General features: G+C 39.1%; 17 protein-coding genes and 1 long non-coding RNA gene across 46 annotated transcripts in view; 12 read left to right on the top strand and 6 right to left on the bottom strand.

Annotated features, from left to right (window-relative positions):
* LOC121651757 (protein-serine O-palmitoleoyltransferase porcupine-like) overlaps positions 1-6826 on the top strand; it is a 7510-nt gene extending 684 nt beyond the window's left edge. Inside the window, exons 1-15 of one of the 2 annotated variants that reach the window (XM_042004166.1) lie at positions 1-112; positions 876-1018; positions 1115-1307; positions 1450-1493; positions 1594-1775; positions 1872-2002; positions 2102-2122; positions 2450-2464; positions 2572-2697; positions 2788-2888; positions 2987-3063; positions 3145-3208; positions 3414-3499; positions 4627-4737; positions 5213-6826. The exon at positions 1-112 is cut by the window's left edge and continues 684 nt beyond it. In XM_042004166.1, the coding sequence (XP_041860100.1) occupies positions 883-1018; positions 1115-1307; positions 1450-1493; positions 1594-1775; positions 1872-2002; positions 2102-2122; positions 2450-2464; positions 2572-2697; positions 2788-2888; positions 2987-3063; positions 3145-3208; positions 3414-3499; positions 4627-4737; positions 5213-5314 (1389 nt within the window). In that variant the 5' untranslated portion in view covers positions 1-112; positions 876-882 and the 3' untranslated portion in view covers positions 5315-6826. Of the gene's footprint in view, positions 113-875; positions 1019-1114; positions 1308-1449; positions 1494-1593; positions 1776-1871; positions 2003-2101; positions 2123-2449; positions 2465-2571; positions 2698-2787; positions 2889-2986; positions 3209-3413; positions 3500-4626; positions 4738-5212 lie in introns of both variants that reach the window. The other variant, XM_042004165.1, reaches the window with a different exon arrangement.
* A 2246-nt stretch (positions 6827-9072) lies between these two features.
* wdr13 (WD repeat domain 13) lies at positions 9073-15405 on the top strand. Its single transcript, XM_042004562.1, has 10 exons — positions 9073-9154; positions 9676-9763; positions 9891-10122; positions 10481-10590; positions 10829-10959; positions 11060-11367; positions 13132-13312; positions 13446-13587; positions 13729-13847; positions 14560-15405. Exons 2-10 carry the CDS (start codon positions 9723-9725, stop codon positions 14742-14744), a joined length of 1449 nt encoding a protein of 482 aa, XP_041860496.1. The 5' UTR covers positions 9073-9154; positions 9676-9722; the 3' UTR covers positions 14745-15405.
* Positions 15406-18854: 3449 nt separating this feature from the next.
* On the bottom strand, positions 18855-24316 carry LOC121652330 (probable G-protein coupled receptor 173). The gene is made up of 2 exons (XM_042005059.1): positions 22999-24316; positions 18855-21998 (listed from the first exon to the last, which is right to left on the bottom strand). The coding sequence occupies exon 2, from the start codon at positions 21830-21832 to the stop codon at positions 20630-20632; it is 1203 nt and encodes a 400-aa protein (XP_041860993.1). The 5' UTR covers positions 21833-21998; positions 22999-24316; the 3' UTR covers positions 18855-20629.
* Positions 24317-27250: 2934 nt separating this feature from the next.
* On the bottom strand, positions 27251-38462 carry si:ch211-167b20.8 (protein phosphatase 1 regulatory subunit 3A). Of its 5 annotated transcripts, none has more exons than XM_042003460.1 (5): positions 36824-38462; positions 33488-33534; positions 33000-33082; positions 30701-30806; positions 30356-30585 (listed from the first exon to the last, which is right to left on the bottom strand). In XM_042003460.1, exons 1-5 carry the CDS (start codon positions 37678-37680, stop codon positions 30503-30505), a joined length of 1176 nt encoding a protein of 391 aa, XP_041859394.1. In that variant the 5' UTR covers positions 37681-38462; the 3' UTR covers positions 30356-30502. The 5 variants fall into 5 exon arrangements, with proteins under 5 accessions (XP_041859393.1, XP_041859397.1, XP_041859394.1 ...); XM_042003462.1 differs by lacking the exon at positions 30356-30585 and adding an exon at positions 32652-32678 and having other exon boundaries at positions 30724-30806; XM_042003461.1 differs by lacking the exon at positions 30356-30585 and adding an exon at positions 31668-31727 and having other exon boundaries at positions 30735-30806.
* Positions 38463-38602: 140 nt separating this feature from the next.
* tspy (testis specific protein Y-linked) lies at positions 38603-47460 on the top strand. Of its 2 annotated transcripts, none has more exons than XM_042003467.1 (8): positions 38603-39975; positions 40081-40158; positions 40247-40358; positions 40598-40752; positions 43373-43449; positions 43713-43885; positions 45569-45631; positions 45827-47460. In XM_042003467.1, the coding sequence occupies exons 1-8, from the start codon at positions 39022-39024 to the stop codon at positions 45871-45873; spliced, it is 1659 nt and encodes a 552-aa protein (XP_041859401.1). In that variant the 5' UTR covers positions 38603-39021; the 3' UTR covers positions 45874-47460. The 2 variants fall into 2 exon arrangements, with proteins under 2 accessions (XP_041859401.1, XP_041859398.1); XM_042003464.1 differs by having other exon boundaries at positions 38604-39975; positions 43710-43885.
* Positions 47461-53782: 6322 nt separating this feature from the next.
* On the top strand, positions 53783-64228 carry sema3ga (sema domain, immunoglobulin domain (Ig), short basic domain, secreted, (semaphorin) 3Ga). Its single transcript, XM_042004258.1, has 18 exons — positions 53783-54276; positions 55956-56092; positions 58857-59017; positions 59134-59196; positions 59295-59414; positions 59622-59715; positions 59839-59958; positions 60078-60223; positions 60318-60432; positions 60518-60587; positions 60736-60880; positions 60983-61205; positions 61288-61376; positions 61463-61504; positions 61620-61777; positions 61877-61944; positions 62041-62168; positions 63328-64228. Exons 2-18 carry the CDS (start codon positions 55981-55983, stop codon positions 63703-63705), a joined length of 2232 nt encoding a protein of 743 aa, XP_041860192.1. The 5' UTR covers positions 53783-54276; positions 55956-55980; the 3' UTR covers positions 63706-64228.
* Positions 64229-64692: 464 nt separating this feature from the next.
* wasb (WASP actin nucleation promoting factor b) lies at positions 64693-68682 on the bottom strand. Of its 5 annotated transcripts, none has more exons than XM_042004262.1 (12): positions 68468-68682; positions 67573-67713; positions 67318-67404; positions 67075-67171; positions 66655-66684; positions 66530-66565; positions 66217-66415; positions 65919-66091; positions 65468-65830; positions 65220-65416; positions 65005-65116; positions 64694-64931 (listed from the first exon to the last, which is right to left on the bottom strand). In XM_042004262.1, exons 1-12 carry the CDS (start codon positions 68567-68569, stop codon positions 64873-64875), a joined length of 1596 nt encoding a protein of 531 aa, XP_041860196.1. In that variant the 5' UTR covers positions 68570-68682; the 3' UTR covers positions 64694-64872. The 5 variants fall into 5 exon arrangements, with proteins under 5 accessions (XP_041860193.1, XP_041860197.1, XP_041860196.1 ...); XM_042004261.1 differs by having other exon boundaries at positions 65220-65419; XM_042004260.1 differs by having other exon boundaries at positions 65462-65830.
* Positions 68683-68891: 209 nt separating this feature from the next.
* Positions 68892-82170, bottom strand: LOC121652041 (sodium-coupled neutral amino acid transporter 3-like). 2 transcript variants are annotated; one of them, XM_042004573.1, is made up of 17 exons: positions 81982-82170; positions 80435-80550; positions 78240-78344; positions 78021-78105; positions 77800-77915; positions 76835-76908; positions 76665-76757; positions 76462-76543; positions 76265-76347; positions 76045-76103; positions 75847-75957; positions 75696-75775; positions 75496-75596; positions 75230-75354; positions 71581-71725; positions 71340-71443; positions 68892-70214 (listed from the first exon to the last, which is right to left on the bottom strand). In XM_042004573.1, the coding sequence occupies exons 3-17, from the start codon at positions 78278-78280 to the stop codon at positions 70110-70112; spliced, it is 1404 nt and encodes a 467-aa protein (XP_041860507.1). In that variant the 5' UTR covers positions 78281-78344; positions 80435-80550; positions 81982-82170; the 3' UTR covers positions 68892-70109. The 2 variants fall into 2 exon arrangements, with proteins under 2 accessions (XP_041860507.1, XP_041860508.1); XM_042004574.1 differs by lacking the exon at positions 80435-80550.
* LOC121652042 lies at positions 77456-104811 on the top strand. The gene is made up of 3 exons (XR_006012553.1): positions 77456-77466; positions 83772-83779; positions 103917-104811. It is a non-coding gene; the product is annotated as an uncharacterized LOC121652042 (long non-coding RNA).
* On the bottom strand, positions 82940-86156 carry apex2 (APEX nuclease (apurinic/apyrimidinic endonuclease) 2). Its single transcript, XM_042004572.1, has 6 exons — positions 85970-86156; positions 85783-85866; positions 85377-85557; positions 85092-85235; positions 84706-84775; positions 82940-84176 (listed from the first exon to the last, which is right to left on the bottom strand). The coding sequence occupies exons 1-6, from the start codon at positions 86082-86084 to the stop codon at positions 83067-83069; spliced, it is 1704 nt and encodes a 567-aa protein (XP_041860506.1). The 5' UTR covers positions 86085-86156; the 3' UTR covers positions 82940-83066.
* Positions 86388-104811, top strand: zgc:162200 (uncharacterized protein LOC558638 homolog). 2 transcript variants are annotated; one of them, XM_042004569.1, is made up of 10 exons: positions 86388-86597; positions 87668-87997; positions 90074-90286; positions 90472-90624; positions 92255-92758; positions 93738-94607; positions 95715-95894; positions 97725-97876; positions 100909-101269; positions 102290-104811. In XM_042004569.1, the coding sequence occupies exons 2-10, from the start codon at positions 87746-87748 to the stop codon at positions 102293-102295; spliced, it is 2691 nt and encodes an 896-aa protein (XP_041860503.1). In that variant the 5' UTR covers positions 86388-86597; positions 87668-87745; the 3' UTR covers positions 102296-104811. The 2 variants fall into 2 exon arrangements, with proteins under 2 accessions (XP_041860503.1, XP_041860504.1); XM_042004570.1 differs by lacking the exon at positions 86388-86597 and adding an exon at positions 87010-87115.
* A 6293-nt stretch (positions 104812-111104) lies between these two features.
* nt5dc2 (5'-nucleotidase domain containing 2) lies at positions 111105-121633 on the top strand. Its single transcript, XM_042004571.1, has 14 exons — positions 111105-111560; positions 113417-113601; positions 113694-113768; positions 113863-113918; positions 115742-115835; positions 116393-116521; positions 116915-116975; positions 117084-117186; positions 117299-117400; positions 117479-117560; positions 117679-117765; positions 118693-118833; positions 119587-119651; positions 120437-121633. Exons 1-14 carry the CDS (start codon positions 111113-111115, stop codon positions 120696-120698), a joined length of 1890 nt encoding a protein of 629 aa, XP_041860505.1. The 5' UTR covers positions 111105-111112; the 3' UTR covers positions 120699-121633.
* A 12220-nt stretch (positions 121634-133853) lies between these two features.
* Positions 133854-181505, top strand: rap1gapa (RAP1 GTPase activating protein a). Of its 13 annotated transcripts, none has more exons than XM_042003752.1 (26): positions 133854-133999; positions 147020-147055; positions 158507-158591; positions 163479-163514; positions 164586-164633; positions 165034-165072; positions 165179-165370; positions 167305-167408; positions 167867-167945; positions 168045-168098; positions 169167-169250; positions 170205-170305; positions 170465-170594; positions 171761-171916; positions 172008-172079; positions 172168-172254; positions 172384-172524; positions 173719-173850; positions 176977-177054; positions 178004-178113; positions 178186-178332; positions 178519-178654; positions 178769-178877; positions 179573-179652; positions 179756-179803; positions 179906-181505. In XM_042003752.1, the coding sequence occupies exons 1-25, from the start codon at positions 133956-133958 to the stop codon at positions 179762-179764; spliced, it is 2289 nt and encodes a 762-aa protein (XP_041859686.1). In that variant the 5' UTR covers positions 133854-133955; the 3' UTR covers positions 179765-179803; positions 179906-181505. The 13 variants fall into 13 exon arrangements, with proteins under 13 accessions (XP_041859686.1, XP_041859689.1, XP_041859687.1 ...); XM_042003753.1 differs by having other exon boundaries at positions 133855-133999; positions 178531-178654; XM_042003754.1 differs by having other exon boundaries at positions 133855-133999; positions 178213-178332.
* Positions 181506-182344: 839 nt separating this feature from the next.
* Positions 182345-185188, top strand: aurkaip1 (aurora kinase A interacting protein 1). Its single transcript, XM_042003771.1, has 4 exons — positions 182345-182428; positions 183825-183930; positions 184352-184815; positions 184938-185188. Exons 2-4 carry the CDS (start codon positions 183879-183881, stop codon positions 185052-185054), a joined length of 633 nt encoding a protein of 210 aa, XP_041859705.1. The 5' UTR covers positions 182345-182428; positions 183825-183878; the 3' UTR covers positions 185055-185188.
* A 698-nt stretch (positions 185189-185886) lies between these two features.
* mxra8b (matrix-remodelling associated 8b) lies at positions 185887-195034 on the top strand. Its single transcript, XM_042003768.1, has 10 exons — positions 185887-186039; positions 189967-189993; positions 190103-190408; positions 190510-190611; positions 190692-191153; positions 193190-193357; positions 193511-193541; positions 193621-193700; positions 193787-193840; positions 193963-195034. Exons 1-10 carry the CDS (start codon positions 186012-186014, stop codon positions 193986-193988), a joined length of 1284 nt encoding a protein of 427 aa, XP_041859702.1. The 5' UTR covers positions 185887-186011; the 3' UTR covers positions 193989-195034.
* A 401-nt stretch (positions 195035-195435) lies between these two features.
* Positions 195436-221663, top strand: dvl1a (dishevelled segment polarity protein 1a). 2 transcript variants are annotated; one of them, XM_042003766.1, is made up of 15 exons: positions 195436-195865; positions 201575-201644; positions 204983-205104; positions 207516-207634; positions 210907-211045; positions 211724-211817; positions 211966-212035; positions 212137-212276; positions 212748-212824; positions 213434-213501; positions 214883-214960; positions 215062-215196; positions 215405-215572; positions 215683-215898; positions 217801-221663. In XM_042003766.1, exons 1-15 carry the CDS (start codon positions 195696-195698, stop codon positions 218319-218321), a joined length of 2187 nt encoding a protein of 728 aa, XP_041859700.1. In that variant the 5' UTR covers positions 195436-195695; the 3' UTR covers positions 218322-221663. The 2 variants fall into 2 exon arrangements, with proteins under 2 accessions (XP_041859700.1, XP_041859701.1); XM_042003767.1 differs by lacking the exons at positions 195436-195865; positions 201575-201644; positions 204983-205104; positions 207516-207634 and adding an exon at positions 210060-210497.
* Positions 221664-222065: 402 nt separating this feature from the next.
* Positions 222066-225847, top strand: tnfrsf9a (tumor necrosis factor receptor superfamily, member 9a). Its single transcript, XM_042003769.1, has 7 exons — positions 222066-222438; positions 222873-222992; positions 223095-223232; positions 223316-223388; positions 223498-223595; positions 223684-223848; positions 223957-225847. Exons 1-7 carry the CDS (start codon positions 222303-222305, stop codon positions 224070-224072), a joined length of 846 nt encoding a protein of 281 aa, XP_041859703.1. The 5' UTR covers positions 222066-222302; the 3' UTR covers positions 224073-225847.
* A 240-nt stretch (positions 225848-226087) lies between these two features.
* Positions 226088-243563, bottom strand: ccdc187 (coiled-coil domain containing 187). Of its 4 annotated transcripts, none has more exons than XM_042003750.1 (13): positions 243312-243563; positions 242663-242746; positions 236907-236969; positions 236517-236655; positions 236226-236316; positions 230561-230639; positions 228731-230098; positions 228160-228275; positions 227981-228052; positions 227745-227879; positions 227569-227663; positions 227393-227475; positions 226088-227312 (listed from the first exon to the last, which is right to left on the bottom strand). In XM_042003750.1, the coding sequence occupies exons 2-13, from the start codon at positions 242709-242711 to the stop codon at positions 227164-227166; spliced, it is 2439 nt and encodes an 812-aa protein (XP_041859684.1). In that variant the 5' UTR covers positions 242712-242746; positions 243312-243563; the 3' UTR covers positions 226088-227163. The 4 variants fall into 4 exon arrangements, with proteins under 4 accessions (XP_041859684.1, XP_041859682.1, XP_041859683.1 ...); XM_042003748.1 differs by having other exon boundaries at positions 242663-242755; positions 243312-243562; XM_042003749.1 differs by lacking the exon at positions 243312-243563 and adding an exon at positions 243039-243296 and having other exon boundaries at positions 242663-242755.
* Positions 243564-243793: the final 230 nt, after the last annotated feature.

Raw genomic sequence — 243793 nt, forward strand, 5'->3', positions numbered from 1 at the left:
CATCTGGACCGAGTGTGCTTAAGCGGAAACATACACACTTGAGAAATTGTTAAGGGACAGAAAAGCAGCTGGATAAACACCAGGAGGAGCCTCCCGCTCCTGCTCGGAAAGGGTAAGTCTTATCCCAGAAAAACAAACTGACATGCTCCGGGCATCCAGCTTAGCTGTTTCTTATGCGGGGGGCTGGGGGATGTCTTCAAGTACGTTGCTAGCGAGGCTGTAAATCCTACCAGTTCAGTGAAGCAAGGCTAGCAATTCCTGACAGCTTTCATACATTTAAGACGCATTTGCTTTCAAGTTTTCTAGTCACACACACAACACTGAATACACGGTACCGTTAATGCAGTGGTTGAAGGCAGCTGTGAGTCAACTCACCCCCTTGCTGGACTGCATTGCGGAGAAAGCATGCCTTGAAGAAAAGCATCTAATACTCTTTATTCACTACGCTTTGTGCAGCGGTCTAATGACACAATTCTTCATGTTAGTGGGCTGTAGCTTTCCCGTTTTCTCACTGAGGTTTAGTTATACAGAAATAATCATATAGATCCAGTTTGAGATTAGAACAGAAGCGAGAATTATATATTATAAATATATATTTGACTTATAAAAAATGAAATATCTCTTCAGAAATATTGAAACTCTTGCAGCTAATTGCATGGATCTTCATAGATTTGTAGTGAGTCGCTTTGCATGCTGGGACTTGAAGTTTGAAGAATGTGGGGAGCAGCTTGTGTTTTCCTGCTTGTGTGTGAGTTAATGCAGAAAGCAAAGCACGTTTTACTGTGGTAACATTAAATATGCTAACAGTAGCAACATGGGTATATTTTTTGTTGCTGTAAAAATGCAACAAAAATGGCTTCCCTCTGGTTTTTAAGCTTAGTGATGGGAGTGTTCAGCCGACAGAAGTTCTTCCAGGAGCTTGCTCATGGCTGCCTGCTGCCTACTGCTCAGCAGGGCCTGGAGCAGGTATGGCAGCTGCTGGTTATCTGCCTGCTGTGTCGGCTGCTCTGGATGTTGGGTGAGAGTTCAGATATTTTGATGTCATTCACCCATCATGTTGCTTGCATCATTTTAATAACCAGCATTGTATATTTGAACTATCTTCCTCCACCAGGTCTCCCCTCTTTTGTGAAACACCTGGGCACAGTGGCTGGAGGCTTCTACACCCTCTACCTGTTTTTTGAGCTACATATGATCTGGGTGGTCCTTCTCAGTCTTCTCTGCTACCTCTTCCTCTTCCTGTGCCGCCATTCCACCATCCGAGGCACCTTCCTCTCCATCACTGTGCTCATCTACTTGCTCCTGGGGTAAGAGGGACCTCCTCTGATACCTGGCTTGTCAGCACCACCCACCAAATGTGCATTTTAAGTGAACTATCCAAAGACTGTGATGCAGAAGTTGAGCCTTGTAGCGAGATCTAAGAAAATGTATTTTATCTGATTTTATTAGAGAGCTGCATATGATGGATACCACCAACTGGCACAAGATGAGAGGTAGGCCAGTAATCCCCTGCAATATTTGCTTTGTTTTATTATTTATTATCTTGATGGAAAGTTATTATTTTAGTTTTATTAAGGAATCTCTCTCAACAAGGTTCACAGATGGTGGTTGCCATGAAAGCCATCTCTCTGGCCTTTGATTTGGACAGAGGTGTTGTGACCAGTGTCCCCTCACCCATTGAGTTCATGGGCTATATTTACTTTGTGGGTACCGTCATTTTTGGTCCCTGGATCAGCTTTAACAGCTACAAAGAAGCCCTGGAAGGGCGCAAGCTGGTAGGTGTGATGCTCTATCTCATAAGGATGGAAAGGGTGGGGTGAGTTTATCCTGAAACTATCTGCTAACTGTGCATTTCTTGTTTTTCTGCTTAGAGTTTAGCTTGGCTTTTTAAAGTGTCTCTTAGCTGGGTGAAGAGCCAGATCTGCCTTGTTATTTCCAACTGTGTGGCGCCCTATCTCTTCCCTTATTTCATACCTGTTTTTGGAGACAAGCTATTACGGAGGTAGGCAGAACACGATTCCGCTAAATAAATCAAAGTCCCTGTTTATTCTCTTAAATCTTCCCGGTAAGGTAATGGATTTGTTATGCGCTTTGTTTGCAGCAAGAAAAGAAGGAAAATCAGGTATATAAGGCTGTGCTTTGCTTTGCTTCACTGAGCATACCATACGCTGTTGGCATCTCCACACAATATGCACTCTTTTTTTCTGCATGCAGATCCTTTGTTTACCAATGCAAAAGGTTTTACCTACAAGCATGTACCTTCATCGTCATCATCACTCCCCATCTATGTGCAGCTACATATTTACCAGGACACCCTTTTCACCCACTCTTTTACTATTTCATTACCTTGAAAAACTTGGTGAGAAGTAAATCATCACAAGTCAGTAAAGCAGATGTGGAAACATAATGTGTCACTAACGTTGCTCTCTTTGTCCCCTTTGCTCTTTAGAGGTTCGGCGGCAAAGTATGTTCTTCAGTTTTTTTCATAAAACTTAATACAGTTAGATTTTAGCTGAAATGGGATTATCAGAGCCATCTGTCTCCCTTACTGTTCCGATGTTCTTGCATTAGGTGGCTGCTGGCGTATGAGAACACAATGTCTTTCCACTTCAGCAATTATTTTGTCGGCTACTTGAGCGAGACTACTGCTACTCTTGCTGGGGCAGGCTTCACAGAGGAGAAAGAAAACCTCAAATGGTCAGAACTGCATGCAGCAATCAGCATAAAGCATCCCTCACTTGATTCAGGTTTCTAACAGCTTTCCACCCCTTTGCTTTTTATTTTTAGGGATATGAGCGTATCCAAGCCGCTTAATATAGAATTTCCCCGGTCAATGGTGGAGGTGGTAACGTCATGGAATCTGCCCATGTCTCGCTTTCTGCACACCTGTGAGTTCTGATGCTGGGAGGGATGACAGCAGCTGATTTATGATGCCTTCTATAAGCAGACTGTAATTCTTATGGAAGCTGATAATCTCATCTCACAGATGTTTTTAAGAGTGCGCTCAGATTTGGAACGTTCTCGGCCATCATGGTGACCTACACAGCCAGTGCCCTCCTGCACGTGAGCACTTATATTTCTAATACTGCTTTCATGTCAACAAGTGTTTTGTTTAGTTTTGATTCGAATTCTTGCGGATTTCAGGGTTTGAGTTTTCATTTGGGTGCAGTACTCATATCTCTGGGGTTCATTACATACATCGAGCACGGTAAGAGTCTTCCTAATGCTTTTCTTGTTTCCACATTACACACTTTCCATTTAGAGAAAATGCTTAGCTCTGCAGAAATGGTTAATTGCACCCCCTATGACACACTATTTCTGTTCACTGCAGTGCTTGTAATTTTCCCCTCATGTTTGCAAAGGAACTCTTTCTCTGGTCTCTTGTAATGTTTTAGTCTTGCTTTGTGTTTCAGTATTGAGGAAGAGGCTTGCAGTAATTTTTAATGCCTGTATACTGTCAAAAAAGTGTCAGCCAAACTGCAGTCACCAGAACAAAAAGGTAATATTCACCTGTCTCTTCTCTCTTTTTCAAATCTTTGCCACACGTAGTGATGATTAGCAGTTAGCTTTTGATATTTGCATAATGCTAAAAGAAAAGTTCAACAAGGACTAAAGATGAGAAATGTTGAATTTCTCATCTGTGTGCTAAATATTAGCCACGTGCAGGAGATGTTGGCATACCTAAACAGAAAGATTTAAAGCAGCCAGGGTTGTTTTAGCACCTGCAAAGCACTCTCAATTAACACCTTGCACCCTGTTTGTTTAATCAACAAAAAGTTAATTCGTTTGCAAAAATGAATGTGTGGAAACTGTACATTTTTGTTTTAGGGTGAGATTATTTGCTGAAATATACCTCAGCTGGTTATCAGAACTCTCTGGAGTGTTTCTCTTTGGTACAAGTTACTTCTTCAATCAAATTCATCTTTTCATCCAACTCAACTTGAAGTTTGAGCCATAAAAAAAACTCTCATAGGCTTAAAAATATCTTTTTTTTTCAGCCGATTTCATGCAGAGATAGAAATTAATTCCCAAAATACCCCTGTCTTCTTTTTTTTTTTTTTTTTTTTTTTTTACTTTTTTTAACTTTATTTTCTTCTACCAGCTTTATTTGTGCAAATGGTTGCTAGAAATTCCTCTCAGATCATGATCTGCTCAAACTGACACCACTTTTGGTGTCAGAAACTATTCCGACAACTATTGTTTTCATCTGCATGAACAAAATTATGAAAATCAAATCTCTGTTTTATTATAACAACATACAAGGTAACATTGGGAACCAGAAAGCTGTGTATTTATTGGGGTGCTAAAGAGGATCAGACACCACCTTTTTAATGTCAACACAGGTGCTGCAGTTAAAATACAGCAGCATCATTCGTCTGCCTTACATTGACTGCTGATATATTCGCTGAAAAGAAGCCCAAGGAAGAAAAGACAATTCTCTTTCACAGATCAGAATATCAGGAAGAGAAAAATAATGATTTATCCCAACAACAAGCAGTCTGCATAAAGCAGAATACATCACTGTTCTTATCAGGGTTCAGGCATTGATAAACTGGTACTTCGTAGTTCAGCCACGACTTGGTATGAAACCGACTTCCCTAACATAATGCTGTTTCTACTCTGCAGGGGTTATGTGTGTATATGATTAACATAGCATTCAGTGCTTTGGCAATACTTCACTTGGCATACCTGGGCTCTGTGTTCAACTCCAGCGTGGACTACATGGAAGACGATGAGGTAAGATGAGAGTATATTTATCCACAGAGGAAATCCGTTCTTTGCAGCAGAACCACAAAGTCTGCAAGGAGGGAATCAGATAAAAGCATTGCAAAATAACAGAAAGAGCAAAATCACAGGTGAAATTTCACTTTCAGAATCTATAGGTTTTATTTAACTACCACACCGATGCCATATTTAGGAATTTTTAAGGAAGGTGTGCAAATGTAAAAAGTTCAGTGGTGTTTTTTGGAGCAGGATCGGATTCATTGAGTTACTCTTTTGTATCAGTTCCCATGTTTAGAAGCTCCTTGGTGTCTATTTTCATACAATTGTGCATAAAGCGTACAACTCTTTATGTGATTTAGGAATATATGAAATACCTTCTAGCAATGCCATCTTTCCTTTGGTATTTATAGTTAACTGATTTGTTGGTTTGTGTGATGGGTGTTTTTTTCTTCAGAGTGTAGCATGTTATGCATACTGTCCCCTACAGGATGATATTACCCATCATACCATTCAGAAGTGGTCAGAACTGAGCTGGACCAGCCACTGGGTCACGTTTGGATGCTGGATATTGTACCGCCTCATTCTCTAAAAACAAGAGATGAAGAAGTAAAGGAAGCAATACTGAGATGTGAAGTAGGTTTTTTCACTTCTACACTGTGACATTATCCTGCATCAGACCGAAAAGAAGATTTTCAACCTGCGTACAACAATAAACCAGCATGCGGTGCTCAGGGTGCACCACGTGCTGGCTGGGTAATCTGTGATTCTAACCTGCTGGGAACTAGTTTTCATATCTGTAGAAAGATAGTTTCTTTTTCTCCGTATCGCATCCTTTTTATCTGAGCCACAGTTGTCGAGCACTCCTGCCGTGACGGCGTCTTACTGTGGGACACAATCAATAACTGTCAGCACGGTGGAGATTGGCTGCTCCTTTTTGCAGACGTTTGATAGAACTCAGGAGGCAGGTGTCCTCCAGATGTTATATCCCTTCGCCTTAACTGCTCTATAGTCAAACTTTAAGGTTTGAGGGATAAGGCTGGTGACATTCTGTAATCTTATAGCCAGCAAATTCACTTTATCAACCAAGATCAATGATGCAGCTGTTTGTTTCTTATTAATGTGGGATTTCCCTGACCTGTCACTTTCTTTCAAACTGAATAACAGGAAATTGACCTCGATAGTTACTTTGCCCTCTTCTTCAGCGTGCTTTAATTTCTTCAGAAGGCCAAAATTAGTTCTTAAAACAGAGGCTGGGATTCTTAGCAGAATGCGACTTGGACTTTTCTTCACACTAGTTTGTTCATTTGGAGCTATTTTTTTTTAATAAGGACATGCTTCTTTTTAACCGAATTTGCTGGCAATAAAATTTATATAGACATTTGTAAGACTTGTCCTGGAACAGTGCTTGTCTCTTGAGCATGTGGATGATAAAGATTTTTCCTTATGAATGAAAAGAGCACAGGGTATGGTTATGAGGCAGCAATTTTAGCGTTATCAGTCATTATTTCTTCCTTTAGTGAGTTTTAGATGATATTTTTTTTATGTGGAATATCCTGATGGTGTTTGAATTTTTGTTTTGTGGCAATGTTGACAATTTCCTTATAATTAAAATATCTAATTTGTATTCCAAACACTTTTCCTCTCCAACACTGAAATTAAAAATAGTAGAATCAGGGTATTTGACATGTATTACTGTATAGCAAAGATATTTAAATTCCTCTTTCAATTTTGTACACAGCTTTAAAAAGTAAAAACATCCAACATGCTACATGAACTATTTCTCTTCTAGATTTTTACTACGCAGATGTGATTTTTGACAACCTGATGCAAGGATATGAGCACCTGCGTGAGATTTCGATTGCGCTCTTTAAGAGCAGAACATCAAACGATTTGCTTCTTGACCAAGATGTGGTGTTAGAATAGAGCTTCAGCATCAGTTCATGTGCTTGGTCTGTGCAGACGTGCAGTAATACCACTAAATCCAACAAAAATTGTAAATACCTTTCAGATGTTTGCTTTAGGTCAAAATTTTGTCCCTGTAAATGTGAAGGCATCGATACACCTGTGATATTTTTTATAAAATTTTACATGAAAGCTTGAATTGTGTTTTTGTCTGATTCACTGGGTGTTATTTTGAGGTAGTGGGAGAAGTGAGAAAATCAAGGAAAAATCCACATTCAGATTGCTGTAATAAATAGTTCTTTATTTGAATCATTATTTACAAAAAGAATATATGCACTGTCTGACAGTGATGGTATGAGGGCGGGTTTGGGAGGAGTTGCTAGAGTTTGATTGTTTGTTGCTCAGAGCAGTAGTCTGGTCTAGCTTAGATCCTTTTTTCTAAGCATCCATTAAGCCAGAGTGGACAGTGCGGGCCAGATAGAAAAGGGTAGAGAAGAACATCATAACAACAGATGGTGATGGATGAAGATCAGCTTTGTTTTCTACCTCTGTAAGAGGTGAGCAGATGATGTATCGCAGGGCCACAAAGCAGCAAGTTCTAGAGGAAAAGTGCGGAGGGGGGACATTCAGCCGTATCTTCCCCGAGGACCTCCATTTTTACGACGGCAGGACCCCAGCAGTGTCTCCAAAGCCATCTTCACGAATGCCTGGAAGTTATTGCTTCTCTCCCTTCGGCTGTCCTGCGAGAGGATAAAACACACCTTTGACACCTTTACTGGGGACAGCAATCCCAGCACTTCATTTCCATGTCGGGGACTTCTGGAAGATATATTCAGCTGATATAAATGCTTACCTCCTTGCTTTTTGCTGTCATCTCCTTTCTGATCACCTTTCTTCGGCTGCTCTTTAGGACTCTGAGGTTGCTATGAAAAAAAGACAAACATAAATAAAGCAAAATTTGGAAAACACAACTTACTGAAAGATGAAAATTATTAATGGTACAGTTCTAACATTCCTACCTTGGTAGCTGACTTCTTGTCCGATTTATTACCTGAAAATGTAATCACATGTAGGTCAAACATTTTTCATCTTAACATCTATCTTATTTGTCTTCATTAATCATGTATTTATTTTTATATTTTTAACTTAACTTATTTCTAACAACTACTTTGTTGTAATGAATTTGTGCTGCATGTTACTTACCTTTCGTTCCTGGCATTTTGGCTGTGCTCCAGAGTCAATACTCTTTTTTTTGGGAAAGTACAGTGCTTAATGTGCCGTTCAACTCGACATTTATGGCCAGTGCTGGTGAATGGTTCTGTCACTGGGGCCCCTTCGAGAAAGAGCACCATGAACAAGCAAAGAGCCCAGTCAGCTGAGCAGGTCTCTGCTGAGCAAGGCGAAACCTCAAAGCTGACCTTGTAATACTGCCATTGTGAACTCACTGGAACTGTGCATTCAACTATTGGACATGACAAGAAAGCGATTTCATCATTATACAGAAGAAGTGGCTGTGTGATATGTTTGTTTTACTTAATGCCATCTCGGTCCTGGATCACACTTTCTCACATTGATCTGGATAAAAAGAAGATTTTGCCCTTAGAAAAACATAAATAAGAAATAATATGACTACACAGTATAGGACCTTGCACTGGAATAGTGGAGGGATTTAGCACGTATTATAAGGGGATAGATATCCCTGTCTTTGTTGTGGTAAAATAAAAAACTATTTCTGATAATGACTATATATATATATATATATATATATATATATATATATATATATATATATATATATATATATATATATATATATGTATATATGTAAGTAGCCTGAAGTCCCAATGACATAATAATAATAATAATAATAATAATAATAATAATAATGATAATAATAATAATAATAATAATAATAATAATAATAATAATAATAAGGATACACACCATGCACCTAAATTGTGAGTGACTACAAAACTGCTGAACTTAAAAAAAATCCTTTAATTCTCTGCATTAAAATTGTCACAACATTATAAGAGAGATTTTAAGAGAACGTTTGTGGGACTATTTTTGCGTTTTGTACCTTGATCTGTCTGCTAATATAAGGTACATTGCTTTAAGAGGACTGAGTTTGTAATAATTCCATAATAATAATAGTAATAATAATAATAATAATAATAATAAAATCACATTAGGTTTCTTTTCTTGTAAAACTGCAGGTAAGATTAGTACTAAATTATTAGTAATGACTGGCTGCATTTCAGTGTAATCAGACACGAGCCTAATAATTTGAATATAAACAAAGGTAATGGTATGATCCATTAATGGTGTAACTTTTTATTAAGGCACTGTATCCCCAAAAAGTGTTTGTACTGTAATGTAATTTAATGGGATCTGACTGTGGTCATAATTTATTAACTGTAAACGCTTCCCCGAGGTTCACGCAACCCAGCAGCACGCAGTGAGAGGGTGGGTCACGCGAGTCATGTGACATGACAGGAAACGCAAGGATGGAGAAAAGCTAAGGAAGGCAAGTGTTTTTTAAACCTTTTACTCCGTGTTGTTTCGATATATTACCACAGTTTGTGAATCATACGCATCTAATTCAATTTTTTAAATGTTATACTATCAATTGATATCCAGTAATAGGTGGGATACTGTGTTGTGTTGTTTTGTTTTTAGCGAGGAAGGATGTTGTGGCTAACTTGCTAGCTAATGCTAGTCAGCTTTGCGACTGTCAAGTAGATTCGTCTGCTCTGGGTGTTGCTGGAAAAATACCATCGCCAGTCATTTTGTCGCATTTTTAAAACTTTTTTTAAAGGTTTAGTTGTAGTATTATTTACTGATAGGAAATATGAACATAAAAACCTTGCCTAATAACAATGCCCAGTGGTCCTTTAGATTGTTCATCATCACCTGATTCAGTGCTAAAGATGGAGGGTGGGATGATATCTGTTTTATTAATGTGACATCTACGTTTGCCCAGGTGTATACTCATACTGAGCATAAAGAGATAATTTAATGAGTGGTGGATGTCTTGCATTTTGCTAGGACGTTGCCTTGGAAGTGGCTTCCTCTTTACCCAGAGTGCTTGTGGTATGGCAGCAGTTTGGCAGCAGGTTTTGGCAGTGGATGCAAGGTGAGACCCAGTCACACTGCTGGCTTTTATAGTCAAAACTGATGAAGAAGCTATTCAGATGTGTAATTGATTGTATGGATTGTTTGTGAATTATTGTGTGTGCTGTGTCACTTCTTTCCTTCTGCAGGTACAATGCTTACCGCACGCCTACCTTCCCACAGTTCCGAACTCAATACATCCGTCGACGCAGCCAGCTGCTCAGAGAGAACGCCAAGTGTGGCTTTGAACCAGGGCTGCGCAGGCAGTACCTGAGGCTGCGCAGTCAGCTGTTGGCCCTGCGCTACGGGCCCCTGTCTGAGCAGAGCAGCTTCAGGGCCAGCAGTGTGCGCAGCTCCCGCACCACACTGGACCGCATGGAGGTCAGACTCAAAGAAACAGAAAGGATAGGGAAAGTAGAAAAGGGAGAGTAGGCAGAGGTGTCTGTACTGATTTGGATTATTTGAAATGTCTCAAAGCTGGAGAGAATGACGAGGCAAATAGGAGCCCAGCAACATTTTGGTTGCCCTTCTTATTAAACTGAGCAGCTTGGTTGAAATGGCTGGCATTGCCCACATAAGTGGACAGTATCATTAACTTAAAAATGCATGGCAAATTTAATAAGTTTAAAATATAGATAAATGGCTGTTGGAAGCTTATTTGACGGCCCATTTCTGCTTCACCTTTAATCACGCCTTTGAGGTTTTTTTTTTCTCTTTTGTGGTTTCTCTCATCTGTCAGGACTTTGAGGAGGACCCTCGTGCTCAAGGAGCTCGTGGCCACCGTCGGTCTGTTAGCAGAGGCTCCTACCAACTACAGGCCCAGATGAACAGAGCTGTCTATGATGAGAGGTAAAAGGAAGAGCACAAAACTCCTCTTTTTTCATCTAGCGTCTTATCTTATTGCCTGAATTCTTATTGATGAATTTTGCCAATGTGGTGCAGTGCTTTGCAAGATATACTGACTGTAATTCTGGTATGAATGCATCCAGTAAGGATCAGATCTCTTATATTGAGTTTTCAGCTGCAGAAGAAGGTTGTGAAATATTCATTTTATGTTCATGTGGTGGTTTTTTTTTCTTACTTACAGGCCTCCGGGCAGTTTGGTGCCCACCTCTGTGGCAGAGGCCAGTCGTGCTATGGCAGGGGACACAACCCTGAGTGAAAATTATGCTTTTGCTGGCATGCACCACATTTTCGACCAGCACGTTGACTCTGCTGGTATGTAATTGAATTTGTACTATATTTGTTATAATCATTTATGTAAATTTCACACTGAACATAAACATAATTTAGTCTTCTTCCTATTGTTTTTTTTAAGTTCCACGGTTACAGTTTGCCAATGATGACAAGCACCTCCTTGCTTGCTGCTCTTTGGATGGCACCCTGTCCATTATGACGTTGTCCCCACCTCCTCCGAGTGTGAAGGTGACTCTGAAAGGGCATGGCGGTCCCGTCACAGACTTTGCCTGGTCTCTGAGCAATGACATAATTGTGTCAACATCATTAGATGGGACTCTGCGCATTTGGAACACCGAGGATGGTCGGTGCATCCGAGAAGTCAGAGACCCAGAATCTAGTGAACTGCTCTGCTGCACCTTCCAGCCCATGAATAATAACCTTACTGTGGTGCGTCCCTTTTAAATCATTTATCATGTTTGTAGTACTGATTTTTGTTCTACCACAAAAAGCAAGAGTGGTAACAGCTTAGACCTTAATGTAAGACTAGAACAATATAGAGGTATTTCTGTCTGATTGCCTCTTGTATTTATCAGATTTTTCATAAAGTTATTTGCCTGTTCATCTTAATTGCACGATTCATGAGTGAGGCTGTCAGCTTTGGTCTCTCTGAAATGATCTCAAACAACAATAGATATGTTTGAGCAAAAGTCTTCAGTTGGATGTCGACTGTAATACTCTCAGTAATGCTGAGATTATTGTAGTCGGCAGTTATTGATCATTTGAATCTTTTTCTAAACATACAAATCTTCAACAAACATGTTTCATAGCTGTATGCATTACTCTCATCATTGATATGAGTCTATTTACAGTTGTGTCAATATCTCTCAGTCACTAAACATTTAAATATTCTAGTTTCAGAAAGGCCTGTGATGATATTTATGTTATTTATTCATTGGACACTAACAAAATCCTCCGTGATGTTATACAATACTGTGTCCTGCACTGTACCTCTTGTCCAGTCTATAGTCCGGATAGGCCAAACCACCCCATCTAACACCCCTTCTTTGAAATGAGCGTGTATAGATAATCCATGGTTTGATGTTTTGTTGTCACCGCTGCTCTCATTTTACCTGGCTATTTTGAACTAATGGAAAAAAAGTGCCACTTTGCATGTGAAAGATGGAGTGTTGTGGCATTGCTGTGTCAGCATTTTAAAATTGGCAGCCCTCCTCTTGTTGTTGTTTTGTTTAATCTAGAAGTGACCATATTCACAGAAGAGGGTAGAGCTGTAGTGGGATACTTGATCCAGACTGAACAGAAATATTTATCTGAGATGAGTAATATTTACATGAATATAAAATTTATTTTCATAATGACCCCACTGCACAGATCATGGTGACTGAATTTGATGTAAGTCACTTTAATGGCTTTTGTTATGATGTAGTAAACCTTTTTGAATGGCGATCTTTTGGGGTCATGGATATTTCTTAACCAGCACACTGTTACACTCATTAAAATATTCTTTAAGGTTCTTCTGCATTGGCTTTACTTTTAAAAAGTTGATGGCTGCATCCATTGTAAACAGTAAACTCTGGAAAATGCAAATTATTTTAAAATCTCTTAGTTCATCGTCATGTGATCAGTAACATAAAATAGTCTTAAAATGACTTTTTTTTTTCCTTACTGTGATAAACAGTTGTAGACTCTTTTTCTCAAGTTATCAACGTTTACTTTGTGTCAAGTATGAGGGGCATTTCAAATAAAAATAAATAACTGTCCCGTCATGTATCTGTTACCAGACCGCTGATTGTTTTTAAAGCAACACTTTCACTATTTTGCTCAGACTTAAATTCAAAGATGATTTTCTAACGATTGTCAGAGGATGTAGAACCTTGTCTTGCTTTAACCCAGAAACCTCAAATGAACTGCAGGTTCTATCATCTCTTGTGTTTGTAACACACTATAAAAGTGATCATAACTGTTTGATCCTATTCCAAATGTTTTCTTCTTTTTGTGAGCGACATGTACCAACAGAACGGCGCATGTCAAGGAACTAATCTCCAGTTAGAAGCCTTTTACTCTGAATAATGCATGAATGTATACACGGTGCAGATGCTGATTAAAATTTCAGAGTTAAATGTCAGCTTTTGTAACCAAAACTGCTGCCCTGTGGAAATGATGAAGGTCTTCACTCCTGATCCTGTGTTCCAGGTGGGAAACAGCAAGCACCACCTGCAGGTGGTTAACATCTCCACTGGGAAGAAGGTGAAGGGGGGCTCCAGTAAGCTGACAGGCCGCGTGCTGTCTCTCTCCTTTGATGCTCCGGGGAGGATCCTTTGGGCTGGTGATGACAGGGGGAGTATTTTCTCCTTCCTCTTTGACATGGCAACAGGTACAGTCAGGGCAGAATGCCCACTGACTACATTGCAAATTATTATCAGTTTGTCACTGTATAATGAGAGAGGACACAGTTAATGTGTGTCTCTGGTGGTTCTGCTTCACCACTCCCGCCCCCATCCCCACAGGGAAGCTAACCAAAGCCAAGCGCCTGGTGGTGAGTGAAGGCAGCTCCATCTGCAGCATATCTGCTCGGTCCTGGATTAGCCGGGAGGCCAGAGACCCCTCCCTTTTGGTCAATGCCTGTGTTAATAAGCTGCTGCTGTACAGGTCAGTATCTTGTGTATTAATAGACTGTTTAGTCTCCTCTGTCCATCTAAACATTCAAGCCTGTAAAATCTTCATTTAATGTGTTTATGATAATTTGTTGTTGCATTAAATTAATCAGTTATACCACCGTCCCATTGGCAGGGTGGTAGATAATGAAGGTACACTACAGCTGAAGAGAAGCTTCCCCATCCAGCATGGATCTCAACACGTTCATAGCATCTTCTGCCCCCTCATGTCTTTCAGACAGGGGGCTTGTGTTGGTAAGAAATCTTAGCATTTTTACTATGGTCGCTTTGTGTTCCTGCTGTGATATCTGAATAGAAAATTAGACCACAGTGTATTGCTTGCTGCAGGCTATACAATGTGGGGAAAGAAACGTAGGCAAAAATAACCTACTGCTGCTTCTGGATTGGGGCAGGGGGGTTCTAATTAACAATCTTTCAGCAACAAAGCAACCTATTTTCTTTACAGTAAATTGGTAACAACAGACAAGTAAACAATTGAACTTCTGTACCTCAGAGCTACTTCTCATTTGACTTTCATCACTTTTAATTATTCCTCTGAGTTAACAGTTTTTTAATGGAGGCTTGTCAGTGTTTGAATATAGTTTGTCTCCAAATTGACTGAAAAATCTTGTCCTTGACAGTCCTTTAAATAAAAAACTCCAATGCGTGGCTGTGTGAATAGTCAGGGATCGGTTTTTTCAGTCCAAAATAGCAGTCTTTGATGTTAGCGTGAATCCACTAATGGACTATTTGGTGTCTTGTGCCCTAAAAAGAGACATTTAAAATAAAAAATTGCCTCATATTTTTATTGAATCTCTCTCTTGTTCCAATAATCATTATGTTCTTTGAGACGTTTTGGAGGAAGCATGAACTGCTGACACTGATTTTCTTTAATGAACCCTCAATTATTTCTCTAGTTGTTTTCACCTTTTAACATCTTTTTGGGGTTTCCTCCATATCGTCTCAGTAACTGGCAGCGAGGATGCCTGTGTCTACTTCTTCGACGTTGAGCGCAACACCAAGGCCATTGTGAACAAGCTACAGGGTCACGGGGGACCAGTTTTGGATGTGAGCTTCAACTGTGACGAGAGTTTGCTGGCATCTGCGGATTCCACCGGCATGGTCATCATCTGGAGGCGTGAGCAGAAGTGACTGATCCGTCAACAGAGAGCTTCCATCCACTGTGTATAAAAGGCCTGCTGCTTTTTAACCGTCCAATAACAAGCTGTAGATTTTCACTGGAATGTAAGGGGCTGCATCAGATGTTTAATGTAATAATACTAAAGTGCAATCAAACAGAACAGCATCCTGTGCAGGTGAAAGGGATGTCTAAGAAATTCATTGGGTGGGAGGTGGGCCGGTATATGTGTCAGTACTCCTACACCTGCTGCTGAGAAATGGTTTATTGGTAAAGAAAGAGCACTACTACCATGCATGTGTCATGGCTCACCTCCAGCTTGTGTGGATGTGACTGAATTCATGTGAAGAGGATGCAGCATAATCTTACTGAAAAAAAAACAACACTTGTATCACACTGATGTTCCCTCTGGCATAGATCTAGTTCACTATTTATGTAACTGTTATTCAAGCAGTGTGATCAAACGTATTAAAACAGCCTTGTTTGCTCTCAGTTGCCTGTTTGCATATTGACATGTGCATGAAACTGAAATCAGAATCAGTCAGTAGGAATATCAAACCAATCTACACAAAAAGTGTGTTTATAAGTATGTGTTTGTACTTATTTGTATGTGTGTACTCAGTTAATGCTGGTTGCTTATAAGTTATTTAACACACAATAAACTAGTGTTGTTGTCATTTTTCTTTGTTTGCTTTGTAACTAAATTGATTTGAAGATGCTGGTTTCAGAAGTTTAGGTAGTCGGTTGCTGTGTGGGTTTTAAATATATCCTTCTTGTTCCCACTGCATCACTTGTCCACTGTCACATTTGGTGTTGGACAGTACATCTAACATTGTTAAATTATGTTTTGAATTACTTTTTCTGACATTGCAGAGCTTATTCTATTTGCAATCTTAATGAATTAAGGGTTCATTAATATATTATCATTTTATTGCACTCTAGTCCCTTCCTTCCTTCCTTGGTACCATGGTCCTCAAAAGATGATTACTGACTTCTATGATCCCATTTTATTCCACCATATGTTACCAAAGTGTGACACTAGATTTGACCGAAGCATTTAGACTGATATCTTGGAGAGAAATTTGCTGTAATTATTTAATACAGTGGATAGCTTTCATCACTTTGGTGATCCTGCTCATCCTTGCCATCTCAATCTAATGAGACCCAGTTGAGCCTCTTTTTCATTTATAAAACTTGAATTACTAAAGGCATAATAAAATATTTATCTAACTTCACAGTTATTTTCATTCCTTTTTCTGATTAGAAAAGAATAAATGACAGAGAAATCTCAAATATTAGAGCTATGAGGGAATTATTTATCAAGTTACAGTTGCTTTACAACATATGGGTCAAATGTAATTTTCTATGTTATTACTTAACAATTTTATGGTGTTTGTAGTATTTTGCTCCTGAGGAAAGATTGACAAGGCTGTCTGATTAGTGTGGCATATTTCTTTAGTTAAATATGCTCACAGGTTAAAATTTTCTGATTATTTACAATCATGAATGACAACTTTTAAAAAAACATAAGCCTGAAACATTCTAAATGTTCAATTTACACTGAAATACATTAATAAACCTTGTAGGTGATCATCATTCTAAACATTTGTAGTTTTATAAATCCACATAAATTTGATTATTATTATGACTCAAAGTTTTTTTTATTTAATTTTCAAGGCTAGTGAGGGATTTTATTTTTTACCTCTTTGTGGAAGGAAAAGTACGATGAATGGGCATTGTATGGGGAGGTTGGAACATGACAGTTTGGAATGGGCAGGACACCTGCTTATTAAAGCAGAAATGCATAAAGCTCATAGGAAATGTTTACCATCACTATCCAAAAAGATCTGAAAATAGACAAATCCATTATCATTTAAAAGGATGTCAGATATTTATAAAACCAAGATTCAGAACAAAAGTGTTAGAGAAAATGTGTTTCTCTGTCAGTTTATGGAACAGTCTGGATAAAGAAAATAATGCAGTAAAAATCAAATATGTTTAAAAAATATTAAAGATGGAATGATGAAAGAATATAATGTAAATGGTGAAGCTGTTTTGCTCTGTGGTGACGTGAATGTAGTAAACGAAGTGTAAACATTGAAAGTAGCTGGTAATCAGGGATATGTTGGCCTGCAGCTGTTTTTTTTTTATATTAGGCATAAGATTTGACTTCTTTCTGCTTCTTTTCATTCGAGTGTTTTAGATTTATTTATTATATTGAATGTTTTGTTTGGTAAAGAATTAAATTAATTTGTAGATAAAACAAATGAAAAACAAAAGATATATTGTGCATTGTGCACATTCAAAAAGTACAGTGGGCAATGGGACGTTGTCACTTGGAGTAAGAAATGGAAAGGAAGCTAACAGATCTGAGGACACAGAGAGACAATACAACCTGTTAAACCTGGAACATCTGGAGGATGCGCACACAGTTGATGCTGCTTACAATGGGGACATTTTTTCCAGCAGATGTGGTCTGAGCACACTGATAAAGACCCTCAAAAATGAAACCTCATTCATTTTCAAAGCTGATTTTCTTTTCTTTTTTTTTAAAATGGAGAGATTAAACTGTCGTCCAGTGGTCTGATTTCAATCAGACCTTGATTAGAGCAGAAATATCAAAACATAGCACAGCATAATTATTCGGTGTGTCTGGTTAAACATGGAACCTGTATGATTTTTTTTTTCCTTAATCACAAATTTGAGCTATTCAGTACATTGTATTGTACTGTATGAAGCGTTTATGTTACTTATACTGAAGGAAGGTTGATGTTCAAATGCTGTCTTTGTTCAACAGTGTTATTAAGGTTTCACGTTTCTTGAAATAATAGTCTTGATACTTGAAGAATGATCCCTTTTTATTCCAAATGTTGATGAGAAACACGCAGGGCTATTCATTTCAGTCCCATGAGGACCACTGTCCTGCAGGTTTTCAAAGTTTCCTTGCTCCAACATACCTGACTCAAATGAAATGAATCCAACAGCCTATGAAGTGCTGCACAATGACTCATTAATTTGAGTCAGATGCGTTGGAGCAGGTTTTTGAAACATCAAAAACCTCCAGGACTGCGGCCACTTATCCTGTTGCTTCTTAGTAATGTAAGGTTTTAACCAGAATCCTACACTCATGTAACTCTATACCCCACTGCTCACTGTCCTGTCCCTTTTGGTTGTCTATATACAGTAAAGGCTATAGTCTTAGAATGCTCTGGGTTGGCTTACCTTCTCAGACGGTCCCTGTAACTGTACACAATGTTCTGGCATGTAGCAGCCCAAACAGGACTTATTTTGTAAATGATACCTCAGAGAAGACATGTAGTTTATCAGGTTTACAAGCTTTACAATGCTTTTGTGTGTGTGTGTGGTGGTGGTGGTGGCTGCAGCCTTCTGTTTGCACAGAAACATCCCTATCTAGTAGAAATAAGCAGCTAATTTTATATACACCATTTCCATAGTCATTTTTCAAATTTGTCCTTGATTAAATGGTAATAATGATAAAAAAAAAAACATGTCAGATGTCCTAAAGCCTGAGCATCATTATTAAATTTAAATTCCAGATGTAATAAAAGAAGAAACATCTTTGGATTTTCCTCACTACTGTTTCCTCTTTATTATATATTCCTTGTCTGGTTAACTTTCCTCACAATATTTGTTTTTACTTTAGCTCATGAGGCAAAGCTGTTTGAGACGTAAAAAAGATCAACAGAGTTAAATTTATAAGTAAAATGTAAGTAATATTAAGCATACAGCATCACTTACTTTGCTTTATTTCTCAGTCTTTTGACTTCATGACTCTTCTCAAATTGCACTGGGGTGACATTTTCAGAAACAATGAAACTGCTGTGGAGCATCACCTTAAGATGGTTAGTTTAAATTTTATAGAGACATCATAAGTGGAAGATATTCTCTGTCTGTCTTTACACCTGTCTGAGCTCAGTAGAAATATCATAAGATGACTCCTTCAATTCACGCAGTGAAGTGTGCAAGATGAACTGATGAGTCATAAAGCTTTCAGCTCTTTTGTATGTGTTGAGAAATGAAAATACAAACAGAATGCAATCGGAGATCAAATGGTCTAATTTCTGTGAAACCACGTCTCTGTACAGGCAGGTCATAACTCATAATGCATCAAAAGTAGATTCTTTATTGATGAGTGGGCAAAAGAACCACCTCAGTTAAACTGTACAGTTACAGAATATCATCTCGCGAAGGAATGCCAGACGTAAAAATTATGAACCTCTGTTCACTTTTCACTTCGTCTTTCCATATACATCTGTACAAGTTGTAATACCCAGTCTTGAATCTATGAAACGCAGTGGAATGCATGCTAGTACAGTATGCTGTGCAAGTGTCCACATTTAGCAAATTGACTGCACATATATATCTATGTCTAACGTACGGTAGGTCAGACATTTGCATTACATGAATCTTAAATTTGGAGGAACAATTCAGTGTAGTCTAAGCCAGTTTCCATCCACCAGCCTGAAGTTGTTTGATTTTAAAATGTACCGTGATCCAGACAATCAAAATGGTGACATTTATGTTGAGCGTAAATATATAAGAGGGTCGGTTAACATTCGATTTTCCCTTTTCAGTAAGGGCCACCTCTTTTCCACTTTTTGCTGAAGAGAGCATTTCAGTGACAGTCCAGCACTTTAAAACATTCCCAAGACCATCATTTTCAAATAAATGTACATTTGTTCATGATTTTCTTAGATGATGTAAAAGACGTACATCATCATTCAAGTCATTAAATCCTGTGGCCTGTTTGCAATATACAACCGTTACATTTTCATTTAATTAACCATCTGTATTTCACATTTAGTTGCACATAAGCATAAAAAAAACACACTACATTTCCAGTTGCAGAAATCCATTCAAAGGATAAATTTCCATATGATGATTGCTCAATTTTGCATGATTTTGAGACCACAAAATGAGGCTGCATTCATATTGACTCAGTATTACTGGAACCCATTCTATCGTCATTACTTCTGTCAGTCTCTTTCTGCCTCCCTCCCCTCCTGTCTCTCTACCTTTCCTCTCGCGCACACATACGCAGAAATCCTATATAAAAACACACAAGCAGGAATAAACATTCCTGTACCGTCTATACAATATGAAATCAAGTCATATTTCAAAATAGTGTCATCTGCTTAACATGTATTGTTTACAAACAAAGCAAAACAGGCAATTTTTTCCTCTTTTTATGATACAAAGAAATCTGACACGCCCTAAACCAAGTCTGAAAAAAATCAAGCATTTTGGGGGCTTCTGGGTTCACAACAGCTATTTAAATGTATCCAAGGTTATTGGGTCCGTTTAATATTCTGCAGTCTCCTTTGAATTACATGAAAAGGCGTCCAGGGTGGTCTCTCGCTCCATTCAGACCCTTTGAGTTCTTTGATGTGTTTCAGAGTTTGAAACGCTCTGATCAACACTTTCTATTCACAGTCCGCGGCACATTTCTTCAAGGGTTTGTATCTGTTTAGCGCCTCATGTGACAAAATAGTTCTCAGTTGAAAGCTCTGGGGCGTGTCCGTCTGAATAAGGCAACATTATTTCAAAATGGCATCTGTCACACGTAATTGGAGTGGTGATTGTTGTGATCTTACCAATCAGTTAATCATACAGTACAAGATCTGGAATACAAACCATCCCAAGTGTTTCCAGGGTTTGTCTATTGCCCTGGCCGAACCTTTGCAACTCACACATTAATTCAAAATATCTGCATTCTTCATACATTGGCACTGTGTCTGCATTTGTTAGTGAAAATTTGATTTTTGTTGTGCAAAACAACAAAACAGACACTAATATTTAAACCAAAGTGCATCACACTTCTGTTCTCTAAATTTCCCTTTAAAATTTGAGAAAGTTCCTTTGTTAATCTCACATCTCCTCACATGATGCAGTAGGCCTCATCCTGGGGCAGGTGTTGTTTAGTCCTCCAGTAAGTGGGCAGGTGAGCTCTCAGAACTTTCCTCAGGTCATCGTTAAGCAGGAGACAGAAGATAGGGTTGACTCCGGCCTGGGCGAAGCTCATCCACACTGTGATGGAAAGGTACCTGTGAGGGATGGTGCAGGACTTGACAAAAACCCTCCAGAAGCATGCCACAATGTAGGGCGCCCAGAGAACCAGGAAAAGTAAGGTGATGGTGTAGAACATCCTGCCCAGCCTCCTCTCTGACCTCACCTCCTCCATCCCGAGCAGCCGCCGGTGCTGATTGTGTAAATTCTGCCTGATGCCCAGCAGAGTTGGTGGCATGGGGCCGCGACCAAACCCTGCAATCCAGTTGGCTGCAGCTTGACCTGTGGCCCCAGGACCATGAAAGGTCCAATTCTGGCTGATAGCTGGTACAAGCTGGACAGGTTTCATCTTGCGGTGTCTGTACTCAAACAGCAGCAGCTTGGCATAGAAGCCATGAGTGGCCAGGACCACCACGGCCAGCATGAGCATGAAACCCAGTGTGTCATTGGTCTTCAGGTAGCGATGTTCAAAAATGCACTGATCTTCATCACGGATGAACTTGTAAGTCCCCACATCAAAGACAGGTGGGAACGCCATGGCAACTGCCAGAGTCCACACCATGCAAATGATGGCGGCACAGGTCCAGATGGTCATACGTTTGGCGTAGAAACGGTGGTGGGCAATGGCAAGGTAGCGTGTAACAGCCACACAAAACAGCATGAAGGCAGCGTGAAAACAAAACAGCACAGCCATGAATGCCACAACTTTGCAACTCAAGGCACTGTAAGTCCAGGCCGAGCTGTTGTGGACAGAAACCAGCACAAAGGGAAAGCAGGCAGCGGAGCGAACTGCATCGGCCAGGCACAGGTCCAAAAGGAAGAAATAGGGAGCCTTGTGAAGTGTCCTGTCTCGCAACACCAGCATGGAGACCAAGAGGTTGCCTACAAGGCTGACACAGATGATCAAGCCCAAGAAGACTAGCTTAAAGTAGGCAGACACATCTGTGGCGGAGATTCCTCCACTGTTGCTGCTGCTATCACTGCTGCTGCTGCCACCTCTTGCCAGTCCACTCTGGGAAGCCAGCACAGCCAGCAAACTGCCAGGGCCATCGATGGCAAAGCTCTGGTTAGCCATTCTATCACCTTCCGCAAGGGCCTGCCTGATTCGGGCCCTTTATAAACAGTAACAATCCTCCCACAGCCGTCGTCTTCCACGGCTCTCTCGTCTTTAAAAGGAGAGGCCGTAAGGATCTTTTCTACACGATACAATCATCTTTCCTCTTTGTCCACAGCCTCACCACCTGTGAACAGAGACACACAAATTTTTTGGGGGGGAGAATGAAAAACAAGATGTCTGACCTGCTCATTAAAGCTGTCTGAATAGAAGTTAAACTTAAATCAAGATGATATGGATGAAGAGGTGTTGTGTTGAGCAACATAGTTGAAATATCTGTCTTCCTGTATTTCTCCAACACTGGGATCAGATCAGCAGCTCTACAGCATGCCAGCTCCTTGGCTCTCTCTGTAATTACCTTGCCCGTTGCTAAGATACTACAGCTCACATACTTTGTGCAAGTGTGGGTGTTTGAGTGAATGCATGGGGGTGTACAAGGGGATGGAGCAGACACAGCATAACCAACACTGGGCATGTCCAACAAACAGAGACGTTGTAAATGAGCAAAGAACATTTAATGCCTTCCCTCTGCTCCTCTTTGTTTGTGTGTGTGTGTGTGTGTGACTGCCAGTTAAAGAGCAGAGGGTGTAATCTGTACCATTCATAGCACAGAACAAATATGGGGAATATAACAGCAGAGCAGGCGGCCATTTGGTTTTTTACTGTGCGTCTGTATGTGAAATGTGTTGAACTCAACAGGAGGACCAATAATGGCAGACAGGCTCAGTTTTAAAGCAAAAACATTAAATAAGCAATTAAATTTGATCACAAACCAAATTTAACAGCTGCAAACTTATTTATGGGTTTGAGATGTTAACAATACACATTGATGCTGATTTGGGTGGGCCTTGTCTATGTAGGCCATGAGCACAATATGATTTCCTACAACTGTTGGCTTCTTTTTTTATACATAACACCCATTTTCCACCTTGACAGATATCATTTCACCTGATTAAATGGCTGCCATCTCAGTATAGGCCTGAAACACAGGGTGGAGTGAAAAACAGATGAACAGGTGTCAAAATCACCACTGCTGTTTTTTTTTCTTTTTTTTTTTCTTTTTTGCTGTGTGTATGTGCGTGAGAGAAAGACATGAAGAAAGAAAGAGGATGGTTATGATAACCTACCTTTCATTTCCTCATTTTTTTTCTTCTTTTTTGGCTCTGTTCTTTTCTCACGGTAAAAACAAAAAAATGATCCAAGCCGCTTTGTTTCACTGTTCGTCAAATCGAGGGAAACACACATAATAAAGCCTCATGCTCTTGATGTGCTGTCGGGCTCAAACAACACCTGTTATGCATAAATCCATCGCAAAGGCAATCGAAATGAGGAACATATAACAAACACGAGACGGCGAAGGCTATCAAATAATCAACAGCTGATCAAACAATCCAGGATGAGGGGGCACTGATGCTGAGCCACATTTAAGAGATGTGCGTTGGGGGAGAAAAAAGGAAAAAAAAATCCACCGCCACCCTTTTACAGCTTCACAGAGAGGGATGTGTTCATTTGAATATCATCCGAGAAAACACATTTTATGTTGCATCACGTCGAAGATGAGTCTCCAGAGGGCTAGAAAGACACGCGATAAAAAAACCCCAACATATCTTATTCTCTGATTATATATCCAAATGATGTCAGAATTTCAATGCTTACAATAACCCACCCACAATCGTTAGAGAGGGAAAAAAGATCGCGCATCCCCTAAATGAACCGTCTTGGCGTGTATATTGGCTGTAGGCACCAGGACAATTAGTCCACACAGACAACAGCCTCGACACGTCTCTGTTTCCCATCTTTCTTTCATTTAAGAAGAAAAAACAAACAAACAAACGTGATGCATTTACCCTGAACTGTCAATATGCAGTCTTTGTTGTGCTGTCCTGCGAAGCGAAGGTGGACTACATCTTAATGGTCCACAATATAAGCCTCCATGACAGACCGAATACAAAAAAAACAAAACAAAAAGAAGGAAAATCCAGCGATGAAGCGGAGGACTACACCTCGCAGAAGCCGTCGAAACCCCGATTTAACGCAAGAATAATGAAAACAAAAACAAAAACATCACAGCAGGATCAAGCGAATTATTCCTGAATAATCCCAATTATGGCTGCTTGCGAGGAGGCTGCTCGCTCATTCGCGGAAACCCTCGGTTTTATTCGGAGAGAGAGACAGAGAGGAGGAGGGGTGGGGGATGTAAGCTGGGGGGAGAGAGCAGAAAGAGGCGGACGTGCTGTGCAGTATTGTGGGCCACGACTTGAAAGCGATGTTTTATTCTAAACGTCTCTCCGGCATCCTGGACGTCGCGCCTGTGTTCTCGTGTATGGGCGCAGTGTGGAGCTCCAGCTGTCAACGGACTGTCCTCTTTTCATTGGTCTGCTGTCCTCGGAGACAAACTGGGCTGACTGGACCTGAAATGACACGCACAGGCCTGACAGGGCCGCAGCAAGGAATGCTGGGTCCCGAGGAAGGATGATAGGCCTCCATTTTGGGGAGGGAAGGAAGGAAGGAAGGAAGGAAGAAAGAAAGAAAGAAAAAAAAGAAAATTATTTAAACTATCTCAGAAAACTTATGCACTCATTCATGCACCACTATTATAAGTGACTAACAAAAGTAAACTAAACTAAAATACAATAAAATTCCATTAACTAGGATCTGTTCTGCCCCACTTCTGTTTCCTCTACAGGAACCAGGGCCAAAACTGACTTTTAGGAGAGAAATTTCAGCACTAAACAGGTCAAGGCAAAATAGAATAGAATAGAATAGAAGTCATGGGGTTGCACCAGCATATGGATGAGGAATACAATCCCTGTGCAAGTTAGAAAATACTTTAGTTTTAGTTTAGATAATTAGTAACAGGGAGTCACAAAAAATTCTTTTATCCGACTTAACTCCAGATTTGTCTATCTGGTCTCCAAACTATGTGTGATCACAAATGCCAACATTAAACTGAACAGGAAAATTATGCATGTCAACACACTGTGTTTTAACGCAGTGGATCTTTGGCATGTACAAACCTCCCAACTTGTTATTATTAATTGCTATGAAAAGCTGTTTTGATCTGCTCCATCTTGTTCTGAATTCTATTATGATTTTATTTCCCACACAGCTTACAGTGTCAAATGAATCAGTATAGTAAAGTGGGCTCATCTGGTGTGTTACGGTCTTTCAGCATCATGCACCTTCATCCAAGTGACCCAGCCAGGGGTGATCAGCTCCTGATTTGTGCAGATGTAGTTTGTGCATCCACAGATCCACAGTCATTGTCTCCAGATTCTTCTCTGCAGAATCTGTGGTGTTCTTGGAGAATCTCTTGCTATGCAGACCCCAGCAGCTTGAGAGCCCTGCAGAACAACTGGCCAGCAAATTCTCAGCAGCTGATCTCAGTGGCATAGCAGCAGGTTTTATATCCTCTGCCTTTGCCAGGCTCCTTGTTCTTGGGCTTCTATTTCATCTGCCTTTTTAGTTTGGTTAGGTCACATACTTCAGTATGTGTTTTTAATGTGCAAAAACTGTTGTTTTTATTATGTAAAGAACGTTGTGCTGCTTTTCTTTGTATAAAAGGTGCTCTATAAATTAAATTAGTTTGTTTGATTCCTAAGATACACCCAATTTCTGACACAGGAACCATGTCAGCCCTGGGTGTGGTCACAGCTATGGTGTCTGGGAAATTCACGTCTTCTCAGGTTGACTTACATGGAAACACCAAAGAGGTGTAGGTCTTCTGCCAAATTCTGCTCAGTCCAAGCAGAGTTTGCAATGTTTTCTACCATGTTTGTCACGTTTTTAAAAATTAATTAATCTATTTTTTCTACGTCTTCCAGATTTCCCCTTCTTGTTTGCTCTAATTGTATCTCTTGAGCTGTGATTGGATGCAGCTTCACAATGACACCTGACTCAACAACTCCTCATACAGCGGATTTCTCCAAATATCTGTTATGCTAGACCAGTAGTCTGTAATTTTTACTATTCAAAGAGCCATTTTTCCCTCAGCCCAGCTAAATAAAACTCGTTTGAAACCACAAATGTTACAAGACCTTTTAAAAAAAAAGACAACTTATAATTTTTGAGAAATATGTACTGTAGGAAATTTGTTGTCATTTTTGAAAAACTACATTTTATTTCTATTTTTAGGTTTTAAAATAAAGAAAAACATAAAGCTTTTACAAAAAGAGGATACACAGATTTTTTCTATTGAATGTACATATTTGTGGAAAATTATGTTTAAAAAAAAAAGCCAATAGTTTCCAACATAATGACAAGAAAAATAGATTAAAAAATATTACTGGTACCTCTAGTGTCATTATGTTGTGGAAATTCAAATAAATTATTACATGAAAAAAGCTGAAAAATTGCTAAAAACTTGCATTTGTTCAGGCCATGGCATATTTTTTTCTTTTTCTTTTAGCCATTTTACCCATTTAATTTTAAATAGTGGTGAGGGGGTAGGAAATGGACAATGCAACCATGTTTTTAACAGTATTAAGGAAATGTGTAACCATATATTTTTACAATATTGCTGTACAACTAAAGCCCATAAATATTTTAAGTAGCAATAAGCTACACTTATCAATTAAAATCATGTTATATTTATGGGCATACAGCTCAAAAACAGTTTTATATTAGCAAATGTTTGTGAATAGTTATGCTGCTCTCTTTATGTCAATGATCATTTATTCTTCTTCAATTAGATGAATATGCATTTTCTTATCTTTTTTTTCTTTTTTATCAACATTGACATAAGGTGGGTAGAACTTTGCAGACAGAAAATGGAGATGTCAGCCTGGCTGAAACAAACACATTCTCAAGTGTGAGTGAAATGACACCTGTGTTGGAATAAAGACTATAAAAATCCATGGACCATGGGAGTGAATTCTTTTACAGTACAATGAAATATTAAAGCAACAGCAATACAGAAAACAAACTTTATTTTGTCAAAGGTGGCACTCCTGCTGTTTTCCTAATGATAAAACATCTCTGGACAAACAAGCCACCTGGCCCCCTCAGAATGATGCCATACTGTGTGAGACCGAGAGACAGTACCTCTTTTAAATGCTGTTAGGACAATATCACATCACTTACTGAACCCCTTTCATAATAACTGCTTGACACAGATTTCAGTAGTTTAGATTGTTCCTTCTTAAAAAAAAAAAAAAAAAGATTATTTCAAAGTGAGCATCAGTTACAAAATTCATGATGGGTCAGTTTTAAGTCTACTTAAACTTTTAATACTTTCCTCACTGAAGCTATGTGATCACCACACAAATTAAGCACTCCTATACTCCACGCAGAAGTCTGTGAAATGCAAGTGTGCTCTGATTAATTATTTTGTTTCAAGGCCAAATATGTAATCCACATGTAATCCAAAAGACACATAAAAGCCGAGGACTGACAGGAACAAATATGAGTTTTAAGTTTCTAAGGCGACTCATTACTCATAAAATTAAGCAAGAAAAGATTTAAGTAAGTCCCCGACATTAAAGATCAAAAATGAAGATGTCTTTGAAATATCAGCCCATAATAACTGCACAGTCTCTAACTTCTCATCCAGGTAGATTTAGTGAGAATTTACAGCTTTCAGCAACTGATCTCAGCTTACAATGGCCAATGTGTGCTGCAAGACACTATGACTTCAATGCAATGCATGACCTTTGGCTTCTTTCTGCAGCTCATGTTGCCATCTGTGTGTTTCTACTTCAAGCAAAGCTCTACGGGCTCCAGTCATGGAGGCGCTGAAGGGTCTGATGTTATTTTAAAATTGTGTCAGTGACTACAAAATGTTCCGCTCTGCACTGTAATGTCATCACTGTGCTTAAAATTGCAGTGAATGTGTTTCTTTTTTAGAATACTGTAGAGGAAAAAAATAAATGAAAACACAAAGTATTGGTGGTATGAGACCCTGTTTAATGATTATACACGGCAAAAAAACGTTCACCACTTCAAACATGTTATTCTGTTCTATTCAAGTCTTTCTGTGAGAATCAAAATACAGGGTCATAAAATTTTTTGCTGTGCCACAACAACAGTATGGGTTTACTGGCATGAATCAACAAAAACACACGTCTGACACAATCAGTGTGGTGGCCAATGTTCTCAAATGGTCAATACCATCTCTACAGGCCACAGAGGATGGTCTTCCACTTGTATCTGCATCCATTTCTATCTTACATTTGTATTTTACTTAATGTGTATTTGGTAAACAAAATGCTTTTGTGCAACAAGTCTTTTTTAGTTAAATGTTTTTGTGCCTCATTAAAGACATAACACATGGAATTAATAAAAGTTAAGCTTATAGCAGTATAGTGATCTTAGACTCAATCTAAAAACTGGAATTAGCCATTGTGATGTAGCCCTGCTAATTCTGAGAATTGTTTTGAAGCATAACGTTTTGCATTTGGTCATTGGTATGGACACGTTAACTTAGCTAGCTAATGCTACTAGCATTAGCTGACATAAGCTAAACTAAACTTGTGCAATGTATCTTTGCCCTGATTTACTGTCTATTTTTTGTGAATAGGTTTATAACTCACACAATGTATAAAATATTTTGTTATACAGCATGTGAATTAAGACAAAAAAAAACAAACAAAAAAAAAAAACATTTTAAAAGGCTTACTGATGTCGCAAATCATTTGTGATGGAGAGTTTATTATGCCTTTTACAAAGTGACTTTGCAATCGCAGGATGCTCACCACCGTTGGCCATTTTAGCTAGATTACAACTCTATAGCAGATTGCTCTGGCATTTTTTATATCGTGTGTGATTTCACATTAACTGTGATAATGACCAAGCAGCTGTCTTTCTTTTCCTGGACTAATCCACCAGTTTTGTAGCACTCTTAGTGCACACCTTCCAAAGCATAACGTGCAATAAAAATGGAAACCAAAGAGGAAATTGGCATTTTATTTTAAGAAAAGATATAAGAATCCTTTGATAGTTTGTAAGTTAAATTTAACTTATACCCAGACCATAATTTCTATTATCATAAAATATTTTTAAACAAACAAGCAAGTTAGCAAAAAATAGCAGAAATGGAAGCATGACTGTCACACTGTCCACTATACTGTCCACTGTGTAGTATAAAATAAATATTTAAACAACTTTTAATTTACAGTGAACAACAAACTCATTTTGTCGTACACCAAAAATGGTGTCCAGTATTTTGCACACTACATTGGTTTATATGGACAATCATGCATTCATTTCAGTCTGAAGTCAGCTTCTAAGGAGCTAGCAAGTCTGCTAAGGCTAGCTCTGGCTAGCTTTTGCTAACGTCACAGCTCGTTATTGTGACTTACTTATTGAAAATGCCGGGTGAGCATATATGCTCATTTGATGTCTCAGCCGTTAATTGGCTAGTCTCCTTTTCTGTCTGAGACACAGGATTCGAGAAATTTTAAATAAGTTAACCAAACCTATATTTCACACTTAAATTGTTCAGTCTAAACAGAAAACTTGTTAGTGATATTTTATGTTGCTCACTACTATGATGTGACCACAGCAACGCTAAAAACAGCTCTTTACCAACAGTTGTTTTATTACAATGGATTTAGGATTGGTAGCACTCCAGTACTCCAGTGGTACTGCAGTTTAAGGCACTTTCTTATTGGCTTTACTTTTCAACCCAGTGGCTACTTCCATGTTTTTTTTACTTGTCTATGGGCTAAACAACACCCTCAAGTACACTGACCACAGCAGTCAAGGAAAAAGTGCATTGTAGTAATGATTGTTTGATACCACATACACTTCACATGACAAAGAAAAAGTGATTATGCAATATCTACACAACAGTTCTGATTGTATAGTGTGCTTTGATTTTAGAAAATGGGAAATTAATATTGTATTGAGTTTTCTAAAATATTACAAGAATTTTGTCCTTGGATTTCATATGGCATAAAAGTAACCACATCCTCAGCAGGGACTTGTTCAACTTGTTTGCTTATTTTGGAATCATTAAAAGGCACTTCACAATAAATCTGAATAAATCTTTGGGGCAGAATCACAAACGGTGCAAAACAAAAAGCAGTCCAATGAGGAAAAGCGCACTGGGTTCTTGCATCACTATTGACAGGGACACAACTCCACTCAAAAAGTAAACACAGGGCATCAGATTCCTGTTGATGTCATGCTCAGAATGGGGCTCAGAAACCTCTGACAACACAGTTGGTTCATTCTCTAACATGTCAGGGGAAATACAGAGAACATCTTTACTCTCTTCCCAGACTGAGGCAGATTGAAGAGCTGAGAATTGGCTCTCTTTGGTGAGACCTGTGTTTACTGAGGTGCTTTCTGTGAGCTCCTGTGATGGTGGAGCTCTATCTTCAGCTCCCACAGATGCCTGAGTCTCTACTACAGGAAACAAAGGCGTAGGCGTGCTGTCAACACAATGCGCTGTGAACCTTGTGGAACTTTCTGATAATCTTTCAGCAAGTTCAGTCAATCCCTCTGCAACTTCTCGCTCAAAGCCCTGAGTCACACTAAGATAGGAGACACCCTCAGCAAGCAGTTCAGGTTCAGTCAATCCATCCTCTAATGTTGTTGATGACAGATTTGTTTCTGTGGCTGGAGGACGTGTAGGAGAGGTTTCTGAAGCAGGGGTTTCCTCTCCTTCAGCCTGGGAGTAGTCTGATCTCAGTTTGGACTCTTGAAGAGAAGGAGCAGAGGCCGGCAGCAATGCAGAGGAACTACTGGATATGGGCTGCTCTGATATGTGGCTGTGTAATTCACATTGGGGTTTGGGTAAAGACTCTGACTTATTTGGCTGGACTAATTTGCTGGCACAGAGTACAAAGGCTGAATTAGTTTGAAGGGTAGTTTCGGAAGACGTACAAGGAAATTGTTCACCTGGGAATACAGTGTGAGCGGACGGTGTGCCATCGACAGATGGAGGCTCATAGTTGGGTGGGACAGAGGAACCAGACGGGCAAACTGCAGTCTGTTAAAGTGAGAAAACAGTGACAGTTTGGTGAGAGTAAAGACAACGGGGTACAATTAGTTGTTCACATTTGCATAGCACACTGAGGGAAGAAAAGCATTTTAGAAGATAACAATGCTTTTCTGTGTAATGGACTTCATGCTGACATTCTGACTTTGAAGAAATGCAGACATAACATGAACAATATCAAAACAGAAACTGACATCTTTTCTAAAATTACTGTAAAAAGATGCTTTGAACCCAAAATATTGAAGCAACGGTTCAACATTTTTTAAAATTAAGACAAAAGCCATTTTTCATACATTTATTAACTAGAAATTTACCAAATTCTAGTATTTGCACACACTGATTTTCTGATTAGTGATTAGTTTCTAAACCCATCCCTGAAATAATTTTCATTTCGATTTTCACTTGATTTACTAACTAATGAATTTCTGTTTCTACTAACAAATGCATTGCTTAAGTGTGGTGGTGATTTGTTGTCCTTCATTGTTGTAAGTGGCGTTAGAATAATTTAATGAAGCAGGACTCACGACTGCATTTTAATATATTTTTTAGAAAAGGAATTCCAAGTTTCTGATCAGACTATTCAGATGGGGAACAGAAATGTAATGGTAAAACAGTAGAAGGCTCAGTCGGGGAGATTTGTGATAAACACTGGAGAACCAGACTGGGGAAATTTGTTGACGGGATGGAAATAGGATCTTTTTTTATTTTATTTTATTTTTTAATTAAAATGTTCTCTTTGCAATTTTCCTATTTTCAGTGTTTCTTTTGCACTTTGTTGTAATACTTTTAATGTTTTATGTAAATCACTTTGAGTTGTCTGGTACATGAAATATGCTCTACAAATAAACTTGCCTTGCCTTATTTTATCCAACATGGAAGGTCATACTGAGATGGTATCACTACAATGCAGAACTAAAAGCAGATAAGAAGAGCAGCACACAAGATTAGGACACATAAAATAAAAATAACACAACTAAGATAGAGATTGTTAGGTGCTAGGCAGTAGAAGACAAGTAGACAAAGATTCATATAATGCATTGATGTTTCCAGATGACTCAGGTTATCAGAGAGAAATAAAACATTTGCAAAGGTTATATGTGGGACACGTGTTTATAACAAATAACCGCTGCATTGTTTATTTTGGATGCTGCCATTTTTGTTTTTGGAATTCTATGCTTCATAAATTTGCACCAAATACATTTTCTGAGAAGCCCATTTTCAGTTTGACTCAAGAGAGCTTTTCAGTAAAACTCACAGCCAAATTAATTAATGTCTTTATTGGATTTGCCTAAAAACTTTAGGAAAACTAAACTTTTGTGCTCGGCTGAATGCTCACTAACTGAACCGCTGGGACGGTGGATAGCGACAGTTGTACTTCCAACACCCAAGTGCCAACAATTTATTAAAAAACTTTAAAACAAGAAAATGGAAACGGATGTTCATATACTGGCTGCCTGGTTTCTCTTTAACTGCAACAGTCTGCTGAAAAGAAAAAAAGACATGCATGTGAATACGGAGGTGCAACAAATACAAGAACAAGATAGGTAAGTGCATGTAGATCCATGATATCATCGGTAAGATGATTAATATAAGATATTATCAGATTATTCTGTGCTTATATATGTGTATATATATATATATATATATATATATACACATATATATATATATACATATATGTGTGTGTGTGTGTGTGTGTGTGAATGAGATTGAAAGTAAACAAATCAAAAGGTGCAAAAACCTAAAGAGCATGCATCATGATATGAGTACAACAAGAAGGAGACATGGAAAATTACAAGAGTGCACGTGCTGCAGCGGTGAGAAGCGAGACGTTACCTAAGTTGTTGCTGAAGCTTCAATGAGCTGTGAACAATATAAACAACCAAGCCCATGGTGATAAGCTTTTAAAGTTGAACAGAAATGTTTGTTATGATTTATTAGACCTTTGACCTGTATAAATGGATAAAGCACTTAGTCTGCTTACCTGTTAAAAATGAATGCGTTAACAACTGCATGCAGACCAAAATAATTTGGACCTAATCCATCCAGTGATTAGCTGAATGTGTAACCTCTCTTGGCTTTGTATCTCTAATGACTAGCAAAATAATCACAATTAACCCTTGTGGTGGTTTAGAATTTTATTGAGTGGAAATCTGCTCCCTGCTTTCCTCACATCACTCTTACCTCTATATCGATCTCTGGCTGCACGATGACTGGACACATAGGTGTAGGCCTGACAAGCCCTGACTTGGAGCTCGCTGGTTCTTCTGATGATATAAAACAAATAAAAAGGCTGTGAGGCTGTGATTAATTTGAAAAGAGGAAAAGTAATATCCATATTTAATAAAAAGCTACATTTACACACTAAAAATATTCCAATAATACAAATGAAAACGGGATAGGGATTAATTCATTTGAATAATATGATAATAATGGAAGTTTTCATTAAGTTGAGTACATGACATAAAAAAGTGTTTCACAAGTTTCAACCAGCCTGATTTTAATCAAATGTTTTTAATGTACAGAAACTTAACAGAAGCACAACATTAAATCTTAGTATTGCATCTAATGAAATAGCACTGCATATGCATATTTCAGTTGTGTTGACTCTTTATCAGATAGGGAAGTGATGTGGCATGACACATTTTGTACTAAAATAAACTATTTAATACCTTTTCCCTTTTCCTGTTCATCCTCTGAAGCTGAATCACTGTTCACACTAAAAGAAAAGAGACATTTAGAATATAATACAAAGACAACAACAATAGATACTTCTAAAGCTAGTCAAACTCCTCCCACAGACTGTATAGTTTAACTTTTTGATAAGGCTATGAAGAGATTCATTAGGTAACCTGTTAAAGAAAGCTGTCAAAGACAGTTCATTAATACCATTATCAACACTGGTTTTTAATAATTACACTTTATTAATTGCTAATGCAGTTAAGGCGCTGAATAATCCATTTTGGTTGAACATATATGGGTATCTCTTTTGCACTTTGTTGTTTATTTTCTATTTCTGACCTGGAGCACAGCTGAGCCGAAAGCCTCGGCAGTGACCCGTCTCATCGGCCTATTTGTTAGTAGATGGAGAGATGGAAAATAACTGAGAGAGATTTTGTTTACTAAGGTTAAACGCGAGCATGATGAAAGCCAGTAGAAGTCATAATTCAAAGTACAAGTTTATGTATCAAATGTAACATTGGAAACTGTTATTAACAGAAAATAAATGGAGCTAAATTAAGTAAATGGTGTTCACCGTGAATGGGCACGTCTTTTGAAATAGGGGGGATGTAACATTGCAAAGAGTCCAGTAAATCATGCCAAAAGGTTAAGAAGTGTGACGAGCATGTGACATGAGCTACAGAAGCTGCACGTATTCGGTTGCTTAATGCATGTTGGATTTAATGGACAAAAGTCTCCAGCCACCCCTTATTTATTTCAATTTTGTTTCCAGGGAGGCAGACTTTATTTTAATCTTTATAAATTATCCTAAGCACCAGTCTCAGGCTTTTTGAAGGTCTTTCATATATTTTCTTTGGCTGTTTTGTCTGCTCATTTTTAGACCAGTCCTTGCATCTGGCCATTTTCAGAGGAATGTGGGTTTTGTTTGTTAAGCCACTTAACACTGACCTATGAATCATTCAAGTATAAAGAAGCTCCCAACTCAACCAGTGTTGTGTCTATACATAACAAACAACTTGGGTTAGAACCAAATATAAATTCTATCTTTAGGCACTTTCTTCCCAGCATCTGGTTGCAGAAACATAATTTGTTCCCATTTCCTCTGCTGCATCTACAAAAAATGGTAAAAAAAAAAAAAAAGATAATTCAGTCTGAAAGGCATAAAACAGCATTTTTCCACCAACCAGGTGATTTCCAAAGAGTTATAAGAAGAATACTTGGCACACTTCAGCAATGTGTGCAGTGTATAAAAAATAGAAAATAAAAGAAGAAACTTGACAAGAGAAGGAGAAAAGGAGAAAGGAAGTGACAGGTCTAAAATGATCTACAGCAGTATCTGAAAGTGATGTCCTTAAGAAACATGGAAAAATTCAGGCAAACAGGACCTAAAAGATGCATCTGGACCTTCAGCTGATCCATCATTGAAGTCTATTGGAAATGGTCTCCATAGAAGTTGGCAAGATTCTTAAGAGGTAAACAGGGAGAAGAGGTTGGAGTATGCCAAATGACATAAGAAATGGACTGACAATCAATGAAAATAGGCCTAAAGTGATGAGTCCTCTCCAGAGACCTCAACATTATCAAAGTAGCGTGGGATTGTTTTGATATAGAATTGATTAAAAGGCAGCCAGCTTCCAAAGAAGAGCTTTGGAAAGTCTTTCAAGAAGTCTGGAAAACCATTTTTTGATCTTTATATAGTTCAAGCCCCTTCATAGCAACCAAACAATCTTAAACAATAGTTAGAATATCAAACAGATTCTTAAAGATCAGTCTTGATTTCCAAAAGAAGTTGATAATAAATCTTTTGAGATGTCAGGTGACCTTGACCTATGCACTCAGGCCCATGTCTGAGCCAGACGTTGACCTCAATGTGACGTTGTAGAAAAATTAGTTTTGTGTGATCATATGGGCAGATGTGTGCGTGGAGATTTAGCTGCTGTTAGCATAACCAATTCTGCTAGCTTTACCCAACCCTTATATGTGGCCCTGTTTGACCCAGTGAGCAATGAAAAATAGACTAATGAATATAAAATAGGCAACTCATGGTGAAAAAGTGCTCAACTTTTACTAGAATCTTCTTGGGTTAAAAGTGTCCTATCTACGATTATTTAAGGTGGATGTGTTTTGGTGAAATATAATTCAGTTCAACACACAGTATGAAATACATGGTAATGTCTCAGTTTTTTTCCCCTTGGCTGCCTTGTTTCAATATACAGTCATCAGCCAACTTCAAATCAATAAGTATTGGGGTTGATGTTACAGATTCTGCTCCTCAAACTTCTCATTTTCAATAAGCAAGTCATCCATCCTTAATGAGCCATCTGGCCCCCTCCTACTTCCAAACAGCTGCTGCACTGGACCTACATGACAACTACATCAGTTTATGTGCTGTTTGCTTCCTTTATACGCCCTCACAAACCCAGGGAGCATTGCTGCTACCTCCGCCTCCGTGACTGAGCATTGCTCAAGATCGATCACATACTTTCATGTTGATGTTACAATAAATAAGGGGATTAGCTGGCTTTAATGGAGTGCAGAAGGAAGCAAAGTAGTCCGTGTGCCAGCCTCTTAATTACATGTGGGAGAGAAGCCAATCTCCTCCTTTGAAATTGCTTTGCTCCCCTATGACTCTGATCGAAAAGGTCAGAGGTAAATTTTAGTTCAGGGAAACGCCAGGGCTGAAAACGACACCTGCCCTTTGCCTATTTTGATCGCCTCACACACCACTGGGTGTTTGGCATTCGAAGCAGGGTGTGTGCTCTCTAAAAAAAAAAAAGAAAAAAAAAAAAGAAAGACTTCTATGTCTCACTGCAGCAGAAAGTAAAGAGCAAAGCAAGTCACAAAAATGCTTTGTAAACTATGCAGCTTCTCTGATGTCCTTGTGCCTTCAATATGCCACAGATAGTGTAACTTAGTAACACTGCTTTAGACTTGAATTCTCACTCTGCTGAGTGCAGTGGCAAGGCAGAACCAGTGAATGAAGCTGGAAACTGATTTCAGCTACCCAACCTCAAAGGGAATTAGTGAGCAGGTGCAGCTCTATACTTGTTGCCCCTGTGGCTTTGTGCACTTTATCTGATGGCTAATATGGAACATGCCCTAAAAAAACCCCATCTCTTTTCTATGCAAGTCTGTTTTATTATGTTAGTTAGCATCACTGGGCTTTTGAGTAGCCTACCTTAATCTCTTCAGTGATTAAAAGGATGGACAGCTTACAGGACCCTGACTTATCTGAGGATGTCTGTGGTCTGATGAATTACAGGCAGAAAAGTGCCCAAAAACAGTGCACAAACTGTTGTGCTTGATCAATATTACAGGACATGTACCTGTATACTTTTGGAGGTTTCAGGATACTTCTTATTTCTTGTACATCGATGTTTGTCTGACCTGGGTCATCTTCATAGGACAGGAGCAGTGTTACCACATAATTCATAGAGGAGTTATTGGCCCAGTAATCACCATCAGAGGTTTCATAGCGAACCACAAACTCCATGCGAGAGCCGTGTATGATGTAAGGTGGTGCAAACGAGAGCTTGAAGGAGAACTGATCAGTGTCCCCATCATTAGATCCATGGACATACTCTGCTGGGTAATCAAAATAAGTGCCCCAGTTGTCCATGGTAGATCTAATATAAACTGCTTTGTGGAAAGAGATGTTCAGGACTCGTATTAACCCACTAAAGGCAAGTGGCTCATCCTCTACTGGGGATATCTTCTCAACTTCCACTTTATTAGTGCGCACAGCCTTCAGCAGGACACTGTCGATGGGAGCATGAAACTCTGGGTGGATGGTATAGGTCGGCTCCCGCTGTGGTTTTCGGTATTTTGCCTCTTCTTCCTCCCACCTTGTGCTAGTCTCTTCGTCGTCAGAATCGAAGGCAATAAATTCCCGCACATCCACCAGATCCCCACCTGTTGTATCGGCGAATGACACCCTTTTCCCGGCAGCTAACGCCAAGTGGATCCGCATATACTCAGCGGTCTCATCGAAGATGGACGCGCCTCGCTTCCTAGGCACCGGGGAGCACCGTGGGATGAATCGGACGTCCTCGCTGTCATCATCTTCATCATCATCACAGTCATCGGCGTCCGTGCGTGACTGAGCCTCTGCTCCCTCGGCTGACTTGCCTGTTTTCACCGTGGTAAAAAGGCCCTTTTGACTTGGTATGGTTAAAAAAGACATGTTTGTAGAGGTGTGTAAGAGTATACGGTGATTTAAAAAAACTCTAAATAATCATGGTTCACGCAGCAGTGATCGGTGTTGATCCAGCGGTGTGCCTTGCGTTACGCACGGAGCCTCTTCGGTCAACGTGTGGCATTAAATGACACCCACGGAAAACATGTCTTTACTGGCAGCTCTTGTGATAATGGATCCCCTGGTTTACATGACTTTATGCAGCGCAGTCTGGCTGCTGTGGCTAAAGAAGCAGACTCTAATTTTAGCACTGACCTACCGGGTTCTGTGTGACCCAAATATGTTTTTAAATTGGTATAATCCTAGGACTACCCTCCGTTAGGTTTGGTTCGAGCTACTTAAACGCCCACTACTAATCTAATATAATTAAGCAGTTTACATGTGTTCACATACTGCAAGCCAAAATTAAATAAATGTCTTTAGTTTTGATATATCTTCTTCCCCATTGGATGCTCAGTTGGACATTAATTCTGTTGTCATTGTGTTTGTCAAAAATATTTTTATGTATCCCGCCGTAAAAGTTACCCCCATAATAATATAAAATGTCCATTAATTTTACAATCCGCGTTTAATCTGAATACAACTAAAGTTTTTGCCATCAAGGTTTTTAGAACTACAGATATGTTTGTCCGTTCACATCTACATTTGACATTTAACTATAAAATCAGGTCACAGCTTACGACTACTGCTTCCAAAGAATGAGCAAATGAAAACAACTTCAATTCATAAAGGACGATTTCCTTAAGTATATCTAGAAATACATTTCACAACGCTCTAATTTTCTAACGATACCTCCGCTGCGCAGTACATCCGCCAGTACAGACAGATTACCGTGTAAACACACCCTTATAAATGATTGGTCGACAGGTTTTAGCGCGGCGTGCGGCGGCCAATCAGGGGATTGTTTTTCTGTCACGTCGTTGAACGCATAGTAAGCTAACGGACAATGCAAATATAAACTAATATAAAGAACGCGCGTTTTCGCTAATAGCAATCTTTTGTTAGTGGCTTTAATTACCTGGATCGAGTCTTTTTTGTGGGAATATTATTCGCGGAAATGTGGTGCAATCGTCAGTGGAAGGACACGAAAATTGGCTAACGCAAGCTAACTAAGTTAGCTATAGCGTGCTAATTGTTAACCGTCTACAAGGCCGCGGAGAAATACTAGAACTGCTTCCTGTTGTGGCTTAGCTGAGAATGTAGCTTGCATCACACCCAAGCATCAAACTCACAACGGCTAGATCAGTGCTGCAGTCGATTGAGCTCAGGGGTATTTTGTAGTAGTTTGCGGGCTTCCTGGCTTGTTAGCTCTGTAGCTAGCTAGCTAGCATGAGTGAAGTGACGGACTGCAAACAGTCCGCTGACTCCGCATCGAAGAAACGGTGTGCATCACCCCAACGGGATGAAGGCGACACAATTCCCAAAAAGTCCACTAAAGTAAGTGACGATGCAAAAGAAACAGGGGCTGCTTTAGAAAGTTCCGAAAACAGAGAAACTGGAAGTAAAGAAGCAGATGAGACAAAGTCAAAAGGTTGCGGGAATGAGCCATCTGCTTTGAAGACTAATCACGGTTCCGATCGCACTGATGGCAACAGTGTGCAGTCTGTCAACAGCTCCAGCGCTGACGGCCACGATGCCAACTCCACCGAGAAACCACAGTCCCCAGGTCCACAAGCATCTGCCGATTTGAAAGAAGTTGAGAAGACAAGATCAGAGCAGCATTCTTCAACTCCTGTTGATCAGTCTGACTCTGCTGCCATAGCTGCTGCCGAGGCACTTGCCAGTCTCACTGGAGGAGATGGAGAGGACAGTCAAGAGACTCCTTGTTCATCCGAAAAGGCTAAACAAGTGAAACATGGGAGTAAGTTCAAACAACGTGGAGGCCATCAGTCATCAAAAGGTGTCTTGAAAACCCAGGCAGCAGCAGCAGACAGCTCCACATCAGTGCACAGCACTGACAGAGAAGGTGGAGATGATGTACCTGAGGCAGATGAAGGTGATGAATCTGTATCTGGGTCCTCCTCCACACCAAGCTCCTCTTTTCCATCAGACAATGAGGACAATGATGATGGGGAGTGTGCCATTGTGTCAGTTAAAATGGCCCCAGAGATAAGACAGTCAGTGGCTCTGCTGGCACAAGTACAGATGAGACTGGAAGCCCTTGAGAAGAAAAGCGCTCGTCTTCACCAACGCCTGGAGCTCAAAGTTAGTCGTCAGAGGCGCCCACATCTAGATCAGAGAAGTGCCATCACAAAAACCATCCCTGGCTTTTGGGTGACGGCTGTATCCTTTAAAATGAAAATTGTCACACATTCTTCATTCCTGCTTTGTTTTGGAGTTTTTGAAATGAGCATATGTTTGGTTTTTAGCTTAACTTTGATGTCCCAGCTGTTGAACCATCCTCATCTCTCAGCTCACATTGATGAGACAGATGAAGACGCTTTAAGTTACATGACTGATCTTGAGGTAAAACCTGTTGATGTAGTATTATTACACATCTATTATAAATGGTGTACCACAACATTTAGGATTTTTTTTTGGGTGTTTTTCTCAGATTGAGTCTTTCAAGAACAACAAACTGGGCTACAGGATTCGCTTTCACTTCAGACGGAACCCGTATTTCCAGAACAACATCATCATGAAAGAGCTGCACCTTGGGATGGGAGGTAAAAATAAACAAGATCATGTCTTGTCATAAACAAGCATCATAGATGCTTTATAAACTGATGTAATTCAAGGAGCTGAACTTTTTTTTTTTAAACCTTGACAATAAATGTAATTTATGTTGAGAATAAGAATAAAAACCTTTTTCTTTCTGTCAGACAGCTGTGCTCTGATTGCATTTTGACCAAAATATATATGGCTGTTTGAATTCCGAATCAACCTTTGGTCCATATGTTTTCAGGATCACCCATGTCATTTTCCAACCCCATCCTGTGGCACCGTGGACACAACCTAACGGCTCACAGTGAACCCAGGAAATCATCACGGGGAGTTTACGAGACCTTTTTCAGCTGGTTCAGTGATCATAGTAACCCAGGACAAGATGATGTAGCACAGGTACAGATTACTTCTCCCTCATGAAAATGTTGGTAAATGATTGTAATATATTCAAATATTCAATATTCAAAGCCTTTATTGGCCTTTGTATAAAAATTACTCAAAGAATTTGGTACAGCAACCCCAAACAGTGCACTTTGAAGACAAGATAATGATTTTAGAATAAATAATAAACGAGTGCAAAAAGTATATAAAATAAAATTTGATTTAAAAAAAAAAAAAAAAAAAATATATATATATATATATATATATATATATATATATATATATATATATATATATATATATATATATATATAAGTCATCTAAAATACAAAGATAAAATTATTCAATAAGACAAAGCTTCAGGAGCAAATATTCCCACGCAGTATTGCACAGTGATGTAAGTCCGAGGACCCATGGGTGGAAACTTGTCTTCAAGCAGTTTGTCCTTATACTCCTGAACCTTCTGCCTGAAGGTAAGAGGTTAAACAGTCTCTGCTTGGGGTGTGAGAGGTCCTGCAGGATTTTCCTTGCTCTAAAGAAGAGAGAGCTTGTGATGTCCTCCATGGCCGGCAGGACGCAGCCAATGATTTTCTGAGCTGTCTTTATTACCCCTTGCAAGGCTTCCCTGTCTACTGCTGAGCAGCCAGCACATCACAAAGATGTGCAGTAAGTTGGCACACTTTGTATGGTGGTGCAATAGAAAGCCGTCAGCAGTCGGACGTCCAGTTGGTTCTTTCTCAGCGGTCTAAGGAAATGAAGCCTCTGTTGCTCCTTTTTAACCACTGCTGTCACGTTCATAGTCCACATCAAGTTATTCGCAATGTGCACTCCGGAGAGCCTGAAAGAGGAAATTCTCCAAACAGACCTTTATCTGGGGTGGATCAGATTCTCCTCTCCGTCCCTTGAAGTCCAGTATCATCTCTAAGTCTTGCTGGTGTTCAGCAAAAGAATGTTTGGTGAGCACCAAGCTAGCGATTCTAATAGGTGGACAGCTTTATGCCAAGTCATATGCCTCATTAGGATATGCGTTTCAGTTGACCACTCACGATCGGATCTCTCTTCCATGCTTTATATGCAAACAAGTGGTTTTTTAATCCTTTTTTCTAAATTCCTTTTACCCAATTTTTATTTACACATTGCTAAACGGTGCCAGAAGAAATATGAAATCAGACAGTAGAATTCATACAGACATAATCTAATAGTTCCTGTGTGTACATTTCTTCTGGAAGTGTCGTGCTTGTCTGTTCCTCTGTGTTTGACAACTACATGCTGTGCTGCACTTGACAACAACTCCCTTTTATTGTTGCCAACTTCAAGGCTTTGTTTTTTTTAAAAAGCAATCACCCTCACATTTGGCAACATCTTGGTACAAATGGTAACTAAATTCTGTGGAAGGGCTTCACCAGAACCTGAGCACGGAACAGCCCTGCGAGTGTGCACGTGCTTTTCCCTCCCTATGCTGCAGCTCTGCAGAAAACCGACTCATTTAGAATATTAAAAAAATTAATCATCTACACGTGTGGGTAAACATTAACCAATATAAATCAGAGCCTTCTTTTAACAATAAAGATGTAATTATATTGCTGCACAAAGTGGCTCAAAAAGTTTGGGAACCACTGCTCTAGAGTATTGATTAAATATAGTAGCAAAACTCTGCACACTGGTACTAATAGCACACACAAGAACAGCGACTCCAACACACGAGAGAGACTTTTTCCAAGCAAAACTTTAATTTTTGATTTGTAAAAGTTATAGCCTCTGTTTCTCAATTTATTGGTAAACATTTATGACTTTGTAGTATGGTGAAGAGTGGTACCTTCAACTAGATATATTTAATAAAAGATGAGGAAATCCCAAGTATTTTTGGCACTTCTTAGCACAGGAAACAATGCAATTGGAAGTTACTGTTTTACTTTGTTCTTCAATACAAGTTAATCAGTCACACATAGTTGGAAAAAAGTGTTTTCTTATTTACACTGGAAAATAAATTAGTTAAAGAAATGTATCAGACTAAATCAAAAGTAGTTCAGCTTAAATATTGACAGTCCTTGTATTTTACACCTTGTACCTACATATGTGTCAAAATACCTTTAAAAGGAAGATTTACACACCGCTGTATACATTACATGTATCTGCAGTACTGATGAAAGGGTTTGGATTCAAATGCAAATAAGCAGAAAAGTCACAAATATAAGCATACTGACTCACTCTCCTTAAATTCTTTGGAGAATTACCTGATCTGTTCAAACATGGGCTTAAGCAAACATAACGAAGACTTTATATTTAGGAACTGGCTGGTTAAATTGCAAAAGTTTGCTTTAACTTGTGACAACATTTCTGGTGTCATATATTCAAAGTAATCAAGTAGATAAAACATGAATTATATTTAGGCAGTGAAAACTGCTATGATGTGTTTGTGTGTTTAGAAAAAGGGTTCACTTGGGTATTTTCACAGTTTCCATTGGAAAATAGAAGTGCATATAACAAGAAATTTTGCAAATGATCCAATAAAACCTTTTTTTTTAAATTGGATTATTGTGTATTAGTAGCCTGAAATTTAAAGTGGTCTGACAACAAATGTCGTCGCTCTGTTTGAGATGCATTTAGATGACATTTTGTATTGTTGTTTGTTTAGATACTTAAGGACGACCTCTACAGAGACCCCCTGAGATACTACCTCACTCCTCTCTGGGAACCTCGGGAAAACGGCAGGTAAAACAGTTAGTTTTAACTCATGTTAGAGCTGTTGACACAGTGCAGAGTCAGTAGACAAACCACTCATTAAGCTGTAAATCCTACAAATATTCTCAGCTGCTGTACCTTCAAATTATAGTTCATGTGTTCACTAACAGTTTCCTGGTTTTTATTTTTATTCATTGTTTCCTGCCGGTAAGACCAGGTGCAATGCATACCAAAGTAATGAGCGTACACTCTGCTAACATGACCAAATGTGTGTGAAACTTTCTTCCCAGTAGTGGCACCGAGGCCAGGGCAGCCAACAACGGTAATGGGGATGAGTGTGTGGTGATTTCTGACTCGGATGATGAACCCGGGGAGGAGACGAATGCTCCTGAACATGGCCACAGCAAAGAGGAGGAAGAGGAGGATGAAGAAGAAGAAGAAGAGGAGGAAAGGGGAGCAAGTGCAGGTCGGTGCAAAAGCAGAACTGGTGAAAACATTTAAAACCCTCAAATTATTAGAAATGCATATTTTTGGCTCATTTTTCATTGTCATTGATTGGATCTATCGGTTTCCTCAGCTAGGCTGATTTTCTGTGAACTGGCTTGTATGAGCACTGATTGGATCACAATGAATTGGCTCAAATTGATTTTTGTCTGTAAAGTGCCCTGAGATGACTTTTACTTGCACACCAAAAATCTGATCATTACCTGATTTCTGGAGTTATCAGATAATTTAAATGGTCATGTAGACAGCGAAATCTGATATCCGCTAACAGATAACTGCCATTATCACATTATGAGAAATCGGATTAACACATGTAGCTTTCTTCCCAATACCCTAATGTCTTCATGCATTCAGACCATATATCTAAAGTAAAAAATTCACTTGTAAATTATTTAGCAGCTTATTACCCCTCACATTAGCAACCAACGCTAAGACCGCAGGCGTCGCCATGTTAAACACAGACAGGATGTTTTTCAAATAAAAGGAAATGACATCACCAGGTACGTATGTACTACAAAATAAATCCGATAATGGACTGGTAAAAGTAGACACAGATTTTTCATGAATCTGATTGAATGGTCACGTAGACGAGTTCTTTGTTGTGAACTGTCACTATACAAATAAAGCTGAATAGAACTGTACAGCAAAAGGGGAAAAAAAGTAAATGGTCATTAAGTTCATTAAGACAGTGATGAATCATCTGGTCTTTATCAAAGCTTAAAATGAAATAAGTAAAACCTCAGAACAACAGTAAAAGACATATTTCACTGAGTCTTGTATTTTTTTAGCCAAAACTAAACCAAAATGCAGAAACAGTGAAAAACTAAGGGCATCTCACGATTCAGTAACTTGGAGAACCAGTTTTACCAGCAATGACTTACTCATTTTCTGTGTGATGTCATCAGTCTCTGACCCCGTTGTGGACGAGCTTCTGCCCTTTCTTTATTACTATGTTGCTTCAAGCGTTTGTTTATGTGTGACTCTTTTTATGCTGCTGTAGAAATTCAGCCGAGTTGAGGTCTGGACTTCGGGTCATTGCAACACCTTGATTTTTTTTTTTTTTTTTTTTTTTTTTTTTTTTTTTTTTCAGCCATTTTGTTGTAGATTTGCTGCCTTGTGTGGTATCATTGTCCTGTTGTTTGAGCCAGTTTTAGCCAAGCTGAAGACAGATGCTCATATTTACACTTTGGTATATAGAGGCGATCATCGTCCACTCAACGGTGCTCACACTTCCTGATAAGTTAATAAAGTTTGTTTAGCAGCAGCTGGCTACTATTTACCCTCTGAAATCGTCTTGTATTTTGACTGCTGTACTTAGACTTTGTGTTAAAGAGAAACCCTGTAATGTGTTATTTGTCTGAGGTTGTATTACCTAATTTTAAGACCTGATAAAGGACCTTATGGTTTATTTTTAGATATCCTGTAAAACCTCACAACACATACTTAAATTTGCACGACTGTACAATATTTTGAAGAAAAAGATGTCTGCAGATTGCTTTTACATAAAAGCAGGCGTCAAAATCCAGCGCTGTGACTAGGAGGCTGAAGCTCAAAAGATTTGAGTTCACTGAGTTGTGTTGTACCTGAAATATAAATGTCTGTACTATCAGCTATACTTAATATGAAAGATGGATTTCCTCTGCAGATGAGAGCCCAGAGGAAGAAGAGGGGGAGGAGGAGGATGGTGGTGGAGAAATTGTGATTGATGGTAAGATATCAGTCTTGACAGCAGTGTTAGAGACTTCAGCATCATAGATAACCAGCAGGAGGTTGGGGGACCCGAGGGATGGCAGTTCATCTTATTTTTCATATTTTCTGCCAATTTATTAGAGTAGAACTTGTTTTTTAAACAGAGTTTGGACTCAGAACAACCAAAGCTTCCCATGTTATTTTTGTCTTTCAGGTTCTGATGATAGTGACCAGGAGGAGGAGGAGGAGGAGGAGGCCTGAAGGAAAAAAAGTGGAGTTGAAGAGGAGTTGCACATCAGTTAGCCACAACATTAAAACCAACTCCCTAGTGTTGTTTAGATTACCCTTACATATCCAAAACTGCTCTGACCCGTTAGGGCATGGACACAGGACCTCTGGGAAAGGTCTTGTGATGCCTGATGGCAGTATGTTGGCATCCGATCCTTTCAGTCCCATGGGTTTGGGTCCGCTGGGATCAGGCAGCTAACTTGGATCAGGGGTGGGGTGGTTTAAAGGCTAAGTTAACAAGTCAAGCTATTTGTCATGTCTCTATGTTCTTGGTCTGCAGCAGTGTTTACGTAGGTGGGACGTGAAAAACAACATCCACTTGAATGCCAGGACCAAAAGTTTCCCACCAGAACATTTGACAAAAATAGATTTTCTCTCTCTCTCTTTATCCTTTGAGTGGTTTTAATGTTGTGACTGATGGTGAATTTCTAAGAGAGCAAGCCACCATAGGGACCAGAGACTTGAAAGATGAAAAGTAGGATCTTGTGAGATTTTGGTTGCAACAGCTCATTTTTGCGTCCCAAATTCTCCTAATACAAGTGAGATCCTCTGAGGCATTATTAGTGGACGTTTTAAGCTAAAGTTTAGGCTTTTTTTTTTTTTCTTTTCTTTGTTTTTTTTCCCCCCTTTTTTAAATAACTGACGCATGACAAAGCAAATATGTCAGGAGTTGAAATTCATATAATGTCAGTACATTTCAGATACACTAGTACTGAAACAAAATGTGCTCTCAGGGATGATCCATGGTGGTAATTGTGTTGAAAGAACCATACTAATTTTGAACACTTATGCACTCCTTATCGTTAGTTGTGTATAAAGAAATGTACTCTACTGTAGTAAATAGGAATAATAATTATTTTAATAGAGTACCAGTGTTGTTTCCCATTCTACATGTTCTGTCCTCTTTAAAAAGCCATCCTCCACCCTGTAATCCACCTCTAATGTTTTATACTCACTGCAGAATTTGACCAATGTTTCCTCTGGACTCCTGCATTCACATCACACACCTACAACATGTAGAGCTTTGCAGTTTCATTTTAGATTCATTTAAATTTGCAAACCTAAGCTTCTCATGTTTATTTTCACGTGACGTGTTTTCTGATTTGTTTTCATAAAACTTTGATATTTATTGTGTTTTTTTTTACCCATCCACATTATCGCATGCCTGTTAGCACGAAATGTTAGACAGGATAATTATAGAACTTGCAAGACTGCAAAGAAAATCTGGTGTGCACGGTGAGAACGTCACAGAGTGCACAGTAACAAACTTTGTATTTGCTTACTTTCTTAGCAATGAACCTGTAAATAGGATTTTGGCATTGTCTCTTTGGATTACACAGTAGATGTTTAATCCATCAATAGATTTATCAAACCATCTAGGGTTTTGTTTTGGCTTTTTTTTTTTTCACAGAATTGATTAAAAAGTTATATTTTCTGTGCTGTTTTCTAGACTGGTGTAGTTTAAAATGCCTACATGTTTGTTGCTTTGGTTGATTTTCTTTGCTTAAAATGTAAATGTCCACCTTTTGGCTCAGATCTAATAAAATACAGTTTGAAGTTGCTGTTCGTGTGCTTTACATTTACAAATGAACTATAGCAAAAATCCGTTTTAAATTTTTTCTGCATGTGCTTCTTGAGCTGACCACAAGGTGGCAGTGTTGTTAAGCTTAGCATGTAGTCTGAAAATAAGCTTAGCTATGAGTCTTATACAGGGGTGGCCAACGTCGGTCCTCAAGAGGCACAAACCTGCAGGTTTTCCATGCATCCCTGCAACAACACACCTGACTCAAGTTAAATGGATCCAACAGCCTATAAGGATCTGCACAATGACTCATTAGTTTAAGTCAAGTGTGTCGGTGCAGGGATGCATGGAAAACCTGCAGGATTGTGGCTCTCGAGGACCGACGTTGGCCACCCCTGGTCTAGTATATCATTAAAGTTTGATATCACCGTTTAAGTAATCAGGTGCGCATTAATCAGTTATGCTTAACTGTCAAACACAAAGGAGTCCTGTTAAAGCAAAGATGTGTGACTTTTTGAAGTTCTCTGGTATGTTTGACTAAAGTGAATTTCTCTAGAAGGGGGGAAAGAAATCAAAAGATACAGCCTCTCTTTAATGTAGCCCATCTTTGATATGACGGCAGTTGTGTGATATCACTGACAGTTTGAATGCAGCTCTGCAAATAGCCCCGGGAAAGACATTTTTGGACAGGCCCAGACAAAGGAACGGCAGCTCTGTTGCAATGGTACACTTAAACCCTTGATTCTGCTTTTAATGCACAGCTATAAATATTCCACCGGCAAAAACCTGTCCTGTTGTAGGCCCAGCAGCACCCAGAGTATGCAGTCCAGGATAGACATATACTATTAATACTGATGACGAAATGCATTATGCCCCATGAAGTGATCCCATGTTAAACACAGTGTTTGTGTCTCTTTGACAGAAGCTTTATTCAGCCCACCTCAAAGCATGTTTTCTTGAATATGAATTAATAATAGGGTTGGTTCCTACAATATTGATTGTGACAAACTAAGTACAGATTGCCGGGACAGCAAAACGATCCTCAGGCTGCTTTGTGGTCTGGGGGTTTGTGGGAAGCCTTTGTTATATGCCAGGTGGCAAAATCCTAAATGGATTCTCCAGTGTACACAACACTCCCCTGGGCTAAGCGCATGTTGTTACTGTACACAAATTATCTTGTCGTGCTGCTTCATGCTCTCAAATTTCAGTAGTTCTTCGACTTTCTAGCTGTTTTAAGGTAGGAAAAAAAAAAAGAATAAAAGGATAACACACAAAAAGATAGTCCCTCATTAGTGTGATTGATGTTGAGAGGGATATTCTCTCCAGGAAAAAGTACAAGACAAGCTTGTGCTGCTCTTTGAGGCTCATCTATAGGCCTAGCAGACGATCTGAGAGGCTGAGGTGGGCCCCTGAATACCAACTACCTGTGAGTGTATGTGTGTGTATTTGCACGTGTACATGCTTTAGTCTTGTTTGTCAAGGCTTGCATTCTTTCATGCATGCATGCATATTTGCAGAAGCTGTACACCACATACAAATTGGCAGGTTTTTTAACACCATGGTGGGCACTCATCTTCAAATCAAGATGAAGCGCAGCATTTGATCTGCATAGAAGGCAAAAACAGCGGAGAATGAGAAAAGAGAACAGAGAGCGTATGATTGAGGGAAATGGGTGAGTGCTGTGATAAGAGGAGCTGCCCGGGCCCTGACAGATACACACAGCAGATGGATGACTCTTATCTGGGAGATCACAGAGTGCGTGCTCACGCCTGGGCCCAGTTACAGAGAGCCATGATCACACCAGACAGATGAATAGGCCTAACCCCCCAGCAATCACACTGCACATACTGTAGACACATGCACACCAACACATACACACCCGTACACCTACTTGACAGAGTGAACAGATTGTAGCGCCTGCATTACCTTTGTGTCTTTGACATTGAAATTCGCCTGGAGTCTGGTGTCTCAAGGATGTGTGCAAAGACAGCAGAGAGCAAGGGTGTGAGCAGAGATAAGAGAATTCAATTTAAATTCAAGCAGCAGAGCAATTGCATGTGTGCTTTCGCTTCTGTCTGCATGCACACACTGTGTACATACATGCATGCATGCAAATTTGTCTGCCCCCAAGTTTCACTTTTCCCAACATTGCAGATTTTTCTCTCTTGTTCTCTAAGTACAAATTATGTCTGTCTTGGGGTTTAAAATGGATCAGCAGTTATACATACAGGAAGAAATACCACTTTGGACTGTGATTGTGTGGCAGCACTTAACCATTAACTAGCAATTACCAAAGCCCTTTTAGAGAGTGCTGACAGATTTACCTGTTAAGATACAAGGACTGTACTCTCACTCATCCTCACTTGCTTCTTTTTACATACAGTAAGCCCTCCTCCCCAAAACACACACTCCTTGTTATTTTGCAAGAGCCCTACTTCAACAGCTGTTGAATCTCCCAGCTGCATTTTATAGTGAGGGAAAGTGCCAGTCTTGTCTTCTAGGCAGATGGTGGCTGGCTGGCCCTGCGGACACGTGGCGTGTTGGACGAATACAGACGCTGCTCTGGCTCTGGAAAGCTGCAGCTCTAAAATGTGCCTGTACAGTGTTCTCTGTCGAAGCCTGCAGTCACCTCACTTGCAATTCAGTGTGAGGTGAGCAGGCTGTGACTGGAATGTGTGCCACGTATGCGCCCTTCATGTCGAAAATGTTTTTCATAGTTTCTCTCCTTTGATAATCAGTGGTGTGTGAAGTTCATAGATGTCACACAGCACCTGTTCCCCTTCTTAAATTTTGATGTTTATGTCTACCTGTAGGATAATAATTAGAAGACTTTAAATTGGAGCAAGTGTAGTTGAATATAAAACAAATGATTGAGCTTACAGTTCAGATTTTTTTTCTCACTCTCTACCCTATAATTCCTTTTAGGGCATTGTTTTGAACCCTATCCACTAGTAATAACCTGGATGTGCCTCTAAGTTGCAGGCATGTTCAGACACTCTTCATTTCATCAATATACTGCAGGAAAGACCATCAGTGGGTCAAATAATAGGTTGTTTTTCCTCAAGGGGACAATGCTCTGCCCCTAGAATTCTCATGATTGATGTGTCTGTAGAAATACGATTTATCCGGGGCTTTTGGTTGGCCTACAGGGATAAATATCTACCTCACATTTCACATTACCTATCCATTAGAGAAGAAGATCCTCCTGACAGAGCTTTTTGTGGACCAGAAAACCAGCCAGTGTAGTTTTCTAATCCATGCTGTCTGTCTCCATGATACAAAATCCATCCGTCATGTTGGAGACAACAGGCCTCTCCTGCTACCATTTCCCTCCCCTTACAGTCATGTACACAGAGCAAAAATACCCATCCCAATGCTGAAAGAGAGGTTGTTACTATCGCTTCTGCAAGTTGAGGCAGCAATGTGTGTGCATGCTGGTGAGATAAGGATAGGCGGTGATGCAGTGAAAGATATAGATGACGTTAACGGGCACTCATGAAGTGGTGGGAGTTGGTCAATTTTTGAATGTCCAGGGCCAAAGTTGAGAGCACACGGAAACCTGAACCTGACACACACTCATGACTCACTTCCCTTGCTGGAAACAGAAAGATACCTCCTGTGGGTTAGGAAACAAAGACTCCCTCCTGGAAACACTTTGACACACAACTGTTGGTACGTCACATCTGGCAGAAACCCAACTTTAGATCTGGCTCTCCAACCCCCAGTGTTGCTGTAAAAATGTCTGAATTCTGACTTTAAAGTCCCACCAACTGTTATCGATGTTCCTTAAAATTATATAAACATGAAAAAACAACTGTCATGTAAATGTGACTGCCAGTTCTTAATCATTCAGTGAATGAAACTATAACCGTGACTATGCTAATATTGCTCCGCCCACATATCCACTTGACAGTTGTGCAGTTCTGGAAAAAAAAAAAAACATAAAACTCCTCCCATTATGCAAAACAAGGTGAGTTACCTCCCTGGCTTGCTCAGTCACAAAGGCGTATCAGCGACACATCGACTTCAACCCTGTGGTCCAAGTTTTCACACAACACAACCAAGGCCCACCAGTCCCAGAGATGTGCAATATCACTGCATTCTGATCCCATATCAAGTCAAATGATATTGACAATACTGATCTGATATTAATACTTTGTACAAAAACTTAATCCTCTCCTCCTCGGATCACCTTGTCACAACCTATTAAAAAAAAAAAAAAAAAATCAGAAACCATCTATTTCCGTGTCAGAATTATTGTAGTGCATAAGGTATCCACCAGGGGGGCGAAAACAAGCGTCAGATTGTGTACAACAGGGTTTTGAGCAAAATTTTTACCACAAAGAGATGCAATAGGTCCCAGAAACAATACGTATTAAATATGACACATTAGGCCAGGGGTGTCCACTGTCAGTACTCAAGGGCTGCTGTCCTCCATATTTTCTATGTTTCCCTGCTCCAACACACCTGACTGAAATGAAATGGATTCAATGACCTATGAAGTTTTGCATAATGACTCATTAATTTGAGTCAAAACATCAAAAACCTGCAGAATTTCAGCCCTCGAGGACAGGGGCTGGACACCCCTGCATTAGGCACTAAAGGGTTAGTAAGATTTGTTTTGGTGCTAAAGTACCTCACTGTTTTCCCACACACATCACATACCACTTTGTTGCTGTTTAGGGACATAAAATAGTGCCACGCTTGACTGTGTTTGCATTCAGCCATCAGTGTCAAATGGCTCAACTAGACTGAAGGAACACTGAGAAATCGGGTGAGCAACGCGCTGCTGCAACGCTTATGCTGAGTCAAATTTAGCATGTGAATATGTGATTGTATAGTTACTTTCCACCATCCTCCTACTAATGACAAACTACATATTTACCCAATATTACTAAAGAAAATTTAAAAATCCGTTTCGATCTCGATTTGATAATCAAAACTAATCCTAATGATTCTCAACTGGGTTTAGGTCTAGACTATGTAGTGGTCAATCCATGCGTGACAATAATGTCTTATGCTCCCTGAACCACTCTTTCAGAATTTGAGCCCAATGAATCCTGTCATCTTGGAATATGTCTGTGTCATCAAGAAAGAAAAAAAATCTTTGTGCACATAATGTTGCTGAACCTAGACCTGACCAACTGCAGCAACCCCAGATCATAGACTGTCCCCACAGGCTTGTTCAGTAGGCATTAGGTATGATAGGTGCACCACTTCATCTGTTTCTCTTGTACTGTACTGTATGAGCAAGTAATTATCCAGCAATTATTCATTTACTGTGACAAATATAATGTTTTAATGGGATTATAATGGGACTACAATAAATTGGATGTAATTGGACTGTATCTTTAAAAGTGCCTTGAGATGACTTTGTCCTGAAATAACTATATACAAATTAAGCTAAACTGAATTAAATGAAAATTTCCTCATTGCTTGTTAGCATCTCATTTCGTCGGTTCTTCACACCACATGCAAATAAGCTGTACAGAACCATTGCGAATAGCCTGGATTAGTTCCCACAGTGTTCTGTGTAGAAAATATGGGTGGTCTATCCTCACCTTTCTGCTGCTTTGCAGGTTCAGAGAAGTAATTCTCAGTCATAATTGTAATTGAACTTGATTATCAGTGAAGGGTGACCTGAAAGATCAGTTCAAAAAGTAAAAAAACAAACAACAATAACCAAAAAAAAAAAAAAAAAAAAAGAAAGAAAAAAGCTTTTTGTCGTTTTCCAGCAGTGGCCTTCCCCTATGAACTTCACACACTCACACACATCTCCTCCTGTGTTTATTTTCTTTTACTTTCTTGCAGGGCTGTTGCTCAGAATACATTCACCCTCAGCTTTTGTGTCTTCAGGGCACCATACTGCGTCACAGCTTTCTACAAAGCCTGTAATGATGAGAGCCACTCAAAAAAGCAGTTTTAATTTTAAGCTCAAGGCTCTGTTAACAGGATGGATGTCCTTTACATCCAGTTGCCCTCCCCCTCCCCTCTTTTGGTTGCTTTGTCACTGTTGTCATGAGAGCTCGAGCCAGCCAAAGAGGAATCCCTGGAATCTTTTTCGGCTGACCTGGCTCTCATGTAGAACTGAGAAGTAATGGTGACATAGTCCTAGTAGCAGACCCTCTTTATCTTTAATAGTGAATCTCTTTAATTGTGTCCTGTATAATAATACTCTCTAGTCTCTGAGAAAAACATTTATATATATTAAAAAGTGTCTGTAACGCCCACCACAGTTCAGCTAAATAATGCAGCTCAAGCTTAGGCAGAAATGCCTGTTAACAGTGGAGTAGAGGAGTGTATTAAAGTCGCCAGCACTGACAGGGTTAATCATACCCATATGGTGTACCAAGAGGTTTGGTCCAATGCTGCTGTGGGCCAACAGGAGAAGGAAGGCTGGGTGGGGGCAGAACAGAAGGGAGAGGACAGCAGGGCAGATCACTCTCCCAACACCTGCACCTGGTCATTTGGTTTCCATTCAGTAACAAAGAAAGTCATTTTTGACGGATCAGGGGACCAACGTCTTGATCCCACCTCGGTGATGGTTGCAGCCATCCGGACTCAAACTTTTGGCCTGAAAAGAGGGAGAAATCTGGTGTAATTTTTTGTTGCTTTTATTTGCAATGTTGCGCAGAGGAATGTCATAAGCGACTGAAAAGGTGTCGTTTTTCTTTATAAAGAGGACATTTGTAAAGCTGTCGGATTTTTTTATACCTGCGCAGACCTGCTGAGAGAGATTTTCCAGTCCGGCGGCTCCGAGGCGCAAAACGCGGGGAATGCAGCGGTAACATCCCGCAAGTTTTGTGGGATCTGAGAGGCTTAGTTGCTATAGAAAAAAAAGCTCGAAATCAAAGGTAGGACATTAAACCTATCTTTGGTTTAACTTTTAACTCACGTTTGGTTACTCTGTAGCGTAGTCTGAATGGTAGATGACTCAAGTGTGCGCATTTGTTCAGTTCCTATTTCGGGATGTTGAGTTCACAGGTAAGGGCGCACTGCTCCGCTTAAAAAAAGGCTGAAAGAAATCCTGTAATTATTTAAAGGGAAACCATATATTATTACAGCAGAACTTCAATTTATGTAGCTCCCACCCACCACAGAAAAACCAGCAGAACTGCTGAACAAACACCACGAAGTCAGGTTATCATATATTAGTACCCCAAGGCTCAATACAATTTTAGGCACTGAGTGAAATGTTTTGATATTTTAAGCTGTTTTAGCTGTAATGTTTAAATTTTGTTTTGTTAAATATGAATATAAAGGGGAATTTTAGTCTGCAGACTTATGGTGACATTAATATTAACCAAGCTATGAACAATTCAGGAACTTCAAATATGTGGTCATGTGGTCAGATTTCTTTTTAAATTATGCCTAGAATAGTTAAATTTCTTATTCTTTTTGAGCTGTAAAAAAAGTATTTATCTAATTTACCTCCTATGACTATGTATTATTTGGAGTTATTATACAATGTTTGATAGAGGAGACAGGAATCAACATCCCCTCTGGTGAACAGATCTGGCTCCTGTGTGATAATACCAGAAAGGCTGTAAAAGGTGTTGCCAGCATTTCCTCTGTTTTCAATTTTTTAAATATTCCCCATGCCTTGCCATTTCAGTTTCATCAGAATGTTCAGATTTATCATGGAAACACATTTTTCTTTATTGTGTCACACCCAAATTTTTGCTTTTTTTTCACCATGAACATCTCTCCCTAAAAGCCCCCCCACATTTCCAGGCGTGTGCCATACATGTGCACTGCAGGCTGCGGCTACATGGCTGTCATGAGGAAAAAGAAAAGCCCACGGGATAGCTTATAGCCCAAGCAAAGCACACCTTCAGGGAGACAATTTAATGGATGTTATGGACTCAGCTTTTAGTATTCATTATTTATATGGGATCCTCTCCAGCAAAGTGCAGATGCATAATGAATGCTTGAGTTAAGGTCTAACAGTTAGGCTACGTTTCAACACCCCTAAACTGTCAGAAATTGTTTTAGCGAAGGGCTACCTGTTTCTTTGAACTGTCATTTATTTCACTCGTCAACTTCTGAGAGTGCGCTGATGTGCTTTGTTGAAAGAGTGAGGGAGAGCCAGAGGGATTCACTGATTGGCATCCTTGTTGTTTTTTTTAAAAACGTGCTTCTATGAAAAACGTGGCTAAAATATATGCATAAGAAAGCTGAATATATTTAACAAACTATCCCAGATAAAGGCAAGATACTCATCTCCATTTTCAGACATTTTCCAATAGACCGTTCCTGCAAGTACCATTATACAGTCCTAACACATAACTCGCTACATTTACTCTCTAAATAAATAATAGGCCTGTCATATTTTCCAAAGCAGGTGTGAAGATTTGGACCTTGTTCTCTGCTGCCAAACTATACGTCTCGCCTTGGAAGGCTGCAGGCCAAACGTCTGATCAGAGAGATCAGAGAGAGTCTCTTGCCTGCCCTGCCTTCTTTTTTTTTTGTCTCATATTTCTCATGGGGCACTCTGTAATAATGTTCATTCCCCTTTCTTCTTTTTGTCCAGATTTAGATCTCTGTGGGCTACCTGCATGACTGTTACCATGACAGCATCTGGAGCCCAGCTCCTTCTGTTAACCTTATGTGTTTACAGAAGCTCAGGCCTGCAGCAGTTGGCTCCGCGGGTTCGCCTCTCCTTCAAAGGTGAGTTTACACACAAAGTAAAACTCTCTCTTCAGCAGGGATCATCATAATTGTTAATTTGTTTGGCTTGTCCTGCTACTGTAAGTCACACAAACTCACATACACACACCCTCACCCATGCCAGCAGTTTGGTTTCCTTTTTATACATATGTAAAGAACGTATTTCCTGCCACATGTCAAACAGCGCAACACCAGAAACAAAAGGTGGATGTTACGTGTGACTGGTTACTTGCAGTGCCCTTCAACAAAGTTTCTCCCCACACCCTTCACCTCACACGCACAATCATCTGACCTGTCACTTCTTTGTTTTGATGTCTGACATTACAACACAAGAAGGAAACACCTGAAATTTGATCACAGAAGTAAAATGATCCTTTAGAGCAGTAAGGATCCAAGATTTTTAACACAGCTTTTTTGTGGGAATGTGGGATTTTCCCACGTTGTCTTCTCCCTGTCCTTATTCACTCCAGTGGCAGAGATTTTCCTCACAAATATGAGGATGCCACCTTTGATCTATTCAGCGCAGGATGATTACAGTAATTTCTGCGTCCTTATCATGGTGTCCCTCCAACCTGAGGACTGGCATGCTTGCAAGAACCCACTCGTCACACCTTACTAAGTACATGGATGTGAAAATTAGAGGTGTGGATCAGATTTATAACATTCTTGAGTGCTTTCATGTGCAGCTGAGTCAAGCCGCTGTTGTTGCAGGTCAGGTCCAGGCAGCGTTCGGTCTCTTATCTTGTTTCAGTGATACACTTTTATGATTTTGTACATGTGAAAAGCCATCTGAAGCAGATTAGAGCTACTCCTGAGATTTGTGGTTGATAACCATTGGCTGTCTACGTGCAATGCTGTTTTGAATTCACAGTTTTGTAAGACTGACAACAGCTGCCTGCATGCTGCTGATGGTTTGTTGTATGTGCAGCCAGTTCTGTTTGAGTCTTGAGAAAGTAATTGCAGTGCATTTTTATATGACCTTTAACTCTAATCCCCCTCTCAGTAAATAGCTTACCAATGTGTTTTTGGAGCATGCTGATCGAAGTAGTCGTCTGACCAATTAAGCAAGTTTGGTCTTGAACTTGTTCCTCTCAGATTGAGGCTTTCACATCTGTGTAGAGCTCTCTTAAACAATTTCATACACAGTGATTTGTTGGGGGGGCAGCTGAGAGGTCTCACCAATAATAAGTCACACACACAGAATTCAGCCACCCTTCCCCCCCTAAGTCCTAAACAAAAAGGAGAGAAGTTGGATTTACTCCCCAACTGTTTTCTGCCACTCCAAGGATTTATTGTTCATTGTTTGTGACAGCGAGTCTCTTTGTTCCCTGAGGCGCCTGTGGAGGAGGTTTTTGGGGCGGCTGGAGGACATGTGACTCTTCTGAACGAATGAGCCAGGCTAAGTGACACTCTGGGGTACATGAGGCCTGCAGAGGACTGAGATTTTACTTTGTTTCATAGGAAGTTATATCAGTTATATACACTTCAAAGGGAGTGACTGGGACTTATTTGAAAGAATTACTCACCATTGTTAGAAGGCAAAATGTGCCGTGTAACTGAAGCCATGTTTTAGAATCTCATGCCCTCGGAGGGCTGTCACCAGTTTGTTGTACTCGAGATGGGTCTGGTACTAAGTGGCAGTAGTCATAACAATATGCTGTCAAGTTGTAACATGAGAGCTTGTAGTGGCCCTGCTGAAGCTTCATACTGGAGTTGTATGTCCTTCCCAGTGTTTCCCTATCGGTGTCAGAATGTAGTCAGAGGATAAGTGTTTGCTGAATGTTTACTGGATGATGGCAGTACATTGTTTGCTATTTTTGGAGAACGGAGACATGTATAGGGGTGTGGTGTTGCTACATTTAGCCTCTTCAGTGAGTCCACTATGGCCCAGTTGATCTTGGCCGGGGAGAGGGGGCTTGTTATCCTGTGTTTACCTCCTGGGAACAGAACCGGACCTTGTCCCACCTCGGAGACTCCATCCCATGTCGTCCGGAGATCCGATTGCATTGCTTATTTTAGTGGCACCTTGACTGCATCCTGTTAGCGCTGGCCTCAAAAGGAAGATGGCAGTCACTTTGATGTAAATAAAGATTGCGCTTCCTCTTGAATCCATGTAAGCCTGCTTCTGAGGGTGACTGCGAACATTTGTCATTATTTAAGCCTGCTGTCTTTACCATGCCTCCGCTGTGTCCCAGTGTGCACATATGGCAGTCAATATTTCGTGCATGCTGCAGATGTGTATGGTGGAGGTGTGTGTCTTTTTATGTGCAGTGGAACGAATAGTTAAATTGTTAGAGTTCTGCATGAGGCCATTTGTCTTGCTGCAGATGAAAATGGCTCAATCAAAGCTTTTAAGAGGACAAAAAAAAGAAACATTTTCCACTGCAGCATGTCTTAACAGGTCACGCTCTGCTGAACACAAACCTGATCTTAAGAATTAGCTGTGAGTTCCACTGACCGTGTTTCCTAAGGGACCTGCTTTTTCGTTCAACTCCACAGGGCATGGAGTGCCTTAAACTCAATCAGACAGTCAGGACGCATTAAATATTAAGATCTTAAAAGCGAATATGTTTCTTAAAATGTTCCATGTTGAGTTATATTTAATCAGTGACACATTTTCCAAAAGGCAAGTGAGAAGTGTGTTGTTTCCAGGACAGTAAGTTTATTCATGTCAGCAATGAAACATGTTAAAGGCCTAAATCGTAATAATAGCAGGAAGTTTTTGAAAGTTGGCTTTTGTTCTCCTTTAACATTTTCATCGCAGAACTTATGGACACAAGAGCTGCGCGGCCCTTCAGCTTCTCCTTCAACACCAGCGACTACCGCATCCTCCTAATGGATCAGGATCAGGGCCGTCTGTACCTGGGCAGCCGGGAGTACCTGGTGGCTCTGGATATGCACAATGTCAACAAGGAGCCCCTCATAGTACGTCCAAATTCCAGCAGCTTGCTTCTTAAATCCAGTCTGCTATTTGGCATGTGGTGTTAAATCTCTCCTTAACAATTTACTGTTTTGGGCTGTTTGTGCTTTATACAACACAGATCCACTGGCCAGCTTCGGCTAAGAGAAAGGGAGAATGTCAGATGACAGGAAAGGGTAGGCAGGTGGGATCATGTACTTCCATCCTGCTCTTTCAATAAATGAGCTTTCAAGATGGGACAGCCCTGTTTGAATTCCATTTGTCTTACTGTCTTTTGTCCAGGGTGAATGTGCCAACTTTGTGCGCTTGATTGAGCCGTGGAACCGCACCCACCTCTACACCTGTGGAACTGGGGCGTACCAGCCCATCTGCACATTCATCAACAGAGGCTGGAGGGCAGAGGTGAACAAGACATTTACAGTTTCTTGAGTGGGATTTACAACATAAAAAAAAAATCTTCCAGTAGTATAGATCTGGAAAGCTTTGCTCTGCTAAATATTTTAGGAGTACAAAGTGGGACACTGATTTGTTTATGATTTTCCTATCCTCCCTTGTCACATCTTGGCAGTCTATTTTTACACATACTCCCTACTGAATTTGTCTCTGCAGGATTACCTGTTCAGGCTGGTCCCTGGGTATGTGGATTCAGGGAAAGGAAAATGTTCCTATGATCCCAAACAGGAGAATGTTGCTGTTCTGATCAGTAAGACATGCTTCATCTATACATATTTTTAAGCAGAAACTTCCTCAATCACTCCTTTAAAATTCCCTAAGCCAAAAAGACAAGCAAAGTTTCACCAACTGTTTTTTTCCCTCACATTTGCAGATGGTAACCTTTATGCTGGTGTACATATTGACTTCATGAGCACAGATGCTGCTTTGTTTAGGACTATGGGAGGGAGAACAGCAATCAGGACAGAGCAGTATGACTCCAGGTGGCTCAACGGTGAGTAAGTGTGGGTGTAAGGAGGTAAATACTGATGATTACAGGTTATGGTTCCTCTCATTTTATTTGACAACCACTTGTCTCAATCCTCTCTCTGCTTATCTATTTTTATCCTCTAGAGCCTGTGTTTATTCAGATTCAACAGATCCCTGACAGTGCAGAAAAGAACGATGACAAACTTTACTTCTTTTTCCGTGAGAAGAGTCTGGACTCCAGCGGTGGGGCGAGCCCCACTGTTTTAGCCAGAGTGGGGAGAGTGTGTCTGGTGAGCCGAACAGTTCTGTTTATGAAAGTGCTTGTAGTCTACACAGAAATGTGGCACACGTTGCACATTTTCCTATTCAATTTATTTCTTGTAGAACGATGAAGGAGGGCAGAAGTCCTTAGTGAACCGCTGGACAACGTTCCTGAAGGCTCGTCTTATCTGTTCGGTGATCGGAGACGATGGGGTCGAGACACGATTTGATGAACTAAGTAAAGTTATAAGAAGTTAAAATTTATTGCATTTTTAATTTGATTATATTTTTACTAATTTGCATATTATTCCTTTTTTTTCAAGGGGATGTGTTTATCCAGCCAACACAGGATGAGCGAAACCCCATGGTGTATGCTCTCTTCACCACAGCAGGGTGAGTCATTATTCATACCTCACCAAACCTCAATCACTCAGTTTAATTTCTCCCAAACATTTTTGTGGCCAATTTATAATTTAATGCCATGGGTTGAGTACAAGATGTTTTCTACTTCTGTCTCTTATCTTATTTGTTTCTGCTCCAGTTCTGTGTTTAAGGGCTCAGCAGTCTGCGTGTACTCAATGGCTGATATCCGCAATGTCTTCAATGGGCCGTTTGCACACAAGCATGGCCATAACTACCAATGGACAGAGTATACTGGCAAGATTCCCTACCCAAGGCCTGGAACAGTAGGTTTTAATCATTTTATGTTTATAATAATACAGTCAGTTCATCTTCATCTACATGGCTTCTTTTTTTTCTTTTCTTTTTTTTTTTGTCTCATCATCCAGTGTCCAGGAGGAACCTTCACTCCTGGCATCCGCTCCTCCAAGAACTTCTCAGATGAAGCTGTGAATTTCATAAGAGCTCATCCCCTCATGTTTCATCCAGTTTATCCTATCCATCGTCGCCCTCTGGTGGTGAGAACTGGTGTGGACTACCGTTACACTGCGTTGGTGGTGGATCAGGTGGATGCTGTGGATGGGCGCTATGAGGTGCTCTTTTTGGGCACAGGTGAGAAAGCTTCAGAGCTGATGGAGCCATTTCTTTTAATCAGAGACATATTGGTCTTACATATCTTTCATCTGACTTATAGATCAAGGAACTGTGCAAAAAGTTATTGTTTTGCCTAAGGACCCAACAAGCATGGAAGAGCTAACACTAGAGGAAGTCGAAGTGTTTCGGGTATGTCTACATATGTGCTAGAAAACACCAGAGTGTCAGGATGTCAAAGATGAGAGCTCAACTTTTTACTGTTTGTTGATTTGCAGACCAGAGCACCGGTCAAAACAATGAAGTTATCTTCTAAGAGAGTGAGCATGTTTTCCTTAAAAACAAATCTTCCAGAGGAATGCACATTTCACTGCATGTACTGAAGCCAGTTCACAACCTTTTTGACTGCAGTTTGTTTTGCTTGTGTCGCCACAGCAACAGCTGTACGTGTCATCGGACGCGGGGTTGACGCAGGTGTCGCTTCACCGCTGTGGGGTGTACGGCAGGGCCTGCTCCGACTGCTGTCTGGCACGGGACCCCTACTGTGCTTGGGATGGAGAGAGCTGCTCTGCCTTCACCCCGTCGACCAAAAGGTGAGGGGCTCCTCAGACCCTCACAGCGCATTACCCTGTAGACGTACATTTAAGGAGGCGCATTCTACAAAATATTTTGAACTCTGTATTGTGTTTCAGGAGGAGCAGAAGACAGGATGTTAAACATGGTGATCCACTCAGACAGTGCAGAGGCTTTAATGCCAAAGGTGTAGTGATTTTTTTTAATGTCACACACACTTCATAATTCCATTAAATTTTTTAAGATCAGTTTTTAACCATGTATTCTCTGTCCACATTTGCAGTAGAGAAACGGCTGAGAGAGACCGTGCAGTTTGGGGTGGAGGGCAGCAGCACCTTCTTGGAGTGTCAGCCTCGCTCCCCTCAGGCCACCGTGAAGTGGCTTTTCCAGAGTGAGGGAAAGAGGAAAGTGGTGAGGAAAACCAGTATTTATTTTCAAAAGAATTGTCTGAAATCTTTATTGATGCCGTCTTTTTTTGCTGACTGATATCATCATGTCTGTGCAATAAGAACAAAGCAGTCAGTCTCTGTTTCCAGATGACACTCCTCTCAATCCTCTAAACAAGTGGATTGTTTTTTAAATATAGATTACTCATCTATTATCTATTAAAGATCAGGTTTTATTACTTTATATTTACAGTGTGTTTTCTTACATTTGATTTGCTTTTATTACATTTCTGAAAGACGTTTTAACTGGGCAACAATGGTGAGAAGTCCTGCTGACTCAGATGTAAACACTATTCAGTGATTTCAGAGGGAAATGATTCTTGGAATTTCTTTTACTGAAAGGTGCTCTTGTCTGGGCAGCTGGTCACTATCATGATGTTACTGGCAGACAATGACTAAAATGAAAATGAAAATAGAGACAAACAACAGAAAATAGCGTACAGAATTTTAGTGCATATTGAGTGCATACCTGTATGGTCATGCAAAGTACTTTGCATGACCATACCATTAAGCCACCCCTTATTTCTTCATATAATGCCAGGAAAACATGGTTCTTGACTAAGATGTCTGTCATGTACAGACACAATTCTAGTTCATCCCTTGAGGTATGTACATCGTTATAGTTGAATGAGTCAGTCAGTTTTAAGTGGTTTAACAACCAACAACAACAAAAAATAATCACCTGAAGACTTCTACTTGAAACTAAGGAAAAAGCAGCCAATGTCCACAGAAAACTAAAAGTTAGAGAACTGTTGATCAAGAGACTGAATCGTTGGAAGCAAAATATAAAGAAAGGGGAGTGGACAAAGACTTTTGCACATGCCTGAAACTAGTTAGACTTTATTTACTTTATTTCCTTTTCTATTTCCCCTTTCTGTCCTTTAGTGTTTACCTTTTTGGTCTAAATGCAACTAATTTTTTGTGGTAGTTTCTGACTTTCCAGACTGGCGTGTCATTTATGTTTTCTAATAGAATTAGATAAGTATCATATGTAAGCACAATGTTTTGGTCCAGTAGCTTTATCTGAAATATTTGTTTTGCAAGAAATCCGATAGATGTCCACAATTAAACTATTTTATATCAAATATGAATACAAGTTTCATCTGCTGCTGTTTTACCTGCAGCTCAACCGTGTTGGGGGAGTTCTAAAGACCAATCATGGCATCCTTCTGAAGTCACTCAACCAATCAGACGCAGGGCTCTACCACTGCCTCGCCACCGAAAACAACTTTAAGCACACAGTGGCCCGTGTGGCATTGCGCATCCTTGATCGAGACATTGTTTTGGCACTCACTGCTCAAGATGAGGATGAGGAGCCCAAAACTCACCAAGCAGAGCCTTACCCACAGTCATCCCTCACTTCCACACCCTTCCCACCAGAGATTAGACTGATTAACCAGTACTGCCAGTCCTACTGGGAACAGCTCAACCCCAAACAGCAACAGCAGCGCAAGCGCACCAACCGCAGGCACACAGAAAGCCAGGACCAAGGCCTCGGATAGAAGTTCGGGACAGATGGCATCTAAGACTGGCCTGTCTGGACTTTATGCTGGACTTTTTTGTTAGACACGTATCTGGTGTCACTTCCATTTATTCAGCAGGTGATGCTGTCTTTTTGTTGTTAAAATATTGGTGATTTTGCAAGTATCAGTCCAATAAATCCATATTAATTAGAGTTAACGCTACTGATGACCACATCTCTAAAAATAACGAGTATTTCTAGTTACCAAAACACAGCTTTATAATCATGTAATGTTACTGTGGGAAAGAATATAAAGGCTGCTCAGTGGTGAGGTTTCACATAACCTTGGTTGTCTTTGGAAAACAGCTGACTGCAATTTGAATGGTATGTTTTCTATAGTTAATGAGCTACAACTTGCAAAAACACAGGTATACTTTCTTTTAACTATCTTGAACCAGAAATGTAATATATTAATTGTGAATATAATATATATGGTCATGTTCTTTGGATTACCCTTATTGTATGAAGCTGATATGAGGACATAAATGCATACTTTGCATGTGTATTGTTGTTGTTTGTGGCAAGTTGTACATTTTCCTGTTGCTCTGTTTTCAGACTTGGTGTGTTATGATGTTTGTAAGGTGTAATGTATTCTGTTAAGCTAATTCCATTGGATGTTGAACAATGACTCCTTTACTGTCCTGTGCTTTAGTGACCTACAGTGTGTTAAGTATTGATGATATGTGTAGCGTACAGTGTTTTTCCAGTTATGCACTTTGTCAGTGGTGGTATTTGAGGGATTTGGGGATCTTTGCACAGAGAAAATCTTTGTTTTTTATGTACAATATGCTGTAAAAATGGGAATGAATCTGGCTCCGATGTAGAATTGCTTGTTGGTGGTTTGTCTCATGCATTATTTGCAGATTTTCTTCTACAGGAAGTGCTGGGCAACCTTAACTTTCCAGCCAACATCACAGATACATTAAGTGTTGTTATGTAGATGAGACCTACACAATATCATTTCCATTTTTTATTGGACCATTTCTTTGTTTTTTACACAGTTGTTTCTTATATGTACAAGTTGTACTCAAGTTTGCATTATTATCTGCAATTTAATAGTAAAATTGCTAAAAGTAAAAAAAAAAAAAAAAAAAAAAAAAACACAACTGCACCAAGTTGAGATATTATACAATCCAGAGCTGCTGCATTAGTCGTCCCATTCATCATCTTCATCATCTTCATCTCCACCCTCGTCTTCACTTTCATCTGAAAGAGTAAAGAGATATGAATATATGCATGTTCATGCATCATGTGCATAAACAAATTTTTGAATATTTACCAGAGGAGTGGATGACTTTGCTCCTCTTCTGCATCACCATCATGAGAGCTCCTACGATGCCCTCGCCTGATTCTTGTGCTGCGGGTGGAGGTGGATCAGAGCTCTCTGTAACCTGTAATGAACAGCAGGATGAATTTTAAATGTGCACATCTTCTGCAAACTTGATTTTTCTGACCATCAGTTTTTCAAACTTATTTTGAGAAATGAAGCTTTACTTTTCGGAGACTCTTCCCGAGTCGAATCTGATCAAGCAGAGCGCCTCTGCTGTCTCCTCCCCCGGAGGATGGGGGAGGTGGTGCTGGGCCACCAGAGGGGGGTGGAGGAGGTGGGAAATCTGAAGAAAAAGAGGTTTGGGGAGGTGGAGGAGGTGGGAAATCTGAAGAAATAGACATTTGGGGAGGTGGAGGAGGTGGTGGAGGCGGGGGTGGAGCTCCACCCCCGCCTCCACCACCTCTGCTGGGTGTAGGTGGGACAGGAGGAGGTGGGGCTCCCATGAAGCGCGGTTGGCTTGATGGTGGCGGTGGAGGTGGCAGGCTGTGGGACATTGATGGCTTTGAAGAGGGGGGCATCTGAGGAGGTGCATTGTGTGCTGGTGGTGGCGGTGGCGGTGGACCCCCTCGGCTTGTTGGAGGTGGAGGTGGCAGGCCTCCACGAGATGGAGGTGGCTGGGGGGATGCTACTCCACGCTGTGGTTGGCCCGGGATGGGAGGCAGGGGGCCAGAGCGACCTCGTGGGGGTGGAGGGGTTGGTGCTGAGGGACTGGAGCCTGGTAGAGGAGGGAGAGGCCCCTGTCTGCCAGGTGGAGGTGGTGGTGGATGTTCAGCAGCTGTAACGCAACAAGATTTCAATTCAGCACATCTTATATCAGCCTAAAGGGAGCAGTGGGACTGATAAGCAGGAAGAACAAGTCTAACCTCTTGCCTCCCTTTTGACTGCCTCCATGCCTCCTGACTTCTCTATAATATTATAGATGAGCTGGGAGGTCTGTTCATCTCTGAGCTCAGCTTCACCAATGCCTGCTTGGGAGAGCAGTTTTGACAGATCAGGGTCGAGGTTGTTTGGGTCCCATCCCACATGTGATACATGCCTGATGGGAAGGAGAGAAGAAAGGAATAACATCATTCCCTTAAAGTTGCAAAATATGGTCAGCTGCATCAGTAAGTGATAAAATTCACTGCCTGACATCAGACATTCAGTTAATCAAATCCTTACTTAAATCCACTGGGTGCTCCTATGTCTGCTTTGGAGATTTTTGGTCCTTTTTTCTTGTCCTTCTTTTTCTTCTTGTCTTTGCCACTTACAGCTAAAGGAGGAGTGGGTGCAGGCATCGAGCGGTAGCGTGACGACTGGATGTCTGGGTTTTGGATATCCACTGTGGCCATTTGAAAAGAACTAGGGCTACTAGGTGGTGCTTTTTGGAAAAATAGAAAAGTACGTTTAGGTTGATATGTTCTAAATCTTTTATTTGTTACAAAAATGCAGAACAACTACAGCAGAGACATGTTGAGGTGAAGGAATTACAAACCTTTTTCAGGTGGTATTGGAGGCAGAAGTCCTCGATCTACATCAACAGAAAAAGGGAAAAGGTTTATATTTACTGTGGCACATGTTCAAAAGGCTTTTTGGCGTTACAGAACTTATCTATCTTACCACTTGTCGGCAGGGGGCGCTGTTTCTTATCTGTTAATAAAGAGGAGAAACATTTCGCTTCAACCAATCATGCAAGGCAAATTTTATTTGTATATCACATGGCAGTTTAAAGTGTTTTACATAAAACATTAAAAGCATTAGACGCATTAAGAAGTAAAATAAAAGTAAAAGAAATTAAATATAAACAGAAAAAGATAAAACAAAATAAGATAAAATGCTGGATTAAAAAAAATGTAATTTATATTATATATTATATTATATACATTAAAAGTATTTTTCTCTACACATTGTTTCCTCATCAGGAAAAAGCAGAAACGGTATAGAGTCTATAAAACTAACTTAATGTAAATGCAAATATGACAATGCAGCTTTAAATATCTATTTGAAAAAGTCTGGAGTGGAAGCCATGAACTCACTGACCGTGACGGTTGTTTCTTTGGCTGATTTTCTCCATCACAGCATTTTTGAAGGCGTCTGCCTCCTGTTGGTCAGTGAAGTTCAGTCCCACTTCGCATCCCTACATTATACAGTGAATAACATGACATCATAAGCACACATTTGTTAAGGAATACTTGAAAATCTGCGAATGATTTGTGACTTTTAACTTTGACAGAGATAATTGCATTTCATTTTCAGGAGGAGGTCAGATTAGTGAGCTCTTACATCTGCAGTAAACGTATGAAAGTACTGTAGGGGTGAGCGGTAAACAAGCTGGTTGTAGAGCTCCTGTTCCCAAACCACATTCCCACCCTGTGGAATAAAATAATGCGTCAGTGTTTCTGCAATTCTCTTGTAACATTTAAATCATTTTATGTTGTAGCTGAGCAACTTTTTGAAATAGAGAAGTTAGTCATAGTAATGAAGTCAACAGTCAAAAAAATATTTTTAGACTGCTGACTATTTTCAGAATTATCTGACCTTCAAATCAAACATCCGTATGAAGTAGGAGCGCTGAGGGTTGTCTTTGACAAAGCAGACCACTCCAGTGTGCTGCAAGCTCCACGTGGCTGGACTGTGAGGTAGTGCCATGAACAACTGTGCAACTGCAGTAGCCATAGACTGGACGCACAAACAAGACAGACATTGACAACAGATATGAACTGATAGGACTCTTGGTAACATTTTATTTGCGTTTACATGTAAATTTATATGTGGTGATGATAAACTTCCTGCTTGGCTTGCATTTACTCAGATGAGTTCAAAGTGTTGCCCCTTATTTTCCACTGCAACTGTCAAAAGCATCTAAACCCACCCAGTTGCTTTTGGTATTCTTATGTTATACAACATAACCACACTGATAGGCAGAATATACCTCAGTGGGCAAAAGAAAGTCAAGAACAAAGCAACTTCTGCTCAACTGAAAGACTAAACCCAGCCATTATGTCTAATTCTGACAGCAGAGGAAGAAAAGTTTCAGCTACCATTTCCTGTTACAGCTTGGTGACCTAATGTCAGCCAATGACTATGAACAGCAGAAACCAACATACAGTAGACTGGTTTAAACAAAATAAAAATAAAATTGACAGGCAAAATAATATTAATAAAAAGATAGAATTACAACTAGTAAGTTAAATGCATAATGTACCAGACCTCAACTATCAACTGAGATAATTCAAATTAAGGATGTGACGTTTAACCAACCTTTAAAATAGGAAAGCCGTATAGGCTGAAACTGAACATATATGTAGCCTGTAATGTCTGGAATACAGTCATCCTTCATTTTTGTACTAAAACCTATCATCAGAAGTCAGGACAGATGAAGCAGAATATATCAAACAGTGACAAATCCTCCCCAGCTCAGTTCAAAACTTACAGCACACCTTCTGCCCAGCATCTCCTCCACCTTCTCATTCTCCTGTTGGCTCAGCAGAAAGCTTTGAACACTTTCCGTTTTATTCTTAGATCCACGGCTCATGATCTGTCTTAGTAATGTTCCAGTTTATCTGAATTCAGTATGTATCTCATCTGAAAAAGCCTCGCTACGCAGTGCCACAATGCTATCTGCTGTCAGCTCTACAGTCAAGGAAGTTTCTCTTCTCTGTTCTGTGCTCACATCAACTCAAAGCAGGAAACGGACAACCACACTTCTCTAACCCCCACTTTTCTTCTTTCACTCAGACGCAAAGCACAAATGAATGTGTTACTTCCATTTTCAGAGAGAGACTGTGCACTGCTGTCTCCTGCTGTGAGTATATTCATTTTACAGCCACACAAAAAGAAGCAACAACAGCCATATGTACAACAAAAGTAACATTTTATTGACAGATAAAATTCAAATTAATTTAAAAATGTACAGACTGAATAACAAAGAACTGAGATATTTTCTTAAAATTTGGTAGGCAAAAACAAAGAAAGGAAGTTGCATTGATGTGACTTTATGGATGGATTATTCTTCAACATGCTGAATATTTTCTGGATCTGCACAAACAGCATCTGTAATACCGGATGTTTTAAATTCTCGATTTATCTGGCTTTGCCGAACATGATAAAACAACATTTTGTTATATTCTCTCTTAATGTAAACAACAAAATATACTCTTTGATTTGCATCTAGGCTAATATAAAAACTTTGTTTTTCCTGTGCAAACCACCTCTCTGTGCCCACTCACATGATTGTCAGTAACTGTCTGTAACCTTCATGAACAGCAGCAAAAACACCCAAGTAATTGCATTTTTGGGCACCTCAGACTCAGCTTTGAAGATGAACACTTTTACATTAAATCATATTAAGTTACAGAAAAGATTAAAAAGAAATAAAAATCTGAATAACTGAATTCCATTAAAATGACAATTGTATTTTGATCAAACAAAAAAGGTTTGTGTGGAGCTGAAGATCAACCCTTTCCTTATTATATTTAGCTGAGCCAATAAAGTTTAGGAAAATGTGACCAACACTTCAGTGACATTCTTACATGAACAATGAAACTGCAACAGAACTCACAAACTGACATGTCTGTTTTGTTTGATTAGAAAAAAACAAACAAACAAACAAAAAAAAAATTGCCTTACAAAACAACCAAATGCATGTCTGGTAGAATCTGGGAAGTAGATTGGAGGGATGTTGGCAGTGACTGAGCTATTCCACGGGAACTGTACACATCCTTACTCAAAAATAGGATTTCCATTTTAGTCATGCTGTTGCCATTCATCCTTTTTCTGACATTCTACACATGACCACTAACAGCATCTTTACGCTGAGCTGCAGGAGGTTCATTCATTCGGTGATCTCTCCACCATTGCAGGACTTCTTATCTGCCCCATCACCTGTCAAAACATTTTCCTTGTTTCGATGTGTGCGAAGGTTCTTCACATTTATCCTTTGTCTCAGGTCACCAAACCTTTTTGTTTGGGTTTGGACGAGAACTCAGCAGATTGGGGTAATTTAATTAAAGGGAGAGATTTGGTTAACATCTTGTTTGTAATACCACTGTTCAGTCACTGCATCTAGTGCCCTGCTAGTGTCCACCTCCACTTCGAACCTCTCCAGTGGCCCAGTCAGTGATAATAAATGATAAACTCATTATCATAAAGACGAATCCCAAAGCAGCAAAGCATGTGGCCTGCAAGAGCAAAATGAGAAAGTATTGTATCATCTCTACATGAAATACACAGAAATTTACATGACCAAATACATACAGTATCTCACAAAAGTGAGTACACCCTTCCCATTTTAAACCTGTGGAAATTACATTTGTATATAACTTATAGTCAGTCTACAACTTGTACAGTAGTGTAGATTTTTTGTTCTCTAAAAATTACTCATCACACAGTTATTTTTATACAATAGTTGGCAACACAAGTGTGTACACCTCACAGTGAACTGTCCACATTATGCCCAGTGTCTCAAAATTTTGTGTAGACACCAATGTTATCAGGCACAGCCTTCATCCTCATGGACATGGAGTTCTCCAGAGCTGCAGACCCAGTTATCTTCCTACTCCTCACCAGAGTGTCACCACACATACCGCACATCATGTGAGCTAAACAAGTAAAAATCAGTCTAGGCAGACTACAGGACATGATTATCGTCATTCATGCTCGTGGACTAGGGGTCTTCAGCAAACTGTTTGGAGCCTTTCTTTTGATCCAGCTTCAGAAGAGGCATCCTTCTGGGATGAGCATATAGCGTATAGTCGGATCACTGACAGACTCACTTCCTGCTTCTTCAACCTCTGCAGCAATTTTTAAAGTCAACTTCTGGATATGACGCAGAGCATGAGGACTCAGCTTCTTTAGTTGACCCTGAAGAGGCCAGTTCTGTGTGGAACCTGCCTTGAAAAACTGCTGTATGAATTTTACCACCGTGCTGTAGATCAGTTGCAGGATGTTTACCAATAAACTAGGCCACCTTTGTGGAAAGCCACACTTCTATTTCTTAAATCTACAGAGAGAGGTGTCATATCAGACATCCAGTGGTCAGTATGAGGGAATACCCAAGGCACCAAATTTAACAGATCTAATCATAAAAAACATGTTTGTGTGGTCCAGGCAAGCAGGTAAAAATATTAACATGATAAATAAACAGGTGGCTCGGCATATTTAAACAACATGTACAGGTATCACCAGTTATCCAAGTTTAATTTCCACAGGATTATCCTTTGAGAAGATATGATAAAATGTTGCTGAAATGTGAATGGTGTAATCATCTTTGTGAGATGCTGTATGTAATATCTTTAGGACTGTACCTGAATCTTAGGTCTTGACTTCCAAGGCTCCTGGTCTTCAGGAACAATTCGGATGTAGAAGATTCCAGGAAGGATAAAAATGAGACTGGGGGCAGATGTGGCTCCTGTGCAAGACAGCAGAGACAAAAGAAGTGAGTTTATCTAAGGTTGTATGTCAATACACAGTTTAGAGATGATATCTTGAAGTGCACGCTGCAGAATCAGCAGTGAGGCCCAGGACATTCTTAAAGTGTAAACGTACCAATAAGGCCAAAGATGTCACGGATGGAGGGCACAAATATAACAAGCAGATTGACCAAGAAGATGAGACAAAGTGCAATGGCAAAGTGTTTGGCCCAACTGAAAGGTTTGTCAGGGAACAGAATCTGAAGCAAGGCTCTGCGAATCTGCACATATATGGGAAACAAGAAAAAACAAGAAATGTCATGTGAACAAAAAAAGATAACAGGCATTAAGCATGATTAGCAAAACTTGTTTTATTACTTAGCTCCATGCCAGCTAGTTGTTATTTTAGAAGGTGTTTGATGTTGCTACTTGGTTTGAGATGTGCTGTGTAAGACCTTAAGAACTAAAGAGTTATATGCCATAAAGATATATTTAAAGGCAGCTTTCCCCTTTCTGAATAATTTTGCAAAATAAGTAAAAGGGTTCAAAATCAAGCTTAGCTTAGCTTAACAACGGGGAACAGGTTTAGCCCCTTTGATCCTGTGTTTTTATTGCACTTGCATAATAGTGCAATTTAGTTAGTGCTTTTTTACTTTTATGAAACAAAGATATTTCAGTGAGTAAAATGGGCATGTAGATGGGTTTCTTAACCTTTGGAAACACCTAGAATGCCTGTTGCTCTCTTGACTCTCTTGAGTCAAGCTAAGCTAAGCAAAGCTAATTGTTTCCATGCTTCAGGTTCACTTAAACATGTGTGGAGACAAGCATAATAACCTTCCCATCTAACTTTCTGCAAGAATGTTTGATTAACTTGCGGGAAAATTTTTAAATATTAAAATTTAGTCTGCAACATGTTAATGCCTGTGTATGGAATCAAACACAGACTGATACTTCCATAAAGTTGTCCACCCCAAACATCACTGTAAACACAAACAACTATTTTAAAAATAATATAGTCATGTTCACTATAACACAACACATGCGGTGCAATTTATAAACGTAAAACAATGTTATTCATTTATTTTTTTATAATTTTTTTTATTGTTGAAGGATTATGAACCCCATATTCCTCAAAGTGGTTTAGCCCACTTGGCGTTTTCCAACGGTCGGGGCTACAGGTGTTGTGCCAAGGCAGGTATCCCCGCCAGAAATTGTATCCCCTGACGCGGGAGCGCGCACTCGTTGTGTCACAGACTGAGTAATTGTGCCTGCCAGAATTGGTATCCCCTGTCTAACTTTTGTAAATAAAGGCCAAGCTTCCTCACGTTTACTGCAGATATTAGGTATGATCTAAAGTGTCAATAGTTAAAATCACCTGGTGAATAAATATGCAATATCCTAATAAGGTGGGGGATACCGATTTTGGCAGGCTGAGTAATGGTGCCTGCCAGAATTTGTATCCCCTGTCTAACTTTTGTAATTGCAAACATAAATTCCTCATGTTTGCTGCATTAATCAGGCTTTATATAAGGAATATAAAGATGCAAACACGTACACGTAGGATATAGGTGCTACTGGCTGGGGACACAGATCCTAGCGGACTGCGGAAAAGACGGATTAATCTTCAACAGATTTTACAGTGTTGGAAAATCACGTGACACATGTAAATAAATTCAACACAAATTGTTTTCCAAATACAAAGTGGTGTTAATAGAACCTGGATTTTATTTTTTCAGCAGTAAAAACATACAACAAATTGCCCTTTTATGTTTTATAAAAAGAAAACATAGAAGATAAATTAATAACAAAAGAACCAAGACCCTATCTATATATATGCTGAATAAAAATGTGAAACTACACATTTATTGAATGTTATGGATTGGAAAAAAGTTCTGATTTCATTGTCAACCCTGGATGCAGAATAAAACCCCCAAAGTTTGAGCTTTAAATAGAAAAGAAATGGCAGACTGTCCTTTCATTAAGATGCAGGCCACTTCCTGGTACCTTATATGTACAATTAATGGAAGGGCTTTTCAATATTAGCCAAACATTGTACAGTGGGATGTTGGGAAGGCTTTAGGTTACAAGCCTATTGTTTTAGTGCTTTATGTGGGTGTTGACAAGTCTTTAAAATGAATATTGCGACGCGAAACGTAAAAAACAAAATCAAAAACAAAAAAATATATCGCGCTAAAAGCTAAGAAAAACTCAGCGGAACCTCGCTGCCAGAACAACGACCCTCACAATAACTTAAGCAACAAGCACGCTGTTCATTTTAAGTTTACATGGTGAAATCCAGCACAATGAAGAAACTAACGCGCACTCCCGCGGAAGGATATACAATTTCTGGCGGGGATAACTGTCTTGGTACGACACCGGCAGCTTCTAAAGTCTAACAACATGAGGTAACTACAAAAATGTGTAAAAACCAGTAAGTCATTTAGCACACCACAAACACGAAGTTGTAACATGAAAAGTGACATTATCTTGCTTTATCCATATCAGCTTATTTTTGTATTTTAATTGAGACGCGGGTAAACCTACAGATAGCTATGTGCCAGTGGCACGTTGCGGTACCGTAATGTACAGTATACCAGCGCAAAGCTGCGCTTCTCAGCTTTTAGAATCTGTTTGAATTACGTCGATAGCGTAAAAGGTCAAAGAGTTACGGTATTTCAACGAACAAAACATTGCTAGAGAGACATCCATATTTAGAAATGTACATTAGTATTTTTAAATTGAGTTTAATGCCATATTTTTTATTATTATTTTGTAGGCTAGGATTTATCACCATGACTTAGATGTTCAAACTAACAAATATCTCATTTCTATTAGAGTCAATGATTGTTCAGGTTTTGCGCTTCAAAACACAAAGTCAGTAGAAAGAGCCCAGAAAAATCAAGGCATTGTGATCAAGATGTCTATAAGAAAGGAATTAAATTCTTATGAAAATGTTTCATAATGGTTTCATTTGGCAAAGTCAAGTCAACTGAGCACAGTAACCTACTTTAGTTTTTCACAGATGGACAGATAACATAGCATGCTGTAGATAAATTTAAATGGATGGTCAAAACATTTTATTTATAGACATATCGTTAAAAGTTATCAGTGAAACGTATAAGGACTGTGCATTTTTAAGTTGCCATGTTTTGTCGCATAGATTTTCACCCTTGCTCAGACTAAACACATAAATGAAACAGAGAATGTGCACACAGTCGGATGGTTTCAGTACCTTTACGTATAACTATTTTTTTTCTCTGAAATGTACAGACATTCGCTGGACAGTTTTGTTGTGTTTTGTTGTAAAGAGACTTATATATATATATATATATATATTTCCTTACTAATGTGTGGCCTGTCCAACGTTTCAAACATTTTATAATATGAGGAACAACCTTATTAGAAACAGTCAAAGTTCCATTTTTTGTCAAATACCACTGTGGCCTCACTTGTGTTACTTTTCATGATGCCAAATTTAGTGTTACTCACACTGTATTTTATCTTTTAATTATTTGTATTTGTGTAAGAAGAAGCTGACTTTAGAGAAGTTTGTCATTGCATTTGTTAGGTTTCACTTAAATGGTTTTACAGTAAAAAAAAAAAAGAAAAAAGAAAAATTAGATATATTTCTGCAGCATCAGTATTTTAGTAGTTTGTATGGCTTCAACAATCTGTTAGAGCCCAAAGTCATGTACATCTTTAATAATCAACTGATTACTGATAGAGCTGTTGATTCATATATATATATATATATATATATATATTTTTTTTTTAGGCCTTCTTACCGGGAAAAGAACCACAGGGACTGTGAGAGTGACAGCTACCAGCACAGCCAGACGCACACAGAGAACCAGGACATCCAGGGGGTCCACTAGGCTGTAGGTGTGTAACAGCTCTGACTCCACAGCAGCTACACACAGGGAAGCCCAACGTTGTTAACATATTTAACACCGTAAAATTCATATGGGTGTTGGGAACGAGTGGGTAATTTATTTAAAGGCTAATAAAATCAGAACAAAGTGACCACTGAATCAAACAAAGAGCATCTTACTGTAAAAGGTGAGGTAACCGAAAAGTGCTGTCAGCAGGTACATGATAAACATGGCCAGGATGGAGATGTTGGCAACAGTCTGCATGCGCTTCTTGGTGGCTCTGGGTCACATCAATGCAATTAAAAACAAAAAGAATAATAATAATTTAGTAAAGAGTGTTTTTGTCAAGTATAAGACAGATTATGACTCTTTGACTTACTGTCGTAGCTCAGTGTAGATTGGTAGCACCTCTGGATGGCAGACAAAAGCAAAAGCCAGGATTGGGATGGTGTATGCTGTCTATGAACAAAAAAAGCATTAAAGGGCAGTAAAGTAACATGTAGTAACAATTAATTTATTTATCTACTGACCTGAGAATTGATGGTAAATAGTTTAGCCTCACAGTCTTGATGAGTATGGTTTGTATTATTATGCAGTTGGTCTTGGAGTGGACATAGAATGTTGAATTTCTTATATATAACCTGCAGAGACACATCCAGAGTTTAATCAAAGGTAAATATTGAATGAAAGAGCTGCTGCTCATATTGTGTTTACTTTTTCTGACTCACTGAAATAAGGAAAAACACCATGCAGGAAAGGGAGAAACCACTTGTATAGCCAAGGTAACCTGGATTTCAAGAAGAAAAACATGTTATTCATGAGCACAGTGTCATTTCAGGGCCAGACATTGAAATAAACACAACAAAAAATGGCTAGTGGAGACATGATGTACATGGGAGAGTATGAGGATTTATTAAAAGAAAAATGTTAACAGAATGACAAACATACCAAGCTGTTTCATGAGTGCTAGAGGAAGAATGATGCAACCACTAACAATGATGATCAAGTAGTTTCCATTTAAGAACCACTCTCTATGAGACAGTCACACAAACAAATTAAAAGAAAAATATATCAGTATATCACCAAACAAAAAAACGGATGGTGCTGTTGTGTGAATTTATACAGAAAATCCCATCAATACTCACCCTGTGTTTTCAGATTTACCAAGGAAAGCTTGAATAACCAGTGGCAGCTCAGACTTTACGATGAAGAGATAGCTTGACATCGCTAAAAAAAAAAAATGAAAAGATAAGCTTATCCCATGCCATTTATTTGATAGCATAATATTCTCTTATTAAGTTATTTGATAGATAAATAAATCAAATGGAAGCAAACATCATGACAATACCTCCAATGTTGTGTACTGTTATGACAGAAGCAGCAAGAATTTTTCCTGGATGGCCAAAAGCCCGATTCCCAAGCTGCTCATATGCCCGGATGCCTAAAAAACAATAAAAATTCTGCAATAAATGTATGTAAATAAATGATGAGTACACATGTGATAAACATGTGCCTTACCGACAACTCCAGCACTTTTTAGCAGCAGGTGAATGGAATATGCAGACAGAATGGCAATGGACACTAACAGGATTCTGAAACAAACAAAAAGGAGAACTGTTGTGGAAACTGCAATCATTCATCAAAACTATGTAACAGGGAATTTCTTAAGAAAGTATTTCTATATTTCTTGTCGTTATTGTCATGATTGTCTTTCCCACGCACATAAGAGGCCTTGAGAAAGTGGCTCTGCAGCCACCCCACACCTCCCTTTCTGCATAGCAAGTCTGATCCAACCAGGCGTGTCTTGGATCTCATCACAGGGGTCTATATTTAACCACTCAAATCTGATTTAGAGGAGCTGCGCGTGCATGAGCTCTAGTGTACATTCTGACAGATCAGGGTTCGGACAGTAGCAGCCGTGTGTAGCTGTACGTCTAACACGCACTGTTTGTGTGTCACCTGCAGCTTAAACTGGTACACAGATAGAAACACTGCCACCACAAAAACAGCTTAAATACACACATGATACATTCTTACATAGGCTTACTTCTGGCTTTAAAAAGACCCTCTTTTGGTTTATAAATCAGCCTCCACTAACTTAAAGAGAAACCTAATTCTGATTGTTGTACTGACCTAGTTAACCTTAAGTTGTGACAATATTTATTTACAATGTTTAATAAAAAAAAAAAAAAAGGGGGGGGGGTACAAAAACCTACAGGGCATAAAGTAATTGAACCATATACCATAGTACTTATGCTTTACTATACCTTATGTATCTTGCCTACTTTCATATGACAAACAGCCCTATTCTAATTGTATAGCTTCTGGGAGCAAAAGACTGAGAGCAAAATAAACAAAACACTGCTGTGCAGTTTGCATTAGACCTGTGATGTGAGTAAATACGTTCGCCTACAAACACTCGCTGACGGGAAACCAAATGGTTTGCCATAATTGGAATTATTGTGCTTGGCTCGCATACTCACAGGAAAAGGATGATTCCGGTGTTGGACATCGCAAACGCCAATCCCAGAATTCCACTGCCCATAATGGCATTGCTGAGGTTAAAGATGGACATGCCGAATGAAGTCTTTCCCTCAAACTGGAAGAAGACAACAGATGATGTTGTTTATAAACATAGTTTTTACGGTTTTTTTTTTTTTTTATTGGACTTCAGCAAATATCAAAGAAAAAAAGAGACACTCACATCTGTGAAGTGGACTTCTTTCTTTGCACCAGTTTTATGTGGAAGAAACTCTTCATGCTCTGCCAAAGCATCAACCCCATCAAACCTATAAAGAGAGAATGATCAGTAAAGGAGAATAAACCTTAAATGAAAGTTTTTTTAATTAATTTAACTTAAACTTTGTCAACACTGTTGAAACTGATGCACTGAAATGTCTTTATTGCTCCTGTTGAGTCTTACCCATCATCTCTGCTGTGTCCATTCATCTTCTGAAGTTCCATTGTGGTTGCAGGGGTTGATCTACCTTTTCTAGATGGAAAAACACCTCTTCGAGCCTTGAAATGTCTGAAATGAGGGACAACGGATGTCTCATTTACAATACATTCACCAAAATCTTCAACAAAATTAAGTGAGGGATAATACCCGATGAAATGTCCATTATCATGTCCTGCTTATACCATGGTCATTTACGAAAGAAATAAATATTAAATAAATTATTAATGCGTTAATGTTTTTCTTTTTACCGGTAAAATCGTAAGTTTTTCACAAGAAGCAGCTGAGTGGATGCGCTATCACAGATATAATCTGGCGTGTTTCCAGCCTGGTGTCTGAGTTTCTGTTGCCATGGTTACCAACTACCGTTTAGTCAGCGCAATAATTTACACAATAAGGCTATTTGGCCAGAACTTCTTTCATAGGTGTCCATTATCACTTTTTAATGGACACCCTACAGCCAATCAGAATCGAGTATTCACCCAGACCATGGTATAACAAATGTTAAGGCACAGAGAAGGTGTGACCAGAGCTGGGATGGTTTTTATATTTTACAAACACATTGATCTTGACAACTTTCCTTATTTATTTATTTTGGAAAAGCAATAAACTGACTATATATTAAACCTCAGCTAGTTTTATTTTATGTCATGTCTGTGTGGATCATTTTTCTTTGATCCATCTTAACTTGTTAAGATTGACACAATATCTTAGAATGAGTCTTCCAGGAAGCTGATGGGTAATGTGTTTATGTTATAAGGTGCTGGCTGTGGTTTAAGAATAACAGTGTCAGACTTGGGAAGATGTTTAAATCCCTTCAACTGCTTAAAGATAAACTTGTTATTTGTACCCAACATGGGGCCACAGCCTTCCAGAAACCCAGAGTAATGTGATGCAAACATTAATAGCCTCCTGGCTGTAAAAGGGCAGAATAATTTATTAAGTTCGCTGACATTTTTCCCATTTACCAAAGTCAACAAGATTCTTATTTATTTATCTATTTTTAGCTCTCCTCTTTTCTCATTAATACAAAAAAATTTCGGATCACTATTCTGGGCCATGACATAAAGCTCCTCTACAAGTGACACTTTAACTTGGGGTCAAATTAAAGATTGTGTGACCGGAAAAGCTTAAGGTAACAAATGTTGTCCAAAGACTTATCTTTCTTTAATCTGCTGCAGGGCCACACAAAGCTGGCATGGACACACTTGAGGAATGAGTGTAGCTTTGTGCTCCAGCCACATGGGTCATGGGATACTTCCCTTATCTGAGGGTCAAGCTGCCCTCAGGATTTTCACATCTGACCTCTAAGGACTCTGTTGCACTAGAATTTGCCATTCCTTAAGAGTTTCACACAAAACTGGAATACTCAGTAGGCCCACAGACATACAATAATCCATACGACTTGGCACACATAGAGTGGGCAACAGGGATAAACAAAGGGCTCCTGTGTAAATGGGGCTATTTAGTCTAAATACAGAGTAGACCTTTCCCGACATACTGGCCTCAGGCCAAGTTTGGTTAGAGTAACTTTCTTTAGCTGCATACCCGACAACTTTCCCATGGCATACAACCAACAAATACAACCAACAAAGCACGGACTTAATGTCAGGAGTCATTTATAATCAAAGTTTTTCCAAAAAGAATAATTTTTCATGGAGTTCCTCTACTCAAACTGTATACGGCTCATGTGATCTACAACCAAAGTTCCCATTTCTAAGAATGGATGAGTTTAGAAACAAGATAAACCTGAATGGAATGAAACTGGTTTCTTGTTAGATATTTCATTGCCCATGAGGACAACTCTTGTACAATAGAAGAGAAAGGAATAGTACAATAAAAGAAAAAAAAGTAGTTCTGCTCTGTCCATCAGTTTATACATCCAAGCTGTCCCTACATAAACCCTCTCAAGCATTCAGCGTGTCACCAAAACATACTTGAATAACACATTAAATACCCAGCATCGCAATCTTTTAAGTGAACACAGCATTTGAAGTAAAACAGAGTAAATAATACTGTTCCTTACTATCCGGCAGTGCTCGCCACATGGCTTTTGTCTGACGCAAGACCAACACACTATTGACAGATAGCCCTTCCCTTCCCTTCCTTTCCATCTATGAGAAAGACTCGTCTAAAAGACACACAATTTATCATCAACTTACCCTGATGGTTAAGAAGGAAGCCAAATTACTTTTACGAAGAATGACAATAAATCCTTGAATTTTCAGACCCTGCCAGTGTTTGTATAGTCTTGTTCTTGGGAGTCTCTCCAAAGCTCCTTGGTAAAGAAGAGAGGAGAGAGTGAGAGGGATTAGAGACTGGGAGGGAGAGCAAGCAGGAAATGGGAACACCCATAGTTAACCCTTTGTTAAAGCAGCCACAGGTAGACTTGCTGTTGGGATTTTCTCACCAGGTATCTGCACTGAAATTATGCAAACACTAGTACCTATACAGAGGTAATGAACTTCCTGTAGTGTTCAAAGACAGTCTGTACTTCCTTCTTCAGATAATCCCAGAAGCCCATAAATGAAAAAGGGCTCCAGGTTTTCATATAAAAGAATAAAGATGTCAGTATGGAGTATGCAAGCAGAAAGGAGGGGAGAAGTGTATGTCGTCTGAGGTGGGCAGTTTACATCCTGCTGGTAGTCATGGTGATGGTAATTAGATTAGGAGATAAGTGCTTTTTCAGGATTGCTCACACGTGATTGTGCTTAAAGAGTTGTGTGTGGTTAATTCAAAATAAACAATAAGAACTGAATAACAGCACAGATAAGTCATACAGGAATGTTCTCATTTATAAGATTTATTCAATGACAGAAGACAATTCCTTATTTTTACATTAGATATAAAGACATGAAACTTCAATAAAAGTAATTAAAATATTTTGTGTGTGTTGCTGACTAGTATGAAAACCAAAAGTAAAAATGTTTAGAGTTAATATGACCCTTGCTTGAGACACAACATTTCAGTTGGCTGATAAAGTTCAGCTCAGCTGAGATATTAGCGTTGCCAGCACACCCAAAGAGACACCCATTATTTCTTTATCTTCCTCTGACACAAATCCTTTCGTGGAAAATGCATCTTTCAGTTGAAGATTATATCTAGTGCTAGCGCGCACAGTTGACCAAGTTTTTTTTACCCTCTTAAATGATATATTTTTATGTATAATTTATTAAATTATATATATTTATGAGGCCAATTATCCCAAGGAAAATTAAACAAAGTACCACATTTTCAATCTTTCTCTTTTTTGTGAACATGTTAAAAAGAAGTTTTGTACAGAGGTTAGTTTTACATGTTCATATAAAAAGACTTTCTGTGTGACCCTGATTCAGAAAAATCACAGAAACCATCATATAAGATTGTACATTTGTGTAATATATTTTTGTTCACCAAAAGATAGTTTGTTGTTGAAAAAAGAGGCACCCTACAGTTTTTTAAACAAATTAAGCCTGCCACCATTTTCAATCTCTTTAAGTCACTTCTTTGTGATGAGAATACTGCCAACATGTCAGCCTAAATGCACAATGAAGCAGAAGAAAATAAAAAGGTTGTTTAAATGAGTATTTCTGTCAATACTGCTTAACCTTTTTATATATGTATGTTCTTTTTTCCTCATTCCTTTCATTTACAGAAATTAAATTTAACCTGTCACAGACGGTGCTGAAGCACATGTGGAGTGACGTGGAGGTCTTCTGCTGGAACTCACCTATTTAAAAGCCGTCAGTCAGATGATGTCTTCTGTACAGCCAGGAAAACGATACTTTAAAACTTCACCTCTGAAATATTTCTTTGTTAATCATGAAAAAGTTACACAGTATCTACTATTGTTAAGGAAAGAGAGAAAAGATGGAGGAAGGAGGGAAGTAGGTGCCCGCGTAAAGGTTTCCTGCTTAGTTAGTCACTCCCCTTTTTTTCTTTTTTTTCAACTGAAGGAGCCACGTGTGGACATTTTACTTTGCTGTTAAATGCCATCATCCAGTTCTATATCTTTGGCAGCTATCAGCAATCATCTATTTTTTGTTTTGTTTTAAACCACAAGTGCCTTTTAGAAACCTGAACCTACCTTTCTATACTAAACTAGGCCAAATGCTGAGAATTTATATATATACATACATACATATACATATATATATATATATGTACACATACACATATATATATATATACATACATACATATGTATATATATATATATACATATGTATATATATATATATATATATACATATACATATACATACATATATGTATATACACACACGCACACACAGTGTGTTTCAACTGTCGCACTCAGCATGCTGGCCTAAATGTTTAGTGTGGCTACACAGTTGATTATGTCAATAAAATGTGCTACTGTGGAAAATTACTTTTGATTTCTTCTCTGAGCTCAAGTTTTGTGACGTCAACTCACCAACACTACCACCTTGTGGTTTAAAGACAAAATGAGGTTCATGCTCCTTATAGTCAGGGAATGAGAACAGGATAGCAACCAAATGTTTTTTTTATTTTTTTTTTTTATTACTGATCAACTTAGCAGTGACTTGCTCGTTAGACTGATTAAGAAATAATTCTGTACAATGACAGAAAAGAGATAAAAATGTGTCCAAAGCAGCCAAACATGAATTAAATAGAGACGCAGGAACAAACAAGACCAAATTCAGAAATAGAAACCTACTGTCTTTTATTATTTAGTTAAGAAAAAACAAATCCAAAAAAGAGAAATCTGTGTAGATCAGACAAAACACATGTTAGATGCACAAAAATAACTTGTGGTTAGTACAGTGAAACTGATCATTTTCCCTTTTCAACCCACGCAAAAAAATTACAGCGAGCGTCAGGGTTGGAGGAATGTCCCTGAGGACGGGAACACACAAAGAACTGTTTGCCCATGTTTGGCCCCTCTTTTTTTACAGTACGAAGCACACAGGGTTCCCTGTGCACCTTACAGCTGGGGGCTGGAGGTGGACCACGAAGCACTGACTTCCAAAACCCCAATGACGCCCCTTTCTTAAAATCCAAGTGTTCCACAACAGGCTGAGAGGCTGAAGGTTTTGTTTTGGATGATTTGTCTGTTTCCACAGTGGTGCTGCTGGAGCATAGCTCAGATGAACCATCAAAAACAAGCTCACTATTTTCAGTTGCAGCACCTGTGACTGAGCATGAGTCACCAGCTGTGGGTGTTGCTTGAGTGTTATGTGATGAAACAACTTCATCCTTACCAAGTGTTTTTTTGCACTGCTCAACATTTGGGAGTTTGGGTTTGAAGAAGGAAAGGAGGTTGCCTTGAGGCTTTAAGGAGTCATTTACAGTCTTGGTCTTTTTCCCCTTTGGGGCAGCAAAGTCTGATGTTGATAAACGCTTTTTACCAGAGATGCTATCAACCCCAAATGGGTTTAAATTCTCTCGTCTTTCCTCCTCTTCTTGAGATCCAGGTAAGCTCAATTTGTGCTCAGGCTTAATTGATTTTTGGTCCACCTTAACAAGGAAGCGTGAGAGTTTTTGCTGTTTGCCAGCAAACTCTGGCAGGTAGCGTGTACAGAGAGGAGGAGGCTTGGGGCTGGGAAGGAGGGAGCAGCTCAGTTCCCCCCATACAGGACAGTGGTCTGATCCCTCCACCTCAGGCATGATGTCTGCTCCTACAAACTGCTCCTTGGCAAGCTGGCAATCTGCAAATATGTAGTCAATGCGTGTGCCGTAGTTTGTCTGCCGTGCTCCAGTAAGAGTGGACCAGCACGTGAAGGCGTTTGTACGAGTTGGGTGGAAATAGCGAAAGGTATCCACAAATTTTCCAGTGTTGGTAGAATCTGTTACCTCCGATTCTTTATCAGGTTCCTCCTCTGGTGTAATGTTGTGCAAAAAGCTGTTCAGCCATTGCCTCCCAGGGTTTTCATCAAAACCATCCTGAATGGTGGTAGAGAAAGCAGTTTTATTGCTGGAACATGCATGCAGGAACACACAGCATGTCAATTTATCTTCCTTTACATTAAAGGAATATTTTTACATTTGGATAAACATACTTATGTGTTTTCTTAATAAAAATGAAACCAGTGTTTAATCATTTCACTTCATATGAAGCTAGAACAAGTACTTTTCACCTCTGCCCAAGTATGGATTATACAATAATTCATTAACACAATTTAATATGCTAATTAGTCAGTGCAATGAGGTCTATTACAAATACATAACAGTGTAGGATGTCTTTGCAAAGCAGACAATGTGGTAGTCTATTTGCTAATCTCAATCTACTCGCCCTACCAATAACAACTTGCTTGATAAAAAAGACAAATAGCAAATACCTCCTTTCATCTCAGTGTTTTGAGCTAACAAGCATATTTAAAGCGTAACAATATTAGCTTAAACCTCTAATGAACAAGTTCGTCAATGATAAAAGAACTACAGTTGTATGACCTTGTATGAGCCTTTTACTTACAATATCATTGGGATCGCAGTGGTCTATCGGCCGATGAGATGTATTTACGTCTCCTAAAACAATAACATGGCTGGAAAACAGAACAGAAAAGACAATAAACTCAACCTACACCATATAAAGCAGGAAAAAAAAACCTTAGTGTGCACATAGGTGATTAAAAAATTCTATAGTTATCACAGTACAGGCAAATCTAAGAAAGTTTGTTACTTTAACACTCTACAAATGCATAAATGATTATCAATTTTCCCAAAGTCTACATGTGTGTGTGTATTTGCTAATTAAAAGTGTTTAACAACCACAAACTGTCAAAATGTTACCTTTCTATAAACTAGAATACTTGTTAAACTGTTGTGGTAAAGGCAGGATACACCTGTGCCTAAACTCACCTCCCATCTTTCAGTATCGCATGAGCCCGACGCTGAAGCAGCTTGTAGAATTGAAGTTTGAACTGCTTCCGCTCTGGTTTTTCAGGGTCAGCCCGTGGACAGTATATGTTTATTACAGTAATGGTTAGCTCTTTGCCCTGACACCTGTGAAGGCAAAACAAAGTCAGTAAGCAGTGCAGTCATCTCAAAAAATAAATACACCAAAATGTCCCATATAGTTAAAAAACAAACAAAAAAACTTAATGCGGTAAACATGAGATGCAAAAAAACATTGTTTGTTTTTACATGGTTTTATGCTGTGTGATAACAGCTCGCCCCTCATTGTCCAAAAGCTGCAGCTCCTCAGCTGAAAAGTCAGCGTGGTCCACGTAGGATCCAACAGCACTTTCATGGTTGGTCAACAGACCTGTGAGACCCTCTTCAGCAGCAAAGGGAGTGGCATTGTCCTTACAGTAAGTAGCAACCCCTGTGCATAACAGGAATAGGATGTGAATAAATTTGCAGAGTGCAGCTGAGCAGATAGACTGTAGTGGACACAGGGTTGATGGTCATATATAACAATAATCAGATAAATACTGGCTGTCTTATTAAAGATGATTGTTCCTTGGTCGGGTTTAGTCAGTACATAGTATAGGGTAATGGAAGAAAAGGGTAAAGAGTTTTAGAAAGTAATTATAACAATGTAATGAACCTGAATAGCCGCTGCGTCCACGACTGTAGCTGAAATAGGAGTTGTAACCGTCAACGATAGCTGTCCTTTCATCAAGCAGGTCTCCTGATTAAGATAAAACAGGTTTAAATTTTTGTTTCATAACAGTTCTGACTACAGCACATTGACAGCTCCCGCGCTTTCCAAGCTCCTGTTGAGAAACACTTACTTGTCACTTTCGTCTCCTGAACACAGACGATATCTGCGTCTAGGGAATCAAGAGCCTTTTTTATACCGCATTTGAATGTCCTAATGCCGTTTATGTTCCATGTAACGACCTTCATTGTGCCTGAAAACTAACAGGAGGCAAAACAGCATGCTAATGTACACAGGCGGAAGTAAACCGGAAGTTAAGAAAACCACAAGCGGAAGTGAGTTTGTAAAAAACAACAACAAAACCAAATAATAGTAAAATAAATTAGAAAAAAAATATCAGTAAAAAAATATATGTGTTTATATATATATATTATTTTTGAAAAGGCAGACGATATACTTACTTTAATATAGACAATAATTGAGAAAAGACAGTTCTTAGAGTGGGTGTATTGCCCCGTTGTTAAGCTAGAGGGAGTAATTGTACCTTCACCTTCTCGGCGCGCATTTGACACTCGACCCTGCCAAGAAATGAGAGACGCAGGTGGGAGGAAGGGAAGGGAAACGGCTGTTCGCTAACCTGGTCTGGTACCATTGGTTACTAACGTGATTAGAAGACCGTTGTCGTTGACAGTTTCTGGGGAGGTGCACAGTTAGTATTTGGTGGCAACCGCCGAGCTCTATCTTTGAGTTGAAACAACCGGGTGAGTACGTAGTTTGGCTAATGATGGCTGACTGTCCAGCTAATTAGCTTGTCTGATAGGATTTAATTGAAGGTAGGATGAGCGTCTACCTCCGTGGTGTCTATTCAGATAAGATTATGCAACTATGTATGATTATAAAACCATGAGACTAGACAGGTAAAAATACGTTCTTGGTAGTGGGTTAGCATTGTGGTCTGAATTTCTGTGTGCATGAACGTTAAGCTAGCTAGTGATGCTAACAGTTTGATCGTGTCTTGTTTCCTGCTCGGTGTCGTTTTTATTTCGTATCCATGTCAGAGTAGTTCTCATCTTCTAGATAACAGCTTATTTTAGACACAGGGCAGAATTAAGGTATAAAATATTAACAGGTATTATGATAAACTGTTTCGTGAGCTGGGGGAAGCAGATGCTTTCGGGATGACGAATCATCGTTTGGCACCGGACAACCGGCAGCTGGTGTTTCCATCTTCGGTCAAACAACAGGACACGAAGAAATGGGGGAGAATCGGCCCCACCCTGTCAGTACTCTTACTCGAAGTAACGTAAATCCATGTTGTATTACCGACTTGGTTATGCAAGACAGACTTGCTGTCGTGCAGCTTACATTAGTAACTCTGAGGATCAAAGTGTGGCCCATGCGACTAGGTTGAGCATCACTTTGTGATGTGGCAGCCTGTTTCCAACAGTTGTTGGGATCCAAGGAATAATTCTCAATGAGCTTTAAGTACCGTGGCATACCTTACAACAGGAGGCCACGTGCTAATTGTATGCTCAAAATGTTTCTTTTACCAGGTAGTGAGCAGAGTTCACATTGCAGGATGGTGTTCACATAATTGCATACTGCAACAATTAGATTATTTTTAAGTTTAGATTGGTTAGGACACTATTTGGCCTTTTGAGCTTATAGTGTTTTCCAATTCAACCAATCCCATTGTTAATCTTTATAGTTTGCTCAATTAGTGCTACTTTATTATTTATACAAAACCTCTTTGCTCTGGCCATAGTTCTAAATAGTTTATGCAATCACCTTCTCTAATATAATGATCTTCTCTGTGTTTTGCCTTTTGTAGTGTGGCTTAATGATGGTGGAGGAGTGAAGTAGACCTGTTACCTATACAGCTGACAGGCAAGTGGAAGGCTAGGCAAAGATGCTGGAGGCTGACCCGGATCCAGCAGGTGCAGCGATGGAGGGAGAAGGAGAAGCCGACATGGGTAATGGAGACTTAAAAGCTGAGGTGATGAGGCTGACTCTGGAGCTCCAAGAGGCCACAGAGGAAAAGCTACAAGCAGCCCGCTATGGCCTGGTGGTGTTAGAAGAAAGTTCTGCCCTCAAGATGAAACATAAACAACTGGAGGAGGAGCATGAAACCCTGAAATTGGAGCTACAGCAGCTCAGAGAGGTAGAAACATATACTGTGTAACTTTCTTTTTTTTTTTTTTTTTTGTGGGGGCTTGAATAGTAATCTTCCTCAAGATCTTCCAAGTGTAATATTGCAGTAGCCTAGCCCTTCTTGATGACCTTTGTTTTTCCACTGCACATTTATTATTAAATAAGCTATTAAATAAAAGAAGCACCTCCTGAAGTAAAATTTGACATTGTAGTTTCCAATTTGGTGTAGTTGTCACTTTGGGTATTGTCATTTGATCGAGCATGTGTAGAGGATTTACAGGCTGTGCTGTGGCGCTGATTTATCCTTGACAAAAGAGGAAATGAAGTCAACAATGTGGCTTCAAAATATATTTGTAAACACATTACTTTGTTATTATGAAATATAATCACAATGATGTAATATGACAGTAGAATCTTATACTTTCATGTCATTACAGTGTATTAAAATATACTGCTGTTAATATCATACAGTATGATGGAACAGCCTCCCCTCTCATGCTTTTTATTTACATCTACAGTTAAGGAGCTGCCCTGTGATGTATTTCATTGTCCCATAAAGATTCCACTCTTTATAAGACTACACTCTTTATATCTACTGCTGAACTATGATAGAAATTTGACTGCACATCCGTTCTTTGCATTACGGTCATTCTGAATTCTTGCCTCTACAATAATATATGTGTGTGTGTATATATACATATATATATATATATATATATATATATTTATTTATTTATTTTTTTGAGTTGGGGGCTACTGCTTAACTGCCAGTATTGAAGCTTGTTATCACAAGTATTTCTTTTCCTAGAATATCATTTAAATTTTGAGGCATTAACATTAGATTATTGTTTATGTGCAGATTAATCTGTTTTTTTTTTTTCAACTTGGAGTATTTTCTTTCTTAAGGTGGTTTTGATAGTGAACAGTAGAGCTTTAAGGATTGAATGAGGTTAGCCCAGATAGTCTAGATTAAAAGATTACACCACTATGTCAAATCTTAGATTATCAGGTAATCCATGCCTTTCACTTATGAAGTTATTATATTTAGTTTGATTTAATTTTATATAAATGAACATTGTGAACCATAATTCGCTACTCCTTCATTGTGTTCTTTGCTATTTTGAAGTAAAAAAAAATCTTTGCAGAAATCCATTTAAAGATTGTTTTTCTAATTATTTTCTAATAACTATTTCTCATAAACATGTAATTTTAGTCATGTTTGCGTAGACTTGGTGCCAAAGGACTGTTTTATGGGGGATTAACATTTTCCCCTGATGTAAACTTTGTCAAGGATGCACCAGATGGGGCTTGAAGTATTGCTGGAAAATGCCTTTTAAAACTTCTTTATGTAAGAAGGTAATCTCATCATGCAGACAGATATTTGGTTTTGCATTTGTTTCAACTGCCTGTTTGAGATTGAAAAGAAAACATACATATATATTTAAAATCCTGCCTACAGGCAGTTATAGAGATTTAGTATAAAATGTATGAGAACAACGGAAGGTTTATGATGTTTCATAACTACATATCAAGCAAAGCTCCTTATGTCTGAAGGGGCATATTGGTACAAAATTTCAGTCTTTTTTGATAATCTGCTTAAACCTCAGTCACCCATCTAGCCTCTGGCAGGATTTAATCAAATCAGAGTGAGCTTGTGTTGTAAATTAGCATCATTATATAACTATTACATGTTGCCCATTTGAGCATGTTTGAAAGCTATTTAATCAGCAAGTCAGTGATGCAAAATGTGTCATGGTTTCTGAATTTGGCAAGCTGTGGAAAAATGGGTTTTGGTGTTAGATGTTATATTTTAGGCCTGTATTATCATGCTGGAACGACATACGGTTTATGAAATGGGGTGGAAGCAGCTGTTAAAACCTAAGTTCATTCAGCCACATCAGCCATTTCCTTAAAAAAAAAAAAATCAGGTTTCAGGTGATGTTTGTCAATGAAGTTCTGTTTCCTCCACTTCCTTAAATATGTTTACATTTCGTCTTGTAAACATTTTTTTTCACTGTGGCATCCTGTTACCTATCACATTCTGCACGTGCAGTTTTTCCTTAATTCATTTAGTTTGTATTTAAAGGCTTTTGCAGATTCTGTGAGCAGCCAGAAGCGAGCAGCTGCTGATGGAGAGTGCCGGGAGGAGAGCCTGCTGCAGGAGACTGCCACTAAAGAGGCTGCCATGGTAACACGCATGGAGGAAGTTCAGGCAGAGCTCAAACAAACACGTCTTGCTCTAAGCAACTCCCACGCAGAGATCGATAGACTGGGCGTACTCTCCACCCAGCTAAAGAAGGTACGACGTACACATGTAAACTGATATGACACTGTTATCAGTCCCCATCTCCATGTGATGCAGCTTATTAGATTAATTCTTAATTAATATTTCAGCTGGAGCATTATTTCTAAAATAAGTGTCTTGATAATTTTATATTTAAAGTTTTGTTTTATGCTTATGTTATTGTGGGTGACATTCAACAGGAGTGTGAGTGTCTGGAGGCAGAGAAGGGCCATATGAGGGATGAAATGAAGGAATACAAAGTACGGGAGCTTCGACAGTTGCAGGACAACAGTGAGCTGGAAGAAGAGAACATATCTTTGCAAAAGCAAGTGTCAGTGCTCAAGGAAAACCAGGTTAGTTGTCACCTGGCTGTATTAAATATGTAACAGTGGTAACACCTTGGCTGTAATTTTTTTATGTTGATATCCACCATGAATAGAATTTATCGTACAAGTGGCAAAATCTGTAAATGCAAACATTGTCGCGACTTGGCAGGGTTTTCCTGTGTAAGTTACTAACGATAATTATGGGTTCATACACTGTGTTTTGGTCAAACATATGTACATAAGTAATTGTTAAAACTCTGTGGTTTGTCCATTGTTACAATTCTGTTGAGTTCCTTGTTTAAGAAAACCTTTACTCTTTATCACGTTTTCTTTTTTTTTTTGTTAGTTTTTTTTATTTTAAGATATCATCACAACTAAAATGCAAATTGGCCTCTCTGTAACAGTGAAGTTACTTGAGAATACAGTAATTTGTTCCACAAATATCCACTTATTCTATCTGTCAGTGAATTTCCTTCCAGTTCTGCCTACCCATAGGGCTAGTATATCAAAGCCAAAGAAACTCTTAGGTACCAACGAATGCAGAGAGCAAGGTGAGGAAAAAAATGTATAAATGCAAGCAGCACTATGGCAACTTACTAAGTACCTTAGTGTTTAGTCCTTAAGAAACTTGCTAGGGATTCCAGAAATTCCATGCATATAATTCGAATACAAAAAGTACCAGATTACTTAGAATGCTTATGAAATATGCAGACATATAATGTTTTTGATATTTTAGCTGAGCATACTCAGCCAAAACTACATCTCTATGTCCTCAAAATTTTTTTCTTGCCTGAAACACAATATTCAGTATTATTATAAAGATTATTGTGTCTCATTTTTATATATGTTAGTGTTATATACTTCAAGATTAATGTAAGGCATTCCAACTTCCTTTATTTTGTCTCTCCCCTAGTGTTATGTGTTGTTTGGTAGTGGCACTTGCTTGTTCATATTCAATGAAAACATACCTAAAACTCACCTCTCCCGCTGCTGCAGTGACATTAATCTGTTAAAAAAAAAAAGAATAAGGCATTTCACATGATCCATTTACTGTGTGGAAACAAGCCATTATTTGAAGATCTGAAGTGTTTACACAACTGTGATTGTCTGGCTGGGTCTAAATGTAACTGAGGTCTGTTGACGTGCACGTGACCTGTGACAGGACTTTTGATTAAACTAGAAACCATCTTGCGATGGCAACACACCAGCTATTACACCCGTCAACATGTTGTTATTCGCATAGGTTGATGGTTGACGTAGCCTTAATTTCTATCACATTCCTGTAAAGTTGTGTAAATTTAAGAACATTTGTAATGTTACGTGTCAACACAATCTGTCTACAAACAACTCGAGCAACTTTGTGGTAGTTTCAGCTAATACACATCGCCAGGGCAATGTTTATTCTGATGACACATACATCCAGATTTATATTCATCTACCATTAGAGGCAAGCGTAATTATTTTATACTTATTTTGTGACATTTGAACTTGTGGGGTGACTATTTGAAACATCTGACCAAAGACCATCATTCAGCAGGTAAAACCTGTTGGCTATATCTGCATATCTGGGTCAGACTTTACATCCTTAGTGTTTCATGAAAGAACATAAAAACCTGTCAAAAACAGTTCTTTGCTTGTTCTTTTATTTATGTTTCAGGTTGAGTTTGAAACAGTAAAGCTCGAGGTAACTCAAAAAAATGAGGAGCAGGAGGAGCTGCGAGCACAGCTGGAGGAGGCTGCAAGACTGAGGGAGATCGCAGAGAGGCAACTGGATGAGGCCCTTGAAGCCCTGAATGAGGAGAGGGAGCAGAAGAACAGTCTGCGGCGAGAGCTCTCTGCCTTGACCCTTAACCCCTTCGATTCTGTGGGGAACCTGGAGCTCCACTTGGAGCAGCTGGATGACAGTCAGGAGGAGGGCCAGGGTGGAGAGGGTGAGGGACAGAATCAGGATGGCGATCATAATAATGGTCCTGGATCTGCTCCCAGTTCTGCTCACCCTCCTCACTCGGATGGCTCCAAAAGCAACGGCCTCATCCATCGCTACTCCACTCCACGTAACAGTGACGTTTTCCTGCGTGCTCCGGCCTCTGGGCTGGTGTCAGACCTGCTGAGTGAGCTGCACTTTTCAGACAGTCAGAAATTAAAGCAGCAACTCCTACAGGTAGGCAAGAGAACAAGTCTGTCATGCTAAATGTGAGGTGTGGAGAATGATGTCAACAAAAGAAAATGTTATATTTGCCTCTTAGCTTGTATGGTCCTTTAAAGGTTACAGCAGTCTATCTAGTACTTTTCATACAGGGTGTTCTGACTGAAGGTGGGACAACTGAAGGTTTCATGTCTATCATGTGACTAATGTTCATGCAGTGATATTTCATAAAGGGAAGACAACAAGCTGTAAGAAAGTGGATTAGTTGATTAAGTTTATGGATTGCATTACAGTAAAATTCTGTTGCAGTGAGTCCGTTAATTTGAGCTTGCTGTCAATTAGCATTTAGCAATAATTGCAGAAAATAATCCCATCATGACAGTGACATATATTAAAGACAAACACTCATGTATTCTTCATGCTTCAGATTTGCAGCACTGCGCTTTTATTTAGGTGGAAGCATCTGATTTATACGGGGTAAACTTAAGTACTGTCCCCCCTTGTTGCCTCAAGTGAGGAGGTTATTATACAATGAAGGCTGTGTGACTAAGCTGTTAACTGGGAAGCCTGCCACTTCCTGCTCTAAACCACATCCTCTTTGTCTTGGTGAAGAAGTTGTATTAATACCTTTTCACTAAACAAGTTAGTCAGCCCCTGATTTAATGTCGCTACGACATTCACAAACAGTACTTTGGAAAATTAAGAATGGCTTATCTGTCATTCGTTTTTGTCTGAACAAAATATATTATTTATGATACATTTGAGTTGTGGGTTGGGCTTGGAAGCTCCTGCCTAACAGATGTTTGGACTGTGAACTGAATGAGGTTACATAAAAAATGCATCATAAGCAAAGGCAGTGAGTAGAGAAATATGTGTCACAGACGGTCATGAGTTTCCCTTTCATTTATTGGAATGAATCAACAATTTATTTGTCTGATTTGGGACTAAAATGATGATCATAGATATTTCAAGTTTTGTTTGTGTGCATTTTCAGGCAGAACGAGAGAAATCCAGTCTGGCCAGCAAGGTGGAGGAACTACAGATGCAGTTGGTAATGTCCAAACAGGCTCTCAGTCAGCAAGAAGATAAAGTTGGCTCTCTCATGCAACAGCTTGAGACTGTGCAAAATAGTCGGCATCAAAACCAAGAAGCAGAAGATGGGGGAGATAACAGAGGGGGGGCTGGAGATGAAGGCAATTGCGTCTTTGACTATGAGGTAGACAGCAAGAGCAAGGAAGTGCTGGAGGCTCGAATGCGAGTAGCTAGTGAAGAGCTTCTGAAGCTGCGTGATGAGCTGTCCCAGGCAGGAATTCGTTACAACACACTGGAGCAAAGATACAAGCAGGAGAAGGATCGTTGGAGGGCAGAGGCTCAGGAGCTGGCTGACAAGATCCGTCAGTGTATCAAGTCCAGCAAGCAAGATCAAGAGCGCATCACTGAGCTGGAGCAGGAGATCGGAGCAACACGGAGAGTGGCAACGGATTCTGAAGGGCACTTGAACGTTGCACAGGAAGAGCTACTGGCCTTCTCTGAAGAGCTGTCCAACCTTTACCACCACATCTGCGTGTGCAACAACCTGACGCCCAAACGGGTCACCCTGGATTATTACCGAGATGGCGCCAGGGCAAGCAGTGCACGGAGAGCACACCACGTGTATCCCCAACACACTGCCCAGAAGAAGCCTCGAGCCAACGAGATGTTCATCTCCAAAGCTGCAGCGTTGCAGTTTATGGGCGAGGTGGACAGTGCAGGAACCAGTGGAGAGTCACCCACTTGCCCCGGGTCACCCACCCTCGATTTCAGGGACCCTTCCAACGTTCGCAACTTGGTAGCGGTCATCCGTTGCCAGATCAAACACCTCCGGGTAAGAGGGTTTTTCTTAAAGTGTCAGAAATGCGGTTACAGATTTATCCTAAAAAGTGGGAGTGTCCAAACTTTTGACTCATACTCTACATTAGAGTGATACTCCAATAATACTTAGTACAACAATGTTCTTCTCCCTCACCAAGTTTTTGCTGATCTTAACGTCTGCTTAGACTGCTGATATTCTTGAGTAACTCCCTTGTCTGCACAAATCCAGCGCGTGCTGTGGGCTGTGCTGACACGTGCATTGGTGTTGGTTTTGAATGGATTGGATTATCAGGGGTCAAAGTTGAGCGGTGACTTCCACAACGCACCATCCTCTGAGCCAACATCGTCTGAAACAGTAGGAAATGTGGTTTTAAGTAGTGAAATGCTCATTATGGTGCAGAAATAATTACTTTATTATTACTATATTATTCCCAAATTTCCCTGAGGGCTCTCCGAAGGGATTAATAAAGTATTTCTATTCTATTCTATTCTATTCTAAATGGATAAATTATACTGTTAACAAGAAATTTAAATAGATTTTGAACATTTTTAAAGACTGAACTTTGGCAGATTTTCTCAGTGATGCGCCCCCTAACAACTGTTAATTTGGCATTCATCTTGCATCCTACTTGTACCCAGAGCTCTTTCCAGCTGTAGAAATCATTCTGATGACTTGATAACTGTTGTTTAATCCCCTACTTTGTATATGAGAAAACATGTCCTCTTGCATTTCTTTTTTTTTCTATGGGCAATTTGAATGCACAGTCTGTTGATATCCACTGGCTAGTAAGTGTGTGATGTGGTTCATAAAGCTAAACTTAACTGCAATGTCATGTGGCGTCCAGATATAAAAGTTGTAAAGTATGGCTTCTCAGCTTTGACATACAGAATATCAAAGTTTAGTTTTTATAGTTTGGTGTCCTGTATATTAAAGTTTTATTTCAGTGTTGTCCCATGAAAAGATAGAATGAAATATTTGCAAAAATGCGAGGGGTGTACACTCTTCTGTAAGATACTGTATATATTAAAGCATTGTTATGGCACTGTGAACAACTTTTCCAAGCCTTCAGAAATTTGAGTTAAATCTCATGTTTATCCAAACTGCCTTTTGCACACTCAGGTGGCTGTGGACCTCTGTCGTCAGAGGGGTGCAATGCCTTACTCTGGGCTTAGCAGCAGCGGAGAGTCCGAGCGGGATGCTGAAAGCCTGTTAGAGGAAGTTCTGAAACTGAAGTCTCTTCTCAGCACCAAGAGAGAGCAGATCGCTACCCTGAGAACTGTCCTCAAGGCCAACAAACAGGTAAGGCCACATCAAGTAGTAAGTATACTGAAATACTTCCACTTCATCTTGCAGGGAGTTCTTTGGAGTAGATTGGCTTCTTCACAGCTTGTTGCATCCACTTATGTTCAACCTGCAGTAAAGTGATGAAACTGAGGTTTGACTTTTAAATAAACAGACCACACTTATGCAAGTCAAACCTGTATTAGTCTTATTTAATCGCTGCACTCACTTGAAGTTGCCTGCCCTGACAAGGACATGCCAACACTATTTTCTTCCATAGCTCTCTACATCACACCATCCTCACTTTGTGTGCTACTTGATTTATGGAATTTTTTTATCTTTTTTTTTTTTTTTTTTGGAAAATGTCCTCTCGTATAGATCGCTTGTCCCATCCTGTTATAAACTGTAAAGCATTTTACAAAAACCATACATCATATTAGTAAAGAGTTTATTAGCATATTTGGTTTATTCTCATCCAACCTGACTGTCAAGGCCTTTCCTTAAATATAATCCTCCCACATGCAAATCCCATGTTTAATCTCTTTTGCAGCTTGGAAATGCAGTTAAAACAACTACCTTAAGAAGAGAGTCCTTGGTAGTGAGAAATTATAATTAAATTACCACCTCTCTGCTTTTTATATTGTTGAAAATGGGTCAAGCCGTTTAAATCACAGTTGCCCCAATTAAGTTGTTCGTTTAATGCATTTTGGAGCCCTTCTGTTCATAGATGCGGACATAATTGCATGAAACAGTGGTTCCCAACCTGTTTTCCTTGATATATTTCCCTTCATGCAGATATTGAAAAGCCATGGACCCCCTGCCCCACACTGCACTGAAACCATCCTTGGTTTTATGCTTTCAAGAGTTAGATTCATAGCATAAATAATGTATTCTGGCTACTTTCTGTTCTTCCATAAAGCAAACATTAAAATTAACAACATATAGGCTTGCTTTGTTTTTCTTAGAATAGGGACAATGTGTTGACATTAATCACAATGGCTCAGAATGTTCAAAGCCTCTGGGACCTCCTGTGCTCAGACCCCAGGTTGGGATCCACTCCCATAAAACATTCATATTTATTTTACATTCTTAATTACAAGCTATTTTCTCATGAACCAAGAGAGCAAAGTCTTAAGCATTAACTCATGGCAGAGTGAGCTGAATGGTTGAACTGTCTCATCAGTATTTTGTCTAGACAGTTCTTTCACTTACGTGGTTCTGCCCCTCTAGTATATGGTGATTCCACACTCTCCAGAGGTTGAACACTCCCTCCCCTTTGAGATGGATCGAGCACTACGTGGCCTGTTTCTGTCATACCCTGAGCTGTCAGTCACTCATGCAAACACACATGCAAACACTCACTTTCAAGGTGATCTGTTTGACTGTTTGCTTACAGCGGTTCCCTCTATCAAGGATGATTGCTGGAACTGTTAGTTCCCTGTTTGTGGCTCTGATGTAATCACAGTATTTACATGTGAGACTGTTAAACTGATTATGGTATTTGAATAAGAGAAATGAAAAAGGGATCACATTAGCTGTAGTGACTGTGGTCCGGACTGCTGTTTGTTTGAGATAAACTGTGTTAAAGTAAGGACACATTATTGGTTTAGTGTCATCTTTATTAGATTTTTTTCATTGATCTTCTCACTACAAATACAGATTGCCTTTTTAACAAGTTAAGTTGCGATTTTACATTTACGTTATGTATGACAATGTAAAACAAGCAGCGAAATGAATCTCCTTACAATTTTTTCTCTACGTTTTAAGTGTGATGGTCCTATTAATATTTTCTTTTTGTATCATACCTCTGAATTCTTACTTTGAATCAAATATTTTTGGTCATTGCAGACTGCTGAGTTGGCGTTGTCTAATTTGAAAACTAAGTATGAGACAGAGAAAAGCATGGTGTCGGAGACCATGATGAAACTCCGGAATGAGCTGAAAGCCCTGAAGGAGGACGCTGCCACCTTCTCTTCACTCAGAGTCATGTTTGCCAGTCGGTAAGATCTTTTGTGTACTTTTTTTAAATGTAATTTTTCAATCAAACAAGTATCTTAGGAAAGAAGAGATTTTCCGCACTGTTTTGCAAGATAACGATTATTTTGATTACGTCATTTCTTTGATGTGACATTTCACGTTAGCTCTGATTGTCTTAGCCCCTGTGTGAATGTTCTTAATGCTTAGTAATGGTGCTTGTTGAGGTACATGATTCTCTATCACTCATGTAATAAGCTTAGCATGTGCTCATTACGCCTTTGGACAATCCACTGGTTCACGTGAAGATTACGAACCACATGCTCTACCCTGTGCTGACAGGGGGAGGAGGCAAGGACAGATTTGTCCCATCAAGCCAGGTCACCTTAGGGAAGGAGAAGTCTGTTTCCATGAGAAGAATGGGACATTAGACAGAGGTCCCATCAAGGGAAACATACTAAGCGCTAACGGATCGGAGGTTTCCCTGGATGGGACCTCTGTCTAGGGAAGGGAGAAGGAAACATAGTTAACAAATAGATCTCTGATCTTCTGATCATCGGTTGACGTTGATAAATGTTCAGCGTCTTTGGACTGGGTGGAAGCAAACCAGTAGTTTTTGTTTTTGACAGACTGTTGAAATGCTTGTATTGTTGTTTTTGTTGCTGTTGTTATTAGTATCATTCTTGATTACTTAAACCCCCGAGAAGTTTCTTGAACCCGCATTAGACTGTCTAGGTCCTTGCAGACAGTTATGAGCTGGCTTTTGATTATCCCTAAGAAGGATTTGAGAACAGACAGTGGTCAAGGTTCAAGGTTTCTTTATTAATACCCGCAGGTGGTTTTGTTTTACAGAAACAATGGTAGCAGTTGGCATTCTCTAACAAAACAAAAACATACATTGAACCTGACAGACAGGTATTATACTTGATCATGTGCCAAAAACAAAACGTGCTCAGTGTTCCACTGTTAATCAATATAACAGCAAGGACAAGTAACAAATAAAATACAATAAATAAGATCATGATAGATAAAAATAAATAAATACAATATAAAACCTTAGGGAAATAAAAAGCATCTTTGGGATAAAAACCGTTGTAAGAACATAGAATTTAAGGGTCTCAATGATAAATAGAGCTAAAAATATAAGATGAATAAATGCACTAAAATAAAGCGCAGTTGTCACTACTTATTAAGTGTTTAAGGCCTATTATTGTCTGTTCCAACCAGCTAAAGATGACAGCTAAGGTCTTTGACTAAAGATCAATGGCACCATCATGTGGAGAGTAAAAGCACTCATGTTTCTACACTGCTATTAGTATTTCAATATATTTATTAAAAATAGGGACCAGGCATGCTAATGGAAATCTTCTCATAAAAATGCAAAATTATAACCAGGGGCTAATTCCCATCTTTGGTATTTAGGCAGGTGGATGGACTTAAACAATAACATACAATGGCATAATACATAGACAGCAACATATAATTACATCACGTGATTGCATAGTTCTAATTAAAAATGTTTCTGTGTATCTCTAATGATAGCCGATAATAAAAGTCACAAGAATAATAATGTAGAATAATGAACAGACAAAGTGGGACAAAAACCACTGGTGTTATACGTGGTGGTAGTTAATCTGCCCAAACATTACGTATTTAAGAAATTTCTTCGTTTTTTTTGATACCCCAGAACTAATGGTAATTCTTATGATTATTTGGTGGCTTTTAGTTATTAGACCTAAAACCTTTTAGATGTTTAAAAAGTCCAAGCTGATTGCAAGGTTGCAGCTAACTCGCTATGAGGCACATCTACCAAGTGGCAGAAAGCTGCTTTTGGCTTTAAATAATTACTGTCAGCATTCACTAACCAGCTGCTGTACTGAGGTTGAACCTACAACGCCCTGACCCTGTTGTTTGTGGTTATGAGTTTCCTTTTACAGACAACAAAATTCAGGGAGAAGAATATTTAAATGCATTACTATAACTTGTTTACTAAGCTATGTCCTAACTCCTGACGTAGTCTGTGGTTGTTGTGTGCTGAGACACAGGTTGCACAACCCTTACAGAAGCAGAGGATGTGTTAAGAAGAAACTTTCTTTTTTCTTAATTTATTTGGAATACCAGATTGAAAGGCTTTATTCAGTCCTAACAGAATGAATAAAAAGTTGTCAACAAGCTAATTGACAGCAGACTCTGTGTATACATGTCAGAAGAAGGCCTTACTCTATCCTACAGTGTGGTCTCTTTAGTTGCTGTAACCTGTGGAAGTGACATAAAGCTTCTATAGTCTCAGGTGTGTTATCCAATAAAACATACCAACGGAACTCATAAGGGATTTGTGTAAAATTACACGAAGATTTAAGCATTATGGCTGAATTTCTTCAATGTTGTCACACCAATTTTTGATTGATATGTTTATTGTGCCCACTGTGTTTGCTGTATCGTAAAATGTTTTGGATAAATTGAACAGTATGTCCTACAAGCAACCATTTTTTCACAGCCCTTGTGTACTGAGCAAAATTATGTAGAAAACGGCTGTAAGCCTTCTGGTGAGCTAAGGATGTTGTAAGGGGATTAGTGACTCTTCATTATCTGATGTATACAATACAAACAAACAACAAATAAATAAACATGATGATACTTTTGATGAGCATATATATCCTAAGAGAGGTCCAAAAAAACACATATAAAGAGATTTGTAAAAACCTCCATATATGGAAAAAGCAATAACCACAGTTTACCTGAAGTCTGGTCTAATGGTAGAGACACGCAGTCCACTTTTAACAATTTGCAATGAATATATTTTTTTGCATTCTGAGATTAAAAGTAATTCTTTCCATCACAAAGCTACCATACACAATATCAATCCATTCATCTACACTGGGGACTTCTTTTTCTTGGTCATCTTAATAGTATTCTTATCAAATATTTATCTTTGTTATTCCATATAATTAAATATAAATAAATCGTGTTTAGTGTGAGTTTTGTGTGTCTCTGGCTTTGTGATTCAGTGTGCTTTTGCTTGTGTGTGTCGGATGTGTTTGTTGTCCACATCTCACAGGTGTGACCAGTACGTCACGCAGCTGGAGGAGATGCAGAGGCAGCTCGCAGCTGCAGAGGATGAGAAGAAGACACTGAATTCTCTGCTGCGTATGGCCATCCAGCAGAAACTGGCTCTCACTCAACGCTTGGAGGACCTGGAGGTCCCCATGTCTCCCCACAGCTTGAACAGCAGCCCCCGCCGTTCCCGGGCCAAAGAGCTTGCCACCAAGTCAGGTCGGGCCCCTCGGAGCCCCAAAAGCAGTCCGGCTCGACCTCAGCTGAGGAACAGCCCACGAGCTAGCCCGGTTCTCGGCAGCAGCGCTCCAACCATGGCCACCCAACACTTACGAGCCCTAACCCGAAGTCTCCACACAAGCCCTGTAAGAACCTCTTCTTCTCCTTGTCCTGAGACTTCCATTCAGACAAGCAGACGCTCATGCAGAGGCAGGGGTCTCCCACGAGATGCCACCTTCATTAGAAGTCGTAGTGTCAGTGATGTTTTTAATGCAGAACTGAGTCACGGATATTCCCTGACACGTAAGAGCTCCAGCAGTTCTCTGAGCAGCGAGTTAACAGTAAAAACAAACATCAGTGATTTAAGAAGGGGTGCGTCAGGCCGGAGAGCTTCGGTCCCTGTGCGTCAGAACACTTTCATCACAACTCATGTTGGACCTGCCTCTTCCACCAGGCATAAATCTTCTTTTTCCTCATCTCCTGATAACCTAACCTCTTCTAAAGCTTTGCATGTGTGTCCTAACACATCTAAAGCATGGGCTGAAAGTCAACAAAAGCCTGACCTAAAACCGCAGTTAGATGTTTCTGTCAGGAGGAAACAGCTGGCTCACAGGTCGAAATCTGTACAAGCATCCGCTGCATGCAGCTACATGTTTCAGCCAGACTCAATCACCTCTCAGCCAAACTCAAAATCCCTCTCTGTTCACAACCCACCTGGTAAGCCGGGGGTCTGTAGAGAGTCTAGAGGTAGACCAAGCGCCTCCTCATACACACCCACACACGAGTTACACATTAATATCAATAAAAACTCTGGTGGTAAAGGCCAGGCCTCATCTTCCAGGGCCCGGAGCTCTCACTCTAAATCATCTCGCAGGCACTAAAACGCCTGATGAAGTATCCAGCAGATTTATGTTCAGTACTAAGTACTTTCATATCCATACTTTTATATCCTAAATGTTTAACCAGCTAAATGTGAAATATTTAATGAGCTATTATTTTTTTTAGGAATAGAAATGTTTTTTCACAGATTTAGTTTATGGGTCATGTTTATTGGAAAAGCTTAATGTTTATCCTCATCGTTTACCCTCATCTTTTCCAGATACTTTTTTTTATGTTACGTTGAACTAAATGTTTTCTTTTGTCTCTGTCTCACCCTGTTTCTGTAGCGCTGAAACACTCCTACTATTACTCCAAAATCCCTCCTCTCCATAAGGGCCTGTCTTCATGTTGACTCCCTGGCTCCCTCTTCCTTCCCTCATATGATGCTACATTTTCCACTCTGCTCACCAGATCTATGGACTGAAAAAGTACTGAGGAAAAAAAATTAAAAAAAGAAAGAAAATCTCTCATCCAACCCTCTTGGTGTTCTCTGCTTGGAGTGGAGAAACCTGCATGCAGCCTGGAGAAGGATGAAGAGACAGCTGTGCTGCTCATAACTGTGTCACTGACTCTTGTATTGTTGGAGGCTGTATGTTATGATGAACCATTATTACAGTATTTATTCCAAAATGAAGGACTCTTTCATGTACAGTATTTACTGTCCTCGTACTCTGAATCAAGGCTGTGATCTGTTCCCTGAAGGCTTTTTGCTTTCACACTCTTGCCTTTAATCTGGGATCTTGGTTAAACCTGTCTGCCATCCTTTGGTGTTGTTAAGCCATTATTAGGTCGTCTGTTACAGCTCTCCCTGCTCGGTTTTTTATAGTACAATGCAATCTAACTAGCAGAGTTACTATCTTCAAAGTAGAGCTTGCTGTTGTGAAATTCCTTCCTTTTACTGGTGGTGTGGTTGCCTGCCCTTTTTTATCCTGTGACATTTCCAGTTCTTTGACTTTGGCCTGTCAGCTACCCCCTTTAACTAGAGGTCAGGAAACGAGGCGTTTGACATGGAATTAGATCGACTATAAGTTCACTACTTCAGGTTAAACCACAAGTATTCATTTAGATGATTTAGGGAACCTTTCATGTGAGTCTTACTTTGCAAACTATGCAGACCAAGCCAGGACAGTGCCTGTTTACTTCCTGCTGTAGGCTCGAGGTGGGTTTTTCCTGATTCATCTTGACTGCTGGCTGCAGCTTCTTTACAATAGCCATTTGACATCTTTAATATAAAAAAAAATCAGCTTTTGGGAATATTTTCAGAGTACTAATCTTGTTGGCTGATTACAGGTTTCTTCATGGTGATTGGGAGGTTTTATGATACTTATTCATATCAATCAAGAATTCAAATAGCTTGATTTTTAATGAAACTGTCACTAACATGTACCATGCTCATTTCTCTGATTACAATCCTAATGAATGTCATGCTTCTTCATGCTCATGTGAACTGCTAATCAACAATATTCATGCTACGTGTTTCATAACTGAATGCCATGGTTTAGTGTGTTTCCCAGATAAAGTAGATTAGTAGTGTCAACCACAGTAAAACGTTGCTACATCCTTTATTTTCAATTTGAAATGCTAATAGTACGAGCAGGTATGAATTTTGCAGCTCATAGAAAATTAATATAAAAATTATCCCGTTTTTTCAAGCAGATTTACACTGTATTTCCCATCTAGCAATGTATCAATATATGTCAATATCCTAAATCCAAGAATAGATTAATAGATGGTAACAAATCAGATATAACGCTGCTTTGCTAATTAGGACTCCAGAAGTACCGGGGCCTCCACTACAAAGAAAAAAGAAATAAACCTGCAAGTGTATGTCTATTCATTCTGCTTCACTGGGCGTTAAACGTAAGGTGATGCCAGGGTTGTCATCTGAGGACAGCTTCAAGCTTGAATCTGAAGTCCCCCCCCCTTGATGATCATGGTCCTTTCAGCCAGATGTTTTCCATCTGTTTGAGAAAAAAAAATTAAATGAGGAAAAAGTGTACTCCAATCAATTTAGAAAAATCAACCGGTTGTCAATAATTACTGGTCCTCTAGAAGCCACACCCTGCTTCTTCTTCTTCTGTTATGGTGCCTTTGTTTTGGTCATGTCTTCCTTGTTACTTTTCTCTTTATGGCAGCATTATATTTTTTAAATAGAGACTACTGTTCAGGGTAGATTTTTTTTTTTTTTTTTTTTTTTCTTTTTTTTTTGCCTTTATTTGAAGGTATGTTTTAGCTGCTATTAATGTGACTCGACTAGCAGTTTTAGCACTGATTAAAGTGATATCTTTTTTTTAAAAAAACATTTTCACTTTTTAAGTAGTACGACTCATATAGTCATTGAGATTAATCATTTTTCGTTAACTTGCCCTGAAACATATTTTTCTTTTCTATTTGTTTAAAAAAAAAAATAAAGCTGTTACTGTGACAAAAATTTACTGTATAAAAATCATGAAGAAATGAACAGCTTAATGTATGAAATGGCTTGTAAGTAGAGTTAATGTAAAGTTTTGGCCTGCCAGGGGTGTGCCAGAGGTTAAAAGGTAAACTAAAAAGTGAAAATGCTTTAACATATCACAGTGAAGGTTGTACATTTCTAAACCTATTTAATTCACTTTGTGCAGATGTGTTTAATTTGAATTCCCGTTGTATATTTTAACTATTTATGTGATTGCATTCTGTGTAAATTTATGTAGAAATGTTATGCACACTCCACCTAACATGTTTAATGGTCCTCGACTTTTTGTGTGTATGAAAGTTGACCTGCGTTGACCTGTCATGAAGAATAAAAAGCCAACACTGTATACACTGATCATGGTGTCGCCTGAGTTCAAGATGATTTAATCATGTAAAGCACAGAATGTGAGAATACTTTCAGTTTGTTAGATTTACAGTCATGGAAAAATGTGAAGATCCCACAGAAATGGGTGTTTATTTACATATTTGAACATGCAGGCAGCATTTTTAGATGAAGAAAATAAGGTTTTTACAACTTCACCTGAAAAGCAAAAACATTTGTCATAGTTTAAGTCATTCCAAGATGAGCTATGAAGACCATTGAATAGGAAAGAGCCAAATAATTTCATCACAGTCTATAAATAACTTGCAACTGTTGGTGTCACAGTGCATGTGTCCACAGTCGGGCAGAGATTGCACAACTTGACCAGGGTTGAAAGAGTCCTGGGAGAAAGCTTTTGTCCCTCATGAAGACCATTAGAACAAAACAAGTGCTTGCAAACAAGAGACTTAATCTCATAGGAAGAGAAATGCACTCTAACAGATACTTTAAGTACATGATTGATCTGCAGTCCCTGAGTACATTGGTTTTCCTGTGCTTACAGCACACCTATATCCCCCCATTCATGTTCCTTTCTTGGACAAACTACTGTAACCCATCGCCCAGTGCATGCTCAGGAGCTGGTAGAAGGTGAATATTGAGGACAATATTTGATACAATCCATTGGTTTCCTTAGCTAGGCTATTGTTTTTTTTAAATAAATTAGCTGACTGGATCACAATAAGTACAGCTGGCTCATACTGATATGTTTGTAAAGTTGCCCTGAGATGATGGCGAGAATTGGTGCTATACACCAATAAAGCTGAATTGACTTGGGTTGCTGCATCTACAGGGCGGATTGGATGGCCCCAAATTTCCCTACTGCATCGCCATCACTTTCTGGTAAAAACTTGTATACGATCTGATACCTGTCTTCTGCCCTCTTTTGCACTACAATAATTCTGACGCAGAACACAGTACTAAACAGTATGTATATGCAAATCTATTTCTTTGTTTTTCTTTTACATTTTATTAAATGGCCAAATAAAGACTTCAGATTTTTTATTTTTTCTGTCCATTATTTCACTTCCAGGCTTTAAGGGGCTAAATATTTTATTCCTCATGGCCAATTCACCAACCAGCCAGGTAATGTTTACCATAAGAATGGACCTTTCCTGCCTATAAACCAAAGCTACTATCTGTTCTGGAAGCATATACATACCTTTTTTTTTATGAAAAAGAAGTTTGAGCAAATGGCAAGCGTCTTTAAGAGACTAATGGAGTTGAAGCACAGGGAACCATTTTAAAATTAGTTTAACAACTAAGCAAGAATTACATTCTCTCATTTCAGTATTTTGTGTTTCTTATGTCACATAAACAAAAAGTTTGGGATTCTTTAACAGCTTCTCGTGCACAACTGTAACATCTGCAGACATGAGCATTTTTGTATCCGTTCAAACTGACAGATCATTACTCTACAGACTTTTTCTAAGACTTTTTATCAACATGAGTTGTTTAACTACTGACTTCCTGTCTTTCTCCCCCATTCCTTGTACACTGGAGTCCTCACAGCAGTATTTGGACAAAGATCAACCCTCTTGGAAAATAGTAGCTCTGCAAAGATATAATTGTTTGACCACACTGACTGTACAGATGCTGACCGAAGACATTTTTCAGGGAAGGTAGGAATGTTTCAAGGTTGATCTGTTGCTATAGGAACTTGCAAAGCAGTTTGAAGCTATTTTTAACTCAAATTTGAAATCTGAGTCATTAAAAAGTGCAATCTGTCTGAAAGTTGAAACGGAAGGGGACCTCTCAGCTGGATAAATGACCCTCAGCACACTGAGAATCCCACAAAGGAATGCCTGACAAAGAGGAAAGTCTAGGGTTCTGGAACAACCTGATCAAAACTCACATTTTAATCCTCTTAAAATGCCATCAGGGGATTTTAGATAAGTGGTAAAAAAAAAAAACAACAACAAAAAAGCAACAAAAGACAAATAAAACACATGCAGCTTGAAGTCTGACACATAAAGTGTAACACACAATCCCTCACATTAATCTTTTACAAATAAATCCATTATAAAAGAACAATACCTCTCAAGACCCATCTATAACAAGACAGTCATTTCAAAACACCAAAACAGTGTGAAATTTTTTAAAACAAATGCAAAAAAAAAAAAAAAACAAACAAAAAAAAACTGGATGAAAATCAAACATTCAGTATCATTGCAAACATTATGTCTGGTCTTCAAAAAACAAAGATTACAGGCCAGAATGAAAGTCCCCAGAACAACTTTCAGTTTAAGCTTCTAAATCCGTTGTGGATTATTTCCTCATACATGCAGTCACGTAGTTGTAGCAGAAATTCCAAGCTCAGCATTCAGTGTTGAAGCTTGCTTTTTCAGACCAGCCTGCAGATCAAATTTGAGCAGCTCCAGATCTTTTGTGTTTAACATAAACACAGGAATTTAAAGATAGTGTCACTACCTGGATTCATATTTTGTCCGTTGTTGTACATGCATGCAGAAGAAATCTAGGAGCGGGGGCATATTTTAACACATCAGTTGTATTTCTGCATGAAGCACAACACCACACACGAAGGCTTTATCATGTTTGTTCATGCGCTCAGGTAATGCAAGACTGACATTTGGAGAACATGTTGTTTTTTTTGTCTTTAAAACATCTGATGTTGATCGTTGTTATTTTAGGTAGAAGTGATTTTAAAGAAGAAGCAAAGAGATTATAATCTCCAGTTGAACGACGTGTACTTTTCTTTATATCTAGAGAATGCTGTCACTTTGGGTTCACCTAACTCAGTAACTCGGCTAAAACGTGTTTAGCCAGTATACATGGGTAAGTTATGACATCTCTGGAAGTGAAAATTGTAATCTGGTTGGTTTATAACCATTTTAGAAAAGAGCCAATGACCCTCCTAGCTTTTATTTGTGAAACTGAGTTTATATACTGTGGTCACATAAATAAAAAAAAATACAGTAATTACCATAGTTAATTAAAACAATAAACAAAAACACAGTTTTTAAATTTTCCATATTTCTATATCAGTTTGTGGTCTTGACAGACTTCAGATGGTTTCAGAAAGTTTTTTATCCATTATGACTTTGGGCTAAGGACTTAAAAGCCATGCAGGTCGTGCAGCAATGTAAAACAACCACTTTCTACGCAGTCAGAGCACAATCTGTTTGCTTGCACTGCAATAAGCCTCGTGGTGACAGAGGACGTGAGGATGGACTCATTTCTGGGGGTAGAGATGATAGTATTAAAGGTAACGCTAAAGTCCACAAAACATGATCTATATGACGGTGGCTAAAACTCCGCAGGCTGGATGGCAATTATCTATTGATGTCAGGCTTTGTTGAAGAACTGCAGGGGGTCGACACACAACCCTCAGCTTTGATTATTACCACAAAGGTCAGGATGATTCGGGGGATGGGGAAGATACGAGAAGCTATACGTGTGTGCATGTGACATGTCACCAATTGAGGTGCCTTTGAACAGCAAAGACAGCATGTCAGCTCAGGTTGGAGGCGGAGACAGACTGTCTGGTCCTGCTGCTTCTGTCTTTTGAGCAATCTGTTGTCCCACTGAGGAGTGGAGAACATAGGGGAGAAAGGGGCCAGTGTGACTTCTCTTGGCAGCCCAAACTGGAGAGATTGGCGGGAATCTGAGAAGTTGTCCAGATTGCCCTCTTAATCCTTCCTTGAACTCATTCAGGCTGTTTTCCTGTGGCAAGTTGTTAAAAGTTTTACTCGTCATCTGTCTCTGGCTCTTTTACACAGAGGCTGAGAGTTGTTAGGCGTCTTTCTCACTGCCTTGCTAAACCTGTAATTTCCTCCTGGCCATGCTGAGCTCAGCTGTGGACATGGCTTTGTCATAGTTTAACTCGCTCTGCTGCATCTGTAAAAAGCACAAAAACATACGCTGCATTTCAGACACACTGTGTACTGTGCCCCCGCCCTTTGATATTTTCAGAACAATCGTTTTAAGCGACAAAGCTCCTTCCAACCATACAAAATGTAAATAAATTCAACGATGGCAACAGCTTTCAGATATATGTTTAATTATATTAATTCAAGAAAAATCAGGCATGTAAATACTGAAAGGCTATTAATTATTGTAAATGTAATTTTGTATTTGTCATCCATATAATAGATGTAAGACTACTAAAAATGAATGAATAAATAAACAGATAAAACACCAGATGGATTATTTCATAACCATTTTTTAAGGTCACAGGTTAAATAACACAACTAGGCTTAAGATGAGATAATAGTGTTTAACTTTCACCACTTTTTAACCAAAACATTGTGTGAGCAGCCAATTAAATGATTAATTAATTGCTTATCATTAAATTTAAAGACAAAAATGAGAACTTAATCCTTCTTAAATCATCTACGCCCAAGGCAAACTGAACATCAACACTGGTTGAGAGTTTGGACCCTCGGGCTACGCAGCATCAAAATCAGATTAAATTGGAAGTGGAAATGATTACACAGGTTCCTAAATGCCACTGAAAGCCATTTTCAGCGAACTCAGTTGCTGCATCCACAAATGCCAGGTAGAATTCAGACACCAACTGGTTTATATGTTATTCCGTTCCATAACACCAACAGAAAGGGGTCAGTGCACAGTTCCAAAATTGGGGTGCAGACCTGAAAACAGTGGAAACACTGAAAATGGACACAAGCTGTTGAGCAGGAAACTTGGAAACTAGAACAGTTGTCATCTCAGTTTCTGAATACATACAGAATGCTGGTTAATGAAGAAGTGATGCATCACAGTGAGAAACATTCCCTGTCCCGACTTCACTATATTACTTTTAAAAACATGAGTAAATTAAATTTGTGTATTTATTTACATTTTGCACAAAATATGTAACAGCTGTACTCTACACAATTAAGGCAAATATATTTTATTTTATCTCTACCACTATTACCCAAATTTCCCTGAGGACTCTCCAAAGGGATTAATAAAGTATTTCTATTCTATTCTATTCTATTCTATTAACTTACAGCTTCAGCAACAAGTTGCTTTAAAAACTGAGACTTTGTTTAACCAACAGACAGCAAGTACATTCACGTGTAAAAAGAAAGTACACTTTTGATTTCAAGGTTTTATGTTCTAGGACATAATAAAAAAGAAGACATTACAAGATCTAAATGGTAAATGCAACCTCAGATTAATAGCAACAGGATGTACAGTGTGTAATTTTCAGCTAAAACTAAACCAAAATGCAGAAGCAATGTGAGGAAATACAAATTCATACTGTTTTTTATTGTAAGGGAAAGCAGCTGCCAGTTTCTGCTAATCAGATGGACTTAATTAATCATCAGTTTGTGTAACTTTGTCTTTTAAAAGCAGAGCTGTTAGCAGTTTAAAGATCTGAAGTGTTCAGTTGTATGTTATCACAATGGCTGGCAGGAAAGGCAACATCAGTTATCTTAGAGGAACCGTTGCTTATCAACAATCTTTGAGTGATAATGTCATTTCCCAAAAAAAAAGGAAAATAATCAAGGTGTTGTGATTGGCCACCCCAAGTTAAGACTTGAGCAGGATTCAAATGCACAGCTTAAATAAATGAACTGAAGTGGCATTGTAAGGGAGAGAGGGCCAACATTTCTGAATTCTGGTAACATCATACAGAAAATGATTGCTATAAAGTATTATATCTTTACTAAATCTGGTTCTACAGGTTGTAATATCATGAAGCAAAGTTGGTTTTTCTACAAACTTCTCTATCTTGGTTTAGTTGTTAAATTAATGAAGACGGTGTAATATGTCATGTCTTGTTCTAAGTCTGAGGTTTCATCTTCCAGATTATTTTACCTTTTAAGGTTTTGTTTTCATTATTTTTCTGAATAATGTATGTGCTGATCACTTTAGAACTGAAAGGTGTACTTTCTGTTTCACATGACAGTAGCTCAGTAGCTCAAAAGAAAAACAATTATACACGTAGAAATAGATAGCACTGACAGGGGCCATTTTATCCAATATGTAGTTACACATTAAGCTTTTGAAAGCACATGAAAACAGTTGGGTTCCTATTTTCGATAGCTGATAGTAAGGGTTATACCGCTTATCAAGACTTTCTGAACATCAATTAAACCACTTAATGGGTACAAAAGAATTTCCTGAGGACATTTGGAACCAAAACACAATTTGAATACACTGTTTTCTCATGAGAACTGAATCAGATAAGACTGGGGTAGCGATTGGCTGCAGGACAAGCAGCCCTCCCCTTTAAAGAAGAAGAAGAAGAAGAAAAAAAAAAAAAAAGGGGGGGGGGGGGGGGTAGTATGGGGCGTGGCCACCCTGAATGCGAAGCTATGTTTTCATCTGCCTGCTAGTTCCAGGCTGCAGTGGCAGAAGCTACGAGGCGTGTTTACATATCTCTGTGAAAATGGCTTTCAAGACCGTGGGTGCAGCATTAACACGTACACTATGGACCACTGGAAACAGGACCCCCCCTCTCGCTCGATCCCCCAAAGTGAACAGACTTTCCACTTCATGCAGGGGGACAGCAGGAACAAAGCAGGGCGAAAAAACTAATCAGCAAAGTTGCGGGCCGAGTTGCGACGCGCCATCCTCATCCAGCGAGCCTCCACACATATGCGGCTCCGGTGAGAAAAAGCGATCCAAGGAGTCAGTGGGGACTCCCGGGTACACTGGCGTGAGGAGACGGTCATTCACGTCCAATGCAGCCCCGATGGACCAGAGATCCTTTCTGTGGACTCGTTACAATGACACGAAACGGCTAGTTCACGGTAAGCACGGGGGTAAGCACGGGGTCCCCCCTTTTGTCCTGACATCCCCCTCAAAACAGGCAGTCCTCCACGTCATCATTGATGTTATTGAGAACATTTTGTCCGGTTGAGGATTGTCTTCATCCTTTCTTAAGCAGCCAAATCGCACAGATGGCACGTTAACGCCGCGGGTTGCCCAGTGGCAAAGCATTTTCTCCTCACCGTTTAGCTAGCACAGCTTAAAACAAGTAAACACGGAGGACTCTGGCTTTGTTTGTTCTCCTGCAGTTCCTCTAATAATGTCTTGGTTCCTGTCATGAAAGGATAGCAGGAACCAACACATTATTAACAAGACAAAAAAAGAGACTTTCAGCCATTAAATTTTGCACAGAGCAGCGGATTATGTAGCCGAAATGATTTCTTTAATGCTCGGGTTTCTGCAGTTGTAGCACGTCGATCTGCACTTTAAACTAGACCGATTTTATTGCATTCGGACATCCAACTTAATTAAGTGGACGTTAAAGCATGTGTCAGTCTTGCACGATTTTGCATGGCCCTGCCTTGTTCATGCAACATATTTGCTTTCAGGGTTGTTTATACTGGCCAAGCCCCGCAGTGAGCCGTGCTGCACACAAGGTGCACAGACAACTTGTAACACTGACCGTATTAGTAAGCAAGCACCAACAAACTCTAAAAATACTATTACAAGTAAAGTTAGTGTATAGGAATAACATATAAAGCTCTCTGCATGCCTTTTCAAGCTCAAAAATGACATCTAGTTTTTATTTTTCATGTGTAACTCTACTAATAGTATGTTAATGCTGCAGCTGCACACATTGCAGTTACTTTTGCATTTATTTATGTGATTATAATGTACCATAACTCATAAATAAACCTGTTCTTGGAAATCGATTGATTTAAAAACTAGGTATAATTCAGTTAAATGGTATATAATAATAATAATAGTTTTAAAAACTCGCAGACATGTTGATCTAATCAATAATAGTGTTCCAGCACTGGTTCCATAACATTTCATTGTTTTTTCCTATACAATCAATGTGCACTTTTGTCCTCATTGTTTTTAGAAAGCCTGTTTTGTTTTTCCCCCCATCAGTAACTGACGCCTATAACAATATCTTGACATAATGGGTTTTACTTGAAAGCTGGTCATGCATTCTTCTTGGTTAGAATTGCAATTTCACACATGTTACCTTTTGAAAAGTGACTTTGAATGAAAGGAGAGGTGTTTTCATTAGTGGGAAGGCTGGCTGGGAACCAGCCACAGGGTTGGTAGATCCTTGTCTGCTGCCCAGCTGCAGCCACCATTGACTGTCCCAGGATAAAAGGTCGTGGCCCACTTTCCCAGATAGATCAACAGTGACAAGCTCCACTGTCCGTATTCCAGCCAGGGTATTAGTGTCTATCTCAGCAACAAACTCTTTAATCTGTTTGCGCATGTGTTTGCTCTGTATTATACTTAAATTGGTGGTCAGAAAAAAATAAATAAAGGCTAAAATAACCTCTGTTAGTGGTCTGTTCCCATTCACCTTTTCTTTTAGGCATAAAATGTAGAAGACAATATGTTCTTTTTGGATTGACTTGGTTTAGTCAATAGTCAGTTGACATCTGAGAACATGTTGCACAACCTCCGGTGAGCTTGCCAGGCCCACTGGAGAGAAAGCAGCCGTGGAGTTGCTTCTTTTCTTTCTGCAGAAGTGCAAAATCAGCAGGAACTGTGAACTTTTTATTCCCACCTTTTAATCATATATCCACTTTTTCCCCCCCTCCTACCTTGCTTAATATTTTGCTGTGTGTAGAATCTGGTGTGCCATTGTTTAATTTGAACTGTTGTTTCCTGTCTGTCCTTACTGGATAAGATCTGATCCCACCGGGCGCATGTAAAAGCCTCAACGCCTCAGTCATCTACGCCAACAACGAGGTTAGCTTGGCTGAAGTGGACATCTACGGCTTTGATTATGACTACACCCTGGCCCAGTACTCCAATGCACTTAACACCCTCATCTACAATACAGCAAGAGGATTTTTAATTGAACACTTCAAGGTGTGTTTTACAGAATTTATATAAAGCCTGCTGGTGTTAAAACAGCTTTTAAATTCGGACGGGTTTATTCACTCCATCTTCCTGCTTAACAGTACCCTGAAGGCATTGGAAAATATGATTACATTCCCAACTTTGCTGTCCGGGGTCTTCACTATGACATCCAGAAGGTAAGTTATTTTACTCTTCCACTGCAAGAAAAATAAATGCATATGTTCTCCATATTGGTAATAACAAGAGGAAACCTATTTTTCTGGCCTTTAGGGTCTTCTGATGAAAATTGATGCCTTCCACTACATCCAGCCAGGAACGGTGTATCGGTAAGGGCATAATTTAGCATTACGGATGCACATTTTGAATCCAAATAAACAGCAATGACTTTATTTTCTTTATCTAAAGTTGTGACAAAGAAAGCAAAGCCTTTTTTAGTTCTGAAGTTTTACACAAGAAGCCATAATGAAATAATTTTAGTCTCCTCCAGGTCAGTAAGACCTCATATAAACAACAGATGACATTTTACATTGAGCTGTTGTTTATTTAACAAAAACAGAAGCAAAGTACAGAAGCAGCATGTGAGAAACTAAATTCCCCCATACTGCTTCTTTTGGTATTTAGACGGTAAGTAGCAGCCAGGTGCAGATAATCAAATGCATTAATAAACTGATAATAATCAGGCATGAGAAGAATTTCTGTCACTTTTGTGGTCTGGAGCATTCAGGTGTGTTTACACAAAAACAAGAAGGAAAACCTTCAGCAGTGAATAAATTAAAGCAACTGTTGCTGTCCATCAGTCTGGAAAGGGTCACATGGTCATGTCCAAACCACCTGTCCATCATTCTACAGAGAGAAAGATCATTCGCAAGTTCAAAACTTTCCCAGGAGTGGACGTCCCAGGAAGTCTGCCTCAAGATCAGCAATGTGCAGAGAAACTATATGAGCTATACCTCCTATTAAAGTTCACAGCAGTAAAAAGTCAAAATGATTGAACTAATATACTTGTACATATTTTGTCTTTTGGATAGTTGAGACCAAAGTGGAAATACCTGGCCATATTGCGCAATCCATGTTCAGTGAAAACAAAACACAGTATATTGGTGAAAAAACACCTCATACCAAATGCCATGCATGATGGTGATGTCGGTCTGTCTTATAGTCAGTTTGTTCAGTTACATGCAGGCATGTAGAGGTCCTGTCAAGAATGGAGACGATACTTTAAATAGACAGCTGTCCGTGTCCCAGTATCCATTGACAGAAGGAAAATTGAGCTTTTTACTAAAGTCTGTTTTACAAAGAAATAGAAAAAATCCAGAAATATGGAAGTTTGGAGCATGTGCACTACGTCTAGGCCTGTTGGTTCTAGTTGATCAGATCCACGTAGGAGGTATCTGACACCAACCACATGTACTTAATGCAGTTTTGAGAGCTTCAGTTTATCTGACTTTGTGCAGTTTCAGTCAAACTAAAATGTTTACATACCTTTCCAATTTAGTCCGACTACGGAATAATAAGAATAATTTTTTCTCCTAATGTCAGTCGATCATGAAATTTACAGCAAACCAAATTATTCTAGAGACAAATGCGAGGCCATCTGTCTTACAGCTAAAGTTTGACTAAAACTGGGTCATTCAACAAGACAATAATCCCAAATGCAGCAGCAAATCTACAACAGAATGGCTGAAAATGAAAAGAATCAAGGTTATGCAATCAGTGACAAAGGCAAAGTCCAAACCCGATTGAAATTCATGGGCCGGACTTTGAAGAGGGCTCTACAGAAGCAAAAAGGTGGTGTGAGAGACTGATAACAGCATGCAGAAAACAGTAACTTTGAGTTAATGCTGATAAAGTTGACGCTGCGAGCTACTAAAACATGCAGCGTACTCTCATCTGTGTCCCTTCTGGATTTTTTTTTTTTTGTTATGCGAGATATATAGTGCAATATGTCATCTGATTCTGTATTTACCTGCTTTTAAGACCTGGTAAAGACCAGAAAATGTTTTTTTTTTTATGTTCTGATACATAAAATCTTAGACTAAAAAAAAAAAACACTTTCTTTTTCACCTGACTGCGCACCCCTGCTGCAGAAGGCAAAAACTTTCTAAGAAATGTGTCATCATGCTTTTTACCTTATTTCTGATGCACTCAGGGGTCTGACTCCACTGCCAGATGAGGAGGTACTCGAGCTCTATGGAGGGACGTTCCATGTCCCCCTCCAGCAGGACAGTGGCTTCTATGGAAAGGTAAAGATATATATATTTTTTTGTATATAAATGCACAGTAATATTTTATTTAATATTTTATTTTTATTTTATTCTTTTTTTTATAGAAATGTTCAGTAATTTTTGCAGGATTGAAAAAAACCCAACTTGCTTCATTGATTTAATTTTGGTGGTGAACAGTAGCTTAGTAGAGCTTAGTTTGTTACCTGTGCTGCACTCTGTTTTTAGATCTTGTTTAAATGTTTTTTCCCTGTGGAATGTGCTTAGCTTGGCACAGATGTGGAACCCACCCGCTTAACATTTCAGCCTCCAAAAAAACAAAAAGCATTTCTATAATCTTATCTTGCTACTTTCAGATGAATTTGGGATGTAATTTTTCGCTGTCCAACAATATTTCAATGTGGGGATTATCAGCATTTTAATATTATATAAGACCAAATGGCTTTGACGTGTCATTTGTAGCACTGGCGTCATGAATGAGCTGGAATGTCCCAGAACTTGAAAACTTGACCCGAGAAACTCTGTGTTCAGACTATGTTGTATTTGATCAAATCACTCAAACTTCTCTTTTAATGCAGGGACCAAAGGTGAAGCAGTTTATGGACATTTTCTCCATTCCCGAGATGACTCTCCTGGCTGCTGCAAACGATTTTTTCATCACCAACGACATTGACTACGATCCAGTTCACCTCTTTAAGGATGTTTCTGTGAGTTCCTCCCCCTGCTCGCTGCATTTCCGTCCCAGCCTCAGCCTGTCAGCCCACACGGAGGGAACTCTGTGTACAATATGTGACTGTTCACATACTCTGCCCCTTGAGCGGAAAGCTCAGGAATCTGCTAAACTGAGGGAAAGTTTACAGTTTGGGTGAAGCCATGAACAATGGCTGAATTTCCTCTTTCCACTGAGCCGAGAGGTTTTTGGTCACAGACAACGCCCTCTGCTTTGATTACAATGTCACAAACTGACAGGTTCTTGGTAGTTTTCATGAAATTAACCTTTTTTTTTTCTTCTAAATGATTGTTGATGATGTGAAAATCAAAAGTTCAACCATGTAATAAATATGTGGAAAAACAAAACACTCATACCTTTTACATTTCAGGAAGCCATTGGCATGGTTCATCTCAAAGGTTACATGTACAAGTGGATCATGCAAGATTTAAGTAAGAAATCTTTAAATTTTTTTCCCATTTTTTCCTTTGAAGTCAACATGTTGCTGTGTAAACACAGCGAGGCTTTGAGTCAACACGTTGTTTTCCTGGGATTTCTAGATAAGTTCATTCTGAGAGGAGAAGAGACGGATGCTGTTCTGCATCGACTGGTCAGTCACGGAAAGAAGCTGTTCCTCATCACCAATAGTCCTTTCAGCTTTGTGTAAGTTTGAGCAACGTGATATCAAGTGTTGCAGCTGTTTGCTCTGATTCATGACAAAGGGAAACACTTCTTGTTCCCAGCTGTAATACTGAGGTTTTTATTATGTGCACAGGGACAAAGGCATGACACACATGGTGGGGAAAAACTGGAGAAGCTTCTTCGATGTGGTCATCGTGCAGGCAGACAAACCTCACTTCTTCACTGACTGTATCAAGTGAGTAAAAGATGTGGCAACATGGCTTCAGCTTTAGAGCGAGCTCTGCATCATTCTTCAACTTTGTTACTGTTGCAGACCTTTCAGACGCTTAGACAATAACGGAGACCTTCGGTGGGAGAAGATTACCAGTTTGGACAAAGGACAGATTTATAAACAAGTACGTAATGCTTCGGGCTCTTTTCTGACTACGCTGTTGCTCATCATCAGTTTTTGTCCTTATATGTGTTTGTACTTGTCTCTTCGGGAGCTAACTGTTGCTGTGTTTTGTGTTTCAGGGGAACTTGTTTGACTTTCTCAGACTGACAGGCTGGAGAGGATCAAAGGTTCTTTACTTTGGAGATCATCTGTACAGTGACTTGGCTGTAAGTATCAAAACGTGGCAGTTTTACCGGTAATGAATCAACTCAGTGACGCTCCAAGTTGTGAGTAAGATCCTCTCGCTATGTGCCGTTTATCTTAGCAAGTAATTCAGCAAAGTTGGAGTTTTTATTGGAAAGTTGGCTTCACTTCTCTTGCCAATTTGACCCCAAGAAACAGCTGAAAGCATCATGTTTAATATTTCTTAGTTTGACATTAAGTGAAGTTAGACTCAGTGGAAACTTTATTTTTTTAACTTGAGATTTTACTAGTTTTCAAAAAACAAAACAATTATCCACATATTTACCAACATCTATAACAATACTTAGTAAAGAAAGGAAAATTTAATAGTAAAACACATAGATCGAGTGAGATAAAAAAAAAAAAAAAAACCTGAGGTGAGGACGGACGGTATATCAAAAGTGATATATAGGGCGTATCACTGAGTGAGAAGACGAAGCATCACTGGAACCAAAAGGATAATGAGATATGGAACAATTCACTCCCTTTTTTCAGACACAGAACCGATTAAAGATGCTTTTCAGGAGGCAGAAACAAATGAAATGAATGAAATGGTGTTTGAAAAACCAATGTGTAATGCAGTAAATAATACTTTATTAATCCCAGAAGGAAAACCATAAACAGACTTAAACAGATTTGTTCAATGCTGCAGCTAAAAACATCGTCAATGTATCAGCTTTGAGTTGAATTATCTTCATTTAATCAATTTTCTATCTAACTGCAAGCCACTGCACTAAAGTGAAGATAATCTCCTTGTTGGTGTTTATCTGATGTTATATATGACACCGGTGTGTCACTGTGGATAAAATTCCTGTGAACAGCTCCGAAGTAAAGATGAAAATAATTTCAGCCTGTACAAGATATGAGAATTGATTGCAAGTTGACCCAAGTTTTGTCTCTGCTTGTTGCAGGATCTGATGTTGCGACATGGTTGGCGTACTGCAGCCATTGTCCCAGAACTGGAGCATGAAACCAAAGTTGTGAGCACGCACCGATATGCTGTGAACCTCACCTGGCTGCAGGCTTTAACTGGCTTGATGGAGCGCCTTCAGGTGACGAGCTGATCCTTTGATTGTTGATTCTATTTAAACCTCTCCAATGCAAAATACAAGCTTTCAAGAGATATCATCTCACTGAAAAACATGGACTCCAATCTGATTTTGGGTCTCACAGTGTGATGGAAATCTAGTGAGAAAGTTCTCTTGTGCCAGAAGAAGAGCACTAGCAGAAGAGGCATCTGCAAAAATAGCTTGACACTCTTTAACATGTTGTACAGTTAAATGCCACCCCACAATTGCAAGCTTTTTTCCCCTCAAGGCGCAATTCTGATTAAGCAAAGCTAAACACACGTGATGCACGTTTTGCTCTCAAGCTAAGGCATCACATGTGTTACAGCCTTAAAGGGGGAGAAGGAAAAGGGAGTAAAACTACACAACAGGGGCTCTGTACATCCTCAGTGTCACAAACACACTGAGTCATGAAGTGGTTATTAGTGAGTCTCCACATGTAAGCAACCTCTATGACCCTACCTAATGTATGAAATGCCTTCAGACACATAACTCCTGTTTACAAGCTCCTGTCGGCTTGTGATTAGATCATGTGTAACTGTACTGAGCACAAAAGTGCAACACAGGCAACTTTTCTCAGAGCAAATAATGCATGTTATCTTAGAATTAAGGATGATGTCATTCTTTGCTACTATATAAGGGCAAAAAAAATCTATTTTCTGTCTTTATATTTTTTATTTAATTAATTTATTTAAAATAATTGATTAAATTTGATTAAACTCTTCTTTAATATCTTAGACACACCAGGACCCTGATTCTAAACAAGTGTTTGTGGAATGGCAAAAAGAAAGAGAAGAACTAAGGTGAGCTCTAGTATCTTTAACTTCACTCTGTCTTAAGCTCCTCCCATTAAAGCCAGAGAACCCAGTGAACCCAGTGAACTCCATGACACAACCTATAGAGTAGTTCCTATACATAAATACTGTCACTGCTGCAGCTGCCTTCATGTACTTCACTTGAAAAGCTGGTTTTTAAGCATTTTTCTCCCTTTAATCTGCCCTTTGTATACAGCCATAACATTACAACCAACTGACCTAATATCATGCAGCTCCAAAGTGGCCCTGACCAGTCAAGAGTGTGAATAAAGATCTAGGGGAGTTTTTGCAGTGGCTGGTACTGGGATGTTGGCAGTAAATCCGTGGGGCCCCTCTGGGTTGTGGGGTGGGGTCTTTGCTTTCCACAGATGCCAGGAGATTGGTAACTGGGGAGTTTGGATGTCGTGTGAACACCTCAGACTCCTGGTTCGTTCTGTGAGGCCCTTCCTAAGCAGTCTTTGTGAGGCCCACTGCTTTCATGCTTGAAAAGGTTGCTACTATAGGAAAGTGTTGTCTATGTATTGTAGGGGCTAAAATGTTTAGTGGATGGCAAGTCTCAAAGTCACTTCCATTAGAGTGTCACTTTATTAGGCAGTGGTTTTAATGTTATGGCTAATTGTTGTATGTGAATTTAAAATAAAAATATGTAGGTATTCACTGGTAATACTTGTTTTTGCTTAGATGGAGGAGCAGATTACTCTGTCTGTTGCTATGCACTGTATATGGATGCATATGTACCTATGTTGATATTAACGTTTACCTCTATGTCCCAGGGTGATGACAAAGAACTTGTTCAATCCTCAGTTTGGCAGCATCTTCAGAACATTACACAACCCCACCTACTTCTCCAGGCGTCTGAGTCGTTTCTCAGACATCTACATGACTTCTCTGAGCTGTTTGCTGAATTACGACCTGTCTTACACTTTCTACCCACGCCGCACTCCTCTTCAGCACGAAGCCCCCCTGTGGATGGATCAGCTCTGCACAGGCTGCTTGAAAACGCCTCATCTGGAAGAAATGTCTCACATAAAATAAGAGCTGTGCTCTCTTGATTGACTTCTAGCATTTCACATTTTAGGACTGGTAATCACTTGAGAAAGCCGGAGGAAACAATTCCTTTAACAGGGTTGTATTTTTTTCTTTTTCTGTTACCTTTTTTTTAACTATATAAAGGGTGCTGCACAACTCCCCTCCACATGGCACACTCTACTGTTCGACATAGTGAATACTCGGTGAACCCACAGGGGGGTGCTGTAGATCTACAGTGGCAGTTGTCCAGGGAGCTTGTCCACATTTTGTGTTAAAAAATTTCACAGACAGCTGGTCTCTGGCTAAATCTGTGGAAAACTAAGCTGCAGGCGCACAGTTAAAGCAAACAAAGAATTTGAATCTTTCCTAATTAAGTGTTTATGTTATTAACATTCATGCACTGTACACTTGTCATGTAATAATATGGTACATTTTAAGCAAGTTACCTCTGAAATAAAATGAATTGTTGCAGGTTGGAAGTGAGGCCGAATGATGATGAATTAAGTACATATTAAGATATGTGTATAGAATTGTAATTTCTCTGAGAAATTGTCTTCCACTGTCACTGGTCGTTTGGTTGCTAGGCAGCACAGCATCCATTCATCACTGCTGTAGTCAGCTTTCAGAATTTCATTTACTCCCAGCAGCCTGCTTGAAGACCACAGCAAAGGTACTGTGCTCTTCTCTGTCACAGGTCATGATTCTGGGCAACAACATGCTCATGTGTGATGGCTGTTGCTGTTTAGCTGTTGCTACTACAGCTGGCGATAAATTCAAGCATAACTGGCAGAGCTACTGCGGTTGTTTTGCTTCAACTTTGTCATGCTGTCCCGTCCAAGAGACCACTGTATGTCATTTACTCTCCATCTTTGTAATACGATGTATGTTCATATTCTGGTCTGTTAAGATACGACTAATTACTAATAAACACATTAAACTTATTGATCTACTTATTTATTTACTTTGCATGGCAGCAGTTTTTGCGCAGTGTTAGTAATGTCCCAAAAGTTTGTTGTTCAAGTGAAGGCGTCTCACGCAGCTCGGTTTATCTTCAGACATTTAGTCTGTTGGATTTCAGATGTCAGAAAACGTTTCAGTTTGTCTTGTTTTGAGCTGCAGCCTCATTTGTCAATTAAACTTGAGCTATGCTGCCTATGTTAAAGTGATGGTTGAGTGGCTTCTGGCTGGCGGCTGAGTCTCGGTAGTCTGATAAGAGCGAATATTCAGCCTTTTATTTGTAGAAACAAAAAAAAACTTCAACTGCCATTAAGAGGTAAATATTAGCTTGAAAGATTTACACTACTCACAGAGAAATCAGGGATATTTGGCATTTTGTATGATATCAGAATAATTTAGTCCCGTTTTATTTGTCCCAAATGAGGCAATAGTACTCATCATGCAATCAAATCACATATTCATTTAAAAAATGAAAAGTAAATGTACTCAATCAAGAAAGGGTAAACATATAGGTAGAAGGTACAGATAAAAACCACAGGATTTCAAACTAATTTTAAAATAAAAGAATTTAAAATCAGGATTTGGTAATTAAACCAATACAACAGGTAGACAACTATCTTCTCCTGGAGTTCAGTAGGTCAATCGCAGAAGGTACAAAAAAAAGTTTGTGTCTGTTTATTTATTTTTTTTTTAGCAAGCGGAAGTCTGAGAAGTGAAGCAGATGGAAGAAAGTGAAACTGTTGATGGAGAGGATGAGAGCAGGGTGGATTCTGCTTTTTTATACAACTGTTTGTACTGTTTGTTGTAAAGTTTTCTGAGCAGTGCCAGTTATATTAGAACAGACATTAACCACCTTAGATTTTTTTGGTTTTACCTTTTAGTGATTGAAGCCAACAAATGAAACTCGATAAAAGACCCAAAAAACATGGTCATCAGGGTTGAGTCAACCTGGAATTTGGAGAGTTTCCTATGACAAAAAAATAACGCTGCTGGCTTTTCTTGACAATATAGTCAGTCACTGCTGTCGGGAGAATGTACCTTTGACCTTCTCTAAACGTGTGACTGCACATGTACATCTGCTTGTAGTTTAAGTACTGCAAATGTGCAGCATGCTGTTCTTTAATGAGATGATAGAAAAATGGGACAAACCATTGGAAAACTGCACCAGTGCCACTCCATTAATGAAAACAGTTCTTGACCTATTTAAGGTTGTATGAAATGAAAGGATAACTACTGAAAAGAGATGACTAAGCTTTAGGTAGTTGGAAATCAGTTTTATTCTTTAAACTTTAAAGACAGCATTTCAAAACAGCCAGAAAATAGATCCTTCTGAATACACTTTTGAAATTAAACACCTCATGAAGACAGATACCGGAGAATTGTTAGCATGCTTAAAAATGCTGCATTGTTCAGTGAAGGCCTCATATGATATTTAGCCGTGCATTTACATTTCTGCAGGGCTTACTGGTGTTACAATCCATTTCATGGCTCTGTGCCTTCAGCTGACAGAAGCTGCCAGTGGTGGCTTTTTCACATCAACTCAGCTCCTCTGCATAATGTATTTAAAATCAAGCAATAAAGCATAAAGCATCACTTCACTAAGCAGCAAATGAGCAGGAATTAATGCATTTGACAAATGCTGTTGTTATTGTTATACACTGTAAATATGATTCATCTTGTAGAAAAACCTCTTTAAGACAGTCCCTTGAAAATTGTCGTGCAGATGATAGTTTCTAAAAATTCGACTGTTTGCCAGTAAGCTTTGCCCACACTGTCCTTCCAGCCCTTCACCCTTCAGTGCCTCCAGCCTGCATTCCTTTAGTTGCACCACTTCTTCCATTTGCTGCAACCCATTCCTCCATCCTTTTTCTGTTATCATTCCATTGCTCACTCCAGCATTTTCTCATCTCTTTGCTGCTTTCCGTGTCCAAACCCACTTTTCTCCTTGAGTGCCTCTCTGTCACTGTGCCGGCCATGAAAGGCTTCTCACTCTGTTTGTGTGCTCAGGCAGCCATTCTTGATGTGCAGCAGCTATTTTTTTATTATTAAATGTAACAGGGCCTTTACTTTTACAGTGAAGGATCTCATTGTAAGAAGATTTTCTCAGCTGCACATGACATTCCATCCACCTGTCTTTCAAAACTAAAACAACAGAGGGAGAAGCCCCTCTAAGGAAAACAGGCTTAAACAGATTGCTTTGCTGTATTGCTATTCTTCAAAAGCATGTTTTTTTTTGGGGTTTTTTTTTTAAGGTCTGCGTCCCATCCAGCAACCAAGGAATAACCAGTTGGAAAAAGCTCACTGAATTTGGAAATTTTAGCCTCAGTTACAACAAACAGAGATGAACAGCGGAGTTGGACCTTCAGACAGAGACCTAATTGGCCATTATCAAAATCAATAAACAAGGCACTTTGAAATCAGTCACGCAATTAGTAGTCATGTCTGCCATAATAAGCAGTTAGATTAAAATAAATGTGGTTAAATCACCAGTACAACTTCTTTTTGTTTCTGTTTTTTATTTAAAGGTTTGTCAAAGCAAGAGCACATTACTCCAGGAAGGACGACTGATCTGAGTTGCAGCTTAAAGCCATAACTGAGTGTACAGGAGGGATACAGAGCGAAACTGGGGACTGCAAACTATTCACTTTTATTGCTGCCCATTGTGACAGTATCAGTAAAAGTATGTACTGGCATTTACTGAACACGAAACACATGAATTACATTGTCAAAATTGGACCTGTGTTGCTTCTTAATATCAGAGCATGTCATTTCCTGACCCTGACTGCTTTCAAACAGATTTCATCATGATTATGCCGTGTTTGCCGTGTAGCGTGGAAATGCTTCATCAATGCTTATCAGAACTAGCTGATAAAACATTTTTCTTTTTAACGTCACTTGTTAGATAAGTATTTGTTTTCCAGATTCACCTTCAGGACATTGTTTTTGCCTTGTTTGAACTCCAGAATCTGGATATATATGCAATTTGTATTTTGTCATTTTTTAAACCCCTTACTTTTATTACAAGCACACTTTGCAGTCTGTGGTTTTCTTTTCTTTTCCCACAGTTCCTTGTCTGTTTCTCTTTTTTTCTTAACTACATATCCAGAGGTCATGTAAATAGTTCATTAACTGGCTTATATGAGGCCCCTGGCTGCTGATGACTGAGACACTCTTTCATCATCATATATTTAGAAAGGCTCTTTGGCTCTGCATGAGACATGCATGTCTGTTAAGATGCATTCTGGCAATTTCTCTGTGCAGTTTTCTCTCTTGCCCTTTAACGCTATAGTTTGATATGTAGTATTAAAAACTTTCTGTAAAATTGTAACTTAGTCTGCATTGTCTGAAATATGAACCCACCAGTTAACGAAGGTGCACATCCTCAGGTATTACAGAGAGAAAATGGTTTGAGTGATTCCACAGCAGACTTATTGTTTTCTGCTATAAATTTGCCCCCCAAATGAGATATCATAGAGGATTCCTGGTGTTTTTGCAGCTACAGCCAAACAAAAGGTTATTTAAAGCTTTGTGTTGACATGTTATAGAAATTGGATGCGTCATTTTCTTCTACTGAATTATTCATCTTCAGGATGCATTTTTGAGCATTCGCCGCTCAGAGCAGGACCATCGCAAACAGCTTATTAGAGTGAAAGTGTGCTGTCTCTTTGATGGTCTTTGAATGCGTCACCCTCTCTCCTTTTTTCTGATCTGTGTTAAGTTTCTATATTTAATCTTGGTTTTCATCACAGCTCGCCTTTGTAATGTTTCCTTTTCAGCAGTTTCAATACCAACCAGTGTACAGGTATGATAACCAATTTTTTTCTGAATTAGAACTTTTCCTCCATGACATCCACACTGTTTGGTGTCTTTGATGACTTTTCTTTACATCTCTTGGAAAAGATCCATCCTTGCTGTCTTTTTCCAGTTTGATGGAGAAATACTACTCTTATAAAATTACAGTGGTTACAAAAACATCTGAAAGATGCTTCCCCCTCATTCACCCTGAGTGAATGTAGCCTTGACCAGGAGAAATTGATGCTGTCAGGCGTATCTATCAGTATCCCTGACTGCAACACCCTCCCAAGGTTGGGTTGGCAGTGGTGGCCAGATCACTGCCCATCTTCTCCTCCTGGTTTCTAGCTTATCTCCTCTCTCTGGTTCCATAACCAGCAAGAAGCTTTTTCCTCTCTTTCCCTGTTACTTTTACAGCTGTGAGTTTTCTTAATCTTAATAAGTACTGTAACTCCATGAGTGCATGCTACACCCAGTTCAGCAAGTAGGAAATAATCTTTTAAATTAAATACTATGCTTTATATGCTATGGCATATGCAAAATAAGTTGTAGGAGAAATTAATTGGTACTCAGTGATATGTAATAGTCACCTTTTTTTTTTTTGCTGCAGAACAGAGTAAAATGCATACTGTTGCTGCAGCAGAGAGTTTGTTTTATCGGGGTGATATAATATCCCACTATTGATTCGTCTTACATGCAGGCTGTGTGTAGTCTTTTTTTTTCTTTTGCTGGACCTCAGTTTCAAAGGTCATAATTCCACATAGACAACATGACAATTGGAAATCTTTGCAGCAGCTGTAGGCTACCAGTCATGGATCTTACTGAAGTATAGAAAACATTTAAATTTTTCTTCATCTTTTGGCCGGAGTTAAACTTTTTATAATAAGTGCAATTAATGCCTCTTTTTTTAATCACATGTGATACGTGCGTCACACTCGCACGTGCAGTTCTTCCTGCAATTTAGTCTTACTCATAATCAGCTGCAGATGGCCTGATTTCTCCAGCTCTCTTTCATATGAATATTTATGAGTCTACATGAAAAAGTTAATCTCATTTGACACTATGTGTTTTTCTGTGCTAATAATTTTGTTTCTGCACCTCCGAGCTGAATGGCTGGGGAGGCGGCCCTGCACGTTAGTGTATGATAATACAAGAATATTGCAAGGGAACGTCTCCTGTTTTGCATATATGGATTAGCTTCAAGGTTGTTTATTACCAGACACTCAGTATGTTTCCTGACTCATCAACAACCCCTTTGCCCTCTGTGACCACTGCTGTGTGCTGTTTTCTGGGTGACACATGCATTGGTTTGTCTCTATTTTTGGAGATACCAGCTGTTCTAGTGTAAAAGGTCCGACCTCCCCACCAGATGCTTCCATTGGGCTTATTTCTGTCTGAGAAACATATCAGATGACAAAACTGAGGATTTAGATGAGTTTGATTTCAAATGAAAGATAAGTGTTTTAAGTTTTCTTTTAGAAATTTTCCTTACCCTCATACTTCCATCATCCTCCTTGAAAAAGCTCAAAAATGGACTTGACAAAACAGCTGCAACAAGAAGGGAAAAAAGTATTTCTTTTTTTTTAAATTATTATATTTGAGCAGTCACATCAGAGCATTTATTTTATTTATTTTTTACCTTAGAAGTTTTATTCAAGCACAACATTTAAGACTAAACAAATATACAATAAAAGTTACACTTATTGTATATATTGCAAATTCATTCTGCCGTTAAGCAAAGATGTTAACAAAAATGTTGATCAGCATCTGCTTAAGGTGTGAAGTGATGTTTTTATGACTTATGGTTTTTTATGGACTAAATTGTGTGGCTGCTAAATTTTGTCCAGCAGAGGGCGCTGTGACTCTGTATTCTCACAGGTATCAATTCATAAATGCATGCTTATGCACTTCTCAAAACAGTCAGAGCATGAAGGTACCCAACATCCTGATCCAACTTCCTTCTTGAACTAATGTAAAACACTAAACTAAGCTAAAACATCTCTGGAATACACAAACTGCTAAATTATTCTCTGTGATTGTGGTTTGTGAAAAAGAAGTCCATAAAAACTAATCAGACTAGTCCAAATCAACTAATCTGAGAGTGGGCTGAAAGCAAAGCTACTAAAAGTTACCCTTTAGCTTTTTGACATTTCTCCACGGGTTGAGGGATTTAAAGAGGAGTGCTTTGGGGCTGAGTCTGTCTCTGCTGTGGCCATGATCTATTGATCACCTGGCATGAAGACAAAGTCCTCCTTAGTTGCAGGGGACCATCCATCACTGAGCTGCCACTGGAGAGATAGCATGGCACTGAAGATCCATTATAACTGAAATCGATCTTTCTCTGCAAAAGGGAATCAATAAGCAACATGTCCCTGTGGTTGCTCCCCCACTGGATCATATCAGTGTGTGGAACATATATTGGTATTAATTGATACTTTATAGAAATGGCTTTATTAGGTTGTTGGAAATTTCAAGATGGCATCATTTCTGATTTGAAAAATTTGGCTGATGATACGACCACATTAAAAATACAAAAGAAGTGAAAGTGAAGTGGGATCAGGCTAATTTTGTGTTAGCATATTGCAACAACACCTCTTTATACCAGCCCTGTCCTTCATGATATCCTGGAGGGCTATGAAAGGCTACTGTGTGTATGTGTGTGTGTGTGTGTGTGTGTGTGTGTGTGTGTGTGTTTGTACTTTTTGTGGCTCTCCCAGGAGCCTGAGGGGCAGGAGGAGGATAGCTATGTTGGTTCCCTCCCCCCCCCCCCACCCCCATCAGACAGTCAGCAATCCTTACTGTAACATCTTGTGTTATTTTCTGGCAGAGCAGTCTGCAGAGGATGTGAAACCAATATAAATTTCACATAAACCAAAGAAGTGAGAAGGAAAGCGGAATTACAAACCAAATATGGGGTCTAATGCCTCTTTGAATCCCTTAAAATGACAATAAAGTAAAGTGAAGTGTATTTAAAGACCTTCCTCTCTTCAGTGTTACTTAGAAGGTAATTTGAGCAATCCAAAAATAACAAATGGCTTTAAATAATATGCCTTGGCACTGGCCATGTCTGCTTACGTTCAGTAAGCTACTGAAGTTGGTATTGAAAAGTGTATTGAAAATGAAACGCTCACAGAACTTAAGCTTGGCTTATTTCCTCACGCTTCAAAGCACAATTACTCTTTGAATGTTCGCTCCCTTCAAATATTTGCATGGCACCCCTTCCTCCACAAGCTCACCCTCTCTAAATATCCAAGCGTGTGTGTACTCCTTGTTGAGTCAGGTATCAAGAAAATATTTACAATGTATACAGTGGCCATAGGTAGTTTCTTCATACCAATACAGTTTAAATATTGTGAATTGATCAACTCCGTCTTTAAAGGGCTGTTCATTCGGTAGGCTTCAGCCATTAAAGAGAGAGTGAAGTCCGAATCAGGACATCCACAGCTTGGGCCCCAACCATGAATATTATTAATTACATTAATAATTAGAGAAAAACCCTTACGCTTTAATTTTGCCTTGTAAACTTGTCTGCCTGATTTAATTAGCTGAACTGAACCTAATTAAGGACAGAATTGTGTTAATCAACACATGCGATAACTTGGTCTGTGAAATATCTTCTTTCCTACACCTGTACTTACAGCACAGCCCCACAAGAATATGTATACACACAGATCCAAAACATGTTGTAGCAATGTTAAGGTAAAGATGCAGATCTTGCAAGATGGAAACTCTTTTTTTATAGTCTTCTTTTTATGTATAAAGAAGAATTCAGGTAATATAATGCAAACCTGTAGCAGTGATTGTCATAATATTTAGTCATAATGACGCTCTAGTGACTAAACCTTCAGCATTGTTATGTATGGGCTGTTTGCACAGGTGCTGAGTTGTGACTAAAACTTTCTTCTGCTTGATAAATGAAAATAAAACGTCCAAAATGTACACTTCTTACATTGCTGAAGACTTATTACTCATCAAATGTGGTCTTTTTTTCCTGAAAGAATCCACTGTGATATCCAGAAATCTCTATTTGTCCCTACTTTAACTCAGAATACATGGACACATAACGCCATATAGCAGTAGAGGTGAAAAACATTTCGTTACCTAAATAATAGTTCCTATCTATGTGATGCTGACATTTAGCTTAAAGTTGCAACTTGTTGGATCAAAATCTTTGAAATTGGCTCATACATATGTGGTTTTTAATCCCCAAAACCAACTATTTTAATTTAAATCTAAATTTAACTACAACAACTGTAAACAAATGTAAACGACAGCAAAGTCAAAAAGTTAAAAGTTGCTATGGTGAAATGTTTGGATTGGCTGAGAATCCAGGGTGACAGTGTGGTGGAAACCTGCCAGTGACCACCTCTCATTGTGCCATGTCATATCTGTGACTGACATAAGAAAGCGTGTTATGCTTTGGAAAGAAAAATGTAAAAATGTAGCGTTAAAGGTGCCTTAAAAATGTAGTAATTTAAATGTTTTCCAGCTAGTCCTATGTAATGGAAAACAGGTTATTATTCTAAAGGGCAGTTGTAGACATGTAACATTTTTTATTAGCCCAGAAAATGTGTTTTACACCTGCTACACCAAACAAAAGCACAGAATTTGTCAAACATTGCATTTACTTTTTATACATTTCTTTGGGTATAATGTTATTTAATATTCTAAATTCTTTTGATTGTGATAATCATTTAGTGGAAAATGAAAAGATCTACATAAAGCAAAGCTGAAGTGTTCTACTGGTGTCTATTAACATTTGTGCTGAACCAGCAGAGCAATACTTGGCAATAGAAATGATTTAGTGTGTTTGTCTACCCTCGAATACATTAACCCCCTACAGTACATATAGAAAATTAAATTTCTTTTTATAGGATCTGAAATGATAAACTATGATCCACAGCCTTAGAAAAAAACCTTTGCGTGTTGTATCTACCTCCCTGTAAACTCTCATTTATTCAGCGGTAAATTCCCTGCTCTGTGAATGCAATGCTGAGGATAAATGAGTGATTTTTGCTTCTGTACTGCCCATTCCTCCTCATCTCTCATATCTTACTCACTGCATGTGCTTCAGCATCTGCCCTGATGCTATTGCTGCTGCCCTTTACAGCCTAACCAGAGGATAAACTATTGAGTTTATGAGGCTCTATTTTTCCCTGATCACCGAGAACAAGTGGGAGGAGATAACCCAGATCTATATACTTTCTTCATACCTGCCATAATAAGAGCATCCATCAGTGTTTGTTTATGAGTTAAAAATATTTATCACTTTAGAAATATGACCCAAAACAGGTTGATGATGAATTTTCTTTAGCCCCACTAAACATAAAGCACAGATGAATAAGATATAGGATGTCTTACAATGAAGGGGATTGTGATCTAATTAGTTATTGTTGATATTGCAGCGATGTCTGTGAGTATGACGACATGGCTACCAGGCAGAGATCTCCATTTCTTGTCTCCTTGAGAGTCTTCCACTTCCCTCAGGATAAAAGAGGAGCCAGGAGCCAGAACTGCTTGCAGTGTTGGGCCTTGTTCCCGATGTGATGTGATTAAAGGCTTCTGTCTGGACTGTACCCATTCAAATGCCTCAGGCACATCACAGCTGCTTTAGTTAATTGAATTGTCAGGAAAGCAGACAGGACTGAAGGTACTACTAAGACCGACGTGCCAGACCAAGAGAGTGGCACTTAAAGTCGAGCTGCAGCGACACCCAAAATCAGAGCAGCTTGCTTAGAGCTGAGCCAGTGCTTTGGCTGGATATTTCATAAGTCTGATTAGCTGTATATTGCTTTTGGCGTTTAAAACATCCTCATCAAAACAAATGAACTTAGATTGTCTTATGAATTTGTAGGTAACTCAGGTGGATTATGTTGCATTTTCAGAAGATGTTATGTACTTTCTAAATTAAGTTCTGTACTACTTCTAAGATTAAACAAAGTTGGCAAATCAAATTGAACTTAGACATTTTTCTGATGGACTTGGAACACAAATTGAAATCGCTCACTCTGACACAACCCTGCATTGGTAAATGCAAGTATAGACACTGGCTTGATGGATGGAGGAATTGCCCACTGCTGGCCAGTGGGAATATGCAGGTCGAAGCACCTTTGCATTGCCTTCCTCTTCTGTCCTGCATGACCACATGTCTGAGGCTGCTTCCACTTTTTTTGCAGTCTGTGGTCTGCAAGCAGGTCTGTCTGCAGAAGTGCAGTACAACCAAATACGAACACACACTCCTACTATAGGACACAAAAACTATGTTTAAAATTTTAATATGACATATGAAATAGGACAAAAGCTGATAGCGACCATGCTTGAAAAAAGAAAAAAAAAAAAACTTTATATTGGACCTTTTTCATTTTCATTATTTTATTCTTTATATTTTTCATCAGCATTGGATGCAGCTAGTTTGAAAATAAAGATGTTTAGGCACATTTCTTATAATGTAAGTTGTGCAGAGGTCTCAGAAACTAGTGTGTAGATATGATGTCATTGCAGGGTTAAGGTGAAGACTAGTTAAAGTTAAATGGATATTCCAGTGTTTTTCAGGTAAGCTAATGTAAACGTATGAGTTAGTGTCGTATCTGAACTGGTCTGTGCACTCTCAGCTTGGAGAAGCAAAAAGATTTATGACAGCAGAGTCAGTTGACCACTGCTTAGACCATAACCACCAGATTTTTCAAGAACAGACTTTCATTTCGTCAACTAAAACAACTCAATCCATAAAAAATTTAAAATAGTTTGGTAAATGCTGCATTATGGAGTCTCTGTTCAGGACTATTGTGAAGAAATTCCCTTCACTCAACCTCATTAAAAATAAATATCAAATGCAACTTGCTGATCTGTTTTTTCTTTTCTCCACAGATGACCTTTCTCATGAGTTACTGCCAGGGCTTAGTGACAATTTCAGCTTGTAAGATGAGACCACACTCTCAGTTGTTAGGAATGTGTACACTGAAGGGCTTTGACCCAAGTTCCCAAATCAGCAGGTTGACAAGCTCACAGTTTATATTTAACTGATGGTTGCCTTCATCTCAGAATGAGTCTGTTAACATCCTGAAAATGTCCAATTAACACCAAAAAAAAAAAAAAAAAAACAAGAAAGGGGGGAAATAAACAAATTTAAAAGACCGTGAATCTAGAGCAGAGCATTGGCATTGATCCATCAATAAAGTCTGTGCGAGCCAAAAATCTGTCCTGTTTAATTACTGAAAGACAAAGAGGCAAAATGCAGTCCTTTACTAACAAAGTCGGCAGAAGGACTGTAGTAAAATTCCTTTTTTAGACAATTCTCTCAGAGAAAGGAGGTGATGTAATTGTGTGGAGATGATGCAATTGGTCATCAGCATGATTGGGATTGTTTGGTAAGCCCAGTGATTAATGAAGTGCCTGTTTGCTCAGTTACTATAGTTTAGCAGTTAATGCAATAAGGACATTATTGGTCCTTGGGGAGATTAACATCCTGGACGGGTGAGTTTTTATAAATTTACAATTTAATGCCGTTAGCTGAAAACACTTCTTTCCCCATCTAATAAATCCTCTCTCTGACCAGAGAAAACAAGAATCTGCTCCAACCAACATAATACAAATGCTTTGGATATGAATGTCTGACAGATAGCTGGCTGATGCTTGAAACTGCAGTCCCACTTTATTCAATAATCCATAGCAGCATTAGTGCATCACTGTCCCTGCTGCCAGTTCATCAGACTCAACAATGTCCAGACTCATCATTTAATCAATTCAGCTACAGTAAAAGTAATGTATGGTTAATTGTGGTTGCATTAACCCTCATTCTCTGAGCATACCAGAGTATTACAAAAGAAACTGGAGTTAGATGAATGAACAGATTAGCTATTCCATCACCACTTGCAGTATGGTACATGAAGGAGTGGAGCTGTTCACTCAGATAAGGCTCTGACATTGGGACATTTCTCAAGAATGATGAAATGTTTTTCTGACGTCTACAGCTTGTTTGACCAGCTGTCTCACAGTGTCACAGAGAGGAAGAACTAGTGTTACTAGACTCGTTTAAAGCAAACTCCCACCCCTCTCAGATGTTTGCCTTTAGCCACTTTACAACATATTGTCAAGTAACAAGGAATTTACATGTGAGACTTGTGACAGAGCTGTGCTGTTTGTCTTTTTTTAGGATAACACCCAGTAAAATAAAAAAAAAAGATCTTAAAAGTGTGCTCTCTGGGCATAGCTTCTTTGTAAAAGACTGCTGCTCCTCTGGTTCCCTGGGATACAAGCATGGTCAGCACCCCCACCCAGCCCACTCCCCATTGTCCTCCTTCATCCTCTTTGCCGTTTCTTCCCTGTTTGTGAGGGAGGCGTGTGAGCAGGGAAGGGGCAGGACACATTCGGCACGGGGAGTGGAACCTAGACGGCAGGCAGAGCACAGAAACACACGCTGACACGAACACAAACACGCTCAGTCAGCACAAGTGACACAAGGGCTGGCTGCACTCAGCAGTGAGTTGACGGGCTCGCTGCTGTCCATTAGCCGGTATGCCGCAGAGAAAGAGGAGTTTCACTTTTGGAGCCTATGGCGGGTAAGAATGAAAACCCCATTCATTAATTTCACAGATGTGATTTGACACATGACAGTCTGAGGTTCTGTTTCTGGCAGTATGTTTGATGACAATGCAGATTCTTTGTGTTTGTATTTGTTGGCATATTTGAGCTGCTTTGATACCAGAGTGACTTCATTATGTATAAAAACAAATTACTTCAAATGTTCTACATGTCATTTTGTAGCTTTTGATTGTAAACTAGAACTGCTGTATAGAATTTAACAGAAATTATCTCAAAATTGATCAATTTAGATCAAATTGTTGCTGTTTGGTGATCAGTCATTCCGTGCAGCAGTGTTTAGGTATCAGATGAAGAAGCATATACAAGATAAAGTGACAAAATCAAAAGAGAAACTAAGTAAAGTTTAAGTTTCAGTAAAGTATACATCCTTGTTTACGTGAATGTATTTTTTGTGGGCTATATGAACTTGTGTTGATTTCTGATTCTTGACTTTATTAATTTAAAAATGAAATATGGATCCTGCTGTACAGTTGTGCTGTATTTTTTGTTGTTGCATCAAGCACGCTTTAAATGTCAAAGGATACAGAGTATTACCGCCAGCAACTGAATTCTTTATAGTGAAAAAGTAAACAGGTGTCCCAGTGCATCTCCCTCCCAGACACTGAAAGTGGTGTGTGTCTGTGTTGAATATGGCCTCAAGAAAATCTTGAAATATGGACTACAGTTAATTAACAACTTGCAGAGACACTTACAGCTGAGCTGAGCTGTGCAGTAATTGGGAGTTGTTTTCACACATGCAGCCTTGAAATTTTCTGATCTTTTGCGAAGGGAATGCATATTAGAATGAAAATGACCACATCAGATGGAGCGGACTTGCTGCAGAAATTACCCAGCCAGATCTGTTTTAATAGGTATGGAATATACTGTAAAATGAATTCAACAGCTAAGTTTTGATTTGCAGATTCAAACACACGAAGAGTTGATGTCAACACAAAATTGTCTATAAGTTGCTAGTCTCATCATTCTTGATACATGGTAAACAAAAACTGCAATTTTTATAACTCTTTTTGTATCATGTCCTGCATCCTGTCTTCAAGTCTTTCCTCTAGGTAGTATTTGAGAGTTTTTTCCAGTAAGAAGATGCATTTGATAGGGAAAAACAGTCAACTACTGTAAAAGTCCTCACCCAATTACAGTCTCCAGAGGTTTGAAGCTTTACTTGCCTCAGGGTTGGTTTGGATTACAATTCACTTATTAGGATTAAAATGTGTAATGATTAACAGTACCTCTAGATGCATCTCATTATAATGCATTCTTTTATTGCTATAAAAATCACATGTAGCTAGCCTTTTTCATGAATAATACAAGCTGCCAGCTAACTCTTTAAAACAAAAAATTTAATCTTTCTAGAACAGTTGTCTTAGTGACCGTCACTACCGTATGTTACATACAAGTTATTTACCAAAGAAATCCATGTATTTGTTATTAGGGTTTTATCTGCTATGTCCTTTACCTGGACTGTTTATAGAAACAGACCCACTGGCTTATCTGTAAAAGTACTTGGTGATGGGAGCTTATACTGCTGCTCCAGTGTTGTAAGAACTGACAAAACCATCCAGGTATGCTGTCGATTCAAAGCTGAGAAATGACCACAGATTTGGTGATTCATTACCTCTCAGAGTTGGAGGCTAAAGTCAATAACAAGGTGATTTTGCTGCTTTCTTTTATACTTACAAGGCCAAAAAAGCAATCAATTAACTGTAAAAAAAAAAGTTTGCATAAGCTACACCCCTATGATCATTTCGTCCCTGAATCCTCTGTCTGCATAGTGATGCACCTGTCAAACTTTAACAGAGGCGCTGATGTTAACCTCATATTTGACCAAAAGCCACTTTAGACTAGTTGGCCAAATCTTTCACAACAAAAACCCCTGTCGTCTACATGTTGCTGAATGAAATATATTTCGGGGTGAGAAATAGAGACGTTGTTCTGCTTTGTTGTCCATAAGTTGTTTTCACACATGGACAGTGGACACTGCCTGGAGATTTTGGCCTGGTGTTTCTCTGCACCCATTTACAGATCTATTTCACAGTGGAGATTCTCCACATGAGACATGTTCTCTCAACTGCAAATACTTCACAATGGAGCTAGAGCAGAGTGCAGGGACGGCAGTGCATGGTGGAAAATATATTTTCAAAAGGACAGTATATTGATCATAGAATTTAAAAAATGGTGCATCAGGTCTTATGCTTATCTTGCATGATTACTGTTTTTGGACTGATGTTACCAACATGTACAATGATTTGTCTGCAACACTGAAAAGAGAATAGAAAGCAACATGTTGGCTAAAAGAGAATATTAAACTTCAGCAACTTGTGTGGTTAGAGCACAGCTGTAGTGTAACTTTTTATTTGCACGAGGAGCATCTATTATAAGTTACACTAAATCAGGGGTGTTCAAAGTCGGTCCTCGAGGGCCACTGTCCTGCAGATTTTCCAATGTTTCCTGCTTTAACACACCTGACTCAAATGAAGTAGATCCAACAGCCTATTCAGTTTTGCACAATGACTCATCAATTTGAGTCAGGTGGTTTTGGAGCAGGGACACATCAAACCTGCAGGATTGTGGCCCTTGAGGACTGGAGCTGGACACCGCTGCACTAAATGGATACCCTTTCTGACACCAGGGGGTCCTCACGAAGCATCATTTAGGGGTGAGAAAAGCTGTCTGTTGCTGCTGGAGTGAACTACGGTGGGATTATCATGCTTTCAGTGTCATTGCCATTGTGTTTGCAAGGTGTGGAAGTGGGATAGGTGTTGAAACGTAATGCACCTCTTAGTCAGCAGTGGAGCTGGTACCAGCCAAATAATCGGTGAGTGTGTAAGGAAGCATCACTCCTCTCATTACAAAAGGCTGATATGGTTATCAGAAAACCTGTACTGATATAGTATGTTAGCATGGCAGCATGACTGTGGTGTCTTCTTTGCCAACTTATAAAGTAGTTTGTGTTTCAAAAAGGCAGGTGGTGGTCAAGTACTAGTAGGTGTTTTAACAGACTATTACTACTTGGCCCACAACTATAAGAAAATAGTAATAAAAAGAAGTGAAAAAAAGAAGTGTTGTTTGCCAGAGTTTTTATAAGAGTTTCATCTTACTGAATTGATTACACATAACTGCAGAACTCTACTACATGCATTATTAAGTACTATGACCTCATGATAGACCTGTCTAATCTTTTAGATTACTCCCACGTCTGCCCCATTAACTGCACTTGTGGCTGGAGTGTTTTCGTTAAGCCACAGAAAGTGGGCTAAACATAAAAATCTGTCAAAATTTAATTTCTTAAGATATATAAAAATCCCAATACTTAGCACTGACTGTTTGCTTTGAGGAAGTCTAATGAGCTGCTGTGTTTGGACTCATTATGGCTGTTTACTTCACACATAGTGGAACAATTGATTGAAGTCAGCGGAAGAAGAAGATCAGCTTCAATTATAAAACTGACTGTTTGCTTTTCTGTTTAACAGTGGCCCAGAATGGCATCAGACTTGACATTTTGATATGTCAGTCTGATACATCAGCAGGTAATATGTATTACACTCTGCCCCTCTGCATCCTGTTGACATTCACTGAAAGTAACATGACCCCTGTGCTCTCTGCAAATTAATGTTTTTTTTACACAAATGCTTAAAATACCACTTAATGCTGAGCTCTTAGGTGTTATTTTTTGTTTTACTTTAAGAAAGTTGCTCTGTTGCTTTCTGCTGTCACAAACTGTTGCAAAATTTTTTTAAGTGGAAATTTTCATAGACTGCAGGGCCATTCTCAGACAAGTTAGTCCACAGTGTTGCAACACTGTTAGATTTCATAACTTTTTGTTGTATTTTAGTATGCATTACAAGACCAGTTTGTCATATAAGACAAGCTCCACCTCTGTGTGTTTGTCTCATGGTTTTCCCCATAACTTCCTAATCATGACAAACAGCCATGAGCTGTTAAATGAGCTGAATCCTCTCCCAGCAACCTCAGTGAAATGATCTTTAGGAAGCATGAACAATGATCCTCTATGTTGTTGCGTCCTATAGAAAAACTGGAAGAATGCTTGTCAGTCCTGTTCAAAAACAGCTGAGTGGAAAAATAGACATTGTTTTGAAATCAGAGGAGGCCTGGATTGTAAATGGTATTCTCTGGTCAGCTGATGTGAAAATGGCTCCCCCTCAAGTAAACAAGATCACAGACTTTGTGCAACTTTTTCCACAGTGTGAAAGAAAAATATTTGATCTATAATAACACTATGTAAACATGGTTATGATTAGCAGTGAGTTTATTTAATGTTAACCATGTTTGTGCAGTTTGTGGCTCCAAGAAACAAATGTGTCACTTTGAGGCAGACAATTGTGCTGTTTGAACAAAAGAACAGCCTTTGTTTTTCGGTGTCCAAGGCTTATTGCTTTGAGCATCATAACTCAAACAAAAAGAAGACAACACAGATTTTCATTTGTTTGACAAGGGCAAATGTTTGCATGATTAAAGATGATTACAGTGCAAAGCAGAGCTCCTTGAGGCCAGGAGCACATTCAAGTACCTTCCTGAGGGTAGTGGCAAAACAAACAGGAGATGCAGGCCAAACAGAAGGCTTTTCAGTGCCTATGCAATAGGTCCACCTTGCATATTTACTTTGACATTCCCATTTATATTCACAACAGCAAGCCATCTGCAGGGAACAATAGGGGAGGAAGGTGCTGGATGAGTTCCAGTCAGTTATCTGCTGCTGACCCTTTCTCTAATCTTTAATTCATTTTTGTTCTGATGAAAGAAAAATACAAGTCTGTGTAACAACCACATTCAAAAGTCATAATACAAGGCTTGATCAAACTTCATGTAACTGTTTATAGTCATGCAGGACAATTTACAGTATGATTCATAGATAAGAAACAATGACTGCTGTCACCTTGGCAGACATAACAAATATTTTAAAACCTATTATACATAAAATCCACCACAAACCTACACCTAAGTTATTATTGATTTAGAAAGAGTTTACATAAGTCTGAAATAGGACTGAGGTGGCTAGCCGATGCTTCACTTGAGGCAGATATAATACCTGTGATAACTTACATTTCCATCTCTGATAAATAACCAAACAGAGATGAACACACTGCTGATGTAATTTTGTGTTATTTCTTGTTAGCTATGATACAGAGCACCTGAGTAAATGTATGGCATATATAAAAGTGTTTAGATAGTTTTGATATAGTAACCAAACACAGAGGGAGAAAGAGTAGAGGGAGAAATGGTTGTATTCTGTTCATGACAACACACAACAGGTGAACTAATGAGTTATTTTTTAATTTCCCTACATCAGCTACAAAGCCAAGTCAGGATCTGTCCTGGCTCTTTAAAAAACTTTACCACAGTGAAAGAGTTATCTGTTGCAACAGTGGTTGTGCTGGACTGGAGACCAAACATGCAAGCCGGAGGTACCTCCGCCCCTAGGCCATCCAGGTCACTTTAAGGTCCAGGAATGTGGATAATGAGTGTCAGTAACTTCTAAATTAGTCAGAAGCACATACTTTTAAAGCTCACACACTTCCCTAGTGTTACTTTTAATAATAATAGTAACACATTTTTACAAATACAGAGGAAAATGACTGACCATGGCACACAACCATGTCAGCAGTATAAGTAGTGGGTCACTTCTAAACGGTTTTTCTTTGGTGAAGTGTTTTACATTTACTACAGATTAAAATTTTATTCCCAAAGAGCTGTGATGGTATATGCATATGTATAGAGGTGAAACTGAACATGAGGGATATCCTGCTCAACCACTGAATCAAGAGTGAAAGCATTGCAGAACTGAAATAATGTTGATTTTCTTTAGCTTCACATAGACATAAAAGACAACAGCGAGAAATCACTTTAAACTCAGTATCAGTTCTACGCTCAGTCAAAGGTATCATGTCATCAGAGCATAAAAATAATTATTATTGTATTGCTAAAAATAACCCTATCATGTGTTTTGTTTGTATGACACGTGTTAAAAATCGCCGCACCTATAGCAGTCAGCATAGTTATGGTACCAGTGTGTGTTTTCATATGCACTGTATCCAACTGTACTGTAGCTAAATGAGGACATTCAGCCTCTATATGCTCTTTCATGTGGGCTGAATGAGCCCATTGACACAGTGTCATTCAACCCACACAGGGTCTGAGACACAGTCTGCTGTTCAAATCTGGTCATGTTCACCATTGTTTAGCAATGTTTCTCTTACCCTCAGTGTTATTTATGAGGAAATTGTTCAGTGATAAATGGCTCGTGATTCTCTCTGTGTGATCTACTGTTGAATTTATTGAGAAGGACAGAGGCTGTGTGTCAGATAAAAGAATATCTGACAAGAATGTGTGTATATGTGAGTGTTAGTGTGAGGAAAAAACTAAGAATAGAGCTGATTTCTTTTTTGTTGACCTGTACTGCCAAATGATTGAGAACCTGGATGATTAGCAGTGACATGTTTAGCTGAATGAGGCAGTAATATGGGTAAAACCATGGGACAAATGCACTTCCAGGATTAATTCTATTTACCTTTACGTTTGGTTAAGAATGTTGCTCTGTACCAAGCGGTACAGAGAATGAATGAATGAATGAATGAATACCATCTTTGAACACACAACAGATCCAACTTTGAAACAGATGGTCTACAACAGCAGACCCCTCCTGTTAGCTGAGAAATGGAAACCAAGGCTAAAATTCACACAGATGCACTAAAACTAGAAAACAGAAGACTGGAAATATGTTGCCTTGTCTGATGAATCTTGATTTCTGCTACAACATTCAGCTGGTATGATTAGAATTAGGCATAAACATCATGAAAAAATTGATCCATCCTACTTTGCATCAATAGTTCAGACTTTTTCCAACACCTTGTTGATTCTATGCTACAAAGAATTAAGCGAGTTCTGATGGAACTCCAGCATAGTGGACCTAATAAAGTGTCCAGTGAAAGCAGGTTTGTAGGAAAACAAGTTTTCATGTGTTTTGCATGAGTAGAACTACTATCATTAGGGCTTTGTGACATGTTAAGTACTACATAAAAAAATCCTACTTAAGTTTAAGTACACAAGCATTAGCATCAAAACATTATTAAAGTATTAAAGTAAAAGAACTCATTTGTCCATATAACTAAAATTAGTAGATGAGATCAGATTATGAATACTAAAGCTTTAGCATCATGCCACTGTTCCAGCTGGAGGTGGAGACAGTTTGAACTACTTAGGAGATAAAGCAGATGGATCATGAGATTATTTAGTAAAAAGGAAACAAACGATTAACTGGTCTGTTTTCTTTCTTTTTCTTTTTTCAAGAATGTTTCATCAAACCTTTGTGTTGAATCATCTAAACCAGGGGTCACCTACTCCTGTCCTCAAGGCTTACCGTCTTGCAGGTTTTAGATGTTCCCTTGCTGCAGGACACCTGATTTAAATGAAATCGTTCTCCAACAACTTGTTAAGTTCTGCACAGACTTGTTAATGATCCATTGATTTGAGTCAGATGTGTTGCAGCAGAGAAACATCTAACGCCTGCAGGATGGTAGCCCAGTTGGTGACCCTTGATCTAAATAGTTATTAACTGTTCCACCAAATACTGAAGAAAATGGTCAAAATGTTGTAGAGCAATAGATGGAAGTATATACAAGCCACTCAGAGTTATGTTTAGCAGCAGAATGCTTAATTTACACCGCTGGGGGTCTTGGCTGTTATTCAGTAAACTCCAGGTAAAATATGTGACCTTTTCACCTCTGCTTTCCTTGCAAAGGATTGAGCTGAAGATGCCAGAGGACTTCAGAAGTTCTCAGCACCTGCTTGCTGAACTGGGTGTAACACTGACCTAGAACCCAGCTGAGTTTATTGCAGCCATAGGGAGGAAGAATAATTTCTGGGAGGTGTGTTCACCAAGATCATATTCCTCTTGTAGTATTAGTTTTTACTGTATCACATCAGGCAAATTGCTCTTATCTCAAAGTCATAAAATACAGGGTAACAGCACAGACGCTTTACTTTGATATTATACTATTTCCTGCAGAACAATAATGTGTGATGGTCATCCTCCACTGTGGCTGGCATTCAGTATCCATTTTATTGCTTGAGAGAATACAACAGACATTTGAAAAGTGAAGTACTGGGATGCTTTATTAAACAGCTAGTGGGATGCTCATATGGTCCCACCCCTTTAAAAAGATCATTTGGCTTGGGTTATTTTGGTCTGGATTATACTAAATTTACTGTGCTTCATATATCTCAGATATAGAATTACTTCACGAACATGTCTCTGTAGCAGATTTGTGTCTGAATAATAAACTTGTTGGCTTTAAGCTGGATTTCCTTCGGTCTGACGCCTCATCCCTGTCTGCTGACCTACTTGCTACGAGCAGTGTTGCTGACTTGATAAATACTACAGGCCTTTAAGGATAAAAAAATGTTTCCAAGTTTAGAGGGAGGAGGAGGGAGTTGCAAGCTATAGTTTAAGTCAGATTAAGTTGAATTAACTCCATGTCAAGAGCCACAGCTACTGACACTGTCATGAGTTTCTGAGACCTGTCTTGAGCCTACTTATCCCATATGGAGGTTTGTTTCCATGGTAACCATTTTATGGTTGGTACCTAGCTAAAAAAAATCATAAGAAACTATACCCGATTTGAGCTGTAACTTTCAGAAAGATGCTAGTTATTCTCGACTGTTTTGTTTTAAAAATAAATCTAATCCAGGCTTCACACAGTTTTCACAGCCAAATTTTGATGTGTAAACCTGACTCATGCCTCACAGCAAACATAAAATTGTTTTAGCATATTTTCATACACCCAATCTGGGCCTAGATTATTCTTTGTTTTGCTACAAAGGTTGAGATTTTAGCCAATCAACTGTGAGCTCTTTTACTTCTTCATCTGCAATCTCTATTCAGGTGTGGAGGAGGGTTTTCTTACTCATCAGAAAAGCTATATTGTTGTTCTAAGAACTGGAATATTTGATATTTTTCTGACTTACTGTAACTTTTGCAAGACTTAGAATAATAATGTTTATTTAAATTCTGTTTATTTAAACCTGCAATGCTCCACACCACAAAAGCCTTAAATTAATTTTAGATTGAAATGGGGAGATATAAATTAAGCCAGGTTGCTTTTATTTTTCTTTTAGTAGTTTCTTTAGTTTATAGCAAAGTGCATTATATGTATTATTGCAGCTGAGCAGCAAGAAAAAGTGAAAATGAGTTTAATTTGTAACAATGATAAATCATTTATCGTTGTATTCTTCTTTTGTTTCAGCACATTGATGGCAAGTCTCAGTTGTTGGGCATCTAGATGTGTAGCCAAGGCTGCATTTTATTTCAAATTTCCTGTAGTGGTTCTGTTTCAGTTTGCAGCTTTTATCTAATAATCTCAACACACCCAGGTTGATTTCATTTTATGGGAATTCCATGAAAGCTGAGAATGGGTGAACGACACAGGATGAGGTTTAGAAAATATTTTTCTTTGTGATTCAGTGAAAACAGCCTTTCCCTCCTCCTCTAATTCAGCTTTGCAACAGCAAAGCCAAACGCCCATAACTATTTTGGCGCTCTCCCAGGGCCCAGTATGCATTCCACCTAAGGTGAACTGCCGATTTATCTGCACACACACGTGTCTGCCGGGCTTGGTGAAAACCTCACTGGTGGTAGATTTGTGATAGAACAAGACCACAAATTCCATCTGAGTGTTATGTGTCACACAGAGGTCTGGAGCTGAAAATGATGAGCGATTTTCTGCGCTGAGACGAATCAGGCGACAACCTACTGTAACAAGACGAGACTGTTGAATCTGTGCAATGAGCAAACAAATCCCCCCCCAGGGCCGGTTTCCTCTCACTAACAGTGTTTTCTCAGAAGGAGGAAGTTTTTGGCTTTCATTTGTCTTTTGTAAAATTCTCTTAGAAAAAGAAGAAGTAGTAAGTGCTCTACTTTTGGTTTTACTTTGCCTTTTTTTTTTTAAATGAATGAGGTCAGAATGAATGCTCTTTTTGTTGTCTTGACAGCGTGAGTTCATTATATCTGACCTTGCCAGTGGCATCATTCTTGGTATGACACTCACTCCATTCCTTTTGGTCCACAGTGACATATTTTCACAACTATTTGGTAGATTGTGATGAAATTTTATTCAGACGTTTATTGTCCTTTCAGGATGAATATGACTTTGGAGATCCCCTGACTTTTCTTGCAGCACCACCAGCAAGTTGACATTTTTTTTTTTTTTTTTAGCAAAATTATCTCAACAACTGTTGGGTGATTTGTTATGAAACATACATGTAACCCTCACTATGAATAGTAATAACCAAAGACATTGATGATTCTAACCAATGATATTCTGAATTTGCTACTAGCATCACTATCTAGTCAAAATCTCATTATACAGCAATACATTTATGGTTCTGATTAAGCCATTATTTCTTGTCCTCATCAGCTGATTTTATTGGTAAAATGTGAGTTCACAAACTAACAAAGTGATCATAATCAAAATGGTAAAAAACAAAACAAAAACAAACAACCATCTATGTACAGATTCACAACACAGCTATTTTGATTTAGTCTTATTTGTATTCATGTTCCTAACTCAAGTGTCTGCTCTTTATCCAAAACTGCTCTGATCCGTTTGGGTGTTGCTGTGTCATGCAGACTAATCATGTTCTCAGAAAGAGGAGTTAGAGCTCTGCTGATACACACAGGTGGCAGCAGACAAAGATCCAGCTTTGGCTTGGGGGAAGCTGGACAGGAAGCAGAATCAACAGCCAGAGAAACATTAAATCAACCTGGCAGCCTGTGTTTTGTCTGCTTCATCTACTTTTTGCACTGTTGATGGTGATTCCAGAAATGCAATGTGTCATTGTCACAAAAAGTAGAACTGCATCCATCTAAAATCCACATTGTTAATGTCAGTTATCTTAGGAGCTATGAGATGTAACATAAGTAATATTTTTCCAGTAGTACTGGCTTAATTAAAAGCTTTTGACTCAGTTAGTAGTCTGTCCAGAATTTCTCCTAAACATGAGGGCTATGTTTCTGACGTGCACACACTGCCATCTATTGGTGAAAACCCATCCCTACATTCTCTTCTTTAGAGTTCCCAATGCTGCTCTCTCCAACCCTGGTCCTCAAAGCCCACTATCCTGCAGGTATTAGGTGTTTCCCTGGTGCAATACACCTGATTCAAATTAAATGGATCTCTAGCAAGCTCTGCACAAGTCTGCAATTAAGGATTTAATTTGAGTACAGTTTGTTGAAGCAGGGATACAGCAAAGTCTGCAGCTAGCTTTGAGGACCGTTTGAGATCGCTGAGCTACAGAAGTAGTGGTTTCTACTGATTTATTAAAATCTATTCAACAAAATGCCTCATAAGGGCAGCAAAATCAAACATTCAACCCATTAATGTATTAAAATTTACAACCTTGTTACCAAAAAAGAGAAAAAAGATTAAAAACAAATGACAAAAAAGGCAAATACCATTAACAAATTCAGTTGTTCACAACCGGGGCCCCCAAAGAACAAAGGGTTTTCCTGGGTTTTGACTGTACAGAACCTAGACTATTAAGACCATTTGGGACCCGTGTTTTGGGAGCGTGAAAATACTAACTTTTGAAACCAGTTTCCAAAGTGAATAAATGAGGGTCATCAAAATTTGCTGTCCAACAATATTTTAAAACATAATATAAAAAGCCATTTAGGTGGCCAAACCAAATAATTTTTGTCCATGTACTGTGTGATTTAGTTCGGTCAGAGAGCAAGTGTATGGAGCTACCGTAGTGGAGGAGCTGAAGTCCATCCTGGCAACCTTGATTGTTTTGCCTGCAGTTCATTAATAAAACATGAGAAATGCCATAGCACAGATGATTGTCCTTATAGTAAGGCTGTATGTTGATAGTTTCCTTAACTTTGGTTTTATCAAAGGACAGGAGACAACCCACCATTATTTGTGGTGAGAAGTTAGCTAGTTGCATGAATTCTTCAGCTCGGTTTATAATAACTCTTCAAAAATGGTTTTATAGTTTGTTTGCATCCAAAAATCCAAGTTAAGACACATTTTATCCATTTATTTTTGTTTTCTTCACACAGTGTGACAACTGTTTTGGAAACAGGGCTGTAAAAGAAAATAAAATTTATCATTAATAATAATAATAATAATAATAATAATAATAATAATAATAATAATAATAATAATAATGTTGATGACCAATACAGAAAAGTGAAAATAGGACAGGCCCTTCGATAGAAATACTGATAACAGTATGGACTTGAAAGAGGGCACTGAGACATCTGACCTGATTTCCTCAGGCAGATCAGTCCAGACCCTCTGAGTTGCAACTTCAAATATTCTGTCTCCTTCAGGAACAAACGACCTCTGTCTGCGGATCTCAACATACATCCGGGTGTGTACGATCCTAAGAGGAGATATATCTGGGCGAGGGCATGAAGGGTCCAAAAAGCAATCAGTAAGATAAGATTTAAGGTCAGATTTAGGAACAGATGACAGTTTATTCTTGATTGACAGTGAGTAATGAGCCTCATAGCAACGAGTCACACTGGGATAAGATTAATTTTGTCCCAGGAAAAAAAAAAAAAAAAAAATCAGGAGGTAATCATCCTTCCATCCTTGGAAATGCTACTTCAGCAGATGGCAGGAGTTTATTTCAGGATAACCCAGCTCGCTGCCCTCTCTCATTTCGGTGAGCTTTTTGTAAAAGGAAGAAGTAGTCAACCATTCCTCTGCACTTTCACATATTTATGAGTCAACCTACAGATAGACAAGAGTGGAAACTATGACTGAATGCAGGATTCACTCATGTGCCGGCAAGTGCTGCTGATGTGTTCGAACTGTTGACATTAAGCTGAGTTTCTAAGCAGCTTTTTACACATGGTTACATAAAATCTATTTCTATTTAAGGGTATTTACATGAATCAAAGACATCTAATTAAAACAAAGGCATTGCTCTGAACTCTGTTTTATTTATTTTTTCAGAGTGGATAAGACATTCTCCAAGGCCAGAAGCTTATGGTAAGCTTGTCCCCCTTTCTGTTTTTTTTTGTGAGCATGTTATAACAGAACAATATAGTTTTTAAAAGCATGCAGCTCTCGGGAGTGGTGTTCAATGTCACTGCCTCAGACAGGCTTTGCAATGTTTAAATGTGTGAATCAGTCCACCAACCAGAGTGTAAGTAAGATGAATGGGGCTGTGAAAGGTAGAGCAGATGGGCAACAGTGGGAATACAGACAGTCCATCCATCCTGTCATCTCTGCATGAGTGGTATGGAGTGTTGCTGTGGGTGGCACATGGAGCCAGGCAGGGTTGTGAGCATGCACACCTCCTGCCTTTGTAGATACATGGCTCCTTTTCTGAAATCTTCAGGTGAGGTGGCTTAGCCCCCCTCTCTCTGACTATAGCAGTTTAAGCAATACTTCAGCACAGTATCATCACACCTTACTATTGCAATACAGATATAGGGGGATGGCTCTGAACATCTGGGCCTGCAGTACTCAGTGCCTGGCCTAGTTTGCATCAGCTACCCTGGCCATCAGCTACAGCTGCCACAGACATAATGACTGTATCTTTTGTAAAGAAGACAATAGGACTGGAACAGACTAAAGATGAAGAGGAGGATTTAAAAGAGGATAGAAAGCAGCACTGAAGATAAAAGAATTGTCAAATTGGAGAGGAGGAGGAAGAATAAAGGAACCGACTAGAAGAGATGACATGCTGAAGATAGATGGCCACGTCTGCTTCACATCAAAGAGGCAAAGTAGGATGATAAGAGTCATATTTGGACCCTTTATCTGAATTCAGCAAACACTGCTGAGTGAATTTTTGGTGCCTTTCTGCTTGAGTTACAAAGCATCAGCATCATTGCATGGAACCGACAGGGCAGAATCATTTCCAACAGCTTAACCTGCTGGATCACCAGATATTTCACAAATAGAATATTTTTCAAACACAATTAATAATCAAAGATATGCATAGGAGTACTGGATATTGTACTCACTGTGGTTTTCATGCCAGCCTGTTTTTAGAGTTATTGTTTGTGCATGATTGTTGTTAGAAGCCAAGAAGGCTGCAATATAGAATTGGCTAAACCGTTTCATTAGCTTCTGTTTGTTTTTTTATTTTTGTTTTTTTTTTTCCATTATAAAGAGGTAATTAATAAAAAGCTTTATGTACACACAGTGGGTAATGAGTCTTCATCTTTTATATACATTCATTGTCCAGAATTGCTCAGTTTTGATCCTACAACTCATGTAGCTGATTAAATGTTAAATGACCATCCAGCATCTGGTGGGTCATACACAATAAATAGATAATTCTCAAGCCCTGTTTCTGCTCTCTCTGGGGAGGGCTGTAATTGGTTGTAATCCTGTCTAGCTAAGCTCTCTTGATGGGAGGAAATGGAAAAGGAGGGTTAGTCTGGATAATGGCCATACTGAGATGTTGTGTAAGAGCCTCTGTCTTTCTGTCTCTTCCACACATATGAACATATATCCAGAGACAAAGTGCACTCTGCCTCTCTGTCCCTGAAGCAGGATGGATTATTGGAGCAGGTTGTGTGTTGTATAACTCCATACCCATTCTTTAAAACAACTCAGCTGCTGATGCCACTGTCTTATCTGTGGTTCAGCACACCTGACCCTCGTGCAGGACAGATCTGAACTTTTGAACTAGCCTCAGGTCCTACTTTTGCAAGCAAAGACGAATTCGAACTACAGCTTATCAGCTGATCTTAGCGATGAACTTTTAGTTTTTGCACTTGGTGCAATAAGGAGTTTAAGTAATTAAAAAGCGTTTCTTACTTCTCTTGGATGTTTCAGCTTCCTGTGCCAAATGAATATTTGAGCAAACCCTAACACAGTCTTAGATTCACCAACTGAAGGAGAAAGTTTTAACTAATAAATCAGAATTTACTATGTGCATTTACAGGTTAATTTAGTGTCATCTACTTGCAGAAGAGCAATTTTCACAAGGACTTGGAACACTTAAAAATAAATCAAATCTGGATTTTATGATTCTCTACATTTTAAAGTGATCTGACTCCTTTTTATTAAGCTTTCTAAATTCATCTATGCAGCCCAATTTCCATGCATAAACACGCAGGAAGTGTCACTGTGAACACTCCCCTGTTCACGTTCACTGATATCCCATGAGCTCTCACCCCTCATCATCCTCTTGCTGCCTCCTATATGCACATGCGTAAAGCCTCACTGAGTGTCAGTTTGTTTGTGAACGCTCATCTGTGTATGTCAAACTGAGTTGTCTGCGAGAGCGGACGTAGTGGGAGAGCAAACTGTCAAGCCCAATCAGATGAGACTGTCTCTCTGTGTGTTTCCTGCTGTCTGACCAAATATAGCACAAGAGTGACAAGCTCGCCCCTGGTTCTGCCCGTCTCAGAAATCCAAATCCTACCATGTCATCCATCATCCAGCACCAGCACAAGTTGTCTCAAAGAAGCACAAAGCTCAAATGTCAGCAGGCTGCTGAAGGTTGACTTGAGTGCCAGACATCTTTCACAGGACATTTGCCATGTATGTTATCTGATTCTTGCTGCTTTTTTGTTGTTTTTTAGGGTTAGGCTCTCTCTCACTCTTCTTTTTTTAAAGTTAATCTTACCTGAAAACAGTGTTGCAGCAGTAGTATGCTCTGATTGATGGCAGATCCTCGGGTACTGAAAAGGAGACCCAACTGGGTATCTTTAATCATCGTAGCTGTGTTAGGAATGCATATCCCCTTGTGGAGCCTGGGCTGCAAAGTTAGCACTGTAACCTCATGGTAAAATGTTTCCTGGTTCAAATCCCATCTGAGACCTGTCTTACATGTGTCAGTACTCTGGGTGCTCCAGAGTCCAAAAACAGACATGTTAGATTAATTGATAATTTTAAATTAAGTGAGTCGTGCATGTTTTGTTTTTTTTAAGGCTTTGTGATGGACTGGCAACCTGTCAAAGGTCAACCCCGCCTATGTGGAGCCTGTATATCAACATTGGTTGTGGCCAGCAGGGGGAAGACATTCACTATTTGGCATTTTACCTTTTCAAGGAGCAAGCAAATCTTGTAGATATTTGTACATTTTCTGATTGACAGGAAGTGCAGATCAAACTTTATGCATTTAAATATCACTAGAAGATTTAATATGAAACATGAAAGAACACAAAATTATAACACAGTGACCTTCTGCTGCTGAAAAAGGCACATCTGTGTGACTGTGATGTCCTAAGGGTTGTTTCCAAGGAAATCTGCACAGTGACTTTGTGAGAGAGAAGCCAGCTGGAAATCAGGACTCTCTGGTAGAGTCAACATGCTTTATTCAAAAACATCTGTTATTCCCAGCCTTTTCATGCACACTGAATATAGCCACCTGTTAGGGGAGGTGCGGCCATCAAAGAGCCACCACAGATCTTTTTAAAATTAATAATGCAGCATTTGTTCATATAACTATTTTAGTTGTTTTTTAAATATTTTTCTTTCATTAATGATTTCATAAATACAATTATGTAGCATGACTTAATGAACTACATACATTACAAACATTAATGTAAACGGAAACCGTTTATTTGCTCTGGTTTCTAAATTAGAGCTACTGATAAGCACTTTTATATCAGTTTGTATTAAATGACAAGTTTGTATTTTTCTTTTTAAAGACCTAAGACCTTTCCATCAAGGATTGCTGGCACGACTGAAATTGCAGCCACTGCCATAATAAAAAGGTTACGGACACAGACTGCTCTAAGAAATTGCTTCACATCAGAGACAATCTTCCTATAATTTTTTGGGTGCTTCAGGTCAGTGTGAGGCGTATTGTGGGATGGCTTTGAGACCAGAACAATTCCAGTGTTCATTTTAGTATAATTTATAGCAAATGTATTATTTATCTCTGACTGCAGGAGCACTAATGGTGGGCTGCATGCAAGGGTGCAGGTGGTTCTGCTTCATGCTGGCTCTATGGCATGACTGTATGTTGACAATACAGAGAAAATAAAATTACAGTGTCAGTGTGTGAGTGAGGACATCTGAAATAAAGCTGCATTCTGTTCTGAACTGTTCATAAACATTGCTACCAAAGTCTGGGCCCTGTTTTCTGCTTGGGGAATTTCATCTATGAGAATTTAATTTAACAAATTTCCTCTATTCAAGTCACCCTGCAATGTACTCGACCCAGACAGCAATCTTTTCATGCATTATGTTAGTCACCTGAATTTCTGTTACTGACGGTGTAGTAATTTTAGCCCTGACAGATGCTAAAAGAAGCTAGTGAAACCAACATTTACGAACACAAAAATAGGCTAGTTTTAATGTTAGCAATAGTTTTTCCCAAAGATATTAGAGGTTATTGAATATTCTTATTTACGTTCATGTATTAAATCATTATTAACACAAACAGTGATTATGAAATTTATCTACACAATTTATGTCTCACTTTTTTGTTAGTTTGAAACTCAAGCGAGCTATGATGACTGATGGCTAATCGTGTAATCTAATCTGTTGTAAAGTGATGAATCTTTGCTCAGTTCTTCACCAAACAACTGCCCCTTTAACTGAGCTCTGTCCACTTAACATGTTTGTAGAACCAATGTGAAAAAAGGAACCCGAAACCTTCATAAAATATGACAATCTTCAGGCTAAATAATTTATGTTTAGAAATGGTTGACAGGCAAGGCAACAAAAGGTTGAAAGCTCTGAAATCAGTGCAGTAGGCCTTCCTGCTCTGCACTAAACAGCAGCAAACTTAGTTAGCAATTCTTTAATTGAGGCGGAAAAACAACACATACTAAGGAAGATTTATATTTTAAATAACGACAATAATGTGCCTTAAATTAAGTGCATTATAGCTCTATAGCTCCAGGCGATCTGAATAATGAATAGGCTTGCCTCATTAACTTAAAATGTGATGTCACTGATGTAATTAGGCCTTATCTCTGTTGCTCTAATTTATTCCAGAATAAAGTAGGACAATATTATGACAGTAGCTAAGTTGCAGTGTGCAAGATCTCTTGCCAAGATCTTTGTAAGTTTTTCAAAGTTTATTTGTTTTTAGTCTATAGAAGAAGCAAGGTGATGGGGATTTCAAATCTTTATATATAATTGGTTTCCTCAAACTTTGCCCCAACAATCAGCTGCAATGGGCTCCTTCAAGCATCTGCCAAGCACTCTGAAAATTAAAATAATTGCTACTTGCAAAGCAGGGGGCTGTAAGAAGATAGCAAAGTGTTTATAGCCACCTGTGTCCTTAGTTTGTAATGCAATTAAGGAATGGATAAGTTGAGGTCTAAAAGACCATAAAACTTTCACATAGAACCCCCCCCCCCCCCAAAAAAAAAAGAAAAGAAGAAGAAGAAGTAAATAAAAATCTATGTTAACTCTGAAAAACACTTAATTTAACAGTCTGGGGCCTAATGCTAATGTGAAGCTGCACCTGCACAAAAGATCTTCATGTCAAAATGAAGTTAGCTAATCTTGCAAACACACAGATTTATAATGGAAGGTTTTGTCTGTGAAAAATGAAAGGGATGCAGAATTTTCTACAGATGACGCCACTAACAGTAGCAAGTAGCTGCTCACATATGTGGCTTTCTGATACCATCAGTGGGTCTGAAAACATTGGAGTCCAACATCACATTGTTGGTCTATGTTTGGCCCTAGCATCATAACAAACATCTGTTAACAAATCTAAATAAATTGGCCCAGCAGTCAAAGTAAAAGAAGTCTTTTGCAAGAATAATTATTTTATTTAGTCTCTTTTTTAACTGTGCAAAAGATGAAATAATAAGAAGCAATCTTTCATCAAACATAAATTAAAATTTTCTTCTTTAAATTAATGTCTTTTAAAAAAAAAGCTTTTTTGTATCTTTTCTTTGATTGAAATGTCACCAGGTTCCTAGCTTGCAAAAAATCAGGGAAAAAGCTGTTTTCACCTACGTGGCAATAGCTTACCTTTCCTACATGCCTATGCCCCCCTACCTCTCACACAATCTCATTACTTAGTCAAAAATGCTGCATGATTATCAGTGCTGTCACAATTACAGTCGCAGCAGGATTCAGTTGCACTGCAGAAAAATCATGATGGAATGGAAAGTTCCTATACAACTTGGGATGTGGCTGACGTGCCTTTTTGCCTTGCAAATTAACTGATTAAGCACAGATAATTTGTTTAGGTGCAATAAGGCATGTTTAAACAATGAGAACTGAAATTTGGACTTTCCCTTTGCTACAACACACGGAAGCTACCATGGATACCAATGGATCTTTTTTCTACATTATTAATGACTTGTGATTATGTGGAAGACAAGGACAGAAACCCTTGCTAGAATCATACATTTGCATACTGTATAGTCAGGCTTTTAAAATTGATGTCGTTTTGTAGCACGCCTCTTGTGGCTCAGTGCTGTTCCCCAGTTCCCATCCCATCCTCCCCTCCTGAGGCTGACTACCGCTAATTAAATCTCAACCTGTGGAACACATGGACCTGTTGTACTTAAATAGCCATTCATTCATTCATATTTCAGACTAGCCTTTTCCTGCTTCAAGCTTCTGACATGTTGCTATTGTTACATGTTAGCTTTTGGGTGTCACTGGCTGGTTGAATGCCCCCTCTTCAAAACCATTCAGATACCCTTTTAAGCTGCTGGTTTATATTCTTTTGTGTATGAAGTTTCAATTAGCAAGAATTTAAAACCTTATTTGGATAAATTCAAATATATCAATGAAACCTGATGAACAATGAAGAAACATTTGCAAACTCTTTCGGCTAGTCCTAATCCTTTAGGAATTATGGGATCCAGAAAGCTTTAGCATTATTTGAGCTTCATTCTCAAAGAATATTGGATTATTATCTAACTATTTGGTGGAGAAATAGATTCCCAAAAGCTGAAAGTGAGAGGTGAAGAAAGGGGGTGGATGGTTGGGGAAATATCAGGACAGCAATGACCTCAGAGGATGTGGTGTTTGGGTAGGAGAAGGGAGAAACCACAGACCATTTAACCAGACTAATGGGATGGGAATCTCTGGCAGCAGGGCCAGTCGGAAAGGGATTAACTCTGGGATTCTGCAGAGGACATTGGAGTAGGGAGGATGCTATCAATTTAAAACCAGCTAGCATTATCCATAGGAGATAATCATAGAGCTCTGTGTGGCTTAGACTTTTTTTTTTTTTTTTTTTGGTGAACATATAAAGATTCAGTTTTGAGAGATGTCCCAGACGGCCGTACACAGTAACAAACTGCCATGATCTTTAGTGAAACTACACTGCTGCTGTAGTCAGATCTTAGGCAGGACAATTAAATAATATCTGCATTTTTATCTGTAAGCCCAAACGATAAATGCTCAGAAATCTAGTTTTTAAACATTTAGCCCCTTTACTTAAAGGTACAGACAGACATTAGTTTTAATTACTGACATCCAGTGGTAAGATGGGCATGCAAATTATTCCAAAAGTCAAGCTCAGTTAGACTGGACGGTGGCCACCAGTGGCCAAAAACTTCCAGACGTAAACATGTTTTCATCTGTGAGTGGATCCAATCACCTCAGGTAACTTTTCTTGCCTTTAAAGGCGTTACTTATCCCAAATGCAGCTTTAACGCCTATCAAGCAATGCCGGTAGTGCAAGCGCAGAGATTTTCACTTCACACATAGATTTGTTTGTCCATTTAGAAACACTTTGGTAAAAATGGTGACACAAAAATGGTAGCTATGTGGACCCATGGTAGATATACTGTAAATGGCTCATTCTAATAGAATAAAAACAGTGGTTATTGTACTAAAATGATTAGACACAAATAGAAACTGTTTTTATTGAAATATTAATTTTTCTGTCATGACTCATTGTCATTAAATTTCTTAAACACTGCACCGTTTTTAAATATTAATATCAAGCAATAGAGAAACTCTTATCTCAATAAATCTCCCCAAATGACAAATTCTTGAAGTCTTTTTTTTTTTTTTAAAAAAGAAGACATTGAATGATGCTAGGATAGTTTGATTTTTGTCATACACAACTCTTAATACAGCACAGTACGAGGCAGTGCTGTAATCCTTTATCTCCACATGTTATACACAAACAACACACACGACCACTTTCCAGTTCATGTACTTTAAAGGCTGTCTTAGGTGCAGAACAAGGAGCAAGTGTGGATTTAACATGAAAAGGCGTCACTGGTGACATTAGTCAGGAGTCCTTTTGGGAATTGTGGATGTCAGATTAGTGGAGGAAACACACTTGGTCTCAGGCGATTTCATGAGACTCATTATAGTAATTAAAAAACGTCCCACTCAGGCTTTTTCATTCTGCATAATGAGTATTAGGAAAGCTACAATAGCTGCTCACCTGTTGGAGCTTAATGTTGGGCGTAAACACCTTGTTCAGGTCATGTTATTATGAACATGAATGTGCATGTGCCTTTTTTCATGTATAGCTGATGGTGGTTGCCACAGCAACAGCCCCAGCAAGCACATAAGCATGGGATTGGAAGGCAACCCTCTTTACCCTCATAATCCCTGTTTTCTCTTTCAGAGCGATAGGCTTCAGTAGCCCCCGGGGGAGGGTCTCTGGCTTTGGAGGGAATAAGAGCAGCGGGAGTATTGATGGAAGAGAGTGAGTGCGAAGTATAGAGATTCAGATTTCGGACAAGTACGCTGCAGAGCAGACAAAGAGGGTGGAAATGGAGGAAGTGGCAACCAAAGAGTGCAGATGTGTGTGTGAGAGGGAGTGAGAGAGGCACTCAGTGGGAGGGTGGGGGGTAGAGGTGGGGGGGAGGAGAATCAGAGATGATGCTCGCTGGGAGCGTGTAACAGTCCAAAGAGCTGAGAGGGAGGCCAGCAGATCTGCGACGGAGAGCTGAGAGGAGCTGGAGAGACAGAGAAGATAACTGAGGACAAGGGAGGGGGAGGCGCAGACAGTGAGTCATCTGCCCAAGCGCAGGTTGCTGCTCGGACTTCCCTGGAAGCGCCCAGCGTTCAGCGGCCACACTCTGAGTAAGTTTGCTGCTCTGCTCCACGCTGGACATCAGCTGGTCCTGTTGACTTGCTGCACCTTCTTCACTTGGTTGATTACTTTGGCGTGCTACTTATCAGCTTGGTTGGGTTATGCAATTTGTTGTGGTTTTGGAATAAATTTTGATTTTCTACTGGAAAATTGATCTGTGAAAGGACATGGTACCGCCAGGGCAGGTGTGTGGGCTGCAGCACATGTATGATGAGCGATTTTGCATTGAGGTTTTCCTGTGTTACTTTGCTGTGTGTTTTGATACAGTTTTCTGAATATTTTTTCAGCTATTAATCTTTCCATCAATCTATGTCAGGAAATAAGAGTAACTTTGCAGTAACAGTGTCTATACAACACATTTAAGCCAGAGATAAAGAGCATTTCTTTTGTGTGTGTGCGTATGTGTGCCTGAGTCCTCCATCCATCTACTGAGCTTCAGTTCTAATTAAGAGTTCAGGGCAGCTGATCCCTTGTCGTGGCTTGTCCTCCCATGGGAGAGCTGCTGCTGGAGGTGCTTTCCTAGTTGAGAGCAGGCTCGTGTTCGCGATTGTTCCCATTTCATTTGGATGCTGCAGGACTACTCTTGATTGGAGATGTGCTCGTTGTGTAATAGCAGTGAGACAGCGCTCTGTGTTAATGATTCATGCTCTGTTTTCTTCACCTACATTTGAATCTGAGTGCACTCAGTGAACGCGAATACAGATTCACATGTCGGTCACTGTCCCTCTTGAGCATCTGCTTGTCTTACCTACAGCCTCCATACATTCCCTCCTGCAACTGTGCTGTGTTAGCCTCATTATCTTCTTTAGGAATTATTCAATTTTTAGCTTTTAAGTTTTCAGTTTTGCCTTAATGGGATTATTGAATGCACTGAAAGGATTTTTCTGTTTGTGGAGGTGGCTTCTCCAGTACACCAGTGCAGATCTTCCTTCTGTCATCACAGACAGCAATATACATTTTTAAGTTCACATCATTAATGATAAATGATTATTCCAAGTTTATTTATATTATCATGCCTTTGTATTTTTTTAAAATCAGCTACATTAATCAAACCAGATTAAAAACCTTTGTACAAACTGGCTTGTTGTCAGTGTTAGTAGGGCAGAATATTAATCAGAGGTATTGATCGATGATCCTGTGAAGATAAAGCCTTCCTAGTGGAGATACTGAGTTTAGAGCAAAGGATGCGTCATGTTATCATCACTGTTAGCCATGTGCCATTTTCCTGGATAAGAGAAGAGTCTTGATAGAATGAATGCAAACTATTCATATTGCATCCCCAGGTCCCTGAAGTGTTTTTGGAAAGCAGTCTCTTATTATTAAAGAAAGAGGAAAGATACAGAGAGAAATATGAAACCTTTTGGGAGTGTGTGTATATATATATGTATATTGTACAGTTCATAAACAGGAGAAATTTATGTTTTTTGTCATATCACAAGTCATATCCCCACATAAAATCATGTCCTTGTTCTTGCTTAATATAACATTTGAATTAAACAAATCTACCACTTTATTTATGCGGCACTTTTTAAAATCCTGTTAAAATGCTCTTTGCGGATAATACAAGTAAGGAAAGGAAAACAAACACACATAAAATAACCAAATTAGACTGCAGCAGTTGCTACAAATTTAAAGACCATATTGTTAAATCAAATAAAATCTAATCAAATATTTATTCACAAAGCACATATAAAACAACCATAGTTGACCAAAGTGCTCCACAAAACACAATGTACAATATAATAAAAAAACCAAGGCAAATAAGCAGAGACAGATTAAAATCACATACAAGGAAAACCAGGAAACAAAAACAAAGCAATGACCTATATATATATTAGTTTTGTGAAGAATTTTGTAAAGGATTAAAATAATTAAATGATAAGCGGGTAAAAGAAAAATATGGATATTTTGGGAAAGGGCACCTATGCTTTGGGAAAAAGAGTAAATAATGCTAATGCATCGGGAACTGAGAACCATTATAATCACTTTTTTGGCATCCAGTTTTTTTTTTTTTTATCTCAGCCAGAAAGAATAAGATGCAAGAAATACTGGCAGAAACAGGATGTAGTAGGGCACACAGTAGTATGTCGTCAGCATAGCAGTGGAAATATCCACAATTTTAACTCAAAATCTCACCAAGAGGAAGCTTAAAACTTGTAAATACGTCAGAATGAACCAGCAGGAAACTTTAAATCAGATTTTGTTTAAGGTACTGGATAACTACAGTGTTTGAATTGATTCATTGAACTGAACTTAGAATTTTTGTGGTTTTATAATTATTTAAAGCATCAGTCACAGTGTGGTTACAGTGTGCTTCAATTAAATAAGAATGCATCAAACCACTGCAGTACTTCAGACACAGGTCCACTTAAATGCATGTACTGGTTACAAGAACCCAGCAAGATTCCCTGTGGCATTAACTTTTGTCGTTGTCTTGCTTTATCTCAGACTAAGTGACCTTTTCTTATTGAATATTTTCTTGATTGTAGGAAACAAGATGGGAGTGACCCCCGAGTTTCTGCACCACTAGAGTCCCAGCCTACGCTCTCACACACCACCTCACCATTCCACAAGGTAGGAGGGAGAAACTGGAGGATTAAGTTTGCACTCTGACCCCTGACCTTATCTCATACACCTCTCTTTGACCCCCCCCTTTCTGTGATCTTTCTTACATGTCTCTCCTCATTCTGTCTCTTTTGTTTTTGTCTGGATGCAGTTGCTCAGAGTGTGTCTCTATTTAATCTCTTGTGATTTATTGAAGTCAGTCTTTCTGCCTGCAGAGTTGCTTTTATTATTATTCTTGTCTCATTTTTTCTAATTTGTGTAATTAAAGTGCACAAAGCTCAGCAATTGGGATTATTATGTTTGACTTATTTAATAATTGAAAATCTATTTTTAGATCGAAATCGTCAGTTTGATGCTGAAAATTCTTCACACAACCCTTACAAGCAAGATTTCATCAAAGCATAAAAATCACAGCCTGTCAGAGTGATTGTCCCTTTTCAATCACAAGACAACTTTTTCCCACCCACCGTCGTCCACGGTGTGAGACCAAAATAGACTTTCAGTGATGTAGTTTCTGTAAGGTTTAGTTTTCCAGTTTTTAAAAGAATTATTTTAAATAGTTTTAAAAGGCAAAAATGTGACAACTTCTGCTCTTTCAGAATATGCTTTGTTTCTAACTTTGCAGCAAAATTCTTGAACCACCCTGATTTCTTTACGCTTTGTTTCCAAATAATTACACAGTTTTTGTCATCTTTGAAAGTGGTTCTGAACAATACCTCTGCAGGCTTTCTGAATGTATTTCAGTTTTTCCTTCAGACATTGGTTGCTTTTTTATGCATTTTCAGTTCAATTCTAGTACCATTTTCAGAAGAATTAATCTGTTTGTAAAGCCACTCAGACATTTTGTCATTAGCAGCCTGTTGCAAAGATACATAATTAATTTGTTTCTTTTGATTTGTTTGCATTTATAAAAAATGCCAAAGATAGCACAATTAGATTAGTAGATTAGATTAGTAAAATAGTAGTATATAAGCTGATTCCCAAAAAAGCTAGTTAAAAACTTGCTAGTTGAAAACTTCCTTTTATTTATATGAGTGTGCTGTTAAAATTGGAAGAAACTAAACGAATGAAGGTCAAAAGGAGTGGCAGACTTTAAAAAAAGAAAAGCAATCTACAGCAGGAGAGTATCTGAAAGTGATATCCTTCTCAAACAGGGAGGAAAAAATATATCTAACAAAGACCTGAAAAAGAACCAGGATTCATTTAGGCATTGGGTTGATCCATCTGTCAAGAAGCCAAGGAAGGGAAACAGGGAGAAAAGGCTGAAGGATGCCAAATGACACAAAAACTGGACTGAAAATCAATGGCAACAGGTCAGATGAAGTGATTAATCCTCCCAAGAGCCTGGACCTTAACAAAATTGAAGCAGTGTGGGGTCATCTTTACAGAGAATGAAACAAACAGCAGCCAACATCCAAACAACACCTCTGAAATGTCCTTCAAGAAGCCTGGAGAACTATTACTGAAGTCTACTTAAAGAAATTACATTAAAGGCTGTGTTTTAGAAATGACTTTTGTACAGAACCGGACTTTTTATTTAATGTTAACTGCAGAGTATAGCATTTATAAATCAGCTATGAGGAAAAAATAAACAGGTGTAACTGTAGAGATTACACTTAAAGAAGTAAAGCGAAACTCATTGGAGACTAAATAAAAAAGAATAAATCTATTTTTGGCATCACAACATCAGGCAAATCCATCATGCTGTCAAAATCTTGTGGCTTACCTTTTGCACTCCTAATAAATGAGTATTTGATGTGAAAGACCTGCCAGGGATATTTTGGGAACATAGAAATGGGAAGGATGCTTGGCTTTGTGGTGATCAAAAGCAGATACAAACTCACTCGTGTCGGATTGGTTTCATAAGGACTCTCACACTTCAGAATAAGCTTACATTTCTTACAACCTGACGTAATCCAGAGAGAGCAGAGGAAGTGGGAAGAGAAAGGGATTAAGAATGAGAGAGTTTGGAGATTGGGTTGTTCAACAGTCACTCCTGATCCCTGCAGCACTCTAAGGCGACGTCACACCTGCTTGTTCGTCTGAAAACCGGAGAGAATTTTTCAATCCTCCTTTATCCCTGCTGTGCAAACCGATATAGGTATCCTAAATGTAGTTTATTGTAGTTACCGCAGTGTTCTGCACAACAGAAGAATATGTTAAACAGAAGAAGAAAAGGTTTACATATCATTTTGTTTTGCTGTCCTACATTATATCCATTCCATTTGATGTGATGTTTATGAGAAGGAGCTGTGTGAAGAGGGACAGTATGCTAATGCGATGTACTGTAGTACAACAAGGGCTTAGTGGGGCAAGACTCAGAGGAGTGTATCACTTTAATCAGAGCCCAGTGAAAACCAGGTCAATCTGCAATTAACCCCACCAGATCTTATGGTCACTGCCTAATTCGACCAGACTGTTATCATCAAGGTTGTCATGTCAATAATCTTGTATTTTTCTGAGAGAACTAAAGCAAACACACAAATCTGTCATCATCTTCAGAGTTTAGGTGCACTTCACCGTCACAAAAAAACAAACAAACAAAAGATAAAATCAAATACAAATTCAAGGGAATTATTATTAATTAGAAACCTGCAGCAAATGTTTATATAAATCTTACATATTTGGCAAGTGTTGCTTCACTATAGTTAGATCTGGTTTCTAATTTTAAAATATTTTTTAATTAATTGGTTTCCCCAATCAGGCTGAATTCTTGTAGAACTCCATGAATTTGAGATGTACAAACAGTTCTAAAGTAAGTAAAAAGCACAGATTAACTGAATCACTCACAACTCCTGGATCCACCTGAAAGAGACTAGTCCAAGTTTTAATGATCTCTGTGAGCACACAGTGTTACTGCCGACAAATCTGGAGGAGAGAGGAGGTGTCGCACATTTAATTTGCTCGTTGTCGTAATGACGATCCCATTAGCTCTCATAATGAAAGGTCTCAGCTCTAACACCTGCTCTGTGTGCCAGTCTTGCTCACTGGGGATCCCCACACCTCCTCCTCACTTGGTCATTTCTGCAAAAATGTGTAACTGCAAGATTTCTTGTTCTTACAACATTTTCCACTTTCCACACTGTTTTGTGTACAGATTGTGATCTTATGAATTTTAAAGGTCATTTGCAACAGCTGTCAATATGATTTAAAGAGCTGGACTCCACCTCTAGCTGTCTGTCAGCCTAAGGCACAAAAGAGTTAGTGATTAAGACAGAAATGGATGGCATGCAATGTGGATTTCATCCTGCAGTTTTCTAAAGAAAGAGTGACAAAGGTGGGTCAACAGAAGACGACCCCTCCAGCTTTAATCAGAGGATCATCAAGCAATAACAGCAGGCTTGGTGTTGCAACCTGAGACACACACTCGCTGATAACAATGTGTGTTTAGAGCATGCACTATTACAACCTGTGGATCTTGTCTCCAGCTTATTTTTGATGGCTGCAGTCAACGGGGATGCAGCTTGAATTTGGGTGTCTCAGTGGGACATGATCGCCTTCTCATATCTAAGAAAGGCTCAGCAGTCATGGACGCTTTCATCCAAACCTGTTGAGGCCAGTCACACTGAAACCATTTTGTAGCTGCAGGATTTCAGTTTACGGAGATTTAACTATGGCGAAAAAACTTGACAAACAGCACTCTGCTCCAGTGTTGACAAAGACTCACTGGAAGAAGCCCAGCAATGTAAGTAGCTTCACTTTGAGACTCTAGTGGACAGAAAAGTTGCCTGTCTACAGTAAAATCGAATAAAATGGGAAGGTTTGCAAATGTAAATCTTCACAATCCATATTTATGGTTTATTGAACTGATGAGCAAAAGAATGATGCATCCTTGTGTCTACCAAGAAGAATTTAAATTGTATTATAAGTTTCATGACTGTTAATTTAAACTCAAAGATACAGTACATCTCTCCAAACTGTACCTCACATTATTGTGAACTCTGGTTAGAACCAGGATTATTTGCTTTCAGGGTTTGTGGCAGATTGTTGTTTGCACATGGTGGAGGACTTTACTCATACAAAGAAAGCTGAGACATGATTGCTCTGTACACAAAGTGTTTGTCAGACTTTACTAGTTGAGCTTTTCTAGGCTCATGATGTGCTCATGGATTAATGTTGTTCAGCACTTTCTAAAGAAGTATTTTTCATATATAAAGACATCACTGTTGCCATTTAAAATATAAAATTATATTCCACAATGAAGTAAAATATTGATAAACACTAATGTGAATCTGAACAGTTGACAGAAAATTATTCCCTTTTGTATTACACTTTACTGAGTTGCTCTAACTCGTAAATATGAATCTTCTTTACAAAGAGCAAACGTCTCAGCATTATTTTATACTCCTCTATGTTTACTGAAATCCAATTTAGAAAAATTTGCAGACACCTGCTGAAAAAAGTCACGTCACACTTGTGTTTTGGGTGTCGGAGACCGCCAAGCTTCAGTATGACGTTGTTAAGGTGGTGTTATGTGCTGTCTGTGTTGACACTGTGCAGTAGTGCTACCTCCATGAACCCTGGTTTTGATTCATGCTGTAGGAGTTTTACCAGTTTACCCAAATAGTTTGTTCATGACTGCTATAATATGAAGTTAAACCTCACTGGGATCTATTTGAAGCCAAACATAGACAACATCATTGTGTAGTATGATGCAACTAGACATGTTGTTTGGCTGTTGGCTTATTAAAAAGAATGTGTTATTTGACCACCTTTGCATGCATGACACGTTTACTTCATTTGTGAAATAACCATAATTATTTATTCATTTCATGGCTGATTAAATGTGAATAGAGTGTAATGCTGCTCCAGACAAAGATCACTAACTCCTGCAGAAGTAAACTAACCTTCATAGTCAACAAATGAACTCAAACACATCTCATCTCCTCTCCCCAGACCACAGATTTATTTGAAATGATTGAAAAGATGCAGGTAAGATGATTCGTTGATCTTTATATTCTGTCTCGGCTAACTAAGTTGTTCTCACTAACCAGTTGCCGTGTCTCCTCCTAATTCTGCGGCTCCCCTCCTCAGCCACAACGCTTCCTTATCTTTCTGTACTTGAGAAGGATATTGAGTCTTGTGGTTTTGAGGAGTGTTGCTGGAGCAGTGTGTGTTTTTTTTCAGCGTCTGTGTTAACGTTCTGGTTGAAACACTGGCTGACAGCACTGTAAGCTTATTATCTCACATCAAAAGCTATCTCCTGTTTTCTGAAGGCTTTGGAAGGATATTTTATTTAATCACACAATCCCACACATAAGAGGCTAAGAGTTTTTTGATAGAGCTTATGAAAATGCATAATGATTTTTTTTTTACATGTGTGTTTGTTTGTGCTTTAGCAAAAATGTACACATTAGTCATCGCTTTTAAAAATATCAAATCTCTTGCACTGACGTTAACATCTCTCATATTTCTCATATAAATAAAACATTTCATTTAAGAGGTTGTGGTGCAGGACTGTGTCTTTTCCAGTAAGACTTTGCATTGATGAGATGTATCATTTTTCTTGAAACCAGGCGCCATCACCCAGCCCAGCCTTAGTATCACTGTCCCTCTTTATCCACATCGATTCTCTGCACTTTATTTCACACGTACACATACACCCCTCAGGTACAATGGCTGTGAAGGAGATCCACTCAACTTTGCATCTTTTTGTCCTCCAGGGTACCATCCCTACTTCTGCAGTGTGCTTAATACACTTTTTTTTCTGTCACTCCCTGCTCTTCACTGTCTTTCAGCTTCCCTTTTACACGTATGAAACACACCTTCGTGTTTTTTCACGTGTCCCTCTTTGACTTTGCCTTGTTTCCTGCTGCATATCTCCTGGGAAAACCATGTTGTTATATAATAAGTTAAATTTTTTTCCCTGTAAGGTTGTTGTTTGTTATTTTTAGACGGTGACTTTTGCATTACACTGCTCTGTGAAGATTTTCATTTGTGTTGTTGTAAGTGACTCCTCTTTCTCTCTCTCTGGCTTTCTTATCGAACCACATCCTCTGATAGGGCAGCAGGATGGATGAGCAGAGATGCACCTTTCCTCCACCTCTCAAGGTAGGACTCTTCTCATAGAGATACAGAATCATTTACACAAAGGGATCAATATCCACCGTATCTGAAGTAATCTGAAGAATCACCTCAGCATGTGGTAAAATGACCTCTTAGAATGTAAACGTTACTCAAGATTTCATATCTTAAACCCTCTGTTTCTATGCTCTGCAGACTAAAAATGCTTACAAAGGTGTTTAACTGGATGTGATGCAGTATTTTAAACTATTATTGTTTCAAACAGTAGAAATGACCCAAATATACATTGATCATCGATTCCTCTGCAACTGCTGAACAGATTGTTGTTGCATAACAATTATGCAATTGCTCTGAAATAAAGTCCTGTGGGATCATAAGTGTATTCTTTCATGAAGTCAACACATTTTATGCATTTCATTTATTTCAGACTGAGGAAGACTACATTCCATATCCAAGTGTCCATGAGGTGGGAAGACGTGCTACAGCAACACTTTTTATATAAAGTTATTGCATATTTAAACACTTTCAGGTGGATACAATCCTGTCTGCTCTTGCTGTTTTGTATTTAATAGGTATTGGGAAGAAAAAGCCCGTTCCCCCTCATCTTGCTGCCACAGTTTGGTGGTTACTGGATCGAGGGGACCAACCATGAGCTGAGTGACACAGGGGACTCACAGCAGCCCCAGCCTCTGTCCCCAAACACTCGAACCAAGTTGGAATGCAACACAACAGCTTCAATCTTCCGAAAACACTTCCTGGGCAAGGTTAGCTGCACCACAGATTAAAGCTTCATTACATAATGCTGTCAAACACATTACTTTCTATTGTTGCCCTATAAAAAGAAAGAAGTGAAAAGACAAGATTTGTGATCATGTAAGCAAGCTCAAGGATTTCATGTCTGGACAACTTAAGCAGATTGAAGCAAGAATGGAACATTAAAAAAAGGTACATAAGGAGGAGAGATTGTAAAATGTTTTCATTTCTCAGACAATTTAAATATTTTAAAACAAGCACAGTCATGTTTCATAATGAAACTATTTTAACAATTCTATTTAATATGCTCTAAAATTATTATTCAGTGAAGAAACAAAGTGAACCTCAAATGATAACTTGGTTGTTTTTCAGTTTTTTCTTGTATGAAGCAAATCACATCAAACGACCAAGACTAACAAAGACTTGACCCTGGAAAAACATTATCTTATTACATTATTATCTTATTACATTGTTTATGCCATGGTGCCCACAGTAAATAAATGAGACAAGGCTTTGCATCCATGACAGTTTTTGTTAGTGGGATAAGTTCATTGTCAGTTTTAGACTTTTCATGAAATCTGATGATTGTAAATTTGCCATTTGAAATTATAAATAAATACCTGATCATACTTGCTCATTTTTTCAGCATTCCCTTTAACATTGAACTAAAGTAAAATTAGCATATCCTCTAATATTTGTATCTATTTACTAAGTCGTATTGAATCAGTGCAAAAAAAACAGTGATCTGCATTTGTTGCCTTTCGTCTTTCTGAACTTGATGTAGAACATGCATTTTCTTTTACCCTTTGTTGATTAGTGTAGTATATTATTTACATTTGCTTTTAATCTGCAAGGTATAAAGTTTATTTTAGTATTAGGATTAATCTCAGTATGTAGTGGATGGCTTATACAATATAAAACACAACCTACATCACATGACAAATGCCACAGGACTCCACATATCGCACAGTTAGTCTGACTCAACTGGCATGTGTGTGGCTTTGGAAGCTGCTGTGGTTAAGACCTTCTCCCCATCTCTTACTGACCTGTACCATCTGCCTGAGGAGAGATGCTGAGCTGGGTGAAGAGGTTCATCTATGAGATGGTGTATTGTGTGCATGAGGAGTTCAGTGTGGAAAGCTGATGCTCTGGTAGTAATTATGTCTTCTGACTTGAATGTAAAGTTAAAAGTGTTGTCTGACAAACTCTAACAGACAGGTTAGAGGTTGCATGGCAATGTTGGAGTAAACTATTGTAATTTCTTGTTTGTCAATAGGGGTGTTGTCTTTTTGTTCTGAAGGTGATTATCTTACAACCAGGTCTTTGTTTTGCTCTGGACCAGGTTATTCTCCCTGCACCAGTTCATCAGTGGCATCACTGTGGTGTTTTTCTACTTTTGCATCTTATTCTTCTTTTTGCTTGATTTTTGTAACACTCATTAGTTTTTCCTCGTTGAAATGTTTTGCCTGAACATGCAGTTATCATAAAGACTGTTACATAAAATAATCATACATACTCCCTGATAAAATTGGGCTTGCAATGTTTTTGAAGAGTTGCTGTCTTTCAGAGATATTGCTCAAGTCATATTCATGAATTCTCTCATTAAAACAACCTCCTTCCTCCCCGTTGCTCTCTTGCAGTAGAACATTTGACACTTGTTTGCTTCTACTTCTTGCTATGATATTCATTATGATATAAATGAGAAAGAAAAAAGCAAATCCCTGCAGACTGCATCACCAGCAGCAAGCAGCCTTACAGTTTGGCATCACATACACTGTTGCTAATGAAGATATGTTACTTTGTCACCTGTTCTTACATAACAAATTTGATCTGCATGTGAAAAGCAGCAAAAAGGGGATGCAGCTTGGTAAGGGGTTGAGTATTCATGTCTGTGTTTCTGTTTCTAACAGATATTAATGGTGGTCTGCTTACACTGTGCCTACAGGAGCACTTTAATTACTATTCAGTGGACAGTGCCCTTGGACATCTGGTGTTCTCCCTAAAATATGATGTGATTGGTGACCAGGAACATCTCCGCCTAATGCTCAGGTAACTCTCATTCTGCATTAATGCTTTAATATAATGTTGCAGTCTGTGTATGGAGCATCAGCTTAATATCAAGTAATGAAGATTGCATAAACTTAAAGAACGATTCACCATGTTCATGATCAACATTCGATGAAGCAAATGCAGCATAACCTGTTCCTTTTTCTTTAAATGTCCCGTGTTGACTGGATATACACATTCTCTTAGGTGTTACTGTTGAAGTCATAAAGCTAAAGAGAGTGTCAACAGAGCTGTCACTTCCACAGCAGAGTAACAGATGGACTATTTAGGCCAGTGAGTGGGTGGCGATAAAGCTGGGAGGGAGGGATGGAAGGCAAAGAGAAGCGAGGGTGGAGAAGTTTGATAATGGGGCATACCGGATCATTTCTTTCCCATCTGATGGGAATATTGCACTGTTATATGGCTTTAACACCACATTTATTGTTTTATGACTTAACCAGGACCAAGCTGAAAACTTACCATGATGTGATCCCCATTTCCTGTCTGACAGAATTTCCTAATGTGGTTCAAATGGCCAAGGTGAGAGAAAATGTTTTTGCTTGCATAGGGACTGATCATCTGTGGCTAAATCCAAACACATTCTGACATTTTCCCTCCCTATTTGCTTTTCTATTCAAGCTTGTCTGTGAAGAAGTGAATGTGGATCGCTTTTTTCCTGTCCTATATCCAAAAGTAAGTGCTTATTTGAGAAGCTGCAGCTTCTGTGTCCTACCCAGTCATTTCCCCAACATGTAACAATTAAATGTTAGAGCACAATGCTCTTATTTCCATGCATCTCTAGAGAAATGTGCAAATGCAACTTAGTTTTTAAATCTCTCCAGAAATTCTATCCATAAGTGTCTCACAGTGGGTGCAGACTGTAATGTCTCTAGATGCAGCAGGATAAACCTTCAACCAATCAGAGCAATGAACAATGCAATGCAACATAAAATCAGTAAGAATGATCAAAGCATACATGATTAATCTCAGTCTTACTGCAAGAACCTGACAAGCATTTTTCATCTGATATTTTATAAATATTTCCTCTATTTAATTGATCTTGGGGATACATGTAAATACTTGTGGAAATGTCCAGTTGCTTAGAATTTAATTCTGCATTATTAACATCTAACATTAAAATGCATGTTTTAATGATTGTTCTCTCAGGTGGGGTGGGGGGTTATGAAAATGTGCCATGAGTCCAAGTCAAGATTTTAATTAATTAATTTATTCATTTGGATGGATAGATGAAATAGGAGTAAGCACATGAATAGGTCCTCCACTAGATCAATAAAAAACACAAGAATTTGGAGCATGTGCAACAGGAGAAAGGCTGCAAGGTTGAATAAGGCTGGAAATCAGTGCACAGAGCTTCTGTCACTTTTCTTTAACTGTTAGAGGATCTTCACAAAGATGGAGTGAAACCTCCTCTCTTGTTTACATGTTGCACTTCTGCTAAAAGATTGAGAATAAACCAATAAGTTGTGAATAGTCTATTAATTATGCATATATTCTGTAAAAACATTTTTCTTGTATTCAGCATACACATTTTAGGTTACCTTTGACTGAGAATGTTGAATTTAAGGAATAAATTTTGCTTTATAATTTTGCCTGCAGTGCACACACAACATATGGATATGAGATACAATTAAGCTCAATGGGCTGTTTCTTCCAGTCAGTCAACACACATGTGCAGGAGAAGGTTTAGACAGTATTGAGAACATGTCATAATGTTTCTTATCATATCTCCCATTTTTACAGGCTTCAAGACTCATCGTCACCTTTGATGAACATGTGATAAGCAACAACTTCAAGTTTGGGGTTATCTATCAGAGGTTTGGACAGGTGAGCCATGACGTCTGTTTGTAAACTGGATTTAGAGGTGGTGCTGCAGAGGCACGTGCATCCTCCTATATTTCACCCTCTGAGAACAATGAGCATGCACTACGAATTGTAATTTGTGATTTCCTCAAGTAAGCTGATTATATTCAGTTCTTTTTTTCTTAATTATAGCTTTCACTTAAGCACAGTCATTGTGGCTGTTTTCAGCTCACCCTCTCATTTTCTGAGGCAATCAGCCTTTTTGTGTTCTCTTAAGGGGGAGCTGGGGGCGAGAGGGCAGAGGAGCAGTTGAATGTTTTTCTGTGGGCACGTCCACATTTAGAAAGAAGAGAGATGTGCACTGTTTATCTCTTAAAACCAATGCAGTCTTGAAAACATTATTATATACACAGTAACTGACCTAAGGGCCTGTCTCAGAGAGACAAAATATCCTCTGCTCATTTTTTATTCTGCATTGGTGCCAGGATGGTTAATCAGGCATATTGCATTAGGAAAAGAAATTCTAAATAATGAGTAATGGCAGCTTCTTCTCAGTCATTGTTTCCATTAGTCTGTTTTACAACAGGCTTTTGTGTTCATATCACCTCTCCGCTTGCAGAGAATAGATAATCAATTGTACTGCGCACATCGTGATAATCACAAGCTTTCCAATTTCTAAAGGTCAAATCTATAATTTACTGAAGCCACCTTTGTCATTTAGGATGCAAATGTGGGGCATTGAAGCATGATCGCCAAACGCTTGGGGTTGCAACAAAAAAACCCAAAACAAACACCTTACATAAAAAACCCTTTTACTTCGCTGTCACTCCTTTATGAAGGTGTGATGAATGTTGTGTTTTTTTCTCTGAAATTTGTCTGACAAGATATTTTTCATCTATGAGGTAAACATCTGAATCATTCTCAGCAATTTGATCTTGTAAATGCTCAAGCTTTGATTTTTGACTTTTTACTGCTTAGACATCAGAGGAAGAGTTGTTTGGCAACAACAAAGAGAGTCCTGCCTTTGTAGAATTCCTGGAGTTTCTGGGAGAGAAACTTGAACTCCACAATTTTAAAGGGTAAGGATCTAATAATTGTTTTAAACAGGATTAAGTCTACCAACCCAAACATTTTGAAAATGTGACGCCAACTGAAATTGACATTGTATTAGGAATGATGGTCATGCCTAAGCAATGATGGTAGAATATCCTGTTAGACATGGTTGTGTGTGCTCGCAGTTTCCGTGGAGGGTTAGATGTGACTCATGGACAGACTGGCACAGAATCCGTCTACTGCAACTACCGCAACAAAGAGGTCATGTTCCATGTGTCCACAAAACTGCCTTACACAGAGGGGGACACCCAGCAGGTAATTTAATACAATACCAGACTAACACACCTCTGATAATTCACAGCAAGCAGTCAGACGAGTTCCCTCTGGGTGTCATATTATCATACAATGCATGTACATCACTGTTGTACCCAAAAGGAAAACAAATAAACAGGAGCAGATAATTAACTAGTTGAAGCTTGTGGCTCAGGGTCTGCATTTGTGCCCAGAAATCCTACACTGCTTTTACAGCTAAGTCCTGCTCCTGTTCTCTCTCATATATTTACACAAACACTGATAAGTGCAAGTTCACACACCATTTGCTGCCATATTTTGCACAGACACAGATGTCTCAATATTTGCTCAGTAGTGTGTTATGATTACCTCCACCAAGGTGGCATTGGTTTGTCTGTCTGTTTGTTAGCAACATAACTGAAAAAGTTATAGAAATTTTTTTTATTACATTTTCAGGAAATCTCAGAAATGGAATAAGGAGCTAGTGATTAGATTTTGGTGGTGATCTGGATCACTGCCTCGATCCAAGAATTTTTAAAGGATTCTTTACCATGGGAAAATAGGGATACTTTTGCCATCAGAGATTCTAACTAAAAAAATAATGCCCATAATCATTTGAAAAAAAAAATACTACAATGGCCTGGGGAGGTCTGCGCTCTTTGAGTTCTAAAGTACTATAAATGGGAAACGAGACCTTTTTCTGGCTGACAACAAACAATGAGGAAACAGCGCCCCCTTGTGGTGTTTTACGAATTCACATGCCTTCAGAAGGGATATCGGGAGAGAGGAATGAAGCATAGGCCCGTACTTATCATATGACTCCTGCTGTCTGCATTTTTATATTTAAATACATTTATCTGCTAAAAATTGGTTATTTTAATTAAAAAATAATAATAAATATGTAATACTTTGTTACACTGGCTGCTTGTGATTTATTTATATGTTGTCTTTGGTTTGAAATATGAGTTTTATTTAGGTGTGAAGTTTTCTTGGATTAAAGCATTTGAAGTTTTGAAATAATAGTCATTACTCCCTAAAAACAGCAGATAATTTGATAGGATTATACATTTTTCAAATACTTAGCATCAGTCTTCTTTCATTTAGGCATTACTCTTGTTTATGTAGAACATTCAACAAGATTTTACCCAGAAATTACATTATTTTCCTGTCATGGGGCTGTTGTGTTGCAGCTGCAGAGAAAAAGGCACATAGGGAATGATATTGTGGCCATTGTATTCCAAGAAGAAAATACTCCCTTTGTACCAGACATGATTGCATCAAACTTTCTTCATGCCTACATTGTGGTGCAAGTGGTCAACCCCTGCTCTAACAATGTTCTCTACAAGGTAACCCAATTCTTCTTCTTTTCATTGTTTTCTGCAGAATGTCAGTTATTTTCTGCATAAATGGTCATGCACATGTAATCTTACTCCCTAGGTGTCAGTGACAGCAAGGGATGATGTTCCTTTCTTTGGTCCAGCCCTCCCTAATCCTGCTGTCTTTACAAAGGTAAGATCCTATCTACACCTTCAGAATCCACATATTTATCTTTTATTTTTCACATGGATGCATTGTCTCTCTGCTTTCATTTTTCCAGGGCCCTGAATTCCATGAATTCCTTTTTACCAAGCTAATCAATGCAGAGTATGCTTGCTACAAAGCTGAAAAATTTGCCAAACTCGAGGTAAGTTGTTGAGTATCGTTTAAAAAAATCCTGTAATTTTGCATGGTTGGCCAAAGTACAATAAATAAACAAACAAATAAATAAATAAATCAATATTTTGCTTTGTTTTATTTCATTGCCTTTTTAAAGGAACGAACCAGATCGGCTTTGCTAGAGACTCTTTATGAGGAGCTCCATGTGAACAGCCAGGCCATAATGGGTGTTGGAGGAGAGGACGATAAACTGGAAAATGGGAGTGCAGGAGGAGGGGGCTTCTTTGAGTCCTTTAAGGTAACTGGAGATTCCTGTTTAGAGGCTGGAGGCATCGACCAGGCAGCTTCACTCCCTGGAACGTTCTGAAAGAAATTGCCGTGAGAAGTTAAACAAAGTTCTGCTTGAAAATGTAAATAATTTTAAATTCAAGTTGCGCTTAGCTTAGTGTAGACTGGAAAACAGGGAAAGAGGGAAACCTGACTCTGAGCCAGTTTCCTCAGAAAAAGGAGCTATTTTTACTTCCTATAAAACCACTCATTTGTGCCCTTTATACTGTATTGATTTGTAGCATTTGGAGGCGCCACCGGATTTTGTTTCTTTCAGACAGCCCCTTGTTTCCAGTCTGAGCCAAGCTAAGGTAACATGCTGCTGGCTGTAAATTTGTAGCAGACAGATATGAAAGTAATATTGATTTTCTCTTCCAACTTTCTGCAAGAAATTAAAATTGACTGCATGTGTATTTTCAAAAATGACAAATTGTTCATACTGTTACCTTTAAATACTGTTATAAGATTGTGGAAAAAAATCTGTGTTATTTGATATTGGCAGTCAGATGTTTATCTTGACTTCTCTCTGGCAGTGTTTCAGGATTGTTCTTGCTTGGGCTGTAAGAGCTTCATCCCTCAGCGTGTATTAAACCTGAATGAGAGAAGTTCTGCTGCTCTCCCTCTGCTGGAACACACCACTCTGTGCTTCCCAGCTTTTCTTCGTCATGCATTGTAGACATGACATGATGCTGTGCTCTCTGCATGCTGTTGTGCCAGTGATCTCATTTTTCTATGATTCTATCATCTCTGTGTTTCATAGTATCAGAGGGAATGGATGGATTTATATACCATCACATTCCTCTGCCTCTACACTTTGTAACACACAAAAAGGTGCACTGGGATTTAAACTTGGCTTTGTTTAAATTGAGTGTGGTTTGACATCTGTGCAAGCCACTTGGCCCTTTTACTTCCTCTCCCTTCTCTTCCCACCTACCTAGACATAATGACTCATCTAAACCCCCCTCCAGGCACTGAAGCTTAACAGCGTTCTCTGTTGCTTCCTTTTCTGTGAAGATTAGCATCAGACCAGTGCTCTCTGCCTGTAGTGGTCAGCGTTCAGGGACAGCCCGAGGCTCCTCTCAGCCTATAATGCTGCACAGCGATATAGCGAGGTCACAAGAGTCAGCGCCATCTGAATATATCTCCTCCTCATGTCTTTTTGTAGCGGGTGATCCGCAGTAGGAGCCACTCTATGGATGCCCTGGGGTTAAGTTTCAAGAGGCCATTCACATTGTCCACTAGCCTGAGCAACACCTTTAACCACAGCCCCGCAGAGAGCCCCAAATTCCCAGGGATTGTAAGTACGGTCCCACTCCTCCTGGTCTAAAGTAAAGCGAGCTTCTGCCTCCCTCAGCGACTCTAATAGCGTTAACCCCCTCTTCCTCACTTTGCCTGCTGCACTAACTTCTCACAGAAATGTGCCACACTCTCAACCAAGTAGAGCAATTATTGCAGGCTTGAGTGTTAAACCCGACCCTCAGAAAATAGTTGATTCTTAGACTGTTTGCAAGATCAACTACATGTATACTCAAGGAAATTAAGTCGATAGTCCTGGATTAAAGCTCCTCTTTTTTAAACTTCTCATCAGATCATTTAAATCCTATTGCATCTGTGCTGTTCATACATGCTGCATGTTGAGTGTTTGTTCTGTGTGTGTATATGTGCATTTCAGCTAAAGCATGCAAAGGTATATTGATGGTCACACATGAATGTAAAATTTGCTTATATAGATTATTATTTAAGCCATGAGGTAAAAACCTTGTAACTTCGCAGTGTCTGTTTGGCTTCTTTAGTTTATAAAAAGCTGCAAAAGCCAGTTTTAACACATGTAAGTCTAAAATCAAATTAAAGTAAATCATGAACTGAAGTTACAAGGTCTTCATTCAACATTAGCTTTGCTCATGGTTTCTTCTGTTATATGTAGATACTGTATATTATGGGATATTGTGGGAAATAGCACTTTATATAACATTCTGTTTTGTTTAGAGGTATAAACAAAGGTCACCAGAAACAAAACAGATTTTTCTTTTTGGCTCCTTCAGTTGAACACTTTTTTTTGTCTTTTTGTAATAACACACTTTATTCCTGAGTAAAAGCTTGCTTTTTGCCCGTAACATCTTAACCTGATAACTAATGCATATCTCGCTGTACAGGACTGTGCACTAGTTTAAGGCAGCTTTGAAAACTGGTACAAAGTGGGAATTCTTTCACTAGTATAAGTTATATTTATTTTTGTTATTTAAGAAAATGCTAAATTAGCTTACAGGAGAAAAAATCTAAATCAAGTTAGTTTTTGGTGTGACAAATTCCTCTGGCTTCAAAGGTAAGGCAAGGCAAGGCAGTTTATTTGTATAGCACATTTCATGTACAGGACAATTCAAAGTGCTTTACATAAAACAAAGATATTACAGATATTTAGAATAGTAAAAGGCATCAACACATAATCAACACATAATCACAATAAAATAATAAATTACATTAAAATGATTAAAAGCAAGATAAGTAAAAAAAAAAAAAAAAAAAGTTACCGTGCAGATTTCATGCATAGGCACATGAGAAAAGAAATGTTTTTAACCTGGATTTAAAAATGTCTACATTTGGGGAAAGTTTAATCTCCACTGGCAGTTTGTTCCATTTGTTTGCAGCATAACAGCTAAATGCTGCTTCTCCATGTTTAGTCTGGACTCTGGCCTGGACTAGTTGACCAGAGTCTTTGGACCTAAGAGCTCTGCTAGGCTTATATTCTCTGAACATATCACAGATGTATTCTGGGCCTAAACCATTCTGGGATTTGTAAACAAGCAGAAGGGTTTTAAAATCTATTCTGCGACTGACTGGAAGCCAGTGTAAAGATTTTATAACTGGTGTGATGTGTTCAGATTTTTTAGTCCTGGTTAAAACTCTAGCAGCAGCGTTCTGGATGAGCTGCAGATGTTTAATGCTCTTTTTAGGAAGTCCTGTTAAAAGACCATTACAGTAATCCAGTCTACTGGAGATGAATGCATGGATGGGTAGGTGGGTTTCTTTAGCTTATCAGATATAGGCTGGCTCAAATCTTCTGTCTCTTGGTGGGGGGTCATGACTTCCAGGACTCCTACTATTTCTTACCCTGAAGGTATTATTAATGACATTGGATGTATGATTGAGGCTGATGCACTGCTGCAGGGCCAGTCAGACGCCTCCCTCTTTGGTGTTGCATGATGCTGTCAGTGTGATGGAAACAGTCGAACCTGAGCAAATCCCCAACTCCGTTTGCAGAAATGCTACCTCAAACTTCCCAAGAACCTCCACCATGCTTCACGGTTGCCTGCAGACACTCGTTACTGTACCACTCTCCAGCCCTTCAGCACACAAACTGCCTTCTTCTACAGCCAAATATTTCTTATTTTGGATCATCAGTCCAGAGCACCTGCTGCCATTTTTCTGCACACCAGTCGTTAATGTTTCCTTGCACAGTTTAGTCGTTGACCTTGTTTCCATGTATGGGTTTTTAGCCACAGTTTTTCCTTGAAGGCCACTTCTGACCAGGCATTTCTGGACAGTAGATGAGTTTACCCGGGTCCCTCAGGATTCTGTTATCTCTGAACTTATGGCACTGCTGCGCATCTTCTGATTTTAAAAAGAAGGAAGTGTGTTGTGTCCTTCATCAAGTTTCTTTGTCCTACCGCTATCTCCAATCCCAGATTTTGCAGTTTTTCCATGTGCTTCTTGAAAAAAACCTTAAACAGCACATCTTCCATCCCCAGTCTGCTTTGAAATCTCTACCTAGAGGAGGCTTTGCTGAAGTAGTATGACTACCATGTATCATGTTGCTGTGCTCGCTGTTTAGGTCTCTGGCTGTGTTTACACTTGTATATGAAAATGAGGATCATTAGCACCTGTTTGGTAAAATTGATGAATGCTAAAATTTAAGAATTGAAGTTCATGTGAAGGAAAAGAGTTGTCACACCAAATATTTTGATTTAACTTCGGTTAGTTCACATTTGATTAAAAATATAGATATTTTGAAAGCATTCTTACTTAATAACCTTTTTCCACAGCTGCCTAAACTTTTGACATGGTCCTGTTTGTCTTCCTCTGTTGTTTTAAATATCTTCTTCATCCTCTTCCTCACAGGCATACGACTTACATAACTGGTTCATCACCTCTCTCCCATTCAGCTTCCTGTGTTGCACCCATGTAGCTAAACAGTCTCCATTTGTATTCTCCACTTAACATGTGCTTTGTATTTTGTTTGACTTACATGACTTATTGCATGGAGTCTCATATATATTTGTAAAAATCTCATGTTTTCTCTCCCCCCTTCTCTCTTATCATCCATCATTTCCACTCTTTCTATCACCTTCTTTCTTATTCTGTCTGTATCTCTTTATTTGTCTCTGTCCCTCTCTCTTTCTGTTTTCTTTCTTCCTATCTGGCTCAGTCATTGCTTGTCCCAGGCAAAAGTCCCAGTAAATATGGACGCCGAGGCAGTGCCATAGGGATAGGAACAGTAGAAGAGGTTCATGTCTAATTCTAACTACTCTCTAACTTCTTGTTTTCCCTCTTTTTTGTTTGTATTTGTCTGCATGGCTCCACTGCATCATGCCTAAACAAGGTTTCTCTGTACATTGCAGTTCTGAAATGCATATTCAGTGTATACTCTACAGACAGGATGTATCTTATAAATATTCTTCACATTTCCCAGTGAGTTAGTTGCTTTAGCGAGTCCAAACTTTTGAATTTGACAAAGATTTAATGTTAGAAACTGTTCAGCCTAAGCCTTATTAAAGAAAAGTCTAAATTTAAGTTGCAACACTTGACTCCCTTCAGGCTAACGCTGCAGACTCTTTTCTATTTTGACCGTGTTTTCTGCTTTACTGCAGTAGATTTTCCCTTTTTGTTGTCTTTTATTGCAACTGTGCTTTAATTATAGTATGCCTGATTCTCTGTTTGTCTGGAAATACTGAATATTCATGAATTAATGGCTCAGTCACAGGGAAATTATGAAAACAAAATCATCCTCTTGCTCTTTGAAGCCACATTAAATCAAAGGCTTTTTCAAGTTCTAAATTTAAGAGCTTTAAAAGGGAGACTGAATGTACAAACAGTTGCTGAGAAAGCATATTTAGTGACAGGCTCTGCAGCCTTTAAACCCAGCTTTCATCTCCTGCTTCACTGTGCTCTGCTCTGTCACCAGTGCTTGTCATTAACCTGCTAAAGGCATATTTTAACTTTTATTTTTCGTAAGTGCTGGGGAGCAGAGTTACACATCAGCCTGGTAATTCAGGATTTTGTGGTTTTTAAAAGCATTTTCCCAGAGAATTCAATAACATTTGTGGGTCAAAGTAGTCCTTGACTCCTCTCAGTGACTAATAAATAATCAGACTGATAAACTCTTGAGATGACCTGATTTAACTCAAAAGATATATGGACTCTGGCCTTGATTGCTTTTCCGCTTTCCCTGGCAGTCTTTGATAATTCCAGGGAAAAGCCCAACCAGGAAAAAGTCTGGTCCTTTCAGCTCGAGGAGAAGCAGTGCCATCGGAATTGAAAATATTCAGGAAGTCCAGGAGAGAAGGTAAGAGGAGACTCCTGTATGCACACAAACTCAGATTTTCATTGGTATCTCGATAATAACTTAAATCAGTAGGCCGTTTGTTTTATATGATTTGTGTAGCAGCAGAGAAACATCCCCAAACACTCAGAAGACTCCTGACAGTGGCCATGCTTCTCAGGACCCTAGATCTGACAACTCAGATCAGAGCTCTCCAGAGGTACTCACAACTACAAAGAACAGGTGTGTTTGATTGACAGGTTACCACAATATGATGTTGATATTGATCATAGTACCTGACACATCATGCGCCGCCTTATGCAAGAGTTGATTTAATCGTTCTCTGCAGCAGCAAGTTATATGTATCTTTGTGTCCTGTAAGATAAAATCGGATTTGGCTGTGCTGGAGTGTGGTAACCCAGGGTGTAGTTCTTATCTTAGTGGCAGGACTCCATCCATCCCAGAGGGCCACGATCTCTCCCGATCCTCATCAAATGCCAGCAGTTTTGCCAGTGTGGTAGAGGAGAACGAGACAGAGGCCACGGAGGACTATGACACAGGCATGGTGAGTGGAAATTATCATCATGTTGTGACAAAGAGAGACAGGTGTTTTTAAGCTGTCAGATAACAGCATCTCTGATGTGCATGACTCCAAGTGTCTCCTCTCTACATTCCCCAGGAGAGTGTGTCATCTGCTGGGACACCTCACAAGCGAGACTCCCTCACCTACAGCACTTGGCTTGATGACAGCATCAGCTGTAGCACCAACAGCCGTGGAAGCTCTCCAGGTGACAGCAGTGGACAGCCAAGCCTAAAATTATACAAATACAAACAACACATCAGAAAATAATTCATTTATCTTTCAAAGTGATTAGGTAATTAATAGTAGTTAGTTCTCTTAGCAAGTTCAGTAAGTTCTTTACAGAGAGAGAAGAATAAGATCAACTAAAGGAATTTTTAAAGGCGGATATGAAAGTATGCAAAGGAAGAGAGTTTCATACATAAAATAAAACAACCCTGACACCCCCTTTGTTACAAAATTCAATCTGAGAATAATTAGCAGAGACCTATGAGTGGCCCTTGAAAGTCAGGAAGGCACATACAACATTAATATGTGTCTAAATGAAAGAATATAAAGCAAGTAAAGACATAAAACACAAAAAGCTATTAGACATTCAAGAAAACTGAAGGATAAATTTAGTCAGACATGGGAAAATTGAACCCCACTGCAGGCAGAATTTGTATAACTCTAAAAGTCTTAAGTACTCTTGAACTGACCTGAGAACATATGAGGAAAGTGGACCTGGATAGTTCTCTGCATATAGTTTCTGTATATTTGTTAAAAAAAATGTCTGTGCTTTGTTTACAAAATTGAACAAACCCCAACCCTTTCTATTATTAAATATCTTTGGATTAACTACTTTCCGAGCCAGGCTTCAGTGAACATATTCCTGGGTTAACACCTCACTAACTTATCCTTCAGGACCTGGAAAACCTGATCGAGGAAAATCAACCGATGTCCGTATCAAACTGGAACGATCACATGACCATCAGTCCTCATCAGTGGGTTAACTTCATTCTTCTTACAAATCTCTCCTGTCATTCTACACTTTTTTTGAGTGCACTGTATATTTTAATTTAAACATTTTCTCATCTCTTTGCGCAGAACTGTTAGCTCCACCCAAGTGGTTTTATTCTTGATGTCCATCTTCAGGTTAGACTTTCCTCTTTATCCACTTGTGTTCACACAAACAATACTAAACAATTGCCCTTCATGTGTTTGAGTTTTAACCAAAGATATTTCTTATTCCTAAAGCAATCCCATAAATCACACTCCTGGGAGATGAGTAACTTGTAGAAGATTGCTATGACCGGTCATAAGAAGGAAGATGAAGATGAGAAAGAAGAGAAACAGTGGAAGAAGCATGGCCAGCTGGCTGCTCAGGGAGGCCGGAAACCTAGAAGACACTAGACAGGGTGATGCACAAAGAGGGGCCAGCTTTTGCACAATTTTGCTTCCTTCCATTCTTTTCTTTGCCTGTTCATACATCTGTTGCCTCGCTGTATATTTTTCTACCTAAACTCAAGTCCACATTTGATCTGCAAATGCAGTTGTTTTATTTGTAAAGTCTATTATTTTAGTTTAGATATCTTCTTGAAGTCAAGGTATGCTGGCTATACAAAAAAAGACAGAGCCATTGTGCAGTTGCAAAGTAAAGATAACTGACTGAATGATTTGACCTAATTAAGCAAAGCATTGGTTTGGTTAAGATCTGTAACATATATACTAAATATTGAGAATCAGATGAGCATATTTTTTGGAATCTGTGAAATGTGACCATTTGTAGTGTAAAATCCAAGTAGATGGGCAGCATTGTTGCAGCAAAACAATTGCACTATTTTTCCTGTGGTTATTTCTCTACAGACTTTGTTTTCAAACTTAACATCGAAGGCCATGGTAAAAATAAGAAATGGCCTTAAAAGTTCTGCTTTCGGTTTTTTTCACTTGGCCTTTGATTTTGTTTTAACTAACTTTAATCGCTCATTCTGTAGCAAAATATGGGACAACAGCATTAAAATATAAAACAAATATGTTTTGAATAATTTGAAGCTCAATAATCCTAAAAAATGTGCCATAAATCAACTGTACTCTATCACTGTCGGTATAGTCTGCTGATCTATGGATATTTCCATCAGCGGGTGAACTAACTGCTTTGTCCTCTCGTCTGTCGGAGCATAGACCAGTCGTATTATGTTCTCAGTTGGGTTTTTGTTCTCTCTTATATGTCTTTTTATTTATTGGTTTGGTTCCTGTTTAAGTGGCATTTATAGCAAATACCTGTTATATTGTACCTCTCCATTCAGAATCTTGTCATATTGCTTGTATTGTATGTGTTGCTTTGCTGTAAATTATAATGTCATATGTAAAGCTCTATTTCAGGGGTCAGATCTTGTTCAGTGCAGTAAATTTACAATGCAAATACAAAACAGTGAATATTTATTTGCTTTTCAAGTGACTAAATAACTCTAAACACGACTACTGATTTTGTAAATAGACATTTAGTTGGAGTAAATAGTATATAATGTATAGGCCATTCAGTTTAAACAGGACTGAGAAACAGCTTGAAATAACTGCCAGTTTAACTATTTACTGTTATTTTATTTCTTTTACCCTTTTTTTAATATTATTTTCATTTTATTATTTTTTATAGAATATCTCAAAGCTATTCAGACTTTACTGTAAAAGGGAAAATTTCACAGTAAGTCCGGCTGATCCTTTCAGTTGCCTTATGTCACACACTGATGGTGTAAGTAAAGTTATTGAGGAAAATAGTTCACGGTCAACAGGATTTACAATGAAATGAATGTTTAGTTCTTGCTTGTTTCTACTGTAAATAAATGCCATAAGAACTTTACTGTCTGGTGTCATTACTTGTCTAATTCAGTGTGCACATAAACATAATTATTCTAAATGTGTCATGGAGAAAGTCATACAGTGGGTGTTCTGTTTGCCAGCATCTTAATGAAAGCTGAGAGGAGAAAACCCCATGAATAAATGATGTGATGTGGCTGCCCACAAGTGTAAAACTGGAGCAATCTAAAGGTGGAAGCTTCATCGCTTGGTATTATATAGAAGCAGACATGTTTAGACTTAATGAGCCAAAAGGAAGTAAAACTGAATCATGACTAAAAATATGTTTTCTTGCAGAACAGAAATGGGCAAAATGAAACATCTTTGTAGACCTTTGCAAATAGTTATAAGAAAAAAAAAAAAAAATCATAGTCTTTTTCTATATGTTGACATGAGACTGCAATTTATTAGCAAACATTATTATAATATAAACAGTTTATGTTTTGGTTGGTCCATCTGCATTAAGAGTAGCAGCTTGTGCTATGTTTAAAATATAAAGTTGAAATACCACGATACCATAAGTGACAACTCTGATATTTATTTTAGACATTTGATGCAGCCTTGTTATCAATTTAGCTATTTACGGCTGCATTTTTAAGATAAAATATTTTTCTTATTTTAATTTGTTCAGGTTACTCAACCTGATGTTACCTGAGAACGAGTCTTTCTTTCTTTCTTTCTTTCTTTCTTTCTTTCTTTCTTTCTTTCTTTCTTTCTTTCTTTCTTTCTTTCTTTCTTTCTTTCTTTCTTTCTTTCTTTCTTCCTTCCTTCCTTCCTTCCTTCCTTCCTTCTTCTTAATTTTCATGCCCTCACGGAACATTCGTTGTCTCTGAGAAACAGGAAGCGATGTATACTTTTTGACGCACGGACCGGAAGTTGGTTTCGGAAGTCACATTGAGCACTAAACCTCGGTCACGACTAAATTAGGTAATGTGGTGTTTAATTTTAATTAACTGGTCGCGTTCGTCTTGTAAACGATTAAAAACTACAACCATTTTCGCAACCTCTAAACTGTAAGCCATACGGCGACTTTCTGCCTTCAGCAGAGCTACACTGGTAACTAGCTTCTACGATAGCTAGCTAGCTTCCCACGAACGTCGGGGCACCCGGCTACTTAAAAAGCACTTCAAATTTCTGGCTCTATGCTGTTCGTGTGCTAATCTAATTAGTTAGGTTGTCACAAACTAAAGCTGCAACCGACATTCTTAGTTTGTTTCATCATGTTGGTTTCTTAAGAGTTTAATGGAAAAATAATCGCTCTTTACGTTTAAACAAGCCTTTTTTGAAGGAGCAATCCTATGGTTGCTAAAGATGAAAGATAAATAAAAATAGTATTTCCCCCAAATGCTATTTTATTACTCAAAGATTAATACAAATATCATTTAAGGGGGGAAATGGTCAGTGGCACCCACTGGTAAAAGGGCCAAAGAACAATACACCTTAGTTATAATTGTTAAGTAGAATCTGCTACAGCAAAAGGAGAAAACAGGCAGAAGACAACCTCATCCATATGTATTGCAAATGTACAACAACTGCATTAAAATTACATGAAGCACCTGCTCATGACTACCATAAAAGCATCCCTCTTTGTGTCTTTTTAGCGATGGTTCTCATCTTTGAAAAGATTAAATCCATCTTTCCCGTTAGTTCTTTATAGTTATTGCTTTACATAACACTTTTTTTTGGGGGGGGGGGGGTAATTTTATGTCATTCCGTTTTTATTTAGAGAAATGTTATTTTTTTTGTTTTGTTTTTGTTTTTAAATAGTATTATAATTATTGTGCAACAGTGTTGATATTTGACTAATCAGTTTATCACTCATTAGTTAGTTTTTTGTCATTTTGTTTGTATTTCAACAATGTCTAGTCAGAGACCAGAAGAAAAAAATACAATAGGAGTGAGATTGGAGGAGCTGTATGTCTTCCAGTGCATCAAAAAGACAAAAAAAAAAAAAAAAAAGGACATTTGTCACCCCGGACGCTCACTCTTTGAACTTCTCCCATCAGGAAGAAAGTACCAAATTATAAAACAAAAGACAGACTAAAAATACATGGTTTACATTAATACATGGTCTAAGAAATCAGTGCAAGAATGCTGAAATGTATGCTGTGTGTTTTGTCTTATCAATTCATCTGTTTTTTGTCCTTTTTTTAAGGCACTGATTGGATGGCAGTTTAAAATTTATTGTGCATATTGCAATGACAAGATTATTCTATTCTGTTCTATTGGGGAAAGAAAACAAGTTACAGCTGAAAATTTTAAACACTTTGAAAGCTTTGTGCAAAAGATTGAACTGACACTTCCTGTTTTTTTACGCCCACAGGACCAGAGATCAGTTACCTCATTCCTGATGACTGTTTTTGGCTGATTGTTTACGATGTTTGCCATAAGGGTTGTCCCTCGTCTTAATTTTTTAAGTAGAGCAACTTGTAAGTAACCTCAAATATCTGCATTTTATGCTGTCTTTTGTTATTTTTATTTTTTTATTTTTTTATTTTTTGTGCTTTTAGTTATAGATTGTACCTAGTTACATTTTAGTCCTACGAAGGTTGGGGCAGAGCTTATCTAATACTAAAATGTGATGTGGACAAGGTGCAGAAAGCTGGTCAGAGAATCATTACATGTAGTTATATCAACGTTCTAACACAGAGTTGTGATGCTGTGACATCTAACACATTCACGCTTAAACACTCTCACAGTGGAACAGCCACTCGACTTGTCCTGAAGTTAAGGAGTAGGCACCTAATATTAAAAATCAATTGAACTGTCCTATGAAATAGAAAACCCTGATGAACATTTCTCTCAAACTGACAGAAGCTCTTGTTTTTTTGTTTTTTTTTTAATGTCCAGGTTCACTTCAAGCCCATGCAGAAATTTTAAATAGATGTATACAACCAGGCATTCCTGCTTACTGCTCCTCATTACAACAGAAACCAAGAAACTACTCAACAGCAGCTGACAACACATCTCCTCCACGATGGGTTCAGCTTGAGCCAGAGCTGGAAGAGGCCCTTGTGCCTCGTAAGCTGTCAGTGAGTCCTCTGGAGAGCTGGCTCTCTCTGCGCTACTCCCTTCCTCCCCTGCTGGAGTCTGCTCAGCCGCAGGAGGACGTAGGGCTGCTGGAAGAGAAAGTGCTGCCACCTCTTTCTGTCCCTGTTTTGGAGGACGGGGAGGGATCAGTGACACCTGTGACATGTAAGAACGTTCTAGAGATCCGTCGGCGCAAGATGAACCGGCATAAATACAAGAAGCTTCAACAACGGACTAAATTCTTGAGGAAGAGAGTGTTGGAGGGTCGGGGGAGGAAGAAGCAGGTGAGGGGAAATGGTAGACTTTTCATAATTTGTCATTCTGTACATTCCTTATGTGCTCTCATTAGACGATATTTTTTTTTCTCCAAATGCAAATGACTGTTCATGTTTTTTGTTGATGACAGAAACAGTTTGAGAAGGATCTTGAGAAGATTTGGAAGCGAGCTGGACTGAAAAAGGCTCCAGATGGTTGGACAACACCTAAGATATTCATTAAACAGTATGGAAACAAAAGGAACTGAGACACGCTGACAGTGATTCTTGTTTGGGTCACATCCTTTGCACTGGATGACCCTACACACCACAGTTCACTGACTACTGTCATTCTGTTTTCAGTTATTTAGGTGTAATTAAAGCTTGTTTCAGCGATGACATATTTCTTGTGTGTGCAGTCATTTTTTGTGTACATTATCTAATAAAATCCATCTGCAAAGCCTAAAACATGGCTTTTTTCCTCCTCACTTCTCAGTACCCATATTAATAATCGCTTTCTTAAAGTGCTGTGGTTGACAGTTTCACTAATCAGCCTCTAGATGGCAGTATTGTGTAGTTTAGAAAATCACAAGGTGGCAGTGGACATTTGATCACTTTTAAATAGCATGCCTATGATTAATTAAAGTAATAAATGAATTTCTACCTTCAAATCAGGTGAAACCGCCTTTTTGTTGCCAAAACGGGAGTTAATTTTATGGAGGTAACTCATTAAAGAAGCTATCCTTACACGGACAGTTTACTAAAGTACAGAAATGATCTGTAAATCGTTCTTGAATTCAAGGTATGATGTTATTTAAACATAACGTGTAATAAGGGATTTTGTGGAGAGCAGCATGAAGAGTAAACACTATTTTTTAGTTGCTAACTGAAGGTAAAATTACAACCTACTTTGTCTCGGCTGTTTGGCTGGTGAGCCTTTATGCTTTTACAAACTGATTACTATGTCCTTACTACATATTTGTATGCATCTGTCATTTCAATTCCAAAACTTTTAATAGTTAAGTACGCATGTTTGTGAAGACAGCAGCAACAAAAGGCAGCTTTAGAGTTCTTGGACTGGTGAGGCGGAGCTTGTGGAGGCTCCAGGCTGCAGGAATACAACAGAACACAGCTGCTGCTCCTAAGAAGTATTCATGTGTTTTAAGAATTGTTGAGCACAACACCTCTGACCGGCTCTCACCTCTGACGCCAGCTCCGAGAAGAAGATGCACCCAGATATGACTCTTCTTTGGAGTAAGTTGTACATCTGACTTTTCTTTTTTAGAAGAGAAAGAAATCAAGAAGCGAAACTTTCTTTGTGCTATAATTGGAACCAGGTTAGAATTACTCGGCAAGAACAAAAGCAGACTCGCTTCTTACCTACCTACACATCCATCCATCTTTGGGATATTAATTAATGGTTCTTGTAGTCAGATAAGCACAAATAGTTGACAGTAAGTTGTAATATTGATGACAGTTTAATTTAATCCCGGATTGTAACAGGTAAAAGTGCATTCTGTGGAATTTTTGCAAGCTATTTTTTTAAGTGAATGAAATGGAAGTTTGTCATGTGTTAATCCTAACTTCACTTTTACTTATTTTTTGCTTTTCCCCCTCCTTTGTTAGACACAGTAAGACAAAATCCAGTATTAGCTAAAACATTAGTGAATCCTCACCTGTAATCTCAGTGTAAGTAATGTTGCTGAAAACCTTTTTCTTTAATGAGTTTTGAAGAAAAAAATTGGTCCATGAACTTAGAAGTGAACTTCAGCTCTCAGTAAAGCTGCACAGCTATGAGTGGCTTTGGCCTGATGGTACAGTAAAATGTTTTGATTGTGAGTCTTTTTTTTTCTTTTAATGGCTCCAGCCCAATATGTTTCCAGTTAACTGTGGTCTGAGTGAAGGAGTCAGCACAATCCAGCAGCCAGTCATTATATGTGTCAGTGTTTTACAGCGAGTGGTTGGTTTTGAGTCCAGCTAGTGAGGAGGAAGGAGGAGGGGGCTTCACTCCAACCGTGTTTATGATGGCTGGTTCTGTTTTAATAAGCGGCCACAAACAACAAGGCATGGAAAAGATTAGAGCTGCTGTTTTGAGTAGAGCAAGCATATAGTATCAGCGTGTAGGTAACTATTCAAGGCAGAAAATGACCAGGTTTATGTTAAGATAGTATGTTTAGATTCTGGAAAGAGCCAGTGGGCAGTCACCTTTAAGCCCACCATGTCCTGCAGAAATTTGTCCACATGCTGAAACAAGGCACCTAATAACTTCAAATAAAATCAGATTTGTGACTTTTGAATATCATCATCATATCAAATGAGCTTTTTACAACTTTCTTGCAACTGTTATAAGAACAATAAACAAACTAAATGTTTCCACATACATGTAAACGTGCAGGAATAAATGCACATACAACTAGTTTTAATATGCTCTCACCTCACAAACAAATGGTATAAAGATCTTATGGTTTAATAATGCCTTCCAACACAAGATCAAGTACTTACAAGGGTGCAGCTCTATTTTTCACCAATGTTTAAAATGCACACTTGAGTGTCCTCGACAGGACAGTCAGTACATGCTTCATCTTTGTATGTTTAGCTGAGTCTGCAGCTGGAAAGGTTTTTATGATTTATTCTCAACCTGTGACGGGGCTGTGAGTAAACTTTTACACATTCACAATGTTCATGAATCACATAAATGATGCTGACTACAGTCTTTTCAGTTACAAATAAAACTTTTTTCTTCTTTACTTTACGCCATTCCCAGTTTGACTCCCAGTGTTACATCTAACAGTGGTGATTTTCAGGTCATTTGCTAAATGTCTGTTATTATCACTGGTAATTCAATAGCACGTTGTTAAGTCTTACAGCAACCTGATGAGTCAACAGCTTGTGTGTCTAATGAGAGACAATTACAGGGGCTGGGACGCTTTGTTTTACCATCTGCAAGAAAGTTTCTAGCCCTCAATAGAAAACCCACCAAAAGTTTCCAGCATGAGGTGTCCTCTGTGTGGCGAGTGTGTCTGGGTGGTGAAATAAATTTGGTAAGCTTGAATGAAAAAAACCTGTTTGCTGTCATAAACTTATTTAAGAAAAACACAGTAGCCTGAAGGTGAAGTTACACACCACAAACCCAGAACAACCACAGCTGGATGAGCAGAGGAACAATTTTGCACGTCAAAGCTGATTGTTTGTGTTTTGTTTTTGTTTTTTGATGTTTAAATATAATTCTACACTACTCCATTGAATAAACATACAAAAATACAAAAACGTCTGAGACTTTGTGGTAACTAAGCCTTCAGTGAAGCCATAATGAACACAGCATTTAGCTCACCTTGTAACCAAGTTTTGTGGAAACACGTATTCGACGGATTTTATTTATTTTTTTATATGCAATGGCTTCTCCTAGCCATGGCTGTAGTCTTTGTCCCTGGTTAGGCTTATACAACAGGACCAACAATGAACACACACATATGCTACAAAACTGTCTACTATTGCTGTTCTACTGCCACAGATTATTTGTTTAGATTAATATTACTAATGTATTCATGTAAAAGTAAAATTTTGCTGTACTGGAATTGGATGGTTGAAAAATCCAAAGTCAACTAATATACCAATACTGACAAAAAATCAGTATAATAAATTAATAAAATATTGTATTATATTGATTATACACATATAACATCATTTAAACCTTTTCAAGTTTTCTATTGATACAACTTTATTATTATTATTATTATTATTATTATTATTATTATTAATAATAATAATAATAATAATAATTTTTGGCCAAAATAATCATGTAAAGAAAATCAGATATCCTCACTACTGAACATTTTGTTTGTAATTTTAGTAAAACGTGTTCAGTTTGTAAGACATTATTTAGTGTGTAAAAGTGCAGCGGAGTGAAGGCAAAAAGTAAGCGAATGAGGATGTACAAGTACCAGAAGTTGCTCCTACGTGCATCAGTTATAATAAACTCTCCATCTCATCACTGCTTTTAGACTTTTAATTTGTTATTGACTTTACATGTTAATCAAATATGAAATTTATTTTGGAAAACATTTAACAATTTACAAATGTTCAAACTTCTTAAGATTTAAATGACCTCAACCGAATATTTACTGATCAGTTATTATTTGCTGACTATACAGAACTCAGACTCCAGAATTTCAACCAGAGCCAAGACCACTTCATACCAGTGTTTTTCTCCTGACTCTGTACATGATTTGAATGGTGGGGGGGTGGGGGGGTTATCTGTTGCAACTCTACATTGCACAAACCTGTGCACAGTCTCCGACCCTCAGGCTTCAAATGAGAGGAAACACATCGTTTACAGTCAGCTCTTCAAGCGCCTGGACTAATCCTGTAAAAAATCTGTTTGACGTCCTCCCTTCTAATCTTACAACTTTTACTCTCATTTTTCAGTGACAAACTGGATAAATGGATTTGCTGATCTGCTTTTGTGCAACAGCTTAAACAGCACTGATTATGCCATCCTCTTTCAGTACATTAGAAACAAAACTATTTGTCTCTACAGCTGAGTTTCCATTACCAGTCCAGTTGAAACACACAGGTGTTTGGTCATTTTATTGGATTTTTGAGACAAGACGGAGTGGCTGAATAAAACTCTACTTCTCCATACCTCAGGATCACGGCCTTACAACAAGCCATCAGCAACCTAGATGAATAGAGAGTCTGTATGCTTTGGCCATATGCGTCTCTGCTGGCCCTTCAGTAAACACATAAAGAAACAGCACTGTGGGAAAAGTGCATTAGAAATAGCAAGTCTGCTGTAGGAAAATATCCAGCGTGAGAAAACGCAAACAGCAGAGTGTATTTCCAGTGTGTTGTTGGCATATAGTATATTTATCTACTGTTGTTTTCCTGTGTGGAACCTCTTTGAGATTTTGCCTTTCAACTGTGTCCAGTCCAATTTTATTCCTCTGCTTCTTTTCCTGAACTCTGGTTGAACCTACATCTCAGTTTTTCACTGCTTGGTCAGTACAAATCAAGATCTCCGGGCACTTCAATAGTTTTATGGATGGAAATGTTTAAAGTAATTCCCAGGAGTTAATCAGTGAACAGACTTACTTCTGTGAAGAATCTAATTAATGCATCAACAGCAGACTGCGCGACTTAAAAGCATCAAAAGCTAATTATTCATGCTTTTCTCTCTTTCAGTTCTTGCTGTGCTCTTCCTGCCAGGAGGTAAGAGATTCTTATTTCTGTGCATCTTTGATAAAATCTGAATATCTGATAAATTACTTTATGTCTATTAGTGCACTCCATTTATGTGTGTGGCTGTATGTCTTGCCAGCTTGGAGTCAGAGCAGCAGCGGGCTTGGTGTGGTGGTGGAGGCCAAGAACATCACCCTACCTGCAGGCTCCAAGGCCACCCTGCCCTGCTACAGCCCCCGCATGGTGTGGACCCAGGACAGACTAAAGGACCGTCAGAGGGTGGTGCACTGGGACTTGGTCCACAGCAACCCAGAATATTCTGTGGAGCGAGTCTTGGACATGTCACCTGGAGCCCGCCAAAGGGTTTACAATGGATTCAACAAGGGACGGATCTCCATCCCAGACTCTGCCTTCACTGATGGGAATTTCTCGCTTATCATCAACAGTGAGATTCCTATATTTTTGCTGGTAGCTCTACAAACACTGTGTACAGGCATTTATAATGTATTTTTATGTTGTTTTGGGGCCTGTTTTATTTTCTTGTAGATGTGGTAGCAAGTGACAAGGGGGTTTATACCTGCAATCTGCACCATCACTACTGCCAGATTCACCAGTCCATTCAAATCACGCTCAATGTCACTAAGTCAGGTGAGGCCATCTGATCATCCGGTCGAAAATGTTTTCCATGGTGTACAATTCCTGGCTTTCACACCGATCTATTTTTCCAGCTCGGAAGGAGAAGCGCTACTGGGATGGAGAGAAGACTGTGTTTGTGGTCTTATTGGGCAGCTCGGTTGTGCTGCCTTGTGTAAACCGGCGCTCCCTGTGGCGAGAGGGCCTGCAGGAGGACCAGCAGCAGGTAGCCCACTGGGATTTCCAGGCCCCTGGGGTGCGTCCTGACAAGGCCGACCGGCTGGTAGACCTTTATGCCTCCGGAGAGCGTAGGGATTACGGACCCCTCTTTGCCCTGAACAAGATGAAGGTAGCTGAAGATGCTTTCACATTAGGAGACTTCTCGCTGACCATCTCTGATTTGAAGCCTGTTGATAAAGGCCTCTACTCCTGCCACTTGCACCACCACTACTGTGGTCTGTATGAGAGGCGCATCTTCAGGCTTACTGTGGGACCTCCACTACCATCCAACCCCACTAAACCACCCAAAATTTTCCTGACTGATGAGCCAGAATCAAGTAAGCAACCCAGAGCTTTGTTTTTCATGAACGTATTATCTGTAAATTCCCAATATGGTTTCTTTGGAGAATTGGCTGGAGGTAGTAGTCTGCACTTGGGTTTTGGGTTATATTTATAGGCATAGCTGGTCAGTTAAATCAGCTCCTCTTCTTGCCAATTTTCTCCTCAGTTCGCTCTGTTTTTATGTTTGCGCTGAAGAGGGAGGAGGTACTGCAGAAGGAATGTAGAGTCCAGTTGAGTAAGAAAGAGAGGAAAATAGGGGAGAAAATCTTTTTGTTAGTCATGGACTGCTAATTCACCCATTTTAATTAAAAAGGGGGATTTTTTTGCAACTCTTGCTTGAAAAGCTGCAGTAAATAGCTTTAACATGGCTGCAACGGGAAGCGGTCTAATTTTCCCGACCAACTGTTTTTCTGTTTAGCTGCAGACATTTTAAGAGGAGGGAGTGTGTGGCGATATCTAGAATTTCTTTTTCCTCTATTCAATCTTATTTTCCAAAATGTCCCGACCGTGTGTCTAGACTGGTAACACAGTGTCTCTAGTTTTGTTTAATTTTACTTTCCCAATCTCTGCTCAGTTTCTCTCCTGATGTGTATCAGTCTCTGGCAGACGTATGTTTACAAGCAGTTGAAGGAAGTCTCATACATCTGTTTAACATCTGGGCCAGCTGTTACATGAAAGAGCAACGTACAGGGAGGGGGATAAAGTTATGTGTTTAGCCATAGATTCTCCTCCATGTTAAAAAAAAAAATGACAGCCCATTTAACAAAGCTGTAAATCATGCCAAGAAGAACCAATGGCATCCCTTTCCCTCAGCTTGGAATTCGGCTCCTTTTCATGCATCATGGATCTTGTCTGATAGATTAAAACCAAATAGTTTGTTCTGTCCTGCTTACCAGCATTCATCAACAGTCACAAGAGCTTTTCACGTTAATGCTGCAATTATTCAAGTAAAAAAACAAACAGACTGCTTCTTTATTACAAAGGAAACATTCTGTGAGCTGTCAGCAATTCAACTGAAATCTCAATCTTTAGGAATCAAGATGCTTTTTTTTTCCAGTTCATTGACTTGCAAATGATGCATGTCCCATTGGGTAAAATTTTTTAAACAAAGCGAAGGGTTATCCCTGCGCAGCATATGTGAAATAGCCTTTGACACGTAAATGGAGGGCAGATCTGTCAAGATGATAGTAATGGGCTGCTGCTGCGACATGGCTGCGGCTCTCTTGTGGTCAGCCGTGCTCTAGAGACAATGACCTTGAACATGTTTTTGCATTTTCATGCATATTAGATACATTATACACTGACAGATGATAATTAGAGAGCAAGCTCCCACTGAGGAGGTAGGTGATTAAGTCAGAATAGGTGTTTTTTTTTCTCTTGATTGGCTGGTTTTGAAAGCATTGAGAGGGGTTTCCTCATTAGCCCCACAGTTGTGCATTTTTACAAGCTCCCAATTTAGCTGCTTTACTGGAAGAGCAAAGAGTGAAACTGCACCTTATGGACAGACAAGGACTCAGTATGTAGTTTGCTTTGTTGTGATGTTAGATATGAAGAGTCACAAATGAATCGTGTGGCTGTTTAGATTTCACCCATGAGCTGAAAGATTTCTCTTCCACACTGCAGAAACTAGACTTCTGTGTTTGTGAGAAGACTCGAATCGTCTTAAATGGAAAACTAATACAGACCACATTACAGAATTTGCCTCTGTTCCCTCGCACTTCTCCCCATTTCTGGTCAGCCTGTGTTTTTCTGAGGCGAAAAGAAAAACAGCTGCATGACATCAGGTCTGGAAGTTATTACTGCTGGCCTGCTTTCTGACATTTAACTCTCTGCTCTCCTTCAGAGTCAGTCTCTGGTTGTTTGAAACAAATGGGCAACACAATTCAGTTTGATCTGTGTTTATTGAAAATGTTCCCTTTTAATGAATAAATGAACATTAATCCTCAACAACACAGTTTTCTTAAGTTGACTTTTGTGTCACATTTAACTCTTTGATGCATTTGTATGATTTTTGGTATCATTCTGCCACCAGGAACTATAGAGATACAACATGGGGATGGTTCACGAGTGGTAAATGTCTTCCTGCCTGATCATCAGAGTTACTATGTGCAGCATGTTGGCTACTTCCTGGCAACATTTTTCCTGCTGGCGTTCATCATTGTCGCTGTCCTTGTGCCGACATGGCGACGTAAAAAGAGAGGTATTGTACAGATTTTCAAGCATGTGTGTATCTTACAACCAAAATACTTGACTTTTATCCAATGACAATATTGTTGAAGCTAAAAGTGCATTCAGTATGATCCGTTATGATCTGTAAGATTGTATTTTAAATCTTGGATTTTGTTTGTTTTAGGGCTGGAGAATGAACTGGCTAGATCTGTTCGGTAAGATATTATTTTGTTATGTTTAGTTTTTTTTCTCATTTGTGGTGATTAGAACCACACTTGTGTTTTTATTTTGCAGAGGAAATATGATCAGTGGAGGTGAAATGACATTAGACTACACAGAGATGAAGACGTGCAACCAAGAGCCTTTGAATTCAGGTGGAGTAAATCAAACATATGTCCTTTTTTCACCAAAAAATCACTCTTTGCTGTTTCATAACCTGCATGTCTACTACTATTCACAGATTGCAAAAACAACCTACTGAAAGAAAGAGATATGACCAAAGACTGCAATAAGGGTGAGACGTTCTGCACTGCATCGCAGCCAATAAACAACCAGAAGCAGTCCTTTTAAGAACTGCATTGTAGCCGAGAAGCTTTAAATCCTGTTATGACGTTTTTCTTCCATTTTCTGATTCAGACTTTGATGGGAAAATGTGGATGTGAGTGCAATATTTTTGAGATGCTGGCTGGCAGGTCCAGAGCAAAGACCAGAGGAGATAAGGACCATGGAGGGTGAAAAAGAAGATGAAGAAGAAGAAGAGGAGGAAGGACGAAAAACAGGAAATCCAGGAGAAGACAGGAGGAATGCTCCCTCTGCTGTAACACAAGCATACTACGTTTTTCTTTTCTTTCCATCAAAAAGGAACACTTTGTCATCTATTTCTTTTACTTTAATTATACACATATATATATATATATATATATATATATATATATATATATATACACAGACACACCCTGCATTTTCAACAGCATTACAATATGGTTAGATATATTGATCATTAGTCTTTGCATTCATTTCTGGGTTAATGTTAAGGTGGTATTTTTTTAATGATCCTTTTTTAATCAAATGCATGATATTTTTTAGATATGTTCTACATGTACTGTGCATGCTTTCTGAGCAGCAAGCTCTAATTAACTGTTGAATTAACTGTTTGTTTGCACAAACTGCTGTACTGTAATTTGTGAACGCATCATTATGCTTCAGATGTCAGTTTACTGTATGTATGTAAGCATTTTAAAAGAGTGTATGGAAACAAGTGCCACACATTTCTAGCTAAGCTTAACACGTGGAAAACACATGGTTTCAAAGTTAGGTTTTTCTTTTTTGTTTGTTTGTTTTTTGTTTTTTTGGTGGGATTTTAGCTAAAAAACAAAACAATGTCATACTGAAAAAAATTCAAAATAACAATCTAAATATACTAAATTGGCCTCAGTGTCTGTGGAAACTCAGGAAAAATTCCGAATGACTTAATGGGCAGTGCAGTAGCCTACGTCTTTGTGTCAAACATGTACAGTACAATGTTGGTTGTAAAACACTGAATTTCCATTCATGAATATGCATGTAATAACTACATATCTGTTATATTTGCATAATCACTGCTAATTAACACAATGTAGTCCCTACCCCCCTCCCAATAACCTGTCTTTCCCTCTTCTTTCCACAATCCAAAGCTGGCCTCCTCTAATAAAAGACTTTCTCAATTTCATTAAATTAGTTGGCTATATGAGCATGGACTGAACTGGATTTAGGATGAATGAATACATGCAAACAGTGTGAGAGATCTGAGCTCATGTGAAGCAGAAAAAGACGCTTAAATTTCCCTAACTGTAACAGCAGATTAATCAGGCATTAAGTCTTTATATAGGCCATGTTTTTAGTCTCTGTAAAACGGCTATTAGAATAAAAAATAAATAAAAAGAAAGCAGCATCTGCACCTCAGCGGGTCAACCCACTTCCCCTTTGTTCCATGTCATAAGTGTGTTGTATAAGCAGGGCGCAGAGGCCTACGCACAGCTCCAACACACCACTAGATGACAGCACTGTCCAAGCAATTAGAAAATAGCAATATTCCCAACTCCATATCGCAAGGATGTGGACTGTCCCTTCCTGTTTTAGTGCCGAGAGAGCCACCGTAGCGACTCACACTGGAGCAGGAATACAGGCACTCATAACGCGATTATGCCTGGATTTTCACGGTGTTTGTCCAAGACGCGGAGCTGTGTTATCCATCGCGGGCTGCGTAGGGTCAAATATTAGGGAATGCTATTATGTTATTCTCCGGGTAGCTGGTAACATAGCAGGCCTGTTTATTGCGCTGCCAACCCTTGTTCCTTTCCTGTGTCAATGATTGTCCTCCCCTCACTCTCATGGCGGAGACTAAAATAATATATCACATAGACGAGGAGGAGACTCCTTATCTGGTCAAGCTGTCTGTTTCTCCGGAGAAAGTCACCTTAGCGGATTTTAAAAATGTCCTCAACAACCGACCGGTCAATAGCTACAAATTCTTCTTCAAATCGATGGACCAGGATTTTGGGTAAGTGGCCGCCGTCGGTGATTATGGTTATTATTATTATTAGCCTGCTCGTGCGGCTCAATCGCTGTTTATCGCGGGGGTGTGTTTTAACAGCTTAATTCAACCCCTGCTCGGGCTGCAGCGTTCTTACATGTGTGCGAACTACAGCTCCATGTCTGTTTCCATGCTCCTGGCACCTGCTCATTATTACAGGCTACCCTGTGCGCAGCGGAGGAGGCACACGAGTGTTTGAAGTGATACCAGATCTGTCCAGAGCCCCACTGACGCAGCCCTTCATGTTTCTCTCGCTCTCAAACACACACAGAACTCTGCTCCTCATATCTGTGTCAATATTTTAAACCATGTGCAGCCTGAATGTCACAAACCATGGTGACATAGGCTAATGTTCAAGTTAACCGGTTTAATCATTTTAGCTTTTCATTGACTTTCTTAGTGTTTTGTTTTATAGCGTCTTCCTTTTAACCATAGTTTAAAATTAGATGTAATTTTTGGGAAATTATTAACAGTATAACAAGTTGTGTGTCCTTACCAACACACACAATGAGCTGTGGATGCATCCTGTGGGAATATGGGAATCTGATGACAGCATGCGCCAGTTTCTAATTGTCTCAGTCCTTAAAATAATAATCCCAACTTCAGTTCTGATTAACATTGTAGGGAGCTGAATGTCTAGGAAACATGTAGGATAAATAATGTGATGGACCATTTGTTTGCTTTCCATAGTCCTCTGGCTATTGTCATTTAATTTTATTAGATAACCTAATTTCTCTCTAATTATGTTGTAGAATGTTCACGGAGCGTTTTAGTGGCTTAATGCACATGTAAATAAATGAAGAAAATGAAGTATTTGGTGTAAAATGCAGCAGAACTCTTTTTTTTTTTTCTTCTTCACTTAACTTTTTTTGGGGTAAATTCTATCATCGTCATAGGAGCCTCCATTGGGTGCAAGCTGTTGTTGATAGTAGAAATATTTCCTCCCTGTTTCCAGTTTCTTTCTTTCTTTCTTTTTTTTTAAAAACCCCATCTTGATTTTCAGGACTCACACCAAGACTATAAACCTCTCCAGTCCTCTTGGTCAGCAAGTTCTGCTTGCATCGGGCCTCTGCCGAGGATGGCATACTTGTGTCAGTGTCCGTTCTCATTCCAGTCTGAACAGTCACACATGAGTCCACATACATCAGAATTCTCACGCTGTAACCGCAAACACGATTGATTGTAGGAAATGTAAAGACAGGCCGAGCCGCAGAGCCAAATGCCACATGTTTCCATTGCAATCTGACCTTGTGAGGGAAACTGGCTCTTCCTGGTGGCAGCTTAGGCTTGGTGCGCTGCTTTGTCCCCCAGCTCTGGCTTCCTGCCTGTCTTACACCGCAGGCTGGGCTTCTCACTGGGCCTCAGGTGATCGACAAGCAGATTATGAAAACAAACAAAGCGTATTTGCTAACTCCACATGGAGACATGACTTTAGGTTGCTGAGCATAGGCCAGCCGTTCCTGCTTGTGCATCAGCAAAGCATGTGTAACTGGATTGTGAATTGAACAGTGTGACAACTGCATTTTCACATAAAGCTGTTATACACCAGTCTTTAACACATCACAACAAGCAGTCCTCTCTTTGAGTTGAGGGTGAATTTCCAGGCACTGAGTGCCGTATGGTACTGGCATGGTATGGAAGCAAACCAAGTCAAAGGCAAAAAGGAAAGCAGCACTTTGTGGTAGCCATGCTGGCTCTGCTGCATACAGACAGTATGGCTGTAGCAGCCGAGGAATAAGACTGCTGAGCAGAGAGAAAACATCAAATCCCTTGCAGTTATAGTCAGTGTTTGAAATGTAAATGAGCAGTCAGTGCAGGCTTCTCTGTAGTAGGCCCCCTGTTGTGCAGGAGAAAAAAAATGGCATTTTCTTAAGGGATTGCTGAACTCCATTTGTGCTGGCCATATCAGCTCTTAAACCGATGGCCACACAAATGTGATGAACAGTTTGCAACCCAGATTAATGCAGCCAACATGGCATTTCAGGTCCCTGCTGAATGACAGGGAATCCACAAACACAGGCTGTGGCGCTTCCACTCACATGACTAGGAACAGCAAATTAAACAATTAATAATTATTGTGTAAATTTCTTATTTCAGTTATTGAGCTTTCCACTTGTAATTTTGATATCTTCATCTATATTCATGATACAGAAAATAACCAAGGTTTGTCCCAAAATAATTGACTCTTTTTTTTCCCCAAGGTGATAATATGGCATTTTGTCATTGCTGCTGGTTGTGAGTGCATTTGAGACCTCACTATAATGCTAGTCACAGAGGCACTCCGGAGCTGAGGAAGCAGCCAAGCTGAAGGTCTGAAAGAAACAGTCTTGTTTGTGTGTGCCTCAGAAAATAGGGGGCTGGAAGGGGGATCTTTCTTCTGCTGAGAAAGTGAGACTGAGCCTCTGTAGTTGGAGGACAAAATTCTGCTGTTTTTCCACACAAATGCACTTCTGCCTCTCCTTACTAAAAATTGACAGAATTTAAGGTTTCACTGCCACTTAGTGTAATAGCACAACTTTAACTGTGGTAATGATTATATAATATTTGTCATAAAGTAACATAATTTATTAACAAGAAAGTAAAACCTCTGAACTTTGCTGTTATGCCATTAACAGGATATAACAGCTCTTAAGATATTTAAGGCTTCATTAAACAGTTTATTTAGCAAGACTGAGTCATCTCTATTCAGTCTTACTGGGATACAAATACTTTATTTCTCTGTTTATAGTGTCATTAGTATCAGCCCATCAAAGTATTTGGACTGCTGGTCAGATTTTTACCCAACCCTCTGTCTTGCAGGGCATAAACAAACACATCTAATCTTCCCCAGCTACACAAATATCTCCAACAGGGAAATATTCCACGATCATCAGGTTAAATCTTGTGTCATTATCCTGTGAAATCTGTTAAGACCTATTTAAGCTGTCAGCTCTGAGAAGCCAGATCTGTGACAGCAGCACACAGCGGAGCACGCCTCTCTAAACATGGCTTAAGGCTTGTATGTGTGTGTACATTTGTCCATCTGTGCATGTTAAGAGTTTAGAGGTGGAACTAAAACCAGTCTTGATGTCAGACAGAAGCTGTTAAAAGATCTAATCTTTTATCTTTTGAATAGTTTTTCTGTGGTTTCACTTCCTTTAACAAGGACAGAAATACAGTCACAGTATAGAGTACAGCCTCTTTCAGTTCTATGTTTATGTTTACTAGTTTATGTATCAGGACTTCTGCAGGTTCTTACCAGGTCTTAAAATTAAATAAACCTCAAAATGAACAATAAGACATGACATGTTACACTTTGTCATTTATTTATTAATCAAGAACTAAGCAAAATGGAGAAGCAGTGTGTGGAAAACTAAGTATGTCCTTACTGCTTTAGTTCCAGTGTAAAGTAACTTCCAGACTCTGCTGTGTGAGCGCCTCTATAAAAGCAGATGTGTTGGCAGTTTGCTGGTCTGGAACATTCAGGTGTGTGTTCACACAATGCCAAGGAGGAAATACATCAGTGATGATTTTCTAGAAGCAACTTTTGCTGCCCATCTGTCTGGGAAAAGGTAATTTCCAAAAAACCTGTAGTCCATCATTTTACAGAGAGAAAGATTACATCCAAGTTAGTTCCCAGAAGTGGACATCTTAGCATGCTCAGATCATGCAATGTCCAGAAAACTGCAAAACTCCCAAGAGTTTCATCTCAGACTCTGCAGGACTTATGTTAAATGTTTAAGTTTATGACAAAAAGAAATACTTTCTAGGTTAGGTGTGCAAAGTTGCATCTGAACAAACCACAAGGCTTCTGGAATAATGTCCTTTGGAAATGTTTGGCAGTAGTGCACAGCCCTGTTTGGTGAAAATCAAACATCAGCAAAACACCTCGTATTAACTGTAAAGCATGGAGGTGGAGGGATTTTTGGGCTTGTTTTGCTGCCGCAGGACCTGAGTACTTTGCACTCATGGAATCAGCAATGATCTCCTCTATATACCAAAGTATTCAAGAGCTAAATGTGAGTCTATCTGTCTGACATCTAAAGCTTGGCTTGGGTCATACAGGACAATGATCCCAAACCCAGCAGCACATCTACAACAAAATGACCAAAAAAGAAAAGGATCAAGAGCTTGCAATAACCAAGTGATTGAAATGTTGTGGCAGAATCTTTGAATTAATACAGGGTTTTATTTATTTATTTATTTGTATTTTTTAACCAGAAATGTATATTGAAGGGATGTTTGTTGTATGCCCTTTTTTTTTTCAAAAAATGCAAAAAACAAACAAAAAAACAAAAAACTAAACAAAAACAACAACAAAAAAAAAATCTTATTGGACTGATCAAATGTAAAAGTGGAACACTCAACCTTATTCCTGTAAAACATTAGGAAAAAGCATAACAGCAATGTTATTTGAACAAACCACTCCCACATCCTCACAAGTCACCTTACAGCTGGTCATGCAGCTTGAGCAAGAGGATGCAAACACTTCCTACCTAACAAGCAGCCAGCAGAGTCGGCTCTGGCAGCCCTCCCTTTTCCTCCCTGAGGTGGAACATGCCACAGCAGCAGACCCTGCGGTCGTCGGTTACAGCCACAAGGCTACGTTATCTTTGTCCACCACTCCCAGCAAAACAGCTCCCACAGCAGCAGCGTGCACAGAAAACACAACTAGCTTGGCTAATCATTTCAGTAGCAGGGAAGTTCTGGCAAACAAGAAGTGGGGGGAAAAAAATAAACCACAAAGTCACTGCCAGAGACACCCCTGCATAAAATCTTCTTAGGATTTCCTGCTGCTCTCAAGTCGTGCCTCACCCTTTTTATGTACCGCATTCAAAGCCAATAAGCTAATGTGAGATTTCCACTGAGTTTCAGAAATTGGATTGTATCAATGCAGAGAAAATCCCCAGAACAAAAACAAGCAGCATAGAAAGGGACATGAAGGGAATTATCCTGGAAACTGGTACCATAGGTTGTCAAAATCCCATGACTGTGTAAGTGTAACCATGTTGGTCACCTTGGTCAGCTCTGGACCTGATCTATGTGACACGGGTCCTAGCAGGTGTGGTGATGGGTTGCTGCTGAACTGTGTCCCAGCAGGTCAAAGGGTAACTGTGAGATATTTTTGTTGGGAATTTACAGCCAAAGACGAACACACAGAGGGAGGCTCTCACACAAGATGACTCTATTAATAAATGCTCCTGCTCTTTGACACCCTGTTGTCACAGCTCTGAGGGTTTCCTGCTCATACACGCAAAACATTCACACACATGCACCTAGAGGACAAAAACATTCAGATTCATGACAAAATTTGAATTTATTGTGAGTTTTGGTTTGATCAATAGGTTTATTATCTCTCTTTTGATCTGTCTTTCTATCTATCTGTCATGGCCCATCACCTCCACAGGTTCTCATCACTTATTTATGGGGCTGTCCTTAAATCCATATCACTGCTGTGTTTAGTAAAACTGCCTTGATGTACGCTGCTCTTTGAGCTCACTATGCTTTAAAGGTGCAAAGGCTCAAAGCAATGATGAAAATGTGACTTTCAAAGCGTGAATGTTGTTCTGTTCATGCTAGCGATGCAGGAAGAAAAAGTGTGAAGTGAAGGATTATCACATGTTGTATTGCTGAACTGAGTCTGTGGCCCTCTCCTGTTTGGTTAGCTCTGACTGTATTTATCCGCCTTCTCCCCAGGGTCGTCAAAGAAGAGATTTCCGATGACAATGCCAAGCTGCCATGCTTCAACGGGAGAGTTGTGTCCTGGGTAAGTGAGATGGATGCTGCAGCCTCTCTGCCTTTATGGCTGCGAAGCCTCTGCTTTTACCAGACATGAGGAAAACATAGATCATGTAAATGTAGCCATGTAACGCCTCCGCTGAAGGTTTTTAAACACTCCATCTTGCTGTTCAGCTGTAGAGTGAAGGTGTGAGTAATTCCATTAGATGTTAAACTTCACCACTCTCATAATCTGTGCTCTCAGTTAGATCCATCTACTGAAATCTGATGTCAGGTAATCTATTGAATTGTGCAGCTCTGTGTTGCTTTTGCTTTCATGGACTGTAAACAACACAGAGAAACTAAATATCCCTATGGGGAAGATAAAATGTTGGAGGAGGTTTTTCATCTTAATCACTGCTTTGTTAAACAGCACACAAGACCCTGCCTTTAAATATCAATCTAAATAAGAGAAAAGGTGTGTAATGTAGTTTGACAGGTTGTGCATTTAATCTACTTAATGGCTGCATACATGTTTTTTTTAACAGCGTCCTACAGTTAGGATGTTCTACTTTATTGATCTCTTTGAGGAAAGTCATTATTTTGCTAGCCTCCTTCCACAGGGAGGTCAGAATTAACCACACAGTGCCGGCTGTGCACTTGTTAGAGACTGTCATGCTCAATAACACTTCATTAGAGTCGATATTTTCTAACAACAGGGCTTGCAGCCTTGACATGTTAAGATTTGTTGGCACTTTATCATGTCAGTTTTAACAGCCAACTAGATCAAATCTATCCACTTTTATGAGGCATTTTATTTAAACTAGAGCCACCAAACTTTACATCCTCAGATATAAAATTTTAAAGAGAACACCTTCTCTCAAAAAGACATTCATTTAGCATAAAAAAAAATAAGTCACATTTTGTTGTTAACATGTCTGATTTTGTTCTGTATCTGCAGACATGTAACCTTGACTGTAAGCCTGAATATATTTTTTTCATTAATCAACTTATTGTTTTTTTTTCTGTTCAGAAAAATGTTCTGTTACAGTTTCTTAAAATTCAAGATAAGTTATTGCAAGCTAAAGTGACCTGTTTAAAACTAGTTTAAAAGTTACAGATTATATTCTGTCATCCACTGAACCTCTTAACACCTGAATTTATTTACAGTTTTTAAAAATAAAATTAATCAAGGGGAAAAAATCTGGGGTAAAAAAGCAATAGGAAAAGGACAGGAAGAAAGTAAAGTACAATCTAATATTAAATAAATTAATATTAATAAATAAACAAATATTGGTCATAAATAAATGATATAGAAATAAATACATAAATAAGAGTGAATTAAAGCAAATAAACAAATAAAATAGAATAGCTATAAAAAATAAAATGAACAAAGACCAGAGGTGGTTTGATACAAATTTGCGACACCAGGCATTAAAGAGTTAAGAGTGTAAAAAAAAACAAACAAACAAAATGAAAGAAGCTAATTATGCATTCCATTAAATCAAATAACCCTCTAATGAGATCAGCAGAAAAAAAATGAACTTGTAGCTACACGTTACTCATGATAACATCTGGTGGTTATGCAGTATTAAGCTGTAGCCACGGATTACCAGTTTGTGTGTGTAAACGAGATAATTAAGTTGTGGCCACGCGTTAGTTATACCTGAGATTTTATGGATATGACACGCATGTTTATGGGTAATTATGGTTTAACTGAATTCTTTTTACGAATTTGGAATTTGTTTTAATGTTTGGATAAATTATTATATTGTAACAGACTTTACTGGGTTTGGATAGCTAAATAGTTTCCTACAAAACAACAAACTTAAACTGAACATCTAGCGGCACCACGCAACAGCAACTCCACTGTGATATTTTTCCCCCAAAACTGCAAATCCTACAGAAAGTTCTGCCTACACTATGGCAAATGTTTTTTTCTGTCTTATTATGGTGTTACAGTGAGTTTTTACCTTGTGCTTATACCTTTGCTGTGTACAGCACTTTGGTGGACAGTGTTGTTTTTAAAGTGCTTTACAAATAAATTTAGATTGGGGGGTGACATATTGTCTACTCAAAAATCCAAAAACATTATATACTGAGATGCTCCATTACTATAACATCTGTTGTGTGTGAGACACCGAATGGGTGCCGAGTTTGAAAGCAAGCCAAGTCGGCCAAGTTGTCGACACATTAGTAACACGTGTCCACAACTTAATTATCTCATTTCCACATGTTAGTAACACATGGCCATGGATTAATTTTTTATCATATAGATGTTACTGGAAAGGCTCCATGTATTTCTGGGATGTACTGCAGAACATTTTTATAGCTGGTTTGTTTTGAATCAGATTTAGCTTGAAAATCGTATTAAGAAAAAGTTTCTTAAAGTAAGATCATTTTTCTTGGGTATTTTTATTTGCTTTAGGTTATTTTTTTATAGGGTGTGATTTACTCTTATGTTTGACTCTAAATCAAATGCTTGTGTGTTTGTTGGTGTATTTTATCCTCTTACAGTAACATGATGTCATTTATACTGAAAATGACCAGTTCTGTACACCACCTATTCAGTACATCTCTGAGCTTTCTTTCACATCATTTATTTTTGTCTTGTTTGAAAAATACATGGCAATTGTAACATTTGCTATGTCAAGCGGGAGCTATTATATAACAATCTAAGACATGGACATATTTATGAAAAGGAATGTAAATGATCTGATTCTGATCAAAACAAAATTTTCATTCTAAAAACATGAAAATGTGTAAAATATGCTCATGTAATTTATTCAGTAGTTAAACCTAATAGGTAGCTGAAAATGAAGGATAAATGTTAAAATTATAATTGCAGTATGTTGTGCTGGTTAGCTCTTTAACAGATGAAGATTAAAGTCGTTCTGCCATTGCTGTAAAAGCTGTAGAGGCTATATTTAGCTGTAGTCATGCCAGAAATCCAAATACTTACAGTTCTATGAGAGTCAGTATCTATTTACTGTACTTACATTCAGATGTCCCATCTGACATTATCTTAGATGTTGGGGAGCTCCATCACATCTGCAACTTTTCATTCTCTTACAAGTGAAGAATTACTGTATTCCTGTTTTCACACATAAAATAATGCAACAAATTCTAAATTTTGGGAAAAAAAGAGAAACTTCTGTTAAGTATTTATCTTCAAAACAGTAAACCAATGAACCAGGGGAAATCTGCACAATCTGCAGTCAGACAGGGGAAACAGAAGAATACCAGCATTCCTTAAAGGTCCCATATTATGCAAAATTCAATTTCTAAAGGTTTTCTAATAGCCATATATGTCTTTATAGCCTTCATTGCAGGACAAAATATACGTCTTTGTGTTTCTCCATTTTCTTTTCTTCTGCTCTTTCTCAGTTGGTCCTGGCAGAGAGTGCACACTCTGATGGAGGATCTCAGTGCACAGAAAGCCATCCAGAACTTCCCCCTCCCCTGGAAAGAACAGGGGGCATCGGAGACTCACGACCCCCCTCCTTTCAGTAAGTAGCCTGTTTTCTGCGTGTCACATATGCAGGCCGGTTGGCAGATGTTTCTGAGCGCACAGGCCTGTGCAGTCGGTGAGCTTTTTATTCCGCAGCGCGCCATATGTGCTAATTAAAACGTGAACAGTTCGTCATCTTTGGCTCTTATGGGAAGTGTAGGTGTGTGACTATAGCATGAAGTATGTGCTAAAGCTGGAGAGTTTGAACATGTGAGAGTATTTCTCCCACTTGTTTGTGTGTTTCATTTACAAATCCATGGCATGAAGCCTTAGTCCACCCATCTATGCAAACATGATGCGAATGCCGCCAGTGCATATTCTTGAAATAGCCTTTGTACATAAACATCTTCAGGCAAATACTTGCACTCAGTGAAGCCCATTGTGTTCAGTCACTCAGAGCATTCATCCACGCTCCGTTAATAAAGGCATATATGGCCCAAAAGCACATTGGTACTTCAAAGGTCAGAAATGGAGATTTTCTTAACAGCTTGGCTGTGGTTACCTTAGCCCAGACTTTGCCTTAAAACTGGCAGATTAAAAAATATCACTGCACTTGCCAAGGAGAGGTCCCTTGCTAAATATAGCTAGAAGGGCAGTGCAGACTCGGGCCGTTGCCATTACAGCTCTGGAGCAATACGGCTGAGGCTCTATATTGAGAACATGCAATCTGTCATGTCTCAGTGTATCTCTTTATCCCCTGTTTGACATCTCGGTTCGCGTTTGCCCTCTATGGCCTGCTCCCTGCTGTTTGGCTGTCAGCTGTCTGATGATTTTATTGTTCCCAGCCAGCCTTCACTGCCGCCACCTTGTGGAGCAAATGGCTATTGTGCCAACCCCCTACACCACGTCATTTCCCTCCATCCCCTCCTCCTCTTTCCCTTTCTCTTTCTCTCTCTTTCGAGTCAGACAGGCCTGTCTCTCAGAGGTAGCGTGGTGTATTCCCTATAGCGAACCTTCCCTTTTTCTGAAATGAATCCAGTCTTCCACCCTTTACCGTGCTCTGTAAATAGCTAGAATGTTATTACCACTTCATTTTCTCTTTGTGGTTTATTCATGCATTTCATGTATTTGTCAGCATGAATGGCTATATTTGAAGAATAGGTGTTTTGGGCTCAGAATGGACACAACTGATGTGCCTCTGACTGGTAATCCGGATTAAAAACATGCATCTCTATTTCCCAAGAGGGAGAAAGTGACGACGGGCAGCAGTTGTGGTGGGATATTAAATGGGGACGGCGTTAGTTCACAGCTGCAGCCTTGCACCTTGGATAATCTCCCGTCAGATCGGCAGCCATCGACGGCCTGACAGACAGGCTGTCATCACCTCATCGACTGTCACATTGCTCTCAGTCGGCTCCAGTAGAAATACATCCAAAGTCAGCCATTAGGCATATTTGCATACACACACTGACTTGTGCTTGTGAAGCTATTGCTCAGGTGCGTCTATTAGTACTGTGGAGCAAAAGCGTGTAAGCATGCCCCATTGAGCACTTTATCCCGCTGAGTGAACACAGCAGATGCAGCATCCTGGCTGCTCTTTGGGATTTCACTTGCATGACTTGTCCACACACACTGCCACTGACATTCAGTAGAAGGTTGTTTTGAAACAAGGCCAGCTGATGTTGGTCCATGCATTCATGTTTTAAACCACGTTTTGTTTTGTTTAGATAACGTGAATAAAATGTTTGCATGAGAGAGCTGCCATTTGAGAGCATAAGTGTATGAATTCATGTGTGTAAAATGCATGTTGCTAACATGCCTGAGTGATAGACTGACAAGGTTGAGTAGAGTTCTCACCAGCTTCAAGTTACCTTAGAGCCCGGTGGCAGTGTAAGTCCCTTAACCCCGGCGCCTGAGGCCACACCGTTTCCAGCCCTCTGACAGAATAATAATCTCCACAGACCCCCACACTACTCCCAGACCTCAAGTACACAGAGCCAGCTTATTGCTTAGGCCACACCTGATCTACCACTTCTCATTTTTTATGCTATCTGTCACTCTCCCACCTCTGTCTCTCTCCCAATAAGACTCCAGGCACCATCTGGGCTTTCAGTAGGTCTCATTAATGCTGGTATTGTCCAGAATGGTTCCCTCACAGGGTATCTGGTCATTATTGACACTTAGTATAAAACACATCACATAGCGCAGAACAATAAATCTGCTATTTTGGCCGCAGGGAGTGAATTTGAAACAGAGTCTTGATATGAGCTGCATATTCCCCTTCAGCTGAGTGGCAGGCAAACAGATATTGTAACAGACACAAGTATGCTGTAGCTGGAGATTATGTTCAGGGGTGTTGGTCACAGGCTGGCTGGGGAATGAGTTCACAGCCGTTTCTGTGGCAGGGACCGAGTGTGTTTTGTACATCATTATAAATCTGACTGAAGTTGTCCAATGCGTGTGTTACAGTGCCAACGCTGTGAGCAGCCGCGACGGCCTGGACACGGAGACAGGGACGGAGTCTCTCTTGAGCCACCGCAGAGAGCGAGAGAGAGAGCGGGCTCGCAGGAGAGCCAGAGAACCTGAGCGTGAGTATTATCAGCCAGGAACAGATGGATCCAAAAAAAAAAAAAGGAAAGAAAAAAAATCCAATTATCTTGTCATTTCCACGTTATTACATTTCAGTACCTCTTCATTTAACTCTGCACAAGTTGCTTGCCAAAAAAACACAGTCAGACAGCAGACATGTATGAAAAAGAAGCCCCTGGAGATCGAGTGGTGTATGTTGAACTTTCACAATATCAAGCCAAGAAAGACTTCCAAATTTTCAAAATGAGGAAAATAAAGAAGTGAATAGGATCCCTGTGTGTCAAGGTTTCTAGAAATTTACTGTCTTGCTTAATAATCCGCTTACTTCCTGTGTGTGGTTGAGGTTTATGCTTTCCTCCTGCTAGTCACACTCCAGTCTTCCAGGATGACTACACCCTGTCAGAGGACACTAGTGTGTGTGGAATGTCAGTGGAAATTGTGTTGAAAACTAAAGAAGTAGAGCTGTTATGATTCGATCTATGTGGAAGAGGAACTGAAAGCACCTTGACTGAGAATGTCTGGGCATATTGATCGTGCAGGAAAAGAATTTCTGTCCCTCTCAGACAGTGAGACAAAACATGAAGGTTTTAAATGAACGGATTCTGCTGCTTGTACTCTGCAATTATATTTTTATTTACAGCAAAACCAGTCATCGCTTTCCCTCTGAGTCTGTTCCACGTGTCCTCTTCACAGCAAGCCTGGCTCTTTGCATCCTGTGCTCCAGGCTCATTAACCAAATACTCATTAATTTATATGGTGCAATTAGTATCACAGAGCACAGCATCAGGATGAGGTTGTAGAAAGGGCTCTAACTGTCTCACAAACTGGAAATAGATTTTACATTGTCTTAGCTTGACTGATTGCATGTGCACATCCAATAGATAAATTCTAGAGAAGGCTAACAGCAAAGCAAACATTAAATATTTTGTGGGTGAGACGAATGTCTGCACGCTGTGCTTCCTGTCCTCACCAGACAGAAAACATAATCATAAATGCAAAATCACCTCACACAGTTTTCTTGCACAAAACACACAGCCTGTTATTCTGTCTCCTTGCCTTGCATCTTAGTGCCTGCTAGTTTGTTAGTGCTAATTAAGTGAAACCAACAGGGTAGCTGGGTTGGCCCCTCGTGGCCCACCAGCAATTTTGTAGCTCATAAATCTGGCGAGCACGTCCGGATGAAATGCAATTCAATTGGGCTCAGTCTGAAGGCTGGGATGTGAAGATGTATAAAGAGGGAGCCTGAAGCCCCTCCTCTGTGGCTCTACACCTCACTGCCCGCAGCAGCAGGAATTCCCCTGTCACCTTATCCACACGCTTCAAGTCATTCTGCCTCTGTGTGAGAACATTAGCTGTTTTACAATGATAAAGTATATAAACCGTAAACATATCTCTTTTTTTTTCTTTTCTGTCAGCCATTTGAGGACAAATAATGCAGCAGTTGAACATTTTGGGAGGGTGAACAGGTGTAGGACCCAGAGGGCAGCATTAAATGATGGGAAATAATCAGTTTTAAGACCACCAGGTGCTCTGTATCTCTTTAACATTATTACTTAGTATGTGAGAGTGGGAGTACTTGTGTTAAACGCTATTCTGCTCAGTGCGGTCAGGATTTAGGTCAAAGAAGATATTGCTAAGCCAAAGCACTTATGTTTGTATGAAAATATTAATGTAAAGCAGAAAAAAAAACAGCTGGTGAACTCACACCACCCTCTGATATAAGGTGTTTTAGAACCTATGCAGCAAAAATCACTTGGCCTTTTGATAGCCAGATCCTCTCACCTGAGGAAGAAAGGCGAGGGGGGGACATCATCTCAAATCCTGTATCATCTCTCTGCATTTTGGAGAATCCCTTCATCTGATTGGTTAGAGGCGGATTAGTAGACTTTCTGCTGTATAGTTGCATGCCATGGGAGGGAGCGGGGAAGCAATACTTTCTCTTCACTCTTAGCTCACTTTGTCTGTGCAAGGGATGACGGCACATTGTCGGCTGTGGTGAGGAATTGTGTTTATGTTTTATTAATGATATTTGACATTTGAATGTTAAATTATAGAGATTACTTGATTATGCGGTTAGCTTTATGTAGATGCCATAGAAAATTTTGCATCTTGTTTGTGTTTACACGAGATTATGAGTTAGAACAGAAAGGACTGATTTAGTTTATTACTTATGTCTCTCTACTTGGTGTCTTATTTGTAAATCTTAGGTCATAAAATTTAAAAAAGGATGGATGTTTCTTTTAAAACCAGTTGAAAATGTCACAACTTCTGAAAAAGGCTGTTATTCGAAGTTTAAAATTTCACATGTTTTCATGTGAAACTTATGCTGTTCTCACTCTCTCTCTCTACACTCCTTGTTTTGTTATTTGCCACTCTACAAAACTTCATGCTGATTCTCCATTATTGTTACTGTCTCTATTGTAGATAAGCAGTGAAGGCTGTGGGCAGCCAGCTGGTGGGCTGAGGCTGTCTGAAGCTCAGACTGGCTTTTAGACGCTGGCTGTTACAGATGGAGCACAGCACAAAGACACATGTTTTCAGTCCTTTTCACTTGATGAACCTGCACGCTTGCTTTCATTAGCTCTTGTCTTTTTTTTTGTGGGAGTCATCAGAGTGTGGGAGGAAATATGAGTTAATACTGACAGTGGATTTTCAAGTCCTTCTGATCGGTGAGTGTTTATGTGCAGTGGCTCAGCCTTCATAAGAGCACCGTTTGGGCGAAGCTAGAGATGGAAACCCCTTCATTGCTGGAATGCTTTACTTGCTCAAGGCGAACACGTTGGCGGCCACGCCTTTTGTGCCTTATGAGACCTTTCCAACCAATCCGCTGTTATCCTGAGACAGCAACACCTCACCGGCAATGTACGTAAGGAGATGGGCAGGGAGGTTTTACTCTGCTAGGATTTTTTTTTTATCTTTCTGTAAGGTGAATGTGTGCAGAGCTGTGCAGCTGGTACTGTGCTGAAGAACTAGCAGTGTCAATGTTTATACAAATATTTCTATTTCTTTAGCCACATTGATGTTAATTTATGTCATTATCTTTTAGATGCCATTTAAAGTTTTCAGTTCATGTTGTCAGCGTCAGTATCTTTGAGCTTTGACAAATTAAAGCCACTCTCCCACTGATTCTCCCTCTGCAGTTCTATAGCTTTCACTGACTCCAACCCCACCCCACCCCACCCATTTGTTTCTTCCCGTTGTGATAAAACCCCACAATGAGCAACACGGCCTCTCGTCTGAGTCACTGCTACTCTGCTCTTTCTGTCCACAGTCCCTCGCATCAACGGTCACTCCAAATCAGAGCGCACTGCAAGGGACTCAGCCATGGGTTATGACAGCGCTTCGGTAATGAGCAGCGAGCTGGAGTCCAGCTCATTTGTTGACAGTGAGGAAGATGAGGATGCCAGCAGGTAACACCTTACCTCAAGTTGAAATGTGCTTCAAACACTTAAAGCTGTGTTGTTGTTTTTTTTTTTGTGTGTGTGTTTGTTTGCTTTTTTTCATTCTAAAAAAGGCTACAAAAATAGAGAAAAAAAATTCTCTGAAAATCAAAACATGGACACATGGAACCTTCTTTTGGTGCCTAAACCAACAGCAAGTCAGTTTCTGAAGTTTTGAGTCAAGTGTTATTTTGTGCACCAGGTGGCAATACAGAAAATGTGGATCTGCTGTCACCTGTGAGTTTGTTGAGATGCCATATCATATTGTATGGCCTCTAAAATAATATCAATCCATTTAATAAATGTGCTCATTATTTTACCAACCTTTTAGCCAAACAAAACAAAAGCTAATCAGGCAACAGAAGTAGCAGATGTAGGTAAAGGAGAGTGTCTCCTACAAGATGCTGCTCCTATTCTAGCATCCAACATAGTGTAACGTTTCTTTACATTCACCATGGGAACTCCATGTTCAGTTTAAGCTGATTTTAATATAAAACAATAGAAATTCTATGAAAATTAAGCTCACAGAACTACAAACCTTAGCTTACAAAATGCAATCATTCATATTATATCTTAACTCAAACCAATATATTTATTTCATATAAACACATTTTACTTTCATTTCCCTTTCTTTCGTCTGTGTTTCAGGCTCAGTAGTTCCACAGAGCAGAGTTCTTCTTCACAGCTGATGCGCAGACACAAGCGGCGCAGACGGAGGCACAAAGTGGCCAAGATAGACCGGGTACGCACTTCAAAGACACATCAGTGTCTCCACAAAAACCAACACTGACGCTGGGTCCCAGAAACAGATGAGAGAGCTGATTGATATAGACGTCATGCCAGCTTTTATTTACAATGTTCTCATTGCAAACCTCTTCCTGCCTTTCCAGTCCTCATCCTTCAGCAGTATCACAGACTCCACCATGAGCCTCAACATCATCACAGTCACACTCAATATGGGTAAACCTGACACAACCCTGGTTATGTTTTTTTTTTTTTTAAACAATGACATTTGATTTGATTCAAACCTCATCACACATTCTTTCCTTTGTCCCTGCCAGAGAAGTACAACTTTTTGGGCATCAGTATTGTCGGTCAGAGCAACGACCGGGGAGACGGCGGCATTTACATCGGCTCGATCATGAAAGGAGGAGCTGTAGCTGCTGATGGCAGAATAGAACCTGGAGACATGCTTCTGCAGGTATGCTTTTAGTTGTACACTTGAAGGCAACTCCTGTTCCTGTTGTTTCTGTACAGCCTCATAACTGACACAATAACAGATTATATAGCCATCTGTGGCTTTGTGGCCTATTAACCACATTTTCATTTTCAATTTCAATTTCAATTCTTTCCTAGACGGTTACAGTTTGTAGAAGATTTCCTTTCTGGTTTTAATCTCTGTGGGCAGAGCTCTGCTGCTGCACATACTATGAAACAGATGTTGGCTGACTGTAATTTGTTGCTACCATATTAACTACATACTGTATGACCTCGGATGTGTATCACATTGCAAGCAGCTTAGGATTTGCAGGAATTTGAAGAGTTCTGCAGAGATTAAAGTGTGCACGGTCTAAATGCATAAACACATGAGATTTCTCTTCAGAGCTTCAAATCCAGTCATGGAAAAAAAAAGGAGTCATTGAACTTGATGCTTGCTTTCTTTGTTGACCAGGTGAATGATGTAAACTTTGAGAACATGAGCAATGACGACGCTGTCAGGATCCTGAGAGAGATTGTCTCCAAAACGGGGTAGGAATCTAAACTCAGAAAAAATTACTGAGTCTTTTACTCACTGCTGCAAAAGATTTCCACAGTGTAAACAAAACTTGATCTTTGTGAGGTGTAATGTTACACTTTAAGCTAATGCATTAATCAGACAGGATGCTGTATTGATATCCAGAGGATTTATAGTTTTATGGAAATCCCGTTGTGAGAAATTGGAGGTGCTTTCATTATGGGATGTTTGTCGCTCAATTTGTAGACCACTCACTTTAAAAAAATTTAAAAGATGCCTGGTAACTCTCAGAGCCACTATCAAGTACTTTAGTGCTAGATGTTTTTAGGTGTACATAGTAATACTCTACAGTTTGAATATAGCATATTTTTGTGTGTAGTGATCTCTAGTGAGCTGTGCTTTTCTTAGCAAACAACAAAAAAAACCACTAAAAATATAAGCTTTACATTCATTTGATGGATGCAATAAAAATGCTAACAATATGTAGCAGTCAATATGTAACATCCCCCACTGAGCCACAATTGCGTTCAAGTTTAAATATTATTCAGATTTGTATCTGTACTCAACCTGTCACATATTTCAGTGTTATTATTTAAACTTGCTTTCTATCTGTTTTTCTTTAGCCCTATTAGTCTTACAGTTGCCAAATGCTGGGACCCATCTCCAAGAAGTTACTTCACCATCCCTCGTGGTAAGAGAGACAAATGTTATACGATTTTTCACACTACCAGTCAAAAGCTTGGACACACTTTCTCATTACATCACAGTCATTTAGTAGACGCTTTTATCCAAGGCGACTTATAATGGTTAGGCAGTAGCATTAAAGGTCTTGCCTAAGGACCCAAATGGAAGGTGTTAATATTTGTTCCCTGGGGAATTCAAACCCTGGTCTCCCACATGGGAGACTGATGCTCTGCCAACTGAGCTAACAAGTCACCAATTCTCATTTTATCTAATGGGAAATGTGTCCAAACTTTTGACAGGTAGTGTAATCTCGTGGAAACTGGAAGCTGACAGTATTTCTAAATGACCTCATCTGTAATTTGGCTGTGGTCTGTCTTTTTATCAGCAGCTTGGTGTTAAAATAAATTTTACTGGGCTTGACAATTAATGATGTCCATATGAGACACAAGCCACAGCTAGCTTAGTCTGGGAAAGTAACCTGCACTTACTACAATGCTAACTTGGACCACTCTGATTATTAAAGCAAGAAGTTCTATGGGGCAGAAGTAGCTGAGGTGGGAGAGCAGGTTGTCCAGTAATTGGCGGTTTGAATCCTGCGTTATCCTAGTCAGTATGTCATTGTGATGACAAGATGAGACACTGCAGCCTCCTTGCCTGCAGCATCGCTGTTGAATGAATGTGGACGTAGGAACTGGCTGCCACATTTCCATCAGTCTGTCCCAGGGCAGCTGTGCCTATACATGTAGCTTACCATGGCTTCACTGCTAAGTAGTGGCTGTCTTGGCAAGCACAATAGAAATCTAACCCATTATTATTATTACCATACAATAAGCTAAGAAATTAGTTATGTATAGTGAATGGTTGGATTTTTCAACAGAATAATGTCATGGCTTAAAGTTTAACCTCCTTGTGGTTTCTTGAATTTCTAGGCCTAGACCCAGGCCTTAAGAAGCCAGTTTCCTCTTTGGGTTCAGGTCACAGAAACTTTAAGTTTTTAAGACAAAGCTCATAAAATATCTACTTAAGCTTTCTGTTGATTTAGTGCTTTTTGTGCTCTTTGGTATTTTGATACTTAATAAAAGCTTTATATGGAATTTCTGCTTGTATTATTATTTTTATTAATGTTTATTGCTGTTTGCAAGTTATTTATATTATTAATATTTTATCTTCTACGTGGTTTTTTATAATCAACGTGCCCTTTCCTTGTTCATTTTTTGTTCTGTAAAGCACTTTGTGTTGTCTTGTCTATGTATTTAATAATCTGGCTTAGCAAATGTGTGTTTTTAGTCACATTTATTGTAATAGTGTAATTATTACCAGGTTTTACCAAGACAATGCCTTGTTCCTTTAATTCCTAATAAGTTATCTAATTTGTTTTATTTGTTTAGCTGAGCCAGTGAGACCCATTGACCCTGCAGCCTGGATTTCACACACCACAGCCTTGACGGGACCTTACCCCCACTATGGTAAAACTACCAGCTAGACATCACATGATAAAACATCATGTTCAGACAAAAGTTCATTCATATGAACTAACATTTCATTTTTAACTCTCACTCCATCTCAGAGTTTGATGACTTGCCTCTGTCTGTAAGTAAAACAGACATGGCAACCATCGTCAAGGTGATGCAACTGCCTGATTCTGGCCTAGAGATACGAGACAGGATGTGGCTGAAGATTACCATCTCTAATGCAGTCATCGGTGAGAGAAACTGAGCAAAGCTCATCTTTGTGTGGCCATAGGTTTACAAAAATGAGAAGTGCAACTTCTGTTTTTGCACATTTTCTTGCTTGTCTGTCTGCAGCCACTGTGGTCACCCTGTATTTATTGTGCACCAACAATATTTTTAGCAGCTGTTCAGCTCATCACAGCACATGCCTACGTTTGTTTGTGTTTCTTGCTGTGTCAGGTGCTGATGTGGTAGACTGGCTCTACTCCAGGGTAGAAGGGTTCAAAGATCGACGAGATGCGAGGAAGTACGCGAGCAGCCTGCTGAAACATGGCTACCTGAGACATACTGTCAACAAAATCACCTTCTCTGAGCAATGCTACTATACCTTTGGGGACCTCTGCCAAAGTACAGCAACTTCTCACTTCTTTTTGTATCAATAATGCATTACTTTCTTTCTCTCTGAGTAGGACTGTACTAAATCTGTCCCTCTGTGGCTCTTTTTTTCATTCACTAAGACATGGCATCACTCAATTTAAATGAGGGATCCAGTGGTGGAGGCTCCGAGCAGGACACTTTGGCACCACTGCCCCCCTCCACCAACCCCTGGCCTCTGGGCGGGCAGCCATTCCCCTACCCTCCTTTTCCCTCTGCACCCCCCAGCTTCCCACCAGGATACTCGGACCCGTGCCACAGTTTCCACAGCGGGAGCGCAGGCAGCCAGCACAGTGAGGGTAAGCAATGAGGAGGGGGTAAAACGGTCTTTTGAGTTTTCCATCATTAATTAATTAATAATCTGGCTCAACATGCAAGATGACATTAATTAAACTATCTCTGGCTTATGACATTAGTACTGACAATGGTCAATCATGCTAATGTTAGCTTTTCTGGCTCTATGGGCAGGAGGTTGACATTAATTTGCCTTTTCCATGATTAAGGTTGTGTATTCTAAAACAAGTCCTGTGTTGTCAAGGTCAATCATGAGCATCTTGAGTCATGCAGCGGACAGCTCTGCAGCACTGGGTGTGTACACACATGCACACAAAAAAAATCTGATCAACCGTGTGATTACAAATCACCAGCAAGTCCATCCTTCTTTATCAGTGCTTGAATGATTTTTTGATTTTCATTTTTAATCAAAATGTGATGGTGCTGCATGGCTTTTGGTATCTGCATTGAAGGAGAGTGGAAAACCCGGGGGGGGGGGGGGCGGGGGGGGGTTTGCGTAGGAGTGGGATAGGTTATACAAAAGTAGATGGCCTTGATAGTGTTGTTGTATGTGTTTAATCACACAAGAAAAACTCCAAATTATTGCTTTACTTTTCATCGCTGTGAGTGATTCATCCATGCATCATCATTTCTTGCTTTCAGTCATTTTTCTCGATTTATCAGCAACTTTTGGAAGGACAGAGATGGAAAAAACTGCTTATGTCATCAAGTGCATGTGTGCATTTCTATCGGAAGGTTCTCCGTAAATAAAAAAAAAAAGCCTTTTACCTGGATGACAGTAAAACAAAACAACATCTGTGGGTGTAATATTAGCTAAAAGGTTATGGACCAGGGTTAGATGAGTATGTTAGTCAGTTTGGGGAAAGTCTGGGCTGGGAGGTGTGTGTAATCCTGTTGTTCCCTCTGTTTCTGCTGGGCAACGGTAGACTGAAGGAGGAGGTAGTCCCAGGACACTGGGGGAACCGGTAAGCCTGCTAACCCCCTCTCCTCCTCTGCTGCTCTCATTCAGTCTTATTCTGCCTCTCCTCTCTGTCCTCAGCATTTTCCATCTATCATACCACATCTTTAAGGTCTCTTTTCTTTTTCTTCCCTTCTGCCAGCCCCCATAATTTCTTCCGTCGTCCATGTGTATCTGTGTGTGTGGCTCTCCTGACCGTTGATTCTCCCTCTCTGCACCTCTGGGCATGCATTTGTACTGTGCTGGGAGGTGCATGATGCAGGGCGATCACACCGAGGCTTGTGCTGATAGGGGACAATCATGCACCACTTTACCCAGTACTGTTGGGCTTATTGCGGAAAGGGGAGGCGTGGATTTTGATTTGATTTTGCAACAGTGTGGTACACCTCCATCAGTGTGTGCTATCAGCTTTGAGACGTGTCGCTAAAACCTCCACTTAAGACAAAATTGATAACCTGAACATGACTTCCTTCAAGTTATTGTGTAACATCCACAAAGTGCTGTGCAGTGGTATTTTTCTGATGTGGGTGTATCATGTTTATATGAACTATCTGTGAATGTAGCAGTGTATGTAAGAATGTAAGATGAAGCCATTTGCTTCCGTCAGATGTTTGGACAAGAAAAAAGGAAAAAACTTTGAGATAATCATGTTTGCCCTTGACTGTTGACTCTCAGTCGACTGCACAATAAATATCTGGTCACATCTTAAACAAAGTGCAATAATGTATTAAAAGGATACATTAAATTGTGTAATACAGAGTATTACATATCATGTTACATTTCACAAAGACTTCATTAAGCTGTTGTTTAATATGTGACCTTTTGTTTCACTGTTAATCAGTAGCACTAGTTGGTTCTGGTCAGCTGTAGCTGATGACACATGACCGCTCACACCCAAACAGCAAAAGACCAAATATAAATGGAACTTTTTCTTTCTTTTTTTTAACAGGAAGCCGAAGCAGTGGATCCAACCCTAGCGCAGGCAAGGGGAGGCGCTCCTCCCCACAAGAGAAGGTTCAAAGGACAGCATGCAACGAATCAGAGCCCGGCGTCCGTGGAGGGAGACGCGGTGACAGGTCCGCCAGCCAAATGAGCCATCACAGCCACGCCGTCTCTAGCCACAGTCACGCCCGATCAAGTCTCAGCCACAGCCATTCCCACAGGAGCCACTCTCTCACACAGAACAATCACCCCCCCTTCACCTACAGCCATGCCCCCTTCACCCAGCCAGGACCAGGCTCCTGCGCCCAGAGCGAGCGAAGCCAAGCCTCCTCCTACGGCCCTCCGGGCTTGCCTCCCCCTTATTGTTTGGCCCGTCTGGCCCCCAAAACCTCGGTGAGCAGTAGCACCCCCCCCGGAGCCCCCCCAGGGAGAGAGTTAGCATCCGTTCCTCCTGAGCTTACCGCCAGCCGCCAGTCGTTTCAGCACGCCATGGGCAATCCTTGTGAGTTCTTTGTAGACATCATGTGACAGGACAGTGCCTTTACACCCAGTGAGCACAAAACAATTCTCCTCAAACCCACTTATCTCTAAAAATTTTCCCTCTCAGTCTTTTCACCATCTGAAAGTTTAGGATTTAGATACTGACGGGCCCTCCTATAGCCCACTGCTATTTATCCATCTCTCTGATGTCCATGCAAAGAGAGACAGGCTGCAAGAGCACAAAGGAGGGAATCCTCTCACACACAAGCACAGGTCCTCTGGTGGAAAGTCCTCTTTTTTTTTGACATGAGATGTACAGTTTGTGTAAAGTGAGTTGTGCCATGCGGACATTCTTGGAAATGTGTACTTTTGGATTATGTCCGTTCCGCAAGACCTTTAATTTGGCTGGGACTGGATCTCAATCCCCCAGACCCGGACCATCATCTGTGGGCTGCATTCTACAGGCCTGGATCTAGTGACTTGTATCTGCGCACACTTATAAAACTTACAACAAACCTCTGGCCCCGTTATTCTGACGCTGTGGCATTGCCAGCGGCTTGTTTTAACTATTATTTGCCAACTATAACGCTAACCGTGATCAGATCACACTCTGTGGATTTCTGCAACTTCACAAGAAAGGCCCCGTAGCCAGTTATTAGTCTAACAAGGCTGCATAGTGCATGACGGTCTCAGCTGCTTTAAATAAATTTTATGAATTCGTTTTGGTTAAAGTATTAACATTTTTGGAGGACGGAGGTTACCTCTTACCAATGTTCTAAAGAATGAATCCGTACACTGGATGATTTTTGTGATGTTATTTATGTGGTCATGTTGCATTGATGGTGTCATACTTTATCTACAACTGACTGACAGACAATCAAAACCCATTGTGAGTCAGCGGCCAGTTTCCACTGTCCAAGCTGTGCTTTGTCGAATGTATCATTTATTCTGTCAGTGACTGAACCCTGACTTATAACACTGGTTTAGACGCGTTTACCAAACCAACAGGACACCAAACACATCTGTCACACCCAGAGTGTTCTTTAGCTAAACCAGTTCGCTGTGAGCATCACGGTCGACTCTTTCAGAAGTCAGTGCGATAGAAGCCAAAGCCTCACGATGCGTGGTGAATATTTCACAATGTCAGAGCTGTCTTTGATGCCAATCTTTTTGTGATTACCATCTGACACTTACCATTACATATCATGACTTTAAGGTGACTTCAAGGGGAATCTTGGCTTACAGATGACGATCTCCTTGCAAAATAATGGCAAACCCCTTTTGTATCTGCTTAAAATGTAGCTACAAGAGGGAAATAACACACTAGTTTTCTGAGCACTTTTTTCATTTTGTCTCCCTTCCTTTAGTATGAAACACTGTTTGCAATCAAAGCTTTCTTTTTATTTTGTTTCATTACAAAAGAAGAATAAATTGTACATAGAAATTTATTATATATATATATATATATATATATAAATAAATAAAAAATATATATGTTCAAAACTTTGGCTACATTGTCCACATTAATTGTAAATGGACTGCATTTACAATTAGCTGTTTTATTTACCATTACGGGGGACAATATAAGACACGTTTTACACACACATTCATATAGTGCATCTTATTCTGTATATTAGATTAGTTCATTTATAATAAATTATAAGCATATTGAGATCATAGGGGAATTTGGCAGTTCGCTATCTTGCCCTATGACATATGGACTTAAGAAGTCGGGGGTGGAACCACTGACCACTTTACCTCCTGAGACACAGACACTTATAAGTCACTTGAAATGCTTTATCATGTGAAATTTTCCCACCAAAAAAATGAGAACTATATTTTTATATAGGCCACTAGATGGAGTTATTCAGCTCTAAGAAACTTTGCATAGCATTTACATGATTACAGACAGTAACTGCTTATTTAAGTTAAGGAGACACTTTAAAAGGTGAAAAGGACATAAAATAGGTTGTGTATGATCAGCAGCCATCAAGACTATAGTCATGATTTCAAAGTCGCCTACAGGTAAACATGCAACAGCATCGCGTTATTTTCATCTAACACTTTATGGTTAACACCCATGTGTGGAAGTTCCAAGCAAGGCTGGTGTGTGTATTTTCCAAGTGGGCAGGTTACTCAACGTTTCACAAAGACAGACCCCCATGGTGGCTTCAGCCAGTAACCCCAGAAAACATTTGAATGTGACGTTAAACTCCCACGCATAAGAAGGCGTTAAAGACGCCTGTCAGGAAGGAAGTGATGCTTAAAAACCTCGCCTGTAGACAGACAAAAATAAAAAAAGCACCCTGCTTAAAGCAGTTCCCCACAGATGACTGGTCTATGATCTGTAATAGCACACTTCATTAGTTAAAAAAAGCCTCATTTTAAACTGAAAATAAATAGTCTCTTTCTGTAGCAGCTGACATCAGTTGCAGTTTGATTGTCACTAAGCCTACATGCTAACCTACATGCAAATATTCACACACTCATTTACCAGCAGACTGAATAATACTGCTGTTCAACTTACCGAATATCTCCAAAATATTTCCCAATTCTGTATGTTAAATAGGCTACTGGGGGTGTACATTGTTGCTTTGCTGCAATTTTGAGGGAAGGCTGAAGGGTAAGTGTGGGATGCGTTTCTTGGCTGAAGATGTGTAGGCAGATGAGATGCTGACTTTGACATCACAGTCTCTTAATGTGTGGATCTTCATCACTTGGTATGATGCATCAAAAAGTCAAATGATTAGCAGACAAATGTCATGAAGGTGTCACAAGATCATGATGGGTTATTATCATGACTCACAAGAGGTATGTTTTGGTGTTAGTGTGTTTTTTTTTTTTTTAACTCTTCTTATTCTGGCTTATTAAGACACTCAGCACCGCTCAAGTCACCTACCATCTTATCAGTAAATTTCCCCTGTCATCCGAAATTTAAACAGTTACTGTAAGGAAACCCCAACAGTTCCTTTTTCAGAGGAAATGCCCCTTAAACCATCTGAGGAAGATTAATAAATAAGAAATTTTAAAAAACCCACACTTTCATCTATAAACAATTATGTGTTTATATTATACTTTCATTTTCAGTTTTGTTATCTTTAGGGTTATTGTGCTGCTGTCGTTTCCCTTGTAAGAATTTAAACACAATGGCAAGGGTTATTAGCAAGGGGAATTTTTTTTTAACTTTTTAGGGACCTCGAGGTGACTTGTGACATGGCATGTGTGGAGCAGAGGTTGCTTACACATGACTCATCATTATCTCGCTCCTGAACGAATGACTCAGTCAAAGAAATATTGTAAACTTTTGGCAAATTTCTAATTTTGTTAAAGAAAAAGAGAAAAACTCAAATGTTGGTATAATGTGCGCCAATAAATTCCTTTCCAATTTTCTTTCTATTTGAGCACAAATAGGATATACACTTTTAGATTTTCAGCAGTCATTCATTAAATATACACATCTTCATGAATAAGCAACAATAAAGCAATATTCTTGTACTTGTAAGACTTTCTTTACACACATTTATGGCAGTTTTAATCAACAGATTATAGAGAAACTGCTAGCTGTTCTAATTTCTGTGTTCCAAGGTGGAGAATTTAAATATCAATAAGATTAATGATCTTTAACTTCCCTGAAGTAAATTAAAATAAAAAGACTCTTGACAAAAAAAGGACATCTTAATTTGTATGTTTGTTACATTTTACAGCTTTAACTTTGCTGCTGTTCATTTACAGATCTGATGTCACACTTTTAAGACACGCCCTACTCATAGAAATAAAAACCACTGAGCCAGCTGCACAGTGTTTGAGGTCTGAGGCAACAGCAAAGAAAGACTTGTAACACAGAGCTGTGCCTTAGGGTCTTTTAAACTTTGCATTAAAGGGAGCACCAACGAATTAGTACAGAGTAAAGCTGAAGATTTAGATTAACAAACAAAAAATATATAAAACTGTGGAACAATATAAAAGCTGGGATACTTCTTGGATTAACTTCTGGATCCTTACTGACAAGACTTGAGAGCTGAAATCAGGATGGCTGTGATCCTTTGGCCGATGGTTCTCGCTCTGCTAATACAGGGCAGTTTGTGCAGCCTTGAAAAGACAACGGTCGGCTGCAAGAAGTGGCAACCAAACGGAGACAATGTTTGCTGTGAGGAATGTCATGCTGGTAAGTAATTAAAGACACACTGAGCATAAACTTCTAACACTAAACATAGTAAATCATCTTTGTGGTCTATATTGTACAGTTGTGTTATTACTGTAATATTAAGGCATATTTTGAATATCTGAGTGTTTAAATCAATCCATCACATCCCAGTCCTCACGAGTTCCTTTGTGGTGGTTGTTTGTAACCAAATAAAGTTTCAGTGGTTTTCTCAACTAGTCCCACAAAGTTGTAACAGATTGCTGCATTTACAGATCAGATATAATTAATAAATGTGAAGCTTTGCAAGAATCCAAACGTTAGGATTTTAGATGACTTTCCAAATCTGTCTGCTAATGTGACAACAGCTTACAGTCTAGTTACTGGTTTCTGGGTTTTCCTTCTTTTTTTTTTTTTAGTGTTTGTTACTCAAATCTAATGCACCTATGTGTTTGCAGGGAATCGCCTGGTCAAGGAATGTGGTCCACTTCCAGCGAACCTCTGTAAACCATGTGAAGCTGGGAGCTTTACAGTGAATGCAAAGGATTATAGATGCAGCAGGTGTACACTATGTGTTGGTATGCTATTTGAATAATTAAGTGACAATAACCACCTCAAACATTTTTCTTAGGAATTCAGTTTGAGCTTACTTTAAAATGTCACATTTTATCCTAATGTAGGTGTTCAAGTCCAACTGGAAAGCTGCACAGCCACAAGTAACACGAAGTGTGGCTGTAAAGAAGGCTATGTCTGTGGAAATGACCACTGCTCCTTCTGTACAGAGAAATGTGACAAAGGCCAAGAGCCCACAAGTGATCGTAAGTTAAACTGTAAATAAAACAGATTATTTTAGTAGCATGCTATGTATGTTACAATTAAAGCTGAAAGATATTCTTCACAGGTTCTTGCAGACCATGCCCTAATGGAACTTACAATGACAAAGGTCACCAGAAGTGTAAACCCTGGAGTAACAAGTGAGTGATCTCTCTTTCTCAACCAGTTGCTGCCACAACATGTTTTGCTTTAGATTAGATGGAAATCAAGAAAACTAATTCTTCTATTAATCTTTATTATTCCTCAAAGGTGTCCCAGTCCAGATCAGGTGATTGTGGCCAAAGGAAATGCAACATCTGACATTCTATGTGTGTCACACCTTCCTGTGACCCATTCAAAGAAACCGAGTAAGGCACTATTACATTTCTCATGTTTGGTTGTTCAGTTCTTGTTTTCAAGTAAAGTGAGCAATGGTTTGTTGCTGCTTTGAAACAGATGATGCAGATCAAGCATTGCCATTCGTTATACCTCTGATCATCGGCACGGTTCTGATGGCCTCTTTCTTCATTATCATCATCATTATGGCTTTGAGATTCAACAAGAAAGAAAAGAAGCCAGAAAATCCAGACTCGAAAACACCCATAATTAGACCACCTACAGGTAATTTACTCCAGGAATGATTGTCCTGCACCTGAATTATTACACATACTTTCTGAACGTTTTATTAAATTATTTGATTTCTCTCTTTTCCTTCCTTTTCTCCATAAGATGATCCCAGGACATTAATAGCGGTTGAGTGCAGTTTTAACGAAGCTCAGCAAGAACAGGGCAGCAGCACAGAGTCGCTGATCTCCAAGGGGCCGGCAGGGCAGCTCATCGTGTGAATGAAAGGAGGCTGGAGAGCCATGACGGATTGAAGTGACTGTTGAAATTTTGTTGAATTCTTGTTTAAAAAACAGAATCTTGAATGGAATTCATCTTTGTGATACTTAGCCAGAGGTTTGAAAGATTTCACTCTTGCATACATTTTCTTGCTTCTTATAGAAGGAAACACAACAGCTGTGTTCAATCAGCTGCCTTTTATGCATCAAACCTACAAGTTAGTACAACATCAGGTAACATTTTGCTTAGTATTCACACCAGGATACAACTACAAAAGTCCTGTAAAGACAGAAGGGATGAAAGGGATTTCAGAAAGGGAAACTAAAGAGGACTCAAAAGCACCAGCTGTGTTTTCCCCTTTGTAAACTTAGAAACCAAACCATGTTTTTTAAATAATGTACTTGTTATCACTGTTAAAAAAAAAGGCCAGTTGAGTGAGTGGACTATGATGTGACAGAGTATGAATGAGTTTCTTGTTCTGATATTTGCATGTCTGTGCTGAAAAGCAGCTGAGTGTTGGTAATTTTGAAAGTACAGTACAGGTGAGTGTTCAGCTGTCCAGGCAGCTTTTAATTGTTCCTAATTCTGAACCCACACATGTCTCCAAATGTAATCAGCTTTCATTTTGACTCTAATGATCGACCTAGTTAACTTCAGAATTTGTAGATATTCTGTAGAGTGATGTACTATATTATGTAAGCACAACCAAACTAGAAAAATGTCATTTCCATTTTCATTATCATCTTTTATTCAAACAGGTTCTCGGGGGAGTCATAGTCGCATATTTCTGTGGCTTCCGCTCCCTGTGATTAATTGCGAAAGTAGTAAGTCTGTCAGTAGTTGTAAATATTTTCATACCAAGGGCAGCTTGACATTTAGTCTCTTTCACTGTACTTAACGTTACTGTAACAGGAATTATATGGACTTTCCTGCTATTAGTTCATTTGTCATGAAAAATTCCAAAGGGGTTTTCCCTTTTTGTTAATAAATAATCCAGCAATACAATTTAAAGCAGGGAGAGCCTACAGATAGCACAATACTTACAGTGCCAGTATAATGCAGAAATAAAAATCTAGTTCAGCTTCAGTGAACCACTGCTTCACAAGTCAAGACTTGCCATATGTGCAAGGATTAGCAAGCTATGAGTGTTCAAAGAACTGTTATGACAAGCACATTGCTAATAGATTTTAATAGTTCCCACCTCACGTGTCATGTGAAATTGTCTGATTACTTATGACACATGATAAATATGACGGACAAAAGTTATCAAAATGAGGCTCAAAGGTGTGGAAATCCCCTGCCAGGCCTGTGTTCTGTGAAACTTTTCTCCTTTAACACAGCAAGGTGGGCAGCAAGACCGTGTTTTTTTCTTTTATTGTAAAGCTGTATGTCTTCTGAACTGTAGCAGGCGTGTTTCTTCACTTGATGGAAAGTTTAATTTGCTGTGTAGGCTTTTAAAGGTGAAAATGTTAACCCACATCTAGAGAGTTGCATCAGTTCACTTGATACCTATGAGTCACAAGTCAGCAATGATGTCTGTTTGAAAGGTGTCAAAGTTTACAGGTGTTGTCTGGAGAAGAGTTACCATATTACAGCCAAATGTAGCACTTTATTTCATCTTATGTCTACCACTTTAATACTGAATGCACTTGTGGTTTGAAGACACCTTTCTGCCTTACAGTTACTTTAAAGACTTATTTTTATAAAGGTTATTGACTCTTGAAAGCAGACATTTGATACTGTACTGTTGTAACACCCAATAAAATATTATTTTTTTTATTTGTTGCACTTTCATACAGAACAGCTGCAGATTGTTGTCCTACGAAAAGTTGGCTTATTTTATTTGTAAAAAAAAACAACAAAAAAAAAACTAGAGACTTAAATGTAGATGAAATAACAAATTAGGCACAAAAAAAAATTAAATATAAAAAAAAAATGGAGACCAGTAAATTAAAACATACACATGCATATCAAGCCCAAGGGATTCGGGTTTTTTTTTTTATTATTATTATTTTTCCCCTACTTTTAGTATTATATTAGTATGAAGAATAATGTTTCACCAATCTGTAATCTCAGTTCCTGTCACCGGTGTCATGTTTCAGTGATTGAAATGTAGCTCTAAAAGCCAGCAAAAGTAGTTGGTAATTGAGCATGGAGCGGAGTCCGCTTTGTTTCTTATACTGTTGCCAAAAGTAAAAAATATTTTTCATAATCTTCATGTATTAATTTTCTACACCACTTATTCCAATTCTGGAGCCTAGCCCAGCATTTCACAAATTTCACCATCTTATTGGATATATTTGCATCACAATATCACACAGTATTTTACCACAGAAGGTAAATAAAATACAATTACAAATCCTTAACAATGGCTATTTTGTTTTTTTATCACTAAAATTAAGCTTCTTGATTGTCATCATGCAGTTGTAAACTGGACTGAAAACCTTACAAACTGCTAAGTATAGAGATGGCGGCTGCTCCAGCAGTGGAAACTTGCCAGTAAACTATGTAACTGAAATCCATTCGCCATCAAATCTCTTTAACTCTCTTTTTTGTCTTCTTGGTAAAATTAGAGCAAACACAGAGTTTATAGCACACACAAATCATGTGTATGCTATAACATGCCAGGTCATGTTTGCAAATGAGAACTGGTTCTCAAACATTTTTTTACCTGGTTAAATAAAGGTTAAATAAAATAAAAAACAAAACCCTCAAAATTTTAATATTGTGCCACATACTGGGACTGAGATAATAACCATTAAACCGTTGGCCTGCATTCAGTGTGTCTGAAGCAGAGATTTAAATCTTAAGAGGGGGGGTGGGGGTATTTTGGTTGCTGGAAGTGTACTGTTGACTGTCAATAGTGTTTTAAGAGAAGAAAAAAAAATCACCTTAGAAAATGCTGAGTCTAAGATCTTGTCTTTCATAACTTAATGAAGAAATATTCTAAAATCTGTCCTTGTTCCACTGCTCTAAAGTGCTATCAGGGGCAGCCGCTTTAATTTTTAACATTAAAGTAGTAAGCAATGAGAACTATAGCTATACTGAAAATGTTATATACAAAATATATTCCCTCTAACAATGTGCTGGAGATTATTGCTGCTTGCAGTTCTCCTTCTTCTCTTTGGGTTTATTCCATCTTGACTTTTCAGTTTGTCGCTTTGTCGGCGGAATGAAAGTCGGTTCTTCAAGGAAGTCGTGTAAGCCGGATTGTGGCATGGGAAGTGACCCACAGGCTGGACCTATGATGGGAGAAAACATGAATGCCCTGCTATTGTTTTAAAGGTTTCGTTTTGAGAGTTAAGTTTCCTGTTTACAGTACCTGCTTGTCTCTCCGTGCTGTGCCTTCTGGCTTGGAAGGTTGGGTCTAACTCCTCTGCAATGTTTCTTATCTGCTGAGCATTTCTGGAATGTCAGTGGTTCAGAATCAGCATATACATACATATACAACATTTTTTAAATAAAAAAGTTAATCTTTTTTTATATTTGTTTTATTACGGTATGACATGAATGGGGCTTGGTGGCTGGTTTTCTGGGGAGCAGTCCTCAGTTGGAGAAGGAAGGCCCTCTGAATCGAGTCTCTCTCGCTGGACCTGATGAAGCGGACAAAGTTTATTTTAAAAGCTGAGCATCGGACAAGGTGTTGTGTTTGTCGGTGTGTGCAACACGTTTACCTTCCTCTCTCTTGCAGCTTGCCTGTCATGGTGACTGATCATTGCTCTGTGCTCACGCCATGATGCCGGGCCTTCTAGCTCACGAGATCTACGCTTTGACTTGATTTCCTGCTTCTGCATAAAATGTGCAATTTCCTTGTACAAAAAATAAATAAATAAATAAATAAATCACTATTTAATAAAATGTTAAACTTGAGATAAATGAGTGCTGATGACATATCAGTTCATTGATGTACCTCATCCTGAGCAACCTGTGCGACTCTGAAATCCCCTTCTGGATAAGAACTTGGTGGAGATGGCTGGGAGTTCTGTGATAACAAATAAATTAAACAATAAAAACAGAAAAATAAAAACAAAAAATAAGCCACTGACTTTCTGTTCTTCTTTAATCTTCCTTAAATCTTTGGTTACTTACTCTCCTCAACAACGTTTCCTCTTCCTCCTGCAAAATACGTGCCAGTTCTTCATCTTGTAGGACTTGATGCAGCTCCCCCAGGTCCAGACTTGTCCCGCTTGGCTCCAGTAACGCTCCTGCAGTTAAAGTATGACTATACAATTACCAAGTACACAAAGGCATGACTAAGAGCATGAAAAGCAGTGATGATCAGTGATGAATCTGATAAAAGTGCTGAAAGAGCCTTACAGACAAAGCCTGATTATATCAAGAATAACACCAAAAGGTAAGAGGATACAGAGAATAAAGGCATTTGGAATGAGTTTGAAATGAGGTCTGTAGTTTCTTCTTTTAACTAATCAAAACCGAAAGAGAGAAAATGAAAACACATGGAAGATTATTTAAGAAACACAGATGTAGAAGTAGATAATGTTCCCGTTCAATAAGAAATCAAATTCACAGCTCAAGCTCCACATTAGACCTGATTAAGGAAAGATGATTAGAGGAGCAGACGTATGTAGAGAGAAAAAGAGCACAGCATTGGAAGCTTTCCCCTCTGCAGATTAGAGTTGGCTGCAGGTCTGGGTGTTACCTGCTGCTATGTGCCGTGACCTATGCCTGGTTGAAGCCCTGCTGCTGCTGCGGCTGCTGAGGCTTTGGCTACGTTGTAGCGCTCTCCGTCTGGGATGCTCTACTCTCCTCTCAACCTCCTGCTCCTGCTCCTGCTCTGAGCTCAACCTTTCTTCTGTGATCCTGTGCCAATGACTTCGTTCACTTGTCGTCCTCCTGACTCTGTTATCATTTGAATTCCTTCTTCCAGTCTCTTCATTGTGAGTGAATTTGTGCTCTTTCCACCTTCTGCTGCCTTGTCTGTCTCTGTTAGCCATGGAAAAGTTTCTACTAGGAATCTCATAAACCTCTCCATTATCATGGTGTCTGTCTCGATCCTCTCTGTGATCTCTCCCACTGTTCTCTCTGTGTGACATTCTCCTCCTCTCCCTGATATCTCCATGGAAACTGTGCCTGGTGGTGGCAGCTCTCTGGAAGGCTCTCTGATGTGGCTGGGAGTCGCTGCAGGAGACCTCACTCCCTTGAAGCACCTGGCTGTCTCTGCTTTGAGGCAATATTTGCAGTGGCGCCCCACTGCCACCGACCCTCACAGGCACACCCCTTTCTCTGAGTATATGGCCAAGCATTTCCCACACTTTGCTGCTTTCACTCTGCTGCCTGTGATTACCGCTCTTGTCATCCTGAAAACGGACATGTTTGTCAGGGTTGTCCTTATAGCTCCAGGTCCTTGACAAATCTCTGCTCCTGTGTGTGCTCCTGTTGTGTATCCTGACTGATTCACTGCGGCTACATCGCCTTTCTCTAGCATCAGCTCTCACACAATCTGTATCCTGATCCCTTCTCCTGTGCCAACCTTCATTCTCATCTCGGTGGTTGCTTTCCTGATACAGATTTCTAGATATTCTCTTTTGTTGATCATTATCTTCATAAAAGTCCTCATCACAGCCCTCTACCTCCTGCTCACAGCCTTTGAACTCATTGGTGAAACTGCTGCGAGAACACAGACTTTTGTATTTTCTCTGGTGAGGCTGACGTGAAGACGTTGGCTCCCGATGGGGTGTTGTGTTGTGTCTTTGGAACAATCTCTGAGACCACATTGAGAGCTGTTTAGTAAAAACTGTGTCTGAGTCCTCTGAATCTTCACTTAGAGTCTCTCTAAACTGATCCCTTGCTTGCCTAATGGAATCTGCATGTCCTTGATTTGACCACGAAGTTGTGTTTATCTGAGCTGCGACCCTCCTGGGGGAGCTTGTCTGAGGCCCAGTTAAATCCCGGCCATTCTGAGAGGTAGAATACTGCCATCTGGTGGTGATAGGTGAGGACTGCTCCTCTTGGTGAAGGCGGCTGAGTGTGTGCTGGTGTGGGGATAGCTCAGGGTCACTGCTGCTGCCTTAGTATTGCCAAACATGCAAACACAAAAGCAGGGGGGTGGGTGAGTCTGTTAGTGGATGCTACAAGACAAGTGCACTTTATAATGAGGCAAAACAAAGTATTTAAAAAGCTGCAAGTCATGACAGTGTTTTATTCTTAACATTTTAACAGTGTTAGATACACAACAAGGCTTTCCAGTTTCCATTTTTAGTTTGGATGAGACCCTATAAACACACCGTCATGCAGAAAACACAAAACACAACAGCTCATTCATGCAACTGATCCAGAAGAAAAAACTATGTGGAGATGAATACCTACAGGTGGCACATTTTGTTCATGCTGACATTTCTGTAGAAAATTACTAGATAGTTAGTAATCTGCTTAAAAAGTATGCAATTAAAAAACAAACAAACAAAAACAAAACAACCTGACCCCCCCCCCCCAAAAAAAAAAACTAAACAGAATAAAATCAAATGTGTACCTTCACTATGACCTTCATGTCCTCTGCTCCTTCTTCTGACCCCCTGCTCCTCCTCTTCCTGCAGTCGTTTAGCTATTTCCTGTAAGGCAAGGCAGGTTTATTTGTATAGCACATTTCATGTATGAGACAATTCCAGGTACTTTACATACAACAAAAGCATTACTATAGAAACATCAGCTGTATTATTTAACTGTTTTTTCTTTATATACAGAAACCAAAATGAGTATCTAGTATGTTTCACAAATCCCAAACCACATGTAACAATGTACACAAGTAAAAAAGAGGGAAGTTACATATCTGCACATTTCCCTGCTAATATGTGTCCATTTTCTTTGTGAAGCTGGAGAGGAAAAGGTGAGTTTCTCTATTTGAGCAAATGAAGCAAATTATCTTGACAAGCTGCTCAGTAGTGGAAGAGGTCCTCTGAAAGCAGCACTTAGTAATGTATTTTTTTTCCTGGTAGCCAAAAATATCTTAGAAGATATTCGTTATTTTTGATCAGAGCTTCGGGTAAGATTTTAAGGTACAATATGGTGAAGGACACGTTTCACTTTTGGGCATGACCAGAAAAGATTTGTACTCCCTCCAGCCAAAGTGACGGGATCCATTAACTTTAAATTTGTGGGTTGAGGTCATAAAAAATGTTTCCAGCAGAGATCTATCCAACATAAAAATGGTAGTAGCTGACTACGTTTTCCATGCTTGATGCCAATCTTTTCTTTGAAGAAATCTCTGCTTTTATCACTCTTAAGCATCACAGGTCAAATCTAAACCAGAGCCACTAGACCAGGGGTAGGCAAGTTCAGTCCTAGAGAACATCATTCCTGCAGGTATTCAATGTTTCCATGCTCCACACACCGGATTGAAATTAAATGGATCCTACAACTTATCAGGTTCTGCTCAGTGACTCTTCATTTGAATCAGATGTGTTGAAACCTTAAAACAGAGAAACATCAAAAACCTGCACCAGACTGAGCAGTCATCAATTTTTCTAAAACGTAAACATAGATAATTAAAAGGTTCTTAAAAACAATGTCCATGTTCAGGGTATGAGATGAGCTGCATGAGTTGTAATGTTGAGACATCTGCCACAACATCAAAAATACTGACAAAAGCACTTTAAGACACCACAAGGGCCACAATTACTGCTTCTGTCACACAATATACATTTGATTATATTCTAGAATGTATAAATATTACTTTTACTTCAATCAGCAATTAAGGACTGATGTTTCACACCCCTTGCAGACATCACAGATGCTGAAAAAATGGCCACAAAGTATAAACTATCCTTGCTCACAGTTCTTTTGCCAAGCCTTCGTTCTCCTCAATCGTCTCTCAGTGAGATTAATTCAGTTGAGACATCATTTAAAATATGTGGCTGTGAACAATTTCTGGGTCACAGACATGACAACGGAGGAGAAATACAAGGCTGATTTTAAATAAATGACATGAGTAAAACTCTAGGGATGTAAAACTCCGACCATCGAGGGCCGGTGCCCTGCAGGTTTTCATCATATCCTTGATCTAACACACCTGAATAATATCAAATGGATCCAACAGCTTCTTGTCAACTTCTTCACAATAACCTATTAATTTCAGTCAGGTGTGTTAGATCAGGGAAAAGATGAAAACCTGCAGGACACCGGCCCCTCGAGGACCGGAGTTTGACACCCCTGCTATAAGGTTTCATTTTCAGCCATCAGATGGCAGCATAGCATAGACTAAACAAGAAAAACTCTTTCACAGCACTCTTCCCCTTACATCTGGTCAGTTCTTTTAAATCTGGTTCAGAAAAAGAAACAATACTGAAAAAATATTATATCTATTTAATACCAAGCCAGTGTATGACTCAACAGAAAAACGGAGAAAAACTAACAGAGGCAGGTCCATATGTTTGCCAATAGAAATTATAAGAGCAGCTGTATGTCTTTGCTCTGAGTGTCTGTGTTGAGGGGTGGTGTGTGTGTGTGTGTGTGTAGTGGTGGGGGGAATCACATCTTGGTGATGCTTTTCTTATAAAGGCAAGAACTAATTAACAAATTCCATCTATGAATTCTGTGAAATCTCTCCCTGTAGGGAGCATTTGTAGCATAAATCAAAACAAAAAGCAAGCCCAGCTCCTTTGGTGTGCACTCAGGTTGTGAGTGTGAGCCACTTTGCCAGCATCAGCACACAATTAGCAGCTTGCTATGGCAGGTTAGATGTTTAGTGCCATGGGGATCTGGCATTTAAAACTGCACAGCCCGACACCTTCTGTTCCTTAATTGAAGACAATCTACAGGGAGGCAAACATTTAATCAACACCTCAGATCAGCCAGTCATTAAGGAAGGTATACGCTAAACGAAAACATTAATGATTCACTTGATCTTTACATTAGTGCTCATAAAAATAAATTAATGCATACCCAAGAGGTAATCTAGGCTTTAAAATTCAACCTGAGTGCAAATATCAGAGCTCAAATCCAAGTTGTTCAGCAATGGTGAATGGACAACACGACCTCTAAACAAGGAGCTTTAGCCGCCACTAAAACGGAAACTGCAGTGTTAAGAAAAATATTTTGCTGGAGTAGCCTGGAGGCACAGACCACTGGACCAGCTGGGAAGTTTCATGGCAGAGCCAACTCCTTTACCCCACAATGCTCTGCATCTTATGCAGCTCAGTTACTGGTTTCCACTGCTGGTGGAACAGTTTTTTTTTTTGTCTTAGTAAAGTAACTTATATCAACACTGGAGACTATCTAGTCAAAATTCTAAAGGGAGCTAAAGGGAAAGGGAGCATGAAAACAACAAAGTAGACAGATTGTTGCCATCTAGTTTCCCTGTCATGCTTAGGCTACAAGATTGTTTTTTTTTTTTTTTGGTTTCATTGGGACATTTTGGAGATCCAGTGCTTTTCTACCAATTATGAGAAAAAAGATGGAAAGACAAATAACTAGTGAAGCATCATATAAACAATTTCTGTATCTTTAATTCTGACTTTAATTAAAACTGAAAGCAAACTAAACCAATTTCTAATTTTAAGTAAAACAGGAAGCCAAGTCTACACAGGATTTCTTGTTGTACATGAACTATGTTTACTTTTACTACTTACAGATGTACTGAAATTTTTCAGCTTTTTGTGTTTCTAATATTACAGGTTTAGGACATAGTGACTTTCAGCTGATCAACTGTGCACATCCTGCAAAAATTAACTGTGCACACACTATATGAGTGCATTCTGTAAAGAAGGTTGAGTTGGAATTAACCACCAGAGACACCCTGAAATTAGCGGCTGATGGGTTGTGTGTCTGGTTAGCAGCTGACTTTGCTCCTCATACAGCCCTCTGGGTACACAGTAGATCCATCAGATGCACATTTTGCTGCAACTATACCATAACTGATTTAGTTACTCATAAGAGAGGGAGCAAAGTCAGGATACTTCTTGCCCTGTTCTTAACAGGCACATGTTTGTGAGTCCCTGTGCTGAATGTGACTTCTCTTAAAGCCCAAATAAAATAAATTCAGAGATTTGCATAGAAACATGTTACTTATCGTAGATAACAGATGCTTGGAGCATGTTAAAAAGACTGAGAACGGAATTTTACTAAATTACAGAGATGTGCTATTTGAGTTTTTCATTAGTTTTTTGATCAGGATTTTTAGGGCCAGTCTAAAAGTCACATCTCCATGATACAGCAGTATTAAATATACAAGACAAGCAAAAGCCATCCAGACCCCTACAATGAACAATTCTAACCAGACCCACAATAATGTATCTAGAGCTACACACCCAGACAAAAAAAAGTAGTTTCAGGAGTGAATATATATGCATGATAGGAAAAAAAAGCACTTTGTAGCTGTACAGACCATATACACCGAGGAATGCCAAATGAATATAGTTAAATAGGTGAATGTGGCTAGTCAACAAGACAAGGACAGACATTTATCGTTTTTTATTCAGTGGTTTTATTTTGTACATAGCGAGGTAGAAAATTATGGCTCACCACTAGAACTTGCCTAAGACACCTGGGACTGACCCATGCACCAATACACCTCTACAACTGGTGGACAGAGTCTTTCCCTCCTCCTGCTGTTTGCTCACACTGCACTGATGTGTTGATGTGATGTGTTTGTTGTACAGACTTATTATGGTAACTTAATCTAAATCCTGGAGCTGTTTATAATATTTCATATACAGTGTGCAGTTGTTTGTTGCTTTGTTTGATGGTGTGGTTCATTTAAGCTGATCTGAGTTCTGTTTGTCAGGATGTTCTGCAGACATAACCTCAGTACCTGTTAGCAGAGAAAATGGCTAAATTTTTCATGATTTAAAGACTCATTTAAATCACTTGGCAATTATTTTGATTGAGTGGCTTTGAACACATTTGTCTACAATGTGGCAAACTCAGGATACATTTATTTCTGCTTGTCTATCTATCTTAAGTTTGAGCAAACTTGAGACAAACCTACTGTTTCATTGCCAAATTGTGAATTGCTTTGTCAATAATACTTTAATAATAACAATAATTGGTAGCTTGTCTCTCATTTTATTTTTTCCAATTTTAGTGATTATTTTTGAGTTTTTTTTTTATAAAAGATGAGTGATACTTTCCTGCTTCTTAATATAAGCAAGAGGTTGCATGTTATTTTAATTATTATTTTTTGCCAAAGGTAAACTTGTTCATACATTGTCTTGTAGGGTTTGTTCTTTTGAGAGCAAATCTATCAAAATGATTTCTTCAATTGCTGTTGAGGTTTCATCTTTTGATTATCAGGGAGAGAATTCAGCTTAATACCAGGAAGAGAGTGTGTGAGGTTTAGAGAAATATCTTTCACTCTTCTAACCATGGTTTCCTGCAGCGGTCTTTTAGGGGCAGCTCTGACTTCCACAATATTCTCTGCAGTGCCTTATTCACCGTTGTTTAACCTTCTGAGTCCTAGCATCCTCGTACGAGGACATTACATATTTGGTTTTCTGCACAGTAAAACTAAATTCTGTGGAAATGGAAACTGTCAACACTTACACAGCAATTTGGTGGTGTCAGAACAGACTGTTTTCAACAAAGATATAATTAAAATAATGATATCTACATCATATATAATAAAATATGTATAATCATAAAAATGTGTATAATAACAAATCATACATTTCTATTTATTGGTTCCTCCTAACACTAAAAAGCCAGAAGAAATCTTTAATTAAGTCAAAGTAAAGCTCAGGTCTCAGGAGGTTCAATTTAAAAAAAAATAGACTTTCTTTCCTTGACAGAATTCAAGCTGTGCATCAGCTCTTTAGTGTGATGTCATCCAGCAAATCAGATGAACTGAGGAAAGGATTTTTGTTTGTTTGTTCATTTAAACTGACCTGTCTCCATATTTGGCACAATTTATGTTGGCAGAGATTGAAGCTACTGTTAGAATGAGTGATGACTGGGTGTTGTTTAGACTGCAAAATGGAACTAGCCAGGGGAGCTAATATTAGATAGCGAGCAAATTATGAGGTAAGTTAGCTGTTTTAGCTGACCCTGATTCAAAAAACAAACAAACAAAAAACAAAACTAAATTAAGACTAAATTATTGTCACATTGCAAAAGAAGATCAAACACATACTTAACTTGTTGTCTTAATGTTTAGGAGATAAAAGAAGTGCTATATGAGCAAATAGAAGTAAATAAACATTTACCTCATCACTCTGCTCTCTCCGGTGTGCCTCCTCGGCATGGCGTTGGAGCTCTTCCTGAATCATGCAAGCATACTCAAAGTCCTGCTCCTCTCTGCAGAGCAATCAGGGAGGGAAATGACTTCACACAATAGAGACTAATTACTACAGAAATTAGCAGAGAACAACGTAAATACAAAAGAAAAGCATTATGAACCTACATACAGAGCATATGTTACATATTGAGGGCAAAGATTTGTAGTGATGTGTGAATGGTGCAGCACTATGAGGTGTAGGAGAAGCACAGCTGCATACATTTGTTTGGTAGTCTGCTTAAGGAGGGCACTCTGCTGTGCCCTCTGCTCCTCCTCCTCATCCTGGAGCCTCTTGGCCACACGGATGTCATTCTGCACAAGCTGGTTCTTCTGGATATTGGTGGTATAGTATTGCTCAACTATGAGGGCAAAGCAAAAACAGACCGAGATAGAAAGTTAGCTATGGTTCAATGTGCATTCAATTTGCTTTATTAGTCACTGAAAACATTTTTAAAACACATGTACATGCAATGCAGTACAAGAGCTCTGTCAGAAATTCTTCTTTTGGGAAGCTTATACATTTTCAGTGTTTGTTAACTTTGTCAGAGAGGTGATCATTCTACATCTGCTTTTTATGCAGCTACCACATTGTAATTAACTTTGTACATACTCTCCTGCTCCTGCAGGTTGTGTGCCAACGCTCCATCTTCCAGCACAGCAAAACTCTGGCACACTGAAACAATAGATAGCATCAACATGTCAGTGTCACACACACAGTTACAAATAATTTAACAATGCATGGAAGCAGGAAGCAAGTGTTTAACACAAAGCAGCTTTCAGAGTTTGATTACTACATCTACTGAAAGCTGACAGCAATATCTCTATGGCTTTATTCAGACCAGAATACAAACTCTGTGTGGTGATGAGTGTTTATACTGCCGAAAACAAGAGAAAAAAAAAACATCCATCACTCTGGCAGGAATAAACTTAGAGCACATTTAAGGGTCTATAAAATCTTCATCCAAACAGGGCATGATGGTTTAAAAAAAACATCTGTGACCAAAATTAGCAGTCACTGAGTTCAAGAACAGAGCACCAGGTTCAACTATAAAACAATGATGTCACATGCTCCAAATGTGACTGCGTGCGTGAATGGCAGTTTTGTCATATTTAACAGCAAATTTTTGTTGAAACTCAAGAATTAAGAGTTAGATTAAGCTTTTGCCACAGTGTGCGCTCCCAAATGATCATGCAAAGTTTACAAACTACTAGCTGTAACCCTGCATCCTTAGACACTGTGCTGTTGGTACAAATGCACTACACAGTGAAGTCTGCAACACCATCACATATCCAAAGGCTTTAACTATCAGCTTTTCTACCCCATAATTCTGCTGTCCCGGAACTTGCTGCTATATATAGCAATAAAACATATAATCTGTTTTTCATTTTGTCAAAAAAGAAGCAAAGGACATGACTAACATCCAAACAAATAACTTGACAGTTTTAACTTGAGTGCCATTTAAAACTTTACTATTTGAAGTGAATATAAATCTTAACACCTTTAGTATTTGAGGACAGTTACTGTAATCTGTAAACATGCCAAGTGTTTACAGTGGTCTTTCCTGATCTGCCATAGCCTCTATGTGCTGCAGCCTGAGTGTGTTTAACAGTCTGTCAAACAAACTCAAGAGTAAATCAAGAGAAAATAAACACAGACGGGACCACTGCGATGCCTTCAACGTATCCTCCATTTATAAAGATGCTAAACATTTGGTGATCAGGCAAAAACTGTTTAGTCAACTACCTGATTTTCACAATGGAAACTGGAGTAGAGGCTGCGATTCACGAAAAGCAGGACAGAAAATGTTGATGAACAGATGTATCCTGCTGGCGAGCATGAGTTAAAAACACCTGTCTTCTTGCTAATCCCTTCCACTGAGCCAACCAGAGCAGGCTGTAGTGCATCTGTGGCGATGACAGCATTTATTATACATCCATACGGTTCATCTGGCAGATACTTAGAATACTGAAGTATTCCGTTTATGAGCCGTCTTGACACACATGCAATATGTTGTTTATAATAACTCCTAAAATACCAATAAAGCTACAAAACATCTCATATATTTCATAATGTTAAGACAACATGAGCTATTTTCTACACCTTAAATGTGTGCCAACAAAAAATACTTTCATAAATAAAGGCAACCTCATCCAAGGAACTTAGGGGACAAGCTAGTGCATTAATATATACGTTTTGACATCATCAACATGTAGAACATGAAGTTAAAACTGAGTCGAAGTTAATGGTACAGCATCGACTATATGAGACGACTACAAATATTATTATTTTTTCCATATATACACTGCCAGTTAAAAGATCAGATACACCTTCTCAATGAAAAAAATGACTGGTACTGTAAATAAGAAACGCCTCTAAACGTGTCTCATGGGCCATCACAGCGCTACCTTTACCTGTGATCCTAATAATAACTGAATGTACATTTTCCTGTCTACAAAAACTGAAGAAAAACAGCAGAATTTATGGCAGAACTACTGAATAGACTTGCAACTGCTGAACACGTGTACATAATTAACTGGCCACTGCAAGTGCTTCTTATGCTGGACGACAGCTTGTTAAAGGCGTATAACCAAATCTAATCCTAATAGTAATACCTTCGCATGTAGGGATGTCATTATTACTTATAATTAAATGCAATGTTAAACGCCACTATTAATTAATCAAAAAGATCCCTCAATATCGTGCCATTAAGGATACTGTGCGAACCATATCAGCATATCATCACAATTCAAACACTATATAAAACCATTAAGCCATCCCAACCGGATTTATTTAGGTAAAAAAAAAAAAAAAAAGGACCAAGGTCTCATTGTGGAGGACCTATTAAAGCAGCCATTATAAAGTTGTAGTGAAAGATGGAAATAAACTAAATATGTCTCATCACCTGCAGGATAACCACCAGTTTTTTATGCTAAAGTGAAGGAAAATGCAAAATAACAGAGTTAAATGTTACTGCTCACCTAACGTTAACATTATCTTTAAATATTATCACGTTATTTGCAATTTTGTCAGTGTGTATGAGTCAGGTTGGGTTTACAGCACAACTTGATGCATTTACTGGACATTACATTACATGGATAAAAAAAAGAAAAATCCTAACTTTTCTTTTATGGATAGTTTCACTTCTCAAACATGTTTGATTCAGGGTGAGGTTGATTCCATTTTTTGTCATCAGTAATGGCAATGGCCTGTTGAAGAAACCATATTTTATTTCAGCTATATAGTCTTGTTTCCTTACTTATATCTATGGATTTATTTGTGCAAAAATAAAGAAACAAAAAAGCAGAGATGTTGGAAGCTTTCTTTCTAGCTGAAGCTGCACTGAGAAAAAAACTGAGGAGGCCTCCAGATTCATGGCTAAACGTGATCTACTGAGCTTTTTGTCTGCAGTCAGCTGTGAAACAATTAAAACATCTTGGATGTGACGCATTCAAGGCTTGAAGACTGCTTTATTGTGTTTACTTTATCGTAAGCTCTTTAAAATGACAGAATGTTTTTAACTTAAGATTTTTTAAGCTGTAATGAATCTAAATTTGACAATGGGAGAGTCAGGACATGTGGGCAGAGAGTGGGGAGGGATCAAACAAGTGTTAACCATCTGAGCTATCTGGGATGTCAAGTTTAATATTTATTGATAAGTGTGGTGGCCCACAAACCTAAACAAAAAACAGAACAGCATTTTAAAAAACCTGACATTGTGACCACAGGGAAGTGAAACAGGCCATGGACATCTTGCTGTGGTGAAATATCACCAGACGCCTTCTCTAAATCCTCAGTGTGAAAAAAAACTATGTTGCTGCTAAGCATAAAGTCTCTGAGGTTACATTTCTACAGCAGGTCAACAGTCAAAGTTTGTAGAAATCACCCAGACAGCACAAAGCCCCAAAAGGATCTTTTTACACCATAAATGACCCCATAAGTCTTGCAGAGAGTTAACCTATACCAGAGACACTCGTTACTACTTACACCTGTTGCGGAGCTTAAGAGAATATCCGTTAAATGGATCTGCAACCTGTCCTTGAGGATCCAGCCTGTCGGTGAGGGGAAGGGGTTTAAGTTTAAGTCTAAGTTTTATCCGACAGGACAAAGTGATGGCTCAAGACAGTTTATTCTTAATTCCAGCGCAGAAAGAAGAGTGACAGCTAAACAGAGGGAAAGATGAAGGAAATAATAGACTTGTCTGGTATAAGCTTGTGGGTGTGTGTGTGGGTGTGTCTGAATTGTGGGTTAACTTGTTTTTCCAAGCTTCTTTAAAGTATGGTTATATTACTCTTCTACTAGGGAGGGGCAAAAAGACTGTGTTATTATCATTTTAAACAGGTTTTAGGAGAAAGGGCATGATGCATTCAGGGCCAACAGTAAAAACATATGTTCAGTGCAAATCCAGGGGCGCCTACAGTAAGCTTCTTAATAAGGGCCTTTAACAGGCCTGGGTCTTTCTTCTAAGAGGATAGTAAATCAAAGATCCAGGAGACAATAGGAACTGGCTGCAGCATTTGGAAACTATAGCACAAAATAATAAGATTCTAAAATAGAGGCAAACATGATTTTATGGCTCCGAGCTTTCAGTTTGTGCAGATTCTCAGCAGCTAAACTACTGACGACTGTTACCTGTTTAACCTTAGCTCTCTCAACAACTTTCACCAACTTTGGGGAACAGACAGCAAATTGTTGAAGACTAAATGATCCAGATTATGTCAGACATCTAGCTTGAGCAAGCTGCTGATCAAACGTAGACAGAGCTGCTTCTCTTTCATATTTGCAACTACTTGGATAGCAGCAGTGGTAAAAATGCCTGCCAAGAAAGAAACTGGAGAAAATGGTAAGAGTTCTATTTTCAGCCAAAATCTCTCACTGACTGCCCACACGCTCTCTCTGTCTCTCCTCCTCTCTGAACTGTTCTGTTCTCCTTCAGAATTTTTTCCCTTCCAAAACATGAACTGCCCATCCATCCCACAGCTCTATGTAATGTGTTAGAAACTCAAGAGTCAGCGGCCAGCCGGCTCATGAACTAGACCTGGTTGTCGTGGTGAACAAAGAGAAGAGAGGGGGGCACAGAACTCTGGGTCAAATGGTGAGAGTGAAATTAGGAAGGAGTGGGAGGTGGGGGAATTCCTCTGGGAGGTGCATTCCCTCAGCACATCAGCCTATATCAGGAGGAGTCCGAGCCAAAACAGGAACAGATAAGGGGGGGCAGTGAAAACAAAGAGAGCTGACTTGGCCAAGACTACTCGATAGTGAGGAAAGTGGATGTGAAGAGGGACAAGGCTCTTGGTAAATTTGAGACACAAACATCCACAATAAGATGCAAACAATTTTGGTGCCAACAGTGCAGTCTGACAAACCCACTGGGTTGAAGTGTTTGATGAGCACAAAAAATTAGATAACTGATTTACATACTGCTATTGTCTCATTGACAAGTTTATAGATGCTATAACTGGCTTTGCTTGTGCATTGGCCTCTGCTCAATAAAGCATGAAAATGCAAAGCTGCACAGTGTGCCCTTTGTGTGTGGAAACAAGAGTGGAGTGCTGAATTATCTCCCTTGATAAAAGACATGCAGACCTATTTCTATCCCATTCATTAGTGTGGACATGCCAAAGACTGAGCTAACCGTTTATATCCAGCCCACAGCTTAGAAATTCCTAACCTGTGAATGATTTCCTATTAACATGCAAGTTGAAAAAAAAAAATTGTTTAGCTGCATTTTTACAAAATGTTGCTGGTTGTACATTTTCACTTGTCTGTATCTTACCAGAGAAAACCACACTGGTTTTGCAGTTCAAGCCTTAAACAATGCACCTTTTAAAGTAACTGCACATCACAAACACTCATCTCATATCTTGCTTTTATCTGCAGACAGCATACCAGCAATGCCAGTGATGGAAGCATCTGTGTGCAGCTGAACCTGTGTGTGGAAAATTCCCTCCCACTCATCCTTCTTGTATCAGTCTTTTTGCTCCCTTTATGGTGCACTAGACTCTTTCTGCAGGAATTGTATTCAACTGTGCACAATCTGCTCCATAAAGTCAAATAGTGACCAAGCTACTCCTGATCTAATATGAGCACAGAGCACTGATGCTAGTTATTCATTTGGGGAATTTCATTGTGACTTGAGATGGATAGAGTAGACAAGTCTGCGGTTTGCATTCTCAGTGCTGCAGTTGCCATAAACACTCACAGCCTTATAGCTTTTTGTCTATAGTTTAGTAACTGACCCCAATCCCTGACCTGCCTGTCAAGGGACTAAACCAAAACAGCTTCCCTCAGCATATACCATGGACGATTACACACTGTTTCCATTCACTCAAAGACTTATAAAGACAGGATTGTGAGTGTGTGCTTACCTTCTTGGACACGTGGAAGGTTGGACTGGTCAATCTCCAGCTCTGCCATGTCTGTCCCTGTTCCGTCACTGCTTCATAGTGTTACTGTAGACCCTGACACGAGAAAGGGTTGTTTTTTTTTTTTGTTTGTTTTTGGAGGGGGGTTTAATCAAACCAGAATTATGCATTTGGTGAACAGAAAACTGTTTCAGTTAAACAGAAGACTTTTTAAATTTGACATCTGTGTACAAAAGCTGAGAAACAGCCTACTCGCCTGAGCCAGTGGGAGTCAATATAGGCAGCAGAACAATGATGCCTATATAACAATAAAAGTAAACAGCGATGTTATCTGCGCCGAAACAGGCCACTTATCGAACGAGGTGAGTTTGTAACGTACCTGTCCCCAGCACGCTGCCCACAAAGGCTGCAGTGTTGAATATACACACGCAGCTTATTCAACAAGTACTGAACATAACGACGAAGTGTCAACTTTGGAGTCGCCTGCTCAGTCCCACCTTCCCTCTCTCTCCCTTCCTCTTTCTTCTTCTTTGCTGTACCTCTGTAAATTACCAAAAACGTCACGAGCGTGCCTGACCGATTCTATCGCCTGTACGTTACGTGTGAATCCTTCGCGAATGCGACAGTACTTGAACATAACAGAAACACAGACCTGTCGGTTTGGGGTGGGAAGCCTGGGAGGACAAAGTTAGCTCACAGTCTGTCGCTCCGGCTGCTTCTTCGCAGCTCCTGTTCGGCAGCAGTGGGGGCGGTCAGCGGGTGCTGCCTTCGCGTGCGCCCTCACGCTCAGACGCAAGTTTAATCACCAGCTTCGACGCCTGCTCAAAAATGAAACGTTTATAAAGCGAATAAATGAGTCGTTAGAAAAAGCAAAAAAGTCCCGCTTTAACCGAAGGGACGACACACGTTAAGTGTAGTTGGAATAGGAGAGCTGACAATAAAAGATTAACTCGGTGCAAAGGTCAGTTAGCTACACTATGGATAAACTGAAGCAGTGTAAAACATGACACTAGAGTTTCATTTTCTTCCATTTTCAGTAGCTGAAAATCATTCAGATTAAATTACAATTCCAATATCACACTGTTCGAGCTTCTAGGCACCTCTGTTTAAGTATTTCAAGGTGTCCAACAGCTC

The sequence above is a fragment of the Melanotaenia boesemani genome, chromosome 13 (assembly GCF_017639745.1).
Source record: "Melanotaenia boesemani isolate fMelBoe1 chromosome 13, fMelBoe1.pri, whole genome shotgun sequence".
Classification (NCBI taxonomy): domain Eukaryota; kingdom Metazoa; phylum Chordata; class Actinopteri; order Atheriniformes; family Melanotaeniidae; genus Melanotaenia; species Melanotaenia boesemani.

What these genes read in the sequence shown, in the direction of transcription:
- wdr13 (XM_042004562.1), top strand. Translation starts at nt 9,723, where the DNA reads ATGGCAGCAGTTTGGCAGCAGGTTTTGGCAGTGGATGCAAG. An exon ending in AGAGCTGTCTATGATGAGAG is followed by an intron (nt 10,591 to 10,828) that starts GTAAAAGGAAGA and finishes TCTTACTTACAG; the next exon opens with GCCTCCGGGCAGTTTGGTGC. An exon ending in TGAATAATAACCTTACTGTG is followed by an intron (nt 11,368 to 13,131) that starts GTGCGTCCCTTT and finishes CCTGTGTTCCAG; the next exon opens with GTGGGAAACAGCAAGCACCA.
- LOC121652330 (XM_042005059.1), bottom strand. Translation starts at nt 21,832, where the DNA reads ATGGCTAACCAGAGCTTTGCCATCGATGGCCCTGGCAGTTTGCTGGCT.
- si:ch211-167b20.8 (XM_042003459.1), bottom strand. Translation starts at nt 37,680, where the DNA reads ATGTCTTTTTTAACCATACCAAGTCAAAAGGGCCTTTTTACCACGGTG. An exon ending in TGAACAGGAAAAGGGAAAAG is followed by an intron (nt 33,083 to 33,487) that starts GTATTAAATAGT and finishes TTATATCATCAG; the next exon opens with AAGAACCAGCGAGCTCCAAG. An exon ending in AGCCAGAGATCGATATAGAG is followed by an intron (nt 30,807 to 32,999) that starts GTAAGAGTGATG and finishes TCACTTTAACAG; the next exon opens with ACTGCAGTTTGCCCGTCTGG.
- tspy (XM_042003464.1), top strand. Translation starts at nt 39,022, where the DNA reads ATGAGTGAAGTGACGGACTGCAAACAGTCCGCTGACTCCGCATCGAAG. An exon ending in GACAAGATGATGTAGCACAG is followed by an intron (nt 40,753 to 43,372) that starts GTACAGATTACT and finishes TTGTTTGTTTAG; the next exon opens with ATACTTAAGGACGACCTCTA. An exon ending in TGGAGAAATTGTGATTGATG is followed by an intron (nt 45,632 to 45,826) that starts GTAAGATATCAG and finishes TTTGTCTTTCAG; the next exon opens with GTTCTGATGATAGTGACCAG.
- sema3ga (XM_042004258.1), top strand. Translation starts at nt 55,981, where the DNA reads ATGACTGTTACCATGACAGCATCTGGAGCCCAGCTCCTTCTGTTAACC. An exon ending in GAATGTTGCTGTTCTGATCA is followed by an intron (nt 59,716 to 59,838) that starts GTAAGACATGCT and finishes TCACATTTGCAG; the next exon opens with ATGGTAACCTTTATGCTGGT. An exon ending in GAGTGGGGAGAGTGTGTCTG is followed by an intron (nt 60,224 to 60,317) that starts GTGAGCCGAACA and finishes TATTTCTTGTAG; the next exon opens with AACGATGAAGGAGGGCAGAA.
- wasb (XM_042004259.1), bottom strand. Translation starts at nt 68,569, where the DNA reads ATGAGCCGTGGATCTAAGAATAAAACGGAAAGTGTTCAAAGCTTTCTG. An exon ending in CCAAAGAAACAACCGTCACG is followed by an intron (nt 66,685 to 67,074) that starts GTCAGTGAGTTC and finishes CTTTATTAACAG; the next exon opens with ATAAGAAACAGCGCCCCCTG. An exon ending in TCCAATACCACCTGAAAAAG is followed by an intron (nt 66,416 to 66,529) that starts GTTTGTAATTCC and finishes TTTTCCAAAAAG; the next exon opens with CACCACCTAGTAGCCCTAGT.
- LOC121652041 (XM_042004574.1), bottom strand. Translation starts at nt 78,280, where the DNA reads ATGGAACTTCAGAAGATGAATGGACACAGCAGAGATGATGG. An exon ending in AGCACTCATGAAACAGCTTG is followed by an intron (nt 76,104 to 76,264) that starts GTATGTTTGTCA and finishes CTTGAAATCCAG; the next exon opens with GTTACCTTGGCTATACAAGT. An exon ending in TGACATCTTTGGCCTTATTG is followed by an intron (nt 71,444 to 71,580) that starts GTACGTTTACAC and finishes TGTCTTGCACAG; the next exon opens with GAGCCACATCTGCCCCCAGT.
- apex2 (XM_042004572.1), bottom strand. Translation starts at nt 86,084, where the DNA reads ATGAAGGTCGTTACATGGAACATAAACGGCATTAGGACATTCAAATGC. An exon ending in TGGACGCAGCGGCTATTCAG is followed by an intron (nt 85,558 to 85,782) that starts GTTCATTACATT and finishes TGTTATGCACAG; the next exon opens with GGGTTGCTACTTACTGTAAG. An exon ending in ACTGCGATCCCAATGATATT is followed by an intron (nt 84,177 to 84,705) that starts GTAAGTAAAAGG and finishes ACCACCATTCAG; the next exon opens with GATGGTTTTGATGAAAACCC.
- zgc:162200 (XM_042004569.1), top strand. Translation starts at nt 87,746, where the DNA reads ATGCTGGAGGCTGACCCGGATCCAGCAGGTGCAGCGATGGAGGGAGAA. An exon ending in CAGTGCTCAAGGAAAACCAG is followed by an intron (nt 90,625 to 92,254) that starts GTTAGTTGTCAC and finishes TTTATGTTTCAG; the next exon opens with GTTGAGTTTGAAACAGTAAA. An exon ending in TCCTCAAGGCCAACAAACAG is followed by an intron (nt 95,895 to 97,724) that starts GTAAGGCCACAT and finishes TGGTCATTGCAG; the next exon opens with ACTGCTGAGTTGGCGTTGTC.
- nt5dc2 (XM_042004571.1), top strand. Translation starts at nt 111,113, where the DNA reads ATGCGAAGCTATGTTTTCATCTGCCTGCTAGTTCCAGGCTGCAGTGGC. An exon ending in TTCACTATGACATCCAGAAG is followed by an intron (nt 113,769 to 113,862) that starts GTAAGTTATTTT and finishes TCTGGCCTTTAG; the next exon opens with GGTCTTCTGATGAAAATTGA. An exon ending in AATAGTCCTTTCAGCTTTGT is followed by an intron (nt 117,187 to 117,298) that starts GTAAGTTTGAGC and finishes TTATGTGCACAG; the next exon opens with GGACAAAGGCATGACACACA.
- rap1gapa (XM_042003752.1), top strand. Translation starts at nt 133,956, where the DNA reads ATGCCGCAGAGAAAGAGGAGTTTCACTTTTGGAGCCTATGGCGG. An exon ending in CTAACAATGTTCTCTACAAG is followed by an intron (nt 171,917 to 172,007) that starts GTAACCCAATTC and finishes CTTACTCCCTAG; the next exon opens with GTGTCAGTGACAGCAAGGGA. An exon ending in AAAAATTTGCCAAACTCGAG is followed by an intron (nt 172,255 to 172,383) that starts GTAAGTTGTTGA and finishes GCCTTTTTAAAG; the next exon opens with GAACGAACCAGATCGGCTTT.
- aurkaip1 (XM_042003771.1), top strand. Translation starts at nt 183,879, where the DNA reads ATGTTTGCCATAAGGGTTGTCCCTCGTCTTAATTTTTTAAGTAGAGCA. An exon ending in TTTTTTAAGTAGAGCAACTT is followed by an intron (nt 183,931 to 184,351) that starts GTAAGTAACCTC and finishes TTTAATGTCCAG; the next exon opens with GTTCACTTCAAGCCCATGCA. An exon ending in GTCGGGGGAGGAAGAAGCAG is followed by an intron (nt 184,816 to 184,937) that starts GTGAGGGGAAAT and finishes TGTTGATGACAG; the next exon opens with AAACAGTTTGAGAAGGATCT.
- mxra8b (XM_042003768.1), top strand. Translation starts at nt 186,012, where the DNA reads ATGCACCCAGATATGACTCTTCTTTGGA. An exon ending in AGATATGACTCTTCTTTGGA is followed by an intron (nt 186,040 to 189,966) that starts GTAAGTTGTACA and finishes TCTCTCTTTCAG; the next exon opens with TTCTTGCTGTGCTCTTCCTG. An exon ending in GACCAAAGACTGCAATAAGG is followed by an intron (nt 193,841 to 193,962) that starts GTGAGACGTTCT and finishes TTTCTGATTCAG; the next exon opens with ACTTTGATGGGAAAATGTGG.
- dvl1a (XM_042003766.1), top strand. Translation starts at nt 195,696, where the DNA reads ATGGCGGAGACTAAAATAATATATCACATAGACGAGGAGGAGACTCCT. An exon ending in GAGAGCCAGAGAACCTGAGC is followed by an intron (nt 207,635 to 210,906) that starts GTGAGTATTATC and finishes TTCTGTCCACAG; the next exon opens with TCCCTCGCATCAACGGTCAC. An exon ending in GAAGATGAGGATGCCAGCAG is followed by an intron (nt 211,046 to 211,723) that starts GTAACACCTTAC and finishes TCTGTGTTTCAG; the next exon opens with GCTCAGTAGTTCCACAGAGC.
- tnfrsf9a (XM_042003769.1), top strand. Translation starts at nt 222,303, where the DNA reads ATGGCTGTGATCCTTTGGCCGATGGTTCTCGCTCTGCTAATACAGGGC. An exon ending in CAGGTGTACACTATGTGTTG is followed by an intron (nt 222,993 to 223,094) that starts GTATGCTATTTG and finishes ATCCTAATGTAG; the next exon opens with GTGTTCAAGTCCAACTGGAA. An exon ending in CCAAGAGCCCACAAGTGATC is followed by an intron (nt 223,233 to 223,315) that starts GTAAGTTAAACT and finishes TATTCTTCACAG; the next exon opens with GTTCTTGCAGACCATGCCCT.
- ccdc187 (XM_042003750.1), bottom strand. Translation starts at nt 242,711, where the DNA reads ATGGCAGAGCTGGAGATTGACCAGTCCAACCTTCCACGTGTCCAAGAA. An exon ending in AAGCAGACTACCAAACAAAT is followed by an intron (nt 236,317 to 236,516) that starts GTATGCAGCTGT and finishes ATTGCTCTGCAG; the next exon opens with AGAGGAGCAGGACTTTGAGT. An exon ending in GGAGAGAGCAGAGTGATGAG is followed by an intron (nt 230,640 to 236,225) that starts GTAAATGTTTAT and finishes CTTGCCTTACAG; the next exon opens with GAAATAGCTAAACGACTGCA.